Raw genomic sequence first — 231,013 nt, 5'->3', positions numbered from 1 at the left:
AAATTGTATTATGGGGTAAACTGAATTAAATAACATAGTTTAGGAGGTAAATTAAATCAAGTTACACTTTAGGGGTTGTTCAGACTTTGACTATAGTTGAGGAGAGTAAATTGAATTTTTTTCCGTCAACTTATACGCTCTTCTTTTATCGGCATGCAAAAAAAAACTTTTCTTTTAGAGGAGTTAAATAAAGCTACACGTCATTCTGCACCATCCAACGTTACGTGTTACTGCCCCTTAGGAGTACTATTGGCTACGCCAGACACATTGCTGATTCTTTTGACTTTTTGGTTACGATGCTACCGATTCTCTATGGCTGTCAAAAACAGATCAGAGCTTATCAGATAAATTTCGAAGAAATGTACGGTAAAAACTCAATGTCTGTCACTTAGACCGGTACTCAACGATCTTGTAAAGTGGACTATGATCCATTGCTCGGTGACGCAGAGGGCACCACCTTCTGTACTCGCTCCCGGTCGAGACAGGGGCACGTGAAAGAAGTAATCGCCTTGCCGCAACGGTAGCCCCCGTGGACTCGTTGGATCCCGGAAGCCGCAAACGGAGCTTCCATGGCTGAATGGCTCAGACAACAGGCAACAGCAACGGGCAGAGCATAACTGAGATCCATTCCAAGCAAGGTTTGGTGCTCGGAAAGACCCAGTCAGGCAGTCACCCAACAGACAACAACCCTGCCCTTTTTAATCCGCACCTGCAGACCGGTCGTCTCCGAACTAACCGAGCTACTGCCCCTGCGCTCGGCGGGGCGGGCAAGGTTGGGTGACCCAACCCAACCCCTCCAAACCAAAGTCCAAACCCGTGGGGAACCAAGGCGCGACGTCCCCCTGTTTCGCTGGCGCGCGGCGCGCCCGTCTCCGGCACGGCACGGCACAGCAGCCCGGCGGCGGCGGCGGCAGCGCTCCACCGGCCGCTTCGTCAAACCCACCTCCATCTGATCTGACGGAGCGCAGACCATCCGGAAAAACAGGTGGCCAGCTTTCACTCCCCACGCGGGCGTCCGCCACCCTTCTCTACTTGCCGCTGACGCCGGCGTCACCCCACCCCTGGAGGCACGTCTCGCGTCCCCTTCGCAGCCGCGCGCGTACGCACGCAAGACCAAATTAGCTAGGCGGCTGGCGTCGCATTTTCCCCTGTCACGCACGTTTCCGATGGCTTTCGGGGCCGTGACATCGCACGGTTCGGGCAAAGACCAAGACGGACACAGGGTCCGCGGCGCCGTCCTGGACGCATTTGGTAGGAGCAGGCGAGTAGGAGTAGCGTGCCGACGAGCGACGACCGGCGCGGCGGTGGCGTCCGTCCCCGGTCCTGCTACGGGGTTCGCGCTGGTATTCAACGGCGCCCGTCGCGGGCATGGCATTGAAGGGGCTCCCCCACAAGTAGGTGGGTGCGGGGGCGCGCCGGGCGGGGAGCTCCAGCTGCCCGCCGGCCGCACGCGGCGCGCTCGCGTTGGGTTCGCCGCGGGTCCGCTCGACCAACCAACGCCCCCTGGCGGCAATTTATGGGGGGTTTTCCGGTGACCCGGTCGCCATCGCCATCGCCGCAGCGCAAGCCGAGCCTTTCCCTTCGATTCCTACACGTACGCTCCTGGCACGCAGGGCCCATCTCCTGGCCACTCCGGCGCACGGCGCGGGATCCACCACCGTCCACGGGCTCTGACAAGGGGTGGCGCTAGCTGGAGTGGGGTTTTCAATTCGAGCGGGGGCGGCCACGTATTCATTGCCCGCCCGGCGGCTTGAATCGCTGCCCGTTCCGGCGCCGCGACCTGCGACGGCTATATAGCCTCGCGCCCCGCAGCACGTCGTCGCATACCCTGCACTCCCACTCGCTGAGGTCCATGTGACCTCACTTACCTCACCTGTCAGACCAGCTTTAGCTTTGCTTTGCCTGCCGCTGCCGGGATCGGAGGAGATGGAGGCGGGGACGTGGTGGGCGGTGGCCGCGGCGGCCGTGGCAGTGTACATGGCGTGGTTCTGGCGGATGTCGCGCGGGCTCAGCGGGCCGCGGGTGTGGCCGCTGGTCGGCAGCCTCCCTGGGCTGGTGCGGCACGCCGAGGACATGCACGAGTGGATCGCCGCCAACCTGCGCCGGGCCGGGGGCACGTACCAGACCTGCATCTTCGCCGTGCCCGGGGTGGCGCGCCGGGGCGGGCTGGTCACCGTCACCGGCGATCCCCGGAACCTGGAGCACGTCCTCAAGGCGCGCTTCGACAACTACCCCAAGGGCCCCTTCTGGCACGCCGTCTTCCGGGACCTGCTGGGCGACGGCATCTTCAACTCCGACGGGGAGACGTGGGTGACGCAGCGCAAGACGGCCGCGCTCGAGTTCACCACCCGCACCCTGCGCACCGCCATGTCGCGCTGGGTGTCGCGCTCCATCCACGGCCGCCTGCTGCCCATCCTCGGCGACGCCGCCGCCGCCGGCGCGGCCGTCGACCTCCAGGACCTCTTGCTCCGCCTCACCTTCGACAACATCTGCGGCCTCGCGTTCGGCAGGGACCCCGAGACGCTCGCCCGGGGCCTGCCGGAGAACGACTTCGCCTCGGCCTTCGACCGCGCCACGGAGGCCACGCTCAACCGCTTCATCTTCCCCGAGTGCGTGTGGCGCTGCAAGAAGTGGCTGGGCCTCGGCATGGAGACCACGCTGGCGCGCAGCGTCCGCCACGTCGACCGCTACCTCTCCGCCGTCATCAAGGCGCGCAAGCTCGAGCTCACCGCCGGCGGCAGGAAGCAGGGCGGCGACGACGCGTCGGCCACGCCGCACGACGACCTCCTCTCGCGCTTCATGCGCAAGGGGACCTACTCCGACGAGTCGCTGCAGCACGTGGCGCTCAACTTCATCCTCGCCGGCCGCGACACCTCCTCGGTGGCGCTCTCCTGGTTCTTCTGGCTCGTCTCCACGCACCCCGCCGTGGAGCGCAAGGTCGTGCGCGAGCTCTGCGCCGTCCTGGCCGCGTCCCGCGGCGTCGACGACCCGGCATTGTGGCTCGCCTCGCCCTTGGACTTCGAGGAGCTCGACCGCCTCGTCTACCTCAAGGCCGCGCTCTCGGAGACGCTCCGCCTGTACCCGTCCGTGCCCGAGGACTCCAAGCACGTCGTTGCCGACGACGTCCTCCCGGACGGCACGTTCGTGCCGGCCGGCTCGTCGGTCACCTACTCCATCTACTCCGCGGGGCGCATGAAGACTGTGTGGGGCGAGGACTGCCTCGAGTTCCGCCCCGAGCGCTGGCTGTCGCCCGACGGCACCAGGTTCGAGCCGCACGACTCGTACAGGTTCGTGGCCTTCAATGCCGGCCCGCGGATATGCCTGGGCAAGGACCTCGCCTACCTGCAGATGAAGAACATCGCCGGGAGCGTGCTCCTACGCCACCGCCTCGCCGTCGCGCCGGGCCACCGCGTGGAGCAGAAGATGTCGCTCACCCTCTTCATGAAGCACGGGCTCCGGATGGAGGTGCGCCCGCGCGACCTCGCACCCTTCGTCGACGAGCTCCGCGGCGCCGGGGTGGAGTACGACGCGGCGGCCAGGGCAACCGCGGCCTGCGCGTAGAAAGATCGATCGACGGATCACCCCGCCGGCGACTGCATGCGCCGGTGATCGTGCCTGCGGGCTGAGACGGAAGGAAGGAACGGTTGAGAAAAAAAAGGCAAATCAAAAGCTATGTAGATAGACAGTATAAGTAATTAAATGGGTGTTGGTGAGCTAAATTACTCCATTTGGAACAAAAATGCTTGTGTAAAAAGTCCATATCATTTCGATTTGGATTTGAAGAACAAAGAAAAAGAAGCCCGGAGAGCAATAATCTCTGATGTAATCTGACGCGGCGGCGGATGCGCCAAATTCGTCGTTTGGGCGGCTCGTGTTAATGGGCCGCCAAAACTGGTGTTGCTTTGTAAAACAAACGGAAGAAGCGTGACATCAATGAATCGGCCAGTTCCTGCATGAATGCGACGGGCGCTCGGCTCCAGCGTTTGCCTTGTTCATAGCAACCGAAGTGGGATGTGCCGAGTGTCCTCCCAACGGCGCCATGAATGGAGTAGCGCACCTGTTTCTTTCCATCGGAGGATCGTTTAAGAATACATTTCTAGGGAAAAAAATTTTGGGTACAGCAGGGCTGTACAGTTACATCCGTGCAGCCCTGCCCCGATAGCTGCCACGTGGAGACTGAATCATCGGATGGAACGGGTCGTGAGGGAGCGCTCGCTCGCGCCGGTGCACCGTGCACGCGCTCCGCTCGGCTCGTCGCTCGGCCGGCCCGTTACAAACTGCTCGTCCATCCCCATTTGATCGTCTGAATTGGAACGGGTCGGCGTTTCAATGCTGTTGGTTGCGCCGTTTTCGTTTTCTCTGATGAGGAGGAGCTGTGTCTCTGCGTGCGCGCACCTCCAACGGCTACTGGCTCGCGGAAAGCCGGCGACAATGATGCGATGCCGACCCTTGTAAGGACAGTAGGAGTGTGTACTGGTACTCAAGCAGTCTAGCTCTGAATGATCACCCACCGTTTTGTGTACTACGTGTCCACGATGGACGACCAATGATAATCATTGGTGTAAGTAAGACATAAGTTGCTGCTAGATATGGTTTGCCGTGTTTTTGCCTGAGTTAGTGTAGTACAAGCATCTGGCAACGGCGCATTTGGAGTTTGGACACCCTCACTAGCTACTTAAATTCTGGGGCGGAGCCAGCATATGAAACCGCCGAGGTTAGCTCCCTGCTACAGCATTGTCAGTTTCACGTATAAACAGTACAAAACAGCATTTGCTCACTGATTTTGTACAAAGTCGTTGATGTCAGCTGACATCAATCATTACACGTAGCTCGACCCCTGCCTAAATTTGTGCGCTCAAACGACCTCTGTCGCCGCAACTAGCAAGGTCCACACAAAAAGGCGAATCCACCGATCGACTTTCCATCAATGACTCGGAATTTTTTCCATCTTGATTTTCAAACTTGGAAGGGAAATTGGAATCTCCGAACCGCGATATGAAAACTTTCAAGTACAGCAAATGGTCTATCGAGTGAAGTTCAAATGTCAAGCATGCTGATTGATCATTCCTATGCGGGAGCAACTACAGACCCCTCACCTTAGCCACCACCGTAGGAATTTAGATTGCATTAACAAGCTTGACACGCTAGACTAATCAGGATGTTTTCCTTTCCTGTGACAAAAGATGCACAAAGCGGTTACGGTAGTACCACAAATTTGCATCGATAAATTTCCCACGCAACGAGTACATAAGTTGAGAGGTTAGCATAAAAGACATTGTCCCATTCCCATTTTATTGCTAACTTGACATGCTACCGGGCAGAAGCCTGCTTCATCGTGACGGCCTAGAAAGCCATGCAAGGGTGGTGCAATGAATTTTGTTAATTCCAATCACCGTGTTCGGCAAGCTGGAGTTGGGGTAGTGTGAGAGAAAAATACTGTTACCTGGCTGGTGGCTAGAGATTGGAGCTGAAAGGATAAAAGAGGGATTCAATGTAGCGCTGCGAACAGCGTGACTATAATTTCACCATTGCAATGGCAAAAAAATCTGTTTGCGGAACGCAGGACAGGTTGGATATGCACACAAGCTAGCAAGCTTTTTAAATAAAAGAACCGTTGCTCTCACGCCTCTGCACAGGCTACAGTATCATTGCGCGAAATAAATCCTCGAAAGTTTTCCGAAAAGGAACAAATCTCCGAACCCTCGGATCCTATGCACCACCTCAACATGACGTGCGCTGTGTGCGTCATGTAAGACAGCCGGACCCAAGCAAGAGCAGCGCAACGGGCGGCCCGCCGCAGGGACTTCGAGCCGCAGAAGATCCAGCCACCACCGTCCGCCTCCTTTCTCCGCTCCCTCCGGGGGCTCGCGCACACGCCTCTCGCTGCTGCTCCTCTCGCATTCTGCCTCGCTTCCTTTTCTCTCTTTTTTTCCCGTTTTTTTTTCCGGGCTCCCATCCCTTTCCGCGTCCCGGCTTCCCCTCCGCCCCGCTCCTTTTGCTGCCCCGAGCCCCGCGGCCCCGCCTCCGGATTCCCTCCGGGTTCTGCTCCGGCGGTTGGATCTCGCCGCAGCTGCGCCCTGGTAAGCTCCCCCTCCCTCCCGTCACTCACGCTGCTGCAATCTCTTCGTTTGGCCTGCTGCTAGCTAGATGCTGCTGCTTGCGCGGGTTTGGGCTAGCAATTCCGCGGGGGCGGGGCGCCAGGTGGATCTGGAGCGCGCGGGTTGTGCTGAGATCTGCCCGGTTTCGCTTGTAGAGGGAATCGCTCGCTCGCTCGCGAAATAGGGCGTGCTGTGTTCGGTGTAGCTCCAGCTGGCTTGGTGATTGAAGTCATGGTTAATTTCCTTTGGGGAGCGTATTGAAGTCAGGGTGAACTAGTGACTGCTCAGCATCGAACTTGAGTGCAGAGGAGTGATACACCAGGGAGGTTGACCCTTAGCTCGAGACTTTTTCTCTGGATTGTATTTTTAGGACACAGCTGGGCAATAACACTAGCGAGGTTGACCTTGCCTTTTCTCTAAGTAGAGTTTTCTCACTTCTCAGCACAGGTTAGGAAAGAGTGGGCATCTCTATATCACGTGTGATATACTGAGCAAGTATTTGTTTTTTTTGTAATGCGTTAGTGCTGTAGCCGTCAAGTGTAACGCCACAAAGTAAAAAACAGCAACAAGTAAGCATAGCACTACAGGTTATTTCAGTTGGTGGACTCTTGGGGGTACCTTTTGGTTGTGCGGGAGCGACATGGCCATTAATTGTGGCCTTACAGAAACATGATTTATTGATTTTCTTGTATTGTTTTCTGTTGCTCAATCAAAATATACTTGCTATGTTCAGCAGTTTCACTGAGGTGCCATCGATCACAAAACAAAAATAATTTATAACTTTTCGTCTGGAATTAGTATTCAGTGTGGCAAGTAATCCAAACTCCAAAGTGCTTCAGACTCCGGGTGCATTTTGCGACGAACATAATGCATGATACGTCTGATCATAATGCTGAATCACAGAACACAAAATGTGGAACTGAAAGAAACAAGCTATGCTCTATATAAATACTTCAACTGATTATTGTTAGCATTTATATGAACCTTATTGCTTTACTGCCCTTGTTCTAAGAAAATGCTATGCTAGTTAATGCTGAATTGGCAATTTTTGGTTTTAATGCTATCTGTTTGTCTATTTTAGCCTTTGAAGCAGAGAAGGTGCTCATATTTATTCTCCATCGATTGGACTGCTTCAAGTACTGTTTGTTGCCAGTGCATTGTGGGAGTCGATGGTACTATACGAGGTCACATGAAAGTCCCACCTATCAGTTTGGACAGCATTGCAATAAGTAGCTGGTCAGATACACCACAATTTTTTCATATTCAATATGCCGCCATGGTGGGGTAAGTCATCCTCAAAAGATGTTAAGAAAACCACCAGAGAAAACCTGCTTGATACATTTCATCGTTTGATAAGTCCTAATGAGCAAAAGGGAAGCACAAAATCAAAACGGAATTGCAGACGTGGAAATAATACAGCTGTTGAGAAAGTTTGCAAATCAACAACAGTGTCACGTCCAACTTCACCATCAAAAGAAGTTTCTCGCTGCCAAAGTTTTTCGGTTGACAGGCCACATGCCCAGCCACTTCCTATTCCTGGAGGATGCCCTCGAGCAACGCGTACAGTTTCTGATGTCATTGAATCAAAGCCCATATTGGAAAAGCGCGGCAAACCACCCCTGTTTCTGCCGCTTCCTAAACCTGATCTGCTTCACAAAAGGCCTGGAAACAGTGAGATTGCTTCAGAAATAGTGGTTGCTTCTGTCTCGAGCAACTGTTCTGCTGATAGTGAGGATCATGCCGATTCTCAGCTTCAGAGTCCCGTTGGGAATGACATTGAAAATACAACAAAGATTTCTTCAAAAAACAAGTCAAGGTATGCTCCTGAGGCCAAAAGCACCACTTCATCTATTTACAATTCTTACAAACCAGTCCATGCCACATTGTTTGTTTGCCTCCTAATCTAAACATGTTCTAAAATTTCCTTTTCTCTTTCTGAAGTAATGTTCGCAAGGAGCACCCTGGTACCGATACTACCAAGATCAAGAAGGAAACGTCCAAGCCAGTTGCTAATGCTTTCCTCAATAACCATACAATGTCCACATCACCAAGAGGTATTGCAGCTGAAAATAATCAACCAAATGTACAAAACCTCCGTCCGGTGGTTTTGGAGAGTGCTCCCAATAGTTTGATGTCAAGTCCTTCAAGAAGTCCAAGACGGATATGCCCTGATCACATTCCAACTACAGCCTTTTGGGCAGTGAAGCCACATGCAGATGTAACTTTCCTTGGATCTGGTCAGTGCTCCAGTCCAGGCTCAGGGCAAACATCTGGACATAATTCAGTTGGCGGTGATATGCTTGCCCAGCTGTTTTGGCAGCCCAGCAGGGGTAGTCCAGAGTGTTCGCCAATTCCTAGCCCAAGAATGACAAGTCCTGGCCCTAGTTCTCGTGTGCATAGTGGAAGTGTTTCCCCATTGCATCCAAGGTCTGGAGGAGTGGCACCTGAATCTCCTACAAGTCGGCATAATGATGGAAAGAAGAAGCAAACCCATAAATTGCCCCTTCCACCATTGAGCATCTCGAACAGTTCATTTTTTCCCAACAACTCCACGCCAACTAGTCCTATTTCAGTACCCCGGAGCCCTGGAAGAACAGAGAATCCATCAAGTCCAGCATCACGATGGAAGAAGGGCAAGCTGATTGGTCGTGGGACATTTGGTCATGTATATGTTGGCTTCAACAGGTATGTGTTTCCCAATGTATGAACCCCAAGTGTGCAGTTTGACTTTCTATAAGTATGTTTTAGACATAAGTTCTTTAGGATCCTTGCGTTAGACACAATTTGCTCTATTCTAATTATCCAACTACTCTGAAAATTCTTCTTACGAATGGAGTTATATAATTGATCTTAATGTGCTCTGTTTTTCCCTTGATGAGCTGGAAACTACCCCTCTATTATTTGGTTTATGTTTTAGGAGTAGAAATTTGTTTTTCTTCCATGTTATAGGATTCCTAGAGGAGACAGGGTGTCCCTGCCTCATCTAGTGTATGCTGCACATTACAAATCTCAAATGGCTATGTATCTCGTTCTCTAAGATTAAGAGAGGGTGCTCATGTTGCACTCTTTGATCATTGTGCATACGCCAGTAGCTTTATTGAGGCAGCAACAGCAAATAGTGGCATGTAGCCATCTTGTACTTCCCAAAATTAACCATCAAATATAGAAGAACCGTGTCACTATATTGCCTGCATAAAACTTGTGGGTGCTAATCATAATTGTTGGCATTATTAACACTCTTAGCAATGCGAGACGAGAACTAAATGAGTACTCATGTTGATGGTAACTTTCCACATGATCATAGGCCATTGAAAATTATAGGTCCTATTATCGTGTTAAAGAAGACCTTATGGTCCAAATAAGGCCAAGAGAAGTTAGCATTCTGTGATTATTGATCATTATTTAGGATACTGTCTATGTTTCCATTGATATAATACAATTTCCATTTGAGTGTTTTTAAATCATGCCTCAGTTTGCATAACCTCTGTTTTGTTTTCTCTATTTTGATATAATTGTCTGTATCAGTGATAGCGGCGAAATGTGTGCGATGAAAGAGGTTACCCTATTCTTGGACGATCCTAAATCGAAGGAGAGTGCAAAACAATTGGGGCAGGTATTGTGTTTTCAAAGGTGTTTTGCACCGACTATTAAGAAAAATTAGTTTGCATGTTGTGTTTAATTTCCTAATTTTTTTTATCTGTTTCCCCCCTTCTCTGTTTAACAGGAAATATCACTCTTGAGCCGCTTACAGCATCCAAATATTGTACAATACTATGGATCAGAAGCGGTATAAACTGTTTTCTTCAATTACTTTCTACTTACACTTGGTATTTCCTTGCTTTCTTAAAATGCCTCTACTGTTCCTGTAATTTCAGAAGTTCTGTCTGTAATAGTGTTTCTCAATTTTGTACTCTTTCCTTCAGCAAGGGCGCTATCTTAGTTCACAACATCTTGTCGAATTTCATTAATAGGGTTGTGCATGCATTACTTTCAATTTTGGGCATGAATTTATATGTTATGTTTGTCCAAGATAGGTTGATGATAAACTTTACATATACTTGGAGTATGTGTCTGGTGGATCCATACATAAACTTCTACAAGAGTATGGACAGCTTGGTGAACCAGCAATACGCAGCTACACTCATCAGATACTTTCAGGCTTAGCATATTTGCATGCTAAGAATACAGTCCACAGGTACAATTTCTGTTTGATTTTCAATTTTTTGGGTTGCACATATCAGTAAGTGTCATATGTATTTTGACTTTTGCTTTTATGTCTGCTCTTTACAATTTGTAGGGACATCAAAGGTGCAAACATACTAGTAGATCCAAGTGGCCGTGTTAAGCTTGCAGACTTTGGGATGGCGAAACATGTAAGTTTCCAAGCCATTTTACTATGGTAAAAGTGAGTTAACCAAGATTCTAGAGAAACATAAGTTAACCAATCTGATGTTTTTTTTTCTTCAGATAGAAATATGGATTTGCAATCCATATATTTATTTTTCCTTTCTACATTTTTCATCTGTACACGTAAGTCATGGCCACTTAAAATAGATCAACCGCTTCGAAAATATATATCCATATGAAAGTAATTCTTGTTGTCGTTAACAGTATTTCTGCACTGATCTGTGGTTCTGGTGCCACAAGCATACTGCTTTGGCCAAGATAAATGACATTTTCGACATTGAACTGCTCTCTGAAACCCAACATGGGAAACCAATTTCTGGTGTAATATTAGTTAAATGCCCGTTCTCTGCTACAGAAAAGACATCATTTTACCACTGTAATGTTCAGCCCCCATTCTAAAAAAAAAGTTCAGCCCCAGTCTAAGACGTTATCTTGTGGCATGCCCTTTAGCTGAACCTTAGAAGCCGGGAACGCGGAACGTAGGCATGTTCAGTGTTCCGGGAACTTCGTCCCGGAACGAGGAACGGGGACGAGCAGGAACGGCGTCCCAAAATGGTATGGAACGTCGATTCGATGCTGCCGGAACCTGAAGACGGTTCGAAGAAGATTCAAGCCGGGCATACCTCAGTCAATGCCTCAAGGGCGTCAGCTGCTGGCGGCCAGCACCGCCGCCAAGGGCTCTGGACTCCGGCGACGCGATAGCACGAGGCAGCTCGCTCCACGCCTGGCCCTTGTGCCTCGGCCCTCGCCCGTCCGCCATCGCCGGCTCGCCGCTTGCCGCCGCCGTTGTCCGCGGCAGCACAGCCCCGCGCACGGCCGAGGGGCGCCGGCGGCAATCGTGCTCCTCGCGATGGCTCAACAAGAAGCGCGGCTCGCCCTCGCCCACGGCCTGCTCGACCTTGGCGCGTCAGCTTCGCCAGCGCGGCAGCGGCTGCCATGGAGTTCGACTCCGTCGGTCCGTCCTCCTTCGGGGTCCTGACGGCGGACGGGTGAAGAAGAGGATAGGGTTTTCTGTTTGCGACTCGTAGTAACCGACGGCCGGATTTGAGTCATCAGCATCTCATGGACAAGTATTCACATGACTTAAAAGACCAGCAAAAAAAAAAAACAGCAAGGACTCCAACTCACGACCCAGCACTAAATAATTTGGAACACATTCCTCGTTCCGAAACAATGTTCCGGGAACATCGTTACCATCACTTGGAACGTGTTCCATCTCTGATTGGAACATACGGAATAGGTATACCCCTTCGTACCATGATTTCACAAAACGATGTTCCACGTTCCATGTTCCCGTACCACATTCCCAATGTTCCGGGAACATGGCTTCTATGAGCTGAACTCCTTGGCTCTCATCATGCCTCCAGTTTTGATTACATACACCATGCCCTCAGTGCCACTGATAGCGTGTCCAAAGCTCCGTTGTAGTATATGTTGCGTCTCTGTGTTAGTATGGTATAGTGCTATGTGTATGTGATACACCACTACGGCAAAGTTGGCACCGTTTGGACCAGGATAGGGAATGGTTTCTGAATTCTGATACCACCTGGTACGGTGGTGGGTATTTGGTTGGCTGGCAGGAAGTTGGGAAACAATAAGGATCCAATGATTGGAATGTGTGAGAGTGAGGGGTGTTTTGAGATATGGAAATTTAATCAATAAAATTTTTGGACCCCCCACCCCCATCCCCACCCAATTGGTAGTGGTTTCCCACAAACAACTTGAAGTGCGGGGCTGCCTCGAGAATAGCCAACTTCTCATACGAATATTTACTTGCAAGTGTCCTTTTTGAAACATAACAAATCCTTACTCCCCAACTTGTTTATTTTTTGTCTCATGCTTTTTTTTTACATTTTTTTTCTCCCAGATCAACGGGCAGCATTGTCCTTTCTCATTTAAGGGAAGTCCATACTGGATGGCTCCAGAGGTATTGCTGAAAATCTATCTCTTATTTTTAGTTTGTATTTTGTGAATTCCATTTGTATCTTACTGTAGTTTTTGTAAACAAAATTCACATGTAACACAAATGCAGGTTATAAAAAATTCTAATGGATGCAACCTTGCTGTTGACATATGGAGTTTAGGATGCACTGTCCTAGAAATGGCTACCTCAAAGCCACCATGGAGCCAGTATGAAGGGGTCAGTATGATTACTGCATTTACTGTTTCACTTCACTACTGCAGTATGTCGCTACATTAGTATTAGCCCATGTTTGTTAGGACATAGCTGCTTCCTTGCTTTCCTTCTGGGCATATCTATAGTCTTTACTTTCAAGTTTCATTGATACCTTTATTTGCTTCAAAAGATAGTCACAACAGAGTAAGATTGACTTGCTCACTATCTACTGTTTGTTTAGGACAAAAGCCTAAGGGGCTGTTTGGTAGAGTTCCTTCTTCTTCCTTGTAGAAAGTGATTCTCTGAGAAGTGATTTTGTGACTGAAAATGATTTTCTAAGTTAAATTTTAAGGAGAAAGGGATTGATTGTCTGCAGGAAGTGAATCAGAAGAAGCTAGTTTTTTTTTTTTTTACAGCTCCCAGCCGGCCAGCCCCTTAGTAGCTCTGTGAATCACTTTACACAATCAGCCTGGGAGTAGCTCTGTGAGCTTTGCCAATCAGGCCCTAACTTGGTATAGAATGAGCTGTTTAGAACGGCAGCTTCTACTGCATTTCATGTAGGTCAAGCACTCGGTTGATCTGGAAAGTTACCTTATTCTGAAAAAAAAAGTACAGGCAACTTATTTGCTGCGAACAAGTGTATTATGCTAGATAAGACGTACTATTGCACGCATTTCCTGCTTTTTAATAACCACATTGGTTCAAGGTAATGTGCAATTTCCCAATGTTTTGGTTGGAAATGGAAATAAAAACCAGGAAAATTCTGGCTTTTAGACTTTGGCTTCATCCAGAAGCACCACTGGCCCGCCAACAGAAACAGAACTGCAGTTTCTTACTTTCTGGAATAATGAAACCTATAGAGGCATCATTCTTTAGACTTCTATAGCACTGAAATATTCCCTCTCTACTGGTAGCCAGATATGATATTCATATTGACATCCAGGGAGCAGAATTGCACACGGGGTGAAAGAATATGAGATTATTTGCCCTGCCCCCCCCCACAGGCACCCCCCCCCCCAAAAAAAAAGGAATTTCTCACTTGATTGAAAAGTGGAACATCCAAGCTCATCTACCTTTATGAAATTGTATATGAATTATTAGACTTCTGCTGATTGGTAACTAGAATTGAAGAAATCAGAAATGCAATTCAGTGAATATTTCAGTTTTATTTGCCAACAGATTGCTGCAGTGTTCAAGATTGGGAACAGCAAGGAACTTCCACCAATACCAGATCACCTTTCAGAGCGTTGCAAGGACTTCATTAGGAAGTGCCTGCAGCGTGACCCATCTCAACGTCCAACATCAGCTGAGCTTTTGCAACATCCATTCATACAAAATGGAATTTCACTTGAGAAATTTGTTGCTCCTAATCCTTTGGAACATTTGGCTGCCATATCCTGTAGACCAAAACCCAAGGTACCACCTGAATACTATTCTCGTTTTATTCTTCAGCTGAGAACTGTGCATCTACTCAGACTAAAAAAAAAATATGTATTTACCTTCAGACTTTTTGATTTTTTCTTCTGTATCAATTGCTATCGAACTGTACTCCTTTTTTTTGCATCAAGAAATTAAATTCTAATCAAGATGGTGGATATCCAATGGTAGTGGGGAGTTGGATTAGAGAAAATGACCAAAGGTGGAGGGAGGAACACGACCCAGCTTACTGAGAATGACACAGTTGATAAAGGGGGTAGGGTATGATATGATGTGAATGGGTGCTAATACTTGTAGCGCATTGGAGTGCAGATTGGAGCTCAGTTCGGTGATGATTTGCTGAGTGTTTGGCATTTCTTTTGTTGAGTATCTGTTTCCACTGGAAATATGCTACCACTACCACAGGATATATTGGGGTTAGATGGCAGAGGAGAATTCATTTTACAGTGGCATTTTAGGGATATGAAATGTTACAAGGGCATTTAGAAAAAGTTCCTTGTTAACTTAGGTCAACTCAAGTACTACCTTGTTGAATTCTTGAGTCTTCATTTGTTCGAAACTTACCTATACCATGGACAGTTGGATTTTGTTTCATTTAACATTCTTGTGGCCTGATCACCTTTTTCGACTTGATTTGCCAGGTGTCCATGCAGACAAGAAATACCTCCTTAGGTTTGGAGGGTCAGACAATTTACCAGAGAAGGGGTGCGAAACTATCGTCAAAACACAGGTATAACACATATATCCTACATCCTGCTGAGTAAGTAGATATGCACATATCAATAATTTGTCCAAACAGTGTTTCAGCAAGATAGTTACTACTAGAAAAGGCCGCTGTGTTGCCGCGCATCCATTGGATTTGTACCAGTGTGGAATTAGGTGTTTGCTTCTCGGTGAAAAGGATTGAATTAATTGCATCTTTCTCATAGCTGTCAGCACATTAGTGTTATTTTTTCGTTGAAATACTTCACATGCTTCACTTTTCACTTGATCTCACAATGGATGCAGCAAATAAATGTAATGTAAAATTTTAAGATTAATTGGAAATAATGAAATGACAAATCTTTGTATGATTTTCATACGAGACATGGGTGTCATGAGGATTGTTTGTCGCCTTTAACGTCTTATGCCTTTAAACACGATATTTTTTTCTATGATACAAAGTTGTTAAATGCCAAGGCGCAGTTTGTACAAAACTCAAATCATACTCGTCATGTAAAATTGGAAAATTGGCTCCTTTTCTGACTACAACATGATGGCTCAGACATCAAGAATAAACTCAAAGCCAATGGAATGTCCAATGTAATGCACATTCCTATCTGAAATAAGATTTCATGATTTATCTCTGATGAAAAGTGAGTTTATGTCAAAATTATAATGATGGAGGACCGAATAAAACAAGAAGCCTATCCTTCTATTCTTGTGTAACTACCTATCTGACAAAAAAAAATCTTTAAGCTTATCAAAATTCATAACATACAGGTAAAAATGCGAGATTGTGACCATTAGACATTGAAAGCCTTGGTCACAAGTCCTATTTATAAATCACAAATTTATAGCAGATTTATGGAAGATATCCAACAACACTAATGTTTCTCTGTAGGATGAGAAAAAAAATATTCCTGCTAAATAATCAGTAATTAGAAACCAGATATGACATGTTAATCTAATGATCAGATTGATAATACAAATGGACAATTGCCATTGCAGATTGCTGCTAAATGACTCGCTATGCCTATATGGTTAAATAACTATTATTTTTTCTGATAGAACTGCTTAGACATGACGCAATATATGTATTCACATCATCAGGTTAGACTGGTGTGCACATGACATAAAATCTGAATACAGAGGATGCTTTCATAAAGATAAGACAATACTAATTGTTAATAATTATTTTTATCGACAAGATCTGGTGTTAAGAGGAAAGGAAGTGTCTTTTTGCAGCTAATGAATGATATAAATCTGCAACCACTGAGGCTGGTTAGTTAGTTTGAACCAAAGGAGTAGCACCCAGGTGAGCATATTGATGCTGTCATTAGGAAAACTCAAAATGACTACTGCGGAACTTTGATTATTTTCCATACTTGATGGACTATGGATAAAAGCCCCCACCCCTCCCACTATAACACCTGGGTTTTATGGTCGGGTTGGCTAGGTGGGGCGCGCTAACATGGTACCAGAGCCGAGGTCCCGGGTTCGAACCCATCCGGCCACACATTTCCGCTGCGCGATTTCCCCTGCGCCTCTCGTGTACTGAGACCTGCTGCGGGCTACGCCGGGCACTAGAACCTGCTGCGGGCTACGCCGGGCTCGCACGCCGTAGGGGGAATGATGGACTATGGATAAAAGCCCCCACCCCTCCCACTATAACACCTGGGTTTTATGGTCGGGTTGGCTAGGTGGGGCGCGCTAACAATACTGCTTATATTACTATAAGCACAGCGTACCGCATAGATTGGAACAAATTTTACAGTTCGAGGTGGCAAGTTAGCTCTTTTTACTTGTTTGGTCATCATATCGCTGCTTGTTCTTGTGTCGCCCATTTCCTGTGTCAGAAGCAGAGCATCAATTGAGCAATCCTAAGAATAATTAATTTAAGTAAAAAGGAAAACTAAAAAAATGGAAAGTGTCTTGAGCTATTAAAGCATTTCATGAAATATGTAACCAGCATCTGTCAACAGTACACTCTTTGGATGTATGTTAACAGTATACTCTTTGGGTGAAGAGATGTGATACAGATAAGATATTACTACATTACCAGGGATAAAGCAGACAATTTATACATGTCATTGTTACTCAGCCTTGTGGGTTTCAAATCCATTAGAGTGGCTATTTTTTATGCTGGTTTGCCAAAACCTAACGCAACCCTCCTTCTTTACCTGGGCTTGGGACCGGCTATGCTGAGACGACTCAGGAGAGAGAGTCTTCCAGTCAGCATAGGCGGAGTTTACCTCCCTTGAAGAGGATGAAGGGAGGTAAAGCGATGGGCCCTGATGGTATCCCCATTGAGGTGTGGAGATGCCTAGGAGATAGAGCAATAGTATGGTTAACTAAGTTTTTTAATCTCATTTTTCGGTCAAACAAGATGCCGGAAGAATGGAGGAGAAGTATATTAGTACCTATCTTCAAAAACAAGGACGATGTTCAAAGTTGTACTAACTACCGTGGGATTAACCTGATGAGCCATACGATGAAGCTTTGGGAGAGGGTTATCGAGCATCGCCTAAGAAGAGTGACAAGTGTGACCCAAAATCAATTTGGGTTCATGCCTGGAAGGTCAACCATGGAGGCGATTTTCTTAATACGACAATTGATGGAGAGATACAGGGCGCAGAAGGATTTGCACATGGTCTTCATTGACCTTGAGAAGTCATATGATAAAGTACCGAGAAATGTCATGTGGTGGGCTTTGGAGAAGCATAAAGTCCCAACTAAGTACATTACCCTCATTAAGGATATGTACAAGGATGCGACGACGTTTGTCCGGACATGTGATGGCAACACCACTGACTTTCCTATTAACACAGGCCTACACTAGGGGTCAGCATTGAGCCCTTATTTATTTGCTTTAGTGATGGATGAGGTCACAAGGGATATACAAGGTGAGATCCCTTGGTGTATGCTCTTTGCTGATGATGTGGTGCTAGTTGACGAGAGTAGGGCAGGGGTTAATAGGAAGTTAGAGCTGTGGAGACGCACGTTAGAGTCGAAAGGGTTCAGACTTAGTAGGACCAAGACCGAGTACATGATGTGCTATTTCGGCGCGACTAGGCATGAGGGGGGAGACGTTAGTCTAGATGGGTAAGTGGTGGTCCAGAATGATACTTTTCGGTATTTAGGATCGGTGTTACAAAAGGATGGCGACATTGATGAAGATGTTAGGCATAGAATTTCAGCTGGCTGGTTGAAATGACGGCAAGCTTCTGGCATCCTTTGTGACAAGAGGGTGCCACAAAAGCTAAAAGGCAAATTCTATAGGACAACAATTCGTCCGGCGATGTTATACGGTGCTGAATGTTGGCCTACAAAAAGGCAACATGTCCAGCAACTGAGTATAGCAGAGATGCGGATGTTGCGGTGGTTTTGCGGGCACACAAGGAGGGATAGAGTCCGGAACGAAGTTATTCGGGATAGGGTCGGAGTGGCACCAATTGAGGAGAAACTTACCCAGCATCGGCTGAGATGGTTTGGACATGTCCAACGAAGGCCTCCTGAGGCGCCGGTGCGTAATGGGGTTCTTGAGCGGGTCGATAATGTAAAGATGGGTAGAGGTAAGACCTAAACTGACGTGGGATGAGTCGGTTAAGAGAGACCTTAAGGATTGGAATATCTCTAAAGAGATAGCTTTGGATAGAAGCGCTTGGAGAATAGCTATCAATGTGCCTGAACCTTGAACTTATTTCTTTCGGGTTTCATCTCTAGCCTACCCCAACTTGCTTGGGAAAAATGCTATGTTGTTGTTGTTGTATTGTTACTCAGCCTCTTCAAATTCGAATAATATGAGAAAAATGGTAATGGAGGAACATAGTTAGCTTAATTAAAAAGAAGCCTGAATTTCTATGACCAGTTAACGAGCATTTGCCGTGTTTTCTTGATGAAGTGGTGACCAAGCATTTCTGATAATCCTGATATAGGAATATTGACACAGTCAAAGAGCTCTTGAAGTTTTGAACCACATAAAATTGATTGCGATGAGACATTCTGTACAAAATCAAAGGGAGTAAGATTAATATTTGTGGTGTATTAACTGACTTTTTCACAGTTCATAGTGGCTTCATGCATGTTTGATAATCATACGACTAAGCGGAGAAAAGTTAAGGAAAGAGGCATGTTACATATTTACTGACAAATTTGGAACAACATTAGTTTATTTAGAGACAAAAATGTACACTATGATTCAATAGTTATTAACTATAGTATTTTGTAACTGCTGGTATAAATTGGAGACACACAACTTTCAAGGTGACCACATTGACCGTCTAGTTTCCATGATATATAAACTAATAAAATGTATTCCCATAAAAAATATCTACACACATGGTTTGCATCTGCTATTATAGCATCATAAAATCTTGCTAGAATGAATGGTTTGCAGAAGTTGGTGTACGTATTGCTTTAGTGGTATTAACATCTCATATAGAAAAAAAATTCTCATCTGGAATTTTGGGATGAAAATGAGGCAGTAAGTTAAGATTTGATTATGTTTTAGATTCAGCGCAAAAATCATTTAAAATTCAGGTAGTAACTTAAGATTTGATTGTGTTCAAGAAGATCTATCACATTTGGAACTGCCAAAAGCAAGGCAAAGATATTTTCTAGTCACATTTTGTTTGAAAGCAAAGTTGTTTCTCCGTGGCTTCTTTTGCGCACATGGTCAACTCATGACAGGGAACATCAAAAAGCAGAAGCACAGGAGCTTGAGGATGAACGGTATATAGAAGGGCAGCAAACATCTTACTAGCTAGCTCTGAAGATAATACTTGTAGGAAATTGAACTCTTCCTTGTCTTCTGTTCTGCGCTCCTTGGTCCATGTAAATTCCTACATAACTCATTTCACAGTTACCTGAAGGCTTCGAATTTTTCAATGCGTCCCTACTTCAAGTAACAAACAAAATAGTATAATTCCTAATTCAAGCAACAAAAGTAGAATGTACAATTACAAATAGTACCAAATCCAGTGCAAGGTCATTTGAAGAATTACCTTTCATTCCTTCTTGTTCTGGATGCTCTGATATGAAACCATGAGTGGCTTCACCTTCTGAACCATCTTCTCCAATGGTATTACCAGCATTGACATGGTACTCGATCTCAAACTCGATCTGCATCCACATTGATACGCGCTGAGATGTGAGGGTCAGGTTTTTTATTTCGCGACTTCGCAGTGTCGGATGAAGCAGCTCTCTTACGGAGGATTATCCACCGGTGGCTGCTGCGTCCAGGGAACTCTGCACCGCCTCCGGAGAATGGGGCCGTGTGCACTGTGCACTCCACTGATACGGCGTGAGTTCAGGCAGAGAATGGAGACGACGGCGAGCGCGGCAGGCAATGGGTTGGGGGCATGGGGAGAGCGAAGGTCAGTGGCGGCGCATATTCAATGAAGAGGAGAGCAATGTGGGCGAGATGGCGAAGGAGAAGCACAAGCTCTCTCAAGCTTCGGCGTCCGGGGCAGTCGGAGGCGGAGGGGATAAATCACGCCTAGGATCTACGGCTTGAGCAAATGTGCTTGCTGCAGCGGGAGCCTGGGTGTCGGCGGGATGACGGATAGTCAGCGAGGGGGATGGGAGGGGAGGGAAGAGAGATGTGGTGGACAGAAGCCGCCGAATTTGGCGCCCGGCGGTCGAGGTCGATGGCCGGCGCAGCAGACGGAACTGTAGAGGCAGAGGACGCCAGGTCGGTGGGCGGACGAGTGGGTTCACGACGATTCTCGAGCGCCCGGGTTTGTGGCTTAATAACGGGTGAGGGAACCGCGCTCGCCCGGATTGAACGGCTGATATCGCGAGTTCTCATGATCCAATGGTCAGAGGGCTAACGAGCGACGTGGCCCTATCCATTAGCCCGCTTTTGGTGCAGGAATCGTATTTTAGAGATGTGGTGAACAAGAATCACAACATTAGATATCCAACTAGAACCGTTAGCTGTAAAAGTGTTCCATAAGTAAGTGAATTGCAGGTACTCTATTTGTGCAAGCTTTATTGCATGGCGCTATTTATGCATGAATCCAGTCAAAAAAGAAAAGAAAAACTATCTATGCATGTAGACACCTGTGACCTGTCCTCTAATTCTTATCTGCTTGCAGTGATATCCATATAAGAAGCAACATATCCTGTCCAGTTTCTCCATGTGGAAGCCCCCTGCTAAAGTCGAGGTCTCCCCAACACACAAGTGGCAGAATGTCACCCTCTCCTATTTCGAGCCCTAGAACTACTTCAGGCACTTCCACACCCCTATCTGGTGGTAATGGTGCTATTCCATTCAACCACCTAAGGTATGCAACCTACAGCAGCGAGGGATTTGGGACATCTAGAGGCCCAGATGATCTCTTCCCCAACCGGCATAAAGATCCTATCCTTGGGCAATTCACTCAGTCACATCAAGTCTCACAGGGACCTCGGGAAAGAGTAGTATCTGAAGCTGATATTCTGAGCCCTCAATTTGGAAAGAGACTTGGGAATGTTTTTGATTTGCGTGAAAGGCTGTCCCCTTCTGAACATTTTACTCGTCATGCCTTTATTGATCATGTGGAGCTAAATCCTTCACTTAACCTAACATCTGGCTCTCACCTTGGAAAGCATGGTAAATAACTATTGAGTGTAAAAAGCAGGGTGGCATTTTTTGGAGTTTGTTATGGTAACTGGTGGTTTTTGGCTGCTATGACCATTCAATTACTGGAATTGTATCATAGTATCAGAATTCAGAAAGATTGACAATTTCTTTATAAGCCAATGGATGGCATCGTTGTTGTCATCAATGCAATTCAAGTCAACAAAGGTACACCCCTTCTGTGAATCTCACAGCTGTTTTATTATCGCATTCATTTCTTCAAAAAAAATTATTGCATTGAGTTAGGGTCAAACTGTTCAACCATACTTACAGTTTCAGTATTATTCAATGCTAGCTGCTGGGGCCATGTCTGGTGTCAAAGCAACATAGTTCTAAACGTTTTCTCCTTGGCTTGTAAGTCCTTGCTAGGGCCATGTCTGGTGTCAAAACAAAATAATTCTAAATGTTTAGCTCTTGTCTTGCAGAATCCTTTGAACATTTTACAGTTTTCACTGTGTGAATGAAAAGAAAAACTATTTCAAATCTGACATTTGAAGTAGATGCATGTATTTGTTTGCCATCGTTTTATGCGTGATTCCTTAAGCCTTGCACCTGTTTATCTTTATTACTAGTTTTTAGCCTTTATAGCTTTGAACCTGCTTTGCATTTCAGCCTTTAGCTTATTGAACATGATAATATTTTACACCTGAACTTTTTTTTATTATACTCCTTTCTAATAATGTTCATTGGATTGCAGATGCCGCCCATTCCTATCAGGCCAAACAACTTGCCTTAGCATACTACTACCAGCATGCTAACAAGTGTCAATGATGGGACTGTATATTAGATTCCCAGACTGAATCACTGAAGGACCCAAAGCAGTAACTCACCATTTGTATACCCCTCACCCTAATATGTAGCCTATTTTTTCCTATTTTTTTTCTTGGCATCCTGATGCCAATGTATAGAAATCTCAACGAAGAGCCTAGATTTTGCACAGGTAAAACAGTTGAGCTATTCAGCAATCAGTCTCCCCCCCCCCCCCCATCCTTCGGTCCTTCACAGTTACATATCTCTCACACGTGGCTGGAGCTGATGCAGCTAGTCTGACTTAGCACTGATAAATGTATTTTGTAGCGGTACTTAACTATAACTAATGAGCCATTTCATTCACTGCACGCCTGTACAATCATCTACTCCGAATGTATACAAAGAATCTGGTCCCGAACTAAATGCATGTAGTCATAATGTTAATATGCAATGCATGTCGTCTATGCTCCGTTGCTCTCACATGAGCTTTCTTCATTTATGTTGCTGTTGTGATTCTGAAAGTTGTCTTTGAGCACTGCGTTATGCGCATTTTTTCTGCTGCTTGATGGCAGAAACAAAGTTATCGCTTCATATAAAAGGTATCAAGTGATTTGCCGTCAACTGTTATTTGTGTTTGAATTCCATAGATATTCGCCAGAATTTCTGCCCGTTGCATGAAATCCAATCATGTATGCCCTTGTTCGTAGGAAATAAATAGATCCAATCATGTATCAGTCAGTACCTTGCATGCCCTAGGTTGCTACCAAGGCGATGGTCCCCCTCCCCGGCTCCCCCCTGGCGATCTGGTCCCGATCGCCCGCCCTGGCACCGGTCCCTGAGCGCCCCTTCACGGACAGTGGTCCATGGCTGGTGCCGGCACGCCGGCTCTGCGTCGATCCGCTCTTGCTCCTACCTTGGATGCTCCGGAGCTGGGGCCAACCTGATCCGGTCGCGACGATTACTCTTGAGGACCGCGAGAGGTAAACGTAAAACCAACAGCCGTAGCCCGTAGCCGCTTTTGGCGTGTCCTGTGAAACTTCCATCAGCCATGAGGACACTTTGCTCACTCTGCCTGTACTGTTATCGAGGCCCAGGCACAGCTGAAGCAGAACGGCCTGCTCACAGAATGAAGATTGAAAAGGCACCTGCCCCACGCTCTCTCGATCCGGTAAACTTGGCTCGAGCCGCCTTGCCCCGTTGCTCGGTCGCCTCCCCGCTCATGAACGACACCAACAGCCCTAGGCGGCCGAGAGAAACAATCAGCACGGCAGGTGCCACGGTGTAGCCGCGCTGGGTTTTGTAGCGTTGCGCCGGGATGGGAAGGACCAGCCAAGGCACGGCAGGCAGCACCTACAGGTCCCACACCCCTCGCTGGCACGGGCTGCCGCCAATGTGGGGGTGACTCACCCTTGTCCTTTTCACCGGCACCAACCCAGTTTGCTTCAACCACAATCTGCTGCGATGCAAGTAGTATAAGCGTAACGGTCATGAGTCCGTAAGTTTCTGCTCACCGTAACGCGGTAGGGTTGGCCAATGGCCACATTGCAGTTGCAGAACCGATGGATGGATGGAACTTGGAACATGGAACTCTTGGCCGTCTCATTAACTTAAATCTTCACATGACACTAGCGGCGTATTACACAATTGGGTACTGAAATTACAAGTCCGGGTTCAGATAAACATAGTGCAGTACATCGAACTTTTTTTTGAATAAGTTTGCAGGAACAGTACATCAAACTTGAAGAGAAATGGAACTCCACAGCGCACGGTAGGGATTGGAGACGACCACCCCATCCGAAGCAAGCTTGCCTGTCAGGACTGGCATCTCACAGCAGCAGCAGCTTAGGACCTGCTCTTGAACGGGATCGCCCTGATGATCACCTGGTGGTAGATGGCGGCCAGGGCAGCGCCGATGAAGGGGCCGACCCAGAAGATCCACTGCAAAGCAGGAAGGAAAGTTGAGGGTCAGCGCTCTGAATTTTTTTTCAGGCTAAATGAATGGCTTAGCATGCGAGGGTGGATGATGCAGGTCGTCGTTGTCCTAGTAGGTAGTGGTTGCTTGCTGCAATTAAGCAGGCCTCTCGGCATTTCCCGCCGGACAGGGGCAGGTTTAAATAACGAACAGATGTCTGTGAGCTTATCTAATTATTTTTGGACTTTTTGGAATCAACTACTGAATGATTTCTAGTGGCAGTTGGCTACTGTAAACATTAAAACATACTTTGTCTGGAGTTTTGTGAAGTTCAGTCTGATTAGCTGATGTACTCTTTTTTTTTGAAAAAAAATACATCAGCTAAGCAGACTGAATCACTGAATTTCACAATTTAATTTCAGTTTACCAGAGTAGAGTTCACAAGCCTTCGTCAGTTTGTCAGATTAGACCCTTCATCTTACTTCAAGCCAAAAATTTGCTAAATAACTTTGCAACAGTTCTATGTCTGTGAAAACATTCATCATCGTTTAAAGTGTGAGGAGGATTGGTGTTCATCGACTTCACTTACGTGGTCATTCCAGGCATGGTCCCTGTTGTAGATGATGGCAGCGCCAAGGCTCCTTGCCGGGTTGATGCCGGTGCCGGTGATGGGGATGGTGGCCAGGTGGACCAGGAACACGGCGAACCCAATTGGGAGGGGAGCAAGGATCTGTTTCATCCCACGAAGAAACCATCGGTCAGCATGCCAGGCTTCGAATCTTTGACACCATGGACAAGCAAATAGGTAGTAACTTTTACTGGCTTGGATGAACACTACTCACCGGGACGTGGGAGTCCCTGGCGTTCCTCTTGGCGTCGGTGGCGGAGAAGACGGTGTAGACGAGGATGAAGGTGCCGACGATCTCAGCGCCGAGGCCGTCGCCCTTGGTGTAGCCGGGGGCGACGACGTTGGCGCCGCCGCCGTTGCCCATGTACAGTCCCTTCTGGAAGCCCTTGACGACGCCGGCGCCGCAGATGGCGCCCAGGCACTGCATGACGATGTAGAAGATGGCCCTGGTGAGCGACAGCTTCCTCGCCAGGAACAGGCCGAAGGTCACCGCCGGGTTGATGTGGCCGCCTGCGGATTCGAGAGCCAAAAATTAAAGAACCCGTCAGCAGCTAGCACGACGGCGCCGGCAAGAAGCACAAACAGGGGCGGGTGGTACGGTACCGGAGATGCCGGCGGTGCAGTAGACGAGGGCGAAGATCATGCCGCCGAAGGACCAGGCGATGCCCTGGATGCCGACGGTGGCGCACTTGGATTGGGAATTGCTGACGCCCATGACGGTGAGGATGCTGATGTAGAGGAAGAGGAAGGTGGCGACGAACTCAGCGATGCCGGCGCGGTAGAAGGACCAGGACTTGAGCTCCCCGGGCTCGAAGAGCGGCGCCGGCGGGGGCTCCTTGTAGTCCTTGTCATCGGTGCCCTGCGCCGCCGTGCCGATGGGCTGGCGCTCGGAGAACTTGTTGGCGCCCAGGCGGACGTCCTCCTCCTTCCCCTCCATGCCTGCCTGCCTGCTTCTCGCTGCAACCGGAGCCTAAAGCTAGCTAGCTGAGAAGCAAAGCTGAGATGGTCTGGTGCTCTGTGAGGTCTGCGCTGCGGCGGGAGTGAAGAGTCTTATAGCGGGCGGCAATGGTGGCGAGGAGGCGGTTCTGGAAGGAGTGGGAGCATCGGGTGAGGTGTGGTGACGAGGACGGCGGCAGTGGGGACGGTGACAGGGAGGAGGAGGAGCGGGATGGTTGTTGGCTTGCGGCATGGCTGCTGGCCTGGTGTTATCTGCAAATAGTTGAGGCTCAATTAACATTTCTAGAAATCAGAAACGCTGGGCTTGGAGATAACTCAGAAACACTGCTCAGCTTTTGCGCAGTAGTCGAGTCAATGGAGATCCCAATCATAGAGCCACAACCAGGGTTAGTTATGTGAACTCATGATCAGATGTATTATCAAGGACCACTAGCTAAAGCATTCTGTTTATGGCCCTGACGCTGTACTTAGTTTTGAGTTTGCAATGTAATTTTTTTTACACAAAAGCTTTTTTTTTGGGAACTACATGAATCTGCTTATGCCTCAGTCGAATGAGAAGCAAAGTAAATCTACTTTCCCCTTGCCTCCTTAGTTAAAATAATCTTATATAGATTCTTCCTTGATGACCTTTGGCTGCAATATTTATAGCCCTTTTATCTCGCCAAGGACGTACAAAGGGTACGACGAGGAGGAGAATAAAGCAGGACGTACACGCACTATTAGAAAGATCACCGGGGTTTGTTTGTTCAGTTCTGTGATTAACGCTCTCCTGTTCTTTTTGTCACTTATCTCTATGCCTTTTTCTTTTTTTTTAAAGGAAGACTATCTCTATTCTTCGTGTGTTGTTATCGGCCTATCGCATTTTCTGTACAAACGATGACGCGAAAAGGGGGGGGGGGGGGGGGGGGGGGGGGAGGGGGTGATAAAATAAGACACAATTACTTTAAGCTGTTGTGGACGGCTTCTCTCTGTTTGCTGTTGTGGACGTCATTGTGTTCGGCTATTCTCAGTACTGAACACAATTTTCTTTATAAGCGAAGGACTAATCGTGACTCTGAATTCGGGGCGGTGATGTAACGTGAACCTAATAGCTAGGCTTGGTCAATACTCCCTCCATTTTCTTTTAGATGACGTTTAGGACAAAAAAGTGAACTATATCTAGGCTAAATTAGATGTCTGAAATGTCATCTAAAAGAGAACGGAGTGAGTAATTTTGTTCCCTACGGGCAAAAATCATGCGCATCTCAGGGGCTGGAGAGCCAGCATCCACCGGCAGAGAGTGTAAAAAGGCAAAGCAACCCAAACGTCCCTGCTACTAGTTGTTGGCTGTACAACAGTACAGATTGCACAGTGCTCGGTTAGTTGTAACTCTGAAAAAAGCTGTGTAAAAATTTACTGTACCTTTCGGTCTGTCTGAGCCAAGTGCGAAGAAGAAAAAAAAAGAGCCTCTCGGCCTGCAAACCGTGCAGCTCCTCCGTTCAGAGTCTGCAGCGAATTCAGGCCAGTCCACCGGCGGCGGGGGGTGAGTGTGAAGATGGCAGAATCTTTCCTACACCTAGGACAGCGTGGCAAGGACAAAACCATTTTGAATAAAGAAAAAAAAGGAGCCAAGAAAACGTGTAATTGGAGCGTCCAGCTCTCGTCTCCAGAATCTCCATGCCAAGAACCTGAGCAGAGACCGTTGGACGAACAGAGCCGCGCGGCCTGCTGCCTTCCCCTCGCACAGTTTCTTCCCGGCAACAGTGACACATGCCGCAGTTTTTCCACGCCGGGGCACGGCGGATTGGCGGGTCCAGTCCATGTCATGAGGCCATCACCCCTCCTCCCATCTTCTCCCCCAACGTTCGTCCGGGCTGGCCGTATCCTCCTCCTCCTCCTCCTCGCGTCACCCGCGCGCCGGCCGTCGCTCCCGCGCCACAAGTTGCCGCGCGATCCCGCCGCGTCCAGCTCATCATTTCTACCGGCCAGGTCCAATCAGGGGACGCCGGGGGCGGCGGCGGCGCGGCCTGCTACGCGAGCTGCGTGTGTGGCGCTCGATCGTTGCAGCTGGCGGACGTTGCTTTCGGATGCGCCCCGCGACGGTTCTGGGGATCTTTTTTTTCCGAATAATTAAGCTCCTGGCTATAATCCGGCCCTGCGTGACCTAATCGCGCAATGATTGGTCGGTTAGTCCAGGGAGCCAGAGAGGAGAATCAGCGGAGGATGGCGAGCCAGCTCGTAAACAAAAGCGGGGGATGGCGAGCTCGCTCGTAAACAAAGCTATCCGAAAGGATTGAGCATTGAGCAGTTGAACTTTGCCTCAACTCAACCACCGTCAGGTCGAAGACCATTTTTCTTTTGGTGTTGCTGTTTTGTTTTCCTTTTTTTTTTGGAAACTATTGTTTTCTTTTTTTTGAGTTGGGAGGATGAGCTTGTTTAGTAGTATGTATATAACTTATATAGATGCACCTCACTAAGAGTCATTAACTCTATTTCTCTAAACATGCAAGGTATCCACGTCATATAAGAATTCACTACATCAGACGCCATGTCACCATTCACTAAGACTATCTGTTTATTTCTTACATCGATTTTCTGTGACTAATAGCATCCATGCATACAACTTATTATTAGTCTTTGCGAGTAGCACACTACAATTTTTTTTGCACGAAGGATCAATCATTTAAGAGTCATTCTCAACAAAATAAACATGTTTTCACATATAATATCTCATTATCAAAAGAATATGGCCATACAATCACCTTAATATTTCTATGAATGTCGTTGCCGTTGGTGGTCGCCGCACGCGATGATTGGCGGCCGGGGAAGCCGCAAGCCCCGCAACGGGAGGGGAGGGAGCCTGCGATGATTAATGGCTGGTGAAAGGAATGTTGAGCGTACTAATGAAACGGAGGCGATGTGGAAACGGCGGGGTACAAGATCAGCATCATCCTGGTGGTATACTATGAATTTGATTTTTTTTTTTTTGCGAGGAGAATTTGATATGGCACGTCGTCCTTATCCGGATAGCGCGAATCATGAAGCATGTGCCGGACAACTCAGCGCTGCCGCCCCCCACCCCCAGGCCCCACGTCTCGGCCTCGCCCTCTGTCCCTCTCCGGCTCCCCCTGTCGCGCGCGACCCACGAGAGCCGCGCCACGGACGCATGTGCCCCGTTCCGCCGCGGCCCAGCACTCAGCAACCACCCGTCAGGCCATCGGCGCAGCGCAGCTCACGTTGCTCGTTCCTCCATGGCTCCATGTGATGCGGAGGAGCCGGTGGCCACGGGTAACTGCCGAGGATCCCTTTCGGCGAGGAGGGAGGCGCGCAGGCACAAACGGTGAACCACCCGACTGGCTGCAGTGCAGGCGTCGCCCGTGCGCTCGTGTCCACCGGCGGCGGCCGGCGGATCGTGACCGGCCGGATCAGATCAGCGCGCGCGTTTCTTTCCAGAGCTGCTTCGTCGCGCCACGGGCGGCGCCCGGGCCGCTGCCATCGAAATACCGAGCACCGCACAGCGCCGGGGGCGCCCTGTTTCTTGAGAATCCGGGAGACCTACGCACGTGAGCCGCCCACAGCCCGGGCGACACGTGTACACGTAACCGCCCATGCAACGGTGTTCCTTGACGTGTTCGCCTGCCTCCTTGCCTCTCGTGCCTTCTCCTCTGTCTTCCCTTCCTTCTTCTCTTCACGAGGCACGCGATTCACGACGCAAAACCGTCACGTGCGAACAGGGTAGCACGGGCACGTTAGGCTGACCCACCGGCGGCCGTGCGTTTGCCGGCCAGTGCACCCGTGCGAAAGTGGGGCTTTGCGCTTCAGGTGGCGGCGAACGGGCGAGAGCAGAACAGGAGCCAAACCGATCCAGGGTGTTTAATGAAAATATTAGGGCTTTATATCAAAAATATTTGGATCGCGAGCGATCCAAAATCTCTACGTAAATATGGCCGTTGACATTTGCTTTTAGAGTCTTCTACCTGTGTGACATTACAAAAGATCTAAATTACTTACGTATCATTAAAATTTTGGAAATATCCCTTGTTCCCTTATTCAAAGTTTGTTTTACTGTGTGTCACTTTCGTCATTTTTACCTATATGCTACAGTTAATGTGAAGCGGGAAAGACGATTTTACCATCAGTTGTAGAATGCAACAATTTTTTTACAGTAAAATGTATTGGGAGTCCTTAAACTAGTTGACATGTTCTGTTTAGGTCCATAAATTTCGAAAATGTATTTTTAGGTCCACGATCTATTCAAGTGTGTCACTTGAGGTCCAAAACGCACATGACCAGTGTTGACTGCCTATGTCCGATCCAACATGGTTGTTGGCCGCTCCGCGTGCTCCGCTGGCTCGCCCTCATCTCCCCTTCATGCTCCGATTCGCCGGCCGGATCCGCGTGCGGCGGGGTGGGCGGCCGGCGCGGCAGCGGCGGGCGGGCGGCGCGATGAGCGGCCGGCGCGGCGCTGCGGGCGGCTAGGGTGGGGGCAGCCTGCGCGGAGGCGGAGGAGCCACACGGTGAGGAGCAGCGGGGAGGCAGCAAGCAGGGGCGGCCGGAGGAGCGCGCGACAACGGTGGAGGGCTCGAGCTCCGCCGCTCCCTCTCCTCTGTGCGCCGGCGAGGGCTCGAGCTCCGGGTGTCCCGCCCTATGGCTGAGCTCGCCCGAGCCGGCCGACATTTCCCACGCCCCAGCACAGGTGGCCACGCCGGAGAGCACAGGTGGTCGCGGAGGAGCAGGGCCCCACCCCCGACGGCGCCGGCCCCTCCCTCCCCACGCCTTCTCCCTCCCCGACAGCGGCGTATCGGAGGAGCAGGGGCCCCGGCCGAGCTCTCCTCGGCTCCGCGTCCCTCAAGCTCCGCGGCGGCGACGGCGAGCTGCGCCGGCCTCCGTCCTCCTCTCTTCTCGGGCGCGCCCTCCTCCAACCACGTGCGCCACGGGGCCGCGCCGCCATCCCTTGCTCCCTCCGCCACGCGCGCCGCGGGCCCGCGCCGCCCGCATCGTTAGGGCGGTGGGCGAGCTCCAGCCCCGGCGTGGAGTCCTCGTCGGGCGGCAGCTTCCTTCCCCTTTTCCCTCTCCCTCGTGCGCGGCCGTGGCGTCGCGCCGAGCGGCTGTGCGCAGGGCCATGGCGGCGAGCTGCTGTGCGCGGTGGCCATGGCGGCGATGGCCGGATCCGTGCAAGGCCATGGCGGTGGTGGCCGGCTCCTGCGTCGCCGGCGAGGCACACACAGCGGCCACGTTGATCGGACGTGGCGGTCCACGTAGGCAGTCAACGCTGGTCAGAGGTGTTTTGGACCTCAAGTGACACACTTGAATAGATCGTGGACCTAAAAATGCATTTTCGAATTTTATGAATCTAAACAGAACAGATCAACTAGTTTAAGAATCCCCAGTGCAGTTTACTCATTTTTTTATTCTCTCCTCTTTCTCCTTCTCGTACCTCTCTCTCGTCTCATATGTCAAGGAGGAGGGCGGAGGTGTAGGGAAACGGGTAGGCTACGCTAGCATCACTACCGCATAAACCCAAGATACTTGCGAGTAGAAGATCATAGATCGTTACCACTAGACGCGCAGCGCAGCGGAAGAAGTCGCGCGTCGATGTAGAGGAAGTAGTCGATCACGTCCCACGAACCGAGCTCCTCGTACTTGATCCCAGCAGCCGATCAGCGCAGCAGTCGCAGCAGCGCCTCCACGGAGTCCACACGTACGGGGATGAAACGCCGGGCGTCGGTGTGCTAGCACCGCACGCACGGCAAGGGCGGCGACCGAGAGAGAGGGAGGGGCGGCGGCTAGGGAGGTGGCGCGGCTCAGGTCATTGCCCCCCCTAGCCCCTCCCTCATATATATAGGGCGTACTAATGGGTTTCTATCTCATAGGCCCATTAGTAACCCTAATCCCTCTTGGATCAATATCCACTTGGGCCTTTAAACCATATTGTGATGATGGGCTCTTGGGCATATCACCAACAATCTCCCACTTGCACTAGAGACAATCATACATGCAAGCTTTCCAACATTCCAAACCCCTTAAGTGTGTGACCCGTTAGGTTCATGTGTAGGTGGTCGTGATCGGAAATCATTTCCGAATCACAAGTCAATAGCGGCACCTAGCAGGGCATAGTGACTCACAAATACACATAAAGATCATATCGGCCGAACCATAGATATACTCATACACCGATCCCTTTGCCACACGATACCAGTCAAGCTCAAAGCGAGATGCGTGCCACCTTTGTGATAGCTCGACCATTCTCTCGATCTAATAGTGGATTCTATTCATAACTAACCTTTAGTCATCATGATTAACTCTTTAATCACTTTGGCATGGCCATGCACTTTCAAATCCAACTATCTCGAGGGGCCCAGAGATATCTCTCCCGTTATCTAGGAGGGGCAAATTCCATCTTGATCCGCTCACATCCCATTCCATGTTTCATGACATATCTGTAAGCTGCTTTTGTAACTACCCAGTCACGGAGTAGCGTTTAGCAGCCCCAAGATGCACCACTACACACAGTGAGAAACAATGGCGATCTCAGGTCTAAGGATTCAGTAGGTATAACACTCAAGAACAACTGATGGCACATACAAAATAACAATCCCAACATTGTCTTGGCGTGGGTCAATCCAACACCATGTTCACCAACATGTGTCCACATCATTAATCCGATATCTCCATATCCATGATCCGTGAAACATGATCATCAATTAATGCATGTGCTAGTCTCAACGTCGTTGTTGTCCCACACAACGACATAAACTAGGGATAATTTAGAATCATATCATTTTCAACAAAGAGTTTCACGAACAAGTCACATACTTGATAATCAATGTAAAATAATCATCCATGGAACAAATAACAATTATTTATCATTACATAAACATACTCATGACACAAAATCTCCCACGCACACTAGAATCACTGATGTAAGTATCTAATACCCATAGATCTCATGTGCGCCTCATGCTTTGGTTGTGGGAGAGGCTTTGTCAACGGATCAGCAACGTTTGAATCCGTGTGCACCTTGCAAACCTTCACATCACCTCTCTCAACAAAGTTACGGATGAGGTGATACTTTCGCAGTATATGTCTGGACTTCTTAGTTGTTCTAGGCTCCTTTGCTAGTGCAACGGCACCACTATTATCAAAATAGAGGTCCACTGGACTGGACGCACTAGGAACAACACCCAAGTCAGAAACAAACTTTCTGATCCAAACAGCTTCTTTTGCAGCTTCGGAAGCTGCAATATACTCGGCCTCTGTCGTCGAATCAGCCACCGTATCTTGCTTGGAACTCTTCCAGCTCACTGCCCCACCATTGAGGCAGAAAACAAAACCGGATTGCGATTTGGAGTCATCTTTATCTGTTTGAAAACTAGCATCGGTGTAACCCTTTACAAGGAGCTCATCTTCGCCTCCAAATATTAGGAACATATCCTTAGTTCTTCTCAAGTACTTAAGGATACTCTTTACAATTGTCCAGTGAGGTTCACCGAAATCTGACTGATACCTGCTCGTAACACTTAGAGCAAAGGAAACATCTGGGCGCGTGCAAAGCATAGCATACATGATCGACCCTATAGCTGAAGCATAAGGAATCGTACTCATCCTCTTTTGCTCATCAGGTGTCGTAGCACACTGACTCTTGCTTAGAGTAATGCCATGTGACATTGGCAAGAAACCTTTCTTGGAATCTTGCATATTGAACCGATTCAATATCTTGTCAATGTACGTGTCTTGGCTCAATCCAATTAGTCTTTTTGATCTATCTCTATAGATCCTAATACCCAGAATATAAGCCGCCTCTCCTAAATCCTTCATCGAAAAACTCTTTTTCAATGAGGTTTTAACGGCTTCAAGCATTGGAATATCATTTCCGATCAGTAATATGTCATCCACATATAGGACCAGAAACACAAGTGCGCTCCCACTAGACTTTTTGTAAACACAAGGCTCATCTTCATTCTTGATGAAGCCAAACCCTTTGACTACTTCATCAAAACGAATATTCCAACTCCGAGATGCTTGCTTCAATCCATAGATGGACCTCTGAAGCTTACATATTTTCCCAGCATTTTTAGGATCGACAAAACCTTCAGGCTGTGTCATATACACATCCTCACTTAGATGTCCATTAAGAAAAGCGGTTTTGACATCCATTTGTCATATCTCATAGTCATAATATGCGGCAATTGCTAGGAGAATCCGAACAGACTTTAGCATTGCGACGGGCGAAAAGGTTTCCTCATAGTCAACACCTTGAATTTGTCGGAAACCTTTCGCCACCAATCGTGCCTTATAGATGTGAACATTTCCATCCATGTCTAATTTTTTCTTAAAAATCCACTTACAGTCGACAGGTCTTACACTGTCAATCTGATCGACCAAGTTCCAAACTTGATTATCATGCATGGATTTTAACTCGGATTCCATGGCTTCAAGCCATTTGTCAGAGTCGGGTCCTAGCATTGCTTCTTTGTAGGTCAAGGGCTCATCATTTTCCATCAATAATACATGGCGCTCCTCCGTAATAAGGAGGTTGAGCTTGTCAGTAGCGCGACGTGCCCTTATAGACCTTCGTGGGGCTGGTGCCTCAACTACGGGTTGTGCAACATCTTGCACATCCCGTGGATCTTTAGTGGGTGCTGAAACAGTTTCGGGTGTTTCCTGAATTTTTTCAAGTTGCACCTTGCTCCCACTAAATCCTTTTGAGAGAAACTCCTTTTCTAAGAAAACACCATTGCGAGCGAAAAACACTTTGCCTTCCGCCTTATTGTAAAAATAATATCCTTTGGTTTCCCTAGGATACCCCACAAAGAAACATTTGTCTGACTTTGGAGTGAGCTTATCTGACATCAAACGTTTGACATAAGCCTCACATCCCCAAACTTTGAGAAAAGATAATCCGGGACGCTTCCCAGTCCATATCTCATATGGTGTCTTCTCAACAGACTTACTTGGAACCCTATTCAGTGTGAACGCAGCAGTTTCAAGAGCATAACCCCAAAATGACAATGGAAGATCAGCTTGGCTCATCATGGACCTAACCATGTCCAACAAGGTTCGGTTCCTCCGTTCGGATACCCCATTCCATTGAGGCGTTCCGGGCGGAGTTAGCTGCGGAATAATTCCACATTGCTTCAAATGATCACCAAATTCAAGGCTCAAATATTCTCCTCCACGATCAGATCGCAGAAATTTAATTATCTTGCCTAATTGATTTTGTACTTCATTCTGAAATTCTTTGAACTTTTCAAACGATTCAGACTTGTGCCTCATTAAGTAGATATAGCCATATCTACTAAAGTCATCAGTGAAAGTAATGAAGTACTGAAAACCACCTCTGGCTATTGAGCTCATTGGTCCACATACATCGGTATGTACAAGTCCCAACAAGTCACTCGCTCTCTCACTCTGACCAGTGAAAGGCGCTTTGGTCATCTTTCCAAGCAAACAAGACTCACATGTGTCAAATGATTCAAAATCAAATGAGCTTAACAATCCATCTTTATGGAGTTGTTCAATGCGCTTCTCATTTATATGACCTAAGCGACAATGCCAAATAAAAGTGGGATTCAAATCATTTGGTCTAAGCCTCTTAGTATTAATGTTACAGACAGATTTATCCTCAAGATCAAGAACATATAATCCATTCACCAATGGACAATGAGCATAAAAAATACCATTGCAAAAGATAGAACAACGTTTGTTCTCAATTACAATCTTAAAATCACCAACTTCTTCCAAACATGAAGAAGAAATAATGTTCTTGCTCAAAGCAGGAATGCAATAACAATTATTTAATTCCAAAACTAATCCGGAGGGTAGAGACAAGTGGTAGGTGCCGACCGCCAACACCGCAACCTTTGCGCCATTGCCGACCCGAACGTCCAACTCGCCTCTTGCAAATCTTCTAGTCTCACTTAGACCCTGCAACGATTTGCAAGTGTGAATCATCGATCCAGTATCAAATACCCATGATTCACTAGAAGATAATGCAATATTTATTTCTATAACATTTATACCTAAAGTGGAAGTCTCACTTCCCTTCTTCTTCTTCTTTTCTTCCAAGTACTTCTTGCAGTTCCTAGACCAATGTCCCTTTTCATGACAGTGGAAGCATTCATCTAAGTAGGGCTAGATTTGGCCTTAGGTGCTGGCTTTAGCTTAGAGCCTGAGGACTCACCACCGGAACTCTTTTCCTTGCCTTTACCTTTGGGATTAGGAGGCGTCCAACGCTTCCTCTTTTTGTTCCCCTTCTGAATCATCATCACATGATTGGGATTCTTCTTAATGCTCTCCTCTGCTGTTTTTAGCATCCCATGCAACTCACTCAATGTTTTATCCAAGCCATTCATCTGAAAGTTCATGATAAAAGGCTCATAGCTCGCCGGGAGCGACTGGAGAATAACATCAGTAGCCAAGTCTTGGTGAAGTTCAGAACCAAGTCTATCCAAAGTCTCAATGTAACCAATCATTTTGATCACATGAGGACTGACTGGGCTACCTTCTGCCAGCTTGCACGCAAACAAGGATTTTGAGATATTGAACCTCTCAGTCCTGGCTTGGTTCTGAAACATCCCACGCAGCCCCTCGATCATGGTATGAGCATCCGCATGCTCATACTGCTTCTGCAGATCAGGGGACATGGTGGCGAGCATCAGACAGCTGACATCAAGTGAGTCATTGCAGTGCTTCTCATAAGCTCTGCGATCAGCAGCAATTGCATTGTCAGGGAGATCATCAGGATATGGCTGCTCAAGAACATACTCCTTTTTCTCTTGCCTGAGAACAATTCTCAGGTTGCGGTACCAATCAATAAAGTTTGTTCCATTCAATTTTTCTTTCTCAAGAACAGAACGCAAATTGAAAGCGGAATTGTTATTGGCAGACATGATCTACAACATTAAAGTAAAGCAAGATTTCAGCACAAAGTTTATGTAAAGACTTTCATTAACTGATTTAACAAAAGACAACCTACTATATCAAAGTCATCTTCCCTCTAATGACATATAGTGGTTCAAGATCCATAATCACTAAAATTCTAGTGAGCTTTAGCATCACGGCTAGAAAAGTAGTGATACAGGTAAGTAACAAATTACTAATCACATCTCTATGCGACTCTTGTTTGTTGGGTGGCATCCAATGCCCCGGCCCCAACCCTATGCCTTAAAGCCCAAAACTGTTTTGATAGCTTTGCTGAGTAAACCAATACTATGCTTGTGAATGTCCGACATCCACCCTATACAAAAGTGATAGCTGAGGGTACTCTACTTTGGTAAACCTACCACACAACGATCAAAATTTATAGGTGCAGCTATTGGTAAAAGGCATCAAAAACTCAACCTTTTCTAAGGGAAGCTATTCTATCATGATTAAAGCATCCACCATATGTAAAAGCATGAAAGAATAGTATGACAGGAAAATAAACATCACAAGCATATAATCATATTATATTGTGAATAGTATGGCCTCTTGCATCACAATGGGCACCATCGCCATGGCTCCAAGGTGACCTCCATTGCCATCCGTCCTGTCTTGTGGTGATCATCATCGCCATCATGATTGAAGCCTCCATGAAAAGATACTAAGCTACTACATCTAATAGCTAGTGAAATAATTACATGAGGATTCAAACATCACAAGTCGACACGCAGGTCGTTATACAATAATGGTGCAACCTCAACCCGGTTGTGTTAACTTGCGACACGCAGGCCGCACAAATCATCACATACATCATCACATGACATTGAGGCCATACCATTCACATCACACCCTGCAAAAACAAGTTAGGCGTACGACGTGTTCTACCAAAGTAGCGCTTGAGAAGCCGCTACAGCGAGAAAGCAACGGCGGTCCCTATGAAAACCTCACGGAATTACACAGATCGCATCTATGGAATCCCTATGAAAATCTCATCAGAGTGATCGCATCACCTCAAATCCGAGCCATTCATAATGCCTCAAATTTCACTAGGTCAATCACCTTGACCGTGCAAACTTTGCACTTGAGAAGATTGCATCTACACATGACCTTGATCTGTTGGTTCAATCTGCTGACTATGCACACAGTTAGTCCCGATGGTGATTCCAGCCGGTAGGGACATGTCGTATGCATAACAGAGAAAGAACACAAACTAATCTTTTGTCATATGCCGCGCAATCAACTCGCTCCAGTTTTAACCCCTTATGACCAATTGATCTAATCAAACCGTGCAAAAGTAATAGATCCAATCTACTACAACAACATATCAGCTATATGCAAAAGATCCAGACCAAAAACTACGCAAGATGGCTCTGGTACCACTGTAGGGAAACGGGTAGGCTACGCTAGCATCACTACCGCATAAGCCCAAGATACTTGCGAGTAGAAGATCATAGATCGTTACCACTAGACGCGCAGCGCAGCGGAAGAAGTCGCGCGTCGATGTAGAGGAAGTAGTCGATCACGTCCCACGAACCGAGCTCCTCGTACTTGATCCCAGCAGCCGATCAGCGCAGCAGTCGTAGCAGCGCCTCCACGGAGTCCACACGTACGGGGATGAAACGCCGGGCGTCGGTGTGCTAGCACCGCACGCACGGCAAGGGCGGCGACCGAGAGAGAGGGAGGGGCGGCGGCTAGGGAGGTGGCGCGGCTCAGGTCATTGCCCCCCTAGCCCCTCCCTCATATATATAGGGCGTACTAATGGGCTTCTATCTCATAGGCCCATTAGTAACCCTAATCCCTCTTGGATCAATATCCACTTGGGCCTTTAAACCGTATTGTGATGATGGGCTCTTGGGCATATCACCAACAATCTCCCACTTGCACTAGAGACAATCATACATGCAAGCTTTCCAACATTCCAAACCCCTTAAGTGTGTGACCCGTTAGGTTCATGTGTAGGTGGTCGTGATCGGAAATCATTTCCGAATCACAAGTCAATAGCGGCACCTAGCAGGGCATAGTGACTCACAAATACACATAAAGATCATATCGGCCGAACCATAGATATACTCATACACCGATCCCTTTGCCACAGATACCAGTCAAGCTCAAAGCGAGATGCGTGCCACTTTTGTGATAGTTCGACCATTCTCTCGATCTAATAGTGGATTCTATTCATAACTAACCTTTAGTCATCATGATTAACTTTTTAATCACTTTGGCATGGCCATGCACTTTCAAATCCAACTATCTCGAGGGGCCCAGAGATATCTCTCCCGTTATCTAGGAGGGGCAAATTCCATCTTGATCCGCTCAGGAGGACGGTGCGACGGGAGCAGGGTCGAGGCGGTAGGCGCAAGGGAGGAGTGTTGGAGCCCGGCGAGGGGGGGGGGGGGGGGGGGGGGGGGGAGTCTCGTGCACAGGGATTCATCCTACTGACGCGTGGATCCTTCTTTTTATAAAAAAAAGATTAAAATACAAAAAGTGCGGGGTAAGGGAACCATACGGAGCGCACGAGTGCGTGCGAGAAGGCCTCCAGCAGTCCAGCTTGGTTGGAGTTGGAGGAGCTCGGCAGCTCGCCTCACACTTTTGGTGGCGGTACATATGGGGGATAGTAGAGATACGACACTGTAACACAGGAGTAAGTAGTAGGTTTACAGTTGTATTCTAGCAGCCTATGATCGAAGTTTTATTTCACACTTCAAGAAACAATGCATATTTGGATCCACATCACAAGAACAATCCTATCGAATGAAGATCTTTTGGAAAAAAAATCACTTTTTATTGTTTGCAATCCTAGTATATAATCACTAATGAGAGTTGGAGGTGCACATAAGAGTCATCCATTTGTACCCCTATATAAGCAGCTAGCCTTTTTTGTTTTTTCAGAGCAAAGCCCTTTGTTGATTGCCGAAACAACAGCAGCCTTTTTTTTTCGGCCACCACATGATATATATTCGCTGCAGGCCTGCAGCAGTCCATCTGTGGTAGGGATGAAAACAGTCCGGAAACAATCGGCGAAAGGCTCCACCACTTTCGCTTTCACATTTTTTCATCGAAAGCGAAAACAATACGATATTTTCATAAACGAAAGCGGCGTCGGTATTCCGGTAATTTCGAAAATGATAATAAACGATCGATAGCACATCGATAATGATCGGAACCCATCAAAACGATATTTCAAAAATGATAAACATATCAATTCATAGAGCATAACACTAACTATATGACTTGACACATCTCATACGCATTAAAGATTCGATTAAAACATTAATCCAAATATCGGATCAATTCATGACAATTGACACATAGTTGCATACATGATAGTATGACATAAAGTTGCATGCAGCATACATGACATAGTCGCATACATAATCATTAACCAAATTCAAAAAGAGACTTAAACAAGATCATATTTAGTTGATTTTTTCACTCCTTCGGTCTTCAACGAAGGGTAGCGGGCTGCTGAAGCGTCCCCTCATAAGAGAAGACTTAAAAGTGATACAATATCAGTCACAGGAGGCTGATAACACTTTTATTACATCAGATGATACATCACCGTACAACTCTACGCGGAAGTGGGCAGTGAAGCGCCACTATCGCGAGGATAACAACTAACACCCACACAACGATATTAACTACGAAGAGGGGGTCATTAGAGTCTTGTGCCATACGAAACTTCCTGCGGGCGACCCTATCCACAGGCAAGGTTGGGTGCAGGACGGAACCTCTACTCAACGTCTTCGGGAACAAAGTCTGGATCTTCTTCTGTAAAAATTAAGAATGGGGTGAGTACAAACGTACTCAGCAAGTCCAACCACACCCACGGAGGGGGTTTAAACAGAATTTAATGCACAAGGTAAATCAAGGATAAGGCTGGGGTTTAATTTGCGGAAAGCTAATTATTATGCAGGGGTTTAGTTGAAAGAAAGGGGTTTTCAAAAACAATTATCTTGTACTGAGTAATACGGGGGTTGATCCACACATGATCCCAGTTTAAAATTGCTACCGGACTCCTCATCCGTCATAGCACTCGGCACAACTGCCGGACACTTTTCCAAAACAACTCACGCCAACCCATCCATTCCCAGAAGAAACACTAGTTGTGTAACCAAACCATAACTCGCCCAGTACCGTGGGCACGACTATTCGAATAGATTTTAACTCTGCAGAGGTGTGCAACTTTACCCACAAGCGGGGTACCACAGCTCGATCACCGTAGTATCGGTGCAGATCCCAACAAAGCTATTACCCACCTTAGCTAGACCTGAGTAGCCATCACGGGATCCACCAAGGGGTCATTGACCTATCACAGAGGTTTTAACAGTCACACAGAGTTAATCCCTTCTCCTTTATCACCCGTTGCTCTCAGCTCTCCTGATGGCTATCAAACCAACTAGTGGGGTTTATGCTAAGCCGTTGCCCATTCAACGGTCGAGTGGTTTGCACGATAGTAGAGTTAGGTGAGATGACACACCAACTTGGTCCCTAGTTGTGACAAGATGGATATCTCCCTTCCATGCTCTGCCACACATGCACGAGCACACCGTTCGGCAATTCACATAGAAGTGCCATCCATCTCGTCTAATCTCATCTTTCGAAATTCCACATTATCCCTTCCCACACAATCACACATTTTTTCTTTTATAAAATAAGTTGTATTGTGTTTAAGGTTCTAAGAGTTCTAGCAGCGATAAACGTCCAAACAAATTACATTCAGACATTAATCTAGGTGGTCAAGGAATGATTATAATAAATCAAGGAGTGGTTATCAAACCATATTTTCAGCAGGCAAAACATATGCAATTTTTTAAAACAGGCCAATAGGTTGTGTTTATAAAAACTAGGACAAAATATGCATCAAAGGACGGGATTGAACTTGCCGTCTTCAAAGCCTTCCGGGAAGTCCAGATCGAGGTGCTGTCCTTCGGGTTCGGGATCGTGGAACTGGCCCTCGTTGACTTGCTCGCAGTACTGCTCGTCGACGGGTTCTCCCTCGTTCACACCGTGATCTACGACGTATACAAACAAACACACAATTAAGAAAAGAAATAAAGATTTTATCGTTGAGCTCGAATCGGAAACAATTAAGATATGAAGATAGGAGTAATATTTTTGGGCGGTTTCCTAATGGCATGGCCAAAACTATGTTAGAAATGGCGTGGTAAAGTTTTAGGTCAATCGGAGATTGTTTGGCGCATGAAATGATAGGTTACAGAGAGGTTTAGGGGTTAAATAAGGAGTCAGGGACCTGTTTGTAATTATTTCTGAGGAGACAGGGCTTGATTGGTATTTTAGAAAATACCCGGGTTATTATGAAAAAGGTCAGGGGTTTATTTAGAAATATATTTATATGAGGGAAGGATTTATTTTGGAATATAATAAAGGAGAGGGTTTATTTTGCAAAAGTATTAGAGAGGTGGGAGGTTTCTTAACAGAATAGAGAAAAAGGTAGGGGGTTTTGTGCAAAAGCGCCTGTCTTCTTCCTCCCCTTTCCCGTGGAACAGGGGAGGGTGCGGCGCTCCGGCGGCGGCCTGAGGCCGGCAGCCTGGGGCTCGACAGCGCTTCGGGAGGAGGGGGAAAAGGAAGAGGGTGGCACGGGGAGTGGATTCCCGGCCACGGCTCGAGCGGAGGTGGCTTGTGGGGGCTTGGCCACGGCGGCGGGTGACGGCGACCGTGGCGGCGCCACTGCGGAGCTTGGTGGCGGCCCGAAGCTGGGGGAAAAGGGGAAGGGAGGCAAGGGGGTCCTAATACGCCCCTTACATTGGGCAGAGGTGAAGCGAGGAGGCAGCTCCGCGGTGGCCGGTGGGGCTCGGCGGCGATGGTGGGTGGTGGCGGTGTTGGGAGCTCGGGGAGGAGGCTAGAGGTGGCGGTCGGCGTCGTGGTGGTGAGGAAACGGCGTAGGGGCCTATTTATAGGCCGAGAGAGGCGGCGGAACGGTGGTGGCCGGTGGGGAGGCCGGCGAGCGGTGCGTGATTCGCGGCGGCGACGCAATGGCTTGGTTAGGGAGAATGCGCAGGGGAGGACGCGCACGTGGAGGGACCGGTTGCTCAGCTCGAAGTCACGTTGCGCGGCTCGAGCGGCGAGGTGGGGCGCTGTGCGGCCGGCGGCGTTGCGGCGCGCGGCCTGTGCCGCTCGGGCGGCGAGACGGTGGCGCTGTGCGGCCAGGCGAAGCGACGGGTGGCGTGGCGAGTCTCGGGGGCGCGTGGAACGCGTGTAGCGTGCACACGACACGTGGGCAGGCGGGCAGGGCAGCCGTCAGCGGCGGGCGGCGCGGCGAGAGGCACGGCCACGCTGTGCGTGTGCGCACGCGCGGGCAGGGCTTGCGTCAAGGCGGTGAGGGGCTCGGCGTGCAGGGGCGCGCACACGCGCACGTGGACGGAAGCGGGGGGGGGGGCAGCGTGAAAGGACCTTAATCGCGTGATGTCACCTAGAGGGGGGGGGGGTGAATAGGCGTTTAAAATTAATCCTGCAGATTAAAGCACTTAACACAATTATCAGCAACCAACCGGTCAGACCGGTCTGGCAGACCGGTCACACCGATACTAGGTTTAGAAACAGGATTCAAACACTCAGACCGGTCAGACCGGTTGAGCAGACCGGTCAGACCGGTCCTACGCAGAACCTGCACAAAAGTGTTAATCCTCCCCTTTACGAGCTCTAGCACAAATGCAGCTTGGTATGGTGCTTCTTTAGATGCTTACAAATGTATTTCTTAACCCTGCACACACAGAAATAACAAAACCAAGTAGATCGAAGCGGAAGCACAAATAAAGCTAGAGTACAAAGTGTGAGGCAAACTAAATGAAGATAATGCAAGAAAACAGAGATTTGTTTCACCGAAGTTCGGATTCACCACGTTCACCACGTGTGAATCCTAGTCTCCGTTGAGGAAGCTTATCGCGACCACAAGGTCAAGCTATCTCCTCCTTTCCATTATTTGACCATGTGCCCTTGTGGCACACTTTTGCTGCTGCAACAAACTTGCCGCTGCTCACCATAAGCTTGGGAGCTAGCCGGCGATGCCTAGCCGTCTAGGAGGCTTCTCCTCCAAGAGTAACAAATGCTTCAATCAAGTTGGCGACACAACCACAAGTGCTCAAGCTAGGGCTTATGCTCTCGCTGCTCAAATGCTCTCTTAGCAAAAGTTTCACTCAACCCAACTCAAAGGATTCAACTCTAATCACTCAAATCTCACAAAGAGAGGTTGGGGAGGACTTCTCAAGTGCTCTCACGGCTCAGAGATGGCTCTAGAATGTAATGGCATCAGCACCCCCGAATGGGTGAGGGTGTGGGGTATAAATACCCCTCTTTCAAAAACTAGCCGTTGCTCTGTCAGACTCAGACCGGTCAGACCGGTCCCCCAGACCGGTCAGACCGGTCAGTTCAAATTAACTAGCCGTTGGACCCTGACCGGTCAGACCGGTCGGATGGACCGGTCAGACCGATCCAAGTAGGTTTTCTGCTCCCAAGTGTTTCTCTCTGATTTTTCTCACATGGGATAGCTATGAGCACTTTTGGTAATGTCAAACCACTGATGTTGCATCCCTCTTGATAGTACGACATCCTATACTCAAGTTCACATAAAATGACATACAAAACACTTGAGCTTTCATGTCTTGATCAAGCCGAACTTCTTCAATCAATATCTTGAGGTTGTCAACATCCTTAATTTCAGTGAGCATGACTGCTTGAGCTAGTGACTTTGAATCTTCCTTCATATAAGATGGAATCCATCTTTGATTCACAAGTCACTCCCATTTTCCAAATGATCACACTCTTCAATATAGAGCTTTCCATGACTCTAGGATCTCCGGTATTTTGACCCGTATCGGTTCCCTTGCTCCCCCCTAGCCAACGCTTGCGTAGGCTCTTGAAACACGCCTCTCGGTCCTCCACCTTTATCCTAGCCGTCCATCTTGAAGTCATATTGATTTGTGTCATGCATGAAATCTTCGTTGTCAATTTAAATTCTCAATTCAATCTTATATACAAGCTTTCTAATTTGAGATAACATATGCACATCAACTCATGTCTCATTCACTTTTCTCTTGCTTGCTTCCCTTGTACAATAATATTTATCTCATACGACAAGTCTTTCCAATTTGAGACTAGGCAACAACATATTGTGTCTCATTCTCACAACCTTTACTTGTCATACGAATTCTGTCATAAGTCGAATAAGCCTTTAATAGATATTTGAGCATTTATGTCAATCATGAACACTTGCTCACATTTTTCTTTTCTTGTTTTGCTTGTCATATACATCCGAAACAAGCCTTCGCATATTAGAGACTTTATATTAACCATGAATACATTGCTCTATTTTCTTTTATAATTTTTGCTTGCCACTTTGAGTCCCATATAAACTAACAAGCTTCAACACAATATTAGAGCCTTCATACTACACATGAATATCTTGCTCTTCCATTTTTCTTTCTCATTCTAGCTTGTCACATATAATGATTGTCAATGGGACATACACATTTGCTTGTAATACATGAGCTATATCATTCCACAAATTAAATACCTGCTCATAATCTCATGCAAACAAGTTAGTCCTTTAATCGTATTGTCAATCAATACACCAAAACCCACTAAGGGCCTAGATGCTCTTTCACAGCGCGTGGGGCAAGGGCGGCGGCGAGCAAAGCGGCGCTCGGGGGCGCGCGGTAGAGGAGAGGGAGAAAGGAGAGAGGGAGAGGGAAAAAGGAAAAAGGAAAAAGAAAAGAAAAGAAAAGGGGAGGAAAAAGGAAAAAAGAAAAAGAGAGAGAGAGAGAGATCGCGCCGGCGCCGATCGCGGCGACGACCGTGACTGGACGCGCACGCGCGTTGGTCGGGCGTGACGTGCGGGACAAGGGCGAACAGGGAGACGGGACAGCGATGGATTCGGATGTCGGGACCGGTTTTTCGGGAGATTGGGAGATCGGGGGGAAAATGATTTGAGCTCAACGATGACAATAATTTTGAAACATTTTAGCACGTTAGTTATCTTGGTGAATTTTTGGGATGTTACAGCTGCCTACAGCTGAACTTCAGGCATGTCATCATCATCGTCCGCCACATAATTATCATTGGACAGTTCTGAAAATTCATCCTACAAAATAAAAATATATTAGTACTCATATTATCATACAAATATAGGATTATGGGAACTGCCAGTAAGTCTACAGACCAAAGTACCAAACTAGTAGCCAATAGTGCAACCAAATATCCAACAAACAAATGGAAAGAGAAGAACCAACCTCAACCGTTAGACTATTCTGGATGGCGTCGAGAATCTGAAGATCACTCCGCACTGCCGTCACCTGGCGGCGCGCGGCTCATCTATGGTTAGCAGTAGGTTGGGTTCGGGGTGGGTATCCGCTGGTTTCGGGTTTGCGGGTTTCGGGTTTGGTTCCTAGTTTAGATCCGCGGATTTGCGGGTTCAGGTACCCGAAATCCTTCGGGTTTGGGGCAGATCTTTAAATAAACCCGCGGAGCTCCACTGGGTCCTGAAATCTTCACCCCACTAAAGGCCCATCTAACTACCCTAGCAATATATACTTGAAATCTTATCCACATCACCCCACCCTCCATCCTCCTACTGCCTCCTTCCAGCCGTCGGCGCACCCCCAGGATCCGATCTCCCTCGCCCCCCGATGGCCTACGCACACTTCGCAGCTCCCCGCGCCCACCTTGCCCCCACGCGAAGCTCGGCTGGCAGGAATAGAGCTGTGTGCAGGCCCACCCCATCCCGCCCTGTCGGCGGCTTGCGCTGGTTCCACCGGCCCCGCCTGCTCGCTGGCGTCCGCAGGCGCCGCCCGCCCGACCAGTTCGCCGGCTTCCGTGAGCGCCGCCGGCCCCACCTCGCCTCGCCCCACCACCAGCTCACGGAGGCCTGGCCCGCCCCGCCTTGCTCCGCCTCACCGCCTCCCCGCGCGCAGGTCGACCAGCGCCGGGAGCAGCCTGCCCCGCAACCGGGCCACGCATGGCGGAGGGGCAAAAGCCGCCTGCGCCCCGCACGCAGGTGCGGAGGAGGCTCGGTGGCAATCTGGATGTGCGAGCAACCTTACCTGGAACACTGGTTTGTAAAAAAAAATTGAGTTTTGGATTATCCGTCGGGTTTTGGGTATCCGCGGGGTTCGGTTTTGGGGTTGAATTCTGACCCGAATTGGAGTTCGGGGCGGGTTCGGGTTTCAAGTTCGAGTTTCGGTTTTGGGTGCCCAAGCACTCAACCCGAACCGAACCTGACCTGTTGCCATCCTTAGGCTCGTCGGCGTTCCGTCGCAGCCGCCTGCCAGGCTGCCACTAGCGGCAGTGGCGGAGCTACAGCTTGTTACCGATGTCAGCTGACATGACAATAATGGATTTTAGAAAACTTTGTGTAAAATATTGTTTAAGTATGGTATTTAAGGTTAATGACATCAGTAAAAGAAAAGTCTGACATTGGTGTCTTTGGTGAATCAGGAGCCTGGCTTCGCCCCTGACTGGCGGGGGTGTGACGGAACCGCCAAATTAAAACTCTACTTAAGCATAATGACCATCATTTGAACACATCGGGCGCATTAGCTTAATGGCTTAATTTGGCGATTCTTTCTCATCCCACGGCCCGATCGAAACATCACTGATAGTCTCACGCGAAGGTGAGCGCAGATGGTACAAGCACGACACAAATTTGAAAATACAACAATATATATGACTTTACCTTGAGTTTTACAATCCAAGTTTGAATACAAACATAGTTTATAAACTTTACAACACCGAAATTAAGGTTCGGATAGAGGAAAGGGTCTACAACTACCAAAAGAGTACCCCGAGGAGATCCCTCACTAAGCGTCTGGCTCCACAACCTCCCATCCTACTACGTCCCGACGGATGAACTTAACGCAGCAGGGACAGAAGTCAACATCCGGGTGTCCTGAAATAATTGTGGCAACAAACCCTGAGTATACTAATACTCAGCAAGGCTTACCCGACCAGGGGTACACATAGCCCCTATCTAGACTTGCACAGCTTTCTGGCCAGCGGGTTGTTTTGCAGAAAAGCATCTATAGTTAAATCCTTACTTTCAATATTTTAGCCACATGTTCTATATAGAAAGACTCTCATTTAATGTTGGCATATCTACAACAATCATGTTGGAGCATTACAATAATGATTCAAAATAGTTCCATCATTTATCACTAACATTTCTAATTTATTTCTACGAGGCGACAAAGAGATCGATGCCTTCATATCCACGAGACACGGCGAATCGATTCGATTTAACCTTGCAAGGTAGACCTAACCAACACGGCAAGCTTAGGCCCCGTCGGACCACATGCATCAACCATTCCCCTCCCCGCCACGAACTACAGGACCGCCCCGCCAGCGTATAGTCAGCCGAGCCCTACGAGAGACCACCAAAAGTAAATACATGCAAGCCAATTCTCCGCAGCCACTCGACTACCCTAAGGGGTGGGAAGGAGTCATGTACTTTCGAAGCAGGGCAGTACTAGGCTTACCGGTTTTGACTACCTCCTACTCCCGGTATGCAGTTAGTATAGTTCCATCCCCGATCAGCACTGCCAACAACGGACGGTCCTTAATCGACTCAGACGGGGCTAAGACACTCAGGAACCATGTTCTGCTGCCATACCTATACATTGTCATCATTTCCCCGTCTGGTCTCACATTATCCATTTATCTCAAAACATACTCAAATAATCATGTATTGAAATAGCCATATATCATATATCTCGCGAGCAACCGGAAATTACTCGACTTCTAATCATCTTATATCTCGCGAGTGGCAGGAGAGCACTCGTCTTCTACCGGAAACCATTAAACATAGCACTTCTATCATCCTATACACACTAGTATAACTCAAGGAGACCTAGGGATCATGCAACTAGGGTTTCAAACAATTTATAAACCTAATGCACAAATAATAGAGACATATAAAGGTGTCATAATTTGAAATAATCGGATGTGCACCGGGCTTGCCTTCGGGCTGATGCTAAGAGCTAGGGTCAGGCGGGCCTTGGGCCGGGTTCTCACGCCTCTCCTCCTGGGCTTGCTCCGGCTGCTCCTGCGGTGCCGCAATCACCTCAAACATGACGTCCTCAACGGCGGATGCTACACGAATGCATATGAAATAAATGAGTGCAGCTCAATGAAGCTACTACTATACTTCAAACTGAAATACCCTGCGGACTGTCCGCACCCAAGTGGCGGACTGTCCGCGGTTCAACTCTGCAGACCCACCAGAACAAACTACCTCTCTGGAAAATTTCAAATCTATACGGCGGACTGTCCGCTCTCAAATAGTGGACCGTCCGCAGTTTAACTCTGCAAAACCACCAGAGGCAACGACGCCTCTGGACAAATTTTTAATTTCTACGGCGGACTGTCCGGCCCTCCTTGGCGGACCGTCTGAAGTTCACTCTGCCAATCCCACCAGAGATGATAACGTCTCTGGACAAATTCTAGACTCTACGGTGGACTGTCCGCTCTCCATTAGCGGACCGTCCGTAGTTCAACCCTTCGAAACCCACCAGAGACAACATCATCTCTGGACAAATTTCGAACTCAACGGCAGACTGTCCGCTCAACAATAGCAGACCGTCCGTAGTTCAATTCTACGAAAACACCAGAGATAACATCATCTCTGGACAACTTCTAAGTTGACCTGTGGACTGTCCAGCCCTCCTAGGAGGACCGTCCGTGATTCCTATCTTTTGACACTGCGCGCCGCCACCAGTGAGGCCGACGTGGCGCCGCGGCGCGCCGTTCCCGCCGACGGTGGCCCGACCGACGGCGAGGCTAGCACTACACCATCTACTGGACGAGACGCACACGGGCATGGGTAATGTACGCGAAGAACTCCAGCCTAATCTAGTCGGCGACGTGCGGCCCGTGGTGGTCAAAACGACATCATCGTGAACGTGCATGGAAACAACAAGAACGTGGAGGAACGAGGAGAGCACGAACATGGGTGGCTCACTTACAGTCGATTTGAGCTCTTGGACGAAAGAAACGGCGACCGGGCGATGGAGTTCCACGGTGAGGTCAAATTTGGGCGAAACTCCAACCGGCGGTCGAGAAATCCGGGATTCCCGGCGTGGGGGAGGTCGTGGCTATGGTTTGAGGGGTTGAGGAGGGAGCTAGGAAGGTGGTTGAGCTTTGGGTGCGGTGGATTTGAAATCCATGGAGGGGAGCGCGCGGATTCGGTCGGCAAGCGGGAGGAGCCCAAATGTCGCCCATGGCGTCGGGAGGGAGAGGGAGAGTGAACCGAGAGAGAGAGAGTGAGGGAGTGGGCGCGGGGTGGGTGGAGGACGGTGCACGACTTCAATGCGGCAAACGGAAATGGACAGGGACGAGCTCGTCGGTCGGCACGTGGCGGCGACCGACGAACCTCGGTCTTGGAGTGGTTGAAGCAGGGCCGTCGCGGACCGTCCGCAGCCCGAAGCGGACTGTCCGTGAGGCTGGATGTTATAGGGGGGCAGGAAGCCTGGACTCGGCACCAGACGACGACGCCCTGCAGCAGCAACTGCATCGGCGATGGCAATACGGCGGCGGTGGCACCGGCACGGGGGGCTTCCGTGACCACCATGGCCGTGCCCACACGATGAACTGATGGAGCAGTACATCATGCGCACTGGGCCAACCAGGGAACGAAGCAGCTACGCGACAGTGAATTCGCACAGTAATCGAGCTGGCAAGGAGAAGCCTCCTCTTCTCCTTACCAGCTCGATTACTGCGCAAATTCACCATTGCCGTAGGAAGAGACGACATGAGACGGAGCATCGTCTTCTTTTTGTGTGCCCTTAGGATGATCGGCTGTGTCTAATCGTCTGCTCTATATACACGTTGCAGACAGTGGCGGAGCTGGAATTCAAATTGAGGGGGGCTCATTTTTCTTTTTTCTTCCTCCCTCCTTCCTTTTTTTTTCTTCTTCCTCCTCCTTTCTTCTTCCTCTTCTTCACTCATGCTTGAAAAATATTGGGGGGCTTTAGGGGGGGCTCCATGGATTCCATGGGAGTAGGGGGGCTGGAGCACCCCTGGCTCCGCCACTTGTTGCAGATCACACCTAGAGTGAGCTCATGTTTTTCATTTCCACTAGATAGATGGGTAGGTGGCTAGCACAAAGAGCGTGAGCGGAAGGTCCTGAATGAGATTGGTTTTGCACACGAAGAGGCTTGTCTTTTAACTACGCATGTTTCAGAAAAGCAGGCGTCACTAAAGTTGAAGCACTGTTCATGTGATTTGATATATATATATATATATATGGATAAAAAATAATCTAATCTGACGGGTGAGGACGAGTTTTAGCCAGACAGTATCATCTCTCGGTTATAGTATGCGCTACAGTGAGATGCTTTAATGGACTTTAATGCTAATAATTGATACCAATTGAAGAAATATTATTCCTATGTTTACCTGCAACATTGGACAGGTGGGATGCGAGTGTCATCTGATAGTAGATTTGTCCCCTGACAGTGGCCGTGCTGTCATTGAAGCAGCCTTTATCAGTGGCTCAACTACTTTCCACACATCCACTCTTAGATCCGGCCTACGCCTCCTACTTAACTCTGCATAGTTGCCCAGCGCTACGAGTAGAAGCATGTCCTTTACCCTTGCAGTTGCACATCACACAACACAAATGCTCATGGCAACACGTCACTGCTCTCGTTTCAAAAAAAAAAAACACGTCACTGCTCTGCATAATGACTTCATGAGTCATCACCAATTCACCATCGCCTCCGCTAATGAGCGTTCTGATTGGCGACTTTCTTTGGGTAAGCGGCCTTCAGTTTTCAGTGATCAGAAACAGTTCCTGCAGAAAATGAGTTTTCAGTAACAAGGGAATCAAGAACCAGTAACAAAGGGAGGCATCAGGAAATAAAGAATCAGTGTTCAGTGAAACTATTTTTTATCAGAGTTCTGGGGCACTCTGCCGTTCCTGGTGATCCGAAAACAGTGGCTGCAGAAACTTTCAAGGGTTTATATGTAAATAATCGCGATCCGCTTTTCGCAAATTACAGGGCCGACAAATGGCAGCCGGTATGCCGCCCCGCCGCCGACCTTTGCTTGAAATGCCGTCGACCACCCCTAGAGTTGCTTCCCGTGAGAGCCTCCGTTCACTCACATGACTATCTGCGGCGGCAAGCCGGCAAAGTTCCTCTCGCCGGCGCCGCCGACAAGGGTGGCGGGTTCCCAGACCGCGGCTCTGCAAGACGGCGCGGGAACGGTTAAGCGGAGAGCGGGCTTGACGGCCATTCGCTGCTTCGTGGTGCCCACCTCTGCGACCACGACCGCCGGCCGGCCGTAGGCTGCCGCTGTTCGGATGGAGACGGAAACGACGACGAAGACGTGGTTCTTCGCCGCACGGCCCGCTCGCCGGCGTCTGCACGCTAAGTGCTCGATGCTTTGCCTGAATGGGAGCAAATCTTTTCCAGCAACACGTACCTCAGAGCAGGGTGCACATACCACGGTTACTAAGGAAGTGTGTGATCTACATAGCATATTCTCGCAGTGACTAAAAACTCAAGGGAGAAATTTCCTTTTGTAGTGCTCTATGCAGATTGCAGAACAAGAAAAACTGCGCAAACTGACGTGGTTTGAAGGATGGACGGGAGTTCTGAAGAACGGCCGGGGCATCTCATCTCATCTCATCTCCTGCCTCTGCCTTCGTTCCCGCTGTCCCCTGAATCCCCTTCTCGCGAGGTAGAAAGCTGAGCAAACCACATGAGTTGCTGCAACTGCAATGCGGCTGCAGGCCTGCAGCTTGCCTGTTTGTTCGATTGCAGATATGGTTGCTGAATTTAATACAATGATGCTTGATGCCATTACAGAACTCCATCAAGCAGGCAAAAGCAGAGTTGGACCTAATGAGGAATGGAATTGAATTGCTGCGAGTACTGCACACGGGAATACAAGATGGTGGAATCATGGCCTCCTTTTCAATTGGCACTGCAGTACAGTGAGTAATAGTTGTCCTCAGATAAACACTGGTTTACATACGAATAGCATCAATAACAAAATTTATTTCCCCTGCATTTTCATCATTTCCATACAATCACAGACCCAGCAATATTGGATTTGAAATCCTGTGAGAAGCTAAAACGGCAAGGAAGGAAAATGAGAGCTGCACACATCTCTCCAATATTTCGAGTGCGTGTCTGCCATGCGTGTTCTTGCATCCTAGGCGACCATCAGGGCTGCCATTTGGAAAGAACATGTATACTAGACCAAAAGCTTCTGGGCATGTACTGTGCTGAGAACACAAGCCTGCAAGGAAAAGGCCTTTGCCACGTGCGCCGCCTGGTCCAGTATGCTTTGCCGATTTGCCTTGCTTCTCCCTCCTCGGTGAAAATGGAGAAATCCTCCAGAAAAAAAGGTTCCGCTGACGGCGACGGATCGCACCCACCGCATGAGCTGTAAGACTTAATCTGCAGCTGTCCCTTTGCTGATTTTGGTCAAGGCAAGTCTGCAGTTTGCTAGCAGCCTTTGTTGACTAGCAGCCTTTGTTGACTTATGGCTCTAGGCCACTAATGTTCAGATAGTGATAGAAGTTATTAGCCATAAGTGGTAGCACCTTAGAGTAGGTAGCAATGGTGTATAAATATGAGTGCAATGCCATGGTTCCGCCAGGCGCTAGGCGGAATCTAGGCGGTGACCCACAGCCTAGAGCCTAGTCGGGAGTAAGCGGAGCCTAGGCGTTGCTAGGCGTTTCCCAGGCGTTTTAAATCCATTCATATTTTACAGTAAAAGTGTATAAGAAAAAGAAAAACAGGACACATGTAGGCCAATAGTTATATAGAAAGGCCCATAAACAGCCCAAGCCCATATCCTAACCTCATCCCCTCTCCTCATCCCCTGCTCACGCGCTCCAGCCGCCCGCCTCTCCTCCACCCGCTACTCCCGCGCCGCCCGCCTCAACTCGCCCCCTGCTTCCGCGCCGCCCGACGCCCGCCACTCCTCGCCCCTGCTCCCGTGTCGCCCGCCGCCCGCCTCTCCTCGCCCCCTGCTCGCGCGCCGTCCGCCGCCCGCCGCCATCTCTTTCTCTAGCCCGCCTGTTGCCGCCTGCTCCTCCCTCGCCGGTGACCCAGCCCGCCTAGGGTTCCGCCTCCCCCCATAGGCGAGGCGGGGACCCTCCGCCTCGCGCTTAAGCGCGCCTAGGCGCCGCCTGGGCGCCGCCTAGCGGAACAGGGTGCAATGCAATGAGAAAAGGCAGTTCATTCTTGCCACATTCTAGTGTTCAGCTCTCAGCCAGCAGAGCAGACAACAGTGTATGTGTGTGCAGAAGAGCTCAGCTCTTTTTCTACCTTGGAGCAAAGGAGTGGGAGAGGAAGATGACCAGGTTGCTTACCTGGCCCTTGATTGCAGGGACCAACAAGTGGCATCAGAGCCGTACGGTGTCGTTCTAGCCCAGCGGCTGAACGATGGCTGGCGATGACTCCCCGGCGTCCAGTGCAGGCGATAAGGGGAAGGATGTCTCGGAGGATGTGATCAGGACGGTGCGGGAGACGAGCTCGCGGGACTGGCCGCAGCTCACTCGCACCAACTATGGCGAGTAGGTGGTGCTGATGAAGTGGCGGCTCAAGGCGCGCAAGCTCTGGACGGCCGTGGAAGTCGGCACCAAAGAAGAGGATGAAGACGTCCAGGCCATGGACGCACTGCTGTCATCCACGCCACCAGAGTTCCACGAGGCCATCGGCAACAAGAAGACGGCGAAGGAGGCGTGGGAGCCAAGAGGGCCAAGGCGCAGCAGCTGCGCAGGGACTTCGACGACCTGAAGTTCCGCCACGGCGAGGCTGTGGAGGACTTTGCGCTCTGACTCCAGTCGTTGGCAAGCCAGTTGGCAACACTGGGGAAGAAGTTGGAGGAGGAGGACGTCGTCTGCAAGCTGCTCCGCGCGTGACCGGCCAAGTACAGCCAGATGGCGGTTACAATCGAGGCCACTTTGGACCTGGATCAGGTCTCGCTCGAGGACGTCGTCGGTCGACTTCGCCTGGCCGAAGGGCGTTCTGATGCGCCGCTAGAGCGGAGGCAGGAGAGCGGCAAGTTGCTGCTCACCGAGGAGGAGTGGAACGTGCGCATGTTGCGGCGGACCGGGGAGAACTCCTCAAGCCGCGGCGGGTATGCCGGCGGCAACAAGGCGCGCGGGAATCCGCGCGGGAAGGGGAAAAAGAAGAAGAACTTCGACCCTGATGCCTGCCGCAAGTGCGGCAAGATCGGGCACTGGGCTAAGGAGTGCCCGGAACGGAAAGAGAAGAAGGAGGAGGCCCACCTAGCTCAAGAAGAGAGCGACGACGACCACGCGCTGTTGATGACGCAATACTGCGCGCTGAAGGATGGCGAAGCAGAGGAGGCGGACACGGAGCAGAGGACTGCGCCGCAGCCCGTCAACCTTGACGAGCCAGAGGCGCGGGTGTTGCTGGGCGCGGTCGGCGACGAGCTGGAGCAGAGGTGGTACCTGGACTCTGGGGCCAGCAACCACATGACGGGGAGCAGGGCCGCCTTCTCTGACCTCGACGAAAGCAAGACCGGGACGGTCAAGTTCGGCGATGGCTCGCGGGTCATCATCCGCGGGCAGGGCACGGTCCTCTTCAGGTGCCGCAACGGTGAGCACCGCGCACTCCAGGACGTGTTCTACATTCCCCAGCTGCGCTCAAACATCGTGAGCTTGGGGCAGCTGGATGAGCACGGGTCCGAGGTGCTCATCAAGACCGGAGTACTGAGCATCAGGGACCGGGAACGGCGTCTTCTCGCTAAGGTAACACGTTCCCGTAACCGGCTTTATCTCTTGGATTTGAAGGTGGAGCAGCTGGTGTGTCTCGCGGCGGCGTGCACGGAGGAACCATGGCTGTGGCATGGGAGGTTCGGCCACTTGAGCTTCGAGGCGCTTGGACGCCTGGGCAAGATGGTGACCGGGCTGCCGCAGATCAAGCACGTCGACGAGCTCTGCGACAGCTGCTTGGCCGGGAAGCAGAGGCGTCTGCCGTTCCCAAAGACGGCCAAGTACTGGGCGCAGGAGGTGCTCCAGCTGGTCCACGGGGACCTGTGCGGGCCCATCACGCCGGCGACGCATGGTGGTCGGAGATACTTCCTCCTGCTCGTGGACGACTGCAGTCGGTATATGTGGCTGCAGCTCCTGACGAGCAAAGATGAGGCGGCGGAGGCCATTAGGCGCTTCAAGGCGCGGGCAGAGGCGGACTCCGGGAAGAGGCTGCGCGTCCTCAGAACCGACTGTGGCGGCGAGTTCACGGCGGTGGAATTCGCCAGCTACTGCGCAGGAGAGGGAGTGGCACGTCAACTGACGGCGCCATATTCGCCACAGCAGAATGGCGTAGTCGAGCGGCGAAATCAAACCATCGTTGGGATGGCACGCTCGATGATGAAGGCGAAGGTGATGCCGGCGGAATTCTGGGGCGAGGCGGTGAGCACGGCGGTGTTCATCTTGAACCGCTCACCGACCAAGGCCCTGAAGGGGATGACGCCGTATCAGGCGTGGTATGGGCGTAAGCCAAACGTCTCGTACCTACGCACGTTTGGCTGCATCGGGCACGTGAAGACAGTCAAGCCAGGCCTTGGGAAGCTTGAAGATCGGAGCACCAAGATGGTGTTCCTGGGCTATGAGGATGGGACGAAGGCCTATCGGCTCTACGACCCAGCCCGGGGGAAGGTGGTGGTGTCCCGGGATGTCGTTTTCGACGAGACGGCGGCATGGAGATGGAGCACGCCCACGGCAGGGGAAGCAGAGGGGTCCGGCGGCGGCTTGACGGGCGAATTCGTCGTCGAGCAGCTGGTGATCGAGCGCCGGAGTGGCGCAGAGGAGGCAGCGCAGGAGCCAGAAGCGGAGGCGGTGGAGCCTCCAAGTCCTGGCACGGCGGAGGTTCCGCCAAGTCCTGGCGCGGCGAGTTCAGCGTCCCCAGCCTCCCCTGTTTTTCCAGAACAGGGGACCCCGACAGCGGCGGCGGATCTTGAGCTCGCATCCCCCCCCGTCCTCCTACTCGGAGTTCGTGGATGCCTACCACGACGGAGAGGAGCTCCGATTCAGGCGAGTGGACGACGTCATCGGTGATGCAGAGCTGCCGGGGCTGGCCTCGCGTCTCACCGATCCAGAGCTCATGCTCATGAGCGCGGAGGAGCCGGCCACGTTCGCGGTTGCGGAGCGTGACGCGGACTGGCGGAAGGCCATGATGGAGGAGATGCGGTCAATCGAAGACAACCGCACCTGGGAGCTGGTCGATCCACCGGCGGGATGCCGGCCGATTGGCCTGAAATGGGTCTACAAGGTAAAGCGGGACGAGCGCGGCGCCATTGTCAAGCACAAGGCTCGGCTCGTTGCCCGTGGTTTTGTGCAGCGTGAAGGGATTGATTTCGAGGAGGTGTTCGCGCCGGTGGCTCGGATGGAGTCGGTGCGGTTGCTGCTAGCTCTTGCAGCGGCAAAGGACTGGCAGGTCCATCACCTCGACGTCAAATCGGCGTTCTTGAACGGCGACCTGGAGGAGAAGGTCTACGTCAAGCAGGCACCGGGCTTCGCGATGCCGGGGGCAGAGCACAAGGTGCTCCGGCTGTGGAAGGTTCTGTATGGGCTGCGCCAAGCTCCCAGGGCGTGGAACGCCAAGCTCGACACCACCATGGGTGAGCTTGGGTTCGCACGCTGCGCCACCGAGCATGCGCTGTACACACGACGACGGGGGAAGGAAGAGCTCATTGTCGGCGTGTACGTGGACGACCTGATCGTCACCGGAGCTCGGGCGCAGGACATTGAAGCGTTCAAATGCGAGATGGCGGCTCGTTTCAAGATGAGCGATCTCGGCGCACTCTCCTACTACCTCGGCATCGAGGTAAAGCAGGGGAGGGACTCCATCGTGCTGGGCCAGCGCGCCTATGCGCTCAAGCTGCTGGAGCAGGCCGGGATGACGGGCTGCAAGCCCATGGCGACGCCGATGGAGGAGCGGATCAAGCTGTCGAAGAACAGCACGGCGGCGAGGGTGGACGCAACGCGTTACCGGAGCATCGTCGGCGGGCTGCGGTGGCTGACGCATACGCGGCCGGACATCACGTTCGCGGTCGGGTATGTGAGCCGATTCCTCGAAGACCCGCGTGAGGACCACTGGACAGCGGCCAAGCGGGTGCTGCGCTACGTCCAGGGCTCTCTGGACATAGGCGTCGTCTTCCCCAGGCACGGCGGGCTTCAGCTGACGGCATTCAGCGATGCGGACATGGCTGGAGATGTGGATGGACGGAAGAGCACCACAGGTGTGCTCGTCTCCCTTGGAACCGCACCGGTGGCTTGGCAGTCACTGAAGCAGAAGGTGGTGGCGCTGTCAACCTGTGAATCGGAGTACATTGCAGCGGCCACCGCGGCGTGCCAAGTCGTTTGGCTGTGCCGGCTGTTAGGTGAGCTCACTGGCGTTGAAGCTCGCCCGCCAGCACTCAAGGTGGACAACCAGCCGGCCATTGCGCTGGCAAAGAATCCCGTCTTTCACGACCGAAGCAAGCATATCGATGTGAAGTTCCATTTTCTTCGGGACTGCGTCGATGGGGGGCACCTTGTCATCGAGTTCATCGACACCGGACGGCAACTCGCTGACATCCTCACCAAGTCGCTCGGGCGTCTTCGGTTCTCGGAATTGAGGAAGATGATCGGCATGGATGGGGTCCAGGGCTAGCAGCAGGATTAGGGGAAGTAATGTAAGACTTAATCTGCAGCTGTCCCTTTGCTGATTTTGGTCAAGGCAAGTCTGCAGTTTGCTAGCAGCCTTTGTTGACTTATGGCTCTAGGCCACTAATGTTCAGATAGTGATAGAAGTTATTAGCCATAAGTGGTAGCACCTTAGAGTAGGTAGCAATGGTGTATAAATATGAGTGCAATGCAATGAGAAAAGGCAGTTCATTCTTGCCACATTCTAGTGTTCAGCTCTCAGCCAGCAGAGCAGACAGCAGTGTATGTGTGTGTAGAAGAGCTCAGCTCTTCTTCTACCTTGGAGCAAAGGAGTGGGAGAGGAAGGTGACCAGGTTGCTTACCTGGCCCTTGATTGCAGGGACCAACATGAGCTCCACGCCGTCGAGCGCAGCAGCCTGCACATGAGCTGAGTTCTCTGTGTCCTCATTTTGCAGCACTCGCTACCCTGCCTGCTTCGGCATTGGCGCCAAAATCACAAAGATTCGGGGTCGACTAGGTCGAGGAATGGGATACGATTCTTGTTAGAGTTTTTAACAAGGCGGAGACGAAAATGACCCCGCGTTTCCGGGACTGGATCGGTGTTTTCGGGTCGAGGAACGGTACCTTCGACCCTGATTTCTGTGACTATGGTCGGCGTTGCCTCTCTAGTCTCTATGCCGGTCAGACTGTTTCCCCTACGTTTTATTTTGTTCACTGCTTGATTGTGACATACTAGTTAGGGTTACAGCAGCTTGGGCATACAACCTGATGAAATGCGCGCTTTGGGAATTCGAGATGTCCATTGCAAGACATCGATATCTAGCGCTCTCGTACTACTGTACTAGCCACACGCTGCCTATTTGCCTGTTTCAAGAAATTGTGATACCGGCGTGCTTTTCTGTTTTCTGAATATTGTTTGTGTGTGTGTGGGGTGGGGGGGGGGTACAATCTCAAATATCAATGCCCATGTCTACAGAGAATACTTTGTGAACATTTAGAGCTTCAGCTTTGAGAAGTGGTATAAGCATGCGGGATAGCCAGATGGGGCTTAAGCTTAAATGATACTTTTTTCCTTCAACACTTTACATCTTGACGCAGTACATGCATTTTTTTAATTCATTCTATTCGATCTGCAGACCATTTAAATTATGATGGGAAAAACTACATCTGCGTGAAAGAGTGGGTCTTTAATTTGTCAACAACTCAGTGCTGCTCCTGCTGTTGCCACTCTAGGATTGCTGAACGGAGTGCTCTGTTTGGCACAAGCAGGCTGTGTTCGAGCTTGAGATTTGTCATAGGTGATGTACTATGCCCACTATCAAGCCAGCCTTTAATAGCCTCACCTTCATATGTGAATCCATCTGCGGCAATGTAAGGATCGTTCATGATCTCCTGTTCATCCATCACATGAGAGCTGGTAAGTTTATCCCTACTGTGTTCTGCTTTATCGTATCAAATTTTGGTGCATGGCTAGGAATGAAAACATGACAAATTAACTGTCGCAATAGCTCCACTTTGAGTTGATCATTTTTTGTTTCCTTTTATTCCATAAGACTAAATTAGTATAGGCTATAGGGTGATTCAGTGTGATGCTTTACTAGATCATATGGTCAATAGGTCATGCATTTAATACTAATGATTGGTACCAATTGGAGAAATATTGCTCCTATTTTTTTACCTGCAAGATTGGACAGATGAAGTATGATGGGATGCAAGTGTCATCTGATAGATTTGTGCTTGACAGTGGCCGTGCTGTCATTGAAGATGTCTTCATCAGTGGCTCAACCACTTTCCACACATCCACTGTTAGATCTGGCCTACGCCTCCTACTTAACTCAGCACATCTCAAGCCAATATGTGCAAGTTGGTTAGCTTGTATAAAAGGCCAGCTTCCTGCAGAGTTATCAATGATAGAATGCAGGTTTCCTTGCTCAATGGCATCTTCCACTATTTCAGCAATCCTTTGAGGTGGTTTCCCTGTCAGAAGACGCAGGATGATAATGCCAAAGGAGTATACATCAGAACGTGGTGTGAGTTCACCAGTGGTCAGAAATTCAGGATCCATATAAGAGAAGGTTCCTCTTGGGTTCGTTGTCCGGTAAAGGGTTGTGCTGCAGGTGTTTGTTTGTATCAAAAGTCTACAAATTCCGAAGTCTCCTAATTTGCTGGAATAATTGGCATCAAGAAGAATGTTGTCTGGCTTTAGATCACCGTGAACCACAGGGTGAGGTTTGTTTGAATGAAGGAAAATGAGAGCTGAACACATCTCTCCAATAATTCGAGTACGGGTCTGCCAGGTGAGGGGTGGCTTGTTGTTCTTGCATGCTAGGCAATCTTCAAGGCTGCCATTCGGAAAGAATTCGTATACTAGACCAAAAGCTTCTGGGCATGTACCAATCAGTGTGACGAGGTTTGGATGCCTTACTGTGCTGAGAACAGAAGCCTGCAAGGACATAGCTGGAAGATTATCATAGCAACACAAGTTACACTTTATGTAACAGAAAATGTAGTTTACATACAAAAAAAAGAATGATTTACTTGCCTCTTGATGGAATTCTGATTGCCCCTGCATGCTTTGAGGATGTAGCAACTTTATAGCTACTGTTGTATTGCGCAGGATACCTTTATAAACACTTCCGAAACCACCTTCACCAATTTTAAGTGTTGGATCGAAGTCTTGTGTTGCTTGCTGTAGCTCAATAAGAGAGAACTTTGTGTTTAGTGTTTCAGATGGTGCTAAAACTCTCTGCTGGTTCTTTTCCTGCAGTTCAGCCACTTCCCTTATGGCAGCATCTCTCTCATGTTGTAACCTGTCATAATCTGCTTCGAGCACTTCCAGTTGGTGTTTCGTTGTTGCTAACTTATCTTCATTATGTTTAACATATAGCTCGATCTCACTTATTTGGTGTTCTAGTCTGACCTTCTGCTCATTTGCATTGTACAGTGCAGCATATGCTTCTTCTTGCTCTCTTCTCATTGCATCATTCTCCTGCCTCTTTATTTCATGCATCTCCTGGAGTACCTTCTGCTGCCTTAACTCATTCATATAAGATTTCTCCAGTTCTTTGGTCTACAAGAGTACCTATGATTTCGTTAATAAATAGACATGCGATCTGGATTTTGTACTAGCACAGTGAATGAGCAAAGCACATACCTTTTGAAGAGCTGAATGCAGTTCTCTTTCAGCATTTCGCCGTTTGTTGCATTCTTCTTGCACTTCATTTTTCAAAAACTGAATTTCATTGAGGGCCTCCTTAAGTTTATCCTGGGCCATTAAATTAATATGTCAGAATCTATGTACCATCTAGGAATATGAGCACTAATCCCCTCTTTATATCTCAAGAGTTGCACATAGTACATACCAGGTCATGTGGTGTTGGTGAAATATTGCCACATGAGTCATCAGTTGAAGGATGCATATTTGATCCAATTTCACTTATATCATTGTTATCAACTGCTTCTGTTCTATACACACTGACAGCCCCATCGTTTGGTGAAGAACTGCAACAAGAGCTCTGCGATTTGTCAGAGTGAACAGAGAAGTCCTCTGAGCACCACGGTCTCCTTTGCTTGCCATTGAAAGTAGATTCAGCATCTTCGAATGGTTGAAGCAATGTACCACGAGTTCTTTCGGATTGAGAGCACGATACATCTCTTCTTGATCTTCCCACATCGTTCACAGTACTTGCATTTGAGCTTGATGCTTCGTTCTCCAATTTGTGGATCATCATTGATCTCATTTGGCTGGAAATGTTGAATACTGGTAGCTGTGCTGCGTTTGTGGCTGCTGGTGATGATGGCACTGCTGGTACTTCTGCATTGGCCTCTCTGTCAATTTGACAGGTAAATAACAATTACTGCTATATCTTAAATACTTATCAGTATTTCTGTTTGAAAAAAAACGGAGAAAAAGAGTTGTGAACATGCTGATGTAGATATCCAAGATGGCTAGATCCGATGGCGTAACAAAGAAAAGAGTAACTTGATTCAGGTGGCTAATTACCAATTCATCTCAACCTTACCTGGTAAAAATTAGAGACCCTTTGCAAGTAAACCATATCTTGCATGATGAAGGTGCTCCTTCCATTATCTTCAGTGCTGTCTTGGACGTTGGTGCTTTCATTGTCCTACGGTTTGTTAAGATTTGTTAGGTTGGCATTGGTAATCAAAGAAACTGTGATCTACTACTATTAGTAAACTTTTCGGCACTTGAAGTTCATAAGATGATTTTTTTTAAAAAAAAGGGAAGCTGCACATTAGTTTTTAGTTTTCTTAGCCATTAGTCAAGTAATGGCAGCATCATGCAACTTTTGGGTAGTCAAATGCTAGAATTTATACAATGAGCTATTAGGGAACTGCTCGGCAATCCACATTTCAAATTTGATAGATCGTTCTACCAAATGGGAAGCTGCTTTTGGTTACTCAGCTGCTAGATTTCAAGATGTCAATCATAAATTCATAATCTGGACAAACATCGTAGTCATACTCAGATCCTTCAATGGCTAGAGTCCTCTACCGCAGAACAAATGGTGACGAGATTAGAAATTTGAGACAATAGTAGATATTTTGGCCATACTTTGAGTAGTTCTTATCTGAGGCGGCTCCCATGACAAGCTTTGTGATCCCATGTAAAGAAATAAGCTCGATGATCCCTTTAGCTATGTCATCATTTTGAATAGCTTCTTTGTTGCAGTTAACCTGGCAAAGGAAAATGTTGATGAGAATTCTGCAATATTGGGGCTTATGTGTTCTTCCAGCTGTTTAGTATTGATGTCAGTTTCTTGCTTCCGAAAAGGAAAAAAGAAGAAGGAAAAATTCAATTTCGATTAATAATGACACATAAGAGAAAATAAAAGAACACACCTTTAATCGTCTGCATATATGAACATATTCGTTTAGTTTCTTCTCCATCTTTTCTCTTTCATGCTCCCTATATGCATGGAGTTCTTGTGGTCTCATTGTGCTGTAATGAACTTTTGCCCCCAGCCCCACTGGAAAAAAAATACAACATGTGTTTAGACGGGAAGTAGCTGTTCACAAATCATAACGAGACCATGAAATGTGGAGATTTCGCCATTTACTTCCAGACAGATAAAAAGGAGCGACACTCCTGGTTCTGAGTTACTTACTGGTGATCATTTCTGCAGGAATGTGGACATGGGCAATTACGATCCTGGACCTGGAGGAGTCCTTGGCCAAGTTCTGCAGTGCCCACTGCAAGGTGCTCTTCCCATGCTTGAACTCTTCCGGGACGGCAACGAAAATCTTGTCCTCCACAGCGACAGGCGGGGTCTCTGCCGCCTCGCCTGTGTTGCCCGCAAATCTGCTTGCCGCCGTTCTGAAGCCGTGCTGCGCAGCGCCCTCCGGTGTCTGTCCCCTCCCGGCACTCTCCATTTCAGACTGGCTGTTCCTTGGACCAGGAACACGGTTGCAGTATGGAGTACTGCAGGCTGCAGCCCTTCAGAATAAGTTATGTATGAAGAAGAAACCGGGCAATTCTCTCTGAAGACACGAACGTTACAAGCAATGGCGAGTCTGCGGCGCCATTAGAAAATTGCTGCCAAGAGTGATCGCTTTGGTGTCTCCTTGATCGTGGGGATATTCATGGTGGTGAAAGTGAAGTCGTGAAGGTGCATAGTGTGCATCGTCCGTTGCTCACTTGCTCATTGCTGGGTATTTTCTTCCAGTCGTCGTCCAACACGGTCGTTTCGATGCGTGCGTGTAAATGCTGGGCATATTCTGAGGTTACATCATCTGCTCCGACTGCAGCGACTGAAACTTTCCCTCTTGATGAATAATCACGAGATTCTTCGCCGTGTGTTTGATCACGGTCTCGCTGACGTGGAAGATCAATTTTTGTCTCCCTGTTTTTTTTTTACCTTTTTTGAAAAGTTTTTCCCTGTTGCGAGTTGTGACGTGCAGAGAGAAATGGAACCTTACCTAGGCCCATCTCTCTTGCTGGGCCGGCCCTAGAGCGAAATCAGGCCCATGTTGGATGCGGGACCCAGTGGCTTGCGCGCGAACTTGTACTCCATGGCCCACAGAACCGTCCCTCCCAGTCAAAACAACGGTCGCCGCCGCCTCAGGTTTTGCAATTCTCCCGTTCAGGTTACACCACACTCACGCTCACTGACAAGGTGGGACCGAGATCCCCGTGCCCCACCCGTCATTCACTGGCACCGGGCGCCTCCTCGGGCCAGGCAGGTAAACCCGCACGTCTCGGAGTCGGAGATGACCGCGACCCAGCAATCGAAGCAGGCGACCAATGGCCACGGGCCGGCGGCTCGGCGGCGTCGACCCGTTCCGGCAACCGCGTCTTCCCCTGCCGCTGCCGCCCTCGCCGCGCGCGCGTGCCTCCTCCGCCCCCGCCCCCGCCCCAGCAAAGCCAACCTACTCCCGGTGACCCGGTCGCCGACGCGCCGGTCTCTCCACCCAGACTACAAATGGAGCTCCGCACAAGCGCGGCCCGCGGCTTTGCGTCCCCCGCTTCCGGCCGCGGCACGGTGCCATCCCCACGCTTCCTCTCCCGTCTCGTGAGTACCTTTGCTTGGGCTGTTGGCTGCGCGGGCCGGCCGCCCCCACCCGGATCATCTTCGTGGCCAGGTTGCTCTGACCGTCTGACGCGACGCCGTTAAACCTGCAGGTCTGGAGCCGATCGACACAGTGTACTGCCTCCTCCCTACAAGGCCCTGTTGCTAGGAGGAGGAGCCGGTTTTCTACTCTGATGACGACTGCCTACAAGTATGAGGCGACAACTTCAGTCTTGATATCCTTGGTTTTTTTGTTCTGCGCTTGTGTACCTTTTTCTTTGGGTTGATGCATTTGGGCCTGATACTGATACTAACGAGCAAAAATCACTGATTAAGTATTTGTGTTTTGTAATCGTAAGGGAGATTGATCCATTGTGTATTAGAACGTGCTACATTACATAAGGCAAACCTGGGGCTGGGCCGGTGGGGTGGTGGTGGGTGGGGGGGTTGAAGTACCAAGGAACCAGTGATTGACATTTTTTTTTTTGTAATGGTACACAATTGAGAGCATGGATCAAGATCATGTTCTACTTATCAAGGAAGGAAATGAAGAATGAATTTAGTGACTACAAATTTTTATAGTACTCGCAGTTAGGAACAAACAGCTGCATAACTTATTAGTTGCCCATTGCTGTTTCAGCTTCATTATTTGGAATCAATTGTTCATTTGAGCTGTGCATGTTTCAGCACAGGGACCCCGGATCTAGTTGACTTCAATTGGGATGCCCTTGGGTTTCAACTGGTCCCTACGGACTTCATGTATTTAATGAGGTGTTCTTCAGATGGGGTGTTCACAAAGGGTGAATTGGTGCCATATGGACCAATTGAGCTGAACCCAGCAGCTGCAGTGTTGAATTATGGTCAGGTCTGTCTGTTTGTGTACTCCAAGATCTTCCTTCAAGAAACACTACTTGCTCTACATAAATAGCCTTGTTGCCTGCTTTTTGCACCATAATGTTGAGGATGCTCCAACATGCTTATAAAACTTTGGCAGGGATTGCTTGAAGGTCTAAGAGCACATAGAAAAGAGGATGGATCAATCCTTCTTTTTCGCCCACATGAAAATGCATTGCGGATGAGAACTGGTGCAGATCGGTTATGCATGCCTGCACCAAGCGTAGAGCAATTCCTAGAAGCTGTCAAGCTAACTGTTCTGGCAAACAAACGTTGGGTAAGGATGCAGGATATCTCTTGTTGAATGATTACATGTGATGCATCTCTCGTTCCTGATGGATCATGTGCTCTACTGCAGGTACCTCCTACTGGTAAAGGTTCTTTGTATATCAGACCGCAGCTAATTGGAAGTGGGGCTATCCTTGGTGTAGCACCTGCTCCACAGTATACATTTACTGTGTTTGTTTGCCCAGTTGGGCATTATTTCAAGGTCAGATATTTGCTTTGTTTATTTTCTACTTACAATTGATGTTGTGTTATATCTAAAGAACTGAACCGTTTACTGTCAGGATGGTTTATCTCCAATCAGCTTGTTAACCGAGGAAGAATACCACCGTGCTGCACCTGGTGGAACCGGTGACATAAAGACTATTGGGAATTATGCTTCGGTAATGAACAATTCTTCACGTCATTCTTATGGTTCCTTAGTCACTTTTGTTTCAATACTTTAGAACAGGGTTAAGAATAGAACTGTTTTTCTAAAAAAAAAATTGTAGAAAAAAGAAAGCTGGTAATTAACGTTATTCTGTCAGATACTCAGATTGTTGTGTTCTGAATTTGAAGCACATTGGATTTATAAGACCCTTTTCATCCAGTTCTATTTCAGTTATTGGCAATAAACTGGAACCTCGAACAAGATCCAGAATACGGTCCTAGATGACACAATATCGTAAACCATCATTGCTCTCCAGCTTGCTACATATTATATTGGCTTTTCCCTATTTTTCCCTTTTACTATTGGGCATTGGCCTCAACTTATATGCTAGTTCTATGCTCTTTGATGCAACCTCTCTCAATCTATAGCAATGTTATAGTCTTTTCTGGTTACAAGATAAACCTATCACCAAATGAGCATGTACCGAGTATACAGCTTTAGTCATGAGGAACATTAGCACATTTATATGTGGTTCTTGATAATTGATGCCCACGTACAGGTTGTTAGTGCTCAGAGAAGAGCCAAGGAGAAAGGCCATTCTGACGTTCTATACTTGGACTCTATCCATAACAAGTTTGTGGAGGAAGTTTCATCTTGTAATATATTCATGGTGAAGGTATGATATAGGTTGACCACCTTTACAACTGCATCTAGGAAATACCAGCATGAAACAAATTCGACTAATCACATCATAATTATTTTAAAGGAAATACATCGTCGAGTCTTACCAGTGAAGTTGCCACTTGATTTCTGCCTGGACATTTGGTAGTATATTTGTGTAATCTACCAGTCGTGTCTTTGGCAATGATTTTGGAACAATTTTCTGTATTTTGTGAGCAAACTGAAAAACATTGAATGAATAAATAATTAAATATCCTCATCCAGTTAGCATCCTATTTATATATCTTCCCTTACTAGTTAAACATCAGAGGTTAAGTTTAGAATTCATACAAAATGCACAAATGGCCTTAGAGCTATCTCACCTTTTCCTGACAGGATAATGTTATTTCTACTCCACTGTTAACGGGAACGATTCTTCCCGGAATCACAAGAAAAAGTGTAATGGGAATTGCTCAAAACCTTGGATTTCAGGTAAATATTCATCTTTCTGCAATTCTGTTCATGTTGAATTTGTATAGATGACAGGAGGTATGTAATACTCTTTTCCTTTTATCATGTTTCTATTCCAAAAATTTTCAGGTTGAAGAGCATAATATTACAATAGATGAGCTGCTTGGGGCGGATGAAGTTTTCTGTACTGGAACTGCTGTTGTGCTGTCACCTGTCGGTAGCATCACTTACCGTGAAAGAAAGTAAGTACTTGAGCCAAGTAATTGTTTTGTTATTTGTGCTATTTGAGTGTCTGAGGAATGACTGACGCTCCACTAGAACTCTGAATTGGTTTAATGCCTACAAGCAGCATTTCACAAGAGCAGTATGGATATGCGGTTTCAGTAGATCATTAGTCCTGACATTTGTGCTCCAGTAGCCTCCCACTATGAATTTATCCTTGATCTATTTGTATTCTGAAATCTTAGTTCGGTAGCCTAGTGCAATACTAAAAAACATAATGAGTGCTCTTCAATGTCATCAAATAATTGATATACTTGCAGTGAAACAATCAATACTCATTGATCCATTGCCCATTACAGAGTGGAGTATGGGAAGAGCCAGGAGGCCGGAATGGTGTCTCAGCAACTCTATGCAGCATTCACAGCTATCCAGAAAGGCCTTGTGGAGGATAGCATGGGATGGACGTTGAAGCTAAATTAGCAGCTTTATCACCTGACTGGTCTCGACTACTCCTATTTCTGTTTTATCAACAAAACGGAACGGTCTTATTTTCGGTCAGGTTGCTTCTTGCTTGCTTTCAGCAACAACAGTGTGGTACTGCAGTTCCCAGAACTTTTGCTCGCCATGGTACAGAGCCACTTCTCGTGGACACACACACACATCGTTACGCTGGGACCAGAGATATTGGCCACACCGTTTTGTAAATAAAGTGGATCTTATGTCGTGTTTAGTTCGCGAAAAAGTGAGTTTTGGTACTGTAGCACATTTCGTTGTTATTTGACAATTGATGTTTGATTATGAACTAAATAGGTTTAAAAGATTCATCTCGTATGAAACAGTTATACTGTGTAATTAGTCATGGGCGGACCTAATGGGTGGGCCTGGTATGCCTTGGCATACCTAAATTTTCGGCCCACCAAATAAAAAAAATTCCATCTCAATTTTAAGCCCAAGCCCCAGACGCCCAACAACAGGAGCTCGCCTCTCTCTAGTCCCCTCCCGTCGCCCGCTTCGCTCCGAAAGTCCGAAGCCGTCTGCGTCCGACGCCCTAGGCGGAGGCGAGACGCGACGCCAGGTTGCCGCCGCCCGCCTGCTCGGTTGCTGCGGTGCGCCACCCCTTCGCCGCCTTCCCCTCTGGTGACGCCTCCTATCCGGTTTTGTTCTCTTGATCTCTTCTCCCCCAATTCTTCTCCCCAATCCCCATCCCTAACCCTAGAACCGCTGCCCCTCCAGCCCTCCAAGCAGGTCGGTGCGATGGCGCCCCCTGCTGCCCTGCCCCCTATAGGCCGGCGCGCGCTGTTGCCTGAAGGCCGGCGGCCCCTACCGGCTGCAACCCTGTTCGCAACTCTCTAAGGCTAAAAGGTTTGTTTCAATCTCTCTGAGTTAATTTGTTTTGCAACAAATATAGAGGATATTTATGTGCCTTATGAAAAATCAGCATCGTTATGCTCGGACTAGAAATCGGACCAGACGAGTAGCTTTTTTCATTGTAACTAGTATGTTTGAAGTATATGTATTATAATTTATGCAACTTTGGTATTTAATTGTTGAATTTAAGATTTGGAATGTAATTTGTGTTCTTGGTAATTAAATTTCTCGGTGAAGTTAAAATTTTATTACCGAATTATATATGGATTATACTGAATTGCAAGTGGGAAAAAATGCCGTGGCATACCCTTTCTGAAATCCTAGGTTCGCCACTGTAATTAGTTATTTTTTCAACTATATTTAATGCTTTATATATGTTCAAAGATTCGATGTATGGGTATTGTACCAAAATTTTTGGGAACTAAACATGGCCTTACTTGTGTCCCAAACCATATTTCTTGCCATGAATATTTTGTACACATGTGGCTCTCTGATGGTGTAAACTATTGATCTCCAAAAAAAAAGATGGAGTAAATTATTGACACAGTTGGACAGACTGCTGGGAAGGGCCATGGGGGGTACTGCATTCTTCAGGACCGTGCCTGGTTACACTTCGTCAGGTGACGACGGGGCAGACATGAGAGAATGTTGCCAATAATGGCTACAGCCTTCAGCCTACAGCAGGCAGAACAGAGGGCTGCACTTGATGATGCACGTACACCTGGGGCCGTCTGATCTCTTCCAGCACTACAGGCGTGACGCACTGTCAGTTCATGAGAAACCTCAAAATCAGAAGCTGTATTATTTCGCCATGAACAGTAGATGAGTCGAGGTTTAAGCAGCTCCATCTTGCTCCAGGACTTCCGAGAGTCCGGATGAACCACCACATGTCATCGGATTGCTCGCGAGGACACATCAAGCCAAGAGCCAAAGCTTGCTTACCTGCTTCTGATTTCTTGGCAGTTGCATGGAGATTGGACTACTGCGACATCAACATCTTAACAACCAGTTCTTGTTCTTCCAATCACTTAAGGAGAAGACAGTTCTTTCTCTCTCCGGTAGTGGCCGGTGAAGTGTTCACCTCAGAAACTGGCGATCCATGTCCTGTACTCCTGTGGCTGCTAGCCGATGAGGTTTAGTGTAACCTTCTCCCAGACAGACATCTGACGGATTCCTCCGTTTTTTATCCTCGAGAGCACGTTGGAGCACGCAGGAATCTTCTGACATCCAAACAAGAACACGCCAGTGTGGTTCAGAGACGTGACCAGTAATAATACACCGGTTACTAACACTTAAACAGTTAAACCAAACCAAGGGAGATCATCTCCGGAATTTTTCTGCGTGGTTGGTGGGCGCTCGAGAGGGCGATGTGCATCTCCCACCTAGACCGACGCGGCCGTCGGCGTCGCCCATCATATCAATCCATATGCCGGCCGAATTTGCAGTTGGTGCGTGTGGCGACTGCAGGCAGCGGCGAGAGGGAACAGGCGACGTGACGTGCTACGTGGACGGCGTGCCCAGCCATGCTTTTATCAGGCTACTTTTTTCACTGCCATTTTTTTTTTGCTTGTTTACCATCTTTTGTTTGATTTTTTTTTATTCAGGTCTGAACCCGAAGATGATGTGGTCTATACGCCCCCCTGAACTCGCAGCAGCTGAAAGCCTGAAACTAGCCCTTCACGAAAGCCTGCGGTTACAACCAAACAAATTAAATCATCACCCAATTGGTCAATTCTACAAAAATTCGTGTGAAAAGTATTGCGCCACTCGCGCATCGCTGACTAAATCTGTTGCGGAATTATGAAAGCGAACGAAGCAGTTGAGAAAGGGGAGGTTCAACCGTCACAGAATACCCAGCATACAAAGGCTTCTAGCTCTTGAGGAGAAGCACCAGCCGGCCGACACACGAAAACGACCACTTCGCCCACGCTTCGAGCGGTGCCCGACAGCCCCGTCGCCGTCCGCCTCCACAAGTGTACTGTGTACGTGCAATACATGCGCACGTCCGATCCCTACCTTGATGGCCAGTGGCTGGAGAAAACCGCGTGTCCCTTGATTGCTGATCGGACGGCTCTAAGAGCGACCACGTGTACTTGTTCGTGGCTTCAGCTTCTACTTTTACTAGTGTATACAATTGTACGTATAGGTGGTCTATCTCTGGTACGCAGGTTTGTTCGTATCAGGAAGTAGCGTCTACGTAGTTGCGGTCCGTATGTGTACGCTGCACGCACCGTATGCACTCTCTTCCAAAACAGCTGAAGTATAAAACATCTCTAAGCGCTGTTGTAGCTTGTAACGGAAATCTTCAAGAATTCTTTGATAATTCTTTGGTGCTGTTGCAGATATTATTTTTTGACGAAATCAGAAAGAGTATGCCATTTTTTTAGTAGTTTGTTAAGCATCTTAATCCAACAGCTTTCTGGCGAATCTTTTTTATTAGTTGGATTGTCTCTGTCGCATCCTGCAATTTAATTAAAGAATTGGATGAGGATTGTTGCTGTTTGAGAGGTCTTGAGTGTATGCAGAGAGGGATATTACAATCTGCACCTTATTCTTCAGCTTCATTAGAAATCCTAGCATAAAATGTATTCTTTATGTACTAACATTTGGCCTGAAAAATACTTGGAGTTTCTTTGTCGATATCTCGCAATCCATTTCACTTCAAGCAAACCTATTATCAAATTCCTTTCAGAGTTTGTCCAGTTCAAAAAAAAAGTCAGAAAGATTGAAGGAAACGTTTGTCCTAATTAATTCAATATGGATTTCTATATGCCAAAGAGAAGTGCATATTGTCTAATGATTGTTCATTCTTGTTAGGTACGCCCATATTTAATTCTAGGAGGACATTGCGCTAGTAACTGATCAAAGGAGTACCTTTCAACAGTAGAAACATTACTATATAAAATTAAAACAATCTTATCTTTCTCTAAAAATTAATGGACACATTAATGAAATATCATAGCTACAAAAATATATGAACGCATTTGATACTCGATCTATCTCGCATATCCAAAGTTTAGTCGTATGTTAGGGAGACGCACTCTTGCGAACACGTGACAGTCCTGATGCAAACTTACGTTCTTGGAAAGAGAATAGTATTTTGTGCCCATTTTGTTTTATAGGGGGGCATTTAATAAAAAATATATGACCAAAAGGACAAAGACACGAAGTATCCCCTGTAGTAATCTGTATTTCCAATTCAGACCACCCAGCTGGCACAAACATTTTTTTAGTTGTAAAAATTCAAGGTTGTATATGTCGATTTGCCGAGCGAATAACATAGCGTCGTCGCCCATTCTTGTTCTCATCTCCCCTTTTCCTTGGCAGCCACTACGTGCCGAGCTTGATCTTGATCGCACACCTGTTGACGTAGAAAAAGAGGAGGTTGCCAAAATAGAGACAAACGACAAATCCAAATCCCCTGCCCGCAGTAATCTACAAATCCAAAAGTACAGAGCAGGAGCACCCTCCAAAATCCACCTTCTCCGACCGCCAGTAGAGGGGATGGAGAATGCGGGAATGAGAGAGACACGGTAACGGCAGCGACAGAGATTGGCGCAGCCACAGTGGCGAGGCCTCCGGCGTCCCAAGAAGCCTCTCTCCGGCCAGGCTGCAAGAACTGGTGCATTTGCCGGAGACGGAGCCAGAAAAGGAAGGGAGGATCAGAAAAGGAAATTAGGATTCGTCTGGCCCGTTCATAGGGTTCTGTAAAAGAGGCAGATTTTTTTTAGCTGTGAGTATCCGTTGATTTGCTATTGATTCTCAGTTTTGGAGGGCTGAAAATTCGATCTTGGCTCTGGTCTCTGTGTGTTTTGAGGGGTTCCTGTGAAGAACCAGAGAATCAGAAGAGAAGAGAGTGGCTTCCTCGTCGGTTTTCTTTGGCCTTTGGGTTCTGCCTTTTGAGATTGTTCTGAGTCACGGCTCTGTCTTGCCTGCGAGATTCTGCAATTGCTGGAGAATGGAGATGGAGAGATTGGTGTACTCTGCATGTTTGTTTTGGTGAAGAAGACTAGTAGCTGGAATAAAGGGTTCCGCTTCCTTACTTCTGCGTGTTCTGATCCTCCTGAGATATCCCTTCCTGCAGCTTCAGAGTTTCTCTGTTCTGGATTCAGTTCGGCATCTCGTGGAAACCGAGGAAGCACGGCAGTTTCAAGGACCTTCCGGGGGCTATCAAAGCATCCTAGTTTACGTACTGTCCCGGCCTGGAATCGCGTTTTGGGCGCTGTGTTTGAAGCGTAGCAGAACTGCGTCAGCTGTAATTGCTTGGTGAGTTCACTGATCAAAGGTAGCCAATTTGGTTGTTTTATTCAGCTGAATGGTTGGTATTTATTTTACAAATGTAGGGCTGTAGGCAAATAATCCGTTTCATGCTTAATTGCGTATTAAAATATGTTCATTTATTAGCAGTTCTTGTTTATATTGGAGTTTAGTACACGACCCTTAATCTGGGATTTGGTGGGGGTGGGGGGGTGCTAGTTTTCATCAATTTTGTCATTTGGATACTCCATAATATCCATTTATCTGATACCGCCATACCAGTTAGTTTTAAAATTCTTTTTTATCAGAAAAATAGTGTTTGAAATTCTTATAGCATCTTTTGTATCACTAGACCACAAATGAATGATCCTTGAAATATTGTGGCTCTGTAGTCCGGGTAGAAAGGCATGTAACATCGAGCATATCAAAATCGACATAATGTATAGTTGGGATCCAATGTGTTTTTTTGTTTCTTCTGTATTTGTTTTCTTTAAAGACAACTGTACTGGAGCTTGAAACCCATCCTTGGAACTTGGAAGAGAGCAAATAGGGATAGCCGGGACTTGGAAATGTAGAAAAATGGAAGCTTTTTTGCATTTGTATTTCTAATTTTGTATCATTCATACGACTTTATTCTGAGCCACTGCATGTGTTTCTTGCGTTCAGGTTCAAAGCTTATCTAAAGCGAGTCCTTAGAAGGAAAGTTATCTGATCATGTTCTCAGGTATCATGGCAAAAAAGAGTTACAAACAGCATTCCAAGTCTGAGACAATCCAGGTGGGCTGTATGTCTGGGCTGATTCGCATGCTCGATTTCCGCCGCAGTCCAAAACTTCTTTCAGATGGGAGAGGTGAGGACATTCAGTATTGACATTTATGAGATGAAGGCCATAGCTGCAATATAGCAGTATGAGCTAATTTTAATTGAAATAATATGAGATCCATGATTCTTCTAATAGTAATTTATGTGCTTCATGCAGTCAAAAGAGAACCAAAAGGTTTTGAGGATGTCCATGAAAGCATACCTGCTAACGTAAGTTTTCAAGATGAATCCTGTTTTTCTTTTAGTAACTACGAAATTCTTGTGCTCTCCCTAACTTACAACTGATAAATGGAAATAAATAAATTGTAAGTTTACTACAAATCTAACCTGCTAGGGTTTTTTTTGACATGTTTAGTTTGCATCACGATGCTGCTTGTACTGTACATTCAGAATGGTATAATCTGGCTTCTGTCGGAACAATTTTGTTTTACAATATTTTTAATGTTGACTAATATTAATTGTTCTGTAGATTTTTAACTTTGGTTACAAAGTATTTTTGCAATGCATTTTCCAAAAACAAAAATACCCCTAGTGAGCAACAGAGTATTACTGCAAGCCACCAGATATGTAAGCTCTGAGTTTTTTTTCGTTTGAAGACACATCTCCATGAAAAAATTAAGAGGAATCTAAAAGTTTTTAATGCCAATGGAAACTAATAAAGTATATGCCATAATTATCTGAGTATCGAGTGGAGCATAACAGAAGTTTCCCACACTTTTGATAGATACAATCATTTAAACTCGAATTCATTGCATTTCCTCAGGATAACGAAGACCATAAGGTTGGACTGCTCTTTGCTGGTAGGGCAAGTATTAAAACTTTGATGGAAGAAGAGATGGCCAGCAGCACAGAGCCCTTGAAGCAAGCACAAAGAAATGTAACTGGTATATGCTGTGAGGATATTGATCTAAACTTGGCTGCAAGTCTCATGGAAATCTACAGAAATCGTACTGAAGGCCAAGAAATCAGTAATTCAGTTGAATCAGGTCGTAGTTCCATTTCAACTGACAAAGAAGACAATACTGATCCTCCTGCTCAGCTCTATCAAATCCCTTCCAGTATTCAGAGAGCTCTGGAAGATGTTGCTGAAGCAGTTATAAGACATCAATCTGCAAACAAAAAATACATAACCAGCAGTGGTGAAGCCAGGTCCAAAGAATTTGTTGATGCCCTACAGCTACTGAGCTCAAACACGGAGTTGTTTCTTATGCTTATGCAAGATCCAAGCTCTAGGTTGTTAGAATGTCTCCAAAACCTGTACATGTCACTAGGAAGTACAAAGTTAGAATGTGACGAAGAAATTGAGTTTCAAGGTATGACAAATAAACTAGAGCAGTCTGTGGCTTCTCCAAGTAGGGCGCAAAGAAGGCATAATTCTTTCTTGAAGGAGGATAAGTTGGTAACGAGGAAACAACCAAAGTTAAATGATAGCTCTCGTGGCCTTAGCAGAATAGTAATCTTGAAGCCAAGTCCTGCTAGAAGTCACAGCAGTCTTATCTCAAGTAGTGCAACTTCGTCACCACTATCAAGTCATAATAATTTGCAAGTTCAGGAAACCAATGATAAACCTGATCGCCAATTCTCCCTTAGAGAGCTGAAAAGGAGGCTAAGGATTGCTATTAGTGAAAATCGGAAGGATCACCAGTTAAACTCCATGAGTACTACTTTTCATAAAGCTGAAGCTGATTCTAGCAAACAGCTTCCGGTCTCAAGTATGTCGGACAGTTTGCCAAGTACAGATTCTTCTGACAGCAAGGTAGCTGAGGAACCATCAATTGTTGACAAGGAAACAGTCACAGTAGATAGTGGAAGTGGAACGAGAAATGATGTTGCTCATGGTGTCGGCTCTTTCTCCTATGAAAAAGCTAAGATGTTTATAGTTGAGAGACTAAATGATCAAGGAGAAGACAAGTCTCAGATTGTACAGAATTCTGAATCATTTGAGAGATTAATTTCATTATCAGATAATGCTGCATTTTCTTCAAGTCATTTACCTCAAGAGGAGAATACTGGCATATCAAATGAAGCTACAAATCCGTTGAACTTGCATACGATTGAGCAAGAGGATGGCTCAGCAAGTCCCAAACCATCGAGGTTCTGCCAGGAGACAGAATCAGATGACACTAGCAACTTAGGTACAGAAAGTTTGGTTGAGCTCAAGACAGACCATGGAAACCATCCACAATATGACAGTGCTATCTCACAGGAGTTGATCAGCGAAGGTAATTTGTTCATGATATTTGTACTGTAGAATAAGCTTCTATTTGCCCTTCAGTTTTTTCCGGCTTAATGTTGTGCTCAATATATTCATAATTTTTGTGCAGAGTTTAAGATCATGCAGGATGCAGTGGAGAATCCGCAACTATGTGCTAATACTGAAACTTTGCAGGAAAGTGTTGAAGGGAAAAATCCAGACGAAGTAAGACATACTTTGTTGCAAATTCAACAAAGTTTATAACTTCTGTGTTAATCACTGATTGTTTTTTTTTTCTTTTCCTTTCCTCCGCTTAAGTGTTCATCAGAGGAACCACTATCCATGAGTGTGTTACAACAAGTGGCCCTTAATGAACAAGAGAACCATAGTCCATCAGAAGTTGTTGAATTAGTCAAGCCATTTGTATTGACATTTCCTTACTCCCTGGAAAATACTGATGGCAAAGAGGAGAAACTGAGTCCCCAATCCGTTCTTGATCCTGCCATAGGAGAAGTTACCAGTCCTGGACATCAAACTCAAAAGCGAGGTATTGGACTCAAAACAAGAATTTCTCATTTGGTACCTTTTATAACCTGATCGGTAATAGAACAAAACTTTATGTGCTTGCAGATGAGTTGTCCAAGCCTATTTCTAGAGTTCTGTTCACAGAGCTTGACACTTCTTCAGCATCCCCAACCTTGTGGAGTGAACCAGAAGTAGCTATTTTGTATGATAAGGACGCAAGGGTTTCCTTCATTAAGGCCGTGCTAGAAGCTTCAGAACTGTTGTCCGGGGAAAACTCGCAGATATGGTATACAGAAGAGACACTGCTTGACGTATCTGTACTGGCTGAAGTAGGAAACTCGTACTGCCTGACAGATGATGCAGTGCTTCTGTTCGATTGTGTGGAAGAGGTTCTTCTCAAGATAAGATGCAAGTTTTTTGGTACCGGCCCTTGGCTTGCTTTTCTGAAGCACAATGTGAGACCAGCTCCAGTAGGAAGACATCTTGTTCAAGAGGTGGCTAAGGGCATTGATTCTCTTGTCGGTAATGAGTTTCCAAACACTTTAGAACAGGTGATGATGAAAGGCTTGGACAGTGGGTCGTGGCTGGATCTTCGACACGATTCTGAAAGTGTTGTAGTTGAGTTGTGGGATGATTTGCTTGATGACTTACTGGAGGAAATGATTTTTGATTTGTGGCTTTAAGACTGTAGTGCTTTGTACATGGAGGCATGTTCGATCAGTACTGACAGAACTAATAGATACAGAAACCTTTTTGAAAGGGTAGAGGGAAGTAAGTTCAGCAGGTTTCCGACAATTGTAGAGTTAGGCAGTTCATCAGTATAGCTGATTTCCAATTTCTGTATGAATTTGTGCTTATTGTAACTTGTAAGTCAATCCTGATTGCATCTGGCTCCTGACACTAGAATTATTCAACCTATGTACCAATTTTATTCTCTGTAGAGGTGTGGCAACATCAAAATAAGAGCAGTTGTATATAACTTGCCTTTTTTTAAATGTTAATTTCTTTGTTTTAATTTTCAGCATAATACTGTTTTCCTTTGTTTATGAGATAGTGAGATAAATTATATTGCTTCTCTATTTAAAAAAAATACTTGAATTTTTGGTGAATCATATCAACTATGAACTTGTGTCGAGACCATGCTCATGCCTAGCTCTAGCTGCCCTGTATCAAAAGATTCACAAATCACTACTTCAGCTGATTGCTGATACTGTGACATCTGGCATCCATGGTGATGAGAGAGGATGCAATGCAAAGACCCTGAGGGACCATTGGGATGAAACACAGATATGGCTACCTAGGTACTCACTAGGTGAGTAGAGTACTGTGTTTAACTGCTCGTGCGATCTTCCGTTGCAGATGGTACTACTGCTACAAGTTATGGCATAATGTACATTCTGTGGATGGATCATAGACATGGACCCCCTTATTTTTGGTTTCCCGGATCAAGCAGGAAGGATGAACAAATGATCACTCATGCTATCTTTCTGGCGGCCTCGTCGGCGAAGAGAACGTCATCTATACAGGTTACGATGTTGTACGCCAGGCTCTCCAGCACCCTCGAGTAGCTCTCCAGGATTGCCTGCCCAACATCCTGCAAGATCCATTCATATCATTCACAAGCTCTGTAAGAAACTTGAGATGCAGATGCTGCTGCTGCAATGGGGTGCGGTTGAAGCTGCTCGCTCACCTTGTTGTACTGGATCTTGCTGGCGTCGAGCGTGGTCTGGGACAGGCCGGGGAAGCGCTGCTTGAGGCAGAGCAGCACGTCCTCGGCGCGGCTCGCCAGCATCACGTTCTTGTCCGACTCCATCAGGTCCTTGACCGCGCTCCAGGGGGACCTCGAGTGGCTCTGGCGCGCCTTCCGCCGCCACACGTGCATCGCCGCCTCCACGCGGTCCGCCGCCTCCAGGGCCTCGTGCTCCGACGAGATCTCCAGGCAGTCCAGCAGGTACTCCGGCGAGAACTTGCCCGGGAACGCCATGTGGCGGTAGATCAGGTCGCCCACGCTCGCCCGCCCGCACTGAAATCGGAATTATTCAGAATACCTTTTTTCAGATTCAGCGATGCTGATGAATCGCGATCCTTTGGTTTGGTATCAAATGATTTGAAGTTAACCTTGGGAAGCGCTTGCTTGTACAGGTCCGGGATCCGGATCTCGGCAAGAACGCCATTGTTGATGGCCATGGCCGCCTTGTGGATCTGGCTCGCGCAGTCCCGCTTCTGCTGGAGGTCTCGCCGCGCCGTCTCCGTCAGACCGGGCTTGGTGACGCACGGCACGGGCAGCCACCACTTGTCATCGCCGCGCTGGCTCACCGGACGGCACGGCGTCGCGGCGGAATCATCTTCATCTTTCCGCCCCTTGTCATTAACGTACCAGAATTCAGTCTTCTGAAAGCTGTCTAGAATCTCCTGCTGAAGTAATGCACAAGAACAATTTAGGCCTCGCTTGCTTAATTTGGGCAAACAAGCCCATCTCGTAGGCAGCCCAGGACGAAGAATCTTGGATCTTACAAGCAACATGTCGTCAAGCTTCTCGAGGGCGGGGAGGTTGACGTAGATGTCGGACCTCGGCCTGGTCGCCATCACCTGACAAAATCGAAATGCGTCTTAGTCTTCCAGAATAGCATCAACGGCTCAAGGACGGGTGCGGCTTGAATTCTAACCTCCCGGATGGTACCGTCGGGCAGGATCTCCTTGGAAGGGAAGAACTCGACGATGTAATCGCAGACGGAGAGGAGGCAGTCCATCTCGCGGCGCCACATGGACCTCTTCTCCGCCGGCAGGGGCTCCAGCCTGTGGCAGCTCCCAAAAACGGTGGCTGTGATGAGCAAGAGGAGGGGCCACGAGTATTAGCGTGCTCTGTTCTGTTCCTAACCAGCCGCGGGGCTGGGCCAAGAGACTTGATCGTTGGGGGCGAGGATGATAAGCATGTGCTGGCAGCTGACCATAGAGGTTGGTGATGGCGTTGGAGATGGCGACGGAGGTCGAGACGCCCTTGCCGCTCCCGGACATGTCCTCGCCCAGCAGAAGCTTCGAGAACCTCTCCTTGATCAGCTGCAGCTCTGCGAATCCACGGCAAGTAATCAGCAATCCAGCGTCCAGGCGGAGCTGCCGAAAGCCAGAGACAGAGAGGGCCTACCGCCGTCGCCGGCCTTTCCGTCACGCACGCCGCCGCCGGCGGCGCGCCGCGTCGCGCTGAGCCTCTTGAGCAGCGGCGGCGGCGGCGGCTTCGGCACCCGCGCGGGGAGCGCGCGCACCGGCCAGGGCCGGTACGGCGACGAGCCGTAGGGGCTCCCGGGCTCCGCGCTGCACTCGGAGGACGCGTCGGAGGACGGCTCCCGGCGGTGTCCCCGCGGCGGGCGGTCCAGGTCGTCCAAGTCGGCGTAGTCGGACTGCGAGCGCGCGTCGAGCTCGGAGCCCTCGTCGCACGTCGACGACGGGGTCTCCATCCCACCGCTGCTCCACCTCGCTCTGCCCGGTGGCAAATTGTGCCCGCGCGCGCGCTGAGCGGCGAGGGCGCACGCGGCTGTGCTCGCGCAGTGGCGGACAGGGCAGGGGGGGCGCCAAGGACGCTTGCAGGCGGCCGGAGTGGCAGGCAGGGAATGGAATGAGCCGCAGCAGCCGGCAGAGAAATAGTGGCGTCGCCGCGCCGTGCCGAAGCCCACGATGACGGCGATGAGGTACGCCCGGCCCCTACTTTACGGTGGACGGGAAGGGGAAGCGTGCGATTCCCTCGCTTTTCTCGATGCCGATGATGCCCCTCCAACCCCCCCGCCCCCCCCCCCCCCCCCCCCCTGCTCATCCCGTACCTCTGTCTGCCCGCCAAAATTTTCTTTGAAACGTGTAGTGAACACCAGCAGCAGGGCCTGCCAGGGGAGGCAGGCTCGGATCCAACGCACGGTCCATTAGCAGTCGCAAAGCGACAGCGCTCACACTCTGCCGACATACGATCATGAGCATCGTTAACACACGGCAGGGCCGCGATTAAGCACGCTAATGGCTAATCAGCACAAGCATCTGTCTCCTTAAACAGCGCACGGCTGCAGGATCCAATGGCTCGCACTGACACACTCCATCGCTCTCACTGTCGCTGCTGCCACGATCAACACTGTCACACCGATCTAGCTAATCATGTACTAGTATCCCTGCGGCTCGCGTCAGTAAACAAGCTACAAAGCCATCACCCATCAGCAGCATCCGGGCAGTAGAATTAGAATAGCCCCGGCGCGCTGCCCGAGCTGGCATTTCGTGCCCGGCAGGGCGGCGGGCTGGACGGACGCGCTGCCGGCGAGCTACAGGAAAAGGAAGCGCCCCGACGGCCATGTGGCAGCGGGGGCCATGTCGTCGTCGCCCTGACACAAAGTCGCCGAGCATGCCGGTCGCCGGAATCATGGCGGCATTACGGACGGCAAAGGGCGAAAGGTCGGTCCCCCGCCCCCGATCATGACCGGCGGCCTGCGTGCGCCGGGACCCCCGGATTGCCACCGCAAAGGGGCAATCACTACCGTCTTTCTTTCCCCCCTCGTCGTCGTCACACCGTCGTCCCGTCGCCCTCCATGGACGGAGCACGGAAGGAGACGTTGCTTTCTCGGTCCGGCCCTGCTCGTTAGCCTTTGCGGGTACTCCTAATTCTGCCCGGGAAAGGGACCCGGGCTGATTCTGAAAAGAGGAAAAGGGGCCCTAATCCGAAGCCGTAAACAAGCTACAAAACCATCACATGTCTGTCTGGTGCGAGCGTAGAAAAGCACAAGAAAGCAGGGCATTTTTGGGTTTCCGCAGCTCGCAAGTCGCAGCTGAGAGCTGACAAGCTGTGTCAGTACGGGCAGAGCACAGCCGCCGGCCGTAGCGAGTTCATGCAGAGGAGAGGCTGCATAGTATGGCTGTGTTTAGTTCCCCCGAAATTTACTGTAGCGCGGGTGAAAAAACACTATAGTGTACTGTAGCATGTTTCGTTTGTTTGTGGTAGATATTGTCCTACCATGACCTAACTAGGCTCAAAAAAATTCGTCTCGCAACGTACATCAAAACTATGCAATTAGTTTTTTTATTTACATACATTTAGTACTCCATGCATGGGTCATTTGCTACATTTAATGTTTTGATGTGATGGAGATGTGATGTTTTTGTGGGGTTTTTGAGGAACTAAACAGGGTCTATAATGAACCATGCCCGGCGAGCTTAGCTGACGGGACATTTCTTAAGGTTTATCCTAAGCACGCTCAGCCAACTCTTTGTGATTGGGTTGTGTGGTTCATGATAGCCTACGAGATAGCGCCACGTGCCTAGTCCTGCTAGGTCTGCTCTGTGCTCATGAACGTGTGTTGACTGTTTGGGTTAGCCTGGCTCCTTGCTGAAGAGTGCTGTCTGATTATAAAAATTCAGCGGATTATGGGAAGAGTTTTTATTTGCACTTTTCTTTTATGCTTCATGAATTTAAAAAGGGAGCATCCTGGATTAGATAGGATTGCATTGTTTTATTAGCAGATGGCTTATATTTTTATTTGACGACGGATCAAATGGAGTAACAAAATTGTTGCGTTGGCTGTGCTGTGCCACCCCGTGTAGGTACTGATGGCTTAAAAATTGGTAGAATTATCTAAATTTGGAAATCTAATGTGCCAAACAGAGCAATTCACATAAGCATCCAACTTGTACCGTCACATCCTTTTGGGTGCAAACAATCTATAGGCTTGTTTGGAGGAGCTAAAATTGAATGCTAAAAACTTTAGCACATATTAGCACTCACATATATGCTAAATTTTTTTAGTTTTGGCTAAAGTTTAGCCCACTCCATTAACAATTCTGTTTGGATGAGCTTGTGTTTTAGCATTTTTCACCTATTAGCACTTGAATTCAAACAAACCCTATAAATCTACATTTCCAGATTGTAATAAGGTTGGGGGCTCTTAATGGTTCCATGCACCCGAGACCCATCACTCCATCAGTAGTAGTTGAGATGCCAGATATTATGCACCTATGCAGCCACCGTGTACCTGAGTAGTGAGCCTGGTGTGGCCGCCATGACCACCTTCTAAGCCTATTTACTAATAATCTAATAAGGTCTCCACGCTTTCTCCTTAGGTGCAGATGTTTAACGCGTACAAACACACTATATGAAGCTTGCTGGAAACAAAGCGGAACCAAGGACAGTTTGACAAGATGTACTTTTTAATAAAACATTCTGAAAAGGGAAGAAAGCTAGAAATTCTCGGAATACAGAATGAGAAGAATAAACAAAGCCGAAGCACGCGTAAAGGCGTATGGCTTTTCAAGGCAGTCCTGCAAACTTCCACTAGTACAAAGTCTACAAAATGTGCTTCCTACTGATATCTGTACAACAATCCAACTTCACACACCGTGATGCCTCAGTTGATACTATAATGTAAGCACATTAGCGTCTCGTGGCGCCAATATCATTTTTTCTAAACAAGCGTACGCGATTACACTTTTAACCTTAGCTAAATCCATTCCTGGGATGTACCGAACTCATTTGCTTTCTATAAAAGCTGGGTGAATCCTGTTTTCGAAAAAAAAAAATCCATTCCTGGGATGTGATTCCAAGTGCTTGTGTTAAACATGGCTTCGACATAGTTAAATCTCTCATGCATGAAGATGAATCATTTCTCATTAGTATAATGCTCTCGGAAGCTAACTGGCAAGAGAATGCAGTCACCTTCAAGCACGAACAGTGAAAAGGCATCATTCTAGTGTCTGCTTTAGCTAATATGATCATTTTTCGATTAGTGTCAAATATATCTGACAAGTGATAATGATCCATGCTCAGGAACAAATGATACAACCGAAATCCCAAGTGCCAAACATGACAATATTTTAAACGAAAGATGGCAGAAGTTGACAGCACTCTCTCACAGTCGCTTGAGAAAAGAACAGTAGACAAAGAAGGCAGTGTGGAAGCGCCCAGTAATTTCAGAAAACTCTTTCAGGAAGGGAACTCACTAAAGATATCTTGTTTTCCTCCACCATTGCAACTGTTTAAAACTTTAAATGTTATCCATACCTGAAACAGTTTCACTCGAGGGCCCTGAAAACATACAACTTAGTTAATAGCCTCTCAAAATAATTCAAAGAAGCTGTGCTGACCTCCTTAGTGTTTTTTTTTTTGCGATGGGCCACCTGAGTTTCGACTTGACAGATTTACTGCAGTCCTAAATCAGGAAAATTGGCGAAGTAATAAATCCCATTTCTTCACAGCCAGGAAAACTAGCTCTATGGAATTGAATTTGACAGAAACACATAGCAAAGCCCATTCGAACTGTTGATTTGCCAGGCCTGCCAAAAAATGGGTGGCGGCCCGGCTTTGGCCCACCCAATATAAAGCGGATCGCAATTATTTATCCACGACGGCCCGCCAGATTTGTGTTTACTTTGCATGCGAATTGGGGTCTTCCCTTGCATTTTTTAAACTTATAAAATAAAATATAATTTTGTGACTGTGGGTGTGTTTAGTTCCCGGGTGTAAAGTTTTTGAAGTATACGGACACACATTTAAAGTTTAATATGTAGATTAATAACAAAATAAATTACAAATTTTGTCTATAAATTGCGAGACGAATTTATTACTCCTAATTAATCTATCATTAGCAAATGTTTAATGTAGCACCACATTATCAAATCATGACATAATAAGGCTCAAATTTTCGTCTCGCAATTTACACATGAACTGTGTAATTGATTTTTTGGTCCACATTTAATACTCCATGCTTGTGTCCAAACATTCGATGTGACATTTTTGGCAAATTTTTTTGAAAACTAAACAAAGCCACACGTATTTGTATCCATCCAGCAATAGTACGATTCAAGTACAGATTGTTATGTTTTTGGTTTTGGTTATACAACTTCACGATTATGATATGGGTTCATCGAGAAATATTGGCAGAGTGCTACTCCCTCCATTCCAAATTATAAGACATCCCATGAATCTTGGAGAGTCAAAACAATTTCAAGTTTGACCAAGATTATAGAGATAAATATAAAGATTTATGATAGCAAATTGATGTACTATGAAAATATAACTAATAAAGAATCTAATGGTACTTAGTTTATATAATAAATATCATTATTCTATTATATAAACTAGCAAGGTGGCCCGCGCAAATAGCGCGGGTAGCTAGCTATTTTTTGTTTTAACATTTAGACTCTTTTTTTACTTTAAAATAAATTTGTCCAAAGATTTTTTATTTTATTGACATTCTTTTATTCAAATAGCACAAACCAAGGTGCCACACATTTTTCATGATATTTGTTGTGGATGATGAACTCTTAGTAAAAATTTTATATAGAAATTTATCTTCTGTGCTTATTGAATGCATTGTATTTTTGGTCTTATAATGTGAATTCATGTTAGAGAGTTTTAGATATGACATAAACTATTTTTAAGGTTAGAAGATATGGCCTATGGGTACGTTAGTGGTTCTGTATAGTCAGCAAGTGAATGCAGTCCGGACTCACTCAACCAAATTATTATGTCTAGCTTGGCTAGTTATATTTGACTTCTCTGTTCAATCTTATTTTGGCGGATGCATTATTCATATGCCTTGTAGCCATGCCTTGTAAGCCATAGCAGCGTTGCATCTTCAACTTTTTGCGTAGGTGATATGGCATCAAGAGATAAACCTTGCTGAGGGATGTGTTTGCCATAGCTAGAGGTGGCATCCGTGTTGCCTCTTCTAGCGATGGCCAATGACGTGGGCGACGACATCATATAAGTTGAAGCCTTCCTCAATGCTAGCTCCTTCTCATACCATGTGATCCTCATTTCCTATCAATTTTTCTTTTTGTTTTCATACTAATGAAGAGTTCTTTCTATTCTATTCATCATGAATTTTAATTTCCATACAGAAACTGAGTCATAGTTTTCCATATACGTCTGCAACAAACTTGATATTTTTCACATTTTCCATTTTTATATATTCTTATAATACATTTATCAGTTATAACTTGCATCTATGCTTAAAAAATAATATATATTTTTTCCTCAGTAAACTGATTTGACTTGAGTATTTTTTAAGTCAAGCCGATAAAATACCAGACTAATTTGGGGTCTAAACTTCGCACCTAGTCCTGCCCTATGGGTAACTTTCGGACTGAGCTTGAGCTTTCCACTATTTCTTGGTTAAATATGAATAATAATTAACTTATGATGTCGGCCATGCTCTGGTGATGCTAAACTTCTCAAGCCTGGTTTTCTCTGACTAATCCTGACCATACAAAGGTATGGGTGGAGCAAGACCCAATGGACTTGAGCAGGGCCTAAAATGCTTAGGTTTACCATTAATGTAATATTTTCTTGTCCCTCAACATTAACATGGTCGCTTGATGTTTTTATGTTAAACTTTATGCAGTAAGTTGATAGATCTGAATATCGAGATTTTTTTATTTATTTATCTATTGACTAATTATATTCTACACACATTTTTTATCTAAGTAATTTGCTTGGAAATACAACTTTTCACTATGTTTCTTTCCAATGTTGTTATTTAATACATGTATTTGATATGGATTTTTTATTTTTACTATTTGCTTCTAAATTTATTTAGAATACTACTATCTTTCCTTTTATTGTAATTTTGAATTTAGCTATTGACTGGTCATACTCAAGATGAATTCTTAGGATTAATCTAGATAATTAGAGCATCATACAAAATCAATTATGTAAGTTATTTCTTTCTCGATTAGCATGGTAGCTTCAAGTCATATTTCAAATATCAAATTTACCTATTGACAAATTTTATTGAATAAGATTTATAGATAAGTAATTCCCTATCCAATATTGTTGGAAATCAAATACCAATTTATAATATTTTAATAAAAAATTTAGTTATTTATTAATTGTATTTTTCATAGACTCTACATTCAGCTATGTTTCTTTCCAAATTGTATACAAATAAACTACTATTTTTTATTTTATTAATTCTTAATTTATCTATTTATTATCCTCATTCGTCATGAGCTCTTAGCACAACTTCATATTTCCTTATTCTTCTAAAAAACCTTTAAATTTTTGTTTATTAATATTTTTTATATGAGCTCTTAGGGGTGTCGGCTCAGTCTTCGAAGACGCTCATAGGGGTAGGGTTTGCGTACGTGTGTTCATAGGGTGTGAGTGTGCATGCGTGGTAAGTGTCTGAGTTGTACTGTGTAATCTCAAAAAAAAACTACTAAGTTTATTAATTTAATTTCTAAATTTATTCATGAACTCTTTTAGTTACTGCAGACTATTGTTATAGTAAAATCCACTGATGTGTATTATTTTTTTTCGAGATTAATGTTTTAATCTCTTGTCACTCTTGACTAACATGGCTGCTTGTTTTAACATCATGGTATTAAATGCAAAAAATTGTTAGAAGGTTGAGCGGGCACTTTATAAGAGAGACAAAGTTGAATTTTTTATCCATTGATTAAATAGATTATTGGTACCCATGGATCGTAGAGCTCGATTAATGCATTCCTTTTGACCATTCACATGACCTATTTGGAGTTTGGATTATAGATTTACGTGATTAGAAAAAAAAGAAACTATAGTAACTGGGTACAGTATACAAAAGAGAGTGTTGATTTTCGAGTGTGTGTACGATGATGAATGTGCTTATGTAGATTAATTACCGCCTACTCAAATTAGCTAATGAAGGAGCTTGGTTGTTGTTATCAATTGCCCCGGCCGCAATTACCACCTTGTGATTACTACTAATGATGTGGAGTATTATCGTACCGTACCTTTTGACAAATCAATCAGTCATTGTTCGTGAGGTGGTAGGTAGGTAAGTGTGCATGTGGCCTGTTGGTGCTAGTTAGCTTGCTTTGCAGCCGCACGCAAGTTGTTGGCTTCTGATCTCTGTTGTGACCGAGTCCTATGGATTTATTAGGAGGTCGTCGATGCAACGATCTATGTTGTTGGCATCTATTAATTTGTTTCGTTTTCATATTAATAACATGGCAATTTTTACTTCTCTTTTGTCAAACGTGGACTCTTTAGTCTACTCTAGACCATGGACTCTCCAGGCTACCCTTTACCGTTAGATTCTTTTCTAATTAACCTAGCAATTTCTTACTTCTTTTGTTGGACGTGGACTCTCTAGGTTAACCTAGACCATTAGATCTTCATAAAATCTGACGGTGTAAATCCTTCTCTTTTTTAGATTAACGTGAGAATTTCTAGATCTTATCGACGAAAGTGGTAACTTCTTTTAATACTCAAATATGTATATAATAGATTTGGTCAAACATAAAAAAATTTGACTCTCCAAAATTATTGGAATGTCTTATAATTTGGAACGGAGGGAGTAGATGTTAAACGCAGTGTTCGCCCTCCAAGTGCATTTCTATTATTTTTAGAAAAAAAAGCATAGAAAACATATGTAAAAGATGTTGAACTGGAAAATTTTCACACCCTGGCAGTTTGTGCAGAAGCTTTTGGAAATGAGATCTAAAAAAACATTAGTACCATTTTAAGTGATGCGATATTCTACGCCAGCGAAACGATTAGGGACGAAAGAAATCACACTGTTTTTAGAAGGAAAAAAAATCACATGCTGAGAGAGAGAGAGAGAGAGCAAATTTCGCATCGAAACTAAAGTTTCAGCTTGAAGATATGTACCAAAGACAAAATTCCGGCCACCGTAACTTCCAACCGGTGAACTGAATTGCTAGCTAGCAAATGCCCTGTCCGTCAATAAAACCAGTAAAACAACACTGGTCTTGCAATGCGGATGCAAATTCCGTACCGATTCCATCGCTCCTTCCTGCAACGGTCGAAACGCCGAGACACAAGCTGTGTGATACGGTCTAGATGCTTGCTCTCGGAACGCGGTCAAGAGCCATGATACCCCTGGAATTTACCTGCTGCCATCTAGCTCTGTACTGTTGTGATTGTCACGGACACCCCGGGCGGCAGCCGCAAGCAGGCGTCCTCGTCCTCCTCCCTATCGCGACGCGGCAATTCCCAAGCACCCGATCCATGTCTACATCGTAACCTCGATCCTCCAGTCCTTGCAAACATCTCCCAACATTGGCACGGCTCCAGAGCTCCGTGCCACGGCCAGAACAATGCCGGCCGTCTGCGGCTTTGCATTGCCTAACTACAGCGACAGGAACGCTGATCTTTTTTTTAGCAATGGAACATTTCGGCAGGTAGCTAGCCAGGTCTTTTTAAAAGGCCATGCACGCCCGCACACTAGCTCAGAGCCGCAGCAAATCCAGCCATGGGAAGCTTCAAGCTAAGCTTGCTGGCCGTCCTTCTCGTCGCGGTCGCCGCGGCGGTGGCCGGCGATGAGCTCCGCACATTCATCGTCCACGTGCATCCGCACGAGAGCCACGTGTTCGGCACGGCCGACGACCGGACGGCGTGGTATAGGACGTTCCTCCCGGAGGACGGGCGGCTCGTCCACTCGTACCACCACGTCGCGAGCGGCTTCGCCGCCCGCCTGACGGAGCGGGAGCTGGACGCGCTGTCCGTCATGCCCGGGTTCGTCGCGGCGGCGCCGAACCAGGTGTACAGGCTGCTGACGACGCACACGCCGCAGTTCCTTGGCCTGGACCTGCCGCAGGCCGGCAGGAACTACACCTCCGGGTTCGGCGAGGGCGTCATCATCGGCGTGCTCGACAGCGGCGTCTACCCCTTCCACCCCTCCTTCAGCGGCGACGGCATGCCGCCGCCGCCGGCCAAGTGGAAGGGCCGCTGCGACTTCAACGCCTCAGCGTGCAACAACAAGCTCATCGGCGCGCGCTCCTTCGAGTCGGACCCGTCCCCGCTCGACACGGACGGGCACGGCACGCACACGTCGAGCACCGCGGCGGGGGCGGTCGTGACGGGCGCCCAGGTGCTCGGCCAGGGCTCCGGCACCGCGTCAGGCATGGCGCCCCGCGCGCACGTCGCCATGTACAAGGTGTGCGGTGACGAGTGCTCCACTGCCGACATCCTCGCCGGCATCGACGCGGCCGTCGGCGACGGCTGCGACGTCCTCTCCATGTCCCTTGGCGCGCCGACGATGCCGTTCTACAGGGACGGCATCGCCATCGGCACGTTCGGCGCCGTGGAGAAGGGCGTGTTCGTCAGCATGGCGGCCGGCAACGATGGCCCCGGCGACAGCACGCTGTCCAACGACGCGCCGTGGATGCTCACCGTCGCGGCGAGCACCATGGACCGTCTGATCGTCGCCCAGGTGCGCCTCGGGAACGGCGCCACGTTCGATGGCGAGTCTGTGTACCAGCCAAACATCTCGACGACCGTCACCTACCCGCTGGTCTACGCGGGCGCCAGCGCAACGCCCGACGCCAACTTCTGCGGCGACGGCTCGCTGGACGGCTTCGACGTCAGGGGCAAGATCGTGCTCTGCGACCGTGGCAACGGCGTCCCGAGGCTGAACAAAAGCGCCGAGGTGAAGAGAGCCGGCGGCTTCGGCATGATCATGGCCAACCAGTTCGCTGACGGGTACAGCACCATCGCCGACGCGCACGTCCTCCCAGCCTCGCACGTCAGCTACGACGCCGGGGTTAGCATCAAGGAGTACATCAACTCGACGGCGAACCCGGTGGCGCAGATCATCTTCAAGGGCACGGTCCTTGGCACGTCGCCGGCGCCGGCGATCACCTCGTTCTCCTCGCGTGGGCCCAGCGTCCAGAACCCCGGCATCCTGAAGCCCGACATCACAGGCCCCGGCGTGAGCGTGCTCGCGGCGTGGCTGTTCCAGGTCGGCCCCCCGTCGGCGCCAGTTTTCCCCCCGCGCCCGACCTTCAACTTCGAATCCGGAACGTCCATGTCGACGCCGCACCTCAGCGGCATCGCGGCGCTGATCAAGAGCAAGCACCCCGACTGGTCGCCGGCGGCGATCAAGTCCGCCATCATGACCACCGCTGACCCCACCGACAAATCCGGGAAGCCAATAGTGAACGAGCAGCACGAGCCGGCCAACCTGTTCGCCACGGGCGCCGGCCAGGTGAACCCGGACAGGGCCATCGACCCCGGGCTGGTCTACGACATCGCCCCCGCCGACTACGTCGGCTTCCTCTGCGGCCTGTACACGAGCCAGGAGGTCTCCGTGATCGCGCGCCGCGCCGTCGACTGCTCGCGCACCACGGTGATCCCGGAGCGCATGCTCAACTACCCGTCTATCTCGCTGACGCTGCCGGCGACGACGAACCCCACGGCCCCGGTGGTGGTGAGCCGCGCGGTGAAGAACGTCGGGGAGGCGGAGGCGGTGTACTACCCGCGCGTCAACCTGCCGGGCACCGTGCAGGTGAAGGTCGCGCCGAGCTCGCTGCGGTTCACCGCCGCGAACCAGGTGCAGAACTTCACGGTGTCCGTGTGGCGGGGGCAGAGCACGGACGCCAAGTTTGTGCAGGGATCGCTTCAGTGGGTGTCCGACAGGCACACCGTGAGGAGCCCCGTCTCCATCTCCTTCGCCTGATCGATACGGCCAGTTCGTTCATCTTCCTCCTGGATTTTTTCTTTGTTCGTGCACACCGTTTACTTGAGTTCTTAGTTGCTAATCCTGCATGCATGTTTCAGTTGATCTCTTGATAAAGAAATGGTAGTCACACGCGCTACCACTTCCTGATAAAACAGTGGCAGCCTCCAAACACCTTTTTAGCCTGATTATAGCCGTGGTGTGTGACATCCTTCAACTGGTTTATGAGATTACTACTAGAATTTCTAAAGCCTAATTGTATTTGCAGACAGTATTGCGCCCTTTTCTTTTTTTGAAAAGGTTTTGTTGAGCTGAGAATTCTTGATCCACCCCACCAGGCCATGCCCAAACAATGAAAAACAACACACGTCATTGTGGCCCAATAAGCCAATCTGGTGGCTTATTGTCCATAGCTCGGGCCTAGCCCACGAAGTTCCACTTTGGTTTGTCTGATAATACCAGAATATCCCCCTCAAAAAACCCAAAAAAAAATGATAATACCAGGATAAAAGTGGGGGTGACGAAAGTAAAACACATAATATTCCCGGTATAATTAAAAAATCAGTGGCCACGATAATTTACACTTGAGAATAAACTTTTAATTTTAATAAACAAATATAGAGGAAGAAAATCATCTCTCTGTCTCACTTTCCACAAGGAGGGAAGGATAAAGGATTTGCTCTGTACGTCTAATTAAGTAAGCCTACCAAATCAATCAAAAGCCAAGGAATTAAGCGCATCACATCGATCTCAACCAAACGCTAAGCTCACGAGCTGCTACCGGCAGGCGAGAGAGTTAGGCTTGACGTGCCCCGGCGACGACCAGAAGCGGGCTGCGCACGACGTACTGCTTGCCGCAGACCCACTTGAGCTGCCCCTCGACCGGGCTTGCCGGCGCCCGGCCGTCCGCCGACTTGATGGTGACCGAGTAGTTGAGCACCTCGTCCACCGCCTTGAACGTCAGCTTCGACGGGTTCACCTCCACCTTCACCGACGCCGGCACCTCCACCTCCACGACGTACGTCGAGCTGGCGGCGCCGACGTTGGTCACGGAGCGGTTGGCCGTGGCGGTGAACGGCGGCTGGTCGAGGATGGCGGTGATGGACGGGTAGTTGAGGTCGTCCTGCTCCAGCCTCGACAGGTTGGCGCACGACACGGCCGGCTCCGGGTAGATGATGGTGCTCACCTTCTGGTCCGTGTAGTTGAGCCCGCACAGGTACGGCACGTAGCCCGCGGCCGTCATGTTGTACACGAGCCCCGGGTCCATGGCCTTCTGCGGGTTCACGTGGCCGGCGCCGAGGGCGAGGAAGGTCGCCGGCTTGCCGTCTACGTCCGCGATCGGCTTCCGGAGGTTGTCGGTGGGCTCCGCCGTCGTCATCAGCGCCGACTTGATGGCCGCGGGCGACCAGGTGGGGTGCGCGTGCTTGATCAGCGCGGCGATCCCGCTCAGGTGCGGCGCCGCCATGGACGTGCCGGACTTGATGTCGAACCTGGGCATCGCCTCGTTGGGAGGCAGCTCCACGTCCTCGATCGAGGGGACGCCGGCGAGGATGTTCACCCCGGGGCCGAGGAGGTCGGGCTTGAGGATCCCGCGGCTCCGCCTGTTGGGGCCCCGCGAGGAGAAGGGCGCCACCATCGGCGACTGCGGGGTCTTGAACACGGACCCTTTGAAGACGAAGGTCGCCGTCGCGTCCCGCGAGGTCTGCATGAAGTCCTTGATCTTCTGCCCCGCCGCGAAGGGGACCTGCACCGTCGGGATGGCGTGCGCCCTCGGGATGACCACCGCGCCGAACACCTCCGGGATGACGACGATCATCCCGGCCGCGCCGGCGCGCTTGGCCATCTTGGCCTTCTCGGTGCTCACGACTCCCCCGGCGTCGCAGATGATGATCTTGCCGGTGATATTTGCCGCCGTCAGCGCGGCCTCGGTGGCGCACGTGCCTTCCGCGTCGCGCACCAGCGGGCGCGGCTCGCCCATGGTGGTGTTGGGGTCGGTGAGCGACTGGCCCTCAACCTCGACCTTGCCGCCGAGCTTCACGGAGGCCGCGAACCTCCTGTCGCTGGTGCTGGCCCCCACGGTGAGCAGCCACGGCGCCTCGTTGACGAGGCTCGCGGGGGTCGGCCCGGTGTTGCCCGCCGCCGCGCAGATAAAGACGCCGTTGAGGATGGCCGTGTACCCGCCGAGCGAGACGGGGTCGTCCGAGAAGTCGATGGCGTCCTCGTGGCCGAGCGAGAGCGAGAGGATGTCGACGCCGTCCTCGATGGCGTCGTCCACCGCCGCCAGGATGTCGTCCCGGTCGCAGCCCTTCTGCTCGTAGCACACCTGGTAGAAAGCGATGTGCGCGCGGGGGGCCATGCCGGCGGCCGTGCCGAGCCCGTTGCCGAAGACGCTGGCGTTGGGCACGAAGGCGCCGGCCGCCGTGCTGGACGTGTGCGTGCCGTGCTGCCCCTCGCTGATGGGAAGCACCGGGTCCTGGAGGCCCTTCCACTTCCACTTGGCCGACTCGAAGTAGGAGCGCGCGCCGATGAGCTTGTTGTTGCAGACCGTCTTGTTGAAGTCGCAGCGGCCCTTCCACTTGGCCGGCGGCGGCTTCATCCCGGCCCCGTCGAACGACGGGTGGCCGCCGTAGATGCCGTCGTCGAGGATCCCGATGATGACGCCCTCCCCCATGTTGCTGGTGTTCCACAGGCCGCCGCGGCGGGGGTCGGCGCCCGCGAGCCCTAGCATCTCCGGCGTGTGCGTGGTCAGGAGGTGGTACGTCTGCTCGGGGAGGGAGCGGTCGAACCACTCCATCTTGGACATCTTGTCCAGCTCCTCCGGCGTCATGCGGGCGGCGAACCCGTTGACGACGTTGCGGTAGGAGTAGATGAGCCGGGTCATGGCGGACGGGTCCGCCTCCAGCGTCTCCTTGGCGGAGTCGCACACCGACGCCAGGAGCGACGCGTGCCAGCTCGACACGTTCTGGTGCACCTTCTTGTCGTACTCGTACGCGCTGCGCACGAGGACGAGGTAGTTGTTGTGCACGCCGTGGTCATTGTGGCTGGCGACCGGGCTGACCGCCGCCGGAGACAGGAGGAGGACGACGGCCGCGGCGACGCGGAGGACGAGGCCCCCCCGTAGCGTGCACCTCCACCTCCGGTGAATTGGATTGTCCATGGGGAACGGCGGAATGAAATGAGGTCGGTGACGCTACATGCGCAGGGGAGGTTTTTTCTTCTCGTGACCTGAAAATGGCTAAGCGTTCTGTGGCCAAATGCTGAGATGGCTTAAAATAGGGAGTGGATGGAAAAGCTTGGCCCTGACCACACAAGTTCATCTACACTCCCGTTCGAGGCTTCCTTGTGGAGGAAATGAAGGAGGCGAGAGATCTGCGCCTACCCTTTTTGTGTTGCATGCATGCATGGAACAGGACAGTAGTACTAGGCGACTCACCAAAGCTAAGCCACAACGGATTACCTAAATTGGTTGCATGAAAATCTATACAGAAAATATGGATGGGTACAGAATGCAATCTGTATGCATATGAAATTTAAGCCCGGATGAAAAACTTATGCAAGAAAAAAAAGAGAGAAATCATCATGTTTGAAAATGTCTAATTTCCGGACGGATTTCCTAAATAGGAACCGTTGGGATGCATACTCGCATGGACAAGCAAACTCTTAAGCGTGCTAGCATATATAGAACATGTTATAAACTTGAGGAACGTGGAGTACTCCATCCTGCTTGTGATGAGTGAATTGTCAACCGTGCGGTGTGATCGTGCGCTTGGTCTTTGGTTGCAGGTACACGGGCGTCAAGTGTCGACGGAGAGCTGCCGTGGAGGTGCTGTGGGCGATGGACCGTGCGGTGGACGGCGGTGAAGGGCAGCCGGGACCGGAGCTCGTGCCGGGCGGCAGCTGTGGCGTCCACTCCTGGATCGAGGGTGCAAGCGGCGACGGAAGGCGGGTTTCTTGGTTTGCGCCACAAAACCAAGGAGGCGGACGGCGGTTGAAGACGCCAAGTCGTGGAGGCACGGGCGTCAGTCTCGGGACTGACGGAGGCGACGGGCGTCGACGGCGTCTAAGGCCTCGCTGCGAGCGAGGAGGTGACGGGCGTCGGGCGGCTTCTAGGGCCGTCAGAAGGCCGAGGCGGGAACGGCGTCTAGGGCCACGGCGTGGAGGCGGGAATCTTCCCGCGCGTGAAGTTTTGGCGGTTTTCTCAAAACCGGCCACCTCACCGGATTTCGCGGACCCTCCAAAACCGCGGACCGGATCTTCATCTACATGCGCGGCATCGCGGAGAAGACTTCGATTCGAAGAAAGAACCTTGGCCGTCGGATGAGTCCATGTATCTTTTCCGGTTTTGCCCCTACGGGGCTTCTAGTTTATTTTCAGCTCTAGGGGTAGTTTAGTCTTTTTGGGTTGAGAGTTGTTGGGGTTAAATACCCCCTCTCCCTCTCTCTCTCTTTGGCGCCGTGAGCAGCCGCCTCCCCTCCCTGGCGCCCTCCCCTTCACGTCTCTGTTCCTCCCTCTCCTCTCTAGGATTAGGACTTTAGGGATGGATTGTTGAGGATTTTGTACTGAGATTGATCGGGAAAGGAGGCCCTTCCATCCTTGTGCCCTCCGGGGTTTTGAATTCATCTCGTTCTTGTTCATCTTGTGCCTCGTTTGATTGAATTTCGATTTTCTTTTGTCGATTCATGAGCACGAGTTGATGGCTTGATTCTTGACGATTTTGTGCCTCTTTGTAGTGATTCAAAACCATCTAGCCTAGTGCTATACCCTCCGGAATCACGAGTCCCCCCGAATCGAAGTCGTTGCGTTCTTGAGAAAACCCTAATCTTGCTCGGAATTTCTTCGATTCCTCCCAAACCATGGAGTGATTCGTGGATTCCTTCTGTGGTCATATTCACAAGTCTTTTGTGATCGTGCCTACGAATTTTGGTGAGATTTGGACTTGATTTGATCCTTCGATCATCGAGTTTTTGGACGAGGCGCGGACTGGAAAACCGTTTCTGGACTCGAATAGAGTTTTTACCTATCACCGGTTAAACTGACGCTTGTGGTCATGTTGCGTCGGTTCAACCGGTGAGTAGGCTGTTCTGTGTTAGGGTTTTGGCATTTGACTCATTGCACCAATGCTTAGAAATTGTTGAGCGTCGGTTCAACCGATGCTTAGTGCGACTTGGTTTGCTGGTTCTCTGGACAATTGCACCGATGCAAGGGCTTTGATTTCGTCGGTTTAACCGGTGCGTTGAATTTCAATTTTGTGATCCCTCTGGACAACTGAACCGGTGATTGGTTTTGATTTTGCCGGATCATCCGGTGTGCTAACACCGGTTGAACCGACGCAGTTCAAACACATACGTCGGATCAACCGGTGCTCTATACCTTGCTGTTTCTCGCGCTGCTTTTCGGTGTTTGCTTCCGCGTTGGATCTTATTTGTTCCTAGGGCTTTCTTGTGTTGGTGTAGTTCCTACATAGCTACTCCACACTGTGCCTAGGACTCTAGGGTTGGGCGTATACTTCGAGACTAAGCCGATCTTACCCATTGCAAGAATTTTTAATCGGCTCTCGTTCACCCCTCTGATTGTCCTTTCGGTCACTTATAATGATATAATTAGATCTGTGATCCGACAACAACCAATCTCAGCCTGTTCAAATTTGTACGGGCCCCATGATACCAAATTTTGGCAATCAAATGGGGCCAGTATGTCACATTTGTCCCGTCTCCAAACGAGGATCTTCTGCAACTAACCTACCAAAGCACATTGCAATGCAATCTGCAATGCTCAGAGCCTCAGACCATATCAAACGGCCAACTTTTACCAATTTAAGGAGTAATCGGCAATTTCCACGGGACTACCACTCCTAATATTCAAACTGCATTCGAGTTTTTTTTTAAATTCAAATTATATTCCAGTACTCTAACAAGCAATCAAACACTCATGTAGAAATGCAGACGCCAACAAGCAATCAACACTCTTTTTTTTGTGACTCAAGCAATCAACACTCTTTGCTTGCGCTCCGGATCTGAAAAGGCGTGCCCTCGCTGTGGGACCGGGCGAGCCCACGTCAGCCGAGATCCCGCTGGCACGACGGAATGTGCCGACGAGGCCGGGGACACCTCGTCACGATCCACGCACAGCGCCCGCTGCCTCCCGTCCCATCTCCGCCGTCCGCCTCACATCCAACGGCCACCGCCTCCCCCCGCGCTCCGCTATCCGCCTCATCTGCCGAGACCGACCGACCAACCAACCAACCCGCTACGCGCACCTCATCGCTTCGCCAAGCTAGTTGCGCGCTCGGCGCTCGCTCGCGCTCCCCCCCCCCCCCCCCCCCAACCGTGCAGAGGGGAGGGAGGAGCTGCTCCGATGTGGGCGCTTGGCTCGCCAGGGAGGCTGCCGGCGATGGAGGAGCGCGGCGAGGAGGACGCGGGCCCGTACAGCCACCGGGCGCGCGGGGCGATGGCCTCCTGCTGGGGCCGCTTCGGCGTCGCCGCGCTGTGGCGGAGGCTGCGGCAGCACCTCAGCCTGGCGCGCCGCAGGCGGCGGCTCGGCGGCCGCTCCTCCATCCTCGGCGCCGGCGGCCTCAACTACGACCCGCTCAGCTACGCGCAGAACTTCGACGATGGCTGCCTCGAGGAGCGGGAGCCGGACTTCAGCGCCAGGTTTGCGCCCGCGCGGCACGCCGCCGCCGGCTCGCCGAGGCCGGCCGTGGCCGCGGATCGGGACGTCGCCGCCGCTTGACGCCGCCCGGGTCCGCTCCTGCCGCCGTGGATACGGATCGGAGCTTTTACCGCTGCTCGTGCGCCTAGGCGAGTGGCAGACAGCAGACTGGTTCAAGCAAGCCTTCAGTTGAATGTACACACACGATACATACATGTCGCAGGCTCGCATGGCTGGATGTTAGTAGATTCGATATAGCTAATCAAGCTGTCCCATAAAAAAAAAGTTCATCTCATCAGAGAAAAAAAAAATCTTGCCACTTTGCTGGTTTTTTCAGCATTCTTGCTGGTTTGCTGGTTCTGCAGCGTTCTTGCAGAATTGCAGGGATTCTTGAAGTTTTTCTTTTGCTCGTGTTTATGTCCACTTGGGATCCAAGCTTCGGCGCATCAATTCACTGTTCTGAAGCCTACTTCGTTCTTGGAACCGAGAGAATTCACTTTTTGTTCGTGTTTTCCCCTGAGACCACATCCATATTCAACAAACGAAACCAAAATCGGAGCTTAGTTTGGCATCTGCCGCTGCAGATGACACTGCAGGTCTGCAGCTGGAACTATCATGCGGCTAGTTTCTCCATCACGCATGGTGTGCCTGAAAAGTTATGCCACTGGTGCTATCATGGGATTACTTCTTGTCCAGTCTTAGTCGAATTATTAGAGGGCGAATTTAAGATTTGGGTGACTGCTTCTGTTTGCAAAAGCAAAGGTAGCCAGATCGAGAGGGATATGCCCACTTATTGGGGCAGAGTGTTTGCTACAAATTCTAGCATAGCTTCAGGTTGGAATATTCTTGCAAAAATCCATGGTTGCAGTTTATAGCTTTATATCTAAGCCCGGACTAGTTCTGCTGGTACGTCACATACAACTTGAGCAAGCAAAATATCTCGCTCGCCGAAGGCACCAAACAGACAAAAAACTATCTGGTGGTTTATGTGGTCCGGCCACCAATTGACCGGCGACACTGTTGCGCACATCACTTGTGTTTACTACGTCTTTGTTCCAAACCAAACCAAATAAAGAAAAAAATTACTTCTACACCAGCCGTTCTCTTAGATTTGTGTTTTACTGAACTGAATTACTAGTATGTGGGTCTCGAAAACTTATTTGGAAGCTTTGCGTCAACATGTGTACTAAGGCCAATCTCAGTGGAGAGTTTCACTGCGCAGTTACCAAGACTGCCACATCACCTTTACAGCCCCATGAAACTGTCACTCTCGGTGCACAGTTTCCTTGCACTGTTTCACATACACTTTGTGTCATTAAACTCTTGGATGATGGCGTGATCTAATGTGCTGTGTACTATGTAGCCTTAATGCAATTCAAATTACGCATAGTAAAACATTCGCACAATATTATATAATAAGTTCAACATTTCCATGAGCCCCAACCTGTATATATATAAATATTCGCATAATTTTATATAATATAAGTTCAATATTAGTACGAGCTCGAACTTGATTACATATATATTATATATAGTATAACTGGGACTGATGCTTCCAAAAGCTGCAACTGGAACTTTGACTTTCCTCCTCTCTCACTGGGACTGATGCTTCCAAAGCTGTAACAGTATGAGCAAAATAAAAAGGGATTCCAAAGCTGTAACAGTTTGAGCAAAATCAATAAGAATAGCCACACTAACCTCAATTCTGTACAAAGTCGGCAGCCATCTTGTTTTGCATCAGTATCAATGTCTTCTCGCGGCTAGCCTTTGCTTCTTCAGACATATGGGTGGTATCTTGAACCAGCAGAGCAGCATAAGCTTCTAGAAACTTAGCTTCCTTTTGCTGTTTTGCAACATCCAATGCAGCTCTTGAGATCTCGAGCTGGTCCTGTGTGACTTTTTCACGTTCCTTTCTACGCTCTTGAGTGACTTCAACTATCTTGTTTATGTTCTCTCCAAGGATGACGATGCCATCCATCACATGCTCTACCTTACGCTTACCTTTGCGATGTTCCTTTGCCACTCCTCTGCCCATAGGACGTTCTTCTTTGTCATCACCGATATCAATATGTATGGTCTTGCTTTTCTCTTTCTCCAACTGAGCAACATGTGAGCACCATTTGGGTTCATTTTTTAGAATCCTCCACCAATGAACCAATGAGAAAGGCTTGCTATTTTTTCTGATACATCTGTTGTGTGGCATCCATGAGTTGGTCATCAGAGTATCCACTCTTATTCATTCTAGAAATTGAAACCCAATATCCATTGAATTCATTAATTGTTTTGCTTAACCTTGACCAGTGGACCTTAAGTTGGTTAGTATCCCTCCTACGATCTGGCATGTTCCTATTGTACTCTTCTGTAATTTGTTTCCAAAATGAATCACCCTTCTTGTCATTCCCATGAATAGGGTCTTTAGATATGTTCAGCCAAGCATTTGCCTTCAAAGAAGAGAGAGAAGGAAATGGTGATCAAAACTATGATATGTGATTATCATCTGAAAAAGAAATATGCTATGTGATTACCAGTGCAACTTCCTCATTATGTGACCAATATCTTTTCTTCACTGTATTATTTGCCTCGGCACTATCATCATCTTCAATGTCAATGCTCCCATTTGGAGTCTTGCTTGTATTATTAGTTGGTGTTGTTGCTGGAGATGGTGGGCTGTAGCTATTTGTAAAATCAGCAAAATGGGTATTTTCACCAAATGACTGCGACGGTGTGGGAAAATGTGGTTGTTGCAGCAAGTTTACATAACCACCTGGTACTGGTAGGAGGCCCCTATAGCAGCAATGTGTAGGTAAAAACAGTGTGCAATTAGGACAGTGATTCAATAGTGACAGAAATGCAAAATAATGTACACATTCTGTTATAAAGCATTTGATAAGTGTTAAAGAATAATGGCAACACAATAATAAGAGGTTAATCTCATCTTGGACTGACAGTACGAAATTATCATCCACGCAATGACAGCTGCACTGACAACAAAAATTTCAGAATATAAAATACAACTAAAAGGGAAGTCTGTTGATAAACTAATCAAGTGACCAATCCCAAATTACACCATGAATAGGAGATCTGTCGAGTATCTTGATTGCTATCCCAAATCACAGTTTACTGAACTCTAATCTCAGTATCATCCCAAATTTTTTCAGTACAACACTAAAATTAGTACAACTCTAATCAGAGAGCAGGTTTCCCAGAGATTCAGAGAGCACAAAGCATTCAGTACCATGGATTCGCTGAGCATTCAGCATTCATTGACAAGGAAAAAAAAGAAATCAAAGATTCGTAGATGCAATATACCATGGATTCGCAGATGTGGCTTGACCTACATGGATCCCCACATGGGAATGGTGGGGGCGCGGCAGCTTGTGGTGGCGGCGGCGCCATGGTAGTTGGGGGCGACACAGCAGTAGGTGGTGGCGGCGGCGCCATGGTAGTTGGGGGCGACGCAGCAGCAGGTGGCGGCGGTGCCATGGTTGGATCTCTTGGAGAAGAAGCAATCCTCTTCCGTGCAGTGGCCTTCTTCTCCCTGCTCGCCATCGGAGCCCAACGCAGCGCCGCCCAAGATTGCCAGGGGAGGAGGCGAGATTGGAAAGGAACTGGAGGCAGGATTTGAAAGGGCAGGACAGAGATTGGAAAGGAACTCCATATATGCGCGCCAGAGAAATTGGGGGCAACGATGGCGCGCGGGAGATCGTCGCGCGTAGCGCGGGAGTAAGGATGGATCCGGATGTCTGAACATCCGCATTATTCGTATTCGTATCCGCTTAAAATGTAAATATGGATATCCGTATTCGTATTCGAATTTAATATGGATGTCATATGGATGCATCCGAATTCGATTTTAAGAACTTTTCTCTATCCGATTCCATATTCGTATTCGAAGAATATCCGATCACATCCGTATCCGTCCGTATCCGCAAAGAAAAAGTGACTAGTGAGACAATCTTAAACTTATCTTTATACCAATTACTTAATGATGTACACTATTTAAATTATTTAGAAAGCTAGATAACTAATAATATATTTATTAAAATTAGTAATGATATAAAAATTAACTTTAACTATTTAATATATTTATTTCATGATTAAAATTATATAATACGAGTCAAATTAATTATTTATTTAATGATAAAATGTTTTTTATATATCTTAATTATTAAGTATTTAAATATTTATTTATTTTACATTTATAATTAGTATTATATAATTAATATAAAAGCTATGCATAGATAATTATATTCTTTTTTTATTAGCTATCTCCTAATCCTTTACTCCCTACTTGTATAATAATTTTGATCTACTATAAAATTGTTGACAAAATAAACTGATACTCATGATAGCTCTATGTTTCAAATCGAGAAGGTATCCGGATTCGTATCCGGATTCGAACTATCCGTTTTGTATTCGTATCCGATGAGATTCGCATTCGTATTCGTATCCGAATTAAAATGTGGTAAAAGGTGACATCCGGATCCGATTTCATCCGTATCCGATCCGAATCCATCCTTACGCGGGAGGAGCACTAGGAAGTCGGAGGCGCAGCGGGATCTCGGGGATGAAACGATCCGCTCTCAGTGGAGTGTCGTGGAGTTACCGAGACGTTGGTAACTGGAGCAACACCGTTTCATCACCATGACACGCTGATCTTCTCTCCCTTCATTAAACTAGCGCCATGTCAGCAGAAATGCCTATGTGGCAGCTGATTAAATACCGATGAAACCAGCACTGAGATTGGCCTAATAGGAGAACAATATTAATACAAAAAGTTTCTAGTTTAAAGGAAGTTTTGACAACCACGACTGAATGTAAAAGTCCGTAAAGGTCGGTTCCAGCCCTAATAAGCTCAACTGTATTTTACTTCAAATACTAGTAATAGCGTTTCCAATGCACAGACTTATCTATAACATTGTTTCTTCCTACAATTGATGCTTTCCATATGCTTCCTATTACCTATACCATTGACTTATCTATAACCCTATTCCGAAAAGAAGACGTGTAGAAAATAAGCATGCGTTTGGTTTTGGGGACCAAGTGGGATGAGTTGGATCTAAAGATGGGCGTGGGTGCTCCATGGAGCGACCCTGGAACTGTCCATTTAAGGATGAATGAAGCACCGCTCCAACCATTTCTTCCTAAGCTATTGAGTATTGACAAGTTTATCTGAACACTAATTTAGATTAATGGAAACATTAATGTGCGCAATGCGAAGTCAAATAGAGATGGGATGTGACTATTGAAGGATTTTTTTTTAAAAAAGGATGGAATAGGTATCCCGTTGATGTTCCTAGCAATGTCCCCTTCAATTAAATGCAATCGCACTGCTAATAAAACATAACACACAGAAACGAGCTTGCAGATTCAATATGAGCACTAGAAACATTTGAAATCACACCATAATAGTAACATCAGGATGACGATCCAAAGTCACATAAGCTCACTTAACTTACATAATTATAAGATGGCCTGCGGCACCAGATGCATCAGACCACACAGCAGACATTGATAAATAGTACTATGACTCCTAGCGGCCGATAACCTAACCTGCGAAACGGCCTCTTGTTGACCTACACCTCCACAAAGGTGTACCCCTTGGCACGACACCAGTTGAGGACGTCCTCCTTCACCTGCACAATGGCATGCCCCTTGGTGCGATACTGGTTGATGATGTCTTCTTCCATCTTGATGAGCGCCTGCATCTCGGCATCCGCCTTGGCAGTGATGGCTCGAAGCTCGGGATATTTCTGGAGGATGTCTTCGGAGAGACGACTGAAGGGCCTCCTTGGGGGACGCGCTTGGAGCTTCTTGATGTAAGCATCCGGAATCATCACAGACTTCATCACGGTCCCATCCGCCTTGGCCTTTGCCTCCTTCGCCGCCGGCTCGATGCTGCACGCCGCCGCCTTGTTCCTCATCTCCACCGCCATCGCCTCTGCCATGTCCTCCCTCACTCCTTTTCTCGAACCTTAACCGTGTGTTTGGTTGGAGAGCGGAGCGAGCCGGGTCGGAGCGGACCCGTCCTCGCGGCTGTTTGGATGGAAGACGAGAGGGTTGGGTTGGCTCCAGGAGGGAATATTCCGCCCAGATGCGGGTTGGCTCCGTCCTCCGAAAAATGAAGGACGGAGCGAACCCAGCTGGGTTCTGTCCCTCGCGCGCGCCTCCGTTCGTCGTCTCCGTTTCGCTCCCCTTCTCCACGCGTTCGCGGAGCTCGCTCGCGGCCGGGACGGGAGGAGCCGCTCCAGCTCGCGGCGGTGGATCTCACAGCTGGGACGGGAGGAGCTCGCGCCGGGACAGGAGGAGCCGCCAGGGCGGAGCTCGCGGCCGGGACGGGCGGATATCGCAGCGGGATGGGAGGAGCCGCTCCAGGGCGGAGCTCGCGGCCGGCGGAGCTCGCCCACGGGCGGATCTCGTGGCCGGCGGAGCCTCGCGTCCGCCCGCCATGGCGCGGCCGTGGAGGAAGGAGGGCCGCGAGCGCCGCGTCCGCCCGCGAGCTCCGCCGGCTGCGAGGAGGCCAGCGGCGGGGGCCGGGCGCGGCCAGCGGCGGGGGGCCCGGCGAGGTGCGTGGCAGGCGCCCCCCGGTCGGACTGAGGAAGAAGATAAGGGAGAGAAAAAAATAAAAAGAAAAAGAAAAAGTTGAGAGGATGACAGGTGGGGTCTATTGGTGGCAAGTGGGACCCTCATTAACGGTGTTATCATGTCATCCAACCCGTATTCTCAATTCCTTCAACCAAACATGAAATAGGTTCACTCCGTCCCTAAAATCAAAAGTGCAACCAAACAATAGATGGGTCGGCTTCGTCCCCAAAATCCGGATTGGATCCAACCCAACCCATTGATCCCTCAACCAAACACACGGTAAGCTCTCTCCCTCGAACCCTCATCTGGATTTTGAGAGGTTGTCGTGGCGGCGGTTGGGTTGTTCTAAGAGAGGGTACGGCGTCGCAATACATAGCCGCGAGTCGCAAGCCACGCCCACGCGCAACGCTCTATCGGATCCTTTTCCAATTCGAAGCGGATGCCTAGTTGGGCCAATTGGGCTGGAGCAGCCCATTAGCCCAACTTAGCGCAAGCAATACACGAACACGATGGATGCAAGGATAAATAAGGACTTCTTCAGTGACCGAATCTTCATCCGACGTATCAGCGGGAGAAGTCGATGCAACGACTGGAGAATGCGAATCCTACAGGAGAGGGAAGTCGACTCATACTTGAGAGTTGAATTAAAAAATTGAACATGGGAGCCAGAGCTATGGTGGAAGTAGCTGATTGGGTGGGCTGTGCTTCTTTATTCTGCATGCACTGTTCGTTGATTTGCTCTCGTAATTTTTTAAACTACCATTCTGATTTGATGTGCCTCGTGGGACCCATGAATTGTCAGAAATCGATTCAACCACCGCTGATGCTCTAAGTCCTAAATAACATCATAGCTTTTTTTTAGAGAATCGGGTTTATATTTCATTTCAGGCAGTTTGCAGCATACGTCTTACAAAGACAACCTTGGAAGAAAGAAAATTGCAAACACGCCCTTCTAAGAAGCTCATGGGCTTTTTTTAAAAAAAATTGTACCGCTTTTATTCATATAATATCAGGATGACCGGTACAATGCAAACTCCATTAGAAAGAGATAACAACCAAACATGACAATTGAATTATAAATTGAACTCTTAGCCAAACTATGAGCTTCTCCGTTTGACTTCCTGCTCTCATGGATGACTTCCGCTTCCGCGAAACTTGCCTTTATCTCCCTGATAATGTGGCCATATATAGGGGGCCCATCCCAGAGCCTTGTATACTCCTTACCACGTTTTCACAATAGTGGCAATCCGGACCTTTTGCAATGCAAGGTCTTTAGCAAACGCTAAACCTTATCGACAGGCCACAACTTCTGAAGTTTCTAGGGACGAAACACTTTCTATCACAAGCACCGACGCTTCATGGAAAGATCCTTTTTCGTCCCTCGCGATCGCCACCATAGTCGCAATGCACGAGTTCTTAGAAACCACAATATCTACATTCACCTTCATCATTCCCCGCGGAGATGGAATATAATCCAGCGAGAGGCACCGGCTTGCACACCACCCCTCCTTTCTATCTACGATGTTTGCTCCTTCCAGGTCTGCAAGGAACCTTTCTATAAAACTGTGAGTTGAGAGTGGGCTCTAAAATGTGTCTTCGTGTATCACCTTCCGTCTTGCATACCAAATCGACCAAAAAAGTGATTACTGGCCGCACAAGGTCCCCATGCCGGAGGGTTCCCATAGCTTCATGCAGACAACCACGAGCATCATTATTCTGTGCCTGACTGATAAACTCCAATAACTCTTCTCCTTGCAGAACCCACACACACTTAGCCATATCACATTCCAACAAAGAGTCCCTCTATAAATTCTGTCCGCCACGTATGGAACAACTGCTATTTTACGCCATGTTTCTGTGTTGACGGACATCTCTAGTTGGTATTGACTGCTTTGCGAGCCTCCACAGGAAGACACAAACTTTAGATGGGACTGTAACATTCCAAAGGTCCATCCATTCCTTCCGCTCTGCTCTCACTTCCGACCAGCCAGTATTCTGCTCGATCCAGTTGATTCTTCTTTTTTCGGATGTTAGACAACATCCGGTATGCCGATCTAACCGAGAACACCCCAGATTTCTCATAGTGCCATGCCCAAAAGTCCTGCTGTCTTTGGGTGGTCAACGGTACACTAATTATCTATTTCCAGACCATCAGTATGAAATGTGTCTTCAGAGTATGCACATTCCATATCTTCAGTATTGGGTCAATCACGGTCAAAATGCCAGGCCATTATCGTGTCGAGTTGGAAGCGAATGTCTAGTTGGGCCAATTGGTCTGGAGCAACCCATTATCCCAACTCGGCGCGGCGCATCATCCAGGTTGCACTAAAAAAATTCTAGGTTGGACTTTGACCCTGACGAGTGGTGTAACATCCCAAAATCCATCAAAATTAAATAACACGCTAAAATAATTATTTGCAAAACTTTTCATCGTTTAGCTCAGAATCCTCCTAAACCCTGAACCCCATTTTCCGGAATCTCTCTCTGTTCCAAGCGTCCGATTTCCAACCCCCGACCTTTTCCCTGTGGCCTCGTCCGCGCGCGCACGCGACGTTGCGCGTGGCGACCAGGTCACAGCGGCCGCCGCGAATCCCGCCGACATGCGCTCGTTTTCTCTCCCTTTTCCCCCTTTTTCTTTTTCTTTTCTCCTTTTCTTCCTTTTCTTTTTTTTCCATTTTTCCTTTTCTTTTCCCTCCCCTTCTCTCCTTCCTTCCCTCCTCCCTGCCGCGCGCCCCGATCGCCGCTCGGCCGCCGCCTGCCCGCGCGTGCCTTCCCTGGTCGAGCATCCCGTCACTGCGCAAGGGCCCGCTCGGCTTGCTCACGCGCCGGCCCGCACGCCCGCGCGCGCTCATCCCCGGCCGCCTCCGCCCGCCCACGCACGCGCCCCGCGCACGCGTTCCGCGACGCCGCCGTGCCCTGCAAGCTGCCAAGCCGCTCGCCACCGCGCTATCGCCCACGAACACGCGCACGCGCACCGCGTGGCCACGTTGTACGCCGCGCCGCTCGCTGCCGCCGCCCTCTGCCTCGCCGCGCAGGTCGCCGCTATGCGCACGCGCTCACCGCTCCGCTCGGCGCCGCCCGCGCGCACGCGCTCGCGCACCCTCCTCCCCTGCTTGGCCCACGTGCACGCCTGCCCGCGCCGCGACACGCTCACCCGCGGCCGCCTGACCAGCGCTGGCCCCGCTCCCCGCCATCACCGCCGCGCCGCTCGACGCTCCGCGAGCAGAACCACGCTGCTCGGCCCGCCTCGCCGCTCACTCCAAGCACAGCACCCAGCCTCCCCCTCCACGTGCCACAGTGAGCGGTCTCATCGTCCTCACTGCCGCACGCCGCTCCGCGACAAGCCAACGCGGCCAAACACCATTAACTCCGCCTCGCACCGCTCGCCGGCCACCCTCACCGCCACGGCCCTCCCCCACCGACCTAAATCGCCTATAAAAGGGCACCCAGCGCGGCTCACCCTCGCCACAACCCCGCTCGCCGGCCATAGCTTCCCTTCCTAGCCCGCAGCGCCGCCGCCGCAGTCTCCTGCACCCGCCGCCGCCCGCTCCCGTCGACCCACCTCTGCGCACCGCCCCAGCCTGAGGTGAGGACGGGAATCACACCCGCGCACCTGCCTTTCCCTTTCCCCCTCGTTCCCGGCCGCCGCCGTGGCTCAGAACGGCCGGATTAGCCGCCGCCGACGCCCTATAGCCGCCTCCTCTGTTTCCCGTGGAGGGAGGAGGAAGAAAGGGGCATATTAGCCCATAACCCCTCCCCTTTCTTCTAATTGTTAAAAGAACCCCTCCACCCTTTGGCGTTTTTGCAAAAGCATCCCTGCCCTTTATGATATTCACAAACAAACCCTTCCAATATGCAACATATTTATAAATAAACCCCTGACCCTTTTTAGGATGACCCAAATAGTTTCTAAAATACAAACCAAACCCCTACCTTCTCAAATATAATTACAAACAAGTTCCTGAAACCCCTAAAACTCTATATAACCTATCATTTCATGCGCCAAACGACCTCGGATCTACCTAAAACTTTACCACGCCTCTCATGACATAGTTTCGTCCATGCCATTAGGAAACCGCCCGAAAATATTACTCCGAACTCCATAACTTAATTATTTCCGATTCGAGCTCAACGATAAAACTTTTATTTCTTTTTCTTGATTGTGTGTTTGTTTGTATGTGTCATAGACCACGGTGTGAATGAAGGAGAGCCCATTGACGAGCAGTACTACGAGCCAGCGAACGAGGACCAGTTCCACGACCCCGAGCCCGAAGGACAGTGCTTCGACCAGGACCTCCCCGAAGGCTTCGAAGACGGCAAGTTCAATCCCATCCTTTGATGCATGCTTTTGTCCTAATTTTTATAAACACAACCCATTGGCCTGTTTTACAAAATTGCATATGTTTTGCTTGCTGAAAACACGGTTGGATAGCCACCCCTTGATTTGTTATGATCATTCCTTGACCACCTAGATTAATGTCCGAATGTGTTGTTTGGACGTTAATCACTGCTAGAACGCTACGCTTAAGACCTTAAATTCAATACAATCTGTTTTATAAAGGAAAATGTGTGAGTATGTGGGAAGGGAAAAATGTGAAATTTCGAAAGTTGAGTTAGACGGGATGGATGTCATTTTTGTGTGATTTGCCGTTGGTGTGCTCGTGCCTGTGTGGCAGAGCAGGGAAGGGAGATATCCATCTTGTCACCCCTAAGAACCGAGTTGGTGTGTCATCTCACCTAACTCCACTATCGTGCAAACCACTCGACCGTTGAATGGGCAACAGCTTAGCATAAACCCCACTAGTTAGTCTGATAAGCATCAGGAGAGCTGAGAGCAATGGGTGATCAAGGAGAACGGATTAACTCTATGTGACTTATGCTCCAGTTAGAACCTCTATGATAGGTCGATAACCCCTTGGTGCATCCCGTGATGGCTAGTCAGGTCTAGCTAAGGTGGGTAATGGCTTTGTTGGGATCTGCACCGACACTAAGGTGATCGAGTTGCGGTACCCCGCTTGTGATTAAGTTGCACACCTCTGCAGAGTTAAGAATTTATTCGAATAGTCGTGCCCACGGTACTGGGCGAGTTACGGTGTGGTCACATAACTAGTGTTTATTCTGGGATGGGTTGGCGTGAGTTGTTTTGGGAAAGTGTCCGGCAGTTGTGCCGTGTGCTACGGCGGATGAGGAGTCCGGTAGCAGCTTAAAACTTGAATTCTGTGTGGATCAACCCTTCGTGTTACTCGGTACAAGAAAACTGGTTTTGGAAATATTCTCTTTCAAATGAACCCTTGCATAAAATATTGCTTTCCGCTGGTTTTGGAAATATTCTCTTTCAAATGAAACCTTGCATAAAATATTGCTTTCCGCAAAAGTAAACCTTAACCTTATCCTTGAATTACCCCGTGCATTATACTCTGTTTATTCCCCCTCCGTGGGTGTGATTGGACTTGCTGAGTACGTTTGTACTCACCCCATTCTTAATTTTTACAGAGGAAGACCCAGACTTCGTTGCAGAAGACGTTGAGTAGGGTACCGTCCTGCACCCAGCCTTGCCTGTGGATTAGGGTCACCCGCAGGAGATACCGCATGGCGCAAGACTCTGATGACCCACTTTTTATATTTAATATCGTTGTGTGGGTGTGGGTTGTAATCCTCGTGATAGTGGCGCTTCTCTGCTCACTACCGCGTAGAGTTGTACGGTGATAAACCATCTGATGTAATAAATGTGTCATCAGCCTCCTAGGACTGATGTTTGTATCACATTTAAGTCTTCTCTTATGAGGGGACGCTTCAAGTGGGTCCAAAAGAATATGTATGGTTGCAGGTAGGGTCTCTACTCTCTCGAGTCTCGACCCTTCTTGTCCACCGTCCCGGGCGCCCTAAATCCGAGATCGTCTAAACGAGCCATTTCAGTCACATTTACTCTCTCTCTTTCTCGAACTCTCCCGTTTGGTTACTGTTTGAGAGGGGCAAGAGCGAGCGATTTGGACCCCGCCGGTGGAGCCGGCGGTCTTCCTCACCTCCGTTGGCCCCCTGGGCTACGCGAGGTGCTGGAGACCGCTGTGCTCCTCTCGGTCGGGAGTGGTGGTCCCGATTGGCCTAGGGTTAGGGTTTGGTTTCCGGCGGCGGCGTCGAGGCGACGGCAGCGGCGGCGTCAAGGAATAAGGTCCTCTCGGGCACCTCCTCGCCTCACTGGTACTCCGCTCCGGTGCCGGCGTTGAGCTCGTGGAGGAGGGTCTCCCCGTGTGGAGTCTCTGTATAGGAGTCTGTCGGCGGCGGTTCGTCGTCCTCGAGGGGTGACGAGGTCGCCGCCTTTCTGCGTTGAAGGTACGGAGGTGGCTGTTGGTCTCGTGGTTGACAGGTGGTTGGATCGGGCTCGGGTTCCCGTCGTGGCGGTCGTCGGTGGCGGCGAGCTTTGGTTCATGATCGAGGGTGCTCAAGGTGCGGCCCCGGCCGATGGGCTTCTCAGCGATGGCCCTATCTCGTTCCTAGGGACGAGTGTCTTCTGCGGCTTGTCAAAGCGTTCGCGCGAAGGTGCTCCCTCCGATCTGGGCGGCGGCGGCTGAAACCGGCGATCTCCGGTGGTCGGGATTTCTGGAACTTCCAGCTTGCAAGAGGTCCGGGGACCTTGGTGTAATTTCTTTTTTCTTGAGGGCCTTTTTGCAAGATGGGTGGGACAGTTGTCCTCCATATCCTTGTATGGTGTATCTGTACTACTGGTATTGTATGTCTTCCTTAACTTTTAATACAGGTATGCTTTGATAAAAAAAAAGAGATCGACTGAACGGGCCACGAAACATTATCAAATGTAGTAGTATCTTTATCTTTACCTACTTATAAATAGTGGACCGTTTCTGCGGTACATTGACTTTTGGTCCGTCATCTATCAATGACAAGTGGGCCCTGTACCAGTGCGTCTTGCCTCATCCGCAACAATCGAGGCCCCCCTGATCGCTACCCACCGTATGTGTCTGCCGTCTCCTTTCTCGGCGCATCTCGATACGAGCTGCTGTTGTGCGTCGCAAACCCCATCAGCATCCCCGACGAGGAGACCCCGGCGGCGGTGGCGACCACCTCCTTCGCGGTGGCCTGGCGGGTGCCACCGCCATCTCCCAGACCGGCAGCGGCAGATGGCACTGACGCAGGAGCCACCCAACTACGAGATCGGGTGGAAGCACACCAAGAAGCTGCCCTGGAGAAGCCCCGGGGGCGGGCCATCGTCGAGTTCCTGGAGAAGCTTGGACGGGGTGATGGCGCGCGGGCGGTATGGGTCCGAGCAGCTGGAGTACTGGGCACCATGGCGGGCAGGGTGACTGGAGCGCGTCCGGCAGGAGGCGGAGATCCTGGTGGCCTAGGGTGGCGTGGAGGAGTGCGTGGTCACCAAGCTCTTCCGCATGCTCCGATGGACTTGGAGATGGTGAAGGCCGCCATCAAGGAACGCGTCCGCTGCCGATAGGACATCCTTCTCGCCCTTTCGCTGTGACACAGTCTCTGCTCTGATGACTGATGTGATGTGAAATTTTGTAAAATTTTGAAATTTTGAAGGAAACTGAACAAGGTCTCAGGCTATTCACACTCATCTTCCTCTATTTTCCTTCCCTAAAAGAATATTCTTAGCCTGGTCATTCAGATTCTATCCTCTATATCTCTCCTCTATCCCAACTACCAGCCGCGGGACCCACGCGTCAGAATTTTTTTATCTGCCTTCCCCTTCCCCTCCCCCGCGTCCGTCTCTCTCCTCCCCTCTCCCGTCGCTCTCTCTCTCCCTCTCCCTCTACGGCCATGGCGAGGTGAGGGCGCGGAGCAGGGGCCCCGCCCCAGGCGGCGAGCCTCGCGCGCGCCGGTTTCGAGCTCGCCGAGCGGAGCCCCTTGCCACGGCTTCCTGCCGCGCACCGGCCGCGCGGGGCCATGGTGCGGTGGGCGCGGAGGCCGGGAGCGCCCCCAGCACCGGGCAGGACGCGGGACGACCCCTCCCTCCCCAAGGCCTCCCTTCCTCCCCCGATGCTGGTGGCGGCGAGGCGAACAGGGTGGCGAGGCGAGGCGAGCAGGGTGCGGCCCTCTGCTCCTCGTCACGGCCGCCCCTGGAGCTCGCCACCGCCCCCTGCCTCCTCACCACTCCCTCCGCTCCCTCCGTCGGCGTGCGGTGGCCATGGCGGGCGGTGGTGGCGGCCCGGCCTCCCTCTCCGTCGGCGTGCCGGCTGCTCCCTCCGCTCAGCCGGGCGGGATCGCGGCGGCGTGGGGCGGAGGCGCGAGGCGCGGTGCTGTGCCGGGGCGCGTTGGCGGAGCTGCTGCACACGTAGCCCGACGCGGCGTGGGGTCGCGGTGGCGGCCAATCCGGATCTCCCTCTCACTCCCCGCTCCTTCCTCTGCTATCTCCCCACTGCGCCGCCGCGCCATGGCCACCGTGGTGGTGCCCTCCTCCTCCGGCGGCGCGCCTCGCGGACGAGCTCCGCCTCGCCTGGCGTGAGCTCGTCGTGGCCGCCAAGCACTGGATGTAGCCGAGGCGGCGGCGGCGGGCGAGACGGCGGCGTGGGAGGAGGCCGCGCGGCGGGGGAGACGGCGGCGTGGGGGCGGGCTGCCAGGCCCCACGAGCTGACTGAGGCGTGCAGAGGACGTCCTCTATTCCCGTAGATTTGGGGGATCCTGGGAGAAACTTTGTAGTACGGGATGGTTTACGGGACGCCGCTGCAGTCCCTCCCTTCCCTATGCGAAAGGGTCTGTAGACTAGTGGTTACAAGAGCCTCAGTAGCACCTGAAGTCTTGTGTTCGACTCCCCATAGAAGCGAATTTTCTAGGATTTAACGGCGTTTGTGCTTTCAGTGGTAGACGACGTTCTCGTCGACAGCGGAGCGACTGTGGTGACTTCGTCAATCTCGAGGATTTGCCGGCTCAGTCTCTCGGAGGTGCTCATAGGAGTAGAGTTGCGTGTATGTATTCATAGGGATGAATGTGCGTGCGTGTTTGTGAACGTCTGGGATGGTTTACGGGACGCCGCTGCAGTCCCTTCCTTCCCTATGCGAAAGGGTCTGTAGACTAGTGGTTACAAGAGCCTCAGTAGCACCTGAAGTCTTGTGTTCGACTCCCCATAGAAGCGAATTTTCTAGGATTTAACGGCGTTTGTGCTTTCAGTGGTAGGCGATGTTCTCGTCGACAGCGGAGCGACTGTGGTGACTTCGTCAATCTCGAGGATTTGCCGGCTCAGTCTCTCGGAGGTGCTCATAGGAGTAGAGTTGCGTGCGTGTATTCATAGGGATGAGTGTGCGTGCGTGTTTGTGAACGTCTGCGTCTGTATTGTGTTTCCCAAAAAAAAATCCCTCCCTCCCCTATTTGCTTCCTGTAGGATCCTGTCCAGGATACCAGTGCGAGCAGTCTCAGCTCTCCTGAAATCGGAGCAGCCCAACGGCCGAGCTACGTCAGGCGGGGCCCACGTCACCTCCGCTCCCAAATTGAATCCGTTCCGCTCCCTTCGTCGGCGCGTGCGCTGTGTCTTCTTCCAGTTCCCCTCCCTGCGATTCCTCTCCACTCGCCTCGGCCCCGCGCGCGGCGCTCCCAGCAAATTCACCATGGCTGGCGGTTCTCACGCGCCAGGCCAAGCCGGAGACCCGCCGAACCACCGCAAGCGCAAGGCCCCTGTCCCCACCGCAGCCGCGGGCGACGAGGCGGAGGCGGAGGCGGAGGCGCACGCGCTGGGGAGGGAGGTCGAGGAGCTGGAGGAAGGGCTGGCCGATCTGGACCGCCGCGTCCTCGAGCACCTCCGCAGCACCGCCACCCGCCTCGCCGATGCCGCCGTCGACCGCCTCGCCGCGCTCCGCCCGCCCGCCTGCCAGGGTACGCTGCCCCCTCTTCCTGTCTCGCTCTCGCTCCCGTACTAGGGTTTGGGACTGGCCCTCCGTCTTGGGGCGAGTTGATGCAATTTGTGTTCCGTAGACTGTAGGTTCCTTCTCAGGGGATTAATGTGGATTCGCGTGGTTACATTAGGGGGCCGTAGGGAAAGTAGAGGCTCTTTTGTTAACCTACACTGTGATTTTGAGCCAGAGAAAAAGGTGTGGAAGGGATTTGGTTTTCTTCGCATTACATCTGCTGTCACCACAATTTGCTATGTGAGTGGGCCTATTAGTTTGAGAAAAACAGTAGTAGAACCTGTTACGTTCAAACTGTTAGATGATTCCCAGGAGCAAAGCAATCAAGCTTGGCAGCTTTGATTTTTTACATTGTAATTTATGTTTTAACTTAGCTGTGTATTTTGGTCAGTACATGTTGGATTGTTCGCTTAGCAGCTTATTTGGGTTCAGCGATTGGATAATGGGATATGTGTTTCCTTTCCACAGTTTTTCTTCAGCATAATCCCTTGCATCGCTGCAGTTCATTGTGACAGAATGTTTGTCTCCTTAGTCCTTCCCTCTCTTTGTGGCTTTTCTCACTTAGCTTGCATGACTAGTGTGTCAAACTTAATATTTGTTCACAGCAATATTTATACAATTTTGTCCTCATAATTGCTGAATGTACATGGATATTGCAGAATTTCCAGCAGTCTCTGAAACATCAAGTTCAGAAGATCAAGAGCAACTTCATAAAAAACTAAACATCCTCAAATCCAAGATCGAGGCTAATATTGCAGATTTGCCTAAGGTACTTGAGAAAATGCATGAATCTGTCGCTCGCTGTAAGAACTTGGAGAATTTGGATGTGAAGATCCATCCTATTTTTCAAACAAGATGCTTGTATCATGTTTGAGACCTTTTGATTTGGCATTGTAGTCAGGGATTGATCACTGGCAGGACAGCCAAAGTGTTGGATGTAATGTGTTCTGTAGGTTTATTTGATCAGAAAGCATTGGATCTAAGTTCTCTAGTTTTAGTGCTGACCATTTTGTTGCGCGAAATATCATAGCAGCACTATTCAGAGGAGGCTTCTTGTAAGTACAAACTGGAACAGAAAGATTCAGCAGAACTGCAGAAGCATTTGGTAAAATGTAAGATTCTTGGAATTTTTGTACATAAAGATTGAATTGCTGCTAGAGTGACAGGACAATCACGAGTAGGTTGGTTACGGATGTGTATTTGTCCAGGGCGCACTGTGTAAAGTATTTATTGAAGGAAAATTGTATGGCCTCTTGAATTTCTAGTGGCAGAACTAGTTTTGGATTTGAAATTCTATACAATAAATGGACCCCTTGTTTTAGCTTTGACTTCCGAGGACAGAAGCTCAGGACCGAAAAAGAGATGTTTTTGCCTTTATTACGTTTCATTTCATCAAAGCGGCGACTGGCACAACCAAAGCTCTTTTCTTCTCTTTCTTCATATCAGAACTTAAGATATAACCACGCATTAGAGTATGGAAAGGTACAAACACCAAATCTGGAAGCCGAAGTATGCCCATGCCATCGAAATTAGTTACAACTTAAGGGATGTAAAGTGATTTTATTTTCCCAACCCTCACCAATATTCAACTAGGCCTGTCCACACTAAGTTATAGATATATATCCAGCTCACGACAAAGTATATCTTTTTCCTTATATACTGCCTGATTTCGTGCTATGAATTCGTTGCCTGATTTCGTGCTATGAATTCGTAAGTATCTAAACCAAATTGAACGAGAGGAGCCTACTACAGACTCTTCTACACCTTTCAAAGCTTTGGCCTTGGGTTTGGTCCTCGTGTCTTCTCCCTCCTAATCAGTGCCTCTTGGGTCAGCGACATGATAAGCTGAGCATTCGAGAGAACATTATAAATTATTTGGGAACCAACAATGTGTGCAGAAGCAAAAGTCCAGAGCTCCGAAGCAATGAGCGCATACCTCTCCTTGCCTGTTGAACATGCGTCCAGTGACGAAACCGCGGCCACCATGCGCAGATGGGCTCTCAATCTATTCTCATGGGAAGCAACAGGAACCTCAGTATCTCACATGGACACGTTACTTTGTATCTGTATCAGATGAAGAGATGGGCAATTTCTTACCACGTACAGCAACCAGTCATCAGCCTTCACAGGTTTGTGGAACCAGATCCTGTAGAGCAGGGAACAGCAGCGGTATGAACAAACAAAAAGTTGCTGAACTGATTATCGGAATCACTACAGTGAATAGTACAAAAAACTCACGAGTGATCGAGACTGAGTGAGTATGTCTTCAAACCCTTCTCCCGGTGAGGATTCAGGCTGACACCAGAATAAAGTAGATCCGAAGCATATGCTACAACACATCTGCAATATTGCACAATAACATTCATAGTGCACAGGTATATAACCGATGAGAGATGGTGTACGGTTATCAAATTACAAACCTATGTAGAGCTTGATCATCTGAAAGCTTTCCTCGAGCTCTAAACCAGTAGTTTAAGCTGAAAAAGAATCAGAGGCAGATACTGAATCATAACTATTTCTACTAATAAAAGGATCTGTGCTGAAAGAACAGGAAAAATCTTGTCATGGCAGAAACTGGGATCTCTATACTAAATTTCAGAATAAATAAGGTTCGTGTAGATATTTGAGGTCAAACTTGCCTAAATCAGGCCAAGATGAAATAAAATGCAAACTGTGGGCTGCACCGAGGGAGAAAGATGGGTAGATACCTTGGTTTATGTTGAGATGCTGAGTCTTCACAGAATCTCATTTCTATGGGCCAAGGTGTGAACTTCTTTTTAGCTGCCAAGTTCCTATATTGCCTGCAGATGACTACATGGTCAAATATCTGCCATGCATCAACTGATAAATAGATGAACCATACTGAAACTCACTTAGAAAGAATATTTGATATTACTATCATGGTGCCCGTGCGTTGCTACGGCTAATATAATACACCTATGTAATACCATAAACTTTATGTTCATCCACCTCATGTATAGGCCGTACCGTGATTAGACATTGATTCGTGTTCCGATTGGGACTCCGATTGATTTGTCCGGGTTCCGATTAGGATTCGGATTGATATATCCGGACTCTAATTAGGATTCCAATTGACGGACTAAGGAAACATTGCTTACTCTAGAAATAGTGCGGATAGGGATAAATGTGTATTAACAAAAAGGTAGATCCACTAGAAAAATTATGCTTATCAACTATCATACTTCAATGGCACAAGAGAAGTCAATTCTGAAGGCTATGGTTTTGATGACTAAAATGGTGAATAACCTGACAGCAATGTTAATTTAGGAAACTATCAAAAGAATTTGATAGGAAGTTAGATAAAATTACGTTGGGAAGCGCGGGTCAGTAAGCCGTCTTTCTCGTATCTCCTCCAGATTAAGGAGCTGCATTTGATTGCTTATTAGTTGTCTGTTCTTTATTCCACATATACCAAATTGAAGAAAAGAGAGAAATCCTTGCCTGTTCTGGAGGAGGAACATCAGGCATGATTGCAGCCTGATGCTCAAAGCCTACTTCTTCCTTCTGCAATGAGGTTGGACAAAATCAATTAAACAGATAGACCAACTTCTCACTGAAAGATTTCATAAGGTTGAACTTTGCTATTCAAAAATCTCAAACTAGCAGTATAATTTCTTGCAGTTGCACCACAAAAAAAATTACCTATGGACCAAAATAAACGTACTAATCAAATTCGAGACTAAGAACGATATTGTTTGGAAGTTACTGAGATAAGGTTGACTTTGATTCGCATTTGCCGAGGATATTCCAGTTCTGGGTTTAAAGAACACAAATTTTAGTAAAGTAAGCAAGTGCTACAATGAGCCATTTTTCTTTTGAACTGCTCATATTTTCCTCAGTTACATCTTAAGTTAAATCTGAGAACAGTTTGTACTGACAGTAATAATTAAAATTACCAAAGTGATGTGATGCTATGTTTTGGAAAGTACAAGGTTAACCTTACGGCAGCAAACAGATTCTCAGTCAAGTGCAAAACATAGTCAAATGGTGATTATCGCTGGTATCATGTTGTAGTCACTTAATCTGCCCAATTAAGTTCCTATATTATCATTTACAAAGGATAAGAGCCATAACGATAATCACCTGGAAAGAAGCAATCAAAGTGAATATAACTAGGCCTTTCTGCTTCGCCTCTACTTTTCTGGTTGCAAAGCTGGATCCATCACGCGCCCGATGAACTTGATATATTATTGGCACTACAACACAGGACAAATCAAAGACAGCCATGAGCATCAAACCCTTTTGTTGGATTAAAGGAAAGTGCACATGATCTCAAGCATACTACCACTTACGCAGAAGATGCAAGAGTTAAATATACTGCCTGTTATTCAATTGATCATAAATAAGAATAATAAATTGAGGCCCCAGATGAGCCCAAACTAGAAGCTTCTGCTTATAAGGTCTTTATGAACTGATATATTAGTGGTTCTCAGATTACATTTGGTCGGCCAGATGGCAAAAGATCACATAGGTTTTGAGAGCCTTACTGTTATTGTCTCCAGCGACAAGGAAAATTGCATGCAAACTATGCACCATTTTTAGACAATCAACAGTCTTGGATGCAGCTGCTAGTGCCTGCATGGGATCAAACTATGCAAGCTCAATATATGCTTCAAACTTTTTACAAGGATTCCCAGCTTTTACTAAAACGAATCATAGAGTTATCAGTAGGAGACAGAAAGACATTTGTCCAAACGAATACCAAGGGTCAGCAGCAAGGGAGCTGATAACTGAATTCGAAAGGGACTTATTCTGAATCCAAACTAATAGCTACAGGAATTCAAAAGACTATAAGCAGTAAAATTGTATAGTCTATTGTTTGTCGCCCAGAGGTGCTTATGAGTGTAATTGTGCTTAGCTACATATTTAATAACTGAGATATTCATCAAGTGAGTGAATCATGCAAGAAAATCATATGATAAAAACAAGACTTCCATTTGGAAGTCCCGGAACAGCTGCGTGTTTGACAACACCCAACCACGGACTCAAGTGGTGCTGCAGGAAGTCGCTGAGCAGTTGAGCCTTTGGGCCATGGCAGGAGCAAGGGGGCTGGGTTCCTTGTTGCATTTGAGTTGGCCTAGTGTGGTAGTCTTCCTTTGTTTTCAGGCACGCATGTATAAAAATACTAATCCAAGCCGTGGATTCGGCGTGTATCCAAAAATTTTATACCTATTAATACAATAATGCGCAGCTCTCCTGCGTGTTTGAGAAAAAAAAACAAGACTAGCGAAATAAGGCAAAATGGAATGTCTGGAAGAGAGGGTGGTAGAAAAAGTGCCTGTCCAATCAATTGTCCTCCAAAAACTTGCCTAAACATTGGACCTTCTGGTAAAGTAAACCCACGGAAGATATCGACCTAAAAAAACAGGGATAATAATTGTGGTAAGCAAGACAAGGGATGTTGCTGCAAAATACTATGACACATTGACACTATATTTATCATGTTCGTCCTTTTAAATTGTAAATGAGGAAATGCAACCATGCAAATCTGTAAAAGAATCTCCTCTCCTATTTTTTTCTTTCAGGCAATGCATATCAAAGCATGTGATGATTTCTAACTTGGTTAACCTTCAAATGTGAACACTATGATCCCATTGTCTCTCTTAAATCCTTTTGGTGCACACAGGAGTTGGTAAAAGAGAGGGAGAAAAACTAAAAACATTGAGGTTTTGCATCTGATAGTACATATGTTTTAGCCCTTAAAATATGCAAGTAATAATTCTAGTACAGTAATCAAACTATACGCAGATAGTAACAGAATAAAAACATCATAGACACTGCCTTACACTTACCTCTAGTGGTTCTAAATGCAAAATTTTTTCCAGCAAAGAATGTTCAGGTGTCTCCTCCGCATTCCAAATTGTTTTTGGTTGTAACAAATATCCATATTGATTGGGCAATATGAAGCAGGTCAGCTGCAATAGATGAAAACAATAAGCTAGATATTGTTACACACATTTGGAAATGCCATCAGTCAAGTATCCCTGGCAAAAGGAATCCTACAACAAAAAAAAAATGACAAGCCAAAAGTGGAAATGTCAGAAATAATGACCTTTGATAGTGCTACAACATTAACTTGATGATCGGAACTATTTGTTCCTACAAAATAATGCAAACAATTAAAGAACAAAACAACATATGTACAACACAACTATATCTTTTTCATAGATAATGCATTTGATCTAGATTATTAAAATAAAAAAATCATAATAGGAAAGAGCTTACCATAACCAAAGTAGTCATACTTATTTAACACATAGTCTGGGCGGTTTGCTTCTTCTGCATTCGCAGATGCAGAAACTTCAGCCTTCAAGACAAAGAGAATTTCATTCAAGTATCAAAAAGTAATCCGCTAATAATAGTGTCAATCTCTTCCCCCTCTCCCATTATGGTAAATACAGATAGGGAAGGAAATAAAGCTACAGAGGAATAGGACCATACGATACTCTGAAATGATGGAACTCAGTGTTGAGTCTTAAGCCAAACAATACTACAAATTATCATGTGATAAAACATTAACAAGTGATAGTTCTTCTACAGTCTACTAGGAATTAACTTAGAAAGAAAAGCCAGGTCAAAATGATATGATCCACATATTTGAATTGATACGAAGCTACTGATACGATTTCCCCTTGTGGGGGCCTTTTCCCTATACTACATGATAATCAACAAATCAACAATGCTGAAGATGGTTGGCAATAATGAAGCACAAAAGTATTTCTATGAACATTTGAAGTGCAGATTCAATGAAGCATCAATGCTGAAGATGAATGGCGACCACTAATCGCATAAGTATTACGGGAAACATTTAGGTCATATACCTCTTTAGCTTACTGATCGACAGTTTATACGCCATGTAATTATATGTGTACTCATAGAATTAACAAAAGCAAGAATTTGCATAAATTTTTACCTGACCGTCCAATATGATGTAAAGGCCATCTACAGGTTCACCTTCGCGGGCGACATAGTCACCAGGTTCTGCAAGGCAGAAACCCAACATAACTCACCTTAAAGCCACACCAAATTTACAAAATCTTAAACAGTAGAGCCTCCTAGAATGGGGCATAGACAGGACAGGCACCAAGGGTCAACACTCAATACAGTTAAACATAACCAGGTCATTGAATTTGGCTGTTTCTCGCAAAGCTACGTCCGCATCCGCTTGCTTCTGAAACTTGAATTTGGCTGTAGTCTACTAGACCCAACATTAAACATTCGCAAATACTGTGAGCTGTGCAGAATATTAGGTACGCAATTGGAGACTGGAGAGCACATCAAGTTTCGAAAACACACACAAAGTAACCCCAAAGGAAGCAAAATCCGCCGTCAGTTCACCTTGATGAAAAATAAAACGACCCAACTATCAATCAATCCAGCAGGCCAACAACCAGCAGCGGTCGCGGTCGCGGCCACGCAAGGTACGTACCGTAGCGCTTGACCTGGACGGCCTCGGCGATCCTGCGGAGGGAGGAGCCCGGGAGGCACTGCAGGAGGGGCACCTGCCCCAGGAACTCGGTCACTGCACACCAATGGCAACCAGGCCCCAGATTAGCCAGAATCGCTCCCAAATTCGGCGGGCGCTGCGCCGGCGCTGCTTTACCTTCTTCACGATCCATCGCCGGCGGCAGTAGCGGCGGGTGGCGGGGTGGCACCGGAGCAGCGAAGGCGGCTGCGGTCGAGGGGCGGAGTAGGACGCGGACAAAAAAAAATCTGAAGAGTTTAAAGCGCGGCGAGGTGAGACGGGAGATTAGTTGGCCGTGCGCCTGCGACTCGTGGGGAAGGCGGAGACGAAGACGAGACGGGGCCACCGGGGGGAGGACCGGAGGAGACGAGTGATGAGGAGAGACTCCAGTTTGTGCGCGTGGTGGTTTGCGCGATGCGGACGCGATGGCGAGGTGTGGGCCCTGCGTGTCAGTCTGGGATAGTTGGAGAACTGGGGCCCCCGGTTCATGGATCTGACTCTGTGTGTTAGATGGAGGGAAAAGAGATGTGAAAAGTCACATCGGACACTGTAGCGCACTGTAGCACTTTTCGTCTCGCAACGTACATCAAAACTATGCAATTAGTTTTTTTATTTACCTACATTTATTACTCAATGCATGTGTTATTTGTTATATTTAATGTTTCGATGTGATTTTGATGTGATGGAAAGTTTGGATGTTGGGGGGTTTTGTGGTATCTAAACACACCCCTAGATGACTAGTGGGACCGGGATGAAAATGGACTGTGTTGTCAGTGGAATTCTAAGGTAAGTCATGTCATTATTGCACGGGGCATGGCTAGTTTACGGTCAACCGTACGGGGTGGCTCCTGTGGCAGCCCCGCCTAAATTAATCCGGTTTAAGTGCGCTAAACATCATCAAAACAGTAATCAGGGTTAACACGCACTTAAAACGGAGTAATCCGGCAGTGCTGTCGGGTAAAATCCCGATTAAACCACTTGAAACAGAATCGACAAAGCAGTCCAGAGAATGTAACATTCCACAAATTTTACAGTACAGAGTATGAAATAAAATTATTGTTACAAACCAAGTTTGGAATTTATAAAAGTACAACAGAGTTTAAGTTTGACGGAAAAACGAACGATAGTCTAGCGACGAAACCAGACGTCATGATGAAGCCCGTACGTTACGTTCGTCAAACGTAACCTCCGATGTACCACCTGAAAAACAAAGCCACAAGCAAGGCTGAGTATACTAATACTCAGCAAGGCTTATCCGACTAAGGGTATACTTAGCCCTTTATCTAGACATGCAAGACTTTTGGTTTGAGGGGTTTGTTTTGCCGAAAAACAGTAAAGAGTAGATCCTTAATTTCATATTTTAGCTTTCAGGTTCTAGTTCGATTAACCATTCTAGATGAGCATCTATCCAATAGCATACATGGTGGAAATAATTATCTTTCATCATCCAACCAACCATATTCATCATTATCATCTTTCACTTCTTACTCTATGTGGCAAAAGGGTTAAGCAGTCCCAAACCGTGAGAAGCGGACGATTCGAATCGAATTTGTTAACCTGGCCAGGCAGACCTAACACACACGTATGGGAACCAAGTCACCCACACGACTTTTCCCCTTTCTTTCCGGGTTGTGGATCAGGGTCACCCACTTCGAGTACAAGGATCCACGCCACGGTATGGCGCCGGGTCGTGAGCCTCCTTGCACCCGCATGTGGCCGCATGAGAACAACGTTCAAAGAGGGTGAAAGTAAAGTCCACTCACCGGACCGATCAGGTACTTAAGCTTACCGATTACCATATTTCTCGGCATGTGGTTAGTACGTTCAAAAGCTTAACCACCACTACCACACACTGCAGCCTTATCCATTTTCACTAAACAGACGGGGTATCACAAGTACCACAACCCCGCCCGTGAGCCTTATAGTTACAGTATGTAGTAGACATTCAACTCCTATAGTTCTCGCGAGTAACAGGAAATCACTCGACTTCTACCGAACCATTAGCCTAGCCATCTAGCGACCTACACATACTAGTGTTCAAGCATAGCTACCTAGGATTATGCAGCTAAGGTTCCAATCAACTCCTGTAAACTTAAATGCGCAAGTAAATAGAAACAATAATAAGTTGTATAAATTTAAAATAGATAGGACATGCTCCGGAGCTTGCCTGGAATTAACACTAGGTCAGTGTTAGTTAGAGAACAACTGCTCGGCAAACATCTTCCTTCGGTCGTGTACATCGGAATCCATCCGTCCATCTTTTGGATGTGTCCACCATTCACCGTCTTCTGGCTCGACTCCATCATCATGTCATTCCCACGGTTCTTCTATCGTATCTAAATGAAATGCGACAATGCATATGTATGAATGCACAGTTTCGAGAGAACTTATCAATTAATATTTCCTGGGCAGTCATTTATAGAGTAGGAATTTAACACAATTTAATTCATAAAATCAAAGTGGGGTTTTCATTATATACCAAAACATACAAAAGTTATTTCTTCTAACAAAAATAAAGATAACATGCTTTATCCAAAACTATAATTACCCATAGCTCATGGGGTTGAAATTTTGATGCAAGGAGCAAAACTGAAGTACCAACTTATAATAAAATTTTCAGCTATTTTCATGAAGCAGATTAAACATGAACAATAAGTTAAACAACTTCTGCTGGGATAAAGATCTATTTTTTACAGAACAAAGTAGGAAGTTATTGATTCTCAAAATTGGCATGTAGGTTCATCTACTCAAACTCAAGCTCTAGTAAAACTATGAGATTTTTCTAATGAAGGAAACTAGGGTTTTTGATTTACAAAGTTTATTCATGATTAAATCGAAGGACTAGTTATACATTACTAAAAATTCCCAAAATTATTCTATAGCATCTAGAAACAAAATTTAGTCTGTTGTTAAAATTTCAGCTCAAGAAAACTAGTATAGAACCCAATGGATTTAATTCTATTTAACCTAGGCATAAACCAAGATCTAATGAAACCTATAGCTAGAGTTGTCAAAATGTCCTCAAATTTTTACAGTAAGCTATTCATCTAGGGTGTAGGACTCTGTACAAAAACTAGCCTTAGTTCATGACTACAACAGGAGATACATTTGTGTGCTATTTAATCTAATCTTTATCCTAGATTAAATTAGAAGCATAATATGAACATGTGACTGTAACAAAAGTTGTAGGTTTTGATCTAAGGATTCCAAAACATTTTAGTTTGCATTTTTATGATTTTTATACGATTTTATATGGAATTTACAAGTTTGCTGTTTTTGAAAACAAAAGAAAAAGGAAACGAACTTTTGCATCTAGGCCCCTGGATTTCTGTTTCTTCTCATGGGAGGTCCTTGGCGGACGGAACAGAATAGGGGAGGGTCGGGCGGCCGTTTTCCGGCGAGGTTCGGCCCCGGCGGCGAGGGGGAAGTTGGGGAAAAGGGTGAGGGGGCTCGTGCGCACCTGCCGGTGGTCTCAGTTGGGGCTGAGGTGGCCTGTGGTGGCCTGTCCACGGGCGCCGGCGGCCGGCGGCGGCCCTGTGTCGCGGCTGCGGCACTCCGGCGAGGGGGAGGCAGCTTGGCTGGGCTTGGGAGCTCCGTTGGGGCGAGGTGAAGCCGTTCCCGGGGTTGATTGGAGCTGTGGGAGGGCAGAGGTGGGAGCTCGACGTGGAGCGGGCGGCCGGCGGCGGTCTGAACCGCGGCGACGCCGTTCCAGTGGGTTGGGGCGGCGGTGGAGGGGTCAGGGAGCACCAGTGAGCCGAGAGGGACTCGTTCCCGGAGGTGGCTCGGGTCGAGGGAGGGCGGAGGAGGGGGCTCCGCGTTGAGGCCGTGGGCGGCGGCGCCATGGACGCGACGGCGAGCTCCCTGGCGCAGGGAAAAACTCGGCTCGGCTCTGGAGAAAGGGAAAGGAGTGGAGAGGGGGTCGAGCACGTCTGCTGCACGGGCCAAAGGGGAGGAAACAGGCGAAGGAGGAGGCGAGGCGCGGTCAGCTGTCGCTGCACGGCGTCGCCGTGGCGCTTCGACGTCCATCCTCGGCGTGCGTGCAGGGGACGGCGACGCGTGGCGGTTCGAGAAGCTCCAGGAAGGCACCAGGGGCGCGGAGAGGGCTGGGCGCGGCGAGGGAGCGGCGCGTGGCCGACGGCGAGACGGCGAACGCCGTCACGGCGAGAACAGAGAAGGGAGATGGAGGTGATGGCATAGCTGTAATTAGATCGAAGTTCAAAATTCGTTTTGCAAACTCAATTTTTCTCTTTCTATATGGCCTCAAATGAAAAACTTTAGAATACCAAAGTTGTTCAAAATTTCGAGATCTACAACTTTCGTTTTAGGCACTCTTTCATTTGCACACTGGTTTGAAAGATAAAAATTGAAACTTGAATGCATTTGAAATTATCGTATACACTTTGAAAATCAACTTTTTGTCCCAGTTTTGTGTAGCAACTCGAAAAACTTTACACAAAAGTTGTTCGTCTTTTGAAAACCTATAACTTTGGTTTTGGGCAAAAGTTCATTTGAGCTATATTTTAGAAATTATTTTCAAAGCACTATTTGTTTAAAATTCGGCATATTGTTTAAAACCTCGAATACTATAGTTCATTTGACCTGTCATTTTATGTGCAAAATTTCATATACACAAAAACACACTTATATTATTTCCCAAAAGAAAAGTTTAACTTGAATTGCTCTTGCTTATTAAGCATGATTATGTGTTTAAAATTTCTTTCTTAGTATTTTAAAATCTGGGATGTCACATCTCCGGACGATCGATTTTCCGACAAGCAATTTTTTTCCATTTTTAAAATTTTTTTTTGTCGTTTACTGAGAAAAATAAATTCAGACATTTTTATGAGTCAAATAATTTTTCAAGTGAAAATTTGGTGGGTAGAAAAAATTTCAAGAAACAAATTGGTGAGATAAAAAAATTTTACGAGAAAAATTTTGACAGAGAGAAATTTATCAAATGGAAGAAACAAAAAATGTACATCCAAATAAAAAAACTCGGCTAATATTTTTTTTTAAAAAATTGTATGTAAAGAAAAAAAACCTGGATCTGGCCGGGGCTGGGGCTGGTGGCGAGCGACGCCGCGCCTCTCGCCGCCGGCCCCGCCGCTGAGGAGGTCGCCGCCGCCGTCGGGGAGCGTGCTGCCGCGCCGCGAGCAGAGCTCCGCGGTCTCCGCGAACGGAGCTCAGGGAGCGCCGGGAGGGAACGGAGCTCGGGAGTGCACGCGGTGTTCGCCCCGAGGAGCCCGCCGCTGGGCTGCCGCCGCTGCCGCCCGCGCCCCCGCCGCCGCTCCGCCCAGGCGCTGTGGGATTAGTAGATGCAGCAACGAAGAGAGAGAGAGAGCGGGAGACGTAAGAGGAGAGAGGACGCAAGGAGAGGAAAAGATAGAGCCTGCTGCCTGCTTGAGGTGGGATCCACCACGTGAATCACTGGAATGGAAAATTGACCGTGAGATTGTTTGCGAACGGTCAACCTTAAAACAAACACTGCGTTATTGCACGTGACAGAGTGGACCCTCGTGTGGAGCAAGTGCTACAGTTGGGGTCGCGGCAACCAAGATGAATCTACAGGTAACCGTAAGTTTCCTTACGGTCGATCCACTCTCTCACCGTTCCACAGGCTGCAGCCCCCCTCCTCCCCCTTTGACTTTTTCTTTTCCCCCTTTCTCTTTTCTCCTTCCTCTTTCCCTGGGTCTTCTTTCCCCTCCGTTCCTTTGGAGATGCAGCGCACATCGACGGGGAGCTCCCGGGGGAACGGCGGCGGGCTCCCCTGGGCGAGCTAGCGGAGGCAGCAGCTGGGCGGGGCTGCGGCGGCGGAGCGACTTGGCTGGGCGGTGCTGCGGTGCGACTGGGCGGGGTTGCGGCGGCGCGGCGAGATGGAGCGGAGGAGCTAGGCAGCGTGGCTTGGCGGAGGCAGCGCGTCGCGTCGCGGGGAGCTCCGCCGCGGCTCCGCAGCGCGCTCCCCGGGCGCTCGCCCCCGGCGGCGCGGAGTTCCGCCGTGGCTCCGCAGCGTGCTCCCCAGCGGCGGCGGCGCTCCCAGTAGTTTTTTTTCTTTATTTATTTATTTTTTGGTTCAATTTTTTTTTACAATTTTTTAGCTGAGCTTTTTTATTTTGAATGTAAAATTTTTTCTCTTCAATTTTTTTAATTTATTTCGTAAAACTTTCTCTTTCATTTTTTTCTCGTCAATTTTTCTATCTCCTAAAATTTTTCTTCAAATTTTTTTCTATCTCTCCAAATTTTCCATTAATTTTTTTCTGTCTCCCAAAATTCCCTTATACTATTTTTTTATCAAAAAACGACAAAAAGAAATTACTAAAAAAGAATAAAACAGCGGTCAGGAGATCGACCGTAGGGAACATCCCTACAGTCGACCGTAAACTAGCTAGGCCCGTCTGGGCAGCGTGTAGCCGTGTATGTGCGGCCCATCACGGAGCCTTGGGCCCTTGTCTCTGCGGGCGTTTATGCAGCCGCCGGATCACTATTTTGGTTTTTCTTTCTACGATAATGGTATACTATCTCTGTTTCAAATTATAATTTATTTGACCACTCGCCTTCTTCAAAAAATTTGTGTAAACATTGCCAAATTTAAGTTAGTCTTGAAAAATTTTGTATTGACAAAGCAACTCACAACAAAAAAAAGTAATATTTTGCACAAATTTTGAATAAGAAGAGTGGTCAAATTTGGAGTAAAAAAGTCAAACGACCTACGATTTGAAATGAAGGGAGTAGAACTGATTTCAAATTTAAAAAAAAAATCCAGACGCTCCGATACGTGTTGCAATAGTTAAGGATTGATTTTACAATTATTATTTCTACATGTTTCACCATTAATGTTACACGAAGCATAGTGGCTATGTTGTGGCGGGAATTTTTTTTTATCGGAAAGACACAAATCATATAATCATTTTTATATATCTTAAAAAATCCAGTGCTGCTTCCAACTGTGACTGGCACAACCGAAGCTCCTTCCCTTTCTTCATATCAGAACATAATATATATAGACTATGGAATGGAAAGGTCCAAACACCAAATATGGAAGCCGAAGCTGAATAATGCCACTGCTATCGAAGTGAGTTACAACTGAAGAGATGCAAAGTGACTTTATTTGTACTGTTGTACTGTCCACACTTCAAGCTACAGATATCCAGCTCATGACAAGAGAGCCTACTACAGACTCTTGTACTGTCTGATTTCGTGGTATGCAATGAATTCGTAAGTATCTAAACCAAATTGAAAGAGAGCATACTACAGACTCTTGTACACCTTTCAAAGCTTTGGCCTTGGGTTTGGTCCTCGTGTCTTCTCCCTCCTAATCAGCGCCTCTTGGGTCAGCGACACGATAAGCTGAGCATTCGAGAAGGGAACATTATTAATTATTTGGGTCCCAACAATGTGTGCACAAGCAAGAGTCTAGAGCTCTGAATCAATGAGTGCATACCTCTCCTTGCCTGTTGAACATGCGTCCGGTGACGAAACCCCGGCCACCATGCGTAGATGGGCTCTCGATCTGTTCTCGTGGGAAGCAACATGAACCTCAGTATCGCACATAGACATGTCATTTTGCATCTGTATCAGATGAAGAGATGGACAATTGCTTACCACGTACAGCAACCAGTCATCAGCCTTCACAGGCTTGTGGAACCAGATCCTGCAGAACATTGATAGGCAGCGGTAAGAACAAACAAAAAATTGCTGAAGTGATGACCGTAATCACTATACTAAATAGTACAGAAAACGCACGAGTGATCAAGACTGAGTGAGTATGTGTTCAAATCCTTCTCCCGGTGAGGATTCAGGCTGACACCAGAATAAAGTAGATCCGAAGCATATGCCACAACACATCTGCAATATTGCAGAATAACATTATGCGCAAGTATATAAACAAATGACAGATGGTGTACAGTTATCAACTCACAAACCTATGTAGAGCTTGATCATCTGAAAGCTTTCCTCGAGCTCTAGACCAGTATTTGCACTGAGGGAGATGGTGTACGGTTATCAAATATTGATAGGTTATCAATATTTGAGGCCAAACTTGCCTAAATCAGGCCAAGATAAAATAAACACATACTGAAAATATGAATGGCTGCACTGAGGGAAAGATGATGTGTACCTTGGTTTATGTTGAGACGCTGAACCTCCACATCTCATTTGTATGGGTTTATGTTGAGACACTGAATCTTCACAGAATCTCATTTCTATGGGCCAAGGTCTGAACTTATTTTTAGCTACCGAGTTCCTATATTGCCTGCAGATGACTATACAGTCAAAAATCCGCCATGCATCAACTGATAAATAGATGAACAACATTGAAACTCGCTTAGAAAGAATATAATATTATTAAATGTGTATTAACAGAAAGGTACACCCACGATAAAAAAAATATGCTTATCAACAATCATACATTTTCAATGGCGCAAAGTAAATCCTGAAGGCTATGGTTTTGATGACTAAAATGGTGAATAACCTGAGAGAAATGTTAATTTAGAAAAGTATCAAAAGAATTTGATAGGAAGTCAGAAAAAATACGCTGGGATGCGTGGGTCAGTAAGGCGTCTTTCTCGTATCTCCTCCAGATTAAGGAGCTGCATTTGCTTGCTTATTAGTAGTCTGTTCTTTCTTCCATATATACCAAATGGAACAAAAGAGAAAATTCTTGCCTGTTCTGGAGGAGGAACATCAGGCATGATTGCAGCCTGATGCTCGAAACCTATTTCTTCCTTCTGCAATGAAGTTAGCCAAAATCAATTAAACAGATAGAAAAATTCACACTGACAGATTTCATAAGGTTGGCCTTTGTTATTAAAAATCCAAAGTAGCAGCATAATTTCTTGCAGTTGCACCACAAAAAAAAAGAATTATCCATGGACCAAAATAAATGTCCTAATCAAATTCGAGACTAAGAATGATATTGTTTGGTAGCTACTGAGATAAGGTTGATTTTGATATAAGTTACTTAATCTGCCCACTTAAGTTTTCTATATTATCATTTACAAAGGATAATATCCAGAAGGATAATGTAACAGCCCACGGGAGAATGGGCCGGGCCAAATTCGGAGCTACTGTAGCAAGCTACTGTAGCGGCGCGAATTTAGTCCCATACTGGAAGTGGAGTTGAGTCTGGACCAGCTTAAATACCAGGCCCAGGGAAGCTAAATAACTTCAGTTGTAATTTTTTGCGCGAAGCGAGGACGAAAGCGCAAGAGAGTTATTTGGCAGGTGTGGTTTACTCAACGTGTAGAGTAGATCTTAACCGTTATCCCGGGGCAGGTCGTTACAGATAATCACCTGGAAAGAAGCAATCAAAGTGAATACAACTAGGCCTTTCTGCTTTGCCTCCACTTTTCTGGTTGCAAAGCTGGATCCATCACACGCGCGATGAACTTGATATATTATTGGCACTACAACGCAGGACAAATCAAGGACAGCCATGATCATCAAACTTTGTTGGTTTAAAGGAAAGTGCACTGACCCACGCTTACTACCACTTATATGGAGAAGATGCAAGAATTAAATATACTGACTGTTATTCAATTGATCATAAAGAAGAAGAATAAATTGAATCCCCAGATGAGCCCAAACTAAAGCTTCTGCTTGTTAGTCTTTATGAACTTAAGTGGTTCTCAGATTACATATAGTCGGCCAGATAGAAAGAGATCACATAGGTTTCGAGAGCCTTACAGTTAATATCTCCAGCAACAAGAAAAAATGCATGCAAACTATGCACCATTTTAAGACAATCAACAGTTTTTGATGCAGCTGCTAGTGCCTGCATGGACCAAACAGAGAAGCGTAAGACATGCTTAAAATCTTTTACAAGGATCCCGAGTTTTTACCGAAATGAATCATAGAGTTAACAGTAGGAGACAGAAAGACATTTGTCCAAAAGAACACCAAGGATCAGCAGCAAGAGAGTTGCATAACTGAATTCGAAAGGGACTTATTCTGAATTCAAACAATAGCTACATGTATTCAAAAGACATCTATAAGATGTTACCGACACTTTTGTCGGTAAGGTGTACCAGCGCCGTAGACCAGCAGTTGGCGAAAAGAAAAAAATCAGCAAGGGATGAGGAAGCAGGAAAATAGGAGATTAGTTTCCTTTAATTATGAAGAGTATTTCCTTTTTTACTTAGGTGATTGTTTTGGAAGGTGTCTGATAGTATAAAGGCCACCAGTTTGTATTAGGAAGGGATCGAAGACTTAGTATTCCCGTGTTGGGCGCACTCCTTCGATCTGGCGGCGCAAGGGAGGTCCTCCGTTGCCGATCGGTCTTCCCAGCTCAATACAGTTCATCGCTATTCCCTAAGATCCTTGCCTCTCGATCAATTAGTGTTGCATTCTCCCTTGCGTACTCCTCATAGACCAAGGCGTCGTATCATAAGAAGTAAAATTTGTATGCTCTATTGTCACCCAGAGGTGCTTAGCTATATATTTGAGATGTCTATCAAGTGAATAAATCATGCAAGAAAGTCATATGACAAAAACAGGACTACAGTAGTAGCAAAATAAGGCAGAATGGAATGTCCGGAAAAAAGTTGACACTGACAATACTACCCGCTGTATGCTGCTGAATTATTGGTTTCATGGATATGTTCTCACATGCAGACCACAAGTTTATCGGAAGTAGAGGAAGTATGTCTAAAGAAGTTTACGTTTTGCTATTGATTTAAATGATTCACAAAATTCTGCTGTAACATAAAAGGTTGAATAAGAATTTAGACCTAAGTTGCACGGATACGGATACGTGTATCGGTATCGGAAGGATACGGATACGCGGATACGGCAATTTTCTAAAAAACCCGATACGCGGATATGTTTACTATTTAAAAAATAAAATAATAATAATAATGCAGCGCCACAAAGTATTTCCTCCACCAATAATAATAATGGCTTCTCCAGAATGGAGCCAATTCATGTTAGTATCTAGGTATTTCATAAGAAATATGGCACCAGCATATCAACTACTAACTGCGGGTCCCACATATCATACACTTCATTTTTTATCCACCCACTCCCTCAACCCCGTCGCACTCCACTCTCTCTGTCTCCTCCCTTCACTCTCCCCAGGACGGCGGCGGCGCTCCTCCGGCCTCCCTCGCCGGCACCGGGCTAGACGGCGGTAGGCGCGGCAGGTGCGGCGGGCGGCCACCGGATCTGGTCGACGGCGGGGGCGCGGCGGCCCTCCTCCCTCGTCGCGCTGGATCCCCCTCCCTCCTCCCTGCTCCCTCCCTCGGCGGCCATGGCGGCCGCGGCGCGGGGCGGAGGCGCGGTTCGTGGTGTAGCGGTGGCGCAGGACGGCCCTGCTCCCTCCTCCTCCCTCGATTTGGGGCGGCAGACGGCCCTTAGTTTTAACATGCCAGACTTGTGATTGGACTTCTTTGTTGCGCAAAGTCTGTTCTTGCTCTTCTTCGATGATCTCCAGCTGGCGTAACCTCTGAACACGTCGCTTCTGAGACCTAGTCAAACCTCCTGGACACCATTAAGATTGATCTGTGCGATCAGGCTCACGTTCTGGATCTCTTCGCATCGGCAGATCGTCTTGCACTCTTTCATCGGCCATCTGTTCTAGCCGATCGTGTGCAGGTACTCTTCTTCCAGAAGGATCACGTAGCATGGTCCTGCCCCCCAGTCGATCATGCACTGATACCCTTTTTCCTAGCCGATCATGCACAGGAGTGCGTTCACGTCGATAGGGCTCATGACATGGCCTTTCATATGATCGACTGCCTTGACCATTGCACTCGAGACAATCATATGCCGATGGCAATGTCAACCCCTCTTCCCAGCAGTAGACAAAGAAAGGACACGTCCAGTGATCTTGCTCGTGCCGTTCCTCCTCTTCTCTACGCTGCCGCCTTTCACGATCACGCTGAAACTTGTTCAACAGCATTTGAGACGTAACACGTCTGCGTGGCGCCGACGAACGTCCAGCATCCTCCATCGGACCCTTTCCTTTGACCTCATCGGCCGCTATCTGCGCTTTAGGATCAACATCTCCAGATTTCTTGGCCGATGATGACGTCAGAATCTTGGCTTGAGAAGAATTTTCATCTTTAGCCACATCAACCATGTTCGTGGCGAAAGGATGCCCATCGATCTTCATCATCTTCTTGGGAGTTTCAAACTTCAACCTCCCTTGCTCGAAAGCCATCTGGATCTGCTGCCGGAAGACCTTGCACTCATTGGTTTCATGCGATGTGGCGTTGTGCCACTTGTAGTACTTCATATTCTTGAGCTAATCCTCTGATGGGATCTTGTGATATGGCTTCAACTTGATCAACCCTTCCGACAATAACAAGTCGAAGATCTTGTCGGCTTCGGTGATGTCGAACACATATGACTCTGGCTCTTTTTTTCCGAATGGACATGTCACCGGCTTCTTGCTATTCTGTATCCACTCAGCCGGTGCGACCATTTTCTGCTCCTCTTCAGAATCATCGTTAGCAGAATACTCCATATAGTTTATCTTCTTCTAAAAAGGCTTCTTAGACTCATAAGATCGAGTCTCCCCTGACATCCTGGCTGCAATCTGGCTAATGCTCTCAAATTCTTGAGACGCATACTTATCTTTGATGTGCGGTAAGAGCCCATTGAAGGCTACTTCTGCCAACTACTGATCGGGCAGAACTAAACTGTAGCAACAGTTCTTGACATCTCTGAACCTTTGAATGAAAGCAGTGACCGATTCATCGTTCCTTTGCCTCAAATCAGTCAAATTGGTCAACTTCAACTCAGTAATCCCAGAGTAGAAGAACTGATGAAACTATCTCTTCAGATCGGCCCAATATAATATGGAATAAGCTGGAAAAATGGTGAACCAAGCAAAGGCCGATCCAGACAAAGACAAGGAGAACAAACGGACTCTGAGTGCATCATGGTTGTCCGCTTCTCCCAACTGTAGAAAGAACCTGTTAACATGTTCCATCGTAGAGACTTCTCCCTGCCCTGAGAACTTTGTAAAATCAGGCATCTTGTATTTGTGTGGAAGAGGAATCTGATTGTAAGTCGGAGGATAGGGAGTCTTGTACATAACAGACTGCTGCTTTAGCCTCAAACCAAACTGCTTCGTCATCACTTCAGCTATCTTTGTGCCCCAATCAATTTGCAGTTCGGCTACTGGCATCTGCTGAGGAGAAGCCATGTTCACCGTATTCGTCATCATTGCAAGTTGCTGAGCTGTATTGTTCATCGGCTGTCCAGCCGATTGCATCTGATGTGTCTGCTAAGATACCCGATTGGGTGTCTGCTGAGTCATCGTCGGCTGTGGAACTGATGGACTAGCCGACTGTTGACCAGTAGTATCTATGTACGGCACGTTGACATATCGCAATTGCCCAGTCGCTTGATCATGGAAAACCCAATTGACTCCTTTCTAGTGAGGGGACTGTGACAGAAGGATTTCCGTAGGAGACTAGGGTTGGAGCATGATCGCAAGACGCTGCTGTGGGGTCATCAGCGGTGGCACCGATGCATTAACTTGTGCAGCCATTTGTGGACTCCATGTACCTTGCGCATTCGGCTGCATTGCCGATGCATCCTGCTGAGTACCCCTCGGCCGGGTGGCCGATGGATCAGGTTGAGGGGTCATCGGCTGAGAAGCCGATGCATTAAACTGCATCTTGGGTGGTGTAGCAAAGAAATCTGGATGCATACTGTGACACCCCGGCCCAGAGCTTAATAGGATTAATAGGATATTCATACCAACAAGTTGCAACTTCTTTTCCGGAAGCCGGTCTCCAAAGAACTCCGAGGTTAAGTGTGCTTGGCCCGAAGAAATTTGGGGATGGGTGACCGGCCGGGAAGTTCTTCCCGGGTGCGCACGAGTGAGGACAAAGTGTGCAGAAAAGACTAGTGTTGGTCTGTGAGGACAATCTATGTCCTAGAAAGCAACCAGATGTAAGCGGGCCCGGCCTCGGGGAGGCGGGACGTTACAGAATGGTATCAGAGCCGACTCTCGCGGTTTCACGGGCACGTACGGGCGTAAGTGCGGAGGCAGGAGCACGGGCGCGTGGGGGCGCAGATGCCACCGGCATGTGCACGGACGCGTGGCGTGTCAATGCGCGGGCATCTGGGATGCGCAGTTGGCACTGGACGCACGGATGTGGCACAGGGACCATTGGCACTGGACGCACGGACGTGGCACATGGGCTGCTGGCACTGGACGTACGGGACGTGGCCAAGAGAGGACGTTCCTGGCTTGGGATTGACCGACGAGGATGTCGGTCTCTTAAGGGGGTGAGCATGTGACACCCCGGACCAGGGCTTAATAGGATTAATAGGATACTCATACCAACAAATTGCAACTTCTTTTCCGGAAGCCGGTCTCCAAAGAACTCCGAGGTTAAGCGTGCTTGGCCCGGAGAAATTTAGGGATGGGTGACCGACCGGGATGTTCTTCCCGGGTGCGCATGAGTGAGGACAAAGTGTACAAAAAAGACTGGTGTTGGTCTGTGAGGACAGTCTATGTCCTAGAAAGCAGCCAGATGTAAGCGGGCCCGACCTCGGGGAGGCGGGACGTTACAGAATGGTATCAGAGCCGACTCTCGCGGTTTCACGGGCACGTACGAGCATAAGTGCGGAGGCATGAGCACGGGCGCGTGGGGGCACAGATGCCACCGGCATGTGCACGGACGCGTGGCGTGTCAGTGCGCGGGCATCTGGGATGAGCCGTTGGCACTGGACGCACGGACGTGGCACAGGGACCATTGGCACTGGACGCACGGACGTGACACATGGGCTGCTGGCACTGGACGTACGGGACGTGGCCAAGAGAGGACGTTCCTGGCTTGGGATTGACCGACAAGGACGTCGGTCTCTTAAGGGGGTGAGCATGTGACACCCCGGCCCAGAGCTTAATAGGATTAATAGGATACTCATATCAACAAGTTGCAATTTTTTTTCCGGAAGCCGGTCTCCAAAGAACTCCGAGGTTAAGTGTGCTTGGCCCGGAGAAATTTGGGGATCGGTGACCGACCGGGAAGTTCTTTCCGGGTGCGCACGAGTGAGGACAAAGTGTGCAGAAAAGACTGGTGTTGGTCTGTGAGGACAGTCTATGTCTTAGAAAGCAGCCAGATGTAAGCAGGCCCGGCCTCGGGGAGGCGGGACGTTACACATACCATACACCGTAGTAGGATTCCATCCTTTTGGAAACACGGATGCAGATCCATCTTGCACAGATGTAACAATAGGCGGCGTAGTCGAGTAGATAGGATCTGCTGTAACCGCCGACGCTGTAGTAGTGGTAGCTTGTGGTGATGCTTGACTGTTGCTTGTTCCTGTCTGGCTATTTTGAGCCGATAGAGCTGTTGCCATGGATACTTCCAAGGAAACATATTGCATCTGATCTGGCTGTATGTAGCAAGGACCAATGCACCCTGGAAATATGTCTTCAACAAAAGTCATGACCACCGCGTTGTGTACTGTGTTGCCCATGACTGTTGCACTTTTGATGAAGGCTTGTGTCATAGCTTGGCTAGCTGTGTCCACCATCTTGTTTTCACGTTGAGCCTCTGTCAATGGCTGGAAAGATGGAAGATTAAACTTCTTGATCACCTCGCCAGATCTGTTGACGCTGTATGACTTGAGGCATTCACGTTTGAATTTCTTCACCAGCTTTTTATATTCCTTCTTTTGTTCTTCTTTGAGCTTGTCTTCAGGGCGTGCCAAAAGATGTGTTGACGCAAAAATCAACACACTAGAATCCGAAGGCAAGTGTTTGCCAAGCACGAAAAGTCAACCAAGCGTGCCTGTCAATTTGACCTGAAATTGACAAGGGAGAAAACAAGGTCAAATTCGAGAGCGTATCGGCTGGGATTCCGAATATCTCTCAGACAAGCGTATCGGCAAGCTCTGCCGATACAGTAGACGACAAAAAGATATTGAATGCAAGCGTATGATAAATAAGCGCGTCGCCAGGATTAGCCGATGCACTAAACAACAAAACAGGCTTTGGATAGCCGATTTGCGTGTATATAACAAGATCTAAGCTGTGAATGTACAACTTAGATGATGCAAACTAAAAACAAATCTAAACCGGCTCTTGAGATAACACGAGTGTTACTGCAAAAATCTAAAGCCGATCTTTTATGTTTTTAGAAGATAAATCTGATAATGGCCAAAAAGCATAGGAAAACCTATAAATATAGCCAATATTAATAATTGGTGAATAAATCTAGACGAGACGACAGCGATGCACTTGGAAGTCAAAGCCTAGATGAACTCGATAACTTTTGAATAGATTTGAACGAAGCCACAGCGATGCGCCCGGTAACTAAAGCTCAAATATACTCGGTAAAACGAAAACTCACCAGCAAACCAAGATGCTCGAATGTGAGGCGTCATTGATCAACTTGAAAGAACTCGTCGAAAAGGAAAAGAAAAGGCAAAGTCGCCGAAAAAGTGCAAAGAAATTTTAAAGTTTTGTTGCATTGGATGTGTATCAAGTTTCTCCGGTCCCTTACAACTTATATTTATAGCCTAGCGCTACCAAGTCCTAGCCGATTACGGCGAATATTACTTGACTTAAAAGAAAAGACTACCTAAATATAAACTACTTTAAATATTACAACCGAATCACCAAGATTCTCGTAGAGTCCGGATCCTCTTCTCCTTCCTTGACTTCATCGGCAACTCCCCATCGGCCGAGCACCAGAGCTAACGGATCAGTATCTTCGAAGCATATTCCCCCGGTCCATCGGATGGATTCCATCGGCTGATTCTGACCATGTACATCTTTTGGTTTTTTTCAAATCAGCCACCTTCTCTTCGTCAAAATCACCTTCCTTAACACGTGTCAAAAAAATGGTGTCAACAACATCAAAGGCCGTCCTCCACTTCAGCTCACATCGAAAGGAGGAATTGTTGACGACCATATGCGACCATGTCACTGCTGCAGCAACTCCAAGACGTTCGTACACGCTGCTAATAAGTACACTCAGGTATGTGCCAAGGTAATTCAATGTTCACCAATCCTTCACTCATTTTATCTCCATTTTGAATATAGCTTGATTTTACAAAATGTATGCAACCTTTGCATTTTTTTTGGTATGCTCTGGTTTTAGCCTAGTGCTTGGGATCTTTGATCAAATGAGACTTCGTGTCAAATTTGATTAATGAACCGCCAAAGTTCATACTTTCATAGGCATTGGATGTATATATTTTGAGGACTAACCCCTGCAGGGAAAACTTCAAACAGATGGGAAGTCCTGAAGCTAAATGCATACTGGAGGTAAATCAAGGCTCGAGACGTACTTCAAAAAAAAACTGTGCCGACGAAGGAGGCACAAATTACCTTTTAAGGTGCACTGTGAGTATTTTGACAAAATACCCCTTACGTTCATGCAGTTTTATCCCAACCTTGTTTAAGTTTTACAAAAAAAAATATAAATTTGGTGAACAACAATAAATACTCTTTGAAAAAAATCCCTCTCTTGAAAAAAATGATGAAATAAAATAATGGCAAAACAATCTGGGATCCATGGCTTTTGAACCTCCAAATCTAATTTTCCTTAAAGCATGGATGTGAAGAACTAATCTCAAGACAAAGATGAAATTCATTCAAAACTTTTTTAAACATGCCTCGAGTATTTGTTGTCTACTAACCTTTTGCGGGGAACAAAAAGAAAATGACCAAGGAGTAGCATGCAGCAACCAAATACTCATACAACACTCCCTAGTTCCATAGAGGACAGGTGCACGAGGAACTAAGCAGAACAAAGTGCAAAGCTTTGCTTCACGAAGCTTAGCTATTGCATTATCGTTCATGCTAGGTAAGTTCTTTCAGGTATGTAATCCTGTATTTCATTGTGACAGAACCGCCCAAATTAAACCGGCTTAAGTACGCTAACTATCATCTTAATGGTTAATCAAGTTATTGTGCACTTAAAATGGTGTAATCCGGACGTCTGTCGGTTTAAGGATCAAAAAACACTGGAAGTCTCGCACGAAGACGAGCACAGATGATTACAAGCAGACAAAAGTTCTCAAGGTTAATTTACAAAGCGGAGTTTTACAAACAAGTTTACGTAAAATATCATAGTTCAAAATACAGCGGAAACTAAACAGTAGTTGAGTTTAGAAAAACAACGATTACTACGATGACGTGAGGACGTCACATCGAGCCCGCCGATGTGAATCCTGGTTAGCTCCAGCCAGCAGCAGCTACCTGAAAATAGGGTGACAACAAACCCTGAGTATACTAATACTCAGCAAGACTTACCCGGCACGGGTATACTTAGCCCACTATCTAGACATGAAAAGCTTTTTGGCTCTGGAGTTTGTTTTGCTGAAAAGCTAATAATACTGGATCCTTACTTTCAATATTTTAGCTCAATTTTAGTTTATCAAGTACCAACTAGATTTGCCTAAACATCTAGAGCACGCATGGTTGATCACATTATCTTTACAGAGTACCACAACCAAACATTCTCAGTTCAATCTCATTCCACTTCTTTACTACAATGTGACGAAGTGACCAAGGTTCTCTTAACCGAGAGAGACGGCGAATCGATCCGATTTAACCTTGCAAGGTGGACCTAACACACACGTCACATATAGGCCCCGTCGGACCCTACGTGGCAACACTTCACATATGCACACTGAATAGCCGAACTGCCCTGCGACCCGGGACTGCTAGCCCTATCGATACCAACGAAGGGTCAACCATGAGTTTGTATACTAGCTCCACTGGTGAAGACAATATCAAGTCCGCCTACCTGTGCACATATGGTACTGAGCTTACCGGTTTCGACTACCTCCTACTTCTGGTATGTGGTTAGTACTGTTCAAACTTGGTCAGCACGGCCAACAACGGTACGGTCCTCAATCGACACAGGCGGAGGCTCACTTTCCATTCATTCCATGCCCAGAACCAACTTTCCTCCGCCTGGTCTCCATTTTCCCTTTCTTTTCTCAATGCTTCATTCTCCAGTAACATTTCCATAAGTAACAAGACCTATATCTCGCGAGTGACATGAATCACTCGACTTCTACCGGGTCTCTAATTAGCAAAGCATTTCTAACGGTGCCTGTATACTAGTAGAGACTCATAGGAACTTAGGGAGAAACATGCATACTAGGGTTTCATTCAACTCCTAAAAACTTAATGCACAATACTTAAATAATAACCGTGAATACTTGAAAATAAAGGTTATGCTCCGGGGCTTGCCTGGGATCAACACTGAATTAGTTAGTGTTGGTTAGATGATATTCGCTTGGCGGACATTTTCCTTTGGGTAATGCACATCGGGTCCATCCATCCATCTTCTGGGTGCGTCCACCGTTACACCACCTTCTGGCTCGGCTGCTGCTTCGGCTTGCAGTTCCCCTGCTTGCGGCTCCGAGATCGTATCAGCAACCAACTCGTAGACGACTTCGCTCACAGTGTCTACACATATGAAAGATGCCATGCTAGAGTCAGAACCACAGCAATTCATGGATGCTCATGATGCGACGCATTTCAATACAAAGCAATTGAAAGAAACGACAGAGCTGACATGCATCAACTGAGTAACCACCACAAAGAAAGTAACAACTAACGATTTGAGTGCTTAGGTGCGGTTCCAAAGTTCAACTCGTTTTAGCCTGAAGTGTTTCCTTCAAAACAATAGCTACTAAACTACTTAGGACGACTAATCGCCCAACTAGAGCACAAGGAAAACATAAAACTACGGACTTAGAATTTACTAACCACAAGAATCGGGGATACAAACCGAAACTAAGAATTAAATAAAGATCAACACTTAACACGCCACAAGGATCTAGTAGCATAACTTTTCTATCATGAAAAGGTACTGATGAGGAGTGCATAAATAAATTACCAACCTTTATTGATATAGAAAAGTATTTACTTTAACTCTATGAAAGAAAATCAAACAACAATATATCCACAAACATGCACATAGGCCATGCACCTACAAATTTTTCAGTGGACTACACATACAAAGAGTAATCTACTGAATAAATTTTATAATTTTTAGAGCAACGGAACAACCGGTATAAAATAAACTAGATTAAATACAACCCGAATTTTAGCAGGGGCAAAAGTGACATTTCCCAAACACAAGTATTTTTCTTCTGAAGATCTTGATTTTAGAAACCTAACAAAATTGGGTTTGCATTTTTAGGAATTTCCTGTGAATTTCTATGGATTTTCAAATTCTTTAGCCAAAACAAGAAAAAGGAAAAACATTAAAGGGGGCTGACAGCCGGGCCCCACTTGCCAGTGGGCGCCGGCCCAGCTGCCTCCCCCTCCCCTGCTTTCGCCCGCACGGGACATGGCTGGCGCACGGCCAAGCCAACCCGCGGCGGCGGCGTGCCGCCGACGGGGGCCGGCCGGCGATTTGGCGGCGCTGGCCCACGGCCAGAGCGGAGTGGGGTCGCGGGGGCGCACGCGGGGCAGGGCACCAGGGCACGCGCGAGATGGGGCGGCGGTGCACGCGGCATTGGCAGCGGTGCGGTGTCGGCGGCGGTGTTCCTGCTGGCGCGGGGCAAGGCGGCGGCGGAAGTGGGCGGCGCGGGGTTCAGCACGGCCGGGTGGCCTTTGGGCGCGCGACGGTGGCTCGCGGACCCGCGCAGGGAGGCCTGGCGGCGTGCGCGCGGTGGCGGCGGCGCAGCCACGGCGGCGCGGCGGCACTGCGACGACGGTGGTGGCGGATTCCGGCGGGGAAAGGGTCGGGGAGCGAGAGGAGGTCGTAGGGGAGCTCACCGCGGTTCGATTTGAGGCGGAGGATGGCCGGAAGAGGGAGCTCGACATGGGGGAGCGAAGCTCGGGGCGGACGGCGTCTGCGGCTCGATTTCGGCCGGTGTAGGGCACGGCCGCGTTCGTGGAGGGACGGAGGAGGTTCGGGGAGAGGCTACGCGGCTCTGGGCGCGGCAAATCGAGGCGGCGCTCACCGGAGACTGCGAACTGCGGCGGCGACGGAGCTCGGGGTGGCATGGCCATGGCGGTTTGGGAGCTAGGGTTTGAGGGGGTTCGCGGAGGATAAGGCCGGGCTGGGCTTTAAGGCGAGGGGAGAGCGAGAGGGCGGCACGGCTCGCGAGGATGGCCGGCGGCGTGGCTATGCGTGCGGCGCGCCGAAGCAGAGCAGGGAAGAGGAGAGGAGGAGGCTGACGGGTGGGCCTGGGCAAGGAGAAAAAAAGAAAACAAGTTTGAAATTCAAAACGGAGATGTTCCTGGGTTCAAAAATTCACCAAATTTTTACAGGAAATAGATAAAATCAACAAGAACACAATTCATCAAGAATCACTCAAAAAGCTTTTGAAATTTGGTCGCAACAAAAAGAACAAAGAGACCACTTTTGGAAATTCCTAGAATTTTGTGTCTCAGTTGAAAAGCCACAAAATTTCTGTAAAAATATTTTTAAATCAACATTTGAAATCTAGTATTTGAATAAACTTTTTGGGGGCCAAGTTGTGTAGAAAATTTTAAACTTTCATCGCAAGCATTCACTCAAACAAGCATCAATTTAAATTTCAAATAAAAACTCACATACACATGATGCTCCACTAAGCCTTGATGGTGCTTACGATGATGTTAACCACATGATTAATCCAAATTACAGGTAAATAACACACGGGGTGTTACACTCATGCATCATGCTTCCACCCTGCTAAGTTACCCATCACGTCTAGCTTGCCATGAAAAAAAAATTAGGCTTTTTCGAATACTTGTTCAATAAAAGTTTAGACTCCCCGGTATTTACAACCGGTAGAGTCCTTGCATGTTTCCATCTTTATTTTGTTGAATAAAAGTAGGTAAAAGAATAAGTGTGGGGGAGATCTCTCAAAAGCACAAGGAGCAAACTCACTTGAGATCTCTCCCCCAACATCACGCACGACACCGACAGACCAGCTCCAAACAACATGCCCAAGACAAGACCTAGCAGGCCAACTAAAGGATCGGCCGGGTCCCCGAGGCCCGCTGAACTCCTAAGGAGGCCTGTACAGCTCTTCTTCATCCATGACGCTGGTTTGCTCTCCTAATCTCACACCTTCCTTTTCAAATAAATTCTTATCTAAAATTTCAACTCCAAATCAAAATGCAAAGAAAGGCCTTTCACTCCATGCTCTTTCATGAATAAATTTGCATACTCTTTATTCCTTGCATTCTCTCTGGTTCTTGTGAACAATCATTATCATAGGGGACCCATGCTATCTAAGTAATTGACGAATGTGATATGATTGGATGAATGGAACCATACTCTTCATTGCAAAGTACTTGGGATTTCTTTTCAAAAATATATATAAAAAAGCGCAATCGCTTGTCTCCTCAAATTACATATATTCCTACCAAAGCCAAAATTACACTTTCATGCTCAAACCTTCATATGCAGTTTGACTTTGCTTTGAGTTTTGTCTAATTCTTTGACCCTTGTTAGAGGCTTGTCATACTCTCATGATCAAGATCACGTACACATGCACTCACATGCTATACTTCTACCACTGGAAGATAGCAAGCATAACAGATGCATACCCAAAGAAGGTATGCCACATGCCCAAAATGCATGACAAAAAAAAGAGTGCTAAGGAAAGAGAAAAGATGCATACCCAAAAAAGGTATGTCACATGTCCACAAGACATGTTGAAAGAAAAAGTGAAGAGAAGAAAAAAAATATAGCCCATGTCCAAGAAAAAAATACAGGGAGAGAGATAAATCATGCAAAGGAGTTCATCCACTATCCACCAAAAATATTCCACACACTTGCACCTTTTGATCAGATTGTATGCCTCATTTTTGCTTGGATCTTGTTTTTGACATAACAATATAAGCAAAGCAAACATGCCTCTTTGCTCTCACCCTAAGCTCCACATAAGCCTGATTAGATGGTAGGAGAAAAGAAGGCAACAACTTTACCTTGGTGAGGATCTGAAGAAAAAAAAAGAGTGATTCAAGAGAATAATTTGAGGAGCAAGACTATGCTTTTGTTTTCAAAAATATAAAAACCTAAGTTTCTGAGCGGGAAGAGTTAGGAACCTGAAGTCTGTTTCATTCCGTTCTTCAATTATCCAAGAAAGCATGGTAGCCACTCAAAAGTTCACAGAAACCGAAAGAAGTTTGGAATAACTTGTATGCAGGTTATGTTCAAGGAGTGGCATCCACCTTAGTCCTTGAAACTTTACTCGAGGACGAGCAAGGGGCTAAGTGTGGGAGTGTTGTTGACGGTCCTTAAGTGCTAAAATCAACCGTCAACTCCTGGAGCTTTTCTTGTTAATAATCACCAAACTTAGATATAGGGCTTATTGCTAACCATTTCCACAAGTTTTGGTGATTCTTGGACTACAGGCACCCATACATGTAATAAGACCAAAACATATAAAAGACGCGACACAAATGCACAGAATATCTAATCCCGCGTCACACTTACAAAGAAGGGCCCACAAGTCAGAGAAAACCTATGAACAAAGCCCCGTCACCGATGTAATACTCAAGAGGGCCCACCTAGCAGTCACTCATCCAAAGGCGGCAGGGAAAGGTGGCCAGGTGGGGCAGCCGAAACCCTGGTTCGGCCGAACCTGGATGGGTTCCTGGCCCCCTCAACCTTGGAAGGAAGGTCGCCACCGCCATCCCAACGTCGATTATCAACATTCCCGTGCTTATCTCAACCAGAAACCGACCTCTTCACACTATATAAGGGCCTCCACACACCCTCTCAATGGATCCATTCTTTCTCATTCTCATACACAAGGAGGAAAAGTAGTAGTAGTGCTCCACTTGTATCATTAGAGTAGGGAGTGTGCGAGGTGGAAGATCGGAGAAGAGCCGGATGTGTCGGTCTCTCTTCATCTTGTACTTCGACGGATACGAGCATTTGAGTAAGTATCTGGAGTTCATCTTCTGTTAAGTTCTTGGTTTAAGTATTCTTAAGTTATTCTTTCATTTATGGGTTCATCGTCCGTTCTCGTAACGGATACTCTAGTAGAGGGCCCCTGATAAAGACGGGTAAACCCTGCGCAACGCTAGAGTAAGTAATTGAAGCCTTAAGCATGGTGTTTAGGTTCTAGATTACCTTTATTTGCCTCGTGCTCCACAATATTGTGGAGTAGACCGCGGGTGGTGACAGCCCCGTTGGCCCGCTACGAAGCTGCTTCGTGGTTAGTGCACTCCCCCCTGTTCGGGTACGGCATAGAGCAACAAGCCAGAGGGCCCTAACATACCTGGGTCAAGCCGGTGCCCGAAGTAAACGAGTGACAAATCTAAGTCTATCTTACCTTGATTCTTATCTTTAGATAAACCACACTACCCGAAGCTCTCCTACTTCTCGTTCTCCTGGGTTACTCTAGCTAGAAGACCAGCGCACCTCCGTTTTCCTGTGAAATTACGATATCCTGAATACTCTCCGGATGAAGTGTTACAACGGTATCTTCCGTGAGTTTGCGGATCTTATCTGTGAACGTTAAGAAATACCAACAGCCACTGCCATAGCCTCTTCTAGAGCAACAAAGTTCATTTGATCCGGCTGTATATAGCATGGACCCACACAGCCTGGGAAAGTGCCTTCCGCAAAGGTCTTGACCACTGCATTGTGCACTGTATTACCCATGACTGTGGCACTCTTGACGAAGGCTTGCCCCACAGCTTCGTAGATTGTATATGTCATCTTGTTTTCACGCTGTGTCTCTGTCAATGGCAGGAAGGATGGAAAATCAAATTTCTTGATCACGTCACCAGATCTAGTGGTGCTGTATGACTTGAGACATTCACATTTGTATTTCTCTACAGCCTCAAGATATTCCTTCTTTTGATTTTCTTTGAGTTTGTCTTCTTCAACGGGGACGTAATTGCCTTCATCAACTTCACCAATTATTGTCATGTTGAAGCTTCTGGTCCCACTGGGCCTGCCAAAAGATGCGTTGATAGAAAAATCAACACATTAGAATTCGAGGGCAAGTGTTCGCCAAGCTCCGGAAAGTCAGTCAAATGTGCCAGTCAATTTGACCTGCAATTGACAAGGAATAAATTCATATTAAATTCGAGAGCGTATCGGCTGGAATTCCGAATGTCTCTCACACAAGCGTATCGGAAAGCTCTGTCAAAAGGAAAAATGACAAAAGTATATTTAAATGCAGATGCGGAATAAATGAGCGCGTCGGCAGGTTCAGCCGATGCGGAAAACAACAAAATCAGCTTACGGGAGCCGATTGCACGTATGTAGCAAGATCTAAACTACGAATGTATAACTTAGATGATGTTGCTTGATAAACCTCGAAACAAATCTAAACCGGTCTTTGTGTACAGAATATTATTGCAAATTCTATATCCGATCTAATATATTTCTAAGTGTATAGATGTGATAATGGTCAAAAACATAGAAAAAAACCTACAAATCTAGCCGATATCGATAAATTGTGAATAAATCTAGACGAGAAAATAGCGATACGCCCGAGATCAAAGCCTAGATAAACTCGATAACTTTTGAATAGATTTGAACGAAGCCACAGTGATATGTCCGGTAGCTAAAGCTCAAATTTACTCGGTAAAACGAAAACTCACCAGCAAATCAAGTCGCTCGAATGTGAGACGTCATTGATCAACTTGAAAGAACTCGTCGAAAAGAAAATAGCAAAGTCGCCGATAGAAAAGTAAATTGCAAGAAAATTGCAAAGGATTGTTGTATTGTATGTGTATCAAAATTTTTAAATCCCGTACAACTGATACATATATAGCCTATGCTAAGAAGTCCTAACCGATTACGGCAATAATATTATTTGACCTAAAAGTAAAGACTTTTAAAAAAAATTATCTAAAAATCTACAACCAAATTATCAGAATTCTCGTAAAGTTCAGACTTTTCCTTTCCTTTCTGACTCGTCGGCAACTCCCATCGGCCGATTACCAAACCGCGCGGATCAGTATCTTCCTGGAATATTTTTCTAGTCCATCGGCTACGACTCAATCGGTAGACCTGACACTATGCACGTTTTGGTTTCTTTCAAATCGGCGACCTTTTTTCCACAATGTCACCTTTCTTGACACGTGTCAAAAAATGGTGTCAACAGAATCAATTATAATTAGATATTTTTTTAACTACATTTAATGTTCTATATATATATGTCCGAAGATTCGATGTAACAGATACTATTCAAACTTTTTTTCCCAACTAAACGGAGCCAAGCGTACCTCAGGGTCACTGCGCTATTGTAACTGCAGATGAACACGAAAGGGGATGAGGCTGAAGCGTGAGCAGTAGGCTGCATTCAATCCTGACACCTACGGTAACTGTAGATGAACACCAAAGTGCCTTTAGGGAAACACGCGGAGAAAATCGAATGATTGCTGCAAAGCAAACGCTCCTCCTATAATCGTCGACAAGCAGAGGAAGCCCATACTGTCGTTCTATAGGAGTGTTGTTGAATATTGATATCGAAGTGCCAACGCCAAGTGCATTGACAGTTCACCCAGATTTTCATACGCATTCTGTGATTCTGAACTGGTCCTGGACTGGAGTCTTGGGGCGTGAAATTCAAGTTCGGCCCTTTTAGTTCGTGAAAATATTTGAGTTTTTGACACCGTAGTATTTTTATTGTTATTTGACAAATAATGTCTAATCATAAATTAATTAGACTTAAAAGATTCATCTCTTGGCAATCAGTTAGACTGTGTAATTAGTTATTTTTTCAACTGCATTTAATGCTCCATGTATGTGTTCGAACATTTGATGTGACGGGTACTGTAGAAATTTTTTTGGAAACTAAACAGGGCCGATCATGCTGATTTGCATCTGGACATCATGCTCATTTTAGATGGCCGGTGAACTCTGAAGCCTCCGCGAGTTTTATATTTCTTAAGGATCGAAAACCTTATTATGCGCACGAAAAAAAAGAATCCCTCAAGTTCTTCAGACAAGTAGTGAGTTTTCTTTTTTATAATTGCTTTTTTGCACCATCAGATGCACTAGCAGGAAGAACAAAGAAAAAAACCAACATCGGTCGACTTGAGGGGTGTTTAGTTAGTGAAAATTTTTTGTTAAAAGGTCACATCGATTGTTTGACTAGATGTTGAGAGGGTTTTTCGGGCACTAATTAAAAAACTAATTTCAGAACTCGCTTGGAAACCGCGAGACGAATCTCTTTGAGGCCTTTGATCGCATCATTAGCACATGTGGGGGTACTGTAGCACTTATGGCTAATCACGTGATAATTAGGCTCAAAAAATTCGTCTCATCGTGTACCTCCAAACTGTACAATTAATTTTGTTATTTAACTATATTTAATATTTCATGCATGTGTTTAAAGGGGAGACAAAAAAAAATTTGGCCAAAAAATTTCGGGAACTAAACGGCCCCTTGTACAATGCATATGTAGCAACTGAAAAGGTAATGCTATTGTTCAGACAAGAAAATAAAATGCCAGTAGGAGTACTAGGGAAAATAAACGGTCCCAGCTGTTTATGAGCATAGGAACTGGATGCCGATCAGTCGATGCCAGGAACAGAGAAAATTGTCTGCTGAATTGCTGATTCATCAGCATTTACTACCTGCTACATGGCGATGAACAGGGCCGGGAACAGCTGCTTCTTGCCCGATTGGAAAAATGGCCACCGGTCCAAACCGGGATGGCCCCGAACAGAGAAAACATTTCTGTGCAAAGCCAAAATTTTAGGACGGCGTTATCTCTAATCTATATGGAATACTGTTGTTCTATTTCTATCAGGATGGTTTCATCCCTAACTCCGAATCATATATACTAGTAACAAAAAAAACAGGATGCGACGGTTTCATCTCACCCTACCCCGCAAATCAAACGCATGCAGTGACGACATGTTACTGAAGCGCGCACACGCCGGCCGGACAGGAAGTCAAAAGTCTCTGCAAGTTCCCTCATGTTCCTTCATGCTTACGCGTCGATCTACACGGACCAGGGCCGCTTGTTGTTTTGTCTGTCAGTTATCCCTCTGGTAGTCTGGTGGAGCTGGAGCAAGCGGGACACAACGAGCTTGCCGGCGTTGTTTGGATGGAAGGCGCCGCCGGGCCTGCCGCGCCGTCGGATCGGGTGCCGGCGTCATGCGGATGCGTCGCCGCCGTGCGCTCGCTCAGAGCCGGTGGCCGTAACTACCACCCCCGTGAAAGGTGAAACGTGTGCTAATGTCGACGGGCCGATATGACCGGCGGCGACAGGCCAGTTTTTGTCCTGTTCGTCGACGGCGACGCGCTCGCGAATAAAGAGCAAGAACAGCGAAATTCCAACAACAAGCCAAGGGTTCACGATTTCGCTTCTTTTCTATCCTTTTCCTAAAAAATAATCCTGGCTTGCGTGGTCGTTGATACGGTTAGGTTTCTCCATTAATTCCTCTCGTTGATGGATCTCGGCCCTGTTTAATTAAAAAAAACTACAGTATCCATCACATCAAATATTCGAACACATACATAAAATATTAAATATAGTTAATTATATAGTCTAATTAATTAGTACGAGATGAATTTTTTAAACCTAATTAGTTTATAATTAAATATTATTTATTAAGTAATAACAAAATGTGCTATGGTACTAAAATTAACAATTTTTTACTAACTAAACAGAGTCTAATGCAAAGCTCGTACGTGTTCGGGCGGCGTACCCGTCTCGCGTTAGGGAAAGAGAGAGAGGGAAGGAGGGCGATAGTTGTGACGCGACGCCCCCCTGCAGTGTCGAAATTAAAACGCAGGACTAGCTATCTGCAGCGGGAACTGTAGCTGCTGGTGTGCTCCGCGGGGACGTCACGTCAGTGCTACAGTTAGAACCTTTTGACGGGCTCTGATCTTCGTCTCCCATCTCTGTCTGGCCGATGACCTTATTAAGAGCAGCTCGAGTGCCGCGTCGTTTCTGAACTTTGCGGTTCGTTATCTACTGTGTACAAATCAAATTGTGAGATCCGCACAATTTGATGCCTGATGCTGATTTTTCTATTGCCCATGGATATCGAAGGGCGATTGTAAAAAGATCCCCGCACGGTTCAACTGCTGCAATGTATAAATCAACTACTACTTAGCTCTGTTCGACTTGGTTCAACGCTGCAGCTGACAATGTCCACCGTGTTCGGCTGGTGGATTGAGCCTCCAGCCCTACAGTAATTCTCTCTCACTACTCCAGCTCCAGACTCCAGCCACCAGCCAGGTAACAGTGTTTTTCTCTCACACCACTCCAGCTCCAGCCTCCAGCTCCAGCCTGCCGAACACGGTGGTCGTCGCAACGACAACAGCAATGGCTAGAAGAGAATGGAGCCCAAAAATGACTCGCGAAGCAGCTTAGGCTCTGTGTTCCCGCGCAAAAAAAAATTATTGGAATTTTACTAATTTGAAGTACTAAATGAAGTCTATTTATAAATTTTTTGCACATATGGGTTGTAAATCGCGAGACGAATCTAATGATGCTAATTAATCCATAATTAATTAATAATTAGCGGATGGTTACTGTAGCATCACTGTTGCGAATCATGGATTAAGTAGGCTCATTAGATTCGTCTCGTGATTTACAGCACATCTATGAAAAAGTTTTGTAAATAGACTTCATTTAGTATTTTATACATGTGTCAAAATATTCGATGTGACGATTTTTTTTGTTTACGGGGTTTATGGGTAGGGAAATAAACAGGGCCTTATTTAATATACTATTTAGGCATGTACGTCGTAGCGATGAGAAGGATCTCGAGTGCAGTGCGTGCTGTCATGGGCTATTGCGCCAGCAGTGAGGCGAGGGCAAAGAGCAAATGGTCGTCATGTGCGTAGGAGAGGCCCACGTCTCTGGTTTCTCGACCGCTAGCCTCAAGCCGCTGCTGCCCTGCTAGGCTGCTACTATATATAGTATACTATAGTGCTACTAGTCTAATGCTACTGCAGATGACCACGCACGGATGATGCTAGTAGTGGGGCACGCAGTCGTAAACCAGCTCCAACCAGAACAAGCAGGGCTACTCCGATCAAGCGCGGCACTTACACCAAGTATTATAACAGGTTAAAAAAAATTAAATGTTGAGGCAGAAGAGAAAATAGGAGAGAGAGGAGAGATGGTCTGCAATCTTGTAGTTGGTTTGGATATAAGAATCAAGAAATCTTATAAGAGGGACATGTGAGCCTTTCATTAATAATAAAGTACTAACTAGTATACTAGTTGATTGAGAGGTAGATTATAAGAATCCTTACAGCCAACAGTTGACTGTATTATTAGCCTTGCTCTTACAGCGTCTGCAGTTAGCTACTATTTAGGGCATGTACAACAATTTAGACAGTTGTTGCCTATTTAATATACACAAACAACTAAATAGGAAGCTTTACAACAGTTTAGACAGTTATTGTCTGTTTAGCTGTCTATGTGATATTTAATACGTACACTAGTACTAGTAGACAAAATAGTAGATAGCAACACAACCTCATTTAATGATGTTCACATCAGTCATTTTGCTTATATGGACTTATATATATGGACGGTTACTGTTTAAATGTAACAATAAAAAGTAGGAGATAGAATAGTCACTGGCGACGAGTAAATAGCTATTTTATTTCACGTAATCCAAAAACTATGAGAGTAGCGTGTGTGTTTAATAATATAAAATAATATTTTTTATTTTTTATCTTCACATCATGATGATTATGTAGGTAGTACCCGCTAGTATCATTGCGGACGCATAATATAATGCAGGAGAGATGATTGAGTACTAGCTTAGGCTGGTTCCAACGGGGTCGGTACCGACCCCGCCGGTCGGTACCGACCCGGCTACCGACCCGCGCCGGTCGGTAAGCGCGGAAACCGAGAGCGCGGGGCGGTAGCGCGACCGGCCGGGCGGTCGGTACCGACCGGCGTTGGAGCCGCGCGCGGTCGGTACCGACTGGTACCGACTGGTCGGTACCGACCCCGCGTCCGGTCGGCTGCCACGCGGCGCTCTGTGATTGGCCAACGGCTGCCACGTCAGCGCCACGTCAGCTAGCCGTTGCAATTAGCCGTTTTTGACCGCTTGGACTCCAAAAAAATCGAAAAAAATTTCAAAAAATCACAAATTTCGTCCCCAACTCATCTATAAATAGAGAGGGCTGGTTGGAGCTCATTCCACACCTCTCACTCCCCATTTTGCTGTGTCAATTTAAATCATAGAGCAACGTGTTCTGAAATGGTTAAGTCTGGAATGGAGAAGCTGATGTGGCGCTGATGTGGCTGTGGGCCGAGGCTGCAGGCTGACTGATGGAGCGCTGGGATCGAGTGGGCTGGCGAGAACTGACGTGGCGCTGACGTGGCTGTGGCTGTGGGCTGGGGCTGCAGACCCGCTGTTGAAACCAGCCTTAAGAGTAGGTTTTATAATCCACCGGCAGCGGGCTGCAAGCGCGCGCCTCCTCGCGCAGGAGGGTACGGTCCCCGCTGACATTGAATGGTGCCGCAGCAAATTGAGCCAATAAAAAAGCGGCACAGCACGGCACAACTGGCTTGAGCGGGCGTCTGGCGAGACGTCTGTCTCTTTCTCTCTTGGTTTCTCTCTCCGCCACGACGATCCCAACCTTTTTACCGCCGATTGTAATACTTGCTTATCTTGCTTCTACCCGTTAACTAGGGTTTGGCGACACGGGCCGCTGCTGCACGCCGATAAATAAATGATGGCTGCGCGGACAGGGGCTGGGAGCCTGGGACTATGCATGCGTGCTAGCTGTCGCCGGCGACAGATCTCCCGCCGCGCGCTCAAGCTAGCTAGCCGCCTTTACACGTACAATAATCCCGCTGCTAAGAGCTCGTTTAGTTAGTGAAATTTTTTAGATTTTAATAGTATAGTACTTTTGTTGTTATTTAACAATTAATATTTAATTATAGATTAATTAGATTTTAAAGATTTGTCTTGTCATTTACAGTTAAATTATGTAATTAGTTATTTTTCCAACCACATTTAATATTTCATACATATATTTTAAAAATTTAATATGATAGGTACTATAGAAAGTCTAGTCGTTTACCGTTAAACTGTGTAATTAGTTATTTTTCTAACCGTATTTAATATTTCATGCATATGTTTTAAAAAATTGATATGGTAGATACTATAGAATTTTTTTGAAACTAAACATAGCCTAATTTCGCCCCTTTCCCGTTTGCACCTCCACCTCACCTCACAGGCTCAAATCAAACTGGACGCGCAAGATCGGACAAAGAAGATCATCGATCGAGGCTACCTTGTGGCTTGTGCACTAGTGCTCCGTAGTAGGCGTGCTCGATCACGCGATCCACGCGATCGGCGGCGGGCCTGGATCAATTACGCTTCACACATGTCCGATCCGTACGGCCGGGCTGGCCTTGCATATTCAGAAAGACACCGACACTGGTGGGAGTGTCGGACAGACGTCGTCGGTCGTGGCTAGCTACCAGAAGCCGACGCATGTGCCGGACGATGGTGCCTGCACCTTTGACAGGCAACTGGGAGAAGTCTAGCTCGCTACTAACCTCCGTTCACAAATAATTGACAATTTTGATTTTACTATTTAAAATTTGATTTTCAATTTTTTTCATAAATTCATTGTTATACTATTTTAAACATGTGTCATATTTAAAGTATTCTTGACATAAAATACAATGATACTCTAAGTGTTCTCGTTAACTGAATATTTTTTAAAAAAATAGCGGTCAAAGTAGCAATAAGTAAAAATCAAAGTTGATAAGTATCCGTGAACGGAGGTTAGTATTTTTTTAAAAAGAAAAAGATAGTGAAAACAAAAGAAAGAACGGGTTTTCCGTAGAAGTTTCTAACATTTGCTTCATATATAGTAAAAACTAAGGAAAAGGGATGTGCAACGTTTCAGATTCTGATGAATAAACAACGACGTTCTTTGGTCACTGTCTGCTTATGGAGAATTGGAGATTGATTGATTGATTATTTATACTTGATAATTATATTGTACGTTGGCCCTTCCTTAGTTTGCTTCGTGTAAAAGGGCCCTTTACCCGCTTTTTTTTTTGGCCAGGAACGATTACATGGTAATATATGGGACAACGTACTACTTACTTCTTCATCCGTTTTTATTTAGATGTCGTATTAGGTTTGTCCTAAATCAAATTTGCTAGTTTTAACCAAATTTATAGAAAACTATAGCAACAACTATACTATTCAATATATGCACTACCAAAGTATACTTTATCGTGGATCCAATGAAATAAATTTAGTATTGCAAATATTATTATTTCTCTCTGTAAATTTGGTCAAAATTTTGTAAAATTTAACTTAAGACAAACCTAATACTATATGTAAATAAAAACATAGGGAATACTACATAGCACCACTGAATGTCTTAATATGAAACAATATACAAATGTTTACGTCGCTTTACACGCGCAGATAATTTTTCCAGCCAAAATTTGTACGAGAAGTATAGCTACCTAACAGTGTGACGCCGACATGGGGTGTGTGTCTCCAAGCGAGAAGGAAAGTCTTTATAGACGCTTTCGCCTCTCCTCGCTAGTACTCTCCTTTTGTTTGTTCAACAAAAGGAAGTTAGGCCATGTTTAGTTGAAACGCAAAATTTTTTTGCGAAAAAATCTTGCTAATTTGAAGTACTAAATGAAGTCTATTTACAAAACTTTTTGCACAGATGGGTTGTAAATCGCGAGACGAATCTAATGATGCTAATTAATCCATGATTAATCCATAATTAGCGGATGATTACTGTAGCATCGCTGTTGCAAATCATAGATTAAGTAGGCTCATTAGATTCGTCTCGCGATTTACAGCCCATCCATGCAAAAAGTTTTGTAAATAAACTTCATTTTAGTACTCCATGCATGTGTCGAAACATTCGATGTGACATTTTTTTTGCGTTTACGGGGTTTATGGGGCGGGGTCACAAATCTTGCTGGGCACAAACCCATCTTGGACTCCAAGATTCCTTGCACATCATCTGCAGGCATACTATGGCTGTGTTTAGATGCGAAAAGTTTACGAAAAATGAAGCTGAAAAGCACTGTAGCACTTTTTGTTTGTATGTGGTAAATATTGTCCTACTATGGGCTAACTAGGCTTAAAATATTCATCTCGCAACGTACATCCAAACTGTGCAATAAGTTATTTTGTTTACCCACATTTAGTATTTCATGCCTGCATCATTTGCTATATTTAATATTTCGATGTGATTTCTATGTGACGGAAAATTTAGAAAGTTTGGAGAAACTAAACACACAGGCTATATAGCATGCACTCCGTCTTCTACTTCTCGGGGAATTCGGACCGGGGTCGCCATTGCTAGCTAGCTTATGGTGTACTCGGATAGATCGATGCGTGTGTCTTGCACCCACAGAGAGAGAGAGGATGATCTTGGTCTGAGTGAGCGTTCCCCTTAGCACACAGATCCTCCCATTCTTGTCCGCCTTTGCAACTTCTTGATCGCTTCATTGCATCTCTAGCTACTTCCTGCTACACCTTCTACCTTCGTCTTCGGCCAATCTATAGCTTCATGAAAAATCTGCAGATCTGCACAGATCAATAACACTGAGCTAGAATCGGGTTGTAATCTTGGTGCGGCTAATTAAGGTCCTTAATTCGCAGCATAGACCTTACAGTATCAGGTACAAGCTAAGTAGTACAAACTAAGACATGCATGCCTGCTGGTTACTTGCAAATTGTAAGCGCTTACTGCATGTAACATCACTTTAATTTCTGACTTCTTCGTGAAGGAAATACTGCGGCGATGGCACTGTCAGCTTCTCTGGTTCGGCAAGAAGTGCCGCCGGGGAGGCAGTTGAGGAACCAGCTTGCTGCAGCCGCGAGGAGCATCAACTGGAGTTATGCTCTCTTCTGGTCCATCTCAAGCACTCAGCCAGGGTACGTAATTAATGTGTCATGTGTGCAATAGAGTCAATATTTGGCGGCTGCATGTACAACCGCATCTATCATTTGCATGAGCATGAGTGCGAATGTATGTAGGTTATCATCCACTAGCTTATTGTCAAATTTTACATCCAATTGAGAAACTCTGTTACTTTTGGGTACCCTTTTTCAGCGACGGGGATCAGCTTTCATCCCACATGTCCTTTCTAGATCTATGTTATGTAGAGCTGGCAAACTGTCAATACTCCGGGTGTTCAATACTACATTTTGAGCTAAAGCTATATGTGCAAGTTTAAACATTCTGAGTTTTTTTCCTTTATTTCACTTAACTCATTACCCCAAGTATCTATTGATTTTGTTCTTCTTTGGCAAAATTCTATAACTAGTATTCAACATCAACATGAAAACTTTAATTAGAACACAATACAAACACATAAGCACACGCTCCACGGTTCTCCTAAACCCCCTAATAAACACGTACGCTCATATACATGCACAACCGTCACACCAAGCACATACTCACACCTACAAACATCTATGGGAGACTGGACAAGTAGATCTTGAGATCGATAAGATGACCACACATTCGCATCACAGTCAACGGGTACATTGCTGCCTATCATTCTGCTTAAAAATTAAAAGAGATTGTGTATCATTCAATAAATCGCCACATCGGCGAGAAACCTAGGGATATAGGCTTAATCACTCCAATAGAGCAAAAAAAAACTCATACATGACATACGGCGAGACCACTGGCAGCAGAAAAAAAAAGTGGGTGTAGTAGAGACTAATTGTTTTGTATCTAGGGGTTTTATATCGGTTGGGTAAGGATAAAACCGACTACACTAATCATCCAAGCTAACCTTGGTTGGTTGAAGAGCATATGAGCTTGTTAAATGCTGTCATTATGTTTTACAGTTTTTTTCTAGCAATATATTTATATTTCAAAGAGTACATGCTAAAATAAAAAAATAAACATAAATTGTTAGATTCAATTATTGTTTCATACTAGTTAAATTCCATTATTAAAGAAAGGGAAAAGTCCACTTTTCATCCTGAACTACAAAACCGAGTATCAAAGGACATCCAACTATCAAAATTGGACAAATGTAGTCCTTTGGATGATTTCAAAGGTGGTTTTCTGATTCAAACTGAAGGACCGAAGCCGGCGACCAGAGGGGGGGTGAATGGGAGCCGATCAAAATTTCTTCGAAATTCGAATCGTCGACCTATGTCCCAAAATCGCCCAAGCCCTCAAGCGTTCTGACTAAAGTTTGGAGTAGCTATTGAAAAGCTAAACCAACACAAAAGGCATCGAACGAGCGAGCGAAACCCGAAGCAAATCGGAAGCGAAACGGAAAAACTGCAGAGCTGATCTGCCTGGACCGGTCTGACCGGTGCACAGGACCGGTCTGACCGGTCACAGCTGTTCACGAACTAGCAGACCGGTCTGACCGGTCTTGCCTACCGGTCTGACCGGTGGCACCCAGAAAACCCCGAAAAACTTAGATTCAAACGGTGAATCTCGATCAAACGACCACGAAAATCGACGAAACTTGGGGGATTGCTTCGCCCCTACCCCGTGAACATATCCCCAAAAGATCTCGTCCCAAGGATCAACGAATCTTGAGAATTATGGGGGAGATCAAAAGGGATTGGGGTTTTCTCAAATACTCAAAATCTTCAATTCGAAAAGCTCGTGATTTCAGAGGGTTTAGGACAGAGTTAGAAGCACGGGAATCACAGCAACAAACTCGTAGCCTCCTCGCAATCAAGTGCACCAAAAACGAAATCGAAAACCATCACACAAGGGCACAAAACGAGGAGATGGAATTGATTCAAAAAGCCCAGAGGGCACTAGGAGGTTAGGGCCTCCTTTCCCAATCAATTCCACACAAGGTTTCACAAATCCATCAACCAAATCTATTCTAAAGAGAAGAACAGAGGGAGAGGAACACAGGGGCGGCGGCCTGGGAGAGAGAACAATCCACGGACGAGTTACAAAAGCCGCAATTAACCTAACACAAGTGAAGGGGTATTTATACCCGCGGGACCGGTCAGACCTGTACGCTGGACTGGTCAGACCGGTTGGTTAGACCGGTCAGACCGGTTGGCCTGCAGCACCCTCTGTACACGATCTCATCCGACGGCCGAGGTTCTTTCTTCGAGACGAAGTCTTCTCCGCGATGCCACCGTCTTGATGAAGATCCAGTCCGCGGTTTTGGAGGGTCCGCGAAACCCGGGTAGGTGGCCGGTTTTGAGAAAACCGCCAAAACCTCACGCGCGGGTAGATTTCCGCATCCACGCCGTGGCCCTAGACGCCATTCCCGCCTCGGCCTTCTGACGGCCCTAGACGCCGCCCGACGCCCGTCACCTCCTCGCCCGCAGTGAGGCCCTAGACGCCGTCAACGCCCGTCGCCTTCGTCGATCCCGAGACCGACGCCTGTGCCTCCACGACTTGGCGTCTTCAACCGCCGTCCGCCTCCTTGGTTTTGTGGCGCAAACCAAGAAACCCGCCTTCCGTCGCCGCTTGCGCCCTCGATCCAGGAGTGGACGCCACAGCTGCCGCCCGGTCCGAGCTCCGGTCCCGGCTGCCCTTCACCGCCATCCACCGCACGGTCCATCGGCCACAGCACCTCCACGACAGCTCCCCGTCGACACTCGACGCCCGTGTACCTGCAATCCAAAGACCAAGCGCACGATCACACCGCACGGTTGACAATTCACTCATCACAAGCAGGATAGAGTACTCAACATTCCTCAATCTCCCCCTTGATAAGTGCATTGTCAACACACCACAAACGAACCAAGAGAAGTGATAAAAAGAAGCAGAAGTGAAGAACTCAAGCAAGTGACAAAAAGCTCAGAAAGGCAGAAACAGTCACTTACTCAAGCAGAGATCGATCTCCTAAGACAAGGGCAACGGCTCGACGCAATCGATCAAAAGCAAAAACATGACTCCTCAAAGACAGAGGTAACGCTCGACGCAGTCATGCAAGAAGCAGAGGGAAAACCAGGAAAACCAGGAGCCAAGAGCAAATCAGAAACTCCCAAAGCAAAGCTTTTCCCTCTCACAAGTGCAACTCTCCCAAAATGATGCACTCTCAAAGCCCTGTGCACAACAAATCTTTCAAAAATCAAACAAGTTCCCCCTTTTTCGATCACTTCTCTCAAAATTCTCCCCCTTGTTGGCACATGCACACATCAAGCCTAAAAAGACCTAAAGCTCCCCCTGAAGCTGAGACTCCCCCTGAACAGATGCTATGCAATGAATGCAATGCAGGAGGTGTAAGTGAAAGCATTCAGGGATACAATGATATGAGCAACATCTAGCCACAAGCACGTGTGCATCCATAAACAAGACCTGCATCTAGCTCAACAGAGTATATCAAATCAGTCTAGAGCTAGGCAAGTTCAGTTTAGGAGAAATAAAAGCATCACCCATGATCTAGCACTAACAAGTAGAGAATGGAAAGCAATGCTAATCATACTCATATAGGTGATCCAAACTCAGCCAAAGACAAGTTGTTAACATTCATTTTTCAATCAATTTTATATCAAGCAATTCTTAATGCCAGGGGTTGAAAGCTTGTCATGCTTCACTTAGCGACGAGGCCAAGCCTATGCCAAAAGACAATCAGAAGCTTAAAGCACTCGTTTCAGTCATGCACAGCCTTGCCCGGGTTCTCACAAGTGCAAAGTGAGCCGTCCCGAAAGCTCGATCAGTGCGACAAGCAATCCCACCTGGATCTTTTCAATCCATTTCAAGAATAGTTCAAGCAATTTTATTAGATTTAGATTATTTCAAGTATGAATTGCTGAACGAAAAGGCACACTAGCATGAATAAGATAGCAAAGCACATCAACACGCCCTAACATGCTAGTAGCCAAAACAGGGTGATCATGTTTTCAGATTTTCAAATCAAAATAGCTTAACTCAGATGATGTCATATACACAATGGAGCAAGCTATACATGATCAAGTTTATCAACTCACACTAGCAGGCACTAGAAGATCATAGCAATGTATACAAGAATGCTAGTGCAAGTGAGACAATGCAAAATGCAAACATGTACAATGCATATGCACAATGCAACTACCAAACCTAGAAAACAAAGAGAAGCAAATAAAATCTACAAAGCTAACCAAAGAAAAGTCAGCAATCAAAAGGGGTAACAAACCCCAAGCTCCCCTCGCAAGAGAGCAAAAGTGTCCTGCTCAAGCGGCTTGGTGAGAATATCTGCAGTTTGCCTCTCTGAAGGGACATGGATCAGGTCTATGTGTCCTCTCTCATGGTTGTCTCGCAGGAAATGGAATCGGATGTCTATGTGCTTGGTTCTGGAGTGTAGGACAGGGTTCTTTGCAATGCTAATGGCTGACATGTTGTCTACAAAGATGGGAACCCTATCGAAACTCAAGCCATAATCCTGCAAGGTTTGTTTCATCCAAAGTATCTGGGAGCAGCAGCTAGCAGCGGCAACATACTCAGCTTCTGTGGAAGAAAGCGCTACACTAGCCTGCTTGCGAGAGGACCAAGACACCAAAGATGTACCGAGAAATTGACAAGTGCCGGATGTCGACTTGCGATCTAACCGACACCCACCGAAATCGGCATCAGAAAAGCCCACCAAAACCAGAGAGGAATCTGCAGAATACCAAAGACCAAATTCAGGGGTGAATTTCAGATACCTGAAGATGCGTTTCACCACCTGCCTGTGGGAGGTGCGTGGCGAAGCCTGATAGCGCGCACAAAGGAAGACGCCGAACTGGATGTCCGGTCGCGTCGCCGTCAGGTACAGGAGCGAGCCAATCATGCTCCTGTACTCCTTCTGGTCCACCGCCTCGCTGTCCAAGTCCTCATCAAGCGCCGTCGAAGTGCTGATCGGAGTCGGCTGAGGAGACAAGTCACTCATGTCGAACTTCCGCAGCAAGTCTCTAGTGTGCTTGGCTTGATGGACAAAAGTGCTATGAGGAGTTTGCTTGATCTGCAGCCCGAGGAAGAACTGCAGCTCACCCATCATGCTCATCTCGAACTCCCTGGACATCTGCTCAGAAAACTTGGAGACAAGAGCGTGAGAAGAGCCACCAAAGATAATATCATCCACGTATATCTGAACTAAAAGAAAATCAGTGCCAGATCGCATGAGGAACAAAGTTTTATCAACACATCCCATTTTAAAGCCCTGAGCCAGCAGAAAGGTTTTCAATCTATCATACCAAGCTCTAGGTGCCTGTTTCAAACCGTAAAGAGCTTTCTGAAGTTTATAAACACGGTTTGGAAACTTGGGATTTTCGAAACCAGGGGGTTGCTTCACATAAACCTCTTCTTCGATAAAGTGATTCAGGAAGGCAGATTTAACATCAATTTGGAAAACCTTAAAACTCTTGGAAGCAGCAAATGCAAGAAAGATTCGAATAGCTTCCAAACGAGCAACAGGGGCAAAAGTTTCCTCAAAATCAATACCCTCTTTTTGGCAAAACCCCTGGACAACAAGATGAGCCTTGTTTCGAACAACCAAACCATCCTCACCCTGCTTGTTTTTGAAAACCCACTTCGTTCCGATGGGATTATAAGCAGGTGGAGGCTCGACTAAGACCCAAACTTGGTTTCTTTCAAAATTTTCAAGTTCCTCATGCATGGTATTGACCCAATTAGAATCAGAAAGAGCGTGTCCAATATCTTTGGGCTCAAAAGAGGCAACAAACGCTGAATGTGCAAAGCCAGCGATACTTGTTACCTTGGACCTGGTGACTCGCTCGTTGAGATCACCTAGCATCTGTTGAGGGGGATGGCAACGCTGAATGTGTCGCGGTGCTTCCCGTGTCGAAGTCGCCTCCTCCTCAACCAAATCTGGTGCCTCCTCAGGTGCAGCTGGTGAAGCCTGAGTCACCTCCTCGATCAGCCCCCGGGAAGTAGACGTGGTCGGATCGGGGCCGTCGTCATCATCCGAGCTCGTGGCAGAGATGGCTGGGTCCACAGCACGCGTGGTAGCCTCAGCCTCGCCATCTGCAGCTTCTTCCTCCTCATCTTCAAAGATGGAGGTGCCGAGCTCATCATCTCCTGCAACTTCAAAGACAGAAGAATTGCACGGTGCAGTCTCGTCGAAAGTGACTTCACAAGTCTCTCTGACAATGTTAGTATCAATAATCAACACACGGTACGCTCTAGAGTGAGAAGCATAACTGAGAAAAATACCGTCAGACGAGCGAGACTCAAACTTATCAAGATTTCCATCTTTCAGCACAAAGCACCGGCAACCGAAAACTCTGAGATGGTCAACACGGGGCTGGTGTCCAAACCGCAACTCATAAGAAGTCCTGTGCATGAAGGCACGCAAGAAAATGCGGTTGGACACGTAACAAGCGGTGTTAACCGCATCAGCCCAGTATTTGCGAGGAGTCCTATGCTCATCGAGCATCGTCCTCGCCATCTCAACCAGCGTCCGATTCTTCCGCTCTACAACTCCATTCTGCTGTGGAGTGTTGGGAGAAGAATACTGGTATTCAAGCCCTTGATCACTGCAAAAGGCGTCAAAACGAGCGTTTTTGAATTCTGTGCCATTGTCACTGCGGATCGCTCTCATGGCCTGGGGTAACTCGTTTTTCAACCTCAAGATCAAGTCTCAAACAAACTCGAAAGTCTCATCCTTGGTTCTCATGAAAAAGACCCAAGAATACCGATAAAAGTCGTCCACAATCACAAGCACATACCACTTCCCACCAACAGACATCACCCTAGAAGGACCAACTGTGTCCATGTGTAGCAACTCTCCAGGGTGAGAGGTCATCACCTGATTAACAGGCGAATGTGAAGTGACAATCATCTTCCCGTGGCGACACGGATGGCAAACAAGGTCCTTTTCAAACTTTAATTTGGGCAATCCTCGGATCAGGCCAAGTGAGCTCAGTCTCGACAACAAGTCAAAGCTCAAATGTCCAAGTCTCCTATGCCACTTCCACAGATCAGAAGAAGGACCAGCCATCAAGCAATGAGAAGGGCCAAAAGGAGTTCCAGAGAAATCAACCAAGAAAACCCGATCGCGAGGTGTAATCCGGCAAACCAAATCTCCACTGGAATCCAAAACACGCGAACAGCCCTCCTTGAAGCGAACCTCAAACCCCTTATCAAGAAGTTGCGAGACAGAGAGCAAATTAAAATCACGATTCGAAACCAAAGCAACTTCTCCCAAGGTAAAGCGATCAGAAACACGAACAGCGCCAAGTCCACGTACCTTTCCTCTTCCATTATCCCCGAACACAATGTACTCCTTTGAGCGCATCGGGGTGAGGCTGGAGAACCATTTGTCATTCCCGGTCATGTGGCGCGAACAACCGGAGTCCATGATCCACCTGTTCTTCAAGCCTCCGACCTGCACATCAGTAGTGAGACAAATGGTGAGCAAATGTCTCAACACTGGGGTTAGCAAAGTGAGAAGCAAACTAGTGTCGAGCCATTTGCTCTACAGAAGGGTTAGCAAAACCAGACAAAGCGTATCCCCCGTCCCGTCTACCGCGTGACTGACGAACACCACCGCGAGGAAAGCGTGGAGCCTCAAAACCTCCTCCAAAGCCTCGGTCCCGTGGTCCATAGCCGTACTGAAAACGACCAGGAGCACGGCCGGCAAAGCGACCACCCGCTGGAGCACGGTAACCACCACCGTCTCCCTGACCTCCACCTACACGGCGCGCCCTAGCATCTTGCCTACCATCACGCCGAGAAGGACCATGCACCCGAGCAGAGTACATGTCCGCGTTCCGTCTCTCCTGATCTCTCCTCACAGCCCGCTTCCTCCTGAAGCAAAACTCCTCCAGGTGACCTTCCCTGTCACAGAACTCGCAGTGATACCTCACCTCACGCTTGGGAGGTGGAGGCCTAACCTGCGGACGGGGAGGAGCAGCCCTCTTCTTCTGGGCAACCTGGGCTGTGGCAACAGGGAGCGTGTCGAGGGAGTTCCTCAGCTCATTGGGCTTTGGAACCCAAACCTGCTTCTGCGGAGGTGCTTTCGGTGGTTCTTTAAGCACACCATCCGCGGGGTCAACAAGCGAAGGCTGCGTGCTCGTGCTAGCAGTATTTCCAGCAGCCTTGCCAATCTTACCATACAACCTGTCGAAGTCTGACTTCGTGTATGTGTAACCGACCCCAAACTCATCACCACGCTTGAACTGCTTAATCATCATGCCCAACTGCGGCTCACTGCTAGAAACCCAACTCAGAATCGCCCTAAGATAGGTATTCTCATTCTCCAGATTGGCTTTCTCTACCGCAAGATTATGCAAATCAGAGATCAAACCAGGGCAAACAGAGCAGTCAATAGTTGGGCTAGACTCTACGACCTTAGTCTTTCCAAAAGACTTGATCAAGGCGTTCTTCTCCTCTAGCTCCGACCTAAGCGTGGGACAAAGCTTACAAGCGCCAAGCAAAACTGGCCTAGACTTCATCTCCTCTAGCTCGCACACAACAGTAGCAAACTTGGACTGCAACGAGGCTAGATCGGACTTAAAGATAGGACACTCCTCACATTCAAGCACATCGCTAACAATAGGAGCATCCTTAACTAGTTCTAGTTCATGCTTGGCCTTAGCGAGCTCATGAGATACGTCAGCAAGCGAAATCTTAGCAACATCTAAGTTCGCGATGTTCTCATCATGCTTGGCACGGAGAGCAACAAGATCGTTCATGTGAGATATGCAGCCAGCGCACTCATCCTCACTAGATTTCTCCCTAGCACAAGCCAGCTCAGCCCTAAGCTTTCTACGCTCTCTAGCTGCTTCCTTAAGCAGCCTCTTCTGGTTGTCAAGAGCGGCATACAACTCCCTAACCTCTGTATCAAGCAGGTCAATCGTGGAGTTTACCTCTGAATCACTCTCAGATCCAGGAGAAGAGCCGGAGTGCGTCGGTGTAGCATGTCCACCTGAAGACGCATGAGCACCATCGGCTTCACCCGCCATGGTGCAGAAGCTCTTGCACCGACCGGCCGCCAAGCAAAGGCCGATGAAGCCGGTGGCTTCCTTGTCCCGCTTCTTCTTCTTCTTCTTGTCATCGTTGTCGGAGGTCGGTGAAGAAGAGCGGTCGGTGTCGGAGCTCTTGTCGAGGTCGCTGAGCTGCGCCAGGAAGGCCTTCTCCCGCTTCTTGGCCTTGTACTAGAAGCGCTTCTTGAGCGACTACTTGTCGAAGCGTCCTCCCCGGTCACGACTGCGGTGCTTGTGACGCCGACGCTCCTTGTTGGAGCCTCCCTCGTCGCGGTCGCGGTGGCGGTAGTAGTCGAAGGAGTTGTTCTGGCCACCGCCGGACTTCTTGGGGCAATCGGCGATGAAGTGGTTCAGATCGCCACAGTTGTAGCACCCGGGGTTCTTCTTCCTCTGTCTGTTGTGGTAGTCGCGCTGGAACTTGCTGATGAGGAGGCACAAGTCGTCGTCGCCCAGCGTCTCCAGCTGCTCATCTGAAACAGAAGGCAAAGAGGCAAGAGAAAAGCCAAGAGCAGGGTTAGCGTTAGAGCTCGATCCACCTGGGCCAGTCACAAGAGCGATGCTCTTGGAAGGAGGGGCACCATTGAGCTTGGCTCGTGTCTGGTTATCCACCTCCGTGGCCTTGAGCTTGCTGAAAAGCTCGTTCACGGTCAGAGTCTCATAGCCTGCAGACTCAATGATCGTGTTCACCTTGAGATCCCACACAGAGAGGTCAAGTGCGTAGAGCAACTTGAGAGCCTTCTCGTGCTCTGTGTACTCAAGGGCACCAGCAGATCTGTTCGCATTGACCTTGTTCACAATCGACTGAAAACGACTGAACATCAGGTCAATGCTCTCACCTGGCTCTTGTGTGAAGTTCTCGTACTCACGCCGGTGAGTCTCGAACAGTCTGGCCTTCACCTGAGGTGTACCCTCGTGGTAGTTCTCAAGGCATGTCCAAATCTTGTGGGCTTCCTGAAAACCCTGTACGCGTGAGAACTCCGCACGAGAAACGCCAGCGAACAAGGAATTGACGGCCTTGGCGTTAGCCTCGTGCTGGGTCACCTGAAGAGGTGTGGTCCGAACAGCAAGCACCTCGTAAAGCTGGTTCGTGGTAATCTCCCAGACATCGGCTCCCATGCTCTGCAAGAAGGCTCTCATGCGAACCTTCCAGTAGGCATAGTCCTCGCCGGAAAACACCGGGATCTTACCAAGACTCGCCATGGTCGCCGAGTGGTTTTCGAACTGGTTAAGGTACTGAAAACCTCAACCGAGCTCTGATACCAATTGAAGGACCGAAGCCGGCGACCAGAGGGGGGTGAATGGGAGCCAATCAAAATTTCTTCGAAATTCGAATCGTCGACCTATGTCCCAAAATCGCCCAAGCCCTAAAGCGTTCTGACCAAAGTTTGGAGTAGCTATTGAAAAGCTAAACCAACACAAAAGGCCTCGAATGAGTGAGCGAAACCCGAAGCAAATCGGAAGCGAAACGGAAAAACTGCAGAGCTGATCTGCCTGGACCAGTCTGACCGGTGCACAGGACCGGTCTGACCGGTCACAGCTGTTCACAAACTAGCAGACCGGTCTGACCGGTCTTGCCTACCGGTCTGACCTGTGGCACCCAGAAAACCCCGAAAAACTTAGATTCAAACGATAAATCTCGATCAAACGACCATGAAAATCGACGAAACTTGGGAGATTGCTTCGCCCCTACCCCGTGAACATATCCCCAAAAGATCTCGTCCCAAGGATCAACGAATCTTGAGAATTATGAGGGAGATCAAAAGTCATTGGGGTTTTCTCAAATACTCAAAATCTTCAATTCGAAAAGCTCGTGATTTCAGAGGGTTTAGGACAGAGTTAGAAGCACGGGAATCACAGCAACGAACTCGTAGCCTCCTCGCAATCAAGTGCACCAAAAACGAAATCGAAAACCATCACACAAGGGCACAAAACGAGGAGATGGAATTGATTCAAAAAGCCTAGAGGGCACTAGGAGGTTAGGGCCTCCTTTCCAATCAATTCCACACAAGGTTTCACAAATCCATCAACCAAATCTATTATAAAGAGAAGAACAGAGGGAGATGAACACAGGGGCGGCGGCCTGGGAGAGAGAACAATCCACGGACGAGTTACAAAAGCCGCAATTAACCTAACACAAGTGAAGGGGTATTTATACCCGCGGGACCGGTCAGACCGGTACGCTGGACTGGTCAGACCGGTCAGACCGGTGCCAGGGACCGGTCAGACCGGTTGGCCTGCAGCACCCCCTGTACACGATCTCATCCGACGGCCGAGGTTCTTTCTTCGAGACGAAGTCTTCTCCGCGATGCCGCCGTCTTGATGAAGATCCAGTCCGCGGTTTTGGAGGGTCTGCGAAACCCGGGTAGGCGGCCGGTTTTGAGAAAACCGCCAAAACCTCACGCGCGGAAAGATTCCCGCCTCCGCGCCGTGGCCCTAGACGCCGTTCCCGCCTCGGCCTTCTTACGGCCCTAGACGCCGCCCGACGCCCGTCACCTCCTCGCCCGCAGCGAGGCCCTAGACGCCGTCGACGCCCGTCGCCTCCGTCGATCCCGAGACCGACGCCCGTGCCTCCACGACTTGGCGTCTTCAACCGTCGTCCGCCTCCTTGGTTTTGTGGCGCAAACCAAGAAACCCGCCTTGCGTCGCTGCTTGCGCCCTCGATCCAGGAGTGGACGCCACAGCTGCCGCCCGGTCCGAGCTCCGGTCCCGGCTGCCCTTCACCGCCGTCCACCGCACGGTCCATCGGCCACAGCACCTCCACGGCAGCTCCCCGTCGACACTCGACGCCCGTGTACCTGCAATCCAAAGACCAAGCGCACGATCACACCGCACGGTTGACAATTCACTCATCACAAGCAGGATAGAGTACTCAACATTCCTCACAAACTAAAAATCTAGAACTAATTTATTTTAAATCAGAAAATATAAAACTTGTGCCACTTTTCCTAAAAATATAAGCTAACCGTTGGTGCTCTTTTTTTGAGTTTTCGAATCTTATTTGTTCAAAAATAATATGTGCACGTACAAACAAAAACTATGAATAAGGATAAATTGGATCCAAATAACTGATAGATAGATTTCCAACATTTATGTTACATTTTCAGGAAAATTTTGATAATAGTTTCATATTTTTCTAATTCAAGATAATTGTTAATAAGTTTTTAAATTTAAATTGGAATTTTTAAACTTCCACAAAATGGAAAACTATTTTTGAAACCACCTAAGGGACAAAATTTATCCAGTTTCAACAATTAATGGGATGACCTCCGGTGTCCGGTTGTCGCGTGTTGCAATTGTAGGTTGAAAATTTGACTTTCATGATAGTTGGAAGATTTAAAGTGGATTTTTCCCTTAAAGAAACTTTGTTGTCTAGTAGTACAAACCTAAAGTTGACAGCTGTACGTCTCGCATTAAAGTTCCCTCTGGCTCTCTCTCTCGAAAAAAAAAAAATTGGTTCCAGAATCCTGACGTGGACGGACGGGTTCTACAACGGCGAGGTGAAGACGAGGAAGATCGCCAACTCGGCGGAGCTGACAGCCGAGCAGCTCGTCATGCAGAGAAGCGAGCAGCTGCGGGAGCTCTACGAGGCCCTCCTCTCCGGCGACTGCGACCGCCGCGCCGCGCGGCCGGTGGCGTCGCTGTCGCTGGAGGACCTCGGCGACACCGAGTGGTACTACGTCGTCTGCATGACCTACGCCTTCCGTCCTGGCCAAGGGTACTTAATTAATCATTAATCAATAAATTACTGCTCGATTATATTAATTCCAACAAAGCCTAGATAATCAATTACTACTTCACGTTTTTCACTTCTCGCCACGGCTTGTTTCGGTGCTTGGCATCCGATCGGGGGTGCATGCGTGCTGCTGCCTGCTGCCAAAGGTTGCCGGGCAGGAGCTTCGCCAGCAACGAACACGTCTGGCTGTGCAACGCTCAACACGCCGACAGCAAAGCCTTCCCCCGCGCGCTCCTGGCGAAGGTATGTCTCTGCATTCTCTGTTTCTGTCTACTGTCTTCCCTTCATGTTCGTGATTAACCCGCTCGCAATCTTTGTTTGCGCATGTGACCTCACCGGCCGGTTCGAGCAGGGAGCGTCCATTCAGGTAAGGTTCTTCGTTCATGCTTCAATTCGACATAAGCAGTGTCACTTTCAGACAGTTTTTTCTAATTATAAGTACTGCATCTTGTGTCGTATTTTCTGTAGACAATTGTCTGCATCCCGCTTATGAGTGGCGTTCTTGAGCTGGGCACAACTGATCCGGTATGTTCATTGGCAACATGGCCCACATACACACTGCCTGAATGACGAATTGTTATTGAATTGACAATAAAATAGCCTCAGCTCCTCACCGAGAATTTTTTTTTATTGCATTGTCAGGTGGTGGAGGACCCAGACTTGGTAAGCCGAGCCACTGCATCTTTCTGGGAGATGCAGTTCCCGGCATGCTCGGAGGAGCCGAGCTCCAGCCCGGCAGCAAACGAAACCGGCAAGGCCGCCGACATTATTGTGTTGGAGGACCTCGATCACAATGCCATGGAAACGATGATCGCCGGTGGGCAGGAGCTGGACGAATCGGAGAGCCTGTCAAATGCAACTCTCGAGCACATCACCAAGGAAATCGACGAATTCTACAGCCTCTGCGAGGAAATGGACGTGCAGCCACTCGAGGATAGCTGGATCATGGACGGGTCTTTCCAAGTCCCCTCTTCGCCGGTTTCTTCGCCGCAGCCGGCGGCGGGGGCTTCTACTAACGATGCCGCCATCTCAAGCACGCCCGTGGGTGGCTCTCGCGTGACGAGTTTTACGGCTTGGACGAGATCGGCGTCGGACTCCGGTGAGGTGGCTGTGCTGGTCATCGAAGAGCCGCAGAAGTTGCTGAAGAAAGTGGTGACCGGTGGAGCTTGGGCGAACAACGGTGGCGGAGGCACGACGACGACGACCCAAGAAGGTGGCATCATCAAGAACCACGTCATATCGGAGAGAAAGCGGCGAGAGAAGCTCAACGAGATGTTCCTCGTTCTCAAGTCATTGGTTCCCTCCATTAACAAGGTAACCCACATGTAATCCTCCTAGGACTTGTAACATTCTGATCTTCGTTTCAAAAAATTACATTCTGAACTTTATGATTATTATTGCAGGTGAACAAAGCATCCATCCTTGCCGAAACGATAGCCTACCTGAAGGAGCTTCAGCGAAGGGTACACGAGCTGGAATCCAGCAGGGAACCCATCTCGCGCCCATCTGAAACAAGAAGGCTTACAAAGAGGCATGACGATGGCATCGCCAGGAAGAAAGTCTCTGCAGGATCCAAGAGGAAGGGTTCGGAGCTCGGCGGTGACATGGAGAGGGAGCAACCATGGGGCCCCTCCAAGGACGGCACGAGCAATGTCACCGTCACCGTCTCGGACAAGGACGTGCTCCTGGAGGTGCAGTGCCGGTGGGAGGAGCTGCTCATGACGCGAGTGTTCGATGCCATCAAGAGCTTCCATTTGGACGTTCTCTCGGTTCAGGCATCGGCACCAGATGGATTCATGGGGCTGAAGATACGAGCTCAGGTATCATTAAGACATGGAAATTGCAATGCAGCTCTGGTTAGCATTAAGCTCACCGTTAATTTGTTGGTTCGAGTTTGTTTTACTGATGCTGTTAGTTTCTGTTGAGTTTCTGCAGTTTGCCAGCTCAGCTGCCGTTGTGCCCTGGATGATCAGCGAGGCCCTGCGTAAAGCTATAGGGAAGTGATGAAGGAACATCTGAATGTGGGGTATCAATCTACATAGAAGTTCTATGAATATGTTCGTTGTGGAATCTTATTTTACAAAATGCGGTGCACTTATTTTCTTTTTTAAAACATTACTAGCAAATATGACAGTGTAAGCTCCACCTTGCAAGTATTTCCGATTACTAGCAATCTACATAGCAAATATTTCCTTTTCAAAGCCAGCAAATATTCAACAATTAGAAAATCTTACTCTTTGTTAACCTTCACAGAGTACAAAGTATTTTTCTTAGTACAAGCATACATCGTCAAATTACTTTTCTAATATTATTCATATACTACAACGTTACTTTTGTCTTAACTCTTCGTCGAGTAGAAAGTTACATAGAACAAAAATAGATATACGTATGAACTGTTCGATTGTAATTTGTTAGCATGGATCGTGATTTAACTTTTAAGTCTTAACAATTACTATAAAGCAAGAACTGAAATTCAAAAGTTAAGCTTGCTTGATTTCTTTTCTTTTTTTTTGAAAGGGGAAACTTTATTGATTTCAAGAGGATACATCAAGGTGATACATCAACTTGATTTCTAGGATTATTACAAGAATATTACAAAATTTTTAATCACATAGTTATGTAAACAAGGGTGGAGAGGGAAGGAACAGGGTACCTTCTGTAACTTTCCTTCTGAGAATTGATTGCCTTGTTGAATATTGATGTGATGTCTGTGTAACCCTGCAGAGAATAGTTTCATAGAACCAATCCTTCCTGGTAATGAAATTCCATAACGAGTAGTGCTTCTACTCTTCTCCTCCAGGCCTTTGGATTGGGCAAAATTACGTTCAAAGTTCCAGTTTAATTTTCATCACCGTGAAAACTAGGGAATACAATAGTCCATAGGTGAAACATATATACTGTACATTCCCCAGTTACTGGCGGGTGTTTCTTCACTTGATACCTCTAATGACTAAGAGTAGTTAAGCTAATTAGCTAAAGGAATTACAGTGATGCATCACAGGAAAACCAAGCACATAATGCAAGCCCAGGACTATCGTTAATCCTGATCTCGCACTGCTTAGTCTCTTTACAAAATGTAATGCATTACTTAGGCTACACCAGATTATAAGTACAACAATATATTGGTAAGTCATGTTTGCAGAAGCATCATTCCTCAATCACAATCTCCATATCCTTGTCGGATTCTCTGCCCCTGCGACCAATAACCTCACCATTGACAAGCCTAAGTAAATCAACAATAGAGAGTTGATCAAGCCATCTCACAACATGGTTTGCTCCTTGGAGCTCATAGGCAGGGTGTCGGCCTGCAACTGCCACACACTTCATCCCAGCAGTATATGCAGATTCTGTCGTTAAGTTTGAATTACCAAACACAACACAAACATCTGGGTCAAGACCAAGTTGCTCTGCTGCGACCTCAAACATCTCACCATCAGGTTTCCCTAGGCAGAAATCCTCTAATGCAATTATAGCATCGAAGTAGCCTTGCAGACCAACAATTTTAATACCTTCTTCAAGGCTCTTCCGTGAGCGAAGACTAGCAATTGCTATTGGAATTTCAAAATCCACAAGGGTGTTCAAGAAATCAAGGACACCTGGTCGCAGTTGGTAGTATCCTCCTCGGAGCATTTGATATATTACCACTTTTTGTGCTGCCAACCTTTTAATTTCTTCTGGATCTTCTGACCAACATAAGACTTCTGAAATAGCCTGCTCAGTTCCCATTCCCTCAATTTCCTTCAGCAATGCATCCGGAGGGAAAGACTTTGCCTCTTCAAGTGATAGAACATACCAAACCCGGGGCTCCAAGTCTGGATCGTCATCTTCCACGACAACTCCCTCCCACTCCAAGATCACACCAAACTTACCAGTCACCATTTCATCCTTCTGTTTTATCTTCTTTGAGGCTGGTCTTTTAGGGATTTCTGGTGGCGCCAAAAGCCAGCTAAGGTTTTCAGGAAGTCTATAAACCAATTTGTAAAGCTCATGGGCCTGGGGGTTTCTCTTGATGTCTGTGGCATGTGGCTTCATCCGTGCCCTCTTCATAATCATAGCTTTACCCATGGACTTCGCAACTGAATGCATGGTCAGTGCAAAGTGTGGGTTATTTGGCGAGCATTTTCTGTAAAACTTGAGAGCAGGCTGCTGAGAGCTTCCCAATAAGCTGATAGATGAGAACATTTCTCCCCAAACCCTATCTGAAACTTGTACTGAAATTTCAAGTTCTCCACAGACAAACCAATTCAGCTCACGAGTCAATCAATGACAACCAGCAAATGACATATAAACTGCAAAGGAACCAAGCGAAGTTATAAAAACATAATGCACACTAGAATATAAGAAAAGAAGAGTCAAGACCCAGTACCAATATATACACCCTCAATGTTGACAGCTAAGTTTCAGAGAGTTTACTTCAGTGAGAACCTAAATAAATCTGCAGAAGGGGCAAAATTTTCTTTCTCCCGTTATTAGTCATCTATTGAACGGTACGAGCATTGATTCGTTCTCTAAGTTCCCCACTTGTCCCTTCAGAAAAAAAGAGGTCGTCCCCTTACAGTACACTAGTATTTGTGGAATCTAGGAAGAAAACATATGCAGAGCCCCCCTTCTTGCAAGCATTTCTACAGATCGACCACCATATGAACCTAGAGTAAACCATAAAAAGAGAGAGAAAAAACACTGCTTAACAGTAACTTTTTCCTACAGACATTCCTTCCGCATTTTAGGCAAACTTACAACAGGTATCAGAAATTCAGAATAAAAGGCGAACTTCAGCATAAAAAGAGGCAAACTTTTAACACTAGTGCTCAGGCTCCCATCTACGGACAACAAACTTTTAACCTTTTCTCAATATTTTTTTCAGAAAAAAAAACGACAGCAGCAAACAACATAATAATGCGTCATCTGAGCTCAAACAGCAGCAACTTCCCAAAGAATCCGGGAAGAATGGAGGATCATACTGACCTGAAGAAGGAGAAGAAGAGGAGCAGATGAATGGAGCATCGGCAGGAGCTGGGAGTGGAGGAGGCGCCACTACCACTACAACCGGGCTCGTCCCCTGCGCTTCCCTTTGGATGGTGGTGATTTGCGCCCCCACCCCCCCCCCCCCCCCCCACCCGGATAGACGGGGACACGGGCGGCTGCCTCCCATTGGTGGCTGCAGCTCCGTGACTATGGCAGGTGGGACAAGAGAATTTTGGACCCACTTGTTAGAGAGAGTAAAACTGCGTGGCGGCGAGAGTGATGCTTGGGGTTGGAGCGCTTCCCTATGGGCCGCGGCGCTGTCCCCGCTTCTTTCTTGGGCGGCATGCCGGCAGGCCTGTCCATCGCTGGGTCCACCAGCCATGTAAAAAGTTGTGTTTGACCTGCTCACAGGCCTGGAGGTTTGACTTGCTACTTCAATATTGACTCGAGGATCTCTCAAAAGAAATAATGTTGACTCGAGCAGACTTTGAAACAGAACAAGTTCTTCAAAAGGGTCACACAAATTTTTACCCTCGAGAGCAGCGGCGGAGGCAGGGATAAAATTTAGGGAGGTTTGCTTCTTTTTCGTCTTCCCCATTTCCACCTCTTCTTTTTTTTTTCTCCTCCTCTTTTTCCTTTATTTTCATCATCTTCCTCCTTTATTTGCAATGGAGATTGTGGGCAGTGAGGGTTGGAGCGCCCCCCCCCCCCCCCCAAAAAAGGAAAAAGAGAAAGAAATCTGTCCTTGCTGGACAGTGCATACTTTCATGTCAATTACAGTTATATCTGCCTTGGATTGGTGAATCTCTTACTAGTAAATTTTACTAAGGAACAACATAAAGGCACACATTTATAGGAGCCTTGCCTCACATATTAACTAGTCATGTAATGGATCTTCTTAAATTAAAGTATAAACTTGAACCAAGAGTTACGGGCCGGAAATTAGGATCTTTTGTAACACATGATTATCATAACAATTGAAAAACACATCATTAGAGTTGAATGAAATTTGTAACCCTACATGGATTTAAAATGCACAAAAGGTTCTAATAGAGCCTTTGGATGAGCCCCTGCCCCTTTTAGACATAGGATTTAAGATTTTAATGGTTTCAAAGTCAGATCCAGCTCAATTCAGAAAAGTTCATGCCCTAAAAAATAAAGTTTATTTGACCTGATCAGCATGATAGATTAAACATGCCATTGAATAGTAATAAGGGTTCTACGTTCATGTGAAAAATGCTCTAAGATGTGAAAGCATCCAATGCCCCCCCCCCCTCCCACACACCCACCCCACAAAAAAACCAATCTCTATTGGAGTGATTCAACAATAATCCAATAAAAATGAGAATTCTTAAAACTTTTTTAAAACCAATCTCAGCCCATTCAATACTACAATTTGGTATTAATTTTTCTCTCTTCTTTAAATCACGTTATTTCCTTTCAAAGTATATCACCCGTTAAATGATATAAACATTATCAACTTTGTAATATTTTCTTAAAAATAGAATGTACTTGATATTTTTATATGATAAAGTATCTTTTTGATTGCACACATTCTATTGCACGGATGTTTGATTTTTCACAAGCTCCCAAACGAGCTATGCTCATTGATTATAGGAGCGGATTTTATTTTGCACATTCACCGCCTAAGGATTTAGGGTATGCTTGGTTCAAGGGCAGAGTAGGATGATGCAGTCTCGTCCCACATTTGGTTGAAGAGTAGTCGAAAGGGAAAATTCCTTGTAAGACCTTCAAACAAATAGCACTTCCTTCTATGGCCCTGAAAAATGCAAACTTCTTTCTTTGGCCTTAGTTTTATTTTCTATCCCTCCCTTGACCTTACCGTGAGATCTGTTAGTTAGTTCCGTTTATTCCGTGACGAACGGTGCCTGCAACCGTGAAAGCCTACTGTCTTGCTTCTCCAGCCATGGCAGCACGACACGCCTCCTCTTTTAGATCCCCACAAACAGCAGCCTCCTCCGCTCCTTCTTCTCTCCTCGGCAGCCATGGCGCAGCACTTCAGCAGCTCCTCCACCTCTGTTCCTCCACCAGCACGCCGAGTAGCAGCAGTGGCGCCGCCCCGTCCCCATCTCCTTGGCATCCCCTCCTCTCGCTCCCGCTCGTGCTCCCGCTCTGCAGGCTAATTGGATGAGCGCGCGTGGAGCGCCTGCTCCCCGTCAACCCAATCTCGCCCTCCGTGGACGACGTCACCGGCGTCGCCTCCAGGGACGTCCCCATCGACGCGGAGCACCCCGTCTCGGCGTGCTACGATGACGCCTGGGCCACGCTCCTATGGGCGACGGCCGCGAGCGCCGCCGACCCATGGGGCTACGACCGCGGAGACGCGGCGCGTGTCTTTGTGCTCGGGTTCAGCGCCAGCGGGAACGTCGTGCACAACCTCGCCCTCCAGGAACGACACCGCGAGGCGGGCGGGCGAGCGGTTCGCCAGCCGCGTCGCGGCCTCCGCCACCACGAGCTCCAAGCCGGCGTTGTCATGCCGCTGCCGGTCGGACGCCCGCACCAGCGTCCGCGAGAGGACTGCGATGTCGACGCGCTCGGGCAGCATTCTGTCTGGCGCGCGAGTGGAGGATCGGGGCGTCGCCGTTGTTGGAGCCGGAGGCAACTGTGGGAGTGCGCGGAGTCGACGGCCATGGATGGCGGCGCTCGGCCGCTGCGCGGAGGCTGTGCTGGGGGACGGGGGGACTGCGGTGGGCGGGCGGCGGTGCAGCAGGCACGCGGAGGCCAGCGCGCGGAGGCTATGCCCGGGAACGGCGGCCAGCGCGCGAAAGCTGTGCCGCGCGGGGCAGCGGCCGGCGGGCGGGCGGCCGTGCAGCATAGTGGAGCCGGAGCGGCGTGCGGCGCACAGCGCGGGGTAGCGGAGCGGTGGATGGCAGGCGTGCAGAGGAAGAGCGAGCGGTGGTGGCTGGGGAACTTCACGGCTGCATGCGCCCGCCTCCACGGTCTTAACGGAATGGGCTAACAGAACTCACGGTAGGATCACGGCAAGACCAAAGGAGAGATAGAAAATAAAACTAAGGCCAAAGAAGGAAGTTTGCATTTTTCAGGGCCATAAAAGGAAGTGGTATTTGTTTGAGGGCCTTACAAGGAATTTTCTCTAGTCGAAATGGAGCGGCTCCTTCAGATACCTAGAAGAGATCTTTTTTTGAACCAGCTCGTCAGCTCCGTCCCAGATGCCTTCCCCCCTCCCACGCCGCCCCTGCAACGCCAACGCTCACTTGAGCCACCACCCACGCATGCCCCTCCAGCATCGAAGCTTGTCGGAGCTACGCTCGCGGCGTAGATTGTGGGACGAAGACGAGCTCGGCGGAGCGAAGCATCAAGCTAGGTGTGGCACTCGGGCTTGAGCTCGGAGTGACATGGGCGAGCTGGAGCTCCGGTGGCGCAGGAGCTCGGAGCGGCACGACAGGCTGGAGCTCCGGGAGGCTTGGGACAAAGCTCGGGAGCTTGTGTGGAGCTTGGAGTGGCACGGGCGGGCTAGAGCTCTTGCGTAGGCACTACTACAAAAAACATTAATCGAGGCGGCCAAAAATGTTTAACCGAGGCGTTTTGGGCAACCGCCTCCGACATACCATCACAGTTAATAAACTATTTTCCAAGGCGGTTGTCCGCCCGCCTCGGTTAGTAGAGTTGAAAAAAAAATAAAAAGCCCGTGGATAGGCCTGCTGAGCCATCCAGAGGCCCGCCGAGCCCATCCACGGTGAAGGTCACTGCCGTCGCGCCGCCACAGGTGCCTCCGCCGGAGAGGCCAGATCTGCGAGCCTTGAGGCCAGATCCGTGAGCCCCGAGGCCAGATGCGCGAGCCCCGGCTGCGTAGCGCCGCCAACCGCCGCCGCGGAGCTCCGCCCCGGCCGAGTAGCGCCGACGCCCGCCGCGCAGCTCCGCCCTGGTCCTTCTGCGGCGTGGGCTGCTGTCGGGGACCATGATTAGGGGCACCCTAATCGGGGTACTAAAATCACCATAAAAACACGAACACATATTAGGCAACTGAGCCCACGAAGGCCTACGGCCTCCTTCCAATCTGGAAGAAAGAAAAGGACTCAAAGAAGCCCAGCACGCGGCCCATCCGCACCCCCTCGGACCCGCGGGGTGATCTCCGTCTCGCTCGAGGGCTCCCATCGAGACCCTCGACCGCGCCCCGCGTCTCCGCCTCGCTCGAGGGTAGCAAGCCTACCCTCGGGGAGGCGAATCGTCTCCGCCTCGCTCGAGGGCAGCGAACCAACCCTCGAGCAGGGCGAATCATCTCCATCTCGCTCGAGGCCACCCCTCGACGTAAAGGACAAACGGCCCTTCCGCTCACCCGCCCGTCGTACGGAGGCATTAAATGCCAACCACTCCTCCACAGCACCCAGGACAGACGGCGTCAGGCCGCCATTCCCCATAGTGGCTGTGACCGGAGTCCCGTCCGCCAACTCCGGTCACTGCTCTGCCATGCCGAACGCTGTGGCAACACTGTGGGAACCTGCGACGCGGTACGAGACGTGCTCGGCACAGCTCCCGTTACTATTCTGCCAACTCCTGCTGTCCGGACTCCACCTCACCATACCTACGGCCCCGGACCCGTCCCCTGCTCGAGATGGGATCCGGCGTCGCCACGTGTCCCCCAAGGAAGGATGCTTAGCATTAGCAGCCGGAGAACCGGACCTCCCACCTCGAGGGGTCCGGGACCTCCACGTGATTCCCGGCCCCCCTTAGCGCACGCGCTAACACTCCACCCAGGGGGGGCCCGGGACCGCCACGTGCCCCACTACCACTGGCGCACATATATATGCAAGACCCTGGCCTGCAGAGCCCACGAAACGCCACCACGCCACATCTGGAAGACGGTACACCCTACAGCGACGATCACGCCGCCTGCTGGGGCTGTCAGGACGCCGGCGCGATCTCCGCAAGGCCGAGGACGATGCCCAGGATGACTGCCACGCCCGACGCCATGCCCCACAGTGTACTTCCCACAGTGCTCGACCACTGCACCCCCGCGATTCGGGGAAAAGACGACGACTTCCACGATCCCCTGTGCATGTACACCGTCCCTCCTTGTGTCTATAAAAGGAAAAGGCGGGCTTCCTTTAAGGAGGGGGCGCGATGAAACCATTTCGATAGAACACAACACTCAGCACCACTGAGCACCCGATATTGGCACTTGCCTCAATCAACTTCTCCTCTAGCAGAGACTTGGGAGCTTCCCTCCCTATCTCGCCTCGCATGTACCCCCTACTACAGGCACCTCCGGTGCAAGATAATACAGTGCCCTCGCACGCCCCCTTGCTGGACGTACGGCCCCGCGGCCGGAACCAGGATAAACCCGTGCGTTACTGTGTTGCTTCTTGCATCAATATCTGGGACGAGGAAACACGCAGCATCATCACTAGTTGGGTCCGGACCGCCGGGTCAGGACACCGACAGCTGCGCAGCTCTGCCAGCTACGGAGCTCCGCCCCCGCCGCGCAGCTCCCCCGTCGGCCGCTCAAGAGGGGAGGGAGGGAGACCGTCGCCGCCCCCGCTCCGGGCAGCCGAGGGGTTGCCGCCGCCACGCCGCTGCTCGGGCCCACCTGACGCGCCATGGTGTCGTCGCCACCCCTCGGGTCTGCCTCTGGTGGTGCTCGCCTGCGCCGGATCTGGGAGGGCTGCCATCGCGTTCGCCCTCACCAGATCAGGGGAGGCCGCCGCGGCGGGCCGAAGTCGGGCGCGCGGCGCCGGAGGACGGTGGCCGCCATTGGGGCTAGAGGAGGGCGTCGGGGGCTCGGCCGGCACCCGCCGCGCATGCCAGCCGCCGGCCGCGCACCACGTGCGTGCGTGGCCCGCGCACGAGGCCTGCCGGAGAGGGGAGAGGGGAGGGGCTCGACGCCGCGGCCCGCGCAGCCCCTCGCGCTCGCCGGCGTCCGCGCTCGCCGGGAGAGGAGGGAGGGCGGTGGGGGAGCAAAGAGGGGAGGAGGAGGGGAGAAGAGAGGGCACACGGGGGGCAGAGGAGGGAGGGCGGCGGGGGAGAGAGATTGTGAGGTGAGGGTAAAACCCTAAAGGACTCATATATATACTCAAAGAGAATTTGATGGGCTGGGCTGGGCTGGGCCTAATTTTTGGAGGCGAACATCTTATACATGTCCGCCTCGGTTAATCTAGTTTGCGAGGCTGATACTTTAACCGCCTCGGTTAATATATTTTGGGAGGCGATGTTTTTAACCATCTCGGTTAATAAAAAATGACTGCCTCGGTTAATCGCAGGCATTAACCGAGGCGGTTTTTTAACGTGCCCACCTCCGAGGTCTTTTCAAATGTAACATCCCTAAAATTCACTAACCAAATTCACTCGCTAAAAATCATTTTCAGAACCTATTGCAAAATATATCTTTTGAGCCCAACTCCTTGATCATCTAATCTTTATCTTATACCTAATATGTACATCCAATTATTTTTGCCGTTCAAACCCATCGTTGAAGCTAATCATCCTTGCTTCTCTAATCTCTTGCTCGCTCCCTCTAACCTTTGTGCACGCAGTGCATAAGCAAGCTAAGCACTAGAAATAGCAAACCCATCAACGCGCCCATGCACGCAAACAGCAGCAAGCTTGCATGTTGCTAGTTTTCCAGCTTGCTACACCACACGAACACCACATACAAGCTAGCTACGCTTGAACACACACAGCACGCAAGCCGGCACAGCACAAGCATCAGCACGCAAGGCAAGCTACACAAGCACAAGCTAGCTACCCATGCATGCATGCGAGCAAGCTCGTCAGCTAGGCAAGCTACACACGCACAAGCAATCCTTGAAACACGGCCATGCTTGAGCAGCAGCTGCTGCGCACGCTCGCTGCGGCTCGCCAAACCCGCCCCCCCTGCTGCCTCGCACGCGCTCACAACGCACGCGCGACACGCCGGCCCCACGACGGGACCGCGCGCTGCCGCCGGCACCATGCCGTGCCGCCCACCGCCGAGCCCCCACCCCGCTGCAGCCTTCCTGCCACACGCCGGCCCGCCTCCCTCTCCTTACCATGTGACGACTTCCAAACAGCACTGGCGAACTTGGCACACCGCCGCCGCCTGCCACACGCAGTCGCCCAGCACTACGCCGTGCCGCCCCTCGCCGTGCCCCCACCCTGCTCGCACCACTACGCCCCAGCACTACGCCGTGCCGCCCCTCGCCGTGCCCCCACCCTGCTCGCACCACTGCGCCCAAGCACGCCAGCCCCGCTGCCGCGTAACACAGATCGTCAACTTCGCCGTCATCTCAGCAACAACGCGCTGCACGCCGACGCCTGCGAGCTGCCTAGCCACAGTCGCCACCATTGATGGTGGACGGTTGGAGCCGCGAGCTGCTGCCGCTCCTCCGGCCTATAAAAGGCAAGGTCGAGTTGCCCTCCATCGCCACGACGAGCTCTCGCCAAGCCACCCGACTCCACCAGCACTCCTTGCTCTGCTCCTCCACAAAGAAACTAGCCTCTTGTCGATCTCCTCCTGTAGGCAGCCCCGCACCAAGGTAAGCAGCTGCCGAGCAGCTCCACAGCACCCTCGGCCTTCCCCAACCAGCGCCCCTTCGTCTGCGCGCCACCAGCGAGCTCATAAGCCGCGGCCATGGCTGCCACGCGGCCGGACACGACTTGCGCCTTCCATGGTCGAAGCTGTCAAACCGGAACCCCCTCGCCCTCCTCTTTCTCCCCGTATGTTCAGTTTCACATATAGTAGCCGAGCTGTCGTACGGCAAGCTGGAGAAGCTTGGTCTGCCTCCCATGGTGGCCGGGCGTGAGGAGCAGGAAGCACTGACTACCAGTGCCTGCCCTATCTACCCGTGCCTCTCCTATTTTCCTTCCCCCAAGCCCAAACACTAATCAAGCCCAGAGCCCAATTACCAATCGCACATGCCCAGCCCACCAAAAATAAATCACGTGCAAGCAAGTCCCTGATCTAATCCCATCTATTTTATTTTGGAAATAGCTATTACGACAGTGCCATATCTCACCAATCCCAAACTCCAACTCTAATAATTCTTTTCCCATATTCTTATAAAATTATTTACCATCAACTTCTTCCATTTTTTTCCCTTTTTCTCTTTGAGCTCATTTTTTTTATTTTGTGTTTTGCTTGTTTGTGTTTGTTTGCCGTTGCACCGTCGTCGCCGTAGATCACGGAGTGACCAAGGGAGAACCCGTCGACGAGCAGTACTGCGAGCAGGTGAACGAGGACCAGTTCCGCGACCCCGAGCCCGAAGGACAGGACATCCCGGAAGGCTTTGAAGACGGCAAGTTCAATCCCGCCCTTTGATGCATGTTTCAGTCCTAGTTTTTATAAACATAACCTATTGGCCTGCTTTATAAAATTGCATATGTTTTGCCTGCATGAAAACACGGTTGGATAGCCACCCCTTGATTTGTTATAACCATTCCTTGACCACCTAGATTAATGTCTGATTTTGCTTGGACGTTAATCGCTATTAGAATGCTTAGGACTATACACATAATGCTATTTGTTTTATAAAAGAAAATGCGTGAGTATGTGGGAAGGGATAAAAGCGGTGTTTTAGACGGGATGGATGGCATTTCTGCGGGATTTGTCATTTGGTGTGCTCGTGCCTGTGTGGCAGGGTAAGGAAGAGAGATATCCATCTTGTCACAACTAAGGACCGAGTTGATGTGTCATCTCATCTAACTCCACTATCGTGCAGACCACTCGACCGTTGAATGGGCAACGGCTTAGCATAAACCCCACTAGTTGATGTGATAGCCATCAGGAGGGCTGAGAGCAACGGGTGACCAAGGAGAAGTGATAGGCTCAGTGTGACTTATACCCCGGTTATACCTCAGAGATAGGTCGACGACCCCTTGGTGAATCCCGTGATGGCAAATCAGGTCTAGCTAAGGTGGATAATGGCTATGTCGGGATCTACACCGACAGTACGATGCTCGTGTTGTAGTACCCGCTTGTGGGTAAAGTTGCACACCTCTGCAGATTTAAAAACCTATTCGAATAGTCAGTGCCCACGGTACTGGCCGAGTTACGGTGTGGTCTCACAACTAGTGTTTACTTTGGGATGGTTTGGCGTGAGTTATTTTGGAGATGTGTCCGGTAGTTGTGCCGTGTGCTATGGCGGATGAGGAGTCCGGTAGCAGTTTAAAACTTGCACTCCGTGTTACTCAAAACAAAAACTGGTTTCTGAAATGTTTTCGGCTAAACGAACCCCTGCATAAAATTTAGCTTTCCGCAAATTAAACCGTAACTTTTTCCTTGTTTTACCTGAGCATGTTATTCTGATACAACCCCCTCCATGGGAGTGGTTGGACTTGCTGAGTACATTTGTACTCACCCCATTCTTACTTTTTACAGAAGAAGACCCAGACTTCGTACCAGACGACGCCGAGTAGGGTTATCGTTCTACACCCAACCTTGCTTGTGGAACCGGCCCTGTTCGAGATGTTTTCGCTGGCACAGTACTCTGAGCCCGAGCTAGATCCCATGTGGGTCGCGCTCTGGTATTATGTCGTAGCTTGATTACTTATTATCATCATCTGTATCGAGTGTCCTCCTCGGAGGTTTGTACGGTAATGAACCATCTGATGTAATAAATGTGGCATCAGCCTCCTGTGACTGATGTTTGTATCACATTTAAGTTCTCTCTTATGACGGGACGCTTCAGGTGGTATCAGAGCCGTAGGTTCGCTGTAGGACGTGACCCTAGGAGCGAAACCCTATTTTAGGCCCTTTCACACTAGGATTATTCCTTCCTTAACCCTTTCTTTACACAAACACTCACCACTGGTTCTTGCCCTGTTCCAGATGGCTGACAATGGATGGATCGGCGGAATCTGTCACGCAGAGCCCGGCCTTCCTAAGTTGTTGATACTCAGCCTGGAACGCATCGGAGTTGTGGACCCACCAGAGTTTCTCTACCGGGAGTACGATTCCAAGGGCACTCTTCGGTGCGACCTGATGATCTTCGTGGCAAGGAGCACCCGCTACCCAGATGTGGACCCTTGGTTCATCTCTACCACTGGTTTTCGTTTCCCGGACACCTATCGAAAAGCCGCCCGTAAAGCCCTGCGACGTCTACGCGTGATCTACAAGCATCACCACCAGTGGACTCCTAGGAGATTTTTCCCGCCAACTGAAGGAAGAGGACGCACATGGATTGCCCGGATGAGAGGACTTGGAAGAGAAGAAGAAGACCTAGAAGACACGGTCTCTCACCTATCCATCTATCTCACCGGCCTGGATGAGCTCTACCGCGAACAAGCGGCACAACTGAAGCAACAAGTCCACAGAGCAGAGAAGGCAACCCAAGAGCTGGATGAACAACGGACAAGAGCCGTACACGCCGAGTATTCCCTAGCCGCTCTCCAAGTCTAAATGCAAGAATGTGAAGCAGAACTGGAAGAACAACGGACAAGAGCCACACGCGCCGAGAATTCCCTAGCCGCTCTCCAAGCCTGAATGCAGAGTATGAGGCTCGCAGAGGGATAGGTGGATGGATAGAGGAAGAAGAAGAAGAAGAAGAAGAACCCATGGAAACCCATTGGGATGTAGGTACTCCGACAGAAGAAGAAGAACCCGAAGAAACCCACTGGGATAAAGGTACTCAGACCGAAGATGACGCGATGGATCAGTATCTTCCACTGAAGAAGCGCCCTCTTAGGATCGAGGAAGAGTCCCCATGATAGGAGTAGCCCCTAAGGTAGAACCTCTGCTCTAATAATCGTGTACCCATAAAGTCTGTATCCCACCATGTTGCAATAATAAATATCATCTACCCACTTTGTGTACCTCAAATATTTGTGCAAGTTCTTCACCCTATCTTTGTTTTCAGATGGCTGAGGAAGGATGGACCCAGGGCGCCTGCCAAGCTGCACCTGGCTTCCCCAGCCTGTTGATCAACGCCCTAGAAAACCTTGGCATCGCGGAACGCCCAAGGTACTACAACAGAGAGTTCGAGCATCATGGCACTCTCCGCTGCAGGGTGATCATAGTCATCGCCAGAAGTGATCGCTACCACGACATCCAGTCATAGCGAGTGACCGCTACGGGATTTAGGCACCAAGACACCTATCCCTTGGCCATCAGAAAAGCACTCCGTTACCTGTGCCGGATTTTCGAAAGACACCTCGCCCCCACGCCAATGAGGTTCTTTCCGCCGGCCATCAGGACCCCAGTTTGGGAAGCTCGAATGAGAAGCCTGGAACGGCGTCGCCATGAAGAAGGCCTCCTGTACCAAGTGGCTACCTACCTAGCCTCCTTGGATCATCTCTTTGACGAGCAAGCCAACTTGCTGAGGGAACAGACCCATCGAGCCGAGCAAGCAGAGCTCGCGGTAAGACAGCAACAGATCCGAGCAGTCCAAGCCGAGGCAAGAGCCGCAGCCGCAGTCAGTAGTGAAGCAGTTGCTCAGGAGAGCCTCAGGCAAGCCCAGGACCGGCGTATGCAGGAATGGGCTAGAAGTGGAACCCTAGTCCCGGCAATAGGAGAAGACCATGTTCTGCTCGGAACGCCCGTCATAGGATGGGGACCACTCTTTGGAAACCCACAAGCCCCACCCGAAAACCCTGGAAGGTCTACGGCCGCCGCTTCAAGAGAAGCCACTACGCAACCCTAGGAAAACGGAGATCTAGAGGACGGCGAGCAAGGACCGCTCATTCCCCTAGAAGACGTGAGTTCTCTTCCGAGGGAAGAACCCACTCAAGCCGATGAGTTTGCCTAAAGTGCTAGCGACCGTCAAGGGATGAAGCCGTGTGGTCCGAAGAAGATTTATGCCCCCCTTTCTTTTGAAGTTGTGTACCCGGATGTGTAGTACTCGTTTGGCCTTGCCCCGTGTTGTACCCTCCCCTGCAGTAATAAAGTTGTTTGTGCTTGTTGTTTGATATGTTGTGTGCTTGTTAGTTGTGTGCTTATCGGCAGAAGGTAGATACCGCCTTTTCAAAAATACGATTTAAATAACTTAAACATCACTTAATCCTAAATCTCACAAAAACTCTACCCAATTTACAGATGGCTTCCCGAAGCGTTACGAGGGCCTCCCGCATTCGGAACCCTCCAGTTGCTGATATGGGAGTGCAGCCGAATGGACAGAACCCTCCTCAGGATGAACAAGAAGTGAGCCAGAACCGAGGAGAAAATCAAGAAGTGCCACTGCCACCACCACCACCCCTCGGGGACCTGGCACAAATAATCCACAATCAGACCCTCATCCTAGAAACACTGGCCAATGCCCTTGTCAATAGGCAGCCACGAGGACAAACCATGAACGACAAGCTGACAGCTTTCCTGAGGACCAAGCCGCCCACCTTTGCTGGATCCAGCAACCCTTTGGATGCAGATGACTGGCTGCGTGTGATCCAGAGGAAGCTTGAGCCGTTCGAGTGCCAGGATCGAGATAAAGTTCTGCTGGCAGCACATCAACTCACCGGGTCTGCCTTAGCCTGGTGGGAGAATTACTGCGTTGCTGCCAATGATGCCTCCACCATTACTTGGAATGAATTCGTGAAGGAGTTCCGCCACTACCATATTCCATCGGCCGCCATGAAGCGCAAGGCGGATGAATTCCGCGCACTTCAGCAAGGGAGTATGTCAGTGGAAGAGTATACTCACCAGTTTATGGAGCTGGCTCGCTATGCACAAGAAGAAGTGACGATGACGAGAAGAAGCAGGATATGTTCAAGAAGGGACTAAACCCAGAACTCAGGACCCTGCTCACCCCTCAGATCTATCCTGATTTCAACACTTTGATGAACAAGGCAATCCTCACAGAGAAGGCCAAAATTGATGAAAGGAAAGATAACAAGCGCAAGTTCCTGGAGAGCAAGTCTCGCCAGCAAGATCGTTTCTAGAAGCCCAGAAGTTTCAGCTACAACGCACCAAGGTTCCAAGCCCCAATGCAGTACAGAACTCAGTCTCAAGTGATAGGACCACGGGCCCCTAACACCCAGCCCAGAAGCCAGAACACCATGAGGGCCCCGCAGAGTAATGCAAGCCAGGTCACCACCACCAACAGCAATGTGAGGGCCTGCTTCAACTGCCGAGGGACGGGACATTTCATCGCGGACTGCCCCTATGCCAAGAACAAGCCAGCTACGCCAGCCTTCTCCAACACGGTAAACGGACCAAAGCCAGTCCTGACGGGTGCCAACCGAGTGCCCATCCACAACAACAACAACAACAGTCAGCTGATGAGGCAGCCCCAGCAGTCATTTGGACGAGCCCGCGTCAATCACATCAACACACAGGAGGCTCAAGGAGCTCAGGGCATAGTACTCGGTGAGTACCTAGTCAGCTCAGTCCTTGCAACAGTGTTATTTGATTCTGGAGCATCACACTCATTCATATCCTCGAGTTTTGTGGAAAAGCACAAAATACCTACAGTACTACTAAAAACACCCCTAATAACTCGGACGCCTGGAGGTGACATCAAGTGTCAACTAGGTTGTCTACGGGTAAGGATCAATTTAAGTGGGGTAGAATTTCTAGCGGACCTAGTAGTACTTAAGTCAGGAGGGATAGACATGATCCTTGGAATGGATTGGTTAAGCCGATACAATGGTCTCATAGGTTGTACTGACAAAGTGGTACACCTAACAAACCCAGAAGGAGTACGAGTGACCTGTCATACCCGGGGAAAGTGGATCAAACCCAATGGTATTTAGCATGGAAGCCAAGTCCTTGGAAGAAGTCCCAGTAGTGAATGAGTACCCAGATGTTTTCCCCGATGAACTTCCCGGTATGCCACCAGATAGGGATGTAGAGTTTGTTATTGACCTTGTCCCTGGAACTGCCCCTATAGCCAAGAGACCCTATAGAATGGCAGCCTCTGAATTGGCAGAACTGAAGAAACAACTAGAAGAACTACAACGAATCGGCTTTATCAGGCCAAGTTCGTCGCCTTGGGGAGCCCCGGTTCTACTTGTCAAGAAGAAGGACGGAAGTGTGAGGTTGTGTGTAGATTACCGGGCACTAAACGAGGTCACTATCAAGAACAAGTACCCCCTTCACAGGATCGATGACCTTTTTGATCAGTTAAAAGGAGCCAAGTACTTCTCCAAGATCGATCTGAGGTCAGGATATTTTTAGCTCAAGATTAGGGAGAGCGACATCCCAAAGACAGCTTTCGTCACCCGGTACGGGCAGTTTGAGTTCACTGTGATGTCCTTTGGACTCACAAATGCACCTGCCTATTTCGTGAACCTCATGAACAAGGTGTTTATGGACGAGTTAGATAAGTTTGTCGTAGTCTTCATCGACAACATACTTATTTACTCGAAGAGTATTCAGGAGCACGAGCAGCACCTAAGGGTAGTTTTGGAAAAGCTGAGAGTGCATAGGCTATACGCCAAATTCAGCAAGTGTGAGTTCTGGCTAGAGAAAGTAGCTTTCCTTGGTCATATTCTAACCGCGGAAGGAGTAGCAGTGGACCCCGAGAAGGTCGAAGCAGTGTCCAACTGGCAGCAACCGACCAACGTCAGTGAGATCAGAAGTTTTCTTGGATTAGCTGGATATTATCGGAGATTCATTGAAGGATTTTCCAAGATAGCCCGACCCATGACAGAGCTGCTCAAGAAGGAGAAGAAATTCACCTGGACAGAGTCATGTGAAAGGAGTTTCCAGGAACTGAAGCGAAGATTGACGACCGCTCCGGTACTGACCCTACCAGATATTCATCGGGATTTTGTCATCTATTGTGATGCATCCCGACAAGGATTGGGTTGTGTACTGATGCAAGACGGGAAAGTCGTTGCATATGCTTCCCGCCAGCTCAGGTCTCATGAGCAGAATTATCCAACCCATGATCTGGAACTTGCAGCCGTAGTGCACGCACTTAAATTTTGGAGGCATTATTTGATTGAAAATAAGTGCGAGATCTATACCGACCATAAGAGCCTGAAGTATATCTTCACCCAGCCGGATTTGAACTTAAGGCAAAGGAGATGGTTGGAATTGGTTAAGGATTATAATTTGGAAATCCATTACCACCCCGGAAAGGCAAACATAGTAGCCGATGCCTTAAGTCGAAAATCCTATGGACCCAAGGATGACCATCTGCGCGAGGAGATGTCACGATTAAATGTGCACATTGTCCCTCGAGGCTCCGGCCAAGTACTGAATGTTCAATCCACACTAGAAGATAAAATCAGAAAGGCACAAAGATCGGACAAGAGGCTGACGAAGATACGGAGGCAGACTGGAGAAAATAAGGCACCGGACTTTAGAGTGGATAATAAGGGGACGTTATGGTATAAAGATAGGATTTGTGTGCCCCAGAAAGGAGATTTCAGGCAGATAATCATGGACGAAGCACATAACTCGACCTACTCCATCCACCCAGGATCCACCAAGATGTATATGGATTTAAGACAAAGATATTGGTGGGATGGAATGAAGGCGGATATTACACGATTTGTCCCCCGTTGTGATACTTGCCAAAGGATCAAAGCTGAACACCAGAAGCCGGCGGGATTGTTGCAACCCCTACCCATTCCGGTTTGGAAATGGGATGAGATAGGGATGGATTTTGTAGTAGGTTTGCCCAGAACCCAGAAAGGACATGACTCCATATGGGTAATAGTGGACCGACTCACTAAAGCGGCTCACTTCATACCCGTACGAACCAACTACGACGGAGAAAAGCTAGACAAGCTCTATGTGGAGAACATAGTAAAGTTGCATGGTGTACCCAGCCGAATTGTTTCAGATAGAGGGACTCAATTCACCTCTAGATTTTGGAAAAGTCTACACAAAGCTATAGGCACAAAATTGGATTTCAGCTCCGCTTATCACCCACAGACGGATGGCCAGACAGAAAGAGTAAATCAGATTATGTAAGATATGTTGAGGGCATGTGTCCTTACTTATGGCAAAGATTGGGAGCAGAGTTTACCCTATGCCGAGTTCTCATACAAAAACGGGTATCAAGCAAGCCTGGGCATGTCACCGTTCGAAGCTCTCTACGGAAGAAAGTACAGAACACCGCTGATGTGGTCAGAAGTTGGAGAACGTGCCCTAGTTGGGCCCGCACTTATAAAAGAAGTAGAAGAAAGAGTTGCCGAGATTAGAGAGAAGTTGAAAGCGGCCCAGTCAAGGCAAAAGAGCTACGCTGACAAGAAAAGACGGGAAATAAGTTTCAACCCAGGAGATTTTGTGTATCTCAAGGTGTCACCCATTCGAGGAACCCGAAGATTTCAGGTACAAGGAAAATTGGCCCCTCGATACATTGGACCATATCAAGTTCTGAAGAGAGTCGGAGCAGTAGCATACCGTCTGGAGCTACCAGAGGAAATGTCGGATATACACCCAGTGTTTCATGTCTCGCAACTAAGAAGGTGCTTGAGGGTACCAGAGGCAGAGCACGTGCCAGTAGAAACGATAGATCTACAGCCAGACTTACGATACCAGGAAGTACCAATCAAGATTCTGGACACGGTCACCAGGAGGACAAGAAACTCTGAAGTACGGATTTGCAGAGTCCAGTGGAGCAGACATGGAGTAGAAGAAGCAACATGGGAGCGCGAAGATGCTCCGAAGAAAGAGTTTCCCCATCTATTTAGGAGCCAGCCGAATCTCGAGGACAAGATTCATTTTAAGTGGGGTAGGTTTGTAACATCCCTAAAATTCACTAACCAAATTCACTCGCTAAAAATCATTTTCAGAACCTATTGCAAAATATATCTTTTGAGCCCAACTCCTTGATCATCTAATCTTTATCTTATACCTAATATGTACATCCAATTATTTTTGCCGTTCAAACCCATCGTTGAAGCTAATCATCCTTGCTTCTCTAATCTCTTGCTCGCTCCCTCTAGCCTTTGTGCACGCAGTGCATAGGCAAGATAAGCACTAGAAATAGCAAACACATCAATGCGCCCATGCACGCAAGCAGCAGCAAGCTTGCATGTTGCTAGTTTTCCAGCTTGCTACACCACACGAACACCACATACAAGCTAGCTACGCTTGAACACACACAGCACGCAAGCAGGCACAGCACAAGCATCAGCACGCAAGGCAAGCTACACAAGCACAAGCTAGCTACCCATGCATGCATGCGAGCAAGCTCGTCAGCTAGGCAAGCTACACACGCACAAGCAATCCTTGAAACGCGGCCATGCCTGAGCAGCAGCTGCTGCGCACGCCCGCTGCGGCTCGCCAAACCTGGCCCCACCTGCTGCCTCGCTCGCGCTCACAACGCACGCGCGACACGCCGGCCCCACGACGGGACCGCGCGCTGCCGCCGGCACCACGCCGTGCCGCCCACCGCCGAGCTCCCACCCCGCAGCAGCCTTCCCGCCGCATGCCGGCCCGCCTCCTTCTCCTTACCGTGTGACGACTTCCACACAGCACTGGCGACCTTGGCACACCGCCGCCGCCTGCCACACGCAGTCACCCAGCACTACGCCGTGCCGCCCCTCGCCGTGCCCCCACCCTGCTCGCACCACTGCGCCCAAACACGCCAGGCCCGCTGCCGCGTAACACGCATCGTCAACTCCGCCGCCATCTCAGCAACACCGCGCTGCACGCCGACGCCTGTGAGCTGCCCAGCCACAGTCGCCACCATTGATGGTGGACGGTTGGAGCCGCGAGCTGCTGCCGCTCCTCCGGCCTATAAAAGGCAAGGTCGAGTTGCCCTCCATCGCCACGACGAGCTCTCGCCAAGCCACCCGACTCCACCAGCACTCCTCGCTCTGCTCCTCCACAAAGAAACTAGCCTCTTGTCGATCTCCTCCTGTAGGCAGCCCCGCACCAAGGTAAGCAGCTGCCGAGCAGCTCCACAGCACCCTTGGCCTTCCCCAACTAGCGCCCCCTCGTCTGCGCGCCACCAGCGAGCTCATAAGCCGCGGCCATGGCTACCACGCGGCCGGACCTGACTTGCGCCTTCCATGCTCGAAGCTGTCAAACCGAAACCCCCTCGCCCTCCTCTTTCTCCCCGTATGTTCAGTTTCACATATAGTAGCCCGAGCTGTCGTACGACAAGCTGGAGAAGCTTGGTCTGCCTCCCATGGTGGCTGGGCGTGAGGAGCAGGAAGCACTGACTACCAGTGCCTGCCCTGTCTACCCGTGCCTCTCCTATTTTCCTTCCCCCAAGTCCAAACACTAATCAAGCCCAGAGCCCAATTACCAATCGCACATGCCCAGCCCACCAAAAATAAATCACGTGCAAGCAAGTCCCTGATCTAATCCCATCCATTTTATTTTGGAAATAGCTATTACGACAGTGCCATATCTCACCAATCCCAAACTCCAACTCTAATAATTCTTTTCCCAGATTCTTATAAAATTATTTACCATCAACTTCTTCCATTTTTTCCCTTCTTCTCTTTGAGCTCGTTTTTTTATTTTGTGTTTTGCTTGTTTGTGTTTGTTTGCCGTTGCATCGTCGTCGCCGTAGATCACGAAGTGACCGAGGAAGAACCCGTCGACGAGCAGTACTGCGAGCAGGTGAACGAGGACCAGTTCCGCGACCCCGAGCCCGAAGGACAGGACATCCCGGAAGGCTTTGAAGACGGCAAGTTCAATCCCGCCCTTTGATGCATGTTTCAGTCCTAGTTTTTATAAACATAACCTATTGGCCTGCTTTATAAAATTGCATATGTTTTGCCTGCATGAAAACACGGTTGGATAGCCACCCCTTGATTTGTTATAACCATTCCTTGACCACCTAGATTAATGTCTGATTTTGCTTGGACGTTAATCGCTATTAGAACGCTTAGGACTATACACATAATGCTATTTGTTTTATAAAAGAAAATGCGTGAGTATGTGGGAAGGGATAAAAGCGGTGTTTTTGAAAAGTGAGTTTAGACGGGATGGATGGCATTTCTGCGGGATTTGCCATTTGGTGTGCTGGTGCCTATGTGGCAGGGTAAGGAAGGGAGATATCCATCTTGTCACAACTAAGAACAGAGTTGGTGTGTCATCTCACCTAACTCCACTAACGTGCAGACCACTCGACCGTTGAATGGTCAACGACTTAGCATAACCCCACTAGTTGATGTGATAGCCATCAGGAGGGCTGAGAGCAATGGGTGACCAAGGAGAAGGGATAGGCTCAGTATGACTTATACCCCGGTTATACCTCAGAGATAGGTCGACGACCCCTTGGAGAATCCCGTGATGGCAAATCAGGTCTAGCTAAGGTGGGTAATGGCTATGTCGGGATCTACACCGACACTACGGTGCTCGTGTTGTAGTACCCGCTTGTGGGTAAAGTTGCACACCTCTGCAGAGTTAAAAACCTATTCGAATAGTCCGTGCCCATGGTACTGGGTGAGTTACGGTGTGGTCTCACAACTAGTGTTTACTTTGGGATGGTTTGGCGTGAGTTGTTTTGGAGATGTGTCCGGCAGTTGTGCCGTGTGCTACAGCGGATGAGGAGTCCGGTAGCAGTTTAAAACTTGCACTCCGTGTTACTCAAAACAAAAACTGGTTTCTGAAATGTTTTCGGCTAAACGAACCCCTTCATAAAATTTAGCTTTCCGCAAATTAAACCGTAACTTTTTCCTTATTTTACTTGAGCATGTTATTCTGATATAACCCCCTCCATGGGAGTGGTTGGACTTGCTGAGTACGTTTGTACTCACCTCATTCTTACTTTTTATAGAAGAAGACCCAGACTTCGTACCAGACAACGCCGAGTAGGGTTATCGTTTTACACCCAACCTTGCTTGTGGAACCGGCCCTGTTCGAGATGTTTTCGCTGGCGCAGTACTCTGAGCCCGAGCTAGATCCCATGTGGGTCGCGCTCTGGTGTTATGTCGTAACTTGGTTACTTATTATCATCATCTGTATCGAGTGTCCTCCTCGGAGGTTTGTACGGTAATGAACCATCTGATGTAATAAATGTGGCATCAGCCTCCTGGGACTGATGTTTATATCACATTTAAGTTCTCTCTTATGAGGGGACGCTTCATCAAAGCACCTCGGTTAATCAGTTTTTGTAGTAGTGAGGGCAAAGTGGGCTAGAGCTCTGGGGGCGGGTGGCAAAGCTTGGGAGCTTGGAGCGGCGTTGAGTAGACCTCGGGCGGTGCGGGCGGAGCGCGACTAGCATGCGCGGAGCTCGGCGGCGCGCGTGGGGCTAGGTTGTGGATATAGCTCGGGAGGAGAGCATCCGACTTGGGAATCTCAGGTGACATGGATTAAGCCAGCCGGCATGCGCAGAGCTCAGCGGCGTGGCCGGAGCACGATCAGCATATGTGCGGAGCTCGAAGGTAGAGTGTCTCGCATGCGAAAATCTCAGGTGGCGCGAGCGGAGCACGGCCGTGGGTGGAGCTCGAGTGAGCCAGGACTTAGGGAGCTCGGGTTGCTATGGTGGGAGAGAGGAAGGGAGGGGAGGATTGGGTGACCGACACATGTAATGGTGGTTAATTGATTGATGATATATCCATTCTTGTACGTCCAACCAAACATGAAATGGAGTGGCTCCATTCCTATAACCAAACATATAGCTTAGAATGATCTCATTCCTTAAATTAAGAATGGAGTTGTTCCATCCTACCTCCTCTCTAACCAAACGCTACTCTGGAGAGTGAATTGAGGAGAGGAAGTGAGTCCAAGATTATTGAGATTGGCCCATAGTTAGACGCCGAACACTTGTCTATGGCAGCGACAAAACCTATCTAGATGTTCAATATATCTTGGCCATCAAAATTTTCATCCAACGGTTAACCCTTAAAATAAGACACATTAGGTATTTCCCTTAGAATAGTGCCAAACATTCTAAGTCCAAAAGAAAAAAAATCTACTTTGCCTCCCTTAACTTTCACGAAAGTCTAATTTTCCTCCTCCAACTACAAAACCGGACGTATGCCCTCCTCCAACTCATCAAAACCAGGCGACTTTACTTCCTGAGTGGTTTGAGGCTGAGGTGACAGTAGTTTTGACAATTTTTTTTGGATTTTTCATATGTGCAACTTTAGAAGTAACAAAGTATCACCTAGAGAGCTCTAAAAATCAAGATATTTTACAAAACGCTAAACCATATATTTTTTGGAGTAGCATGGATAACAGTACAATAAGATGTGCAAGATTCTGTTGAGTGAAATTTAAATTCTTGAATTTCAAAAGGAGGTAGAATCAACTTTCTTTAAAATTTTTATGGTACCCAAATGACTGCTAAAATTTTTATAAAATTTTTATTTGTGTATTCTTTTGAACCTTGTTGATGTGGTATCTTTGTTTGACACATGTTATATATAATATATTTGGGTTGCTTCACAAATGTAAAATCTAAGCAATATTTCAAATTATCGAAATGAATGTTTGGTAAACTTTGAAGTGGGTTAAATATGGTAGATTATTCATTGCGATTATTTGAAATCTTGCTTACACTTCACATTTGTGAAGCAACTCAAACATATTATATATATAACATCTTTCAAATCAAGATGCCATGCATACAAGATTCAAAAGGACACACAAATATAATGTTATCAAATTTTTAGCAGACATTTGGGTACCGTAAAAATTTAGAAAATTTTCAATTATGCCTCCTTTTGAAATTCAACAATTTAATTTATTCAACAAAATCTTGCATATTTTATTGTACTGTTATCCATGCTCTATGGTTTAGTGTTTTGTAAAATATCATGATTTTAGAGCTCTCTATGTGATACTTTGTTACTTCTAAAGGTGCACATATGAATAGACCATAAAATCGTTCAAATCGCTGTTACCTATACCTTAGCCTAAAACCACTCAGGCAAGAAAGTTACCCAATTTAAATGTGGTGGAGCAGGTCATATATTCGATTTTATAATTGAGGGACGCAAAGCAGACTTTTCCATGTCCAAATCCCCACTCTCGTTGGCCATCTCGGCTCCAAACCGGGGAGTCCCCAAACCGGCCGTCGGCCCCCCATTCTCTTCCCTCCAGCCAGCCGCGATGCTCCCTCCGGCCACCATCCCTGCTCATCCGCCTCCGCCGTCGGAGTCCACGACAACCTCCAGCCCGGAGCAGCTGCTGCAGCAGCCGCCTCGGCCGCCGCCTGCTCCTCCTTCCGGCGTTGAGTCCGAGGCGCCACCGAAGAAGCGGAAGGTGGAGGAGGTGGGGTTTCAACGCTCGCCGTACTACACGATCAGAGAAACCGTCGCAAATCTCCGCGGCTGCTTCCTTCAGGTCCCCACTCAAAACCCTAACATCCTCGAGTTCCATTCAGCGATAGCAGCAGCAGTAGCCGCTAGCTAGCTAGCTAGCTAGCACGATCATCGTATTCTTAATTCAGCATGTAGGAATGCTTTTGCTTGCGATGTTTCAGGGTAGAGGAGTAGAGGACTGGAGGTTATATTGTGCTTGTGAATGAAATTGCGGAATATCCTGTCGACGCTTTAACTGAAATGTTTGTGCTGAGGTTCATGATTCATACTAGTCCTTAGGCGGGTGCTGTTTGCTGTTGAATTTAATGGTCTGATAACAAGTACGTATTGATACAAAATGGAAATTGAAGCTCACGGGATGGATGTGGTTTTAAGTTATCAGGCCGGTTCACCATAACGTGCTGGAATGTTTTTGTCTGCGAGGTTTCAAGGTATAGCACTGGCGGTAGTATTGTGCTTCTGAATGGAGTTACGGGAGTTTCTATTGAGTCTACTCTTTGCTGAGTTCATAAGTTTTTGGGGTGGCGTTTTCCTAAAAGTGAAAAATTATGGTATGATGGGGACAAGTACATGCTGAAAAAAAAATTGAAGTTAGAGTTCAGGAATGGATATGTTGTGGGTCTGATAATAAGCAATCAGGTTAACGTCCGCGTGCCTTTCATTGTTGATATGTGGTATTGTACTACAATTTTTTAAGAAATATATTAGTACCTTTTGCCAATAAGAATATCTGATATATCTCATGATTGTTTGCTTGTCATGTCATTGGTTATGAGTAAAACATTAATCAGTTCTAAAATTTGCGTGTGTAAATTGTAATGAAGGTTTGCCAAGGAACTGAGTCCCAAAAGGAAGATGCTGCTGTTGAGATCTTGAAAGGTAAGTGATTGGTCCATCATACTGGAACAATATGTGGAATTTCCCAGTGTATTTCAGTGATCATTTTCTGCACTAAAGATAGCGTTATGGCAGAAGATTTTGAATTTTAACCATTTTCTGTAGGTTATCATCATTTTATAGAAAACCATATTGCTCTGTTGGGTAGTAACATAATTATGACAGCCTTAGGCGCTATGGCAGTTTTCAGCTCTTCTCAAATGTGTGCAGGCAAATATGCAATCCTCAGTGTGGTTAACCCATCTGTGACTATTAGTATGTCACATTTGATTTCTTATCTACCATGTAAATATATTATTGCTTTCGAAAGCCTGCCACCTGAGTCCTGCGTTTCTCACATTTATTGTGTTTTGCATTTGGTATAAAGTCGTATGGAGTTCTTCTTTAATTATGTGATCTACTCGGAAGCAGTGATCATTTGAAACGAGCAGATATGTATTGTAACCTAAATGCAAAAGGAAGAATATAACTCTGGATTACATAATCAGTTAAGGGAAATACACAAATCAGAAGCTTCCTTTCAAAATGCATATGTAAAGGCCAGCAATAATGCCCCTTGTCTTGTGATCTATAGATACCTCTTCGATTATCTGGGTGTTATATTTGAGTGATTAAACATATGGTTTTTCTTCCATGCATATGTGTGCATAGAGATTCTTGAGATAATTAAATCTAACTTGTCTGCCTTGTGCTCTTCTTTTGTCTTAAAGAGATGAAAGATGTCATGGAATTATCCAAGAAAGCACGGCTTGATCTTTCCTCTGCTGCTGCTGAGCCTGTGAAACCGTTCGACAAACCTGCAGCCAGATCTCCTGAGGACAAGCCTGCTGGAAATGTTCCATCTGCAGAGAAGAGTCAAGTTCCTCCAACAAGCCTGGCTGGAAATTTCGTGCACAGTATAGGTGGGGATGTACCGATCAAGCATGATAACTCAGACATTGCAGCACATATATTGCTGGTGGAGACAAAAAAGGGGCTCAGACCAAGTAAGACAACAGATCATACAGTGCAGCAGGGTGGACTCCCGCAGGGGTCTTATGTCATCGGTGGATCTCCCATTGGCTGGAATTTTCTCATGTGGCCTGGATGCAAAGCAGTCTACTACGGTTTGACCAAAGCAGAGTGGTTGGTTCGTCGATCTGCAAGATGAAGTTCCATCTCCTGTCCCAGCAATCTAACCGCTACTTTCATCTTAGATCTTCAGAGGATAACATAGTAGTTGATGCTGTGATATAAGTAGTAGTAGTTTGACCAAAGCACAGTGGTCGGTTTGTTGATCTGCAAGATGAAGTTACATCCTCCTGCCCCAGCAATTAACCGCTACTTTCATCTTAGATCTTCAGAGGATAACATAGCAGCTGATGCAGTGATATAAGTAGTAGTGTAGAACTGGATAGTACATGACAGTGCAGGAAGGTAACCTCTTCAACCAGAGCATGGCAAGGTACTGAGATGTATCCGCACTGGGCATCAATGCCCTTTTGAAATGTTTTTCTTTTGCTGCACATTAGGTCAAGGTCAATCAGATATACAGAGAATTTTGGTTGTAAACTGAAGGAGTCAAGTGTCTATGGCATAGTTTCTGCTCAGAAATGGATATGAGGAAGAACTTAAGCACATGACAGCGCATTATATGTTCCCCTTTTGTTAATGCGACTCCCTGCTCTATGTGACCATGTTTCCTTCATTTCTGTATCTTGCTAACCATGCTTAACCTGTGGACCGTCTTATGAAAACTTGTGCTGCAGCTGCAGGCTTGTACTGTTCAAGTGCAGCAATGTCACCGCATGAGTTTGCTTTCCTTTTTTATTTTTCTGAGAGGAAGGTTATCTACTTCGGCTAGCATTTGGATGGCAAAACTACTGAAAATTTCAGGATAAACAGGAAATTTTCATTCCCCTTGCAAAGAAGACAGGGGGTGGGACCAAGGCCCACCTCGGGCTTCCATTCTCGCGCTGCTCGGTGTTGACGGCAGCAACGCTTTTTGGGCAAGGAAACGGGCCGGCAGCGTCCGAGCTCGCGATTGGGCCCCCGCAGCAGCTGCCAAAACAGGAAGTCCAGTGCGCCATGCGGAGGTTCCAGAGACATCTGAGCCGCGCGGCGACGTCAGGCTCCTGAGATAGCCCGGGCGCAGGCGAAACGCCTATTTAATTGGTGTGCGCCCTGCTTCCCATTTTCACCCAACGCCAGCCAAAAGCCTCGCCGTCCCCACGCCGCCCCGCCTCGCCCCCGGAGGCGACCCCCGGCGTTCCCCGCAGCGACCGGCGACCGTGCCGCGGGTTCTGATCGCCCGCCGCCTCCGCCCGGTGCCCGCCCGGCCTCGGGCGCCGCCGCCGCTCCCGCGGACGGCCCGGACCGCACCCCCACCCACTCGGCGCCTTCTGATCCAGCCGCGTCGCGCGACAGCTCGTCGGGCTAGCCCGATCCCCCGCGGCCGCCGCGGGACGAGGCGTCTCCGCTCCCCGAGGTGAGGTCCCGAAACGGTGGCTCGAATTCCGTTGGTTCCGGCGGTTGCTTTGCCGCCGCGGCGTTCCAGATTCGCCCCGCGGCCCGCATCGAAACCCTAGATGCGTCATTCCTTGCGTCGCGTCTGGGGAGGTATTTGAGCGATTAGGTGCCTGGGCTATGGTTTGAGCCCCTTCGCGCAGGAATTTTAGGGTCAACCGATGCCGGTGCGATCTGTATTTGGTCCCAATTGGATGCTTGGCTGTTTCAACTTGGACATTGTCAGAAAGATTCATGGCGATCCCTGCAAACTTACGGAAGTTGTATTGCTCTTATTCAGGGGATTCGGGGATTTTGAGGCTGGTACGACGGGATCCTGGTGATAATGAGGGGCTACGAATATGAGACCAATGTAAGCTCTACTTTTTACACTTCATTTGTTCAGTCTCGACCACTTATGGTCCTTAAAAGCACTATAAATCACAGTTCAAATAGTGTAGCATGGGAATGTTGGGTTAGTTAACTGAATGGAGAAAAACTGAGGTTGTTTAAGTCTCATTTGTGATTTGCTCTAAGGTGGAAAGTAATAATTATAATAAAACTAAGAGGGGAGCCATAGTATTGAAAATCTTGAAAAATCTGTGCAAATGATGATAATTATCATGTAGGGTTACCATCGAGCAGTGGAGGATGAATATGAAGATGAGTATTATGATCAAGATGAGTACGAGGAAGATGGTTCAGGTGCTGGGGATGAGTATGTTGAGGAGGAAGAACCTCTAGAGGGACAGAAGGAGATCCTTGAATTGAGAGAACGGCTTAAGGAGCAGATAAGAAGAAAGGCAAAGGCTGCTGCGGCCAGCGCAGCTGGCCGTTCTTCTTCAAATGATAGAGTTCCTCCAACCAGGGATAACAAGTAAGCTTGTTTTATGTACCTATTTCACATTCATCAGCAGCATTTTTTTTAAAAAAACTCTCTTTGATTGCATGCCATTCAGAAAAATTCAGATTTGCATGGTAGATGATTGTTCCCTTCTGAAATGTCTCCTATCACAGAACTAAAAGTTTTCATATACTATTGATGATTATACACTTTTTTGAGTTGCATGCCACTGGAAAATTCTTGTTTCAATTAGCTATTATGTGTTTTTGTAGTGTGGTTGTGATGTTGATGAACCCATTTTCTTTTAAATCATGGCATGCACCAATCAATATTTGATGAATAAGGGGGGGCCTTTAGACATGCTATGCATACCCTACCTTACTGTTGTTATATGGTGTTCTTCTGTGTCTATAACTTCTTCTTTTTATGTAGATTCGGCTCTTTCTTTGGACCATCTAAGCCGGTGATTTCTCGACGAGTGATTGAGGAAAGAAAGTCATTGAAAGAACTGCATAGCACAATCTCAAGAGATCTAAGGCCTTCTGTAGTACATGTAGTATAATGCCCATTCATGTAATTCTGATCAGGCGCTGAAACAATATTAAGTGACCGTTTTTTTTCTCCTTTTGTAGAGGGATATGCCATCCTCCTCTAAAGTTCAAAATAGAGTAAATGGACATCAGCATAAACCAAAGATAGTTAATGAGGTATAAATAATTTATATTCATGGCATTGTTTGCATGTTTGCTACACTGAGCCTGAAATAATGTATTCACAACATAGCAGCTGCAATTTGCAGGTAAAGAAGAAGGCTGAAGCACTTAAGGATAACCGGGATTATTCATTTCTACTCTCAGATGATGCTGACCTTTCGTCCTCTCCAAAGGAGAAACCTTCAGCTAGATCCTCCTTGTCTCAAAAGACTGGTAAGTAAAGATTGAACTTTAATTTCATTAAACAAGGTCTTCCCTGTTTCTGTGATAGGGAATGCTGATTGTTGGTTTTTTGATATTGAAGATCGTGAGGTGATGCATTCAGCTGCAAAGAGCAAGGCAGCAACAAGTCAACCTGCACGGCTGTCAAATGGATATGGATCTAAGAATACATTGTCAACCCAAAGACATGCTGAAGGTAGGGTAGATTCCATTAGAAAGGAGGCTTTCTCAAATAGAGAAAGGGTGGTTTCACGTGACAGTGAGAGGATGCATGGTATTGTTAGAAATGGATCCAACCAGGCAAGTACTAGCAAAACTACAAGCCAAAAGCTTCCAACCAAGGGTTCTATTGCTAATAGGCATCTCTCAAAGGATTTGAATGATCCAGCTCTGAGGAAGGGCAGTGTAGCCTCGAGGCATGAGATTGACAGGCCAAAATCCTCACAAAGTCAGAGGATGCAGTCAGCTGGTCAGAGACCACAGCTTTCTTCCCATGGTCAGAGACCACATCAGTCGGTGCAGCCGAGGCCACAACCGTCATTGCCGAATAGAAGACCACAGCAGGTGTCACAGGGTCAGAAGCCACAACAGTCATTGCAGAGTCAAAGGACGCAGCAGTCATTGCAGAGTCAAAGACTGCAGCAGTCTTCACATGTTCAGAAATTGCAATCTTCACAAACTCACAGACCGCAGTTGCAAAGTAACAGGTCTCAGTCTATGCAAGGGCAAAGGCCTCTTTCTTCGCAGGGTCAATACTCAGAGCAAAGAAGACTTCAGGCAAATGATAGAGTAAAACAAGTAGAAAGGCAGATTCGACCTCCTTCGAAACCCATGGTAATAATTTATTTGCAGGAAACACATCTTTACCTTCGTTTTCTGTTTAATGCTATGCTACACTTATTTCTTCTATATGTATGAACTCTTGTTTTGCCAGGATAGCTGATGTTTTTCATTTGTTACTTTATTTTGTCTATCTCCGCAGCCATCTCGGCCTATCTCTTCCAATGGAATACGTGATGATCATGCAAAGAGAAAGCAAGTGGCAAAAAGAAGATTAGATGAAGATGAAGATGAGGAGAACCCTTTTGCCATGATCAGAAATATGTTCGGGTATTGTCCTTGATAAACCTCTTTTATATTGTTCATTTGGGTCAGTTATAGTGAGTGCCACCCTCTATAGAAGTGTATGTTTTACTAAACATGGTTGTCAAACTGAGCAAACCAAGCATTATTCGACTGCAATGGCTGTTCCAAATATTGCTTAAAGATAATTGGATATTAATTTATTGGCTTCGGCTGCAGGTATGATCCTAGAAAATATGTTGGCAGAGATGAGGATGATAGTGACATGGAAGCAGATTTTGCTACTATAGAGAGGGAAGAGAAAAGAAGGTATTGATTTTATGTCTTAGTTTATTCAATCGTATAAATTGAAGAAAACTTAAACATGGTTATTTCTTTGGCAATATATCGAATGTGATTGTATCCTTTAATGCTTAAATATAAATAAATTTTGCACTGCATGCATAGATGATTAAAGATAATTTTTGGTATTATAGTGAGCCATTAGATTGTTCTGTGGGCTCAACATCTATTCGATTACATGCTAGGGTCATTCCTGTGCAGCGTGCATGTACTCCTTATGGCATATGCATTGTTACGCATTCCTTGAGGTTTCCCTGGCTTAATGTCCTCTTTTTTGTATCTGATTTCAATTTTGATTGATATTGCTTCCTTTTCAGTGCAAGGATTGCTAGGCAGGAGGACGAGGAGCAACTCCGCCTGATTGAGGAGGAAGAGAGACGTGAGCAGGAGAGGAAGAGGCGAAAGATGGCGGCACGGGGCCGATAGTAACTGAGAGTAGCTCCTATACATTTCACCTTTGGATATTTTTCAGAGGCCTTGTTGCCTGAAGGCAAGCCATGGTCAATCAGACCTCCACTTGGTGGGCAATTCTGATTGTTGCAAACAACAACCTCAAGTGTTGCCGTGAGGATTCACCGGAGACAAATCAAGAAAACTGGCAGGTGAGCAACGCTGGGCGTCTTGGCAAAATGTTAGTCGTAGTCATGGAGTCTAAACTCTCGTTGGGGCGCTTGGATATCAAAAAGGTAGCCAAAGGGGCAGCGTCCCGTCGAATTGGACTGTACATGATTTTTTTCTCACCACACTGATTCATCCTGTTAGCCTCCAAAGGATGCCTAATCCATATTGTTGAATTTGTTTGGGTGTAGCAGTTGTGTAATAAACGATATGTTCCAACTCTAATACAAATTTTGCCCATAGGTCAGCCGAGCATTTGCTTTTCGGGCAGCTCACTCTGGAGATTAGGGGAATGAGGTAGTAGGCCCTCGTTCGAACAGAGCACGCAGGTGCTGCCTCTGGTGTCTTCTGGTCGGCTGGTCTGGTCGGGAGCCAATCAGATGCTTCAAGCTGTTTCCTTTCCGGAACGGCGTGAAACTTGGGATTGGGACGGATCGCAAGTACTGCGCCTCCGGGACTCGAATACGGAGACCTGCAGGCTACATTGATGAGCGACGGAAGTGTTGAGAGTTGTTGTTCGTCTCCAATCAGGTTGGCTGACGGCAGGAAGGAAGCTGCAGAATAAAAAGCTCATGGCCCGACAAGGACTCCCGACGTATGACATATCTCTCCTGCCGTCGTCTACCTCCCGTGCCAACCTCGAATCCTCACGTACGGATCACGAGTCGAGTCGCCGACATGGCAGGCGTAGCGGAGAGACCGAGCGGAGGGGGAGACGACGAGGAAGGCAACTACCCGGTGGGGTTCCGGTTCAAGCCGACGCTCCGGGAGCTCGTGGAGTTCTACCTCCACCCCAAGCTGCTGGACAAGCCGACCGTGCCCAACGACGCCGTCATCGAGGCGGACGCGTACGAGTGCCACCCGGAGATACTCACCAGTAAGCATCACCCGACCTGGTCCCCACTGCTAATTAATCCCCCGGCCGTTCTCTTTCTACTCCAGTAATGCAGCACCTGCGTACACTTCGACACTTTGCTTATGGGATTATGTGCTGATCACACGGCCCGTACTACGCCGAAAGGTACCAGAAGAGGGGCGCGGACGACAACTGGTACTTCCTGTCGCCGAGGAGCCGCAGGTACCCTGGAGGGGACAGGCCGACGCGGCGCACGGCCGACAACCGCGGCCGGTTGAAGCCGGGGAGGAAGAAGGGCGCGGCGGACCACTCCAAGGCGAGCAAGGGTCGTCCCAGGAAGAACCTCAGCGTCGGCGCGATCGAGTTCACCGAGAACACCCTCGCGTACTACGTGGGCGAGCCCAGGAACGAGAACGAGACCAAGACCAAGTGGCTGATGCACGAGCTCACCGTCCCGGAGCTCGACAAGGAGAAAGGTCCCGAGAACGCGGCCGGTGAGAAGCCCAGAGAAGTTCTGACTGAGGCTCGTTTTGTTCCCTTCAAAATTCCAAAACTTTACAAGATTTCTCATCACATCGAATTTTTCAACACATGCATGAAATATTAAATGTAGTTAAACAAAATAACTAATTACACAATTTATTTATAATTTGCGAGACGAATCTTTTAAGCCTAGTTAATTCATAGCGGGACAATAATTATCGAATACAAACAAAAGTACTATAGTACTTTACACTTAAAACTTTATGCGTCTAAACAAAGCCCGAGTCTAGTACTCTACACTTGTGTAGTTTTGAACTTCTCTTTCCCCGGTCTTTCAAAAGAAAAGAGTTTGGGTTCTCTTTCTTCATCCCCGCCAAATTTCTTGTTTGCATCTAATGGTTGTCCTGACTTGAGACTAGCTTTATGCTTGCAGTTGAACAAGTACGTCATGTGTAGGATTTACAAGAGCCCGTTGAAAAAATGGAGAGAGCTCGAGGACGATAAGGGCAGCACCAGTTCCGCCTCAGCCCCCGCCCCCGCCCCCGCGTGCGACGAGCCGGCGCCAACTTCGTCGCGGTCCGGGCCGCAGCCGGAGACCGTTCGCGGAGACGCGGGCGACGTCGAGCAAGAGCGCGGGCAAGAGGCCCGCGGTGGAGCAGCCGAGCGGGCTCGCCGCCAACGCGCTGAACAAGCGGGCTTCGTCCCAGCAGAGAATGGGAATTTTTTTCATTTTTATATTTTAAAAAAACAAAATTTCAAAAATATATACCGAATAGAGAAATTTTCAAAAATGGGTGTCTGTCGCCCTCCTAATGGGCGACAGGGTGCTTGTCGCCCATCCAGTGGGCAATAGGACCTAAATGTAAAAAAAAATTACATTTAGGTCCTGGCGCCAAGTGCGCATTAAACTGTGAACTTATAAATCGATATAAAATCATAGAAAAATCAAAAAAATACAAACTCAACTGTTCTAGATTCTATGAAACAAGATCTACAACTTTTATTACATAAAGTTTTTCATTTTATCAATGTATTTTACAAGTTGTAATTTTATATCGATTTTTCTACGCTATTTTTTTTTATTTAGATACATTGATCAAATGAAAATTTCCCTATTCGACATATATTTTTAAAATTTTATTTTTTTAAATATAAAAATGAAAGAAGCGCCAGAGAATGACCCCGGGACCACCACGCCCCACGACGCACGCGAACGGCGGCGGCGGCATGTGAGTGCCGCCGGCCGGAGTCGGAGCAGCAGGGTATTACCACGGCGTACCAGGGCTGCCCCCGCTGATGCAATGGCCGCCGCCGCCGATGTACAACAGCATGCAGGGACCAGTGCAGCTGCAGCGGCCGCCGTTGACGTACGGGCCCCACGGGCAAGCGCCGCCGGTGTTGAGGCTATGCCCGCCGCACCGCACCGCTTCAGCCGTCCCCAACTCTCTTGGTCGGACGGTGATGATGCGTCCACCGAACCTAGCAGCCAGCCAGACGGTTCGGCCGCCGCCCTTCCCGTTCCCGCGACCACCACCAGGGCAGCAGCTGCAGATGGAGGACATGAAAGCGTGCCAAGAGCGAGTGTACTGGGAGTTGCTAGCTGAACTGAAATCACAGCGAGGCAGCGCGTCTGTCTTTCGCAGGGCAGCAGCATGTCAGGCCGACGGCGTCCACGCAGCCAGCATGCTTCGACGAGGGTGCCAATCTCAATCATCCTGCCGGAGCAGAAGCCATGGTCCCTCGCACCCAGTTTCCGGCGCCTCACAACTTCTACCCTTGCAGCGGCGTCCAGCAGCAGCAGCAGCAATCTAGTAGTCCGGCGATCCCAGCTGCCATTGTCCCTCCCGGCGCCGCTGGGCCAGTAGATGTAGAGGCGACGCCGGCGGCTGACGACGCACCCGGTAAGCTGTCGGTGCCAGGAGATGCGAACCAAGGAAGCGCGAAGGGAGACTGCTACGGCTATAGCAATCAACTTTTTGAAGATCTCCTGGCCGATCTGGCCCCTCTGAAGAATTGAAGATAGACCTTGGATGGGACCGACTCCGAATCTCTCACAAGTGAACTCTGGGACCCCCGAGTTTGTCATATTTTGGTTAGCAGGGGGTTTTGCGCATTCATCTTCCAATTAGGAATTAGATATGGTCATTGATTTTTTTTTTTGAACATGCGCAAGTGCGCCTTCTTCCTCCCGCTTGCTCTTCCAAGCTAAAAATAGCCGGTACAGTGGCTCATAGAAGGTTGTTGTTCTGGAAACTGTTCGACGGCGAGAAAGAGGAACGTGCACGCCCTGTAGCAGAAAGAGAGGATGGTCCAGAGAATCGTGCAGGCAAGTGACTTTTCGCGCCCCCGTCCAGACGCAGACGCCCCGCGTTGGCTCCCGTCCCGTGCCTGGCTGGCTTGCGCGGCCGAGGCCGGCCGCTGGGCCGAGTCTGACGCCGACGGGGCACCGGCGGGCGGAGGATAGCGCGCGGCTGCCTGCGCCCGGGACGACCCGGACGGAGCTTCCCGGTGTCCCCTGCCGCGCAAGATGCCACCCCACCAAAGATCACGTCGCGGCCGATCCGCCTCGCTCCCTTGGCGCTTTCATCAGCCATCACCTCGCCGTGATCGTCTTGTCTGTCTCGGGAAACGGCTCTCGATACGACCGAGCTGCACGGGACAACGAGGCTCGGAGCAGAGATCGCGAGGCGTGCCCAATGGAATCGCCGGGAAGGAGCCACGGGAGAAATCGAGGCACGCGGTGGGAGCCCTCGCCTGTGGGGGCAAGGGCAGCGACGGGCGACGGTGACAGTTTCCGTTCCGTAGCGAAGCCGGCGCGCGGCGGCGGCTGACTGGAGGAACGCCGGGCCAGACGCGAGCGCGACAGCGAAACGTTCATGATGCATGTGGAAGGATTGGACTCGGTGACTGGTGGTGACGCACTTTTGCAGTCACTTCCCCTGAGGTCCAAGTCCAACACTCCAAATCTATCCTTCGTCGATCGTTTTGTAGCTAGAACTGTACGTCATCGGTTGCGTGCCCACTTCCCTGACTTGTTCCATTTCAGGCTGCGCTGAAGAGGATCACACCGGCCGGCCGTCGTTCTTCGTCACCGATGACGAGCGCGGGCCGCCTGCGCCGTCGCTGTTTGGCTACGACGAGCTTTCCGTGAAGAAAGGACGCGCATCCCACTGAACAAGATCCCAGCGGAGCTGAAGCCACCATGACAGCGAGCCAATCAAGTCGAGTACTCTGTCGCCATGCACTTCTTGGTCTGATTTGTCAACCTGATTGCTACGGGTTGGTCATCCCACTCGCTCGAGATCGGGAGATTTGCAAAAATGGGACGGCAAACATTGGCCTTTACAGTTTTGCCATTGACCCCACATTTCATAGGCACAGATGGTCCCACCGTGTCATTCACTGGGAGTGGCAAATTCACGAGTGGTCAGTGTTTGCAGTCCTAATATTGCAATTTTTTCCTCGAGATCGGGCATTGTTCAAGAGTTATCCCCTGCGATCCGGTGACGATATTTCTGATGGGCGCTGGAGCCGCAGGTTGGTTTCCCGAAAGGTTGCGGCGTGTGTCTATATATATAGCCAATCGGTCTACAAAAATTCTATGCCCCAGCCCACTGGAACTGGAAGTACACCTGCGCATACAGTCTGAGCTCTGACAGGCCCCCCCATGGCGGTTGACGCGCTGGAATCGGTTGCCGTGGTGGCCGTGCCGTTCCCGGCGCAGGGCCACCTGAACCAGCTGCTCCACCTGTCGCTGCTGCTCGCGTCGCGGGGGCTCGCCGTGCACTACGCGGCGCCGCCGCCGCACGTCCGCCAGGCGCGCGAGCGCGTCCACGGCTGGGACCCCAGGGCCCTCGGCTCCATCCAGTTCCACGACCTCGACGTCCCGGCGTACGACTCCCCGGCCCCAGACCCGGCGGCGGCCTCGCCGTTCCCGAACCACCTCATGCCCCTGTTCGAGGTCTTCGCGTCCGAGGCGCGCGCCCCGCTCGCAGCGCTCCTCGGGCGCCTGTCCACCACCTACCGCCGCGTGGCCGTCGTGTTCGACCGCCTCAACGCCTTCGCCGCCACGGAGGCGGCGCGGCTGGGCAACGGCGAGGCGTTCGGGCTGCAGTGCGTGGCCATGTCGTACAACGTCGGGTGGCTCGACCCGGGGCACCGGCTCCTGCGCGACTACGGCCTCCAGTTCCTCCCCGTCGACGCCTGCATGTCCAAGGAGTTCGTGGATTTCATCGTCCAGATGGAGCAGGACGAGCAGGGCGCGCCCATCGCCGGCGTGGTTATGAACACGTGCCGCGCCCTGGAGGGCGAGTTCATCGACGTGGTTGCCGCGCAGCCGCAGTTCCAGGGCCAAAGGCTTTTCGGGGTCGGGCCGCTGAACCCGCTGCTCGACGCGGACGCCCGGGCGCCGGGGCCGGCACGGCACGCGTGCCTGGAGTGGCTCGACGAGCAGCCGCCGGCGTCCGTGCTCTACGTCTCCTTCGGCACGACGTCGTACCTCCACGCCGAGCAGGTCGCCGAGCTCGCGGCGGCGCTCAAGGGCAGCAAGCAACGGTTCATCTGGGTCCTCCGCGACGCCGACAGCGCCAACATATTCGCCGAGTCCGGCGAGAGCCGGCACGCCAAGTTCCTGGCCGAGTTCACCAAGGAAACCGAGGGGGCGGGGCTGGTGATCACCGAGTGGGCGCATGGTTTTAAATAGCGGGCTAAGGGGTTTAGCGGTTGGACTCAAAAAATAGCTAATAGCGGGCTAAATAAGGCTACAGCGGGCTATAGCGGCTAAAATACACACGAGTTCAAATAGCGGAACCATACCTCAAATAGCTATAGCGGGTCATAGCTGAAGCTATAGCGGGAGATTTAAAACCTTGAGTGGGCGCCGCAGCTGGAGATCCTAGCGCACGGCGCGACGGCGGCGTTCATGAGCCACTGCGGGTGGAACTCGACCCTGGAGAGCCTGAGCCACGGGAAGCCGGTGCTCGCGTGGCCCATGCACTCCGACCAGCCATGGGACTCGGAGCTCCTGTGCAAGTACCTCAAGGCCGGCCTCCTCGTGAGGCCCTGGGAGAAGCACGGTGAGATCGTGCCGGCAGAGGCCATCCAGAAGGTCACCGAGGAGGCAATGCTGTCAGACAGCGGGATGGCGGTGCGGCAACGGGCCAAGGAGCTACGGGAGGCTCTCCGCGCCTCGGTGGATGACGGTGGGAATTCGCGCAAGGATCTCGATGACTTCGTAGCGTACATCACGAGGTGAACGTGTGACCTAGTACGACGCATGTGGGGGCAAAAACTTGTGGTGCTTTGAACAGTCGAGTGGATTTTCAAATATCTTGTCTTACTACCGTTGCTAATTGGAGGCTTCTCCACGTGAAGTCACGGCTTCTTCCATCACACGTTCAACCAGCTAGAATTCTAGATGAACGCCCTAAAGAAAAAGAGAAATTCTAGCCATTGGATCCTAGGTGGACATCAATCAATATATGGTAACTACGTATGCTATTATGAAGAATTAGCCTAAAATAACACCCTATATCTATATTCTAGTTACATTTGTTATTATAGAAAAAATACATCCAACCTGATTTAGATCCTATATCTATATCTTAATTACACCCATCTGCTATTATAGAAAAAAATTAGATCCGGCCTAATTTAGATCTTTCAAAAATTTTAAGTCTATAAAATATTATAGGTCAAATCTACCCTGACTATCCTTCTTAATCTCTTCTCCTTGTTTAAATCAAAGAGTCTATCCAAAGGGCTAATAAAAAATATGTTTACATCTGTCTATGTATAAAAAGAGCTGTCGTCCTTTCCAAAAAAACAAAATTCGATGCTTTTGTGATGAGCAGCATGCCATAGTGTTGGCCTGGCACTAAAATAGAGCTGGGATAGCGTAGTCATGATTGTGATGTTTACAAGTTAAAATATATTTACTCATAATAAAAGGGTTAAAACATATTCAAATTCTATGTATTGTGGTGTATAAATAAAAACTCTATTTACTTAATCCCTTCATTGCAAACTATAGGTCATGTCAGATTGTTCTTTATATTTGATAAAAAATATCTATAATATTAAACTAAGTTCACTAGATGGACTAAAATATATATCAGTCTATATTTTTCATAAACTTAGTCAAAATTAGATATATTTTCTTTAGGACAAACATAAAATAAACTATAATTTAAAACAGAGGCAGTGCTAGCTAGGAGAATATGTAACTATAAATACTTGCCCATAAAGTTGCACAGGTTGATAGGCTAGTATAAATAATTTTTAATCCACTACTCTACTTTATAAAATTTAGGTTAATGTGGACATTTTTCTTTTTGTGAATGGCAGTTTGTAACTAAACCCGAGCCGACCCATCAACATTCTTTTTTTTTTCTTGAAGACCTTTATTTCCATCTAATGTTAAAGTGTTTTCGGCTTCATCCCTTGTGGATTGTTGCCCTATTCTCTTTGCTTTTAATCATACCCTTATTGGACAAATCCACTTCCCACACTGTCCCCTAGTCCTAATCCGATTGGCGGGGCCCATGGACTCAGGTCAAATGTATGGCCCCCAATACCGTGGCCCAAACCCTAATTGCATCCCTAGCCTTCAACTATCCCCGCCAATGGTGAGCGTTGTCACAAGAGGTGATCCAGACTTCCAGAGTATGAATTCGACATCAAACATATGGTGAGAAAACGAAATACAAATATATTGTTGGTAGTATATTTAGTTGTTCTTTGGCGTGTCCAATCTTTGTGAAACATTTCCAAAAAAACTCTTTATATCTTTCCTGGTTTACAGGAATAGAGATTTCGATGAAAAAAATACCCTCCAACAGTCCCTTCAATTGGATATCTAAATATAGACATCTTCTATTCCAGATTTCTCGCTAACAGAAGATGAATAGCGAGAATGACTCTCTAGACTATGCACAAAATATAAAAAAGCTCTTGAAAAGCACAAAGATATAGAAAATAATTTTTACTCAAATGATTCTCTAAATGATGATTTAGAGAGTAGATTTTAGAATGTCTATCGGAGATGCTAGCATTGATATATGGGCAGTGGCGATCCCCACGGATTTAGTTTCAAAATCCTACTCCTACAGATCTACCTTGCAGAAAGATCATTGGACAAGAGCACAAAAATTGGACCGTTCCTCTGTCTGTATCTGTATGGCCTTGCAGGAAGATCATTGGACAACAGCGCTTGAAAGTTTGTCTACGACCTCAATGATACTCCACAAAGTGAAGAGTTTGCTGTCAGGCACGGTCTATGTCTTTTTGGCCATACCTGTCTTATCGCTTCCTTTGTTCACTGCTACTGGACAGTTAAGTTCAGATTTTCAGAATATCAAACGTGTTGGTTGGCTATTGCCAATTGGCGAAGATAGTCGCGTGCGTGGAATATTTTTGAGCTGTGGTAATCCCATGGGAATCTTCTTCCGCCATGTCGATGAATCGCTCATATATACCCTGCCATTCTTTCTGCTCATCTGCACGCCAGAGCAACACACAAGACCAATGGTGGCGAAAGGGAGCGGAGTGGACTCGGTCGCCGTGGTGGCGGTGCCGTTCCCGGCGCAGGGCCACCTGAACCAGCTCCTCCACCTGTCGCTGCGGCTCGCGTCGCGGGGCCTCCCCGTGCACTACGCGGCGCCCGCGGCGCAGGTCCGCCAGGCCCGGGCGCGCGTGCAAGGCTGGGACGAGGCCGCCCTCGGCTCCGTCGCGTTCCACGAGCTCGGCATCTCCGAGTACTACTGCCCGCCGCCCGACCCCGCCGCGCCCTCGCCGTTCCCCTCGCACGTCATGCCGCTGTTCGAGGCCTACACCGCCGGCGCGCGCGCCCCGCTCGCGGCGCTCCTCGCCAGGCTCTCCGCCTCGCACCGCCGCGTCGTCGTCGTGCACGACCGGATCAACGCGTACGCCGGCGAGGAGGCCGCGCGGCTGCCCAACGGCGAGGCGTTCGGGCTGCACTGCCTGGCCGCGTCGACGCTGGCCGGCAAGATGGACGCCGGGCTCCGGCTCCTGCGCGAGCGCGGCCTGGTGTTCGTCGCCGCCGACGCGTGCGCGCCGGGGGAGTTCGTGGAGTACGTCGTCAAGCGCGCGAGGCCGTCGAAAGAGATCTCGCCTGGCGCGGGCATCCTCGTGAACACATGCCGGCCGCTTGAGGCCGAGTTCATGGACGTCGTTGCTGACCACCTGGCCGCCGATGGCAAAAAGTGTTTCGCCGTCGGGCCGTTAAATCCACTGCTCCACGCGGACGCGCCGAAGCAGAGCAAGCCGCGACACGAGAGCCTGGACTGGTTGGACAAACAGCCGCCGGCGTCGGTCCTCTACGTGTCCTTCGGCACGACATCGACGCTGCGGACGGAGCAGGTCGCAGAGCTTGCAGCCGCTCTGCGCGACGGGAACCAGCGGTTCATCTGGGTGCTGCGCGACGCCGACCGCGGCGACGAATCCGCGGACCACGATGAGAAGCAGAGCAGGCACGCGGAGCTGCTGCCCATGTTCACAGAGCGGACCCAAGGGAGGGGCCTGGTGGTCACCGGGTGGGCGCCACAGCTCGAGATCCTCGCGCACGACGCCACGGCGGCGTTCATGAGCCACTGCGGCTGGAACTCGACGGTGGAGAGCTTGAGCCACGGGAAGCCTATACTGGCGTGGCCGATGCACGGCGACCAGCCATGGGACGCAGAGCTGGTGTGCAACTACCTCAAGGCCGGCATGCTCGTGCGCCCCTGGGAGAAGCACGCTGAGGTGACTCCGGCAGATGCCATCAGGCAAGTCGTCGAGGCTGCCATGCTTTCTGACGAAGGAATGGCAGTGCAGCAGCGAGCAAAGGTGCTCGGAGAGGCCGTCCGTGCTTCCCTGGCTGACGGTGGTTCATCGCGCAAACACCTGGATGATTTCATTGCTCATATCACAAAGTAATCAATTGGTAGTTTGATTTGCAGGTTTTTATTTGCTGGGCGGGCGATTCATGTAGTAATTGGCCCATCTGCTCAACTTCTTGTTGGATAAAAACACAAGAGTAAAATACATAGGTGATCCTCGAATTTGCCTCAATGTGTCATTTAGATCCCTAAACTCTCAAAATATATTTTTAGATTCCTAAACTTATTCGGAGGTGTCATTTGAATTCCTAAACTCTCAAGATGCATCCTCAGGTCCCCAAACTTATCTCAATATATCATTTTGATCTCTAAACCCTCAAGATAAATTTTTATATCTCTAAAAATAATCATTAATTAATTAAATTCAAAATAGACTATTTATTAAACTATTTTTAGCTTATTTATTTAGAAATCTTACCACTAAGACCATTTTGATTCTAAATTAACTGCTTATTAATTATACATCATGGGTTAATTTAGATAATTTGATATCGGAGGTGGATATTATAGTTTTCTCGTTTAACATGGAGATATCAATGCTAATCTTGAATATTTCCTACTAACTATTTATATTTTGCATGTGCTCTATATAAATTTATTAAGTTAATTTGTTCCCATTCTCAATAAAAAACAAAATATCAATTTTATTAAATTTATAGTAGCAAAATAATTTTTTATTAACTTGAAGTAGCAAAAATCAACACACTGGAATCAGAGGGCAAGTGTTCGCCAAGCTTCGGAAAGTAGACCAAGCGTGCCAGTCAATTTGACCTGTAATTGACAAGGGATAAACAAAGTAAAATTCGAGAGCGTATCGGGTGGGATTTCGAATATCTCTCAAGTGGCGTATCGGCAAGGCTCTGCCGATACAGAAAACGATAACATATCGGGTAAGATAAATGTGTATTAAAAGCGATCTAAAGGAGATCGGCGAGAGGCTGCCGATATCGGTATGCAACAGACGGTTTTGATCTAAACCGACACATGCCAGAAAACAATGCACAAACCCACGAATGTATGGATCTGAGCAAAGCTGAGCTTACAACCAATCTAATCGGCTTTGCAAGATTTAACGTGAAAACAACAGAACTAACAGTCGATTAAATGGATCGTTAAGCCGGATAATTTGTGAATTAATCTAGACGAGATGACAGCGATACGCCCGGAAGTCAAAACCTAAATATAATTCGATAACTTTTGAATAGATCTGAACGAAGTGACAGCGATGCGTCCGGAAGCTAAAGCTCAGATTTACTCGGTAAACGAAAACTTACCAGCAGATCAAGTCGCTCGAATGTGAGGCATCCTTGATCAACTCGAAAGAACTCGCCGAAAAGAAAAGAAAAGTGGCGAAGTCGCCGAAAAGTAAATTGCAGGTAAAAAGTAGAGTTTTTTTTGATAGTGTGATAAAACCTTTTACAATGGACGGAGGTATATATTTATAGCCTAGACAATCTAGTCGGTTACGGCACATCAAACTTGCTAAAGAAGAAATATCTAAACAAAAGAAAATACTAAGATATATGGATTCTAATTTTTCTTGTGTAGAATCCTTGCTAATGAAGCTTACAAAACTCACATGGCATGCAGATCTTCCTCCTGGTGACACGCAAGCTTCCTTGCTTCAACTTATTTATTTTGATCAGCTTACGTATATTGACCTTCCATTTAATCAATCCGGCCACATGCAAATTAGGAGCATCTCCCTAATGTACGTACGCACGCGTGTCCGTCTTAGTTTGCAACCTTCCTGGAAAGCACGGAAAGTACAGACGTCGTCAGAAACTTGCCGATCCCCGTTCTTGAGCACGCGCTTGATCCTTCTTGCTGCCGGTGATTCTTGCGCACGTATATCAATGGCCAACGATCTTCAAATTATATCAAATTTATCAAAATTTGGTGTCAACACAGGCCCTCCAGTTTCGGAGTATGAAGGTTCATGCTTCGAAACTCTGTAAATGTTGCCTTAATCTGCTCAATCACTTCATAGACAAGAAACTTCAGCTTTTCTGATATTGCTCTTTCATAGCCGATGCCTTCCTTCAAGTTTCTTACTAGAATTTAGCTGATAAATAAAGACCGTAGTGAACTGGAAACCATGATAAACTTTTCTAGCATATCCTTTTTTGGAGCTGATGATTCTCCCCAAGCTTCTTTGTCACAATTTTTCAAAACCAACATAAAGAATTAAGTCAACCATACTCTTCTTGCTAAATGACTTGAGTTTTTTTTGAAAGACTTTTAAAATCAAAATAAAACTTTGCTCCTCAAGTGACTCTCTCAGATCGCTCAATGTGTATGATTCCTCACCAAGGCATTGGTTCGTCTCTTTTCTCTCTCTTTTTCTAATAAGGCTTTTTGGTGGAGCTTAGGGTAGGAAATGAAGAGAAAGCATACTTGTACTACATATTTTGCAAAGTCAAAAACCGGATCCAATAGAAAAAACAAATCATACAATCAGATTAAGATGTGCATGTGTGTGGAATTTTTCTGAATGGAACTCGCACATCTCTCTACATAACTATCTCTTATTTTGAAATATGGGCTATCTTTCTTTTTTTCTTTTTCCCATGCTTCTAGGCACGAATATTTTTTCTGCTTTTCTTTTAGCATAGCCCATATTCCTTTTGCAATATGAAAAATCATGTCAAAGCGATGGAGTGTTTTTGTGCGGATGAGAGGCATGTTTTTGCGTAACTTCCAGTGTAGAAGTCAGCATAAGTATATACAGAGTGTATGTGATCTTGATCTTAAAAGCATGAAACGAATCTCACAAGGGTCGCTGAAACGTCCCCTCATGAGAGAAGACTTAAAAGTGTTACAATATCAGTCCCAGGAGACTGATAACACTTTTATTACATCAGATGGTACATCACCGTACAACTCTACGCGGAAGTGGGCAGTGAAGCGCCACTATCGCGAGGATAACAACAAACACCTACACAACGATATTAACTACGAAAAGGGGGTCATCAGAGTCTTGCGCCATAAGGAACTTCCTGCGGGTGACCCTATCCACAGGCAAGGTTGGGTGCAGGACGGGGCCCCTACTCAACGTCTTCGGGAACGAAGTCTGGATCGTCCTCTGTAAAAATTAAGAATGGGGTGAGTACAAACGTACTCAGCAAGTCCAACCACACCCACGGAGGGAGTATAAACGGAATATAATGCACATGCTAAATCAATAATAAGGCTAGGGTTTAATTTGCGGAAAGCGAATTTTTATGCAGAGGTTCATTTGAAAGAAAGGATTCTCAAAGTAAGTTTTCTGGTACTGAGTAACACGTAGTGTTGATCCACACAGGATCCCAGTTTTAAGTTGCTACCGGACTCCTCATCCGCCGTAGCACACGGCACGACTGCCGGACACTTTTCTAAAACAACTCATGCCAACCCATCCATTTCCAGGAGAAACACTAGTTATGTGACCACACCGTAACTCGCCCAGTACCGTGGGCACGGCTATTCGAATAGATTCTTATCTCTGCAGAGGTGTGCAACTTTATCCACAAGCGGGGTACCGCAGCTCGATCACCTTAGTGTCAGTGCAGATCCCAACAAAGTCATTACCCACCTTAGCTAGACCTGAGTAGCCATCACGGGATCCATCAAGGGGTCATTGACCTATCACAGAGGTTTTAACCGGGGCATAAGTCACACAGAGCTAATCCCTTTTCCTTGATCACCCGTTGCTCTCAGCTCTTCTGATGGCTATCAGACTAGCTAGTGGGGTTTATGCTAAGTCATTGCCCATTTAACGGTCGAGTGGTTTGCACGATAGTGGAGTTAGGTGAGATGACACACGAACTCAGTCCTTAATTGTGACAAGATGAATATCTCCCTTCCTTGCTCAACCACACAGGCACGAGCACACTATTTGGCAAATCACACAGAAGTGCCATCCATCCTGTCTAAACTTATCTTTCGAAAATTTCACATTTTTCCCTTCCCACACACTCACGCATTTTTCTTTCATAAAACAAGTTGTATCGTGCCTAAGATCCTAAGCGCTCCAGCAGTGATTAACGTCCAAACAAATCACATTCAGATATTAATCTAGGTGGTCAAGGAATGGTTATAACAAATCAAGAGGTTCTCCCTCGTTCACACTGTGATCTATGACGCACACAAACAAGCACATAATCTAGAAAAAGAAAGAAAAGTTTTATCGTTGAGCTCGAATCGGAAACAATTAAGATATGGAGATATGAGTAATATTTTTGGACAGTTTACTAATGGCATGGCCAAAATTATGTCAGGATTGGCGCGGTAAAGTTTCAGGTCGATCGGAGATTGTTTGGCGCATAAAATGATAGGTTATATAAAGGTTTAGGGGTTAAATAAGGGGTCAGAGACCTGTTTGTAATTATTTCTGAGAAGGCAGGGGCTTGATTGGTATTTTAGAAATTATCCGGGTTATTCTGGAAAAGGTCAGGGGTTTATTTGGAAATATGTTTATATGAGAAAAGGGTTTATTTTGGAATATAATAAAGGAAAATGTTTAATTTGCAAAAAGGCTAAAGGGTGGAAGGGTTCTCAAACAAATAGAAGAGAGGGGAGGGGGGTCCGGGCAAATGTGCCCTTCCTCTTCCTCCTTCCTCCCGTGAAGCAGAGGAGGGGGAGCAGGGCGCCGGCGGCGCCTGGGCCGGCGGCCCTGGGGCACAGCGGCACACAGGAGCAGGGGGAAAAGGGGGGAGGATGACGTGGGGATCCCGTCCCCCACCTCGATTTGGGTCGGAGCACGGCGAGGCGGCGGCGCCACGGGGGCCGGCGGGTGGCGGCCGGCGGCCAGGAAGTGGGGGAAATGGAGAGAGGGATGAGGGGGTTCGGGTGCCCTACCTAGCTCGGGCTGGAATGGAGCGGGGCGGTCTGGCCACGAAGGCCGATGTCGGCGGGCGGAGGTGGCCCTGGCGGCGGCGCTGCAAGGCGAGGGGAGGGGCTAGAGGCGGCGGAAGGGTTTGCGGTGGTGGGGAGCGTGATGGGAGGCCTATTTAAAGGCGGAGTAAGGCGGTGGAGGAGGGACGCGGCGGTGGTGGCGGCCGGCGAGCTCGACGGGGCGCCATTAATGGCGCTCGGCCGCTTGCGAGTGTCGGTGGCACGATTCGCGGTGGCGACGCGATGTCTCGGGCAATGAGCACGTGGGGTGGCAGGCCGTGGAGCTCGGCGTCGACCTGTGCGGGCGCGAGCGTCGAGGCGGGGCGTTGTGCGTGCTGTGCGGCTAGGCGGACGGCGTGGCGAGGCGGCCAGGCGACGAGACGAGTCGGCGAGCGGCGCGTCCGTGTGGTGCGCGTGGACGCGCGCGCGTGGAGCGCGTGACGCACGCGGGCGATGCGTGAGCAGGTAGCCGGGCGTGGCGTCGTGCGCGGCTCGGTGCGCCGGGGCGCGGCGAGCGCGTGCGCGCGCAGCAGCGCTCGCGCAACGGGGCAGGGGAGGCAGCGGCGGTGCTTGGCGCGGCGGGGTGCGCGGGCCAAGGGGAGGCGTGCGCGCGTGCGTGGGACGGCGGGGGGGACAGCCGGTGTCGGGCCGAGCAGTGCTCGGGGGTGCACGGCAGAGGAGAAAGAGAAGGAAAGGAGAGAGAAGAAAAAGGAAATGGAAAAAGAAAAAGAAAAAGATAGAGATAGAGAGAGCGAGCGCGCGCCGGCGATATTCGCGGCGGCTACTGCGGCCCGGTCGGCCACGCGCGCCACGATGTCCGGTCGGACGACGCACGCGGAGCGAAGAGAAAAAGGGAGACGGGACAGCGGTCGGATTCGGGTGTCGGGTCAGGGAAAAGTTCCGGGGAATTAGGGGCTTGGATAGGAAGGATCGAACTCAACGGCGAAAAGAATTTTGAATTTTTTTTAGCGTGCGATTTATTTGGTAAATTTTTCGGGATGTCACAGTCGCAAACAATTTGACAAAACTCAATGCAAAACAAGCAGCATATGTATGAGGTTTTCAAAGATATGTCAATATATGGCTCTGGTAGGGATTTTATACCATCGAGGAGCTAAGCTATTTTTATTTTCGTAAAATAAAATTCCCAAGTAATTTTGCAGTAAGAAGTAAGATTTTTTTGATCATACCAGTCTTGATAGTGGAGCGGCAGCAACATAATCTTGTGATCGTCAATCCTTGCTATTCAGTAATCATCGGCTGTATATTTACATTCACCATGTGTGCATGTCTTCTCCAGTAGTCTCCGTTGATCTGGATCATGAACAGAATGACAATCGCTCGGCCAGTTAACAGACGTCGATCCAGCAGACACTCCTATCGAGTGACTTTGCTTGTGTTGGGAGTTTTATCATTATTTGTCATCACAGTGTCACCTCAACTCGCAGCAAGATGCATCTCAAGTGCAAGACTTCATCCCGATTTGATTGAATGCCAGACAGGTCCATAATCAGCACCATGCAGACAGGTAACCTTATAGCAACGACTTCTTTCCAGTCGTCGATTATCTGTATGCGACTAGCCGATAAGCACAGAAAGGGCCCCATCGGCTTGTTCCTTGATCTTTCAACTATGGGCCTGATGAGCATCCTTAGTCATGTCTGTTGATTTTGGCCATATTAATTTCCGAGCCCGAAGCGACGCTGCCTTGTCCAGTGTATATGATCATAACACCTCTTCTTCAAAGCACACATCTCCTGGACTCTTGTAGCATGCTCTGTTGCCCCATAAGCTGAGCAACGTGTTACATCGGCTGCTGATTAGCCGATAGGTACGCCTATTGCAGTCCCTTTTCTCTCCGCCGATCGTGGCCGGTGAAAGATTCGGAACTCTTCGAAGGAGCTAGCCATTGGCGAGCCGCCATATTTGTCATTGATGCAAAATAAATCAGCTGCCGGCTCTCCGCAGTGGAGGATTTCACAGGGCCGATATCTCCCTACTAGCCTCCTGGTTATCTTTAGGGAGCCCATACGTGAATACGTGCACGTCCTTATGAATCTTCTTGTATGCATGCTGGAGGACGGAATTCTCCTTGCTTGCATGTTGAGTGTGGCCATCGGTGTATATGGTTCGCGCAACGGCACGACACCAATGTAGTTGCGTCACACTGCTTCCAGCCGATGACATCGTCATCCCCTTGGTAGCCGGCGATGGTGGCGGCATCGACCTCAGCGACAACACCATCTTGTTGTTCAGCCTGGCGTCCTTCTCCGAGCGCAAATATTCAGGACAAACTGACAGCCGATGAGCCATTTTGAATGTCTGCATCCTCGGGGCAAGCTCAAATCGGCAGTTGACTCCCTGATCGGCTATCCAATAGCCGATAGAGATATCCAGTATACGGCCGTATGCTTATCTTATTCATGGCCTTGGCCCTTCTGATCAGCTAGGACACACGCTTACGGAACTTGTATTGGCTTCTTCCTTCCAGTGTTCCCATTGGCTTACCCGAGCAGCATAAAAGAAGTTCGATCGATTCCTCCTGATAGGCCGATGTTTGGGCTTGTTCTTTCAGGCAACCAATTGTGGTTGTAGTTCACGTATTCGCATGTGGCTAACAGCAACAGGTTTGTCCAGATAACTTCAAGAGATCATCAGCCGATTAAGAATATATTGGCTCTCCTCTATTGCTGACGAAGAATTACATGACTCTAAATTTTCTTAAAGCTCCATTAGCCGATGCTTTTCCATATTGTGTGAGCTATCGGCCAGCATGTTTAATTCCATCGGCCGATTGGCCCTTGCGCTGGGTGGAAAGAACCAAATGGTGCTGATAAGCCCATGTTGGCTTGCTGCTAGCCGAAAGGATCCACTCGGCCTCGGCTGATCGACGATTTCCGTTGCATGGATAGGAGGGTTCACGCTTGCCGATTGGTCGCAGCTGCAATTCATATTGGAGGAAGTACCTTCATATTTGAAACTGAGTACCTGAACGCATCGGTCAAGAAGTAGTTAGAGGCGCATGTGCTGGCCTCCAACATGAGCGGCGCGCTGATATGTCTTCTCACCGATGCATGGTCTCACTGATGCCGATCTGCACCATGCATCTATGCACCGTGCCGATCCAGCGTGATGGTGCCGACGAGCTGACGTGCGGTGTTGTGGTCCGACAGCTTCAGGCTAGCAATCGATGCCAGATGCTTTCATCCAGTATGGCTATAAGCCACGCAAAAAAGTACCAATGGGAATGGCCATGAAGTCCCAAGAGAACACGTCATATTCACATGTCTTCTAATTTCTTTCCCTGAACCTTTTCTTTGCAACATAGATTCTTTCCCTGAACCTTTTCTTTGCAACAGAGACTGATTGCTCTTGACTTGTATATAGGGGTGGTAATGGGCCATGGCCCTAGTAGTCTCTTCACAGCCCAACAATACCTTTAAATTATTTAGTTCAAAATTATATAAGATTAGAGCCTGGCTCTTAGATTTTCTAGTTCAAAATCTTAGACCTTTTACCACCCCTACTTGTATAGGAGTCAGACTCATCAATCTTCCTCTTGTTTACTTCAGCAGACACCCAAAATATTACGCACGCACACTATTGACCAGTTCCTTGTTATCGGCCATCAGTTATTTGCTTGTGTCGAACCGATAATTGGGTGACTCCTTGCACTTGGTGTAGATTGTAACATCTGGCAGCAAAAAACTGGTGTATGTTGATATGAACACTGGCCGATTACCACGATAATGCGATCGGCCCCCGCGCGATAGCGGCGGCGACAAGAATAATCGGAGTCGACACTTTCCTTGCTGTCAAAATAATAACATTGGCTAGATATGACGTCTCAGATAATGCCGATGCTTCTTGTCTTCTATTCGGTGGATCCATTTTAATAGCAGCCGATACTTTTTACATAGTCCATCGGCTTCTGTACTTTGCCCAAATGACTGTCAGTCGACGCGTCCTTTAGACACATGCTCCATCGGCTGTAGCTTTTCTTCGACAAAAGCATTTCAGCTGAACTGAACCATACAAGCAACCGATACATACTTGCCTCCGTCAGTTACAAGGTCATCCATGAAAGAATATAGCCGATGGAATTCGGCTACTGACATCAGCCATTAGAAAATTCTTGGAGTTAATCCATCGGCCAGCTCCACAATAATAAATAGCAACGAGCCGATCAACCTTCTTGGGATATCTCCACTAATAATTGTGGCCGCCAATATATTCCTAGAAGGGCTAAAATCTGAAAGTGTACACCAAACGACGTTATTGGCCATGCAATCGGCCAATATTTTATTCCATCGGCTCTCTATAATCTCCATCGGCTATTCAAGTAACCAAGACAGATCATAAAGTAGATCCTTCCAAGAAGATGTACGCAGACAGCCGAAATTCAGCATCTTGAAAATTTAACTGATGCTCTATCCACCTGGATCCCATAGAAAATAAACTCCAAATGGCTGATCTTTCTGGGCAATATTTTTGAGTTTTTGATCACCTGGCTCCCATGAAAAATAATATCCAAGCGGCCGAGATTCCTGGGCAATATGTCCGGGCAGCGAGTAAATAATCTGAGAAATCATCTTCTGCCCTGCCTTTGCAATTTTCCGTTCAACGACCACTGATTCCTTAGCCTCTTCATATATCAATGCTAGAGGTGTCTCTTTCTGGCTGTTGACTTCAACTATGTTTCCTGGAATAGGTTGCACGCTAATCTCCATCTTGATAGCTGATTGTGACTTGTTGGCTCTACTGATCTCGAATCCATACTTCTCAGATTCCTTTCTGATGCATGGGCATAAGATCGAGTCGATCTTAACCTTGTCATTATCATCGGCTGGAATTTCTTCCAATTCAACGTCTTCTCTCCCAATAGCCAATTGGACCTGCTGATCCGTTGCCAATTGTGGTTGTGCTACAACACACTGATGATCAATTGGTTGTGGTATATTCATTGGCTGCTGAAGTTGAGCGATTGACTATTGAGGAGGGATCGCCAGCTGTGATTCTTGAGGTGCAAACTGCGACTGAACGTCTTCAACTTGAGCCGATATGACCGGCTGTGCAAATCCTTGCGGTTCTAATACAACAGACTGATTGGTTAGTGGTTGATAAGCTGCTTGTTGTTGAACCAATCCTTGCGACTCCCAATTCCTTGGTTGCTGCAGCTGAGCCGATAGGTGAGAAAACTGCTACCCCCGGGCCAAGACCGCTGAGCTATCGGTCGAGATTGTTGAGCCACCCATTGTTGATCCATAGCTCGTGGCTGATAAATTTTAGGCTGACGCAATTGATGTGGCACTGACTCATGAACCAATGTTTGTGGCTGATATGCCATCGGCTGTAAGGCTGATACTTGTAGCCGATGGCTATCCAATTGATGTGAATAGTAATTGGACGAATACTGCGATTGAAAAATCATCGGCTGAGGAACCGATGTTTGTTCATAATACTGGACCTTCGCCTGTGATTTGGTCCAAGCTGCTGTATTAGCCGAGTATTCCGGCTGTTGATAGCAAGATCCCATGTAGACTTGCTGACAAGCCATTGGCTGCGGAGCCGATGCATAATATTGATAACTGCTTGTCTGAGCCGATATTTGATGCTGAAAAACCATCGGCTGTGAGGTGCGATAATCAAACTGATGAACAATTCTATCAGCATCCACATGCTTGACTGTATTATTCGCCGTGCTGGCCAGGCTATTAGTCCAGTTGACCATTGCTTATTTCTTAGCTTGCTCGAATATCTCCGTTGGAAAATTCATGATGATATTGTCGGGTCCCACCGAGCATGCCAAAAGATGTGTTGACACAAAAATCAACACACTGGAATCCGAGGGCAAGTGTTCGCCAAACTTCGGAAAGTAGACAAAGCATGTGTTATCGCCATAAATTAACAGAATTTATGGGCCGCGAGTGAGTTGGGCTTAATGAAGAGATTGAAGAAGGCTTACGAATCGGCTCCTGTGTGAGCATTTGGGCCTTATGGACCGTGTATCATTAGATTTAGTTCAGATTGAGTTAGAGATAGAGTCCGATATGGACACATTAATTTAGATTGTTTTCCAAGTCTCCGGACTATAAATATGTACCCTATGATATTCGTAAAGAGGAGAACGTCATCACGTTTTGCAAACAACAACTCTCGGCGCACCGCCATGCTGCCCTGATCGCTTCTTGCGATCAGGGCAGTGTTGTTCTTGCTTTTACCTTGGCATTCCTCGTACTGAAGCGTTTTTTATGGCGAGTAGTACTAGTTATCTTGATGTTCGTAGCATGGCTTTTAGTAGATTCATTATGCTTTTGTTGCTTATCATCTACGAATATCATGTTGTTTCTGTGCAACCACATTTTAATTTTATGCTAATTCTTGTTGTATAGAATTAGTTGCACGGAGACATCACCCTGCTTCTTTTCCATCTAGTAGATCTAATCTGTTATGGTTTGTTCTTGTACTTAAGAATTGGTGTAATATCTGCTAGGTTAGGCCTTGCAAACGGGTTGGATGATCCGGTGACGTATTAGATGCTTTGCCTTAGTCTTAACAGGGAATTGATCCGAAAATCGGCTTTAGCTTGTTCTTAGGCCTCTATTCTGGTTAAGGTTTAGTTATTTATTACATTCATTAGGCCCAATTACGTGTAGGATGTTCCGATCTAGCAGTGAGGCTTTTACCGTCGTGGATTAGATCAGCTAGATTTAATTGAAGTAGCTTTTATAGTTATTTGCTTTATTCATCAATATCCAGATAGATGCAGATCCAATCTGACACCGGGACTCGATCGGCTCCTTAAAGCAGATGCAAGAGTCGTCCCGGGGAGCCGACTACGGCTCGGACTTACGTTTCCACGTGTTTGTGTATGCAGGCAAATCGTTGCAAGCACGTTCGCACCTTCCTGATCGGGTATAGGTCAGGTGGCACGCCTTACATTCTCCGGAATCTTCGACGTGTGCCGGATTGCGGGCCGTTGTCCGAGGAAGCAGTGCCTGCCAGTGCCCCGGCGACCTCCCGGCTCTTCATGTTGCCTGTCGCTACTCGCCGGTGGGTTTTGACCGACAACACATTCTGGCACGCCCGGTGGGACATTCATCAGCAACAACGCCCACCGTAGAGATGACTGGACCTCAAGACCAAGCTCCTGTTCCGCCGATCACCAAACCTGTCACATATGAAGAGCTGACTCCAGAACACAAGCAAAAATATGATGAGGTCAAAGCTCAGTTCGAAGCCGATCTCATCGGCTCCTTCGAGAGGACCCGCAACCATGGCATCAGGTGGAAAGGGTTCTCACCAGTGGGCGCTCTCGACAACATTGATCTGTCTGTGCCATCAGAGGAGCACACCAGAGCCCTACACCAGGAGATGAACTACATGGTGGCTCACACGCTCCATCGGCACTCAGAAAGCCTGGTGAATGAGCTCGAGCATATGGCACATCGCGTCGTCCAGGAGGTGATCAAGAACCAGTACTCCCCATCAGGACCAATCCTGGGGAGCCACAGGGGAGAAGCTGCATTTCAATCTAGGCCGCCAGTATCGTACTCACTCGCGGCGGCAGGACAACAGAGTTCGCCGATCTACGTCGTCTACAAGATCGGTGGTGACCCCGGGGAGGGACAGTTCTTGAATGAGCCGCCCTAAGAGATCCCGCACGGCTACACGTGAGTGTACATACCTGATAATATCAACCCAACACGCACAGGGCAGCTGGTGGGTACAGGAGCCTCAGGGGCAGACGCACAGAAACAGGCATGGCTGGCAAAGTACGCTACCGGGCCGAGTGCTGAGCCCTCGGCCCCAGGAGTTCCAAGTGTGGAGCAGGTCAGTGCAATACTAAGGGACCAGTTTGGCATCCTGCCCAAGAGAAAGGCGATCGGCTATTCCAAGCCGTATCCAAGTGACTACGATTTGATCCCGTTGCCACCCAAGTATCGGCTTCCAGAGTTCACCAAATTCAGCGGATCAGAAGGAGCCAGCTCCATTGAACATGTGAGCCGATACCTGACGCAGCTTGGGATGATCTCAGTATCGGATCCTCTGAGGGTCTGTTTCTTCTCCCAGTCTCTCACAGGCTCAGCTTTTGGATGGTACACATCACTGCCTCCAGATTCGATCCGGACTTGGAGGCAGCTGGAAGATCAATTTCACACCCAGTATCATTCAGAGGCTGCTGAAGCCGGGATTGCCGACCTCGCCCAAGTCAGGCAGAAGCGAGGTGAAAGTGTCTCAGAGTACGTACAGCGCTTCCGAGAGGTCAAGAACCGATGCTACACGTCGCGCATAACAGAAAAAGAAGCGGTTGATCTTGCAATTTTGGGACTCGCTAAGCCGATCAAGGATCTGGCTTTTCAGTTGGAATTTTCCTCACTGGCACACATGGTGCAGAAGCTTATGGCGTATGAACACTACCACCCTGATCTATACCAGGAAAAGTTCAAGCGCCATGTCAATATGGCCCAAGCTGGTGATTCCGATGATTCTGGCGAGGAACAAGAAGTAGCTGTGGCAGAGTGGACCCGGGGGGCAAACCCCGTCCCGTGCAAATGGGTCAAACAGAAGGGGCTTGTGAAGGGCTTTGACTTTGATGTGGCCAAGGCAGAGCAGATATTCGATCTACTGTTCAAGGAAAAGCAGTTGAAACTCTCAGAGAATCACAAGCTACCAACGGCACAAGAGCTGCAGGGGAGGCTGTACTGCAAGTGGCACCACTCGTTCACCCATGCCACGAATGACTGCAAGGAGCTGCGTCGGCAGATTCAATCGGCTATCGAGCAAGGCCGATTAATCCTGGCCCAACACATGATGAAAGTGGACAGTCAACCATTCCCACAAGCTAACATGGTAGAGCTGTCGGATCTTGGACCTGAGGGTCAGAATTTGGCATTTCAGATCAACATGGCAGGACCCATCCGCCGTCGTGTCGAGCAGAGGAAAGAGGCCGTTTCTTGCAAACGGCCCCAGGATGAACACGAGCTAGAGCAGCAACATGTGACTGAAGAGCAAGTGCGTCTCATCCGTAATCAGCTCCCAGCTTCTAATCGGCTTTTGGAAAAATACCAGTATCAGTACAAGTTGCGTCGCCGATACAAATCGGAAGAGGATGAGTACGAGCACCGCACAGGGAGGACGCTGGGGAGACGCCAGGCTATACGAGACCACTGGCATTGCCCATTCTTCAGGTACTGCTGGAACTCCGGCATGAGCCGATTGCCTACTATAGATGATTGCTTGGAGTGTAGGCCTCGGGGATGCCAGCAAGTCGAGACATCGGTGTTCCAGCGCTTAGGGCCCAGAACACGTCACGATGACCGTGTGAGGCGGCCATCCAGGGATGATCTCGAGACAGAAGAGGAAGACAAGTATCATCGTCCACGGTGGTGTCCTGACGGGCTCAACCGATCACAGAAGCGCAGAGTGCAGCGCCTACGCAATCTCAAAGAGGCGGAAGCAAAGTACCTTGACATGCTGAGGAAAGCACGTCCAGATCTCGCAGAGCAAGTCAGGGGCCCGCAAAGTGTGGAAAAGCGCCCTCCAAGGAGGGAGTGGCGCCGCAAGCAGCCAAGAGCCGATGACAAGCCATCGGCTGATGTGAACATGGTGTTCGTGCTGCCATCGGAGTTTCGGGCGCCCCAACCGGAGGAATTGGCCATTGTGCAGCTGGATCTCGGCCCACAGCCGATCATCTTCGAGAAGCCCAAGGAGAAAAGCTACAAGCACTTGAAGGGATTGTATCTCAAGGGCCTCATCGATGGCAAACCTGTGAACAGAATGTTGGTCGACACTGGCGCCGCAGTCAACCTGATGCCGTACTCAGTGCTGCGCCGGTTGGGTCATTCCACTACTGATCTTATCAAGACCAATGTGATGCTCAATGATTTCAACGATCAGCCGTCGGAGGCACAGGGTGTCCTCAATGTGGAGTTGACAGTTGGCCGCAAGACCATTCTAACAACGTTCTTCATCGTCAACAGTAAGAGTACATACACAGTGCTGCTTGGGAGGGACTGGATTCATGCAAATTGTTGCGTTCCTTCCACGATGCACCAGTTTTTGGTCCAGTGGGATGGCGATGAAGTGGAGGTGGTCTGTACAGATGATTCCAGCGAGGTTTCGCTTGCGGACATGAACGCCTGGGATGCGGAAGGGCAAGAGCCGATCTCAGGGATTGCGCTGGAAGACTGTGATCGGATTGAAGCGACAAAAAACGGGCTGAGGCTGGTCTTATCCATTGGCCTCACAAAGTAGACACATCCTAGCAAGCTACGGAATCCAGCAAGGTTAGAGAGGCCGGTCCCAGCGACCGGCCCCAAAAAATGAGTAATATATACTTGGGGTTACAATTGTTATATTATGTACAAACAATGGCCTTTGCTGAGCATTCAGTTTTGAATAATAAAGGAAATGTGGGAACGGCCAGCCCGTACGGTTGGCTGGAAATTTTTTCTTGTTATCTCCCTGTATTTGCTGTCGATGTCGATCTTTCAGATGGCGGCAAGTTAGGGTACAGGTTTACGTCTGCTGACGATTTGGAGGAAGTCGATATCGGTCCCGGGGATAAGCCGTGACCGACATTTATCAGCAAAAAGTTAGACCCAATCTTGCGTGAGCAAATGATAGCACTGTTGAAAGAGTACCGGGACTGTTTTGCATGGGATTATACTGAGATGCCCGGTCTGGATAGAAACATCGTTGAGCATCGGCTCCCGCTTAAGAAAGGATTTCTGCCGTTTCAGCAACCAGCACGACAGATGAAGGCCAAAGTCCTAGAGGAGGTTAAGAAAGAGGTGCAAAGATGCTAGATGTAGGATTCATCAGGCCATGTCGTTATGCGGAGTGGATTTCCAGCGTGGTCCCTGTCCAAAAGAAAGATGGCCGATGGCGTGTCTGCGTGGATTTCAGAGACCTCAACAGAGCAACGCCAAAAGATGAGTATCCGTTGCCTGTTGTGGAAACATTGATCAACGCAGCGGCTGGTCATAAGATGATGAGTTTTATGGATGGTAATGCCGGCTACAACCAGATTTTTATGGCCCCCAGAGGATGTACACAAAACCGCATTCAGAGTACCAGGCGCGGTCGGGTTGTTTGAGTACTTGGTTATGACCTTTGGATTGAAAAATGCCGGTGCAACATATCAACGTGCCATGAATTACATTTTTCATGATCTCATCGGCAAGTTGGTAGAGATCTACATTGATGATGTCGTGGTCAAGTCCACGTCGGCTGGGGGACATCTGGAAGATTTGCGTCAGGTCTTGGAGCGGACTCGAAGGTTTGGGCTTAGAATGAACCCAAAGAAGTGCGCCTTTGGTGTATCGGCCGGTCAGTTCTTAGGATTCCTGGTGCACGAGCGGGGAATTGAGATCGGCTTGAAAAGTCAAGAAGCTATAAGGACAATGAGACTGCCTACTACGAAGAAAGATTTGCAGAAGCTCATCGGCAAAATCAACTTTGTCTGACGATTTATCTCCAATCTGTCTGAGCGCATCGAGCCGTTCATGGGTTTGGTGAAAATCAAGTCTGATGCTGAGTTTCGCTGGGGGGCAGAGCAACAGAAGGCTTTCGATGAAATCAACGAATATCTATCAAGGCCTTCAGTGTTGGTTCCACCCCAGCAAGATAGGCCTTTCTACGTGTACCTGTCCGTGAGTGACACTTCCATTGCTTCGGTATTGCTTCAGAAGCACGACGGCCAGGAGAGGGTGGTTTTCTACCTCGGCAGGCGCATGTTAGACGCCGAGACTAGGTACCTTGAGATCGAGAAGCTTTGCCTCTGTTTATTCTTTACATGCACAAAGCTTCGTCATATTTTGTTCTCGGCGGAAATGATTGTCATCTGCAAATCGGATGTCATAAAGTATATGCTGTCGGCTCCTGTTCTGAAAGGCCGGCTCAGAAAGTGGATGTTTGCATTGTCAGAGCTCCATATCCGATATCAGCCTGCCAAGGCAGTCAAAAGACAGGCACTGGCGGATCTCGTGGCAGACAGGGTCAGCACCGATATAGCTGCACTGTTTATACGTGCCTGGGCCATGTTTTTTGACGGATCGGCATGCGACGATGGATGCGGCGTGGGAATTCTGTTGGTGTCACCTCGAGGGGTGACTTATTCTTTTTCCATCAGGATGACTGCTCCATGCACCAATAATTTAGTAGAATATGAAGCTATGCGCAGAGGGATGGAATTACTCCTGGAAGTTGGTGCAGAGGCAGTGGAAATATTTGGGGATTCGAAATTGGTGATTTCTCAGCTCACGGAAGAATATAAATGTGAGAGCGAGGCTCTTTTCCCAATATGGATGCAATGCCGTGAGTTGATGTCACAATTCAGGTACATTAATTTCCACTGGATACGCAGAACTCTGAACAATGAAGCCAATGATTTGGCACAGATGGCTTCCGGTTACAA

General features: G+C 48.2%; 23 protein-coding genes across 35 annotated transcripts; 13 read left to right on the top strand and 10 right to left on the bottom strand.

The window, feature by feature from the left end:
- The first annotated feature begins 1,788 nt into the window (after positions 1–1,788).
- Positions 1,789–3,954, top strand: LOC120641415 (cytochrome P450 86A2-like). Its single transcript, XM_039917526.1, has one exon. The coding sequence runs from the start codon at positions 1,927–1,929 to the stop codon at positions 3,559–3,561; it is 1,635 nt and encodes a 544-aa protein (XP_039773460.1). The 5' UTR covers positions 1,789–1,926; the 3' UTR covers positions 3,562–3,954.
- A 1,922-nt stretch (positions 3,955–5,876) lies between these two features.
- LOC120641413 (mitogen-activated protein kinase kinase kinase YODA-like) lies at positions 5,877–22,612 on the top strand. Of its 3 annotated transcripts, XM_039917523.1 has the most exons (14): positions 5,877–6,080; positions 7,180–7,914; positions 8,040–8,783; positions 9,624–9,711; positions 9,823–9,885; positions 10,133–10,293; positions 10,396–10,471; positions 12,373–12,432; positions 12,538–12,645; positions 13,801–14,037; positions 14,700–14,788; positions 20,859–21,550; positions 21,678–21,736; positions 22,080–22,583. In XM_039917523.1, the coding sequence occupies exons 2-12, from the start codon at positions 7,367–7,369 to the stop codon at positions 21,361–21,363; spliced, it is 2,679 nt and encodes an 892-aa protein (XP_039773457.1). In that variant the 5' UTR covers positions 5,877–6,080; positions 7,180–7,366; the 3' UTR covers positions 21,364–21,550; positions 21,678–21,736; positions 22,080–22,583. The 3 variants fall into 3 exon arrangements, with proteins under 3 accessions (XP_039773457.1, XP_039773456.1, XP_039773458.1); XM_039917522.1 differs by lacking the exon at positions 21,678–21,736 and having other exon boundaries at positions 22,080–22,612; XM_039917524.1 differs by lacking the exons at positions 20,859–21,550; positions 21,678–21,736; positions 22,080–22,583 and adding an exon at positions 14,858–15,146.
- A 1,088-nt stretch (positions 22,613–23,700) lies between these two features.
- Positions 23,701–25,844, bottom strand: LOC120641414 (aquaporin PIP1-2-like). Of its 2 annotated transcripts, XR_005662264.1 has the most exons (5): positions 25,276–25,790; positions 24,887–25,182; positions 24,634–24,774; positions 23,864–24,070; positions 23,701–23,825 (listed from the first exon to the last, which is right to left on the bottom strand). XR_005662264.1 is itself a non-coding variant. In XM_039917525.1 (4 exons), exons 1-4 carry the CDS (start codon positions 25,607–25,609, stop codon positions 23,975–23,977), a joined length of 867 nt encoding a protein of 288 aa, XP_039773459.1. In that variant the 5' UTR covers positions 25,610–25,844; the 3' UTR covers positions 23,701–23,974. The 2 variants fall into 2 exon arrangements, 1 of the variants encoding a protein (XP_039773459.1); XM_039917525.1 differs by having other exon boundaries at positions 23,701–24,070; positions 25,276–25,844.
- Positions 25,845–59,582: 33,738 nt separating this feature from the next.
- On the bottom strand, positions 59,583–61,844 carry LOC120640277 (U-box domain-containing protein 70-like). The gene is made up of 4 exons (XM_039916131.1): positions 61,822–61,844; positions 61,534–61,672; positions 61,326–61,436; positions 59,583–61,241 (listed from the first exon to the last, which is right to left on the bottom strand). Exons 1-4 carry the CDS (start codon positions 61,842–61,844, stop codon positions 59,838–59,840), a joined length of 1,677 nt encoding a protein of 558 aa, XP_039772065.1. The 3' UTR covers positions 59,583–59,837.
- A 783-nt stretch (positions 61,845–62,627) lies between these two features.
- LOC120640276 (U-box domain-containing protein 33-like) lies at positions 62,628–63,904 on the bottom strand. Its single transcript, XM_039916130.1, has 4 exons — positions 63,301–63,904; positions 63,035–63,162; positions 62,748–62,869; positions 62,628–62,634 (listed from the first exon to the last, which is right to left on the bottom strand). The coding sequence occupies exons 1-4, from the start codon at positions 63,563–63,565 to the stop codon at positions 62,628–62,630; spliced, it is 522 nt and encodes a 173-aa protein (XP_039772064.1). The 5' UTR covers positions 63,566–63,904.
- A 500-nt stretch (positions 63,905–64,404) lies between these two features.
- LOC120641412 (branched-chain-amino-acid aminotransferase 5, chloroplastic-like) lies at positions 64,405–68,441 on the top strand. Its single transcript, XM_039917521.1, has 10 exons — positions 64,405–64,704; positions 64,815–64,912; positions 65,389–65,566; positions 65,696–65,872; positions 65,954–66,085; positions 66,165–66,263; positions 66,810–66,926; positions 67,307–67,402; positions 67,511–67,623; positions 67,963–68,441. The coding sequence occupies exons 1-10, from the start codon at positions 64,615–64,617 to the stop codon at positions 68,081–68,083; spliced, it is 1,221 nt and encodes a 406-aa protein (XP_039773455.1). The 5' UTR covers positions 64,405–64,614; the 3' UTR covers positions 68,084–68,441.
- A 3,841-nt stretch (positions 68,442–72,282) lies between these two features.
- LOC120641410 lies at positions 72,283–77,790 on the top strand. Its single transcript, XM_039917516.1, has 7 exons — positions 72,283–73,237; positions 73,895–74,078; positions 74,208–74,260; positions 74,814–76,272; positions 76,375–76,469; positions 76,563–76,791; positions 76,875–77,790. The coding sequence occupies exons 2-7, from the start codon at positions 73,943–73,945 to the stop codon at positions 77,450–77,452; spliced, it is 2,550 nt and encodes an 849-aa protein (XP_039773450.1). The 5' UTR covers positions 72,283–73,237; positions 73,895–73,942; the 3' UTR covers positions 77,453–77,790.
- Positions 77,791–77,841: 51 nt separating this feature from the next.
- On the bottom strand, positions 77,842–80,455 carry LOC120641411 (rop guanine nucleotide exchange factor 3-like). Of its 3 annotated transcripts, none has more exons than XM_039917519.1 (7): positions 79,912–80,455; positions 79,718–79,834; positions 79,436–79,590; positions 79,284–79,358; positions 78,888–79,130; positions 78,460–78,792; positions 77,842–78,363 (listed from the first exon to the last, which is right to left on the bottom strand). In XM_039917519.1, exons 1-7 carry the CDS (start codon positions 80,219–80,221, stop codon positions 78,244–78,246), a joined length of 1,353 nt encoding a protein of 450 aa, XP_039773453.1. In that variant the 5' UTR covers positions 80,222–80,455; the 3' UTR covers positions 77,842–78,243. The 3 variants fall into 3 exon arrangements, with proteins under 3 accessions (XP_039773453.1, XP_039773452.1, XP_039773451.1); XM_039917518.1 differs by having other exon boundaries at positions 78,888–79,181; positions 79,912–80,221; XM_039917517.1 differs by having other exon boundaries at positions 78,015–78,363; positions 78,888–79,184; positions 79,912–80,286.
- An 8,535-nt stretch (positions 80,456–88,990) lies between these two features.
- LOC120643078 (subtilisin-like protease 4) lies at positions 88,991–91,195 on the top strand. The gene has a single exon (XM_039919608.1). The coding sequence runs from the start codon at positions 88,991–88,993 to the stop codon at positions 91,193–91,195; it is 2,205 nt and encodes a 734-aa protein (XP_039775542.1).
- A 668-nt stretch (positions 91,196–91,863) lies between these two features.
- Positions 91,864–94,595, bottom strand: LOC120643077 (subtilisin-like protease 1). Its single transcript, XM_039919606.1, has one exon. The coding sequence runs from the start codon at positions 94,350–94,352 to the stop codon at positions 91,992–91,994; it is 2,361 nt and encodes a 786-aa protein (XP_039775540.1). The 5' UTR covers positions 94,353–94,595; the 3' UTR covers positions 91,864–91,991.
- Positions 94,596–97,421: 2,826 nt separating this feature from the next.
- LOC120641408 lies at positions 97,422–98,312 on the top strand. The gene has a single exon (XM_039917515.1). The coding sequence runs from the start codon at positions 97,550–97,552 to the stop codon at positions 97,922–97,924; it is 375 nt and encodes a 124-aa protein (XP_039773449.1). The 5' UTR covers positions 97,422–97,549; the 3' UTR covers positions 97,925–98,312.
- A 1,116-nt stretch (positions 98,313–99,428) lies between these two features.
- LOC120640275 (pollen-specific leucine-rich repeat extensin-like protein 2) lies at positions 99,429–101,392 on the bottom strand. Its single transcript, XM_039916129.1, has 4 exons — positions 101,153–101,392; positions 100,708–100,712; positions 100,369–100,627; positions 99,429–100,284 (listed from the first exon to the last, which is right to left on the bottom strand). The coding sequence occupies exons 1-4, from the start codon at positions 101,390–101,392 to the stop codon at positions 100,015–100,017; spliced, it is 774 nt and encodes a 257-aa protein (XP_039772063.1). The 3' UTR covers positions 99,429–100,014.
- A 12,412-nt stretch (positions 101,393–113,804) lies between these two features.
- On the top strand, positions 113,805–115,612 carry LOC120641407. The gene is made up of 2 exons (XM_039917514.1): positions 113,805–114,259; positions 114,951–115,612. The coding sequence occupies exons 1-2, from the start codon at positions 113,995–113,997 to the stop codon at positions 115,163–115,165; spliced, it is 480 nt and encodes a 159-aa protein (XP_039773448.1). The 5' UTR covers positions 113,805–113,994; the 3' UTR covers positions 115,166–115,612.
- An 84-nt stretch (positions 115,613–115,696) lies between these two features.
- LOC120641406 (acyl-CoA thioesterase 2-like) lies at positions 115,697–122,145 on the bottom strand. 2 transcript variants are annotated; one of them, XM_039917513.1, is made up of 17 exons: positions 121,916–122,144; positions 121,742–121,834; positions 121,226–121,293; positions 120,538–120,619; positions 120,365–120,411; positions 120,105–120,227; positions 119,591–119,668; positions 118,800–118,887; positions 118,396–118,508; positions 117,754–117,816; positions 117,622–117,677; positions 117,000–117,092; positions 116,712–116,768; positions 116,530–116,631; positions 116,389–116,437; positions 116,228–116,296; positions 115,697–116,136 (listed from the first exon to the last, which is right to left on the bottom strand). In XM_039917513.1, the coding sequence occupies exons 1-17, from the start codon at positions 121,929–121,931 to the stop codon at positions 116,059–116,061; spliced, it is 1,275 nt and encodes a 424-aa protein (XP_039773447.1). In that variant the 5' UTR covers positions 121,932–122,144; the 3' UTR covers positions 115,697–116,058. The 2 variants fall into 2 exon arrangements, with proteins under 2 accessions (XP_039773447.1, XP_039773446.1); XM_039917512.1 differs by having other exon boundaries at positions 121,742–122,145.
- A 1,805-nt stretch (positions 122,146–123,950) lies between these two features.
- Positions 123,951–125,752, bottom strand: LOC120643076 (formin-like protein 5). The gene is made up of 2 exons (XM_039919605.1): positions 125,238–125,752; positions 123,951–124,113 (listed from the first exon to the last, which is right to left on the bottom strand). Exons 1-2 carry the CDS (start codon positions 125,617–125,619, stop codon positions 124,088–124,090), a joined length of 408 nt encoding a protein of 135 aa, XP_039775539.1. The 5' UTR covers positions 125,620–125,752; the 3' UTR covers positions 123,951–124,087.
- Positions 125,753–128,957: 3,205 nt separating this feature from the next.
- LOC120641405 (acyl-coenzyme A thioesterase 8-like) lies at positions 128,958–132,496 on the bottom strand. 3 transcript variants are annotated; one of them, XM_039917509.1, is made up of 10 exons: positions 131,459–132,496; positions 131,066–131,178; positions 130,438–130,500; positions 130,307–130,362; positions 129,891–130,025; positions 129,697–129,816; positions 129,518–129,619; positions 129,377–129,425; positions 129,216–129,284; positions 128,958–129,121 (listed from the first exon to the last, which is right to left on the bottom strand). In XM_039917509.1, the coding sequence occupies exons 1-10, from the start codon at positions 131,550–131,552 to the stop codon at positions 129,044–129,046; spliced, it is 879 nt and encodes a 292-aa protein (XP_039773443.1). In that variant the 5' UTR covers positions 131,553–132,496; the 3' UTR covers positions 128,958–129,043. The 3 variants fall into 3 exon arrangements, with proteins under 3 accessions (XP_039773443.1, XP_039773445.1, XP_039773444.1); XM_039917511.1 differs by having other exon boundaries at positions 129,693–129,752; XM_039917510.1 differs by having other exon boundaries at positions 131,066–132,496.
- Positions 132,497–155,915: 23,419 nt separating this feature from the next.
- On the top strand, positions 155,916–171,521 carry LOC120642752 (anthocyanin regulatory R-S protein-like). 2 transcript variants are annotated; one of them, XM_039919325.1, is made up of 9 exons: positions 155,916–156,242; positions 156,386–156,533; positions 168,970–169,224; positions 169,389–169,485; positions 169,595–169,609; positions 169,711–169,767; positions 169,885–170,556; positions 170,646–171,062; positions 171,178–171,521. In XM_039919325.1, the coding sequence occupies exons 2-9, from the start codon at positions 156,400–156,402 to the stop codon at positions 171,244–171,246; spliced, it is 1,716 nt and encodes a 571-aa protein (XP_039775259.1). In that variant the 5' UTR covers positions 155,916–156,242; positions 156,386–156,399; the 3' UTR covers positions 171,247–171,521. The 2 variants fall into 2 exon arrangements, with proteins under 2 accessions (XP_039775259.1, XP_039775258.1); XM_039919324.1 differs by having other exon boundaries at positions 155,916–156,277.
- A 530-nt stretch (positions 171,522–172,051) lies between these two features.
- On the bottom strand, positions 172,052–174,340 carry LOC120642753 (5-amino-6-(5-phospho-D-ribitylamino)uracil phosphatase, chloroplastic-like). Of its 2 annotated transcripts, XM_039919327.1 has the most exons (3): positions 174,208–174,327; positions 173,609–173,677; positions 172,052–173,531 (listed from the first exon to the last, which is right to left on the bottom strand). In XM_039919327.1, exon 3 carries the CDS (start codon positions 173,422–173,424, stop codon positions 172,390–172,392), a length of 1,035 nt encoding a protein of 344 aa, XP_039775261.1. In that variant the 5' UTR covers positions 173,425–173,531; positions 173,609–173,677; positions 174,208–174,327; the 3' UTR covers positions 172,052–172,389. The 2 variants fall into 2 exon arrangements, with proteins under 2 accessions (XP_039775261.1, XP_039775260.1); XM_039919326.1 differs by lacking the exon at positions 173,609–173,677 and having other exon boundaries at positions 174,208–174,340.
- Positions 174,341–195,939: 21,599 nt separating this feature from the next.
- On the top strand, positions 195,940–198,826 carry LOC120642751 (atherin-like). Its single transcript, XM_039919323.1, has 3 exons — positions 195,940–196,300; positions 197,103–197,157; positions 197,886–198,826. The coding sequence occupies exons 1-3, from the start codon at positions 195,968–195,970 to the stop codon at positions 198,323–198,325; spliced, it is 828 nt and encodes a 275-aa protein (XP_039775257.1). The 5' UTR covers positions 195,940–195,967; the 3' UTR covers positions 198,326–198,826.
- Positions 198,827–199,349: 523 nt separating this feature from the next.
- LOC120642750 (trichohyalin-like) lies at positions 199,350–204,079 on the top strand. Of its 3 annotated transcripts, none has more exons than XR_005662720.1 (11): positions 199,350–199,642; positions 199,961–200,032; positions 200,289–200,536; positions 200,936–201,056; positions 201,136–201,210; positions 201,303–201,429; positions 201,521–202,272; positions 202,421–202,548; positions 202,741–202,830; positions 203,181–203,465; positions 203,730–204,079. XR_005662720.1 is itself a non-coding variant. In XM_039919322.1 (10 exons), exons 2-10 carry the CDS (start codon positions 200,006–200,008, stop codon positions 203,287–203,289), a joined length of 1,677 nt encoding a protein of 558 aa, XP_039775256.1. In that variant the 5' UTR covers positions 199,350–199,642; positions 199,961–200,005; the 3' UTR covers positions 203,290–203,723. The 3 variants fall into 3 exon arrangements, 1 of the variants encoding a protein (XP_039775256.1); XR_005662719.1 differs by having other exon boundaries at positions 203,725–204,079; XM_039919322.1 differs by lacking the exon at positions 203,730–204,079 and having other exon boundaries at positions 203,181–203,723.
- An 80-nt stretch (positions 204,080–204,159) lies between these two features.
- On the top strand, positions 204,160–207,994 carry LOC120640274 (NAC domain containing protein 52-like). The gene is made up of 4 exons (XM_039916128.1): positions 204,160–204,377; positions 204,503–204,831; positions 206,464–206,721; positions 207,867–207,994. Exons 1-4 carry the CDS (start codon positions 204,160–204,162, stop codon positions 207,992–207,994), a joined length of 933 nt encoding a protein of 310 aa, XP_039772062.1.
- Positions 207,995–208,287: 293 nt separating this feature from the next.
- On the top strand, positions 208,288–210,146 carry LOC120642749 (cis-zeatin O-glucosyltransferase 1). Its single transcript, XM_039919321.1, has 2 exons — positions 208,288–209,504; positions 209,694–210,146. Exons 1-2 carry the CDS (start codon positions 208,488–208,490, stop codon positions 210,072–210,074), a joined length of 1,398 nt encoding a protein of 465 aa, XP_039775255.1. The 5' UTR covers positions 208,288–208,487; the 3' UTR covers positions 210,075–210,146.
- A 2,045-nt stretch (positions 210,147–212,191) lies between these two features.
- Positions 212,192–213,943, top strand: LOC120642748 (putative cis-zeatin O-glucosyltransferase). The gene has a single exon (XM_039919319.1). The coding sequence runs from the start codon at positions 212,252–212,254 to the stop codon at positions 213,752–213,754; it is 1,503 nt and encodes a 500-aa protein (XP_039775253.1). The 5' UTR covers positions 212,192–212,251; the 3' UTR covers positions 213,755–213,943.
- Positions 213,944–231,013: the final 17,070 nt, after the last annotated feature.

This window comes from Panicum virgatum, chromosome 7K (assembly GCF_016808335.1).
Source record: "Panicum virgatum strain AP13 chromosome 7K, P.virgatum_v5, whole genome shotgun sequence".
Lineage (NCBI taxonomy): Eukaryota > Viridiplantae > Streptophyta > Magnoliopsida > Poales > Poaceae > Panicum > Panicum virgatum.
Note: the sequence above shows the minus strand (reverse complement) of the source record. Positions and strands in the feature narration are given on the sequence as shown.

Excerpts from the sequence above, each read along its gene's own strand:
- LOC120643078 (XM_039919608.1), top strand. The coding sequence starts at position 88,991 with ATGGGAAGCTTCAAGCTAAGCTTGCTGGCCGTCCTTCTCGTCGCGGTC.
- LOC120640275 (XM_039916129.1), bottom strand. The coding sequence starts at position 101,392 with ATGGCGAGCAGGGAGAAGAAGGCCACTGCACGGAAGAGGATTGCTTCT. Across the intron at positions 100,285-100,368 it reads ATAATGAGGAAGTTGCACTG|GCAAATGCTTGGCTGAACAT; the intron begins GTAATCACATAG and ends TCTTCTTTGAAG.
- LOC120643077 (XM_039919606.1), bottom strand. The coding sequence starts at position 94,352 with ATGGACAATCCAATTCACCGGAGGTGGAGGTGCACGCTACGGGGGGGC.
- LOC120641415 (XM_039917526.1), top strand. The coding sequence starts at position 1,927 with ATGGAGGCGGGGACGTGGTGGGCGGTGGCCGCGGCGGCCGTGGCAGTG.
- LOC120641412 (XM_039917521.1), top strand. The coding sequence starts at position 64,615 with ATGGAGCTCCGCACAAGCGCGGCCCGCGGCTTTGCGTCCCCCGCTTCC. Across the intron at positions 64,705-64,814 it reads CACGCTTCCTCTCCCGTCTC|GTCTGGAGCCGATCGACACA; the intron begins GTGAGTACCTTT and ends TTAAACCTGCAG. Across the intron at positions 64,913-65,388 it reads CTGATGACGACTGCCTACAA|CACAGGGACCCCGGATCTAG; the intron begins GTATGAGGCGAC and ends TGCATGTTTCAG.
- LOC120641410 (XM_039917516.1), top strand. The coding sequence starts at position 73,943 with ATGTTCTCAGGTATCATGGCAAAAAAGAGTTACAAACAGCATTCCAAG. Across the intron at positions 74,261-74,813 it reads ATGAAAGCATACCTGCTAAC|GATAACGAAGACCATAAGGT; the intron begins GTAAGTTTTCAA and ends GCATTTCCTCAG. Across the intron at positions 76,273-76,374 it reads ACAGGAGTTGATCAGCGAAG|AGTTTAAGATCATGCAGGAT; the intron begins GTAATTTGTTCA and ends ATTTTTGTGCAG.
- LOC120641408 (XM_039917515.1), top strand. The coding sequence starts at position 97,550 with ATGTGGGCGCTTGGCTCGCCAGGGAGGCTGCCGGCGATGGAGGAGCGC.
- LOC120640277 (XM_039916131.1), bottom strand. The coding sequence starts at position 61,844 with ATGTGGGAAGATCAAGAAGAGAT. Across the intron at positions 61,673-61,821 it reads TGGGAAGATCAAGAAGAGAT|TTCTTCACCAAACGATGGGG; the intron begins GTATCGTGCTCT and ends CTCTTGTTGCAG. Across the intron at positions 61,242-61,325 it reads TGCATTCAGCTCTTCAAAAG|ACCAAAGAACTGGAGAAATC; the intron begins GTATGTGCTTTG and ends GTACTCTTGTAG.
- LOC120640276 (XM_039916130.1), bottom strand. The coding sequence starts at position 63,565 with ATGGAGAGTGCCGGGAGGGGACAGACACCGGAGGGCGCTGCGCAGCAC. Across the intron at positions 63,163-63,300 it reads TCCTGCAGAAATGATCACCA|TGGGGCTGGGGGCAAAAGTT; the intron begins GTAAGTAACTCA and ends TTTTTTTTCCAG. Across the intron at positions 62,870-63,034 it reads ATATATGCAGACGATTAAAG|GTTAACTGCAACAAAGAAGC; the intron begins GTGTGTTCTTTT and ends TTCCTTTGCCAG.
- LOC120642753 (XM_039919326.1), bottom strand. The coding sequence starts at position 173,424 with ATGTTCTCATCTATCAGCTTATTGGGAAGCTCTCAGCAGCCTGCTCTC.
- LOC120641407 (XM_039917514.1), top strand. The coding sequence starts at position 113,995 with ATGGCTGGCGGTTCTCACGCGCCAGGCCAAGCCGGAGACCCGCCGAAC. Across the intron at positions 114,260-114,950 it reads CCGCCCGCCCGCCTGCCAGG|AATTTCCAGCAGTCTCTGAA; the intron begins GTACGCTGCCCC and ends TGGATATTGCAG.
- LOC120642749 (XM_039919321.1), top strand. The coding sequence starts at position 208,488 with ATGGCGGTTGACGCGCTGGAATCGGTTGCCGTGGTGGCCGTGCCGTTC. Across the intron at positions 209,505-209,693 it reads GGCTGGTGATCACCGAGTGG|TGGGCGCCGCAGCTGGAGAT; the intron begins GCGCATGGTTTT and ends TAAAACCTTGAG.
- LOC120642748 (XM_039919319.1), top strand. The coding sequence starts at position 212,252 with ATGGGAATCTTCTTCCGCCATGTCGATGAATCGCTCATATATACCCTG.
- LOC120641413 (XM_039917522.1), top strand. The coding sequence starts at position 7,367 with ATGCCGCCATGGTGGGGTAAGTCATCCTCAAAAGATGTTAAGAAAACC. Across the intron at positions 8,784-9,623 it reads GTATATGTTGGCTTCAACAG|TGATAGCGGCGAAATGTGTG; the intron begins GTATGTGTTTCC and ends TGTCTGTATCAG. Across the intron at positions 14,038-14,699 it reads CCTGTAGACCAAAACCCAAG|GTGTCCATGCAGACAAGAAA; the intron begins GTACCACCTGAA and ends TTGATTTGCCAG.
- LOC120641411 (XM_039917517.1), bottom strand. The coding sequence starts at position 80,221 with ATGGAGACCCCGTCGTCGACGTGCGACGAGGGCTCCGAGCTCGACGCG. Across the intron at positions 79,591-79,717 it reads CGCCATCACCAACCTCTATG|CCACCGTTTTTGGGAGCTGC; the intron begins GTCAGCTGCCAG and ends TGCTCATCACAG. Across the intron at positions 78,364-78,459 it reads GCAAGATCCAGTACAACAAG|GATGTTGGGCAGGCAATCCT; the intron begins GTGAGCGAGCAG and ends TGGATCTTGCAG.
- LOC120640274 (XM_039916128.1), top strand. The coding sequence starts at position 204,160 with ATGGCAGGCGTAGCGGAGAGACCGAGCGGAGGGGGAGACGACGAGGAA. Across the intron at positions 204,378-204,502 it reads AGTAAGCATCACCCGACCTG|GTACCAGAAGAGGGGCGCGG; the intron begins GTCCCCACTGCT and ends CTACGCCGAAAG. Across the intron at positions 204,832-206,463 it reads AGGTCCCGAGAACGCGGCCG|GGCAGCAGCATGTCAGGCCG; the intron begins GTGAGAAGCCCA and ends TGTCTTTCGCAG.
- LOC120641405 (XM_039917509.1), bottom strand. The coding sequence starts at position 131,552 with ATGCAGGCACTAGCAGCTGCATCAAAAACTGTTGATTGTCTTAAAATG. Across the intron at positions 131,179-131,458 it reads TGTTGCTGGAGATATTAACT|TGCCAATAATATATCAAGTT; the intron begins GTAAGGCTCTCG and ends CCTGCGTTGTAG. Across the intron at positions 129,122-129,215 it reads TGTTCAACAGGCAAGGAGAG|CTTATCGTGTCGCTGACCCA; the intron begins GTATGCACTCAT and ends TCGAATGCTCAG.
- LOC120643076 (XM_039919605.1), bottom strand. The coding sequence starts at position 125,619 with ATGGCGCCGCCGCCCACGGCCTCAACGCGGAGCCCCCTCCTCCGCCCT. Across the intron at positions 124,114-125,237 it reads CCAACTGAGACCACCGGCAG|ATACGATAGAAGAACCGTGG; the intron begins GTGCGCACGAGC and ends CATTTCATTTAG.
- LOC120641406 (XM_039917512.1), bottom strand. The coding sequence starts at position 121,931 with ATGGATCGTGAAGAAGGTAAAGCAGCGCCGGCGCAGCGCCCGCCGAAT. Across the intron at positions 118,509-118,799 it reads TGTCGCTGGAGACAATAACA|TGCCAATAATATATCAAGTT; the intron begins GTAAGGCTCTCA and ends CCTGTGTTGTAG. Across the intron at positions 116,438-116,529 it reads TCACTCAGTCTCGATCACTC|GATCTGGTTCCACAAACCTG; the intron begins GTGAGTTTTTTG and ends CCTGCTCTACAG.
- LOC120642750 (XM_039919322.1), top strand. The coding sequence starts at position 200,006 with ATGAGGGGCTACGAATATGAGACCAAT. Across the intron at positions 201,057-201,135 it reads TAAGGCCTTCTGTAGTACAT|AGGGATATGCCATCCTCCTC; the intron begins GTAGTATAATGC and ends CTCCTTTTGTAG. Across the intron at positions 202,831-203,180 it reads GAGAGGGAAGAGAAAAGAAG|TGCAAGGATTGCTAGGCAGG; the intron begins GTATTGATTTTA and ends CTTCCTTTTCAG.
- LOC120641414 (XM_039917525.1), bottom strand. The coding sequence starts at position 25,609 with ATGGAGGGGAAGGAGGAGGACGTCCGCCTGGGCGCCAACAAGTTCTCC. Across the intron at positions 24,775-24,886 it reads CCAGGGACTCCCACGTCCCG|ATCCTTGCTCCCCTCCCAAT; the intron begins GTGAGTAGTGTT and ends GGGATGAAACAG. Across the intron at positions 24,071-24,633 it reads ACCATGCCTGGAATGACCAC|TGGATCTTCTGGGTCGGCCC; the intron begins GTAAGTGAAGTC and ends CCTGCTTTGCAG.
- LOC120642751 (XM_039919323.1), top strand. The coding sequence starts at position 195,968 with ATGTCCAAATCCCCACTCTCGTTGGCCATCTCGGCTCCAAACCGGGGA. Across the intron at positions 196,301-197,102 it reads TCCGCGGCTGCTTCCTTCAG|GTTTGCCAAGGAACTGAGTC; the intron begins GTCCCCACTCAA and ends ATTGTAATGAAG. Across the intron at positions 197,158-197,885 it reads TGCTGTTGAGATCTTGAAAG|AGATGAAAGATGTCATGGAA; the intron begins GTAAGTGATTGG and ends TTTGTCTTAAAG.
- LOC120642752 (XM_039919325.1), top strand. The coding sequence starts at position 156,400 with ATGGCACTGTCAGCTTCTCTGGTTCGGCAAGAAGTGCCGCCGGGGAGG. Across the intron at positions 169,768-169,884 it reads AGCTGGGCACAACTGATCCG|GTGGTGGAGGACCCAGACTT; the intron begins GTATGTTCATTG and ends TTGCATTGTCAG. Across the intron at positions 170,557-170,645 it reads TGGTTCCCTCCATTAACAAG|GTGAACAAAGCATCCATCCT; the intron begins GTAACCCACATG and ends TTATTATTGCAG.